At 45.2% G+C, this 250,554-nt stretch overlaps 2 protein-coding genes across 12 annotated transcripts; one reads left to right on the top strand and one right to left on the bottom strand.

Moving 5' to 3' along the window:
• The first annotated feature begins 83,731 nt into the window (after positions 1-83,731).
• TP53I11 (tumor protein p53 inducible protein 11) lies at positions 83,732-106,300 on the top strand. Its single transcript, XM_056345411.1, is given in 8 exon segments — positions 83,732-83,861; positions 101,308-101,644; positions 101,646-101,681; positions 102,785-102,843; positions 103,384-103,432; positions 103,863-103,962; positions 104,796-104,897; positions 106,085-106,300. Coding segments are annotated over 7 exon segments (573 nt in total). The 5' UTR covers positions 83,732-83,861; positions 101,308-101,551; the 3' UTR covers positions 106,219-106,300.
• A 3,623-nt stretch (positions 106,301-109,923) lies between these two features.
• Positions 109,924-243,703, bottom strand: TSPAN18 (tetraspanin 18). 11 transcript variants are annotated; one of them, XM_056345402.1, is made up of 11 exons: positions 233,777-233,933; positions 212,159-212,260; positions 170,690-170,813; positions 135,781-135,868; positions 129,632-129,726; positions 128,665-128,859; positions 124,658-124,732; positions 118,640-118,738; positions 117,179-117,358; positions 114,584-114,667; positions 109,924-113,558 (listed from the first exon to the last, which is right to left on the bottom strand). In XM_056345402.1, exons 5-11 carry the CDS (start codon positions 129,692-129,694, stop codon positions 113,511-113,513), a joined length of 744 nt encoding a protein of 247 aa, XP_056201377.1. In that variant the 5' UTR covers positions 129,695-129,726; positions 135,781-135,868; positions 170,690-170,813; positions 212,159-212,260; positions 233,777-233,933; the 3' UTR covers positions 109,924-113,510. The 11 variants fall into 11 exon arrangements, with proteins under 11 accessions (XP_056201377.1, XP_056201378.1, XP_056201374.1 ...); XM_056345403.1 differs by lacking the exons at positions 212,159-212,260; positions 233,777-233,933 and adding an exon at positions 243,513-243,703; XM_056345399.1 differs by lacking the exons at positions 212,159-212,260; positions 233,777-233,933 and adding an exon at positions 234,440-234,538.
• Positions 243,704-250,554: the final 6,851 nt, after the last annotated feature.

Genomic DNA, 250,554 nt, shown 5'->3' with positions numbered 1-250,554 from the left:
TCAGAAACAAGAATAGGTCTGAACTGGAACTGCCATTCACATGTTTTAATCATCTGCCTTTGGTTTAAAGCAGAGAAGCACAGGCCTGCATCAGACATTAGGGGCTTGTCTGCTCTGATGGATGATACCTCTTGTATTTCTCTGTTTGCAGTTTATTACAGCTGCATACTCAGTGGCTGGGTGAGTTGCCTGCTCCCTCATACTGCTAATTGCATTCTGGATCTGATGGGGATTTCTGGGTAGAGGGAGAAATTGCACTGATCAAGAGAGAAACTGAGTTTGCACACGTGAGAGAAGGTATGGGCACGCAGGGGTGGGGAAGAGGTGGGTGGGAGGGAAAGATGGCTGGTAGCTGCCCTTTCCACAGTCCCCTGCTGTATCTCAGCAAGCTCTCAGCAAGCAGAGACATTCAACCACGGCAGCCTTGCTTGCTCAGCCAGCAGCTGAGGAAGGGAACAAGCTCTGTGCCTAGACACTAAACAAGCCAGGATCTGCTTCTGAGACTTCTCTGGATCTCCCCAAACTGGCTCAAATGGATACATCTCTGCAAAACAATGGAAACCCCGCAAGAAAAGAAGATTTCTGATGTTTCATTTTTCCCATCACGGAGAAGGCCTGCCACCACTACACACAGTGCTTCTGGTCCTGCCCGGGTGGGTAGCATGCAGGCTGCCAGCCAGCCCTCTAAAACATGCTTCTCCTGGAGGCATTTTGCCGCAATTACTCCCAGACCTGCTCCCACCACATCACTTGCCTCACCTACCTCCAAAAAAGGCAAATGTTTGGAGCTGTGATGTAGCCCCAAAAGATTATTAGCCTGCTTTGCTTTCAGAGAATAGAGTTCCTGTCTATTGCCCTGTCCACACCTCTTTACACTGCCACTACCTGCAATTCTGGCTTTATCCACACTCTCGCTGGGTGGTGGATGTAATCCCTTAACCTAAGCAGGGAACCTCTGTGCACAGCTAAAACACTGAAACAAGCAGCCTGCTAAAGGGATGTGTCTCCACCTTTTTTTCCTAACAACATGGTGACACATTGAGCCACAGGCAGCAAACAGCTTGTTCATGGAGCAGTTGGTGGGATTTGGGGTCAAAGAACATTGCAGGACGTGGCAGGGAGAGGAAAGACAGAAGTTCAGGCTGCCAGGCAGCACAGTGAGGAGAGGACAACTTTCTTAACTCCTCTCTTATGAGCTGCCAGAACACCCCCCACCCCCCCAAAAGAAAAAAAAAAAAAAGCAAATGGCTGTGGCTAGAAACCTCATGTTTATTTCTTCAGTGTGGGAACACCTGTGAGGAAGAAAATAACTTTATCCCAGGAGCTGCTAGGGAGAGCCCTTGGGACAGATTTATGCAGCATCAATATCTAGACCTTCACAGGAAGGGAAATATAGTGCACTCAAATAAAAGTCTATGCCCTCAATTGTTCACTGCTGAACACAAAATAAAGGAGCATATGTGATGCTGGGCTGAAATGCTGGATGATGTTTCATGAGCCATTTGGAGAAGAAAGATGAGGATTCTGACTGATGCCTGCAACGTCACAAGTGTCAGAAGGCCAGCAGCCTGCAGCTAGGTTGCCTGCCTCAAAAACAAATCAAGTTACACTCAGTCAGACACAGAAATGTTTCTTTACTCTTCCTGGATTTGTAGGTGACACTAAGCAGTACGAGAATATAACACTTGTGTCCCAGGAATGTCTGTGGATGTCAAGGGTCTAAGTTAGCAAATGTCAATATGTTCCATCTGAATACTCACACCTGGGTGCCTGGCAGGTCTGACTACAGCTCTGTCAAGGTGTGTGGTTTTGCACCTTTTACCTGAAAGTGCCCAGACGTTTTTGTTTCTATGGCGGGGTCCTCAAACTATGGCCCGCGGGCTGGATACGGCCCCCCAGGGTCCTCAATCCGGACCCCGGTATTTACAGACACACACACACACGGGGGGGTGGGGGTGTGGGGGGGGAACCAAGCAGCCGCAGATGGCTGCCTGCCACTTCATCCGCGCCGGCCCCCTGCTTAAAAAGTTTGAGGACCCCTGTTCTATGTGGTCTTTTTATTTTATTTTGTGATGTATATTCATAGTAGTCCCTGAATCCTTGGCTCAGAAGCAGCTGTTTATTCTCTTCAGTGTGCAAGTTGCACAGCGGGGGCTCTTTCAGTGGGAGCACTGGGCTCACAGAGATGTCCAGCCAGTGTTTGCTCCCAGTCCCACCTGGGCTGAAGAGGCTCTTTCTCTATGGCTGTTTTCTGCAGCTCAGAAGAGGGTTGTTTTCCCCCACTACCTCCTTGGCTTGGCTGTAGGACATACCAACCTGCTGCAGATGTGAAGAAAAGCACAAAAGGGAAGGTTATGGACTCCTGCTCTTTTGGGTTATCAAGAAACTGAAAACACAATGGGTGCAGAATACGCTGGGAAGGCATGAGTGCCACTGGTTGGCACAGATACATCATCCAAACCTTGAACAACCCAACAGGCTTATAGGTGAACAGTCTTGATGGAAAAGGATCGATTTTCTATAGCATCTTCTAAATTAATAAATCACTACAGTGAAAGAGTTTTTGATTGGCAGAGTCTCTGTAGCTTTGGCGTTTGTTGTTCTAAACTCAGTTTCTTCCATCCTTGGCTTTTTAAAAAAATCAGATCTTCAGGAAATGAAGCTAATATTTCATTCTATCTGCCAGCTTGTTGTTCTACAAAGCAGTGTGTGAGAAGAGTAAGTGTGACTGTGCCCTGACCTGCCTGGCAAAAGATCTGACCCTCTCCTTCCACAAATATACTTTTTGTATGTATAAAACAAAAATAGTTTTAGATTTGTTTCTTTGGGGAAGAACATGTGCAAAGCCAGATGAAACCAGGCAAGAGAATGAATTCATGAGGAAGGAAAACAGCTAATATTCCCATTTCACCGGGGCTTTTGAATAAATAAATAGAGCAATTAATTATTAATAGACCTAAACTTGAAGTCCTCACTCTAGGCAAAATTCTTCTTCAATGAGCTCTTTACTCAAGCACAATGTAGGTCAGAAATTCAGATCTGGCATGAAGTGTTGTTAATAAATAATAATGGTGGGCTGATTTTCTCCCCTCCCAAAAGAAACATTAACTGGAAGGGCCATGTGGGAAGTAGAAGTCTGTACTGTTCTGCTGGATCTTGTTCAATGCTGGGGAGAGGAGGAGGCTAATGCATGGTCTGCATCTTTCTTACATGTCTTTGGTTCAATAGACAGCAATAAAGGCATGTGGGGAAGGACATCACAGGGCCTCCTGAGCCCTGTTGTGTATAGGACAGAGAGATGGTCTGTAGGAGAGCTTCCCAAATGGAAGAAACCATAATATAGCTGGATTTACCACTAATCCCATCTGCAAAAATATTCTACAAACTATCCAGAGGAATTTCTTTGCTTACTGCCTAAAATAATGTTTACAGTTATAGATTAAAGGCCACGCAACAATTTGGCAGATCTGGAGCATTCTCGTGACTGAAAACAAAGCTTCGGCACATGAGTGGTGTAGTTCAGTAGATTTTTGAGGGTGCTTTGCTCACTGCCACCTCCTCCTTATGTGCATGTCTTCCATTTTTACTTTGGAGAGGTGTCACTATGATTTAGGAGAAAAATTACACAAAACCGAGTCAGGAAGGGAACTTGAACCATCATTAGTTGGATTTCTGTTTTTTTCCATTGTTATTTTTTTCTGGTTCTGGATTTTCCTCTGCTTGCCAGCTAAATTGCCATCCAAGCAACCCATGTCTCTTCTGGCTGCATTTCCTTCTCAGGCTTTACTAATGCCTGCATGATGCTTCTCCCCAGACTCTCCAGACACACTTAGTTTCCTCTTCTGTCCTGTGCCTGCTGCCTGTTCCCTGCCACAGCCCCGTTTTCTGCCATTGCAAATTCCTAATCCTGACCCCTACCTCCAGGGCTTCTGATGCTTCTGTTTATCCCACTCATCAGCAACCATAACTTATCAGGCTGGCTGTCCTCTTTGCTGGTGATGCTGGCTTAAACACTTTGCTTGTCTGCTTCTTGCAAATGTACAATGTTTCCAGCTGTCTTGAGATACATATACAATTGCTTTCCTGAGCTAAGCCAGGAGCCTTCATCTCCTTCAGATGGCCCCCACAAATCACATTTCTTGCTGTTTGGAAAGATGGTAAGGGAACAGAAAGACAAAACAAAGTGCTGATGACAAACTGTCTCTCTAGTTGGGGAAGATGAAAGGAGACTCAAAACAACTTCATGTAGAAACTGATGGGTAAATGGCAACAAAAGAAATTCAGTGGTTTTGTTGTGGTTTTTTTTTTTTCTTTAAATGCTCATGCAGGAAGGCACTTCAACTATTTGTACACTGTAAAAGTTTCCACATTAGCTCTGTCAGATAGGGAAGATACCAAGGTGTCATTGCAGACAGTTCAAAAAAGCCTTTTTGACCTCGGTCAGCAAAGCTAACTGTGGCAGGCTGTAACAGTAATGGGATGGAAGAATGTGCTGAAAGGCATGTAAAGCTGATGTATGTAAGTTAAAAAAATTACTCAGAATTTGCCCCAGGGATGTCCCAGTTGGATTTCTTAAAGAAAGATGTAAAAATGCTTTCAATTCATAAAGTATGGAGCACAAAACAGATCTCTGAACTTCATAAATTCTATCAGAGAAGTCAAGTGGACTATGAATTTTATAGCAGACACCTTCCCCACTTATTGCTTGGCCAGGAGTGAGCCTGCAGCATTGTTTTCTCACCAGCCACAGCTGGGGCAGCGGTGATGGCCAGGAGGGGTGGGGAGAGGGGACTGAGCCCTCTGAACATGCAACCTCCTGATTTGGAGGTTTGGAGGACTGGTCAGCTCCATCACAGGAATGACAGACAAATACACTCAGTCCGAAATACCAGCCAGCAAATGGCAGCACGAGGGGAGAATATGCAATGATGATATCTTTTTCTCCAGCAGAATGACTCATTCAGCCATGGCTGCCAGCCGGGGCTCATTAATTGCTTTAGATATTGAGGAAGCAGAGTGATATGTGATTTGCTGAGAAAATATTAATTGCATAAAAATATAATCACTGAAAGGCAATTCACTTCATGAAATGACTGTTTTGAGAAGGTGGCAGCTCTAGTGCTGGGGCAAGTGGATAATGTAGCAAGCGATGGGTGTTACAGTACATTGAGCAATTAAACGCGCGCTCCTGGCTGAGCTGTATTCATAAGCTGAGCAGCCTTGCGAATTGCTTGCCCCAAGCACGCTTGAGATTTCATCTCCGTGACATATTCACTGCCACATAAACACAGCTTCCAACGCTGGAGTGCATCAGGCATGGTTTGGTTTCCAAGCAGAGCTGGGGCTCTCCAGAGCTGCTCTGGGAACCTGCCAGGGTGAGGTGGGCTTGGCCCCAGGCTGGGCAATTCCCCCCTGCCCTCAGCTGCAGGGGCAGAGCTGGCACCTGGCAGTGCAGTGGCTGCTGGGGCGTGGGTGATGTCCTCTAGACATGTGTCCCCTCTGCTGTACATGCAGTCTCTTGCCATGGCCAGTTGTGGGCAAGTCCTACCTGTGCAGCTGGGTGTGCTGCTGGGATGGGTGCTGCTGAGCACCCAGCTGGGACACGGTGGCTGGCCGGAGGGATGTGATGGACTCTTGGTGGAAGCTTGGCTTGACCTCTGCAGATGAGCTCCCACCCTGGCAGCTGGATCTGGGCCCCAGAGCTGGTGTGAGGCTCTGGGGCTGATGAGGAGAGCGTAACTAACATTTACTGCTGTGCATCCAGGGCTTCTGTCTGTTTTGGCATTTGAACCTTATCCATAATCTTCAGAGAAAAAGCCCAGAGCAGTTATATACACTGAGGCCTTACTGGTCTGGTCTGGTCTGGTCTGGTCTGGTCTGGTCTGGTCTGAGAGGGGAGGAGAGGAGAGGAAGAGAAGAGGAAAGGGTGAAAACAGTCCCTATTGTGAAAACAGGCATCTGTGTCCCCTCTAACCAGAGCTGGGAAGTGCTTTTCTCTTTGCAGCTCCACACAGTAGCAGAACACAACCAGGGTCTTTGCCTTCAGGCAGTGGTTGAGAAGAATCCATGGGAGCATGCAAGAAGCCCTCTGCTAATAACCTGTGTGTAGCTGGGTGGGTGTCCAGACCCCCTCTTCCCTGCATGGAGCCGTGAGGCTTTTCTTGAGAAAAGCTGAGGATGACAGCTGAGGATGCAGCTAGTTAAATCAGAAGAAGGTTGTAGGCAAGGAAGATACTAATACAAAATACAAACACGAATACCTCTGTGATCTTGTCTTGAATTATCTCCCAAATTAGTCCTGGTTAGATCCTCTTTCTCATATCCTATCCCTCCACTTCAAAGTGGCCACCTCTCTTGCACACTTTTGGGGATCCCAGCTAGCTCAGCAGCATCCCTCTCAGCAGGCAGAATTGGCGAGGGGTCATGCAAAATGTTCTTTCCTGGAGGGTGAGAAGCAAAGCACCCCCCAATTCAAATCTTTCAGGGCTGCCTGCTGCTTACCAGCCCTGATGTGAACTTCTGCTTTTGGATGACACAGCTGGGGAGCACAGTCAAGAGACCTCTGAAATTGTTATTTTTTTTGTATTAAAGTAATGCTTCCAGGTGCAGTGAGGCTGGTCATGGTAGCAGAAACCCTAATCCAGAGGGCTTTGTGCCAGGGACTCGAGTGTCAAAGGGGCAGAATTACAGTGAAGTGAAGCAACTTCAGGGTGACACAGCAGGTGAAACCATTGTTGGCCAACAACAGAATCTAGATTTCCCAAATCCTATCCTAGTGCCTTAGCCCTTGTGTCACATGTAATCCACTTGGGTTTCATTAGTAAAAAATATTCTTGCACACAGAAGACAGAAGCTGTGAAGCTGAATAGGAGCTGATTTCAGATGAGAACGTCCCAGCAGAACAATTGGTGCTATTTATAAAAAATGCACTCGTTGCAGTGTATAATTAGAAGCTTTGCCTTCCACACACAAATTGGAGATAATCACTTCGAAAGAAAGTGAAGGGAATCCAAACAGAACAATTTCTGTCCTGAAACTCACTTGCTAAAAACTCCTTCAGCTTTTCACCAAAGTCTTATCTGGAGGGCGTGCAGTCTCTCTGCCCCAGCTGAATGGCTAGTGGGCCAGGGATGTGGAAGCATCACAACATGCATAAAGGTTTTGTAGCCAAGAGGGTAGATCAGATAGGTAGAAGTAAAACCTGTGGGAATTTGGATGCCTGATTTGTGCTTGTCACACCCTCACAATCACAGATCACTTTTGAAAGCCCCACCTGTCGAAGACAAAGGGTTAAATGCAGAGCTACCTAACAGAGGAAGCTTTTATAGCTGGAGATCTGGACTGGAGCAAAACATATTTTCAAAATTTGTTGTAGAAAGGCAAAACCCAGCTGTCCCATTTTCTAACCACAGAAATATCTTTAATTAAAAAAAAATAATCAAAATACTTTGTTTCTATAATGTAAACACATATCATAGTATAGGTAAAAATGTAATGTCATTCTTAATATACTTTCATATGTGTTGTTTCATGTGTATGCAATCAAAATAAACTAATAGCCAAAACATTTTGAAGACAGCAAAGTAGTTCACAAAAATCAAACCAAAACGAAATCATAAAGTTGCTTATGAAACCCTTTTGGTCAACATTTTTCTTAAAACTGACACAAGTATTCCCCCAAGATACCTCAGTTTTTGTGAGGCAGTGTTTTCTGATGCTGTGCTGTCAACACTATTTGTCCATCCACAGCTCAGAGGGAAGCCTGACTAGTGCTGCCAGCCTTGCTGCAGGTGAGGAACCTCTTCAGCAGCTGTCAGGCATTTTGGGAGACATCTTGGCCCTGGACCAAGGGAGAAAGGGAAGCCAAAACCCTAGCCCCAGCACGGCCCTGTGCAGCCAGCTCTCCTACCAGCACTGTGGCCAGGACTGGTGCTGGCAGGGTGGGGACAGCCACCCTGATGGGTAGAAGCAGATTTTAATTAAATCCTGTCAGATGGCAAAACTCTTGAAATGCAAACGTCAACTACTTCTCCATCTAGGCAGAGAGCAGCCAGTCAAAGGGTGTGAGATCCTGAGTGCGGGTATAGGGCTTTCTGACTGCATTTACTTGCCATGTGAGATCTCTAGTTACAAAGTGTAAATTAATAATAGTAACATTATTTTCATATACACATCATTGTTCAAAACAGATCAAGAACTGCTTTAAAAGCAGTGATAGAATATTCTCAGTCCCCCTATAAGCAGCTCTTTTTTACTCCTATTTTGCAGAGATAAACCGAAGTGCTGTTGATCAGGGTAAGTATCTGGTTTGGAAATCAGACAAACGGCTAGACACAGAGCTAGAAATAGAAATTGGGAAACTTATTTTTCACTCTGTGTGCCACAGTGCCCTCCATTCTCCTCATATGTGAAATGGAAATAATAAAATTACCATAGGAGCATCGTGAGGTTTTGGTGGTGAAATGTTTTGGAAGGCTGGAAGGAAAACATTTCCTTCCTCACCCTCAGCTCTTGTGTTGGCTCCTCTTCTCTGCTGACCACAGTGAAGAGTAATGCTCCCTCAAGTCTCTTGTCCTAAGGAAATGTGTCATTAGCATTTCTGACTTTTACTGGCCACCATGAACTCCTGCCAGCCACAAGGCTATTAAGCCACAAATGCTTCATGAGCCTTTCCAGTATCCTTGTGTGGCAGATGGGAGAATCCGTTTTGCTTGCTAGATGCACAACAGCAGGCTGAGCTCTTCTGCCAACTTGGAGATCTTCTGCCAACTTGATCCCTTTCCTCCCTAGCTCTGGTTGCTCACCAACTGGAGACAGTGTATTTGGCAGGGCAGTAGCACTCCCTCTCCCAGTAGCTTTCTCTGAAATCAAAGTATACTCCACTGCTTGGGATGCGTTTGCTTCTGATCCCTCAGCTACAGCATCACAGCAAATACAGTTACCACAAGATTATTAAAAAATATCCTAATCCTTACAATTTTTTATTTTTTTATTTTTTTTAAAAAGCCTTCCCTAGTTGGTTGGCATACAGTTCAGATTGTAGCATCTTCTGTCCTCAAGGTTCATTCCTTCCACCTTTGCTTGCTGGGACCACAAGAACTTGGTTAGGACTGAGTGATAAACACTTTAAAAGTGCTTTCAACAGCATGGGCTGAAATTTAGCCAGCTAAAGCCTGTCCAGAAGAAATACAGGCTTAAATGGCAGGACTGGGAGCATGGATCAGTCCGACCCAAGCAGGAGGCACCAACACTGCAGGCTTCTCCTGCCTAGGACATAGTAAGCAACCTGCTAGTAAGTCAATGATGACAGTGTAGCCTCTGTGTCTGTAGATGGAATCTACGTCCAGCCTGGGACCTTTTTTCACCATGCTTATTTGACCAGAGGGAAGAAGCCATGGATAGGGATGGGGAGTCACTCATAACCTTCATCATGACTATAGTCGTTTGGCTTAGCATGGATAATTCCTTAGGCAGCTGGGGATCAATGGGACCTGCTTGCAGCTGGGCCCCCTAATGCAGTTCACTTTTCAAAGAAATGCAATAATGGAGCAGAACAGGCAGTAATGAAACTCTGAAGGACCCCAAAGTAGAGCTTCTTTTTCTCTCCCTTTAATTGCAATGCTAATGTTCCACATAAATATCTAGCAGCTGGTTGTTTGTGTATGTCATTTTCAAAGCCTGGCTAAAAAACAAGAGAGAGTACAGCTGAGAGTCAAAAAAGCTTTCAGAGGAGATAAGGCACTTTGCCACCAGCACTTCATGGGAGGGGCATTCTGACAACATGGTTTTAAAAGATGCACAGAGTATAAAGTCCTTCCAGAATTTAAATATTTATTAAACATATGTACCAGAGGCAGCCACGAAGCACAAGGTTTAAAAGAGAGCTCCTGAACGAGAAGCTAAATACTGGTAGTAGATGATGCTCTAGTTCCACACCAGGAGAAATTAGCCAGGCACTGCTAAATGAAAAAAAGTGTAAACCTCTGAAATGAGCTGGGCAGCAATTGCCTAAGGCCAAAAGGACAGAGAACAGACTTCTTTCCTCCATTGTCTTTATTCATAATTAACTTTTTTTGCTTGAATCTGCAGCCATAACTGCTCTGGGTACAGAGTCACCTTCTGGGAAGTGACTGGAGACCGACATTTTAAAGGGAGAAGGGATCCAAGCTAGCCCCTAAAATCCAGGGTCTCTGTAGACAGTTTCTCTGATTCCTCATGCAAATGTATGGATCAATATCCAATTATCTGTATTTGACAGAATGTCTGTATGAATAGAAACATGCAGCTGTGTGCTTATCTCAGTCTCTGGTGTTTTAAGACCCGTCTCCTGCCTCTAGGAGGTTGGCATTCCAGAGGAGAGATGTGTTAACCCCCAGATGTTAGCTGGAAAGCTACAAAAGTTCATGTAAGCCACCTCAAAGAGAACTGGCTTTCATGGAAACAGGTGAGTAGAAGATTAGCTAGTGGTCCGGCCACACAGCAAGCTGAGGAGCAAAGGACAACACACCATAGATGTGATACAGCGAATTCACGTGCCTGTCTGTTGGGAATAGATGCAAATGCAGACTATGTGGCTGTATAATGAAAATAAGAAAGAAATGTAGAAATAATCACAAGCAAGGTTTAATTCAAAGACATAAAAGGGATTCCTTGTTAAGGAAGAAAGGCTTACCTCAGTTACACTCAGAGATGAGGTTTTAGGAAGGGATCAGCTGCTGCAGATGAGAGCCTCTGCAGGGACATGGGTCAGAGGAACTCAGTCTCAATATAAGACCCCTTTTTTATGATCTTAATAACACAAAATATTGCACTCCAGATGAGCTAATTAAATATGTTCCTGCTATCTTATCTTAGTCTAAGTAAGATGAATAGTATGTCTGTTGGTCCTTGCCAGCAAGCTGGATCTTTTGACATTTTTCTCATGGAAAGTCCTGACTCATCTCTGTCTTCTCACCTCCAGTATTTGTACATCACTTAAATTCCACTTAGCTTAACTAGAGCAAAGATGATGTAAGATGCCTCTTATAGTTCCTCATTCATGGTAAACCACTACTCATATTCATATAATGTTCTATTTCTAGTAATTATAAACACTTTCCTCTGTAATACAGTGCTACGTTTGACTGTTTTTAGGCCCACTAAAAGAGTTAAAATTAAACACAGGGCCAGCATGTGAGACATGGGACATGATCAATTGCCAGCACCAGTGCCAGGGCAAAGAAAAATCTGTGAGAAATCTTGAAGAGTTGAGAGTGGGTGGGAGGGAGTTTCCCCACCAGCCATTTCCAAGCAAGGGTTTTGCAATCCAGGTGCAAACCCCTGCATGGCTGCTCCGTGGCACTGGGGGGCTTCCCTTCACGCTCACCAGTGAGGTGGGTTTGAGGCTTGCTCTGACAGTGATGCAGTGCAAATGCTGCTGCCCTTGTTTGTTGTGGGTGGCCAAAGCTGGGTGCGCAAAGAGGGGTCACGCTGCTGGAGGGACCCACAATGTGAGGACTCCTAGCAAACACAGCTTCATGGGGCTTCACTTTCAGGGTGACTGTATTCAGCCCTTTCTGTCAAATCTGTCTCTTCTAAGTTCTTTCCAAAATTGTGAAATTTTTGTGAAATAGGCACTTCCTAACCTCCTAGCATAATAAACTCAGAAAGCTGAACGGGCTTAGAGCAGCCTAAGGTAATTTCTAAGATCCATTTATTGGCAGGATTTAGTTTCCTTTTGGATTTGTGAAACACCAAAAAATGAAATGCTTTTTCCCCCTGTTTTGAAATGCTTGCTAAATGGGTCCTGCAAACACATCAGTGGGGACAACCTCAAATGGACGGTCTCTAACCGTGCCAATTAATGATTTTCAAATACTTGCACTGTGGGAATGTGGGAGTGCCATTGGTTTTCTTCCCAGGCAAGCATGATGCCCACATCACTCCCCTCCCCCCCATCCCAAGGTTTTTAGAACAGCTGTGAGAATGTGCCCTGCACAAATAGATGCATGACATTTTTCCGTGGACAAACTTTTCTTTATGTGCTTCAAATATCTGTGGGAAAAAGATGAAGGTATCAGGAACGCCATGGTAGGGAATTAACTCTTTTCAGAGGAAAACACCATCACAGCGATACTGCAGCTCTTTCACTGAGCCTCTCCGCGCCAGCCTGCTCTGCTCACCTGTGCCGTTGGGCACACACCAGGGCTGAAAGTAGCACTGCTGGGCACGAGCAATGAACTCTTTCATATCCAAGTTGCCATTTCCAGTCTAGATGAGGTGTGTCAAAGTGGCTCTGATCAGATAATTATTTGCTGTCTGTGCAGCAAGGGAGAAGGCATCACTGCAGTAGGAGATGAGTGTTTGAATCACTAAAATCGTGACAGCATGGACACTACAGGTGGGATAAGAAAGCTGGCTGCTTCAGCATCCCTCTATAACCAGTGAATAAAAGCTCCTTGGAAAAGGATATTAGCTGCTTTAGGCTTCATGACTAACACCCCCACTGGACATTTGCCAGCTAAAGCATAAATCTTTCACATCCATGGAGCCTATGTCCAGCTCTTCTAGACACGATATCATAGAGATGAACTTCAGTGCTCCCTACAACAACTCAACCCGGGATGGGGATAGAAAACTTCCAGTCAAGAGAGTTTCAAGGAGAAAATCTGGTCTAACGTGACAATAATCCAGTTCCTATTCTTGAATACACAATGACAGGAGCTGCACTAGTGTCCTTCTGTGAACCTGCTCCTAGTATCTTTGGTAGGATTTTCTCAGTCTCTAATGCAATCCTTCATGGCTTTTTATTTTCTCTCCTGCTAGGAAAATCTTTGAATGATGCCATTCATCAAGAGCCATTCATGCTTACAAAAGAAAGAAACTTTCCCTGTGGAAAGCAAGGCACTGTCTTTCTGTTGGGCAGGAAGGGGCTTGCCGTTTAGTTGCTAAAAGCAATCTCACAGGTAATCTCAGTATGTCAGGCAGTTTCGTTTGGGCTAGCAGGGTGTGTGGTGGAAGTTTCCAGCTGTGCTGAGCTGTCTGAGGTAGGTGGATTAAGATCAACAAGCCCTTTTCAAATGGGAGCAGGAAGGAACAAGCTGAGAAGCTAGTGAATTAAGATGGCAAGCTGCTGTGCCAGACTTGACTCAGGTCAAGATTGTGCAGATCTGAAGAGGTCACTCTGCATTCTCCAGTTCAGGTGTTTCAGAGCTCCCACAGTTTCAAAGTGTTCACTCCCAGAAGCTGGGATTGCTCACACCTATGAAAGTATAAGGGTGCTAGTCTTGTCCAGCTCTAGCTTTTACACGCGTGATCAAATTCTGAATTTATGCCTGGAGGACATTATGCATCTCTGCAGTTCTTTTTCCAGAGATGAAGTGGTTGAACCAGGGTGTCCCTAGCAGTCCCAAGTTAGCAGCTGATGCCTGGGTTTTAAATGGACTCAGGCAAGGCTGCATCATTCAGGTATTTTTTTCAATGGAAAATGAGATGGAGACCACTTGCACATCTAACAGAAAAGCTGCTTTCCTTCAGTCTTGGATTTTCCCATGTCCATGGGTGCTCTGCCAAGCGTTGTCATTTTGCTTTCTCACCAGACCAAATGTAGGCCAGTCTGACAGTCATCACCAGGGCTAACAACCCTGGGACCTCTCTCCTTTTCAAGTCCTTTCCTATGAAGGGAACATTAAAGGTGGAAGTCTCCACAAGTTCACCATGAAGGAATGGGCATGGCATTGTCCCACTCCCATTTCCGATGGGAGGGAAGGACATGCAGGTTACTTGAGCAGAGGTCTTCTATGCCTGGTGAGAAGCTCAAGGAAGTATGGATTTATTTGTCCAACATTTAAAGGTAAAAGCTGAAAATCCTGAGATCTAGAACTCATTTTGCCTGGTGAGCATGGATGTACCCAAGAAGTAGCAATACCTGTGCGTCTCCCATGCTGTTGCCCATTCTGGTGTGACTTTCACTTTCCCTGAAAAGGAGGTGAGGGATAGGCCTGCCTAAAGGCTTTTTAATCTCTGATCTTTCCTTTGAGTGACCTTCTGGGCTAGTTTTGACTTGAGGGATGTTAGGAACTAGGGACTTTTCCTCCTGATCCTCTTTGTGGAGGTCATTAAAGAACTGTGTGTGCTAAGCAGTCCCAAACTGACTGCACCGAACAACCCAGAAATCCTCTGCAAAACCAGCAAGCTGTGGATGAAAACTATCAAAATGTGATGTTTTATTTTCTGTCATAGTTGGCTTTCCAAATCTCAGTGCCATTCAGTTTGCCAGCAGTAGCACCTCTGCACTAGGAACTAAAATGAGATACTGACTTATACAGTAAACGTTCAGAGTGGAAAACAAGATCTCTTGAAACAGCGTCATGGTTTTATCCAACCTCAGGAACAGCCAGGAAGGTTTCACAATCAGAGTTCATCTGACACATTTACCTGGTGCATACGAAGTCTAACTTGAAGTCAGATTTTGCTTTCAAAGCTAGACAAAAAATTGGTTGTATTCAACAATGTGACTGTTTGAGTAACCTCTGTAGACAGGATGCGAGAAGCTCACAGGTAAATGTTATAGAAAGCCCAAAGCAATATTTGTACAGCTATTCTTAGCAGTGACTTTATTGACCCAACATAATCTGTGTTGCTTAAGATGCCAGTTCTGGTAAAAAGTACTAGACTGACAACTGTGGGGACTTGAGGTTTTTTTATTCACTGAACTGAGAGAAAAGGCAGCAGTAGGGAATGCTTCCTCTGCAGCACTCCCTGCCAACTTCATTCTTATTACCTACTTTTGTACAGAAGCCGTGTTCAGGTGCTCCAACCAGTTTACACTCCCTCTGCTGAGCACTGTAAAAATAGATAACGTCTTCCATTCTAGCAGGCAGGACCAGGAGAGTAAAGCAATTTTCACTCCCCTGAGGCTCCCAGTCTAACTGCAGCTACATACAGTGGATTTTTCCTGTCCAGACCAAGACCTAGAAACTCATTTCATGCAGGGAACAGTGTGAACATCTGGTATCAGCTAATCACTCACCGCCTACTCAGGCTGCTGTCAAAATCCTGTTTTAGTAGGACCCTGACCTAAAGCTGTGACACGTTTCTGGGTAGTACATATGCTTAAGCCAAGAGAAAAGGAACGGAAGAAGAAGGAAAACTAAGAGAAGGGGCTAGTTAGCAGTGACAGTGCGTTACTGAGACATTTGTTTGCCACAGTGGCAGCAGAACAAGACAAACTTGTGAAAATTACCTTTGATGGTCAGGGCTGAAGCTGAAGAACCTGACAAGATCTTGATTCTGGGGGAATTCCAGTGAAAGGAGTTGGCATCCCCATTTGGAGTCCATCCAGTTCAGCACTCAGTGACAAGTGCAGCCCTTCAGCATAGATCACTCTAATTGCATCCTATTTACTGCTTAATTGCCCTATAAACAGACACACACATACAGCATAAGAAGAGAATTAGGATCTGTAATTATATGCAATTAGCAACATTCATGGCTCCCTGTTCTACTTATCCCTAATGAATGGCCTGTGCAAACAGCAGGCTTGGTACTGGGACAAATTTATGTATGATATGGGCAAAGGTAGCACCAAAGATTAGCACCATTTGTCACAGAGTGAGGAAACGGAGGAGTATCATGGTCTAGCATGAGGGACGAGCAGGTCCCCAAGGCCTGGGGAAGGGTCAGAGGGACAGAGCGTGCCTGGAGGATTCAAAGAACTGGACTTGACAGTGTGGGTTCAGGAAAACTATTCTGGTATCTTTATGCATCAACTTCACCACCTTCAAGACAGAGCTGGCACCCTCATCTTTGAAATGGAGGCAGGACATACAGAAAAATGTTATGAAAGAGTTACGGTATACCGTTACTTCAACAATCCACAAGTGGCTTACATGTAATTGTAGTCCAGTAAACACTTTGAAATCTTAGGGGGTGCAAAAGAATTAGAGAGGTACAATATAAAGGTGTCAGCACTGCACCTGGTGAGAGCAGCACTGGCTGAAGGGGCACAAATGTGTGGCTGAGGAACTTCTCCAAAGTTGGAAATTTTAGGGCTAGGCAAAGCCAGATGCATCTGAGGTGTTGACAACAGACCACAGGGGAGTAGGGACATCCTCATCACTTACAAAACTTAGCAATTACAAAACAAAGCAATTAAATGTTGGAAGACTCTATTCTTGGGTGCAAAAGAAGTCCTTCTGTGCCCAACAGATGGAGAAAATGGAGTTTTCTGTCCCTAGCAGCTATGGTTCTGGGAAACAGAGCTGGGCCTTGAATGAATCAAAACTGTCTGCGAAGCACTCCAGCAGATCTGTCATTTGCTAAACAGTGATGGTAGTGGTGAAAAAATATCCATGTGCTAAAGAAATCTGCTTGAAAAGGGAAACCACCCAGCTGGGCTTCCGCTCTCCGTGTGAATTCAGGCTGTGCTATTATCTGGGAGGCTGCCTTCCTGCTGGCAAACGTTAGCCAGTACCTTCTGGAAGAGAAAAAACCAAAACATATTTTATGGCCCAGCTCTCCTGGGGAGGCGTATCCTCCCCAGGAGGAATTCAGCAGCTTAGCTTAGAATTGCTCTTTTGGTCTCTGCCATTTTTTTCTTGCATTCCCAGCAATGCAGGTGGTTCCCTTCGGCCTCCTTAGGCCCATCCTTGCAGCGTTTGCTCTCTTTTCCTTGTGAGGACCATGTATCCCTCTGGACTTCACCATGCCAGCCAGTGCAGCCGAGCTGCCTGGGGTGGCCGTGCTGCTGCCGCCTGGGAGAGACTCCAGCAGCCTTGCTGCAGGCAGCACCCAGAGGGGTGCTTTGCACCGCAGGCAGAAAAGACTTGTATGTGCAATTTGTTTTGAGAGGGAAAATCTCTAGGAATTACAAATTTCTGTTCTCTTTTGTTTGGTTAAGGTCAGAAAAACTCATCTTGGTGGGGCTGGCGTCCCTTTCCACACTCAGCCCGTGGCAGCTAAGGCTTCTTCTCATTGTACTCATCTGGTTAGTCCCCTTCCCGCTGGCTGCCCTGATCCAAGAGGGATTGTTTACTGAAACATCCTGAGCAGAACCCCCTGACACAGGCTCTCTCTTACATGGCCCCAGACGTAAGAATAAGTGAAGGAATTTTTTCACCCACCCAGAGCAGAGTGTAAGCCACGGGTGGGTGGGTAGCAGGTTGGCTCTGTCAGCTTTGGAAGATAGTAAAGCATCTCTCTGGAGAAAGGCAACTCCAGCTCACCCTGGGGACTCATCCTTCCACTTCCTTTGAGAAAACGCTTCTGGTTCATCCCTTCCTGGCACATGCTTGGCTTCTTGGACCTTTATTTCCATGAAATTGTCTGAGTTTTTCTGTGCTGTGTGGAGCAGGTTTCATTCAGTTATCAGCTCATCTTCTCATCACACAGGTCTTGCTCACAAATTTGGGTCCCCATAACTCAGAAGAGCCCCACACCTCCTCACTGCTGCCCCATACCACCCCTCAGGCTGCCTGGCCCTGCAGAGCACAGCATCACAGCAGGGCAGGCGCCTGGCTTGGTGCAATCCTGGCAACACAGCAGGGACTGCCGTCGGTTTTCCCTGTGCTAAGGATTCTGGCACAAAGTGACACTGGCCAGGCATAAGCCTATCGATCTGGAGGAGCTCAGTGCTGGCCCTGCTTCAGCTGGAGAGCTCAGCAGGACTTCAGCATTGAATAATCACAGCAACCGAGGCACAGACTCCGTGCTCAGCAAATGCTATATTTAATGTGATTAAAATAATTACAGGCATTGCAGAAAGAAAAAAGACTGCCTGCACCTTTGGTGTGTGTTGACACTAAGGGTCACTGTTTTCTTTAAATTCTTTTACCTGCCCTGGAGCATGACAGCCTTTGAGATCTAGCAATGGCAGGAGAGGGGAAGAGCTTGAAACAAATTCTGCACTGAGCCCCAGCAGCACCCTGGGGCCAGACTCTTCTCCTTACCTCACTGGCAGCCAGGCCTCTGCTCGAGGCTGGTGGGAACTTAAAGCAGGGGTGCATCTTATGGCTGCCTAAAGGGCCTCTCTGCCAGCAGGAACCTTCTGACAGCGTGAGGAAGTCCATTTTTATCTTTGGCATGGGAACAGCAGAAAGACCCTACCATTGGACTCAGAGAGAGAGACCTAAGATGACATTTCTAAGCCCTCCATCAGACCAGCAGCTGCAGCAAACAAGATTCTTCTTTAATTTGCCAGTAGACACTGAACTGTCTCACGATGAACAGGTTTTTGCGGCTTGTATATATGGGGGATGGATTCACCTGAACACATCTGTGGGTTGCAGATGGGGTGAGTGTTTTGCCAAACTTCAGGAGACCTTAGGAGCTTGGCTGCATGCACAGAAGTAGCAACAATTTCAGGGGCTTTTGCAAAGCAGCACCCACAATCACAAGCCATTTCCTTTGTTCTTTCCAGAGCTCACAGCTCTCCCAGCATACTAACAGTGCTGCTCTGTAAATCCTAACAACATCCAGCAGGATGGTTGATTCAATAGATCATGGAATAAGTGCATGTGGGGGGAAAGGAGAGGCATGAAGAGATACTCTAAATAATTTTTAAACCTGGGCAGATCAGATATGCTGAAGCAGCTCCTTATACCCTGGAGGATGCAGCAGCTGAGCAGGTGATTGATGAGGCCCCATCTTGGCTGTGCTGAATGCTCTACCACGGCATGGGCAGGGACACATCTGGGGGAGCTGGGGTGGAGCTGCGAGGAGGCAACCTTAAAATCTGGCACCATTTGGCAGCTGGCTGTTTGTTTAGCTTTGGGAATTCCTCCCTGTTTGTGTTGCTGCGAGGGGATTGAAACAACTATTTCTGGAAGTGTCTTACATCAAAGAATTTTTATGATTAAAATTATTTCTTGATTTTAAAATTAATAAATTTCACAGTAGCTCATAATGGCCCTGTCAGCAAACCAGTTATTTCTCATGCTCCTTGGAGAAGAGCAGTGACAAAAATCAGTGACCTGGGTAAGTGGAAAGAAAGATGAAAGAAGTTTGCATAATAAAATTCCATGAGGATAGTGGAAGGAGAAATGTGCCATGGCAAGCTATAGGGATAAGGAATGAGGAGGGAGAGCACGCTGGCTGAAGCAGTACAATGGGCAGTGGGAGAACCATAGCAACAGAAGCAGATTTAGGTGAAAAAGCAAAAAATACCTCCCAGGGTGAGGTGTCTCAGGGCAGGGAGATGACTGAACAGGACTGAACCAAGTGCAGGCAAAGAAAATCTGTCTGCAGTCAGCTGGCACTTGCTTCAGAAAATGGGCTGGTGGAAGTCAAAGCAGACTCTTACCTCGGTTCATACAAACCCTGACATGCCTGGTTTTCTCAGAGCCGGAGCTGTTCTTAGGCTCAGCAAAAGTTATGGCAGCATTAATAACCATGATGGTTGACTCTAGCCCTAATGTCCAGTTGAATGCTTTCTGGAATGAGTCCATACTGTTCTGCACGACGTTGGGTCCTGCTTCCCTGTGCCATTTTATTGCCTAGTTTCTTATGCAAGTAATCTGATTAGACTGCGGCAGATAAGACAGCAAAGTATTGCTCTGCTACAAGGATAATTAATTTTAACCTATGATTTTGAAATAATTCTTACACTGTTTGTTCTCTATATTTATAGACTCCAAGCTTTTAAACCCAGAAGGCAAAGGCCAATTCAGCCTGACAACCTGTTTGAGCAGCCTAGCCAGACGGTCTTACCAACAATTTTAGTTTCAGAACAGCAATATCTTTTTGAGATCCGCTACCTCTAATTTTTTTCTGGTCACTTTTTCCTGGTCCTCAGAGTCCATTGCAAGAACTGTTCCAACTTTCAGGTGCAGGTTAGGGCATATTCAAGCGGTCAGCAGACTGTGAGCCCTTGCAGGTTTAACAATATTGCAGTTTCCTTGATTGGTGACTCTGCTGGTTCCCACCAGTTCTGCTTCCCACCATCACCCCAACCAAGGACTTGTCATAAATATGTTCAGGATTGCAGTAACAAAGTGCTCAGCAAACAATATGGTTTATGCAAGGTGTTTTTCTGTTAAGAATGCTTCAACGTGTTCATAACAATGCTATCCTTGTGATCCAAGTTTTCCCCTTTGGCACAAGAAAGATACACAACCTTTAGTTTCAGCCAGTGGTAAATCTGGGTCTCCTGCAAGAAAAATGGCTTGATCAATGTACTCATTGTCGGTGTTGAGGACCAGATCATATGCTGTTGGTGGATCATAAAAGATAAGGTGAGGTAGGCTTTAATTGTATTTGTCCCTCTGTCACTAGCAGCCTTCACCACGTTGTGTGAAATGAGATATTACTAATGCTATTTGTCTGCAGTAGCAGCAATCTTTCCCCAGCTGTGCAGGCTGGCACTGTAATTACAAGGACTGCTTTTTTGCACTGTGTGCTGACTGCTCACAATCCCCAACCACTGGCACTTGCTTTTCTTCAGTTCCTTTCTTTAATGAGGAATTAGCCTATACAATGGGGGACCCATAGTGAATATAATTTTCAGGTGGATACCTATGCCATAGCTTTCAATTATTATAAAAGCCGCATTAACTGAGTTAAATTATTAAGAAATATTTCCTGGTGTATGAAGTGGCAGCTGTTCTGGGAAGAGGGTAATTCTCCAGGCTCACAAAATCATATGAAAACGGAGCGTAACTCCTTGCTGGAGAAATATCACTGGCTGTCTCTACTCAGTCTCAGCTCTTAGGTTTGAAAAGTAATCTTAAGCCTACGTGTGCCCGCATGCAAAAAAGCTGCAAAACTTGGATGCAGGGCTTGAACCCTGACCTTTGGAAAATGCTGTTACAGTAATGCCCCTAGTGCTGCCTACCCATGCGATGCTGTGTGAATATAAAAGGGGTCAGGTTTGAGTCCTGATCTTGCTTTTTCCATGTGAAAGACATTTGGACAAATAACCACAGCTACTTGGTCTTTCACAGAGTGAGACCAGATAACATGGCCCTCTACTTCCCCTTGCCACCCCACCATTTTGCACATACAACCAACAAAACTAGTGAATGAATATGTTTGTGAATGTGACAGTTTCACTCGGATCTAATCCAGATTCCACCAACAATGTTGTAGAGTAATTTTGTGGATTTTTTTTTTCCTGTGGGCTTTTAGCTTCATAGTTATATGCAGGTATTTGATCTCTTCTGCTCTTAAAATATTACCAGAAAGGCTAAGAGACATTAATGTGGGGATAGGTGGCAGATCTGAAATGTGTTATCAACACTGCCTCTATGTGGGTAAACTAACATAGTAGAAATGTAAGTTTAAGGCAAAATCTGTTTAAAAGATTCCAGATTTGCCTCCCCAGCCCTTACAGACAAGGCTGTATGGCAATAACTACACATACAGAGCAGTTTAAGTTCTCTCTTCATAAACAGAATGCACTGGGATGCTCCAGAGACAGTATGTCAAGTTTCCTGAGTTTGGAAACCTGTGGAAACTCAGAGCAGGGAAGATGACCCTCAAATATCCCTTTCTATTCCCAAATCAATTGCCTCCCTCAAAGCAGTGAGGCTGAGACAGGCTACTGGGTTGTAATATGAATATGTTGTGCCCAACTTCAGACTTTGAAGGTCTCTTAGAAGTTTCAGTTAGCACGGAGGGAAGAGGCTATCTAGTGCTACAGAGGCACAAAGCATCATTTCCTCCTCTCTGAACTTCAGTGGCTGCCCAAACGCTTGTAGATTCAGTTCAAGAGCTCTCACAATCCTGAGATCTTGGCTTACTCATCAGTCACCTTTCTTCATGACAACACTGTCATGAGGCACAAGGGATGCCAGCTGCCAAACTCATTGCAGTAGGTGCAGATCTCTGGAGAATTTCCTCCCTCAGACCTTATATTTAGCTATAAATAGAGAACAATGCAAAACAGAATTTACTGGGAATCTCTTGGTTGCTTAGCTGGATGCCTTCTCTCTGGACAGACGAAGACCATCCAGGGTAGCACAGTATTTTAAACACTTGTTTATTTCTTCATTGTGCTGGATGCCTGGATTGTGCTAGACATACTGTAGTGGTGGGCACTGACTCCATCCGGCAGCTAAATTATTTCGTATTTTCTTGGGACATGGGCTGGCTGTACGTGCAATCAAGACAGGCTTGCACTGAGCCTTCAGCTGCATCCCACTCTCCTGCTGCTTAATATGTGATAGTGCCCATTAGCTGCTTTCCAGTCTCTGGCAAGAGAAGAGAGTGTTCTAAATGCAGGAAGGGTCACAGGGAATTTTAAACAACCAGAAATCCTCTGGTTGAACCAGCTGTAGGCAAAGGTCACTCTCTGGCTGTCAAACACCAGCCCTGCTGCCAGCAGGACACACGCAGTCACTGCTCCTGAATCAGCTTCTGGGGTGGACAGGGACGGAGGAAACCAAACACAATCAATCCACCCCATGCACATCTTGAGATGTCACTTATGGACTGGGACATCATCCTCTGTACCTGCCTGAAATATTTCCTTAGTGGTGGCATTTGAACAGCAGTCTCCTGGGATTTAAGCTTCCCAGACCTAGGGGAGGGATTGGTAGCCTGGATCCTAAATGAATCTAAATGGATTACATTTAGAGCACCAGAGCTGAATTTTTGAGGTGAATGCACAACTTCTGTTGTGGCTGTTTCACAAGAGTGATAAGTAGTGCAGCACTGGAGCAGGCTGCCTGGTTGAAATAGTTGTGAAATCTCCATCCTTGGAAATACACACAGCTTGGCTGGACAAAGGGCAAATAACCTGACCTTAGCTGGCCCTGCTTTGAACAGGGACTGGGACCAGATGATTCTCAGGCATCCTTTCCAACCCAAATTATTCTCTGGCGCTCTGATGTCATATCAAGATGACATGGCTTTTAAGAGAACTGTGAATATTCTTAATGCATGCTAAAAAGATGATTGAACACAGGCATCTAAACTTACATTCCTAACCTTTAGGTAAATAAAAGTGACCAAAAGTCCCAAATCCACTGATGTAAATGGGCTCTCCCTTCTTTTAAAAATATTGCTACTTTTCACTGCTCACCTTAACCTTCCCTTTAATTCATTCTTCTGGGGTTTTTTTGTAACTTAATAATGAAGAATTCCAATTTATCTAATAGAGGTGACCAGGAAGAAAGACTTTTAAAAAAGGAACAAATGTAGAACTGTTGAAAGATTTATTTATTTTTTTAAAGAATAAAATAAAACCCATAACACCACCCCCTCCCCCAGACGACCCACAGCCAGGAAATATAAATCCTACAAAAGTATCAAAGCAGCCCAGTGTTTACAGCATTTATCTCAGGTATGGGCAAGCCAGAATTAAGACCTTTACTCTTTCTGCTTCATTATGTGGCCGATGTTTTTAATTATATTTGTTTTGGCATAGGATAGGCTGAGTGCAACCTGAGATCTGATGTCTACTAGGGGATCAGGGGCTGAAGGACAGCTGGAGGAAAAAGCCAGCTTTGTTCTTTTGCTTTCATCCAAAAGCACGCTCACTTGAATCCTGTAGCAGGCATAACTGGGATGAAATGACAGATCTGAGCCTGTAAATCCAAGAACTGAAGAAAACTCAGTTACACTGGTAATGCATTAGTCTCCCTGAGACAAGCACATACACTGAGCAACAGAATTTCATTAGCTATGTAAGATGGAGTCTTTTCAGAACAGCACAGGGGTGCAAGTCTTGAGTAGATGAAACATTTTAATGTATTTTTTTTATATTTTCAAGAAAGGATCCTATATTTTTCTTTTGGGTTAGATTCTTGCCAGCTCTTTTCCTTCTCTGCTGCAGAGTGCAAAGATGCGCAGTCCTGTTTTCCGCTCCCATCTCTGGTGGGGAGGTGAATCAGGGGTTAGGGTTGCTGTTCCGCCAGCAGGTTACACACACAGAGTAGGTCCAGTTGCAATTCATCTGTGGATTAAAGCATAGGTTGGGTGGCCTGCCTTGCCAGGAGTCACTCTTGGGGATATTCCTGTTACAGCAGCTGTAAACAGGGTAGGAAAACCCCTGTCTCTTCTTTGCAGGCTAAGGATCTCTTTTCAGTACAGCCTGGAACAAAACTTGCCAAGAGCATCACTTGAGAACTTGCACAAGTGCTGCTCCTGTTGCAGTGCTGAGTTCTTAAAAAATAATGCAGGCATGAACAGAACCATTACTAGCCCTTAAATTTTTAGTGAAGCCAAAAAAAAGAAAATTGGCAGGGAAAGAAATGTTCTTTTCTGACTCCTGAAAGAGCACTACAGGCAACGGGGAGCAAACAGCAGTATTACAGGCTAATAACAATGCTGCTTGAGGATTCCTTTAAAGTAATAAATATGTTTTTAATAAGCATATTTCCTCATTTTGGAGCTCTGGGTTCACATACAGATATAATTTCATGTGCAGAGTGTGGCTGTGAGAATGCATCTGAAATGCCTGGGGACTCTCTGGATGGGAAGGGCTGAGTATGTAGGGGAACAGCTTCCCCTTTAGAAGGGATTAGTCTGAATTCTCTCTCAAAGAGCGGAAAAGCTGGTCGTGTTCCAGCCCCCTCCCTGTTCTCTGCCTCCCCCAAAGGCGACTGCATGTGCTTCAACAAGCGCTACCCAAGAGAGTGCGAGACCCAGCGCCTGAGCAGGGCAGAGCATCAGCATCCTGGCTGTGCCTCCCAAGTCACACTATGGGGTACAGGCTGCTTCCCGCCCCAAGCTTCTGTGTGGGGGCCACCAGCCTCTGGGACAGCCACAGGGAATGTGCTGGCAATGCTGCAGTGTCATGGTCCAATGGTCTGTCTGCCAGGAGTCCCCGCCGCCTATTTCTCATGGATCTCTAATAAAATTAATAGCATGTTGGTGCACTGTCGGGTGAGGGAGACAGTAGGGAGGGGTACGCAGACTTCGGGTATGATTATCTTGTCTTCCCATGCTTTTTGCCTTTTAGTAAATAAACCTAATAAGATACTGGGCAGCAATTCAATCTGTCACACTTCACACATCAGAATAATTCAGCCAGAAACAGAAAGTGTTCAACCCCCATTAGAGTCAGTGCCCTAAAGAACAGGCTGATTTATCTGGTTTTTGGCTTGTAATGTATTTCACATCAATTATGCACTGCCAACCAAAGTAGCTTCATGCCAAGCTGTGATCTGCTTTTCTCTTAGAGACATCCTAACCATTTTACTTCTTCTCAGACTGCTTGTTGGCAGGTTCCTATTGACAGCAAAGTCTCAAATATGTGAAGAAGTCATTCACGGCATCTTGTTCCCAGTACTGCAAGTTAATTCCCTTTGTGACGTAAGGTCCTGGATCGGTTCACCCCAAAGACTTTTCCTCTCATTACAAGGAATGTTAGTTTTGCCTGGCCTTGTTCCAGTTGTGTCTGAGCAGAAGTAATGTGTTTGGAGCAAAAGGTGACCATCCCACTGACCCCATGACCACCGGAACGACCACAGCTGCCCTGACTCTCACTCCCTGGCAGAGCAGGGATTCAACACTCTCAGCTTAGGCTCTTCTAAAAGAGGTGGCAGAGAAAGGAGCAGGGGTGCTGACACCATGGTCCGAACCACTGCGATGGGAACCTGGTTTCGTGTTCACTATACAGCCATGTGCTTTGATGCTGGGTGGGAAGTTCTTCCAGAGAGAAGGATCCTCTCTGCATTGTCAGGCTGCTCCTACACCTCTGCCTCATTGCTGCATTGTCATGGTAATGTATCTGCTTCAAATGAAAAGCAATCCATTTTTTTATTACTCAATGAATCCTTCATACCAAATTCCATATTGCTTTGCTCTTTATATTGCCACTAGCACAAAAGGTGAAATTTTTTATACCTAAACTGCATTTTGCTGCAAAGACGCAGGTAATGTCCACAAGAGAAGAGCAGGGCCGTTGGCAATGTCAGTCACATTAAAAGAGTGTTTCTTAGCAGATGTTTCTGTAAAGCAGAGGTGAACCACCCCTGTTGCTCAGCTCACTGTCTGATGTAATGCTGTCTTGCCTTCCCTAGCTTTCATTGCACGGTGCACCTTCTGTATCCAAGTTTTCATGAATCAGACCTGGAATTCACAGCCCATGCCAAATTGTTCATCCCATGCCATTTGAAGTGTTGCTGAATTGGACATTATTCAGATTCTGGCTTTTCGATCATTAGCAAACACACAGGGAAAAAACAGATTTTATTTCTCTCATCCCACATTCCCATCATCTATCCCATTATGAAAGCCTGTTGCAAGCACACGTGGAGATCTTTGTTCAAGGCAACCTTGTAGCTGCAAACCTGGGGAGCAAGTGAAAGGCAGGCAATAGCCCTTTGCCAGGGAGAAGCTGGAGTTTTTTACATTCTTCTTGCATGAAGCTGGAGCCTGAAGGGGAAGGCACATCATTAAGAGGTGCAGGTAAAGCCCATACCTGCCCAATGTGTCCAGGACCCTGATCCTAATGGGGATCAAAATGGAAATGTTAATTGATTCAGCCATCAAGCTGGCTACCATTTCTACTGTTAGCAAGGCCAAGCAGGAGATGAATCATTCTCAGTGGCTGGCTCTGCCCCAGGGATAAGGGAGCTGTAAAGCCAGTCCCTGGTGACACTGCAGTGCCAGGAGTGTGCATGCATTTGCCAAAGCAGACCCAGAGGAGCTGGCCTGCTCCTTCTTGATGTCTCTGCCCTCTGCAGCAGGGCAATGGGGCTGGGCAGAGGGGGGCTTGCCTCCTCTGGTTGCCCTCTGAAAGGGAGAGGGAAGCTTTCATTGTAGAGAATTTCTTTCTAATAGCTAATCTAAATCTACCCTCTTTCAGTTTAAAGCCATTACCCATGGAGCTCTAGAGCCACAGGCACTGGAGCCTGGAGACTGTGCAACGCTACCCGTATTTAACTCGCCTCCAAACCAGAGGAAAGCACTGGTCCCTCACATATGTCTTACTTCTGTTTAAGGACAAGTCAAAGGTCCTGCTGAATCAGGACATCCCATCTCTGACTCAATGACCAGTGACAAAAGCATGACCTTACCATCACAGAGTGTTTCCAAGAGTGGGAGGGCAGCGATTTCTTCCTGATGCAGATGGAAATCAGCCTTGCCTTGAAGCACAATGGCCTTATCTCATAATTATTTCCTAATGAGTATCATTTCACATGCAAATCCCATCCATGCAAAAATTTAATCCTTTTTAAAAATCTGAACAAGTGACAGGGTCTGTAATTTCCTGCTGTGGCAACACCGCACAGTGTCATCAGGCAGTATGGGGGTTTCAGCACCCACTGGTCTAGGTTGCCCGTGTGCTGCTTGAAGCGTTGCCGGTGGGCTTGGGGGCATTGCTGCAGGTACAACCAAAGCTGTGAGGGTACCACACCAGACAAATGGGGAACTGCACACTGCAGGTGCTTGCAACCTATGGGGCCTTTATAAAACAAGCTTTTCTCCATAAAAGCCCATTCAGGAGGCAAAATGCAGCTACAAAACTATAACTGAGGTGCTTGGGGAGCTGAAAAGGGTCCTGGTATGTATCAGGGGACGGGGGTGACCACCAGAGGTGTGGGAATTGCAGGTCATGCTGATAGGTGCCAGCTGCCAGCCCAGGCTGACCTTGGCTTAGCACAGGGCTAGCACAGGACTTTTAGCAGACACTCTGTATGACATCCTTGTCCAGGCTGGGCCTTCCCAGAGGTAAAATATTTATATCCTTCACTAATTGTCAACCCCATCTCCACCTGGCACCTTCTTAAAGACTTATTTGGGATGTACTGGGGAGACTTATTTTTTAATTGTTTATATCATTACCTCTTTCTTGTGTCATTGAGAAGCAGGAAGGGAGAAAAAAGAAACCCAAAGATGTGAATTGGGTTAGTAATGATTGCTGGTCTTCAGCAACCTGCAGCTGAAAGTCCCCAGCTGACAGCACCCTGTGGGCTGATTCCCATGTCCCTGCTAGAGGGGAAGTCCTGGTGGTCTGCTGAGGATGCTGCGGAGGAGGGAGAAGCAGAGAAAGGCAGCCTTCAAGGAGTTGTTTGCAGCTTTCTGTCCACTCTCAGGGGGCTTAATTTAAAAAAGTTGGAATTGATCTTCAAATAGGTTTGGTATTTAGATAGGAAAACCTCCAAACTCATCTTCCTCAAATACAGCATTTTAATGTGATGAGCACCAACTGTCTCTAGATATTCATGTTCTTTTTCTTGATGATTCCTCTGCTGGTTCTCGGTATGAACCAAAACAGCTCACAGTTGCTATCTGAGCTCATGCTGAGAAAGGCAGGAGAGGGCTTATACCTGAGGGTCCTGCTTGCTTTACCTGGGCTGGGAGCCTGCCCAGTCAGCAGCCTTCAGCTGTGACCTGTCAGCATCAAACTCGTTGCTACTGGATTGTTTCCTCATGATCAAAGTACAAGTGGTACAAGTTTGGATATTGCAAGAAATAAATCTCATCTCTGTCTCCCGGGAGACTCCTCTAAATGGAGTAACCCATCCTGCAGAGGCTTCACCAGTGACAAACTGTGTGTGTCTAATGTTGAACTAAACCCAAAATATACAGATTGACAAGAAAGAGTATCTTGGCCTGGGGACAGGAATGCAAAAAGAGACAAAGTACAGAGACCAGGAAAGGAAAAGTAAAGCCATGAGGCCAGTTAATTTAAGAGACATGAGCTGCTCCAGGCTGCACGCCTTCTCGCACAGCACTGTGACTGCTGGAGTTAATGCCAGAGTATAAAGCAAGCTTTTGTGCTAGCTGGTGCTGAGGAAACCTTCACCCACAACTGGAGCTGGGGGAAGAGGACAGTTTCCTTGGAGCCAGAACCCAAATCTGTGGAATATTTGTAACCAGGGGAAAAGCAAAAAAAGTCTTCCAGATGGCAGGAGATGGCAAAGCAGACTTACATATTGGGAAACCTTGGGTTTGCTGCCAGCCCTGGCCCTTGTAGATTTGTGGCTTTACACAAAGTTAAAGCATGATTGAGCTCTGCTCACTTCAATGTATTGCCTGGCTTTCTATTACGGAGCAGCAGTTGAGAGGCCAAAGTACAAAGCTTTTTTGTGTAAAGATGGTTCATTCAAAGTCAGCCTAGAATAAATAACAGCAATAAATTGCTGCATCGGAGACCTGTGTGTTAGCCCACGTAAGAGCAATTTGGTGGCCAGCAGTTCAACCCTTAATGGAGCTGCTAGTGACGCAGGGACACATGCTGCCTTGTCAAACCACAACAGGCATTTCTGGGTGGTCTTGTGAGAAAAGGCAGGACCTACTGCATGCTTTGAAGTGTTTTCTTCAAGGCAGCAGGTGAGTAGTTTTAAGAACTGCAGAGAAAGTAATCTTCCCCACTGGTGTTACATTTAAGCTGCAAATAAATCTACTTTTTCTGAAGGTCATTGCTGTGCTGCCATTTCTTTCACTGCCCTTCTCTCTGCCTGTCCCCTGGCCTATCCTTGTCACCTGTCCCTGTCTCTGAATGGCATTCACATGCCACAGACCTCAGCATGTGGTCTAAAGGGCAGCATTCCCTGGTGTGGAGAGCAGAGAAAAAGCTGAGAACCAGAGATAACCTTGTTTATTCTCCTGTTTCCTGGCCACATTGGTATAATTTTTCTATTATTCTCTTCCCTTCCCAAAAGAACGAACATGTCTGAGAAGATGCACATTTAGGAGAAACACAACCATACAGCCGGTGCTGGTGGAAGCTATATGTATGTCACAGTTAAAAAAAATATGAAAGGAGCCTAAATTGGCCATTTTCTTCCTCGTTGCAATTCTTCAGGAAGAAAAATAATTCTACATTGACAAAAAAGAGGAAGAAAGCCTGGGAAAGGCAGCTGTTATCTTTGCACATATAAATGAAACATGCATTCAAACCACAGAGGTATTCTACAGGGGCAGCCAGCCCAGAGAGTATCCTGAGGTCCTATGAGACAGACCATAAAAACAAAAAACTTGATCACCCTCTGTATTGAAAACTGGTTACTTTACAGTCTAGGGATGATTTATGATGCCATGGGATTTATGCCTCCGAAAGTGGTCTTGTTGCTTAGTGGGAGAGCAGCCTGCATAGTCCTGGCAGTCTCTGGTCTTGCATGAGAGCTCTGAGCACCGGGAGTTGAGCATTAGCCCCGTTTTGGCCTATTGCTCCCAGCAGAAACAAAAGATGATAGTTTGCTAATCCCTTAAACCACTCTTAGCAATAGAGAAGTATTATGTACAAAAAATCACATTGACTTTACTGTAATGAAAGTACTGATAAAATAGTTACTATATTTAGAGACAGACTCCTATGACTGTGGTCTCACTGCAAGGCGCTTCTGCTCCTCAGTTATGTAGCTAGTTACTCCAACTCAAAAAGCTTCAGAGTAAAGTCTTTTCTTCTAATAGCTTCCCAAAGCTGTGTCCTGTTCCTGTGCCAAGCTTTTTCTACCTACTTGCTGTCTCCTAAAGTGCTGGTTGCACAGCATGCAGTAACCCCTAAACATTTTTCAGCAGGCTTTCTGCTGAGTATATTTCTGCCCTTGGGACTCCCTGCAACCCTTGGTCCTGATAAGTGAACCACTTAGCCCTTCTGCTCTCTAATGGTACTCTGCCTGACACAGTTCTGCCATCGGCAGGTAAAAATAATTCCTGTCCCAGGTGGGTAAATCTCAACAAATCTTACCTCCTTATGGGCTGTAAATAGCCCATGAAACCTGCTTCTTCCTAGTGAACAGATGGGTAGCACCATATTTAGTATCTCTAAATGGACGGGAGCTTCTGTTCCTTACTTCTTATAATTTATCAGTCTAGTTGGGGAACAAACATGTATGTGAAGACAATGGATATCCCAATGCCTGATAGAGACAGTGACACATGTCTGGGGCTCTTAGGAATAGAGCTCCTAAAAAGAGCATGCCAGAATTGGGGATAACTGTAGATACACAGTCAAGGTGTGGAGATGGTGCACATTGATACACTTAGTCTGGCTTGAAATTGTAGTTTAACTGAAATTATATAATTGGGTCCAAATAACAGCACTGCTGTGTATGCTCCAAGTTCCCAGCAGGCCGCAAAAGCCAACCAATACGATGTGTAAATCTCTGTGTGATTATCTTCTGTTGGTATTTATGGGGGACAGTCCCTGCAGAGGTTGATTTAGGGCTAGATCTAGGGTCGATGTAACACTTTCGGTGCAGGGTGTAGGAAAAGAATACCTCAGACAACTCTGGAAAATATATGCTCTGTAGGTGCTGAGGTATAAGCATATGTGCCTAACTCTCTGTCATTTAGCCCTGATTATTTTAGCTAATAATGTGATGTGATTTGATTATTTGCAGTGTATGTAATTATAGCACTTGTATCTCCATTGTTCAAAGTGCTCCTTGTGGGAGAGATTATTCCTGTGAACGACACAATTTGTTCTTCCATGACAAATCTTAATTTTTTAAAAAAGCTAAATATAGTGTGGCTGAAGGATCTTAAACTTTGTCACTGTTGCTTGCTGTAGTGGAAGGAATCATATATTGAGCACTCGGGTTCACCATTTCAGTACATTAAACACTGTTGTATATGATGCATTAGAGCAGGAGCAGGCTGCACTGATGTGAAGGGAAAGTTACTTATTTAATGAATTACTATACTTGCAAACTGTGTGAAACAGGTGGGAAAGGGCAAAAATATAGCTCTAGGTAGCATACTTTACCTGCAAATCCATGGCATGTACCATCTCTCCCTGGTTGCAAAGCATTGTCTTGAGACAGTGGTACATTGTATCTCTAAACCATCTTAGTAGGGATTATCTGCCCACAGGAACAGGGTAGTTACTTGTCCCAGCTGTTGCCATACTGGATAAGGACATCAGTTCATCAAAACCTTTCAAGCCTGCTTCTAATACACCAATTTTATTTTCCTACTGCATTAAATTGTCGGCTATGTTTGCCATATCAAATATCTTTGGAGAAAATTACTTTCACACACCATAAAATGTCACATTAATTACAAACAGAATTAACTGTAATATGCATTTACTTCCTCCCTTTTTGCCCAAAAGACAGCAGCTTGCACTGTGCACAGTTCAGAAGTCTGGTTTAGAAAAACATCTCTGATACCACAGAACTATGAAAATTTGAGAAGCTTGTTGGAACATAGTTAGATTTTGGTTCTTGACAGCGCAGACAGTAGATCTTACCATCTTTATTTCCCTTTATTCTGAGTCTAAAACTGACTCTGGGAAATGCCATGTGAGAGTGTTCTTGCTAGCTTTCCAGTAGTCTGTGCTTCAAACTAAGCTAGGAATACCAACAGGACAGACTTCTGAATGGCAGTCAGTACACTTCGTCCTTCTTGCCAGCAAGGCCACCTTCATCTTTTTCCATGAAGGACTTCAGGGATCAACTAATTCATATTCATAGTCTCACCTGGGAAATTTAGGCCACAGGAAGCCTGCAGCCACAATTCATGCCCTGTCAACCTGGTGCATCACACATCCTGCTCTGACATATGTTCATTCATTCATTCACTTCCAGATCACACGCCAAGGGTAGACTCTGGACATGTCCAACTTAACAGGTTAGGAACAAGCACATTTGTCAACATTTCCCTTTCTGAAGGAGCTTTTCATATGGGAGAAACTCTCAAATTTGAGTTCAGGACTTCATACACTTAACGGGAAACAATCTACTGTTGTTCCATGTATCTCCACCTTGCCAGCTGCCACACAGATAGTGCTGTCAGTCTGTGGTGAAACAAGATGAAACTGACGATTGACTTGCCTGACACACTGGGTCCATAAAAGAGGCTTGCAAGCAAAAACTTGCCTAGATCTGAGAATCTAGAAGCAAAAGAGGTAAGAAGGAGAAGGATGGATCAAGCTATCTGATTCAGAATCTCTTTGTGAGCCACAGAGTACCCTTTTTTTGCACATATCAAAATGATGTCAAGCTGTAATGTAGAACATCCTATTTTAGTAACAGATAGGTGATATCTTGAAATAACTTTATAACCAGGCTGGTGAAGACATGTTGTGTCACGGTGTAGTAAAATCATTGCATATGATCTTAGCATGGACAAAATGCATCCAAGGTTCTTGAATTTCCATGCTAAGTCATATCTGTTTGTGGTTCCTCCCCCATCTGCTCCTGAGCAATTCTTTGGCAAACAGCTTGTCAATACTGCAATTTGTCTGAGTCTTACCATAAATAGTTGCCTTTTTGCTCCTGTGACTATCAAGACTCTTCCAGGAACCTAGAGGACATCTGGATCAAATGGTCCACAGCCTGTCTTTAACAATGTAGAAGAAGAAAAGTAATCTCCGATACAGCTGTCCTAATACCTTATAGACAGACTGAGAGAGCAAGATGAGTGAGACATCATTAGGTACACAGTGCTTTTACCATCTTCATGTTCAAGGGTCGATGTGCCTACTGACTCACCTGTTTTCTTCCTCCGGCTCCTTTTGGACTCTCTCCTACTCTAAAACATCACTGCTGGAGACAGAGATGCCTGGGAAGTCTCTGTTACATCAACAGACTCTGCCACCCTTCCTCTCTTCCACCCTTTCTTGTGGGCTGCCTTAAAAGCTTGTAGTTATGTGCTGTTTGGCAGACTGTAGCACATGTGGCCCCTTCCTGGAAGGAAGCACAGAAGTATTTTGAACTTAAACTGAGTGGACAGCATCAGTGTTTAGACCAGAAAGATGCAGGTGGGGAGCAGACCAGGCCAAATCGTGCTTCCCAGAGACTTCCATGCTGACATGATGAGTCACAGTCCCCTCCCTTTCCATTGCTCTGGGCACAAACATCTATTCTCCGTGCTGACCACTGAACCGTGAGCATCAAAAGGCTTTAACATTTCAGGTCTGAAGCCACGTCCAGGATTGCTGCTGCTATTGCTATGACATCATTTGGGTCTGATTAGACAAGCAATTTGTTAAAACACTACTGCCTACCTAAACAGTGTTTTCTACTGGTAATAGGTCAAAATTTCTAATCATGAGAGAATCCATAAACAAAATCCTAAGGTCAAAGTGGTGATGAGTGAGCTGTATTTATTGGTAGATGTATCCAGGTCTTGTGCACAAATGTCCTGTGGTAAGCCATGGCTAAATCACAGCCCACTTGTCACAACGTTCTTGGAGGAAGAGTTAGTTCAAGGAAATACGTTTGTCCCTTCAGTCCTTCAGGGCTTCCCTTAAATCAGACTTGAGGGACACGGCCTGTGCAGTAGGCAGCAGCTGTTTCTGCGCTGGAGAAAGAAAAAGCCAGTCACCAGCCGCAAGCCTACTTTACATTTATCTAAATAACTAAGAGTGTAATTAACCCCCCTCAGAGCTCCCCGCACTGCCAGCTCCTCAGCATGGCTGTCAGACATCGCTGGGGCTGATACAGCCATCCACAGCATCCCAGAGGAGGGCTCTGCTCTGGAGAGGTGATGGCCAAACCTGGGGAAGCAGTGCACAGGAGAGTCACAGGCAGGTCCTCCTCGGATGTGGGAAAAGCAGCTCAGCTGGCAAGGAGGGAAGGCATCCAAGCCAGCCTGCACAGAGGCTGCTTCCCTCCTGCTCTCCTGTTGAGCCAGCCCCCAGTGATACCCCAGGGACCCCCGTGTCACCTGCAAGCGAAGCCGAGTGTATCTGCGATGGACAGAGCTTGTGCTCACTGGAGAAGCTGCTTTGGAGTGTCCTTTCTAAGCGTCAACAACAGAGAACACAGCTGTGCAAGCTCAGTATTCAGGGAAAGCCCCATCACACAGGCTTTTTTTGCCTTCACTGAGAGGCAGGTGCTGCACAGAGGTGAAGCCTCAGTTTTGGAGGGCCTGGGAGGCAAATGCCAAAGGCCAGGGCTCTGGGCTGCTTAGCTGCAAAGTGATGTGGGGCTTGGGGCTGTCCCGGTCGTGTGCAGCCACTGGGCAGCAGCGGAGCCAGCCCCACAGCACAGAGAAATACCAAAGAGGTAATGGTACAGCTGTCTACTGCCCTTGGGATCTGCTGCTGTGGCCATAAGCAGCCCCAAAAGCCAGCCTTCCTGGGGAAGGTAAATGGACCCAGCTGGGTCAGAGTGGTGTGAATGCTGCCAGCGATGGGCTGCTTTCTGCTCTCTTATAGGTGAGATGTAGCAGGGAATTCCCAGTGGACAGACAACTGTGCCTCTGGCCCCAGACCCTGCATCCACATTCTCCTCCAGATATTTATATTTATTCATATTCATTTCCGGAACCTATAGCCATGTGCCTGGTAAAGGTCATTAGGAAATTATGAGGCTTTTGCTTACGTGTTACAGAACCACCCTCTGCTTCTAAATGCAGTTAGGAGACAATCTTCTTTACTGTGTAACTTAGATTTTTTTGTAATGCTGAAATTTACACAAAATATTTTTTCCCTAAAACAGAAAAGGAATGGGGAGCTAACAAGTACATAAGAGGTAAAAACTCACTAAAAAAAAAAAATTATTTTTTTCTTCACATGACTGAGATGTGGCATCAGCAATTGGAAGTGGCATTGTCCAGCATAAACAAAAAGGCAGGAACATGACAAGTCACATACAAGGACTTGTCAGCTAATGTAGCCAGTTTAGACTGAAAAAATATGTATGTGTTAGAGCACAGACTTATTAAATTTGTGCATATTTTGATTTCTAAAAAAACCCCCAAACAACCCACCCTGTTGGCCATGTTGTTTCCTTTCAGTCTGGCTTGTGGTTTGGGGTTTTCTTTCTTTGTATTTTAAATATTTTCCATGTAGGTTGACAATGGAAAAACCCACTTTGGTCACCATCGTTTCTTACCACCCAGGTCCCAAATGAGCTGGCACAGCTCCCAGCTCTCCCAGCTTGTACCAGGCTGGTTTTGCAGCAGCAGCAGCCGGCATGGGAAGCAGGAAGCCTTTGGCTGCAGGACCAGCACCCTTGGAGGTGCAGACTGTGCCGTGCAGATGCAGGTTTTCAGGTCTCCAGTAGTGTCTTTGATGATCTGCATGAAGCAGCTGGTGACTGACTCAGGCTGGGAAAGCTCAGCACTTGTTTTGAGGTGACAAGGAAACAAACAGCGTTCAGAAAGGCAGAATATTGAGGCGGTGGCGGCTTCCAGTCTGTCCCTCACTTTGTCTATTGCCTTTCTCTGACACTGTGGGAAGAGCTGGCTTGTGGGATGGAAGTGTTGGTGAAAAAGACCTAGAGGATGTCTGTAGCAGTCTCAAAGGGGCCCACACTGCAAACGTAGGAGAGTGGCAGTGCATAAGCTTTCACTGCCATGTGTGAATTAAAAGGACAGAGCAGGCCCATCACCTGGAAGCTGAACTGAGACCACCATCTTGCTCCTATGGGGCCAGCCAAGCACAGCTAGCTGCCAGCCACCAGGTGACCCGTGTTTGGGAACAAGGAAGGAAGTACCTAAATACCACCCTTTAGCCCTTCAGGGAGGGGTAAAATAAAGCAGAGCAGTGACAGTGGTGGAGATGGCAGCCAAGGCTGGGCCATTCCCCTGCAGAGGCTGCTGGTGAGGGACACCATGGCCACCAGCAGCTCCATGCCCTGGCGCAGGGTGAGTCATGCTGCCTGCATGCCTGGGAAATGCCTTCCCGAGGCAGGCCCGAGAGAGCAGGGGCCTGCTGTTTAGCAGCTTATTAGAGCACAGCTCAAAAGCATCACAGGCTCCCTCCTCTCGGCAGGGACCCTAAATCAGCTGGAAGAGACACAGGCAGCCCTGGTGATGGGAGCAAGTGCCCTGGTTTGTACAGAGCATCTGCAGTGGTGGAAGACAAAACAGAAGCAGGACTGTTATGAGAAACAGCAGTGGGGAACAGGTACAGGCTGCTGCTGCCTGGGGTCAGGGCAGCCCCTGTGCTCAGGGGTCCCCGCACATGGTCTGTGGGATGCTGCAGGGGCAGAGCATGCAGCAGTACTTTCCAGGCAGGCTGCTGCCACTGCCCACTCTTTAGTGCCAAATAATACTGAAAAAACTACTGGTTTTATTCTCTGTCCTGGTTTTTGTTGGGATGATAGAGTTAATTTTCTTCTTAGTAGCTGGCACAATGCTGTGTTTTGGATTTAGTGTGAGATTATTGTTGATAACACACTGATGTTTTTAGTTGTTGCTAGGTGGTATTTATACTAAGTCAAGGACTTTTCAGCTTCTCAGGCCCTGCCAACAAGAAGGCTGGGGGTGCACAAGAAGCCGGGGGGGATGCAGGGACACACGGACACAGCCAGGACAGCTGACCCCAAATGACCTAAGGGATATCCCATACCATATGAAATCATGCTCAGCATCTAAAGCTGGGGTAAGAAGAAGGAAGCTGGGAGCATTTGGTGTGATGATGTTTGTCTTAACAAGTCACTGTTACACATGATGGAGCTCTGCTTCCCTGGGGATGGCTGAACACCTGCCTGTCCATGGGAAGCGGTGAATGAATTCCTTGTTTTGCTTTGCTTGTTTTGTGTTTGCTTTACTTATTACACTGCCTTTGTCTCAAGCCACGAGTTGTCTCACTTTTACTCTAGATTCTATCCTCTATCCTGCTGGGGGTGGCAGTGAGTGGCTGTGTGGGGCTTAGTTGCTGGCTGGGGTTAAACCATGGTCCCCAAAAACATCTGCTGTTAGATAAACTCCCCAGTGTCAACACAAATTGGAGCACAGAGAGAAGGGATGAGATAGGCAAGGGACAGGGAACAGGTTGCAGTGGCCTTGTTATCTGATAATCCCAGTGATGACCATGTCCCTCGTTTTCCCTCAGCTCATTTCTTCACTCACATGGCTATTCCTGTTTTGTCTTCAAGTGACATCAGAATGCAAGGCTATTTGGAAGGAAGTGAGCACTGAAACCTGCCCCTCTCCCTGCCTCTTCGAGTGCAAAAATGGGGAAAGTTGTGGTTTGTGCTCTTTAATCTCCTATTAGCAGGCTTAGTTAGATGTCTGTTGTAGACTTTGCAGTATATATGCATCTGGTATGTGTAGAGAGGCAAGGTTATCTTTGCAGGAAATACACTTTCCCTCTCTCTCCACCCCTTTTTAAAAATTATTTCATTCCCAGAGCAAGAAATGGCAGGTGGTTTCGCACCACATATGGTCAACTCATAATGTGCATATCCACAGAACTAATATCCTGCCATCAGCAATGTGCTTTCTTTGGGTCAGATTTGGAAGGTGATATAACCCTGGATGAATTGTTGGAGGGGGGCACACAATAGTTTATCTGCCACTCTCCTCCTCTGGCATCACAGGGGTTATGCACAGCATTCAGCTCCTGCTTCTGCGGGGTTTGTGCCTGCAGAATCGCTGTGTACTGAGATTTTTCACGCTTTCTGTCAGCTGCCCTAGACCTGGTTTCGGTGCAAGAGCCCGGGGCAGGTGGGGAGAGCTATGTGGTGCTTTTCAGGGAGGAGAAAAGTTTTAAAAAGCCTGCATTAAAACTGTCACTTCTCCATGACTTAGTGGTAAAAACAATGGTTAATGTTTCTTCGAGTTCCAATAAAACAGGAGTGCAGTGTTAAGTACGTGATTGCTAACACAATAATTGTTAAAATAAACATATTTGTGCTATAAATAAAGCTTATTTGTGGGAAAGAAGGAAAGGGGTAGATGGCTGTGTCACCCTTGCATTACAGCAGTCAGGGAAGGTGACTCTCAGAAAAGCACGTGTGTGTTGCAATAGATGCCATTAAGATAACACACACCAGTGCACCCAGTGCCTGTTCAGAAGCCAGTGGGATGTACTGGGAAGGGTTACTGTGCCACTGGGCCAGCTCTTAACTCAGAGACACAGCTGAGTGCATCCTCCACCACCAGAACTGACTCATGGCACTGATGGAGCTCTGCTGCTTTCCCCTCTGTAGTACTGGGATTTGGTGCTGCTCTCCCAAAGCACGGTGCTCTGGTTTTGATGGTTTGTTGTTCCATCACTCAGCGCAAATCTGAAGTTTGTCCGGTTTGTGTGGTAATTTTTATTTGACTTGAATAGTCTTCCTGGGAGATAAATTTCTTGCTAGCAGGGCTGTCTGGCTCACTGGAACACAAAGCTTTCTCAGCACCTCCCAGGGCAGTTCCCATGGAAGAACTGGAGAAACAGAGCTAACAATTAGCTATCAACTATGGCAAATAAGCACATCTCACAATGAGCAAGCAGCATCTCCAGGCCCTTGCTCCCCTCTGTCTCCTTTGCCTGCAAATTGTAGAGGAAAGAAAGAAGCTAAATTGGCCATCACTCAATGTTCTGATCTGGGAAATATCACATATATTCTTATTTGATCTTGTCATAACATTTCTATGCATGAGAAGCAATATTTGTGGATGGACTTTCTGAATTTACTGAAAAGGTTTGGAAATTGCAGGGATTTTTTTCAATGTAAAGTTTTAAAATATTTGTGGGAGTGACAATGGATCAGAACACTCTTTTATTTGGCCAGTTTAGGGAGAACAAAGAAGTGGGATGTGGGCATAGGCAAAGTGGAGAGCTAGTGTAATTCAGCGTAGGAAAGGGAATCTGATACATGTCCACAAAGCCAAACAGATGGAAATACAGTTTATACAAAACCTGTGTGCGCAGAAGGCAGAGACCAGCCTGGAAAAGGGAGGGGAAGATCCAGCAGTAGCATTAACTGGTAAGCTGTGTTTAGTGCTGTGTAGCTTTAGAGTACTTTATGAGCCCTAATGAAGACTCACAATGGCCTTCTCAAATGACAGCTACAAATGCCGTCCCACATAGTTGTCTTGTTCTGCCTGAAATAACCCTGCACCTCAAAAATGCACGTATATATAGAACAAACAAAACAGGGAAATGCAGCCCCAGCCAGCAGGAAATCCTCAGAGGCATCAAGGGAAGCGGGCTGTGCAAGCAAGACGGTTCGTACATTGTATCCCTGAATTCAAGGCAAAATGCAAGCCAAAGGTTACGTATGACAGGGAAGGGCAAGCAACAGCCGTTTGATGAGCACTGCTCGTGAGGGCACGGAGGCACGTGCTTGATTTTTCACTTCAACTGTTTCATAAACCATAGAGAAACTTTGCTTCTGTTCTCCTTTTCCCCGTTACAGCTCCAGGGAGGGCACACCTTACCTAGCATGGCTATCCGGTTCGGTGGGTCACTGGTGGGCTAGAAAAGCCCTCAGGGAGTTTGCCTCTCCTCAGACATGCCCTTGGCACCACCTGCCCGCAAAAGCATGGCTGTCAGAGGGGTCCTGCCCCTAGCTACCATTGCGCTGACCACAGAGGTTACAGCTGGAGCCCCTGAAGCCCCCAACACCCTCAGTCTGGACTTTTTCCAACCACCCGATGGTGACAGGGAAGACAGAAGCTCCTTGCTCATCCTGGCTGTGCAGGTGCATGCTTTTTCTCTTCCTAAGCCATCCCCCTCCAGTGCTTTAGCTCTCCGTTCAAAGACAGATGATCCTTTCCTCCTGGTTTGTCTTTAGCTAGTTTCCGTTTTAGTGAGCCTTGTCACGTTCTTCTGTTTGTTCCCTTTTTCATGTGGAAACCCATTTTTCCAGTGTATCCCACTGTCTGTCAGGTATTGCTGCCATTGCCTGGATGGCTACACTGACAACACATGATGGAGGCATTTGCTGGACAGTAATCCAAGCACTGAGGAATAGCTCTTCAGGAAAAGATGTCCAGGAGCACAAAGATCAGGGAAATGTATTGCTTTCTTCTCACACATTTTGTCTGCAGGTTTTACTCGCATCCAGATGTTCTCCAACTTCTAGCATGGTCAAAAAAACTGTATCCTAGTGTCATTCCTGGAACAGGGCAGACTTGTTATTGTCGTAGAATCGTTTAGGTTGGAAAATACCTTTGAGATCATCAAGCCTAACCATTAACCCAGGACTACCAAGTCCACCACTAAGCCATGTCCTTAAGCACCACATCCACGTGTTTTTTTTAATTTCTCCAGGGATGGTGATTCCACCATCTCCCTGGGCAGCCTGTTCCAGTGCTTGACCACCCTTTCCATGAAGATTTTTTTTCCTAATATCCAATCTAAACCTCCCCTGGCACAACTTGAGGCTATTTCCTCTTGTCCTGTCAAGATAAAATTTATTTGAAGGTGTGAAGCGCAGAGGAGAGGAGAATTGTGAAATTTGGTGATGACCCATGGCACTAGACATAGGTGCTGTATAAAATGATCCTTTCTCAAATTCCTGTTGCAAATCAGTCCCGGGGTAGAGAATAGTCGAGGGGTTCCCTTTCTGATTGATCGTTCGTAGTGCCTCACCCTCAGATCACCTCTAAAGGGCCAGACAGGAGAAGAGGAAAGGATCTTGTCCTGCTTTGTGCAGGAAGCCGAAAGCTCAGCATTGCTTATGGAACATATTTTTGCCTTTCTGAGGAAACATTTCCCAGCCAAATGTTTTTCATTTCTTCAACACAATTAAAGGAAAAGGAAGAGGCAGGCTTGATCAAAATAGGCAGCAGATGCTGGAGAAGAAGAATGGGAAAGGTTGTCATCTGGAGCAAAGGGGAGAGAATAGCTGTCGTGCGTGGGCACAGCTGGAAAGAGCCAGGGGTCCACAGCCTTTCTGTCCAAGCCTGGAGCCACATCAGCTTGTCATGTGGAGGGGGACAGGTTACAAGTAATTCTCACAGAGAGGGAAAAATAATCTCTAAGTTTCAGGGATGAATGGGATCAACAGTAACGTAAAGCCAGCTATACACTATATGAGAACTGAATATATAGCACCCCTTTTTACAGTTACACCACTCAACTTCTCTGTGACTGGGGAGGTATTCTCTCTCTACTTAAATATATATTATTCTTGATTTTAATTTTTCCTGCAGGCATTCCAGATATTCTATGCGAGGGTAGGAAATAGCAGGTCTTGACCTAAATGGCTTGCAGTTTAACTGCATAAAATAGGAGACAGGAGAATAAATAATTTGGTGAACATCATATAGCCAGGCAGTACTGCATCTGGGCACAGAAGCCAGGTCTCTGCAGTCACAGTGAAAATCCATATGCCCCAAAATAGGTCACCCTACTTGAGGCTTCCTGAAGTACAGCTCCTGTGACAGAGAATGTGTTCTTGTCCCCAGAAACACACCAGGTTTTACAGGGTTGTAAAAAACCCACACACCAGCCACAACAAACAACTGCAAAAATCCCCACTTCATTGGAAAAAACATCTATGATCAGAGAGCACCTGCCTTGGTGGGTGGGAGAAACCCAGCAGAAATGTATAAATTTTATTATATTTTTTCTTTGTTGTTCTTTCTTAAAAGTGACGGAAGTGGCACAACTCAGTTGAGGTCTACTTGTTTTATGCAACTAAGGTAACTACAAAAACTCCTTCAAACTTGTGATAACAAATAACAAGTTCACATTACTGAGTTCTTGCGCATTTGTGTTGCTGTGCGGTAGTCCTCAGTGGGGTTTTTGCTGGCATTCTCCAAGCTTGAAGAGACAAGCATGTAGCAACCTGGGTTGAGTGTGACAAGGGACAGACAGAAGAAAGCATCCTCACCTTGCTAATATTGTCTTGTTAATGAGTAACCCAACATGGCCATGTTTTATACACTGTTTTTCTCTTAGATCTCCACTGCATTACATGCATGTGTGTATGCATGCACATGCACATACATCTACTACAACTCTTTCTATTAAATTCCCCATCAGCTAAAAAGCACTAGAGCTGCTACTGCCTGTGATTGTCCTCCAGACACTCACTTATCCCACCAAATGATCTAAGCTAAACTTTTGCTCCGTAAAGAAAAAAAAATTTCCAAGAAAGTACACACTGAAGTATCCCAGCACAAAGAAACCATTCCCACAAAGGGCAGATGAAAGAAGTTCTCTTTATTCAGTGCCATTATAGGAAATGATTTCTAAATTGAACCTTTCACTTTAAGTGGGAAAACACCCAAATGTTAGCAGAGCTGCTTTTGATGAGTCTCCTAGTACCCTGGATTTTGTCATTACCATGGCTGAAAATGGAGAGGGAGAATTCACTGTTCTTCCTCCTGCTATTCAGGGGGGTGGGGGTAACCCCAAAGAAAAGTTCCCCTGCAAGCGGTATGCATCATAAGCAAGAAAGGCTAGTTATTAAGGAATGTCCTTTGTTAAAACCTAAGCAGAAATCTCACATTGCAGAAAATAAGTAAATAATCTCAAACTGGAGTGAGGAGAGATTTTCAGTTCTAACAAAGAAAAAAAGAGGGAAGGACTTCGACATCTTTTCCAACTTACCAGACTGACTTAATTTTAATGGAGACTAGTATAAACCACAGATATTCCCCACATCCCCTCACTCCTACTCTGACATCTCGTAAACTCCACATTTTTACGCCAGCATCTGCTGCAGGCAGCTCTAATTTCCAGTCCTGCACTTCCAACAAAGCTAGTGAAAAATGTTTTTTTTTGTAATGGTTTGGTTAGCAAAGGGGTGAAAATCCTCAAGAAGTCTACAAAGACAGATTGTCATCCTGTTGGCTGTGCCAGCACACCCACTCCTGCTCTCTGTGATGGCAATGGGAGGTGGATGCAGCTCCCCAAACCAGTCTGCAACCACTGGCTTTGCTAACACCTGATATCAAGTCTGTGCTGGCAAGAACAACTTCATGGCACAAATGAGCATCACCTTGCAGCCCCTGCAGAGCTGAGGGGGCCAACATGCATGCTGGCAAGCAGATCTCCTCCTCCCCAAGCGGAGCTGATCTGTGCATTTTTTTTAAATGAAGTTCCTGAAATGCAATGATCCCTAAATCCTTCTCACAAGCTGCTTCACTGAGTTGCATGACTGCCACTTGGCACAGCCCTGTCTAAAAACCCTAGTGCTGGGATAGTTGAAGCTGGGAGCAGATCTCCTCCTCTTCCAGCCCACATCCTGAGGTGCCTGGAGGAGAAGAGGGAGCGCTGCTGTGGGCAGCCTCACGGGACATTGGTGGCTGTGGGGCTGTGGTACATCGTTGTGGTCTGCGGCTTTCTGCTCTCATCCCAGCAGAAACCAGCTCGTGTCACCTCAACACCTGATCTTCTCTGTGAAACACGAGGACTGAGAAATCAGCACCAGGAAAATGCAGCCCTTCCTCCTGCACATGGCCCTGCATCTCAGCAGTGCCCTTTCCCTCCCATGCACAGGCATCCAGGTCCTTGTCAGCATCCTTCCAGGGCCACGCTCCCAGGGGAAGATTATCTAAACTATATGTTGAATTCCTCACTTTTTTGGAGGACAAGAGATAAGACTCTAACTAGGAAAGCAGAAACATATTTTTTTTCAGGGAGGGGCCAGCTCTTATGGATGCCCAGCACTGTGATTCATGACAGTATCTCTGTGATTCATGACAAATTTGCAGGCTGCATAAGTAAATGTGTGTATTTCTGAGCCCTTGAAAAATTCAGCTACAGACCAGAAAAGCACTTTCAACCTTTGTTAGGATAAAGCTGCTTTCTGCCATGATAGAGAGTAATATAAGAGTGGGATGAAAAAATTGGTTAGAAGCACGGGAAAACTTTCATGGGAAGACAGATTGAAAAGAGAAAATGTCTAGTTTACAAAGAAAATGAGTAGGAAGGACATGCTGCAACTGCGTGAAATATGAACAGGCTAGAAACAGTAAATCTTTAATGCTTTCTCCTAGTAGAAAAATAAGAAGACATTCAGTGAAGTTGATGCTCAGTAAATGCAAAACCTGTGGAAAAGAAGTGTCATTTTCACACAGGACACAGTCAGCTTGTGAGACTCACTGGTATTTAAGTCAGGAGCTCAACAGGACCCAGGGAGTGAGTGTGCAATGTATAGAGGAGGATACCACCAAGTACTACAGCAAAGGTTAAAATCACAGCTGCAAAATTACAAGAATTTGGGAGGCAAATAAGCTGTCATGTTCCAGGACATAAATGATGCGCTAATAGAGAGTAAGGGCAAAATATTCACCTGAGGCCCATTATTTGAGGATAGCTCACTGCAGGTTGTTTGCATTGCCCTCTGAAGTACTGGTGAGGGCCAGAGGCAGCCAGGGCTACAATGTCAGACCACTGGCAGCTGTGGTCTCCCCTATGGATGCTATCCACTCATTTCTGGGCATGGTCACATCTCTGCGAGCAATCATCCCACGCACACAGCCTCAAACTGGCAGTGCCACCAGCCCTGTTGCCAGCATGGGGGGGGGGCTGAACTTTTGGTAGAGGAAAAGGCAACCCTGACTCCTGCCCCATTGCTCCAGTGTGCCCTCCATGGGCACTGAGTGCTGCTCCACCCTGCCCTGAAAGCCAAGAAACCAGCTGGATTTCAGCAGCTCCCAACAGAGACCCATCCCGCTGGGCAGGTGAGAGGCAAGTGGAACATGCAAAACCAAGAGAGACCACAAAATCACAGACATGACCTCTGATCCAGCGGTATTAAAATGAAGCTGATTTTAGGATCTCAAAATTTATGCCATTGCCTCGTTTGATTTCTTAAACCGTAAGACGTCACAGACTTTTATCCATTTATGACAGTAGTGCGTGTAATAGCTCCTGCTTAAGTAAAAGAGTCTTTAGAAAAGCAGTCAGATTTCTTCTGAATAAATTAATAGAAACAGCTTTTCTCCCTTGACTGTCTGCTCATGATTAATCACCCATGTTGCTTCTGTTTCATGTATATACATCTGTGAGCCAGAATACTCTTTGCTGTAGGTGAACAAAACTCTTTATTAATGTATCCTGATGCCAGCAACAGATCTGGTCCAGCATCCACATTGCACCTCAGTGAAAACATGCAGATGTTGCAGTACAGGCTCAGTCACAAGATGATGCTTTTTCTTGGTACTAATATAGGATGTTATATATTAGCAGCACCGTGACTAATATTAACTAAGGATAAGATAATTAATCCAAATTTAGATGCCAATATAATTTCAATTTTGTGTCTGAAAGCTTTTAAGCTTCATACAGGCTATGCACAATGTGTGCCATTCAATTAGCTGAACTCTAGGCAAATATTGCAGTCTGCTACTCATCATCTCAGACAGAAAAAAACGTAACCGTTATTAACCGCTGATGGCATTTGATACAAGTATTAGCTTTAGTGTTTGTCCACCTTTGCCATTGATGACAACCAGCAATTCCTTCTCCACGTTAATTTTAATGGTGAATCCAAAATACAAAGTCCAGACGAACGTTTTCACTCTCCCAGAGCCAGGGGAAGCAGGTGAGCCTTGCGGACATTTTTTCTTGACTTTTGGGGGCTAAGCAGGAATAATTTTTAACGCAATCAGATCATTATACCTTGTCTTTCATCAGTTTTGCAACAGGTCCCAATGGGACAGTGGAAATTTGGTATTTTAGGGGTTGAACTTTCTCAGGCAGATCTCTACAAGAACTGTCACTGCTTAGTACTGGTGATCTAACATCAGTTACACAGGTCAGATGGCCCTGCTCTGCCTGGCACCATACTCATTTGCAGATCTCTGTGCTGGATACCTCATACTCTCATCCAATTTTTGGAATTTCTCTGAAACACATAGCAGGAAAAAACATGAATTCCTTAATGACACCTGCAAGTGGCCCTGCAATTACAAGCATAAGATGGAGCAGATACAGCCGTGGCCCCCTGAGTTACCCTGAGTTTCACTGCAAGTTCAGTGCCTCTTTTCTCTCCCAGCTTCACCCAAAGCATTCCAGGAGTGCTGGAAACCAGGTGCTTTGTAGAGCACCTGTGAGTGCACCACAGCCTTGGTGAGCCCAGCAGTGCTGGTGATCCCCTGAAGTTAACTCCTCAGCAAGGACGGCACTGGTTACGCACCTACTGAATGTGCTGCTGTCCCCAGGGGTGCTTATGCTACACTTTGCTGTAAAGCTTGACCTGGCCCATTTATGTGAGGTTCCTGTCAGCTCTGGGAAAGATGAAACAAACTTTTTAAGGGCAGCTTTTCCAAATTCTTTCTCATACTGAAGTTCTCAGTCACCAGGAAGGCTGTCAGATTTCTCTGCACTTCAGCTCCAGAGAAAACAGCTCTGGGCCCTGAGCCATCTTGGCACAGTTTTGCAGCTACAGCTTTCAGAGCATCCACACCTGCCTCTGCGTTACCAACCCATCACTTCTGGACTGAGATGCAAGGTGCCAGTGATGTGGAAGCAGGAGAAGGAAGGGTAGGCGCTGCGCAGATTGGAGGGAGCAGGCTAGAGATGGCCATCAGCTGTGACAGGTTGCCTTGCGTGTTCTTACCCACAGCGATGATCTCAGCTTTCCATCTAGCCCAGTCACGCTGCCTTTGGAGGCAGGGAAATTAATATTTCTGCTGATTTTCTCTACCCTGCCAAAGTACATTTCATGCATAAAAATGTGAGATAGGTATCTCTCCAGCACTTAGGGACAATCGTCCAAGACCTGTACTTAAATTAGAGAGTCCTTATGGAAAATAGAGCTGCAGAAGGATGGCTACCTATTGAAGGCAGCGCATCTAGTTAACAGGTGCACTTTGATGACACCATTCTAGTGCAGCATGTTTCATTTCTTCTGGTGTTCAGATCAGTTCCAGGATAACCCAAATGGGTCTTTCTGTACTCCCCCAGTGTCGTTGCACATAAGGAAATAATCCAAAAGCTGAAATGTAAAAACGTGCTATGTTGCCCAGCACTGATGAATAGCGTGGAGCAGCTCCAACAGCCTGGTGATGTAAAATCCATCAAGCTGACAGAAACCAGGTTTCATGCCCTAGACTAATTATTTTTGCACAGTTGGACATGTCATGCCTAGGACAATCTATTCCTGGTATCTGGTAAGTCTTTTATGTATACACAAGCTCAGTAAAGTCCTTACAAAAAATTTGGAATGCATTATTAATATCAAAAATGGTTATGATCTATGGGACGTGGTGCATACTTGTATGCCTGCCCAAAATCTAGGAAAAGTATTATTAGTCTTATCTAAATAGGTGTCCTTTTTCTCTGTACTCTTTCTGAAATGCAATCTGCCTCACAAAAAAGGCAGCAATTATCCCCATTTTCTGATTCTTTCCTAGTTCTATGGTGCTCATGTGCATCCCTGTAATACATCTAAGACTTATGGAAGACTTCTGATGGTACCACATTGAATTCACTGTCTCAGAAACCTTGCAGTGCCTCTGCTTAATTATTATGCTATCAAGGTACACATTGCTTTGCCCAATATAACCTAATGATGATGAGTTATTACTGCGTATGTATGCTTCAATACTGTGATAAACACCTTGATTACAGTGTGACAGAGGTCTAGATCTGCTTCTCCAAACACTTTATTTCATAAATTATCTATTTACTTGCTTGCTAAGATGTGAAAAAAGGCTGTTTATTTTCCTGTCAAATTACTGCTTTGCTTTGATCCTTCTGTGCTCTTGCAAAATCTATGAGATCTCAGAGAAGCCCCTTGCCTATGTTATCACATATTTCCTGTCTTTTTTTAACCTTTGTAGCTAGGTGGTCATGCACAAGGTTGGGTTAGCTCCTAAGCTGTCAAATACAACTTCCTTTCTTGAAATAAGTTTAAAATCAATTCATTCATGAGTGCGAACTGTTGTGTGTTTATTGTTTATCAGGTGGAGGGCAGTGATTTCTGTTCTTGACAGACTGCTCTGTTACTCTCTCCAGTTTGGTCACTGATGTATTTCCAGAAGATCCCTCATTGAAAGTCTGTGTAGTAACACCCACCACTAATTTATTAGCTTGTCTCTGAAGTTGTGAATATGATGGTGTCACTTCCAGTGCAGTCCACAGCAATTTTTTGACAGGTACAGCTGAGCCAGTGACCCCAAAACCCTTTCTGCAACATTTACAGCAAGAGGAGCTCTTCCCAACACAGCCAGCACCATGTCACTCGCTGGGCACAGCGTGCAGATGCCATTGTTTTACCTGAAACATCCCGTACCACTGCTGGGACATGGCACCGTATCTGCAGCTTGGTTGTTGTTTCTGCCAAAGGGACTTGGATTTGAGCTCCACTGCACAGGCAGCAGGTCTGGGACTGTGTAGGCAGATAATAAGTTTATTGTCATTGCATTTCTTTAATGCATGTGCTTATTCAGAGAGGTACGCAAAAAGCTCTTGTGTTTGCAGACCTATTGCTTCCAATTGTTTTTGCCAAAAGAAAGTTATACCTGTGTGGGACAAGCCACAGCCATTTCTCTGTGGCAGTTACCACCTAGAAACATTTTTTTGGAGGGGCACAGCCCCAAAAACCAGGCTGTCCCGCTGTGTATGAGTATGGCATCTGCAGATCAGACCTGGGATGCTTTACTGGTTGTGTTTGGTTTTTTTTTTTTTAAATAAACAATTAGAAAATCTAGATGCAAACAAAAGCACCTGGCTAACAGCAGTAATCATCAGGAGCCTACATCAGACCTGAGATCCCTTATGCTAGTTACTGATCAGATGCATGGTGAAAAGACAGTTCTGTCTCCAAAGCAGTCACGTACTTTTTCTGCTGGAGCTTGTCAGCCTAGGACAGAGCTGCTGGGTCCAACAGTTGACAAAGGTGTCAAAGGAGCGCTTCAAAGGAGAAACATCGGAAGAAAACAAAGGGAATGATTTGCATCAGTCTTTATTGTAGGGGAGCTCAGGGAGGTTTCTACAGCAGAGTTATTTTGTACAGGGTCTGAGTCAAACCCTCTCAGATTCAAATGCAGGGGAAATTTTGGAACAAATTAATGCAATGAACAGTAACAAATCACCAGGACCACCCTTCACCCACACCTTAAAAGGAGTGTAAATATGATACTCCTGAACTACCAATATTGGGCTATTACCTGCTTGTCCTGGTTTTGGCTGGGATAAAGTTATTCCTCTTAGTAGCTGCTACAGTGCTGTGTTTTGGATTTAGTGTGAGAATAATTGTCGTTTTTAACCCCAGCTGGCAACTAAGTACCACACAGCTGCTTGCTCCCTCCCTGCCCCCAGTGGGATGGGGCAGAGAATCAGAAAAGGGCAAAACCTGTGGGCTGAGATTGAGAACAGTTTAATAATTGAAAAAAAAATTATAATATTAATAGTTCTACTAACAATAACAATTGTAATGAAAAGGGAGATAACAAAGAGATAAAGAGAAATAAACCCAAGTAAAAAAAACCCAAGTGATGCACAATACAAGTGCTCACCATCCGCTGACCTATGCCCAGCCAGTCCCCCAGCAGCGATCGGCCCCTCCGGCCAACTGACCCCAGTTTATACACTGAGCATGATGTTCTGTGGTATGGAACACCCCTTTGGCTAGATTGGGTCAACTGTCCTGGCTGTGCTCCCTCCCGGCTTCTTGTGCCGCTCCAGCCTTCTTGCTGGCAGGGCCTGAGAAACTGCAAAAGTCCTTTACTTGGTATAAATACTACTTAGCAACAACTAAAAACATCAGTGTGTTATCAGCATTATTCTCGTACTAAATCCAAAACACAGCACTGTACCAGCTACTAGGAAAAAAATTAACTCTATCCTGGCTGAAACCAGGACAATAATGTTGATAGCACACTGATGGTTTAGTCATGGCTAAGTAGTGCTCACCCTAAGTCAAGCACTTTTCAGTTTCCCATGCTCTGCCAGGGAGAAGATGCACACCGGTCAGTGGGCAGTTGTATTGTCAGTGAGCAATTGTATTGTGCATTACTCGGGTTTTCCCCCTTGGGTTTTACTCCTCTCTTTCCCTCTTCTCTTCATTAAAATTATTATCGGTTTGTTGTTATTATTATTATTATTTTTACTTTATTTCAATTATTAAACTTTACTTACCTCAACCCACAGGCTTTGCTTTTTTTCGATTCCTGCCCCCATTCCACTGGGGTGGGGGGGCAGGGGCAGTGAGTGAGCAGCTGTGTGGTACTTAGTTGCTGGCTGGGGTTAAACCACAACACTGCTGCTTAAACTGGTCTTGATGCCAGAAGCGCTGAGCAAGGGAACCGTGACACCATTTTCAAAACCAGAACTGAGGAGGTGATCTGAGAAACCACAAACCAGCATTTCTGTTGCCCATGCCATTAGATATAAATGGTACAGAAGGGAGAAACTACCATGTTTGTTGCAGAGGAAAGCTATACCTCACCTACCTGTGGAAACTGCTGGAAGCAATCCCCACCCCAGCAGCTATTCAAACCTTGTCTGGACACACCCAGCCCCAAGCACCCCAGTCCATGCTGGCCCTGCTTTCAGTGGGGACAATCTCCATGTGTCCCTTCAGACCTAAATAGTACTTTGATTCTATATTCACAATGATGAGAAAAATGCATGACTGCTGTACCGTAATTAAACTTCAAAATTCATTGCCACAGGACAGCATCCTGATGAAAAGCACAAATGGTTTTCAAGATACAAGCCTATCAGCTGTGGGAATACCAATGGTGACTAAGTGCAGTGATTTGGGTTCAACCTCTAGCACTGGAAGTTCATGCAGTTTAAATTACACGAAGCTAAAACCTGATGCCTCAGAAAGCTCACTCTTGTGAACTTGTGCTTCTCCTGTTTGCTATACACTTTCTCTGAACTCCCGCTGTAGGCTGCTGGAAGTTACTGCACTAAGTGGACTTTTTTCCGACTACTGTAGCTGCTCTTGTGTACAAAACTGATGAGAGAAAGTGAATGGCACATGGAGGGGTGCAGGGGGAGAAGCAATGCAGCAGCAAGACCAGTGTGAAGCAATGCATTTTGAAGCTAATTGTCTTCAATTAGCCTTTCACCTTTAACTAAAGATGGACTGTCGTTGCCAAAAACGCCTCTTGAATATTCATTTAAATTAACATGCCTTGGCCTGGTTTTGTCTCGCTGGGGTTTGTTTCCTCTGAACACTGGCACAGGATAGATACCCTGGCATGGAGGCTGTGAATGGGACTGTCAGAGCGGTGCGCCCAACTATGAACAAGAAACTTTGGATTTATTCACACAGTGTTTATGTCAGAAGCACCACGCTGGTGCAGTGGGAGCTTTTTTGAACAGTGTCAGTAAAGAACCTGACTTGCAGGGAATTGTTAGCAGTCCAAAAGGAATTTTAAAAAGAAAGCTGTGAATATTGTTTGATGACTAAAACAAAACAAAACAAAACAAAACAAAACAAAACAAAACAAAACAAAACAAAACAAAACAAAACAAAAAGAAAGAATACATGAAAATATACCGTCAAGGGAGAAGAGACTAAACAAGTATTTCCTCATTCATTGCAAATAATTTGTGCATTTTCTCCCCACCAGGTTGAACTGTGCCTTTCTCATAATCCATCAAACATTTTGGAAAGCAAGAGGCTGTGTAGTAGCCAAAAGGTGGTGTCTCACACTTCTCAAGTTCATGCATCCACTTCTTCACCATCTTCTTGACAATCCCTGCTGAAAGCCCACACGTTGGCTTTTGTGGGTCAGAAATGCTGACTGACGTGGAGGGATATGCCCCCAGAGCTGAGACACGCAAATTAACTGAATGACATTGGAAATGCTGCGCTTTAAATGCTCAGACTTGACATTTCCTCTCCCTACACCATTCTGCCTGTGGTGTCACGCTGCTTCATTCCAAACAAGCTAGAGTCATAAGGCCCCATATATCTTTTCTTAAAAGGCAAAGCTCAAAGAGCCTTGCGTGATAGTTTGACCCTGGCTGGATGCCAGGCACCCACCGCAGCCGCTCTATTGCTCCTCTCCTCAGCTGGACAGGGGAGAGAAAATATGACGAAAGGCTGGTGGGACAAGATAAGGACAGGGAGATCACTCAGCAATTAACTGTCACAGGCAAAACAGTCTCAACTTGGGGAAATAAGTTTAATTTATTACCAATCAAATCAAAGTAGATAATGAGAAAAAAAAAAAAATGTAAAAAAATCCACCTTACCCCCACCCTCCCTTCTTCCCAGGCTCAACTTCACTCCCGAGTTCTCCCCCCTCTCCCCCACAGCGGCACAGGGGGATGGGGAATGGGGCTGCCCTCAGTTCATCACGCCTTGTCTCTGCTGCTCCCTCCTCCTCACGCTCTCCCTGCTCCAGCAGCAGGGTCCCTCCCATGGGAGACAGTTCTCCACAAACTTCTCCGGCGTGAGTCCTTCCCATGACCTGCTCGAGTGTGGGTCCCTCCCATGGGGCACAGCCCCTCAGGCACAGGCTGCCCCAGCCTGGGTCCCCCACGGGGTCACAAGCCCGGCCAGCAAACCTGCCCCAGCCTGGGCTCCTCTCCATGGGGCCACAGGTCCTGCCAGGAGCCTGCTCCAGCATGGGCTTCCCAAGGGGTCACAGCCTCCTTTGGGCACCCACCTGCTCTGGTGTGGGGTCCTCCAGGGGCTGCAGGGGGAGACCTGCTCCACCATTACCCTCCGTGGGCTGCTGAGGGCACAGCCTGTCTCACCGTGGGCTTCGCCGTGGGCTGCAGGGGAATCTGCTCTGGTGCCTGGAGCGCCTCCTGCCCTCCTCCTGCATTGACCCGGGTCTCTGTAGACCTGTTGCTCTCACATATTCTCACTCCTTTCTCCTGCTGCAATTGCCGTTGTGCAGGGTTTTTTCCCCCTCCTTAAATACATTTTCCCAGAGGTGCTGCCACTCTCACCGATGAGCTCGGCCTCGGCCAGTGGCGGGTCTGTCTTGGGGCCAGCTGGTATTTGATCTATTGGACATGGGGGAAGCTTCCAGCAGCTTCTCACAGAAGCCCCCCCTGCAGCCCCCCCGGTACCAAAATCTTGCCACACAAACCCGATACACGTTGGCAGTGTACAAAGTCCTGCTATACCCTACCCAGGTGGTAAAAGTTAAACCTGGCTGCCCTACACAACTTCACGTGCAGCATTTAATACTTGTCTTGACAGCTCCTAAGTCACTGGAAACCCACATATACATTCAAGGCACATTCTGTTCCTCCACAAATCATCCACACATTTCCTTTCTTCCATAAACGCTGTGATAACAGCTGAAAAGTGAGACAAAAATAAAGCTGTGTGATATATGTGAAATGCAAAATGTCTGGTCTGTTCTGGCACCATTTGTACACTTGTTTTCCCCTATCACCCACAATAAGTGGGGGTCATCAACAGAAGAAGGCAAGGACTATAAAAGAGGGTGATGCCTTGTATTAGAAAAACTGGTACAGTTAGTCAAACTGTGACAGCAGATTCTTTTAGCCATATTTGTATCAAAATACCAACTTTGGTCGATACAGCTCAGAAATTCAGAGATAATTTAAAAATGGAGGTATACAGTACTACTGAGCTGCCACTAGGGCCTCCTGCAGAGGAAATAACTACTCTGTTTCCTGACCATCATGCAGGCAGAAAGCAACATCAGCTCAAGGACAAGCAGGATTTGGGGCAAGAAGAAAGCCTTCTTGGGAGAGAGCTTGTAGTTCAGAGCCTGGCCCTGACAGGTGCGGTGCACAGTGAGGGAAAGGCCAGCAGCCTCACGAGTTGTTAAGAGAAAAGATAATGATCAATGAAATCACTGTTACTAACGAAGACCAGCACACTCTGTCTTTACAGAGGTCAGGAGAGTGGTCTCTGCTCAGAATAGCCATCAAAATGTGCTGCACAAGGCGGAAGGGGGTACAACTGCTCCCTTGGGGTGAAACAGCTCCTGAAGACAAGGGGCAGCCCAAAACGCACCTATCCCATCCTGGGACAGTCTGCAAGCTCACTGCATTCCCAGTACAGGTGGCCTTGCAAGATGGCGGGAGAGAGTCTCTTTTTTTGGCATGTTAGTGCACTCGACTCTAGTGTGTTGACACCTGGTGCACTGTAGAGCAGCAGAGGGGCGGTATTGTTAGCTGAATCATTGGGACGTGAATTGTTCGGCATGAGAAATGAACCCTGAGCACGTGTGACAATTTTTGCACAGATTCCATTTTGTACTGTACATTTATAGGAAGGATCAGGCCAATTCTACATTTAAAGCAACAGCATGGGATTAGGACCCGTAGGCTCACTTTCATTATTGGCCATAAATGTATATGAAAGTCTCCTTGTCCCATTCCCTATCAGTAGGACTGGATACTCTTCCCCTATCCCTCTGAAGACTCATCTACTTAATTGTAATGGCACCTGTCCCAGGAATGGTCCTATTTTTCAATGTGGGTAGAGCCAATTCCAAAATCCCTCAGGGATTAAAAATTAATTCATATCAGTATAGGAAAGAAATCTGTGCTTTGTGCAAATGTTTAAGACTAGGTAACATCAGATCCAGCTGTCAGATCTCTAACACATTACTAGTACCACTACCACTACTACTACTACTACTACTACTACTACTACTACTACTACTACTACTACCAATAACAATAATAATAATAATGAGCAAACAAGTTGCACATTGTCTTTGGTCTGACCAAAATAGTTTTCAGCCTCTTTCATGATGCCTCAGCCAGAGCTGAGATGGTTAGATGAAGGTGAGGATGATCATGTCGCGTGTGGTGGTGCACTGCAGGGCTGGGCTGATCAGCATGCTGAGAGAGCCCCTGTCCTAAGATGGAAAGCACCACAGAAGGCTCATTTTAACGCTCCATAGTTGAATAAGACTGCAAACAAAAAATATGTCATTATCTGGGCACATCTTGTAATTCTTGTTCAAACATTTTGCATAATTTGCTGCTACTTTCAACTTCTCTGTTCCCCATGTGGCAATGTTTGACAAAGGGGAAACAGTAAGCTATCTATTCTTGGAACATTTTCCATTGCTTATTGTCATATGGCTTCAGGCCAGACTCTAATTCAAAGGAGAAAAACCACATACAATCAGGAGTATGCACAGGATTGCCTAGTGGAAATTAATACACCTTTTAGTAGCAGGTCAGTAGATGGCTTGTTACCTCTCTCACACCTAGAGCTTTGCAGGCGGGGAGGGGGCGGATCTTTGAATGAAGCAAGGTGAATCAAAGATGAGTCGCATTAAATAGAGCTTGAACACATATTTGCCACTTACCACTTAGAAATGTTGAGGAAAGAGCAAGGAAATGCATGAAAAATTCTTTTCCTTACCTGCATGCTTGTGTGGTAACGGGATGTGTCTGATGCAGCAATGTATCCAAACCACCACTTCAGAACACTAGGGACTTTAATATGTAATAAAAGCCTTTGCTTTGATGTTTCAAAATGTTTTGTTACTACCAAGAGCATCTCTGCATTGCCATTAATGGACACACTGAAAAGGTAGAGTCACGGTCTCGCTTGCAGGCCTGTCTTTGCTCTCCTGCAAAGAGCTATGAGGCTGAGCTGCTCCCCAGTCCATCAAATGGAAACGTTTCCACATTTTCCGGTGGCAAAGGTACCCTGTTCAGTGCATACAGATCCAGGCAACATTTGACATATAGATTTTGGTATACATTTTTAAAATGTCAAAGTTGTAGGGAGTGGGGATCCTTTTTCAAAAACAATTAGTGATTTTGGTGCTCATTGGAAAACAGAGCGCGACTTTTCTCTCTTCCAAACAAAATCAAACCCAAAGAACTAATAATCACGTTTGAAACACTAAAACATTTGTGGCCTACAGGTAAGTAACTGACTAATTCCAGTCATAAACACCATACAGCAACATCATCCATTTTTCTCAGATCAATTCAATTGCACCTTTTGCATGTATGCAGTAAATGTTAATAAAACCATGCTGGGGGGGGATTGAGAGTCCTTTACCTCATGTATTGACACTTATTTGCAGAAGATGCTGAGACATTACTGAAGCACATTACCACTGTTTTGTGCTGGCAGGCACAGGGATATTAGCCATGCCATGACTAACAGTCATCCCCTTGCTTCACAACTCAGCGAGTTCTCCACCAGAGGAGCCAGTGTGGCTCAGGGGCTTCACCTCTCTCCTTCCCTTTGTTTATCATGGCAAGTGTCAACTGCTGCTCTGTGCTCTGGTTTTATTGCATCTGAGCTCCATCCACGCTAAGTATCACAAAGTGCTGGCGAGTACAGCTTGTTAGCAGGGTACAAACAAATGGGCAGTTACAGATGCTGCCATGCTTTTCTAGGAAACATCTCTGGCTGCAAAGAAAGAGTTTTAATAGCATTGCCAAACTGATTTACAAATGAGGCTGCTCTCTGGTGCAGAAGATGGTACTGGTACAATCTTGGGATTCTGGAGTTTATTTGCAATGTGAATGTTGTGGCATATTCATTTGACAAAGGGAAAAAGCCAAGAAGAATTTCTCAGGCTACTGCTGGATTTATTTATGGCTGATACACCTAGTCAGGCCAAGGCAAAATCCCCATGTAGTGCTGCAGGTAAATGATGGATGGATTGGTCTTCTCTGGGCAGAGTGCCAAGGCACATCCTGAGGAGCACCACTGCACTGTTTTAAATGGTGTAGTTATAAATAAAAAGTGGATAAACCTACCTGCTGAGTATATACAAGAAGTCCGTTAACTCTGTATTGCCTAAATTGGAGGCAGATAATCTCCTTTATCTCTGTTTACCCTCAGCTGCACACAGGTTTATTGGGAGGCAAGCAGCTTTCCCTGCGATTCAGAATGCAATTACAGCAAGATTATCCCTGTGCCTCCGATGGCTCCCAGTCAGTAACTGAGCCACACACGTTGCCAGGGCCACTAGAGCGAGGAGAGCTGCCGGGAGCATCACTGGGCTATGCCAGCAGTTTGCACTTTGCTTATCTGACAGGCTGGTGACAAGGACTCCATCATGCTGTCCTGCTCCTGGGGAGTCCATGTCGGTGGCAGAGAGCTGCAAAACCAATCCTTCCTTAGCATCAGCTCTTTCTTTTTGTTTTACTGTCTTCTGTGGGTGTGACTAATTCCCTCCTTCACTGCTGCTGTTCTGAAGTGTTTATAATCTCTCATCAAGTCTCTCTCCTCACCCCATGCAATCACTCCACCACGCACAATTCAGATTTTGCAAGTCTAGCTCCCTCTTTTTATATTCCCCTTCATTCCTGGCTGCCTAGGTGGTTTTCTGTTTGCTCCTCTTAGCCCTTCTTATCTCATTTTTTGCATGGTTTTGTGAGGAGACACAAACAGACAAGCAGGATCATGGAGCATCCTTGTCTGCAACAATCCCACTCTGTTGTTCATCATCTTCATCCTTGAGCAGCTCTGATACGGTCTCCATACTGCTGCCGTAACACAGCAGCATGGGGTCTACAACATATATGGAGGACCTGCTGGTCTTTCTAGCTAGAACTTCCTGCACTGAACTCAAGACCATCCATTTTTAATTCTTTGCATTGTAGGGCTAAGCTAGACAAAGGAAATATGATTTTTGTCAGGGTCATCTGTGTTAGTTATTCTAATTCCTTAGCTATTGAATTCAAACTACCATAGGAATTGTGTTAGCTCTGGGTTTTGGGGATTTTATTTTCCTTTGAATTTATTCTGTGAAATAAGATCAATCACAACAAAAGTGATTTCAAAGAACTATTTCAATTTGCATTACACATTTCAAGTCTGGTTTAAGACAGATTGTGAAAATTGTGGAGAGGGACTGATGACAAGCAGACTTGATCCAAAACAGAGGTGAATACTCTGTAAGGCATGACAGGTGAATAAATAGTGGAGTAATACAAACAATCAAAAGAAGTGAGGACAGTAATCATAACTGTCACTGCTGATAGCAGTTTCATACCAAAGAAGCACTGTTCACTGGAGACATAGGAACAGCTACAACCTAATAAAAGAACAGTATGAAAGGACTATACACTGAGCCAGGGGAAGCAGCTGATGGGCTCAATGTCTGCTTAGACTCTTCTGCAATAAAGGTTGTCAATGTCTCAATGGGCAAGAAATCCCAATGGGCTCCTTGAAACGGGCTTTGTGAGATTCAAGCCACAAAGCACAAAGGCAATGAAATGATAGGCAATATTCAGCTTTGCTTTCTCCACTCCTGGCACTGAATGAGATTTGCTGTCCTGAACCCAGGAAACCAGAGGCAGCTCTTCGTTTATGCATGGGCTGGCGTCTCATCGAAATGCCTTTTTACCTTTTATCACATTCCTCAAGGCAAAGAGGGGTCAAAATGCTCCTGTACCTCAGGGGTCACAATTAATAGCCACACTGCATTTTGGATATTCTAGTTACTCATCTACAACCCTATAAATATGCTGTTTCCCTGCACAATCATCAGGCTTATGCTTCTGACCCACTCAGCTAGGCGGTCTACATCTGCTAGCAGACTTCGGCTTTACATCATGAAGAACAAACAAATTAATAGAAACTTATCACATTTATTACAGAGATGTCTGAAATAATATTCATGAACAAATTACAGGACACCGATGTCTGAACAAGAGGAAAAGCCTGAAATCAACTTTGTCTAATTTGGATTCATGCACATTGTTAACGAAAAACCTACGCACCTCTAGCTGTATTCATTCAAAAGGGTGAAGGCACGGCAAACATTTTATATGCTGGCAAACATTTTATATGCAGGCAAACAGCACCAATTAACCTGCCCTGGTCAGTTCTCTACATAAAAAAATGTTACTCAGTAGTTCTTGCAATAATAAAAGTGGCCAAGAGAGGATTCTTCCCTGCAAAAAACACAAAGATTGCTAAAAAAAAAAAAAAAAAGGACAAGAAATTGTCAAGGAGAAGAGCCAGCCACGTAGCAACAATATTCAACATTTTTGACAGCAGTTTTCAGTAGGAAAGAAGTAAGACTAATTTGCCAAAGATGCTTTCACCACTGCAAATTCAGGGCCCCTTGGTCTGTTGGTTTCCAGACACTGGGATCCCTTCCTGTGGGCATGACTAAGGGGGGTGGTCGGTCATTAGCTGGCCTGAAGACAAGAGTAGGATCCAGCTTTGGGTCTTACGGGTTATTATATCCTCTTAATTAAAATGCCCTATAACATACATAAATTCTTCTTCAGAAGAAAGAGCCTCTAAAAGCTATTAAACCTCAAGGCTAAGTAGGAGAACTTACATCCCCAATAACTTGAGAAAAGAGAAGTGTTGCTTGTCCAAATTTGGCAAATCCAGGAGTGTATTTGCCGACCAATTTCAGAAAGGAAATCTTTATCCTCAAGATGAAGCCAATTAGTGAGGCTTGTGACTGCATGTTCCACAAAGGGCATTTTGTGGGAGGAGGGAAAAAAAAGCCAGTGTTAGACTTTGAAAAGGTGACAGATTTCTTGTCCTTCTTTCCATACAGTAAGCACAAACTGCTGCAAGGCAAAGCTGCCTTCTAGTGACCACATTGGCCTGAGACTTCTGCTCTTTTCACCAACAGGCAGGATCCCAGGTCTTCTTTACTAGCCACATCCCCAGCACAGGGCCCAGCAAAACTTGCTGATATCCACAATCACAATCCTGAGAGTACGTGGCTTGTTTCCAATGACTTGGATGCTGGATCTGACTCATATTCCCTACTTTGTTTATAAACTCATCATATTTGCTCCCCACTTATGCACCAGTGTAGCTCATGTCACAAAATTAGAAAATGAGACAGGCTTGTTCAAGACAAAATATAATCTTGGGTTTGACTCAGCGGTGCTCATGTGGAACTACTCAGACATAATGCGATTCAGCACATTGAATGACACCAGAGAGGGTGGGTTATAATAATTTCCCAGTCTTTACCTCCCCCTCCCCCCCGAAAACTTCCAACCCACTAAAATTAATTGGCATTCCCTGATATCTTCATTAATAATAGAAATAAATACATAGGATCATGCCTTTTGGATCTCAGTTCAAAGTATAAGACTCCCTGAAAAGGTTTCTTGATTTTTCCGTGCCGTAGGAGTGATGCTCATGACAGGTAATATCTCTCCCTCCACAAATGCTCTTGCTCACTGCTTCACGTATGATATAAGATCATCCCGATTTTACACTTTAGATGTCTGCAAGAGCCTGAATCATCTGTCTTGGGCTGTGGCTCTGGCTGGTTTGTTGTAAGCTTTCAGGTAGGTGTTGATGGATGAAGGGACTGGGAGCAGGGTTTCCCAATGTACACGGTGGGTGTAATGCCTGGGCAGGGGCTGGGTGGCTGCATTCACTGCCACATGTGGCTGTGTCTCCAGGGGGTTGCAGGTGAATCCACATGGATAGCAGCTGCACAGAGCTGTTTCCTCGAGTTTGTGTGGGGACTGAAGTGGGATCTGGCAGCCAACAGAGCAGGCTGGTGAAGCCAACAGAAACAGACACTGAAGGCAGTAGCTCAAGGAAAACAAACACAAACATAAAGGCATAGCAACAACATGATATCATGGTGAGGATGGGAGCTGAGCTATCAAATTGAGTCAAACAAGCCAGCTGCACAGCGCATCCCTCAGCTCAGGGGGGAAGATGGGCAAAGGACCCCTTTCTACAGCCCTGAAAGCACATCACGCTGTGATGGCAGTGAAATGCCAGCACAGAAAGAGATGGTCAGCTTGGGGGATGGTGCTGGTGAGGGCCTTTTGTCAAGGTGGAAAGCAGCAAAGGCACTCAAATTTGAACCTCCTGCCTACAAATTATACAAATGCCAACCTGTCGCATTGCAAATTTTTGGTTAAGGTGGTATGGGAACCCAAATGTTCTGGGTCTGTATCCTCTGCCTTTTCCAAGTACCTCCCTGTGTTTCCTCTATTCCTTCCCCTAACAGAAACATGGGTTTCAGATTGGCATTGCCTGGTTAACAGAGCGGTAGCAGCCATGAGAAGGGTCCCAGCGTTCACTCTCCTCAGATACAGAGGAGCTGCATCCCCAGGGTTGTAAACCCAGCAGGGTCTGCAGCAGCAGCATCGGGGCTGGATCGTGGAGCTGTGTGCTTGGCCTGAGATGGTCACTGCATGTTTAATACCGGCTGTGAAGGAGCCTCCGAGTGGCTGAGCCAGGCGGCCCAGATTGTATCTCTGTGGAAACAATAACACATCATCTCCTTCACTCTGAACACTTTCCTAACAGCCCAGGCAGAAACTGTGCAGGACAGCTCACTAACAGTCTTGGAAATGGAGCCAAATTCCAGAAAAACGTTGACCTCAGCTTTTGAATCCTAACCAGCCCATTCAAAGGCACTGTTACTTACATTTCATTTTCCTTCAAACACTATATTCTCTGGATGCCTGCAGACAAGCCTCTCACACGTTGCGTGAGAGCTGAGCTAGGATGATATAGAGTCTGGGAAGCCGAGAACATATGTGGGGTAACACAGAGTCTTGCCTAACCTTTTTTTTCTCCTTTGAGCCTTTTTGTTTGTTGTCTCCATCAGGGATTCCTGGATGACCCCAAAAACCATAAGTCAGAGCAGTACAGGGATTAGTGGAAAACATGCCACCCCAGCACAGCTCACAGTGTGTTGCTTTTGCTTACGGCAGCACTTATCTCAAAACAGGACCCACGTTTCTACAGCATTCAGCTCCTCCGATCGCTTACCCTCCACCTTGCTCTTACACTTCTCTGTTTTGTGAAAACACAGCCATCCCAAGGTCTCCAGCTGTGATGCCACAAACATGGGATTGGGACCACAGGTACTTTGCTGTGTACTTTGCTTATTAAAAAAGGGCAATGACATGACATGCAAAGAGAATGATGCCTTCATGCCATCAAAAGTTTCTTGGAGAGGGAACTGCACCGTGTGATTTGCAAGGTTTTCATCTTTTAAACAGATAGTTTAAAAACACAAATCGGCCTTGAAGGGTTGCACCTATCAAGGTGTTCTGGACCACTGGGGGCTTACTACCACAAGCAGGACTAGGCAGCTTAGGGAATTGCTCCGTAATCACCTTGGTGGATGCAGCAAGGACAGATGACACCTGGCCTGGAACCACGGCCTGGACTCAGGTGTAAATATTTGATAGCCTGTAACTAAATTAATTAAAAATTGGGATTATTCTGTCAGTCCAAGAACACTCCCATATTATTCCTGTCAGATAATCCATCTCATCTTTTTGTGCTGGAGAACTGCATCCCTCCACGATGATTCTCATGACATGGAGCCTAAAAAAGGTCTGACCTTCCCCAGTGCTCCTCCAAGATCCTGTCATGATCAGAATAATCCAGAGGTCTTAAAAGAAAATGTGTCCTGCTGTGCAGGGGGATGGCGAGTAACTAACAGGATCCATGCCTGAACACCTAATTCCCCACACTTCAGTTTTGTGGGGAAAGCATTGGCATAAAGGGTTGGACAAGTGAAAACAAGAGTCACTGGCGCTCTACATGTACTTGTGGTGTTTCTAGAGTACTCAGTGCACCTTCTTGTGACATTAGCATTATTTTGGAGTCATGAGTAAGGTTTGGCAGCATGCTGGGCGATTGGTGTAAGGTGCTGCACACTGTGGGCTTGTAATGGGAGCCAGTGCAGCTGTGATCTCTAACCATGAGAGTCAGGAGCAAACTCAGATTTTCATCTGAGCTATTTTTTCCATGTTCTTAGAAGGTGTATACCACAAGAAGACATTGGTTTTCTTTAATTAACTGTTTAACAAACTGCTTAAACTGGTGGTAATAAGAAGGAGCAAGCAATTTCCTCTGGTGTGTTATAATGGCCCACTGGTGATCAAAGACACCTTTTTGGGGGTCCTCTATATGTTTCCTAGCAATAACATACTCTGTTATGTCACACACAAACAAAGGAGGCTGGTCCCGTGCAATGAAGGTCTTACTCTGTCTCAGGGTGTTTTGGGGCTTGTGATGCACGGAGAGATTTCCCCTGGACCCAGATGGACGAGTGACCTGGAGTGACCATGGAGGTCCCTCCTTGGGTGATCACGACCCTGCCTCGCACTGTCCCTGCCTGAGCCAGTGGCTATGAAGCTAAAGAGGCTAATGGCAAAACCCCTCTGCCCATGGGATCAATAATGAAGAGAGAAGCAGATGTGCCACAGTCTCTTCTTCATGGCAAGTGTTATTCATACTCCTCCTCAGATATGATTGGAGCATATAAATCACAGTAGACACTATCTCAACATGTCCCACTCACTTCTTGTAAGATAAGGTGCAGTTGAATTTTATTTCTCTTGCAATTCTATTTAAAGAAGGAGAATAATCTTCAATATAATGGAAATGCTCTTCAATCCCTCACACACAGTACATAATAGTGTAGAAGGCTCAGGATCCCTGCAGTGAGTGACAGATGAGGAACGCTGCTCTCCCTTTCATAAATGAAAAATCAGAGCAATTTTCTTGAATTCAGTTCTGTTATTGTGGGTTTCCCTATTTCCAATATGAGCATCAATCCTCCTCATTGTACACAGCTATGTAATTGTATTCCCCAAATCCAAGAGGGCATGTTAACTCTCACAGAGGACAAGTTTGCTCTCTCAAACCAGTAATTCTTACAATTTTCTGTTCCATTTGCAGCTCCGAGGCTGCACAGACAAATAGGAAGAGCTCTGAGCAACTCGTAGTCCAGAAGAATCTCTTGGGCAGCAAGCAGATTAGACGCAAGCTGGGGGGAAGGCGGGAAGGATGCAGCATCTCGGCCGCTGGAGGACTGCGGATGCCTATTTCAGACTTGTAGACCATTACCCTTACACTGACTTGTGTAACTACTCTCCAAGGAGAATAAAATGGAAAACAAAAGCATTAGGGTCTGACCTAGAAATTGGATGGTTTTTATCAATTCAAGTAACAATTAAGTCCAATTCCAAATACGCCTGATCCTTCATCTCATTTGGTCACTTTCCTTTCCTCTTCCTTGCATGTTTCCTAGTCATTGACTGTCCCATTCTGCAGCTAAAGCTGCTTAATTGGGGAGGCAGAGGGAGGGTTGCTGTTCCCTAAAATGCTCTTTTTTCATTGCTGCTTGGGTCTGAATCCCTTCCTGCTCTCATAATTGGTAAATGCTAAACATCGCATGCTCTCAATATTTACCTATTTTTAACCCTGACTCATTCTGTTATTTCCATCCATAATGCATGCCTCTCTGCATTTTACTTCGCAATATCTGGATTCATTTTTTTAAACCACAGAAAATCTTAATTTATTTTCAATTGTAAGCACTTATGTAGTTCCTATGTTTGGTTCAGTTTTTATCTCCTTCTCTTTTCTTGTCCAGTTCTTGTTTTTTCTAGGGTGTGGGAGGTTGGGAGGTTCTCCAGCCCAGGATCCCACTTCTCTCTGTATCTCCAGCTAGGAGCTGCTATCTAACTGTCAGAAACATTCACCTCACTTCCCTACACTTCTCTCTGAAGAAGTACCATGGTCCACTGATTCATCCAATGAATCCTTAAGCATCGCATCTCATACCCCATTGTATTGCAAAGACGTTGCTGAAAGCATCAGGAGATGCATTATCTCCATAGTTCAGCTTATGCTTAGCAAAAGAAAATCAAAAGGAAGATGTTAAAGGCAGATCCTATGGGAAGCAGCACGGTTACCAAAGGAATGAAACCACTTCCCTCCCCACTGCTGGTAATAAATCTTCTTTCCCTTTCAGCTGGTCCCAGTCCTCCCCTTGAAAAGCTAATTACTGATGTAGGGCACGCGGGAGCTGGCCATGCAGCGTTAGCTCTCGGTCCTCTAACGAGGCAGCACAGCAGATGCCGGGGTTATTCGGAGGTTAGAGGTGCCCCTCCGACCCATGCAAGGAAGCGGGTGAGGTCACCGCCAGCTCATCCAGGGAGCCCATGGGGGGATATCTTCAAGCCAGCAAACAAAGCAGGAGCCAGAAGGGTTAATACTGCTCAATAAACGAACTCAGTCAAACAAGAGAGACTCGAATCTTTCTTCCCCTGTAATATAATTTGTTGGCTGCTGAGAGCCTCCCCTCGTGTCACTGGGGCCTTTCTCTCAGGCAAATCAGGGCGGGTGCTGCTTGCACAGCTGCAACATTCATTTCCAGTTCGGGGGTTGAAAAGGAGTTATTTTCTCCTCCTTTGTGTCATCGCAGAATCAAAAAGGAGAAAAATAAATAAAAATCCCCTCTATGCAGAATATGACACTAAGAGACCATTGTGCATGGCTCAGCCCCCTCCTCCACCCTCCCATCACCCTCTGGATATAACGGTTGCTCATTAACTGGACTTTTCATACAGAGGCTGTTGCCCAACTTAATTTGGAATCATTTATTGGATTGGATTCATATCAACTTAATAAGGCTTTAGTTGACTGCAGAAAATCCATTTCTCACCATCAGTAATTGCAAGCACGGTGAAAGGGTGAGCCCTTCCAGCACACACACCAACAGGGCTCAGCAATGCTGGCCCTAGCGGGTAAGGTTTTCAAAGGCATTGCTGGAAGCCGGATAGAATAACTCAAAGGTAACCCAAAGGTTTAATTCCAAATGATACGATGCCTGCCCCCTCCCCATTTCCACCTCCCCACATACTGCTGGCCTCTGCTGCCCATGGCGTCTCCTCCAGCTCCTGCTTCTCAGCATTGGATTGATCTCCCAGCCATGCCCAGTCTTGCATCTTGCCAGACCTTTTCCTGCACTCACCCTGCCTCTCCGAAGCCAGTCTTCCCTTCCAGCCTCACTGCCTGCATAGCCCTTTCCTATCCTGTATCCAGCCCTCCCAAACAGGACCAGTTTCATGCACCCATCAGTGAGGGGGAGGTACACTGGCTACCCAGTGAAGAGCAGGTACTAAGCCCTAGAATGCAAAATAGATGTCCCCCATGTACTACACCCCCATGCCCACTGCTGTCCTCACTGCCTCCCAGGACTGTGGAGGAAGTGGGGAGAACTGTGCTATAAAGTGCTTTTGAAAAAGCAGGATTCCTTCTTCTGTCCACTTGCAAATCATTTTATGCCAAGCCAAAGCAGCCCATCTGGAGAAGTGCTCATCCCCATGTTTTTGGTCACCTGGTCTTACCTGTTTGCTCCATAGCTTTGAGAACTGCTTCCTTTTCTTTGCCTGTTGGGTGGAAAAGCCCTGAGCCACACTCCCCAGGCAGCAGCATGGCCGTGCTGGTGGGCACAGTGGCAGGGATGCTCAGCAGTAAACCTGCGCTGGCACCTTCATCCTGCCATACCACCTGCTGTGTCACCAGCACCTGGGAACAAGGAAACTTTCCTCCTCATTCCTGGAGGATTATCCCTCCCCATGGCTGTCCACAGCCACCGCCTGCTCTGGCAATTCAGTCTGCAGCACTGACTCCCTTTCATGCCCCAATCTGTCAGGCTGGGGAGGGGTTAAAAGGAGAGGCTGGCCTCCCCATATGTCGGGTTTTTTTCAGTGTCTAACCCCAGAGCTGCTCAGCTGCTGTGTCTTAACAGTGCTGACTGATAAAGGCTTTCTTTCAGCCACCGCGTCTGGACCATTGTTCACATAAGCCATTGATTGTGCCTGCTGAAGCTCACGTGAACTGGTTTTCCTCAAGGCACATATAGCATGAAAGGGTATCGGATGGACACATGCACACGGCAGGCTGACCCCTCTGCTGTACATATCTGCCTTCCCTTCCTTCCCTGCTGCTCCTGTCTTCCCCTATTACATTTATTTTAGAGGCCTGATATATGTTATGCCTAATGGGTAGATTTCTTGTGATGCAGTTACTCTATCCCACTGCCATATCAGCTCGGTCATGTCAGGCTGTGTTTGAAGGCTATCAGTTATCAGTAGCCACCACCAAAAGTAAAACTCTTATTGTAGGGTTACTAGCATGGCACTGAAGTTTGCTCCAGAAGGTGGTGGTCGCTGTGGGCAGCCGCCTCGGGGAGGAGCGGGGCCAGACTCAGTGCTCTGCTCTTGTGAAGATGCTTCTGGGCACCCAGACAGAGCATGGGCATCACCATGGTACATCAGCTCTAATCATATTTGACACCATCAAAATGAATGCGTGAGAGTACCTTTTGGTGGCCACATTGTAAATCTCATGCCCAGAACAGGCAGGGAAGGCAGAGGGAGGCTGTGAAGGGAATGTGGTTTCTTCCCAGTGTTCCTGTCATTGACGTGTAGTCTGCTTCCACTGCTAATTAAAATGCAGTGGGGAGTGGGAGGGCAAGGGATAACAGAAAGACTCCCTTTCACAACTGCCTGAAGCCCTCTGACCCTTTATATGAAAAATTAGCATCATAATACTTGGCGGTATCATGGTGCTGTTAATTCCTCTCTCATTGTCCTCCTGAAAGATGCAAATGGGGTCACCCATTACTAATTCTCAGCATCCGAGCTCTCTTTAGAAGAAGCTAACCAATAAGCAAGTTATTCTAAAATCAGCCAAATGGGCTTCTGCTGAACCTGAGCGCAGCTGGTGAGCCTGCCGATGAGCGGCACACATTCGTAGCGCAGCGGTGGGTGAATGAGTGGGCTCTGCGTTTGCAGCAGAGCACCTCTGTTCCTGTTATAGCAGTAGGCATTACCTGGCACTCAGAGCGGAGGGGAACAGTCCCCCTGTTTTGCATATCACGAAAACGAGTAGCATTAAAAAAATTCAGCGCAGGAACAGCATCCTCCCTGGTTTTCATAGTCTTTTGTGCAGATGAAGAGATTTTTCAAAAAGCCCAAAGGAGCCATTGACTTAGGGCTACTCTCTTGAAGAAAACGGCCATGGTGGAGAGCTTTTGCAAACCCTGCCCCCAGACAGAGAAAAAGCTTTTCATTTGAATAAAGGGAGGGAATGGTGGGAGTCAGAAAGTTATGGGCCATGAGCTGAACTTTTATTTTTGGAAAAAGTCCTGAAACAAATAATAAACCAATATTTTTTGCAAGAACCTAAATGATAAGGCTGAGAAAAGTTGAAGTTAGTGGGAATATGTCAAGCATAAATCACATCAACACAATCCAGTTTCCTTCCTGACAAGGTAATAGGGTTTGTGGACAAGGCAGGAGCAGTCAGTGTCATGTGTCTTCACTTCAGTAAGGTTTATGACACCGGTATTACAGGACATACTCATAAACAAGTTAGAGAAGCGAAGCCCAAAGGCAGTTTCTATAGACTGAGTATAAGGGTAGCTTAAAACTGCTCACATTTAATTGTCAAGTTGGAATGATTCATCAGTTGAGATTTTGCAGTGATCATTCCTGTAGCAGATGTTATTCAATGTTTTCATTAATGGCTTAGATGATGGAATGAGAACATACTTATTAAATTTGCAGGTGGTATTAATCTGTGAGGAACTGCAGGCACATTTAGTAAGAAGAGAGTTCAAAGTGGTCTTGATAAGTTAAAGAAATCGTCTGAAAATAACAGGAGGAACTTCAATAAAGACAAGTACAAAGTAGTATACCTAGGAAGGAATAATCAAATTCTTAAACAAGATGGAGATGGCAGGATGGGTAGTGGGTCTGCTGGAAGAAAAAGGCTTATAAAACATCACATATGCAAACTTTAGGCCATAGCTACATTTTGATGGAAAAAATCAAAATCAAATTGGGATGTATGAATATAATTTGTAAGACAAATGAAGTGAGTCTACTTTGCTAGAGCAAGGCACTGTTGCTCAGAGATGTCTCACGAGGCATCCCTGTCACCAGAGAGGTGGTCTGCAGAAGAACAGAGCAGTAATTCTCCCAGTCAGAGCACTTTAACTAACCGCTAAGCACCTGAAAACATCCCAGGGGTATGCCTCCCCAACAGCCTAAACTGAGCAAAATTGGGGGTTGCCTTCCTGCGTCCTTCACACCTCCACCCAGTGGTGCAGTCCCCTCATGCTGCATGCTTAGGTGATGGCGCAGCCCAAGCAGCCAAAGTACCAGCGCTGCAAAAATAAGTGTTGCTTTTGCAGTCTCTCACCAGCAGCCGAACTGCTGGAAATAAACCCGTCCCTCTTTTACTTTACAGGGGTAGTATTCTGACCAACTCAGCTTCCTGAACCCTCCCTACCCAGCCACCCACCCAGCTGTGCTAGCTGTCCCACTGACCACCAGGTAACCAATTCCCAAAATGACCAATGCTCGCAAACCGCTTAGATGTTGCCATCATTAGGCACGTTTTTTCAATGAAGCCAAATTTCATAATTCTCCTACTCTCAAGCAGGGATCTTCGCCAGCTGCTTATTGCTGCGTAAGTCCAATTAGAAGCTTGCCTGCTTTTCCTTGGGGAGCCTGTGACCAGTGATACAGTGACAAAGTCTCCCTAAAACAAGCTTGTTTGTTTTCCTTCACTGCTCAGTTCCATTTGCTAATAAACAGCCTACACACATATTTAGTTCCATCTAATCTTATGCTTCACTACAAGTGGAATTAAATTGGTTTCTCTCTTGTATTACAGGAAAAAAAACAGATGCAACCTACATTATTTCTAAATGGCAAGGATCCATTGGAATTCAAGGTGGTTTTTATTGTTTTTTTCTGTCTCCCACTCTCTTATTTTTGGGGAAAAAATCGTTTTCTTCTTTTCTCCCAGAGCAAATCCCCTGGAGCATGTCCAAGCCCAGCTACACCACTATTTGCTGGGTTTTGCCACAAGCACTGGTTTCTTCAGGATACAGTTTCAGGTGCAATGGATCAAATCTAGCTGTTCACCACCCTGAGAAGTCCCTGCTCACTCCCTTGCCATGTTCCTGTTCCCCTCCTTTCTGTCCTAGCCCCAGGGATGCAGCCCTGCCCAACTCCTTGCTTGGTCTGACCCCAAGCTGTGAGCCCAACTACTGCCGGGGTGCTGGAGCAATCCAGCCCATACAAAGGTGCTTTATCCTTGGGTTAGTTTGAGCAAAAGGCTGGTTTTGATGGCCTAGTCTAGCGGACAACCCTACAAACAACATGGCAGCAGTGGGGGCCTGTCACACTGGGTTGAGAAAGCCTGGGGTACCACATTGCCAAAAGCAACACACGATGGAAAAACAACACGTGTGAGCTTGGATCTCACTAAACTCCTTTTATAGGATTAAAGCAGGTAGGCTTTGACTAATTCATTGTCATTCTCCTGGTTGTCCCCTTGGGGAACCTGGCAGTTACTTACACCAGGAGGTTTAGGTCAGCTTTAATAAGCTCATGTCTGTAAAATATGAATCCACTGTTTATGCTGCGCACATTGGATATAAGAATGTGAGTCTTAAATGCTCATGAAGCCAGTCCAAAACACTCATCTTTTACCTTAAGGTACACATTGCCTTAGACAGCTTAAAATGCTACGGTGACTGCTGTTTGGTATAATCCAGGCAAAGGCTCTCTTGAGTGTCTAGAGGCTTTTTTTAGCCAATTAAATTAAGATCTTTTACAATCAGAGGATTCATTTTGCTGGTACAAGTCCACCTAATGGCACATTTGCAGGTAACATTAAAACCCACTAAAAGAGGAGGGGAAAACAATTGCAAAATTGAATCTAGAGTCCTGGGAGTGACATGTGTCCCTCCTTAATGTTTGTATGCACTTGGACTCTTCTTCCCAAATCATCCTTTGGTGAGAGCAGGAACGTCTTGCAGGAGTTGCCCTGAGCAGCAGCCTCGATGTTAGTATAGTTGCTGGGCTCCTGCCTTCAAATCTCTGCTCTTTCATGTTAATTCATCAAGTGGATGAACAGTTTGTACAGTTATCCTTAACCCTGTCCTGCTCAGGATTGGCTGGAAATAGCTGATACCTCCAGACAGAGGCTTTTTTTTGAGATTTTTTTAACGCTACCTTGCTGGCATGAAGTACACCTGCGACAGCCTTGCCATGGGGAGGGTGATGCTCTGCAGCCCTCACCCCTACACGCAGTGAGGGAGGTGCGTGGCTGTACGTCCGACTGTACAGCGTCAATAATGCTGGAGGAAGGGCACATGCCCACAGCCCGGTGTGCAACTCGTTACAGACTCAGTGCCACTGTAGTGTGGGTCTAGGTTGGATGTATGTTGACATGCTGTTACCCAAAAAAAGGCAATGGAAATCTCTGTTGTTTAGTAAGAACGATGCAGATGTGGTGTTTTGCTAAGTGAAGATGTTTGGGTTGTTTGTTTGAGCTGTTTCTGCTGAATAAGGAAGTGCAAGGCTGAACTGCGATGATTGCTTCACTGTAATAAAGCACATTTGAGGAAATGGATTTGTATAAGCAAAAAAAGTTCTGCACTAATGCACAAATCAAAGTAGGTAAATAAACTCTCAGAAAATTGCCTTAGACAATACAAGGGTTAAAAAGATATGGGTGAACCTTGCCAGGGGCTTAGGTCCCTGGACACCAAGCTAACATGCTTCCACTAACCTGTGCTGAAGTTTCTGGGGCAAATAACTTTGGACTTTAGGAGTAACGAGTGTGAACACTGTGGGGGGGTTTATTTCCCCATAAAGACTTTTCTTAATAAAATGAGTGAGATTTGTCAGATGTGACCCTAGGAAAGCTGCTAAGTAATCATTGCCTTCTACTTACTTTCAATGCAATTTGGGAGTGCATAACCTCTGCAGATCCACTCCCAAACACAAGCTGGAACTAACACTTGTGGTAAGCAAGTTTGGGTTGAAATGATGAAGGTCTCACTCTTTCCCATATGTCTTTCCCACAAAGGTAGAGCTCTACACTGCTAATCGCACTCCCTCAAAACAGTTCCCAATATTTCCCATAAAGCAGGCTCTTATCTCCCTGACAGTGTTTTTTTTATTTTATGCCATTTGTCTCCCTGATTACCTGGCCCTACTCACCTCCCAGTGCCCCAGACAAATTATATTTCACCCTTCTTTGGAAAAATATCATTGTGATTTTACTAGAAAGTGTGGGCAGAGGTCAGTTTGTCTCCCAGCAAGGTGAGCATTGGAGGAGAGTTGAAGGATCTCTGACCACAAGGATACACCGGACAAGTGTGCAAAGCCGGGGCCTCACTCTGCCTGGATGCCTGCAGATGTGACCACCCCATGGTTTTGCCCAAGCTGTGCCTGGCCTAGGGCATGACCCACAGATCTGAAAAGAAAAGCTGCTTTCTGCAGTCCCGCTGCCAGCTGATACAGGGTTTAACTTCTCCTGTCTCTTTATGTGGGGAATAGAGGTACAGCGTTTAAAACTCAGGCTAGGTCTGCACTATGTCAAGGCTAGGAGTGAGGGCAGGAGCTCATCATGAATGACAGACATCTCCAGAGACGGCTTCTTGTGGTGAGCTTCCTCCAGTGGTTAAACTGGCCCTTTCTGGCTACAGATAGAGATTTCAGGAAGAGGGTGACGGGAAACATGGCCAGGTCTAAATCCTTATTTCAAGCTTGCCTTTTGTTGTTATTATGAATCTGTATTTAAAGCTTGATTTCAATGATTAGAAAGGAAGGCAACTTGTCCCCATTTGTGCTGCTTGTTTACTTCTTGTATCATTTAGGCTTAAAACGTATGAGGCAGGAGCACTACATGCAGCATCCTACTGCAGCCCAAGTTAAAATGGAAGTGGTTCATAGGTGTTGGACTGGCTCTTGCCAAAGAGGAAAACCCTAGGTTTTGTCCAGAGCTACAATGGAGGGTTTCACTTACTGTTTACAACTGCTGCTTCAGAGGTGTCTATATAGCCCTGCAGCTGGGGCTGCAGGGATGGGCAGGGACAAGACAAAGTCTGCATCACTTAAAAATGAAGAACCTGCCCAATGATTCCAGCATTACCTCTTGATTCTTCCTCCCAAGCTTCTTCTTCCCAAACCTAGCCCTGACTTTGAATCCCAGTTTTAAGAGGTCTACTTCCCTTCAGCCGTTGTTCTGAGCAGTGCTGCTGTTTCTCCTGTCTGCCTGAGAGGATGCTGGACCCTGGGAACAGCTGCACTGGGAACTGGCCCCACTTCCAGCACAAGGGCAGCTGTCTGAGTGCCCAGAGACACGAAGAGGCCAGATGCAGGAAGCTTTCTATTTACCCTAGTGGGACTGAAAACATGTTTAGTAGATTGGCAAAATAGATACTGAGAACAGAACTCAGCATGCTGGAAAATATGAGAGTTGGCAAAGGCATTCATGGCATTAAAAGTATATATGTAAAGGTGCCAAGCATTATATTTATATAGCTGGCAGGCAGTGGAACATTTCGTCTCGCTAGGTGGCCACCAGGGCCCTGCTCTCCAAGGGAAAGGTGTCCTCAGGATCCAGCCATGAGCTGCCAAGTGCTCTTGGCTAATTGCAGCAATGTCCAACAGGTCAGGCAGGATGCCCCATGGCCAGGGCAGATGGTGGCCCAGCAGCAACCTCTCGGTGACAGAAAAAAAGCATCCATCCATGCTGGCAGTGAAAGAGGCAGAAGTGACTGAACAATGAGCAAGTGACTGAGCACCAACCCAACCTCTCATCCAATGCTAACCCCATCAACAAAGGATTAAGGAATTTGGTTTTATCCCTGCTCTGTCACCAGGGCAAACCCGCATAAACATTTTGTCTCTCTTTTCCACTTTCCCTTGTTTACACTGACTAAGCTCATGCCATTTACCCACCATTTGCAAGGCAAATGCTACAGCTACAATATGAGCTGCAGTAGTGTCAGACACTCCCAGTTGGCAGGGAAAGGAGCTGGCAAGCCTCAGCCGGCACTGCTTGACCTCCACCTGATGGAAAGCAGAGGCATGAGACCCTGCAAACCCCAACATCTGGCTGCGGGCAACAGGTTACAGCTCTCCCTCACAAGGGGCTGGTTGAACACTGTCACGCTGTGGCCCCATCGCATACCCTGCACTGTCAGGTGCGGGTTGGTGCTGCACGAGACCAGCTTTGGATGGACTCTGCTGACCCTGAACAGCCACCCACTAACTCCCAGTTTCCTTATAAAGTGCTTTTCCCTTCTTTTGGTTCCTCCAGCATCAGAGACTCCTTCTGGACAGGGTCCCACAGGCACCTGCGGCTCCTCACTGCCCAGCTCACACTGACCCAGCAGGACATGTTGGGGTGCAGGGGCAGAAGCAGGAAAGTTGGGTCAGGGTATTTCCTGGTAACTTGTCCTGTTTTCCCTGAAAGCATCTCTCCTGCTGGTACCATGGGCAGCTGCTGGACAGCCTGTCACAGCATGTTCCTCACAAGCACCATTTTTCTTGCAGGGACATGCTCCAGTGCACCCCAGCCACCAAGGGACACTGAAGGGTAATTTATTTTTTGATATAAATCTTGTCTTCCAGTGAGCAAAGCTGGTCCCTTTCCCACTGTGCAGTTGCTAAAGAAGCCCTGGGTTTGGTTCACTGTTTATGATTTTTTTCTGTGTTTCTGTCAAATAAACCATTACCATGAGGAAGAAATCTGTCACTGGTGTATGTGTGCATCCTGGTTTCATCTGGGAGTGTGGCTGCTCATGGAGGTGGTGGCAGCAAGGGCCTGAGAGAGGGGAGCTAGGCAGCCCGGAGCAAATGGCTGTGGGCCAGGAGTGGCTCCGCTCATGGGCTGCATTTCTCCCAGGGGGTGCATGCTGACCACAGTGGCTGAGGAGGGGACACCCACTGCTGGCAGGGGCTGCTCCTCTGAGATGCTGCTGCAGTAGCAGTGATGGAGTAGCAACTGCACTGGAGGCTGCAAGAAGCACTGGAAGGGGACCCCACTAAAACCAAAGCACCACCAGTGGGAAGTCCTGAATTTGGGCTTTCAAGCTGAGGAGACAAGGTGGGCATGCTCTGGGTGAGGGTCTTCAAGCCCCGCTTTGGCTGCACTGACAGGCAAACTGGGAACAACTAGAAGCAGACAGCGATGCTCCACTTTGCCTCACCAACAAGAGCACAGGAGCTGCTTTGCTGGGCAGCAGCGCTGCTGTGTCAGAGATCACAGCCGGCGAAACAAGCACCTCTGAGAAGGGCCTGGCTGTTGACTAGGGAAGCTGCACCTGCAGCAAACCACCAGCCTCAGCTCTGGGGAGGGTCCTGCTTTGAATATTCACCTTCACTGTCATGCTTTAAACGTTGCTGGCAGCTGTCCTGAGTGGCCATGGCTCTAAAAGCATGACATAGGCAAAGAGCTCTGCAGTGGATGCTCTTCCTGCCCAGCTGGATCCTTCCAGCTGTTGGCAGCTGCCTGGCTTCATCCAGGGGCCAAAGCAGTTAACTACAGAGGTGGCTGAAATCTTAAACTAGGTGGCCTATATATGCCAAGAAACGTTCACTATTGCTCTTTGATGTTAAATTTAATCCGTAGTATGCTGTGTAAGTACGGTTGGCTGTGCATTTCATATAAATTAATTACAAAGACCCCGTCATGCATGCAGAGAACAGCGGGCAGCACTATAAATGCTGTGTGCAGTCATTTAAGGTCGCAGGGGGAAATCCTGCTGCGAGGCTCCAGCACGGTGGTTTGCCTCCCTCCTCTCTGGAAGGCCACCCTGGGGATCACAGCTTCTCTGACCGGTGAGCTGTGGTTTGAGCAGATCCCCCTCCTGTGCACATAGATTTCTCCCTCTGTCCTTGTCAGCCCTAATGAGAGGCACAAAGCCCCTTCCTCAGCCACCAGCACCCCAGGGCGATTCAGTGATGAGACACACACTAAGTTTGGATGCTGGGGATGCACCTACTCTTTAATAAAAGGATGAAAACTATTATATACAGCAGCTGATCCAGAAAGGGGCCATCCAGTATTACAGGGTGGCTGTAATGGGGTTACCCAATGCAGAGTGGGTTATCAGGACCTGGTCTGGCATATGCTGCATGTGTTTTAGGCAGAGAACCCTGGGGAAATGAGAGACACCTTGTTAAGACACCTGTGGTCTGCAGTGGCATTTGGTTCAGTTTTCTTGCAGTCTTTCATTCTCAGCCTTGTACTGACAAGCTCTGAAGTCTTTACCTTGCAGCTTAAAAAGTAAATTGCTGCTTAACAGTTGTCAGGCTGTGGGGAGCACATGTATGAGGTACGTGCCAGCCCCAAAACCTGGCTCTCGAGGGGCCCCAACAGCAGTTTGCCTCCCTGCTTTGCGACAAAAGACAGCCAGCATCCTTTTCAGAAGGCAGAAGTCATGTCTTTCCTTTCTCCCCTTTTTCAAAACTTCAGCAGAGGAAATCGATTAACACAAAGGAGAAGCATCTCACTTTCTGTTGGAGATTAAGCTCAGGAAATCGCAGCCCATAAGGTGAGAAAAGTAATGAACAACCTGAAGCAAGGTGTTAGAAGGGAAAAACTTACACAGCCTCGTATTTGGCAATGTAAAACCACTGTGGTGCCTACCCCAACATCTGGCATTGCTCACCTACCTGTCCTTCCCAAAGCACTTGGTAATCATTAACCAAATTGGCTTATGTTAGCATAGAAAAGGGAGGGGTAGTATTTGAGCATCAGGGGCACTAGCTGGGCTGCCCAGGGCAGAGGTGTGGGGAGCACTGGGGCTGGCATGGGGTGCAGCTCAGGCACATGGCTACCAGCAGCCTGGCAGCACCTTCCTACCACTGCGGCTTGGGAACGCCTCCACTGAGCTGGCACCTCAGCTTTCCTTCCGCTCCAGAATCCCCAGCAGCAAGGCTGGGAGGTGGCTGGGTGGTCAGGGCAGAGAGGGAAGGCCCTTGCTCCTGGTTTCGCCGTGGTGGCAGCACAGCTGCTCTGCAGCGGAGGGACTCGGTGGCTGTGCCCAGAGCACCCAGCACAGCTGCCCTTAGAAATGAGGGCTCCAAGCAAGGCTTATTAATTAATTTCCCAGCTCAAATCAAAGAGGACTGGGCTGGGAGGGAGCTCTGTTCCTGTTTCACTATGTTATTCATTTGCTTCTATAGCGCCTATTGTTGTAGCCCCTCAGCGTCATTCACAGCCTTCCAGATGGGCAAGAGCATTACCAGATCCCAGCGTGGTGCCTGGGTTTATGGGAAATTCTACCTTGCCCCATTAGCTCTGACATCTTTGTGGCACTGCTCTCCACAGCCCTTTTCCCCCTTCCCAGTGCTCTCTCCATGGTTTTGTCTGGGAGACTCCTCACTGGTGGGTAAAGATGTGCTCCTCTTGGGTACCAGAGGACGGGCAGCCTGCCTGTGCCACCTGTCTCTGCCTGTACCTGCAAATCAAAGCACAGGCAGCTCTTTTCCTGCAGACAGCTCTCCATCAGTTTTGCTTTCCCTATGGAAATGCCACAGCAGGTGCTGAACCTGTCGGAGGGGCTGTGGTGGCCCCCCTGGGCGTCACTTGCATATCTCCCTGCTGCCTCTCTCCTGCTGGGGCAAGAGGATGGCCACTGCCTTCTCTCCTGTTTTGCACCAGCTGCCATCCCAGGGTTAAAGCCATTGTAGTTTCCAGCCGTGGGAGAGGTGCGGGGCCCTGGAGCCACAGGAACCACAGGGCAGGAGCCATGGCCCCCTGCCAGCACAGCCCGCTGCCCACCCTGCCTGCCAGCGCAGGGAAGCAGGAGCACAGTGCAAGGTATAATCATGGACCATTTATGACAGTTGTGTGGAAATCTAATCCCAGGTATAATCACCATGCTGCTGTCAACAGCACAGCACCTGGGAACGCCGGCAGGCAACAGACCCTGCTGGGATAATACCGGCTGCCTCTTAACATTGCCGCACTTTGACAGTCGACTCTCAGAAAATACTTTTCCATTCAGATTTACACTTCTCTCGTGTCCTATATACAGCTCGTTCATTTTCCTTGTGGGGAATCAGGTTGCTCAGTGTTTGCTGAGCACCAAGGAGGGCTTGGGAAGTAACTTACTCGAGAGAAAGGCTAAGTGTTAATCCAGGAAGCAGTCCTGTGGTGTCTCATTTATCAGCAGGAGATATAATATTATACACTTGCTCCCAGAGTAGCCCCCTGTGAAGACTGAACATAGGACCTTTAGATACAGAAGCCACAAAGCTGCTACTTCTGGAACTAAGGAAGAAACTTGCCCAGTGCCAAAAACAGATGCCCAGGAAGAAGAAAACGCTGTGGTGCCACAGCTTCAAAATATACCTCATCTAACACAACTGTTCCACACATTTGCTCCATCACTGCAAGCCCAGCACCACTGAGAAGAGCATGTCCCCCCTTGCTTCCAGACATGCTGTGTCCTTTAAGCCAGCAGTACGGGGCACACTACTGGCCAGAGATGGGTACCAAGAAAATTCCAATGAGAAATCAGACACATTTTTTTCCATGAGGCTGATTAAATATCACAACATGTTTCTGGAATGGGAGAGGCACTTGATCACCCATGCCACCAGGTTGAGACACAGGGTCAAACTGCTTTGGTTTTTCACTGTGGGTTCATGGGAGGCCATCAGCATTCAGGAAGGTAACCTCTCAAAGCAGCTTTACAGTAAAAGCTAGTCCTGACCACCTTCTTGGGAAGTATGCTGCAGTGAAGGAGAAGTACAAGTTGTCACACTCAATACAGCTCTAACTAGATGAAATTCAAGAAGCTGTCGTAGATAGAGGAGTTTGGATGACAGAGTCTAATCATCCCCTCTGACCTTACACCTTGCAGATGTACCACTCAGTGCATTTTCTGTAGCTTTTTTCAAAGGAAACACTAGGAAATATTTCCTAGTGTGAGAAAATGACAATCTAAAGGGTGAAAATTGAAGGCAGCCACTATCTCAACATGCTACAGGGACAAGAAGACAATTGCATACTTCAGTCAGAAGGACTGAAAAGAGGACACTTATAGATACTCAGAGAGGCTCAGAACCAATGGGGTAAGTAAGAGGGAAAAGCAGCTATAGGGTAACAGCAAAAAAACATTGCAGAATTTTGAAGACAAGGGTGAAAATCCAGAAGGGTGTGGGAGGCTGCAGAGGGGCAAGAAAAAGAGGGAAAAAATTACTGCTCTGTCCTGATGTGACCTCCTTTTACAGGGATGGTGTTTGTGCCCATCCTGCTGAGACAACAAAGATCCTGTAGGAGCCTCATGCAGGTGCTGGAGCCCCTTTCATTGATACCTGGCTGCACACAGACTCCTTCCAACTCCTTCAGATGACATACTGGGAATAGTTTGTTGACTTTAATTTTTTGTGGTTTTTGTGGGTTCCCCCCCTAAAAACTGCCATTTCAGCAAAAACATTGAGTATGTCTTATGCTGCTTCAGGTAAAATTTGAAGATATTTTTTAAAAGGTTTTTATTCTAATGGCACTTCATTTTTCTGCTTAATTTGGTACACACAAAGTTATTTCAGAGACAGAGGTTCAAATGCAACACTTTGCATGCCCTGAATCAAAATGCCTTGACCTGAAACAGCAGTTTTTGAGATTTCCTTGAAAAAAGAACAGAAAGTTTGTGCCAATCTGGAACCTACTTTTTCTTCTTTCTAGGCCTCACCGTTTTTCACAGATCAGAAAACAGAATTTTCTCAACAGTTTTTTCTCCTGCACCGTCTGTCCGTCTGCTTATGCAGCACCCTCAGAAGAGAGCAGCCTGGGGAGACAGACCCCGTACTGGATCTCCATGCTTCCCTTCCCAGACAAAAAGGCTATCTTGCTGTTAAAGCAGCCTGGGTCTTGTTCCCAGTGAAGATGGCATCCCCATCATTGTCTTTACCTTCCAGCCCCACCCTGGGGGCTGAATTATGTCCCACCATGAGAAACCATCCTAGCCCAAATGGTACATGTTGTCTCGCAGGACCTGTAGGGCTGGGGTCCCACCCTGGGGACACAAGGGGACAGATGACCAGAGCTGTGAGAGGTGCTAATAAAAAAACAGACTCATTACAGAGTATTGATTATTTCTGCCACTTCGCTGTTGCAAGCAGTTGCCTGCTGCATGCAAGCTAGCTGCCTCACTTCCCTGGGCTGAGAAGGACGCGCTGCCCTCCCCGAGCCCCTTACACAAAACGAGTTTGTCCTTCCACCCAGTGTATCGCTAACATAACTGAATAAAGCAGCTCTGCACTCGCTGGGTGCTACACAGGGAGACAGCTTGCTTTAGGGTGGCAGCAGCCTCCAGCCCCTCGGGCAGAGACCACCTTCACCTCCCAGAGCGCGGGAGGGGGCATCTGAGGAAGCAGCACATCTCGCTGCCAGCACCGGCCCCTCACAGCACCCTGCTCTCTCTTTATCGCCTCTCCAGACATTGCCCTGGGTTTCTCACAGGCAGGGTGCACCCACTCATACCCCTCATGGGTATTACCAGACATGGCTCTCAATGAGAAGATGACACAAGTGGTCAGCCCACCAGGGCAGAGCAGGAGGCAGAGCCACCCATGGGCTTTACTTGCCCCCTCCATGTTTCCAACCAGCCTTGGAGAGAAATGAAGACAGCAAGACTGGGGCAAGAGCCAAATCCTCCCTGTCAGCATCCCAGGGGCTTGCTCTGCACACAGTCTAACAGAACTGGGTACCTGTGCTCTAGGTTTGCATGCTGCTTCCTCTCAGCATGTATTTTAATGTGTTCAACACTGCACATAACAAATCCTACCGATGTATTTGCCTTAGCACATTTCAGAGGCATCATGTTTATCGGGCTGTCCTATTTGAAGATGCAGGAGGCAGGCTGGTGTTTCGCCAGCCCAGGACTGCACAAACAGGGCTCTGCTGTGCCTTTGGTCTGAGGCTCTACACACTATACAAAAGGCTTTCTCCCTGATGAGGGAGGAGCTGGAGACCCTTCTCCTTTGCAGATGCTCCTCCATCAGATATTCATGAGCACAGCTTGGGAGGCAGCCTGGGCCACCCTCTCCTTTCCCTGCCACTGCCCAGGGACCTCAGAGTCCACATCCTGCTCTCTGCAAGCCACTGCCTCTCTCCATGGACTCTCCCGCAAGTGTGGGACATTCCTTAGAGAGAGTTCCCACATTTTTCCTTTCCCTTTTCCCTCTCATCCAAGCACCAGCCTCCAGCCAGCTCATATAGGTACCAGTGGTGAATGCAACCCTCTCCTTGCTTCCCAACTCCCTGCCCTTGTTTGCAACATCTCTGTCCTGGTCTTTCCCCCAGGCCCACAGCTCAGAGTTCAATTTTCATCCTTCCTTCTCCACCAACTGCTTAGCCTAAGCTCCTGGGGGACAGTGAGCTGGTGACTGTAATTTCCTCGGGCTTGCAGTACTACGCTGTCATTTGATTGCACACATACTAAAGCTGCTGTGAAGGAAAATGAAGATTGAACCTGTGTAAGGTTGCCACGCTGCACAGGTGAGAGCCTCTTGCAAACCAGCCGCTGCCTTTTGTATGTCTTCTCACAAGTTGCTCCTGCGAGCTGTGTCACACCCCATGCCTGCCTGCAAGGAGTCACAGGAGGGATGCTGCCTGCATCCAGCCATCCGCCTGCTGCTTGGGGAGCCAGGGAGGAATGCACATGAAAGCCCGAGGTTACTTATCAAACCGCAGTTGCACAGACCAGGACTAATGCAGTGACGATCCGCCCTGATGATACAGCATCAGAGAGAGGGGCAGGGCTGAGAGCACGATTTGTGGCAGCTGTCCTGTTGTTGAAATACCTGGGAGGGAGGACAAAGGCTCTTCCCAGGCCTCTGAATGAGGAAAAGGTGGGTAGGTGGGAGATCTGGGCAGTCTCAAATAAAGCAGTTGCTGCAGAAGGCCTCTGGCTCTCGTTTATGAATTAAAATCTTGTCCAAGGATAATATTTTCAAAAGCACGTTTATATGTGCCAGAGATAACCCTGGAGCTCCTTGTGACATGGGATGACACAAATGTTTGAATCACTTTTGAAAAATGACATTAAGTACTTCTGAAACACCTTACCCCGATGCAGCAGCCTGAGCTATCCTCGGCAAACTGTCTGCTCATTACTTCTTTGAAACCATTTCAAGACATCTCCTTGAATGCAAATTTATCTTCAAGAAAGTCAGCATGACATATTTTGACTTCCCTTGTTTGACAATATCATAGTTATTTCATCTCAATAATGTAAAACATGATTGTTTCAGTTTTGCCTTCTCATTTTGCTCTGTGTGCTTTCGTATTATATTATCATATTTCAATGCTACAAAGCCCAGATGGAGTACATGTAATATTTCACCTCTTTTACATATTCTGGCACAATCACACTGAAAATTTTGAACTTTATCACAGCAAAATGTTTCACTAGCTCCAAGTCAGGACTGGATTTGTTTTGGAATTTTGATTCTTTTGTTAAAATATAAAATCTTCAGCTTTTTTTCCCCCTTGTTATGCAGCAAAACCAGCTATTGAAATGTCAGATGTTCCCTCTGAAGAAATGTTTCCCAAAGATTCATTACTTGGCCTTTGTGAAATAAGAGATTTCAGCCCAATTCCCAGTAGATGAGGCTTCAGTTTCTGAAAGGACACCCTTGTGTTTCCAGTGACCTCATGCCACTGGAAGTTTCAGGATGCCGTTCCCCATTAGGGTTTGTCCATGGGGTTAAAGCGAGTTCAAAGGTTCCCACCCCATCCCACCTGTCTTTGCTTCTCTCTCCCTGTCCCTTGCCCCCAACCTCCGAACCGGGTCAGTGAAATGAGCTGGGTCAAACAAACATACCAGAAACCTCACTTGGAAAACCAAGGAGTGGCATCAGGATGGAGCAGCCCCCTGCTCCGCTGCCACCCCTCCACGTCCTGATCGCCCCTTGATGTTTGCCATCTACCACGTTGTCACACTCTTTCATTCCAGCCTCATCTGAGAGTCTGAGCTAATGGCAACATTAAGATGCCAGTACGCCCATTCTTCCCTCCGAGCATCCCTCCAGAGGGACCGAGGGATGCGAGCCCCGCTCCTGGCAGGCTCTGGCAGAGACTGGGGGGAGCTGGTCCTGCAGCTCTCTGTGCAGCAGCGGGGCCAGGCCCTTCCCCTGCACCAACTCACTTGCAAAAAATACGCGTGTTCCCCCGCGCCCACGTTTATTCTTTTCTGCCTTTTACAGGGAGTTTGACTACAGCCCTCGAAACGACGCGCCCACGCCAGAGCGCCCACGGCCGCGGCCCCAGCCGTGCTGCAGAGCGGGAGTGGGGCAGCCTGGCCGCCGCCCCCCGCTTCGCCCCGCCGCCCGGCCACCGCCGCCGGAGCCCCCCGCAGCTCCCCAAAGGGCCGTTGCTCCCCGTCACCGCTTCATCTCCGCGGCTGCCCCCGCCCCCCCGCCGCTGCCAGGAGCCGGGCCCCGGCCGCCCTCTTTGTTCTCACGCGCCGAGCCGCGGCCACGCGCGGCCCACGCGGCAGCTGCGTATAAACCGCGGGGCGCCCGCGCGTGGCGCACAGGGACCCCGCGCAGGGTCCCCGCAGCGCCCCGGCCGGCGGGTGGGCGGCCGCCGCTCCCCGAGGCGCCCGGCCGGCGCGCTGCCGCGGAGCCGGGGCTGGGGCCGCCCCGTCGGGCGGGCGGTGGCGGCGGCGGCGGCGGCGGCGGGCCCCGCCCGCGGTGGGCCGGCCCGGGCGGGCGCGGTAAAGGCGGCGCGGCGCGGGGGCCGGGCTCAGTCTGGCCGCTGAGGGCTGCGGGGCGCCGGCCGGGCGCCCCCGCCGCCCCCCCGGAGAGCCGTGCCGTGCCGTGCCGTGCCGTGCCGTGCCGTGCCGTGCCGTGCCGTGCCGTGCTGTGCCGATGGGGCAGCCGCGCCGAGCCCTCGGGACCCGCCCCCGGCGCCGGCGGGACGTGCGCTAGGGCGGTGAGTACCGTGCGCGTCCCTCCCGCCGCGCCGCCGCTTTCCCCGCCGGGACCCGGGCCGGGCTGCGCTTCGCGGGAGCCCGTTGCGGCCGCCGGCCCCCCGGGCGTCCCCTCGGGGGGGGCTCCCCGGCGTCAGCGCGGGTGGGGGGCGGGCGGACGGACGGACGGACGGGCAGGGGCGGCAGGGGAGGGGGCAGCCCCTGTGCTGGCTGCGCACGGCTGCCGTGGGAGCGTCTCCGTCCCGTCCGGGAGGGATGGGTGGAAGAGGAGGTGGTGGAGCATCCTGGTGGGAGAGTGGCAGGTTACCTGGAGGCGGGGGGCGGGGGGGGGGGACGACACGGGACGGCACAGTAGCCGTGTCGCCATGCGAGGTGATGTGCAGGCGGGTCCCTGGGTTGGGATGGCGAGAGCTTTCTTCAGGCTGTTCCTCCAGTCAAGGGCTGGGGTCCCGTGTCGCTTCTTTCCTGAAAGTGCCCATCCTTTTCTGCTTGGTCGGGAAGAGCCGCAGGAGGACCGCGGTCCCTCAATGTGTGCCTCAGGTGTCTGAAAGGGGAGGCTGTGTCCTGACCATTGCGTGCGCCGGGAGGTCAGGCTTCATGGCTAAGCAGTGCCTGGGGTTGGAACAAGGGAGGCTGGCATGGCTGCATTCCCATGGGATGCAGCCCTGAAGGTGTGCTGAGGAGCTCTGGCTGCAGGGAGGGCTTGGCCATGGGGGACAGGGAGGTGGTTAGGCTGGGCATGGGATGAGAGTGCTGCGTTGGAGGAGGGAGCCAGGGGATGGGACAGAGCCCCTGCCATCACAGAGAGAGAAGGAGAGGTGCGGCAGCTTGTAACAGGTTCTGCATACCCTGCCTAGGCAGTCACGCATCCCTGCATGCTTAGATGTCCGCTGATGTCAGTTGTCCCAGCTGAGCAGGTGCACTGCTTTGTCTAGGCTTTCCAGGTGAGTACAGCTCTGACTGAGCAAACTAGGCTGAGGAAGAAGCAGCACCTTACTCAGTGACTGTTCCTTACCCAGCCCCAGCACTGCCTGGAGTTGGAGTCCACCATGCCTTTCCCTTACCTGACCAATGTCCCTGTCTCTCTTGCAGCTGCCTGAGAGACAGGGCCAGCAAAGCCCGAGCTGCAAGTGATTAAACAAGTACCATTTAATCAATCTCCTCTGTCTGCAGAGGAGGAGTTACAAATGCCAGCAGCAGCGAAAGCCTTGTTGACATTAGGGCTACCACCAGTACAGCTGAGCCATGAGAAACTAGAGTATGCAAGAACACCGGCTGTTCTGGACTTGGCATAAATAACTTGCTCAGTAACTCTGTTTGCACTAAAGCAGAGCCTGCTGAATAATGATGCTCAGGGCCTATGGAAGAGGAAAGTGTTTTTTAAACAAATAAATAATAATTATGCTTCATGCAGGGAGTCCCCCTGGGAGGACTTCTTAGAAAGGTTTTGGTGAAAACCAAAAATAAACAAGATCCTAAGAGTCAGCATGAAGGTGCCTGGGCACCTCAAGTAGCCCTAACCATATCTTGGCTACGTTGCATAAATACACCTGATATGTGTACAGCCGTTTGCAAGGGACACCATGAGCCAGGAGCGCCCTTAGTAGAGATGGGCTGGGTGCTGATGGCAGCTGGAAAGAGTGAGACTTGGTTGCTTTAGAATGCGTCCGTGTTTTTTTGTTCTCTGTCTGCTGTGTAGAGCAAAGTCAAGAGAGTTCTCTGGGTAGGTGGTTTGTCCCAACCAGGAGGCTGAAAAGGTGATGTCTGCTGTACAGTCTCATGGGAAATTGATTTCTTCTGTTTGTGGGACTGTAGTGAGGATTTATTTTGGAGTGATGTGAGCACAAGAGCATCTCCAGAGACCCACATCAAGGCAGGGCTTGGGGTGGCCATTGATCTGTGGGAGAATAAACCACAGAGATGCTCTGCCCTGAGGTTTTCTGTCCATTTGGAGCAGCTTAGAGGCTGGGGCCTGATCCAGAGAGAAATGTTTTTCTATTGTTCTCAATGAGCAGTGAGTGCTGAAGTGTGCAAAATGCCCAGAGTATGTCTGCAGCTGGTGTTCGCTTGTTCTGCAGCTCTCTGAACGTCAAAGTGTTTAATAGTAGGGGCTCGTCGGGATGGTTCCACATACTGATTACAAGCATCACGTTGAGCTGTTTGGATCATGAAATGTTCCTTGCTACGTGTGTGCTTGGTCCTCATCCAATAAGTACCCAAATTTCAAACAAGAACTGTTAAGTACTGTTACAGCCCTGCTTCAGGCATGATGGGCTGCCTTGCCACAGGGCTGGCCAGGAGGCTGCACATTGACCTGGCTGGAGCTGGAGGCTCTTCTGGGCTGGCAAAAATGAGAAGAGGCCAATGGCACCGTGAAGTGGGGGTGCCTGTCTTCCTGGTGCTACGTTTTTGGTTTCAAGCCTTCCCCTGGCACAGGCAAAAGAAGCACACGTACACCAGAAGGATGTGGAGATTGTTTATGTTCTGCTTCTGGCCTGGCGCCAGGGGGTACAGCTTGATGACCTTGGCACTATTGGGACATTATTTATAGAAAGAGGTATTCTGGGTTTTGTATTTTTGATGTAGGAACGTGAAAACAAGTCCTGGGAGGAAAAGACCCATTGCTGGCCCCCAAATGCATCGAGACTTTCTCCAGACCAGGAAAACCAACACTTAAGAAGTGACAAGGTGTTCCCCATTCACATTGCTTCCTGCCTTCCCTTGGAAGATACAGGTTTGGTTCTGTCCTGGAGATCGCAGGCTAGCACAAGTTCACTGCATGTTTGAAGATTTCTTGCTCAGGATGCTAAAAAGATGTTTGCAAAGACAAATCCAGCTATAAGCAAAGACATTCTGATGCTTCAACATGAAGGAAAATGATAAATTACTCTGGCTGTCTTGGGTTTCCTTCTGTTTGTGAAGCTCTGTGTCATCTGCCAGGGTTAATGTATCTCAGTGTGTTTCAGTGCCCATCTGTGGTGCTGGTGTAGTGTGGCTGCCCCTGGATAACAGATGGAGAAAATGAGCCTGGGAGATGCGCAGGATCTTGCCGGATGACCCGCCACGCAGAAGTGCCTGCGAGCCCTATGGCCCTGCCTCCCAGGGCTCTGATAAAACCCCGGTGGCAAACTTTTGCTCTGGGTTTCGCAGTGTAGGTACATTTCTCGCCTTCATCCTGGTGTGTGTATGTGTTCTGTTAGCTAAATCTGTATGCTTCTTTCTGTCCCTCTGTATGCAAAACAGGAACTTACTGAGCACATTTGTGCATTAGTTTTGATGGGGAAATCCTTGCCTAGACTGTCCCGGACTCATTTATACCAGACCTTGGCTGGACCCTTACCTAGCTCATCTTGCAGGGGAAAGTCAAAGACCCAAAGGATGTCCAAAGCCACAGTCTGTAAGAAAGCTCTAGCCCAGATTTATCCTGACCGCCACTGTGGCTGTGGGGAGGAGGGAGGAGAGATCTGCCAAAACAGAGAAATGATCAAAACAGTAGTCACTAGGTTTAGTGCTAAAGGTGAGAGGCTTCTGCTGATGATGGTCGTCAGAAACTGTATGCTCACTTCTTGAACCTATGGGGCCAAAATCAGAAGCCTGAGCATAGGGACTGGTATCTGGCTCTGTTGTTGCAGAGCTTCCTAGAAGTGTGTGTCAGGGATTGGATTGGGATAATTTAAGTGAAAGGCTCCAAGGAGAGCATGTGGAGAAAAGCAGTTAGAAACAAATCAAACAGTGATTCAGTAGTCCAGTCTCCTGGGGAGTGATATTAGCAGTATGAGTTGATGTAGTGGGAGATGTGCACAAAGGAGTGTCAGATAATACTGGCCAGCGGCAACCTAATTATTTGTCTGGAGGGATTCTGTGTTTTCTAGGGAGATTAGTGTGTAGTCCCCTTTGCAGCTGCCTGCCACTGAGTTCAGGAGGGAAACCAGTCCTTTTCTTATTAAAATCAGGCAGCACTTCAACTGCCGGTTGGCAGAGGGGCAGGAGGAATGCAGGTGCAGGCAGAGCAGCACACAAAGGCTTGCAGCTCTCTTGTTTTTAGCCTTACCCTGCCTGGGTTGAGAAAGTAAACAGTTTGAGGCCATGTCAGCAGCCAAACCAGAGACCTACAGAGAAAACCCACAACCAGGAAACTCTGTGGGTGACTCAGCTGGTGTTTTTGTCTGAGCACGCGTTCATTCAGTAACCCATGATGGCAGCAGAAGTGCTCTTTTGTAGTAGTGCCATCTTATGAGTGAAACGCAAACCTCAGGTATCCAGTTGTTTGTGGTCACGGAAAGACTTTTCCAGCTGACAAAGGTTATTTCAGGGATCCCACTGCTCAGCCCTAAAATCACTCCAGCCCTTGCTGGGCACTGCAGTCTCTTTTTGGGCTCACAGCTCGGCCTGCTGTAGATGCAAATGACTGTGACAAAGAGCAGGCAGTTTCCCAAGGTCAGCCTGTGCATGCTGTTCTTCCTAATTCATCTTCCTTACAGCCAAGAAGGTGCCTTTAATTCAGTTTTCCTGGCTGTCTCACCCTGCCTGGCTGTGCAGGGCATACACCCCTCTAGGCAGTAGCCTTGCTGGTCCCCTGTACCGTGTTGCTGCAAAGCTGTGAGGGATACATGGGCAATGGCATGGGCACAGCCTGAGTGCAGGCACTCTGCCATGCTCTATGGAGCCCTAAGGAAGGAGGATGTTGTGGAAATGGGTGGTCATATTGGCAGCAGTAAAGGAGTTCCAGGAAGCAGGCTATTCTCTTAGGAAACAAGGTGTCTTGAAGATCCATAGGTTGAAGTCCTTCTGAATCCTTCTGTTGGACATTTGATTTTAGCTGCCTGGTATGTCATTCATTGTGAATGCTCAGTGTATTCCAAGGAGGTAGAAATGCAAGCTGCATCCTTGCCGAGGGGAGAGGGAAACTCAAGAAGTATAATACTGAGTCCAGAGGAGCTGGGTGGTACTGGCTTTTCACCAAAGTTTTCTCTGTGGCCTACATAGAAAAGTTACTGTAGAAGCTGATTAATAGCAATAGAGCGCCCAAAGATTGCTTCACAGAAAGTGGAAAGTCTGCCAGGAGTCAAAGGCTACACCAAACAGGGTTGAAGAATTTAGACCGTCTGAGGTTGTTTTCATTGGTAAGTGAGAATAAAATTTAGCAGTCTTCAGTGCCAGCATTGCTGATGGAGACTCTGTAAGTGCTGGCCACAGATCTGGTGTGCTTCTGCACCTGCTATAGGCAGGCACCTATAGTGCATCTTCCCACCCTTGTCCCCCATTGCCCTGCCCAGTGCAACCATTTGCTCATCGGGGTGTATGAATGTGTTCTTGCCTTGTCTGTTGGCAAAAACCCAGATACTGTACATCATGAGTTCAACAAGTCCCTTCCATGAACTGTGTCAAATGTCCACTGTTTAAATATCTGGACAAGTAGGATGCATTGAGGGTTGATGGATGGTGGAATGATAAAGCAGTTGAGCTTATCTCCTACAGCCAATTTATTCCCTGCACCACATCACCATCCAAACCAAGTGCCTGTCTTTGGCACTTGCAAAGAGCATGGGGGAGAAAAGATCAGGCTGCAACCTCCACCAGAGTCACTGCTGCATGGGAATGACATTACAGGTAAAGTAATGGGGAAAGTGTTGACTAAAACCTGACGCTTCTATGTCATGAGCTCTTCTAAGCAGGAGGCTGTGCTGTGTCCTTGCTGATAGAGATGTGTGTGTATGTACATACACAGCAGCGAAGCACTGTGTGTGTGTGTGTACACACATGCTGCTGTTAAGTGATGCTGATGTTACTGAAGCTTGTTGTATCCAAGTATCTGAGACTTAAAATTGTAGAAACAAAAGAAGATGCTTAAACAACCCTTGATAGTAGAGATGGGACATCTGGCAACTGCGTTTTCCGTGGTTACTTGAAATCCTGATTTGTCAGTGCTGGTGCCACTAGCATTTGGCTTCCTGGATGTCCCCATTGCCTCCTTGTTCCTGAGTAGAGGAGGCAAACGAAGGTAGAGAGAAGGACTAGTCAGTACTACCATTATCCTTTCTTTCCTAAGACTTCTCACATGTGCCAGGTGAGATGGGAAAAGAGCTCCTCGACTGTGGGACCTCTTGGTTTTACTCAGATATCCCCTGTCACCAAGGCTATTGATGTCACACGCTGGCATCCACCCCTTTGTCTCCCCTCTACTATAAAAAGAGAAATCTTGCTTTAGTTCCTTAGGCTGATGTGCATTCTCTTTAGCTGTGACTGATAAGAGCTACTTAGGACGTAGCTTCTCCGTGCCCAGCAGAAGAGAAGGGAACCCCTTTCCTTGCAGGTTGTTGTCTAGTTTTTTTAAAATCCCAAAGTGTGACTCCATCCTGTGACATGGACAAAAGTGATGTGGTGTTTGCCTAGGATTGGGTAGTGAAAAACTGACTGCAAGGATCAAGAATATCTTGTCTGTCCATATAAAAGCAATCAAAAACCTAGTCTCACTCATCTCGTAGGTTCCTCCTGTGGTCTGTGGAAAGAGGTAAGCCATTGCAGATGATGCATCCTGTCCCAAAATAGACACCTCTGGGGGATGGCTCAGCCTGCCTATTTCCCACAGAGCCAAAAAGAGGGAGTGAGGAGAGCGACAGGATCATGTTATATTTGATGCTTCCAAACCCCACTCTCTCCACCTGTGAAATGCTTTTATCTGGGCTGGGGACAGACTGTGTATGATCCTCACAGTACACATACACTGGTCTCTTGCGGAAGCTGGAGAACCTCTGGCACATCAGAGGCATTGTCTTTTTCAGTCGTCTTTTTATTATTTCCCTTTTCTGATGAAAGCTTTCTAAAGGGTACTTGTGTGCTGAATACCCATTGCTGATAATGCACATTATGAAATCCAAAAGGAAAGCTGAGATTAAATGTCACGCACTTCACAGTGGGGGAATTCAAAGAGCCTTGTTGATCTGTGCATAATTCAGGGGTTGACAGCTCATGCATAAACAAATGTGTGCACACACACGCGTGCATGCAGAGTGTTTTCCCCCGACTCAGCAGCAAATAAAAGCAAAGTCAGGTTGGTGTGAGCTCCCAGGGGAGCGAGGGTGGCATTTGTGGGGAAAGCCTGTGGGTTCTTCAGGACTGTTTGACTTGACAACCACACTGGCAAGAGTGATCACTTTGTGGTAGTGCAGTGGGCTCCCCTCTGCCTTCCTGCCCTGCACAGCACCGCACTGATCTGTGGCTGCTTTGGTTTTACACATGGGTTTAATCTGACCAGGAGGATCTTCTGAGAGCTTCTGGTGTATGTGAAAGCAGTATTGATGTGAGGTTTACCCCAAGGTTTCCACAGTGCTTTCTCCTGCCAGCAAGGAATGAAGACAGGAAAAAATTGATGTCATGCTAAGCTGGTTGTTACTCAGTCTCGGAAGGGCATTTCTGCCGCTGACACTTCATGTGTAATGAACAGAGTGCTGCACAGGAGTCCGTAGCCTTCCTCAGCAGCATGCTGTATCACAAGCAGGCAGCTGGCACTGGTGGGGTGTGGTGCCTGGGCAGTGACCTCTGAAATGTTATACCTGCTGAGCATGAGCCAAGGGAACTTGGGCAGTAGGTTTAATTTTCAAAGACAACTGGGAAAACTGAGGTCTGAGAGGTTAAATGACTCTTTCTTGGTTGCATGGAGGGGCAGCAGCACTACCAAACCTATACTCTAATTTCAGGCTTCCTACCCTGTATGCTGGACTGTAATTCTGTTCCTGAAAACAGCTGGGTTTCAGGAGAGAGAGATATTTGTGGCTCCTCCTTGTTCTGGGGGATGCTGGGGGCTGGTGCTCCCTAGACATGTCTCCATGGACCACAAGTTGCCCCACTAGCTGGTTGCTAGGAATTTCTTTTACATTGTTTCGCCGCCCCCTTGTGAATTAGCAGAGCCTGTGCTAGCCCTGTCAGCAGCTATTTAGAAGTTTCCCTCTTCTAAATCTGTCCTCCTAGCTTCTGTTTGCCCAGCACGGGGAATTTTGCATCTAACATTCATAGCATTAACCTGTTGCTATAGAAACCACTAAGGTGTCAGAGATTTTTGCCACTTGGGGATAAGCTACCAAGTAGTTGTAGTATGTGTGTTGTTGGGAGGCCTTCTCCATCGTGTTTTTGCTAAGCAACTTCCAGAGCCTGTCTGCATGTCTGTGCTTATTTCAAGTCTTAGGAGCCGTAAGGGAGTGATAAACCTGGAGCTGTAACTGCATGCAAATGAGCAGGGCTTAATATTGGCAAAATCTTTTGGGGGGATGTGAGGATGTGTTCCCAAGTGGCAGTGATGGGTCCGAGTGGTCTGTAGGCTGGTAGTGCAGGGATGAGAGATGGGAGAGCTGTAATTAATCTCTGGAGCCCCCAGTATGAGGAGGACACGGACCTGTTGGAGTGGGTCCAGAGGAGGGCTGTGAAGTTAGCCAGAGGGCTGGATCCCCTCTCCTGTGAAGACAGGCTGAGAGAGTTGGGATTCTTCAGCCTGGAGAAGAGAAGGGCCCTCAGGGAGACCTTACAGCAGCTTTCCAGTATCTAAAGGGGTCGACAAGAAAGCTGGAGAGGGATGTTTTACAAGGGCATGTAGCAATAGGACAAGGGGGAATGGCTTTAAGCTGAAAAAGGGTAGATTTAGATTAGATATAAGGAGGAAATTCCTGACTCTGAGGGTGCTGAGGTACTGGAACAGGCTGCCCAGAGAAGCTGTGGGTGCCCCATCCCTGGCGGTGTTCAAGGCCAGGCTGGATGGGGCTTTGAGCAACCTGGCCTAGTGGAAGGTGTCCCTGCCCGTGGTGGAGGGGCGGGGGGTGGGGTGGTGTTGGAACTAGATAATCTTTAAGGTCCCTTCTGACCCAAAGACCCAAACAATCCTATGATTCTGTGAAAGGTAGTACTGGTTTCTAGGGCAGTAAATGGTTAACCTAGAAGCAGGAACCAAGGCTCTTCCTGACATCTCCCAGCAGAGAGTATGGGACAGGCTGCTCCCTGTGGCTCCTCTCTCCCCTGAGACTGAAATATAGGTGAATGCCAAAACTCTCTGGTCTGGCAGCCTGGTTTGTCTTTACTAACCAGTGTAAAGAGATCATCACTGTGGAGCAGGACCCTAAGCAACTCCACACAAATCAAACTATCTTTTAAATATATATATATATAGTATATACTTGATTTATTAATATACTTTGTATTATTAATTATATATATTTCTATAAATAATATGCTTTTACAGGATGGGGATATAACCATTGGATATGGGAAATAGCCTATAACATAGGGTTGGTGACAAGTCAGCTGTTGACTGATGGTCACTTGGGCCATTTCATATCAGGCCTGATTTACAGGATTTCTGTGTCGTAGAAGCAAACTTTACTGCTTGCACAATGAGAGGTGTGAATCCTGTGAGTGCCTACGTGCCTGGGACTCAGGAAATATCCTGGCTAGACCAAAAGGCAATCTCCCTGCTTAATGCAAATTTATTCGTCTGCCCTTCCCCACCCCACCCACCCCCCACCCCCAGCGCTGTGTGTGCGTAGACTGCACATCTGGTGGTATCATGACAGGCTGTGGGAGAAGAGGAACTCTTTGTTTTCTACAAAAATGGAAGAAAACCTTCTGATGGTGTCAGGGTGTCCTGAGCAGCTGTTCTCAGGCTGGGGCTGCAAATCCCTGCATGAAACAGGTTGGGAACCTGGTTTTGGGGTGCACAGCCCACTTCATCTTCTGTTTCATGGTTGTAGACATCGTAGTTTATAAATAGCAGTAGTTGCGTTATGCTGGATAAGTTTCTGGACTGCAGATAGAGAAATAATGTTGCTGGACGTGTAGTTCATCTTCTTTTGCAAGGGAATCTGTCAAGAATGGCTTTGAAATCACCATCTCAGTGACAGTGTACAGAGGGGTGTGCTTGCGTGTGGCTGAGGGGGCTGAACCTTCCAGACTGTAATTTCTTACAATTTTCTTTTGAGTTCTGGAAAGGGACAGAGGTGGAGGATTGCTGGCCACAAAGGTCATCGGCTTCCTGGAGGGTTTGTGAAAGGAAAGTGTCAGGTGCTTGGGGGCAGAGTGGAAAGAAAATCTGGGGAGGTTTGAGATGGTCTAGGGAAGAAGTGCCAAGAAGCCCTGTTTTACTGTGATGCTCCAGTATTCAGCGGTGTCATGGGTAAGCACCCTGTGTTTGGTCCCACGGCTACTTTCCATAGAGTTGCTTTGAGCCTGTGCCGTGTCTCAGGTGTAAGGCAGAGATGAAATACAGAGTTGCATCAGATTTTCTGTAAAACTGACCTGTATTACGTTGTTTGGTTGAAGGGCTCTCCTGGCTTTTTAAGGCTGCTCTTTTCCAGTAGCAAGGGTTGATTTACTTGTTTTTTGGTGGTTTTGTGTGTGTGTGCATATGGGTTTTATTTTTCCTTTTAATGCATCTCTGTTGAAATAATCTGCAGGACAGATGGACCACTAAGCTTCTGGGACTCTCTCCCACAAACACCTGTCTAAGACAGCTGGGAAATCAAAGAGGAGTTCTTTTTTAATGCCCTTAAAGAAAAACAGCACCCAATCCCAATACATCTTATTTCCCTCTCTCTTCATCCTCCCAGCTCCGTGGGAAACTGAACTGCTCGGTGGCGGCCATCCATGGTGACTATGAGGGGCTGGGTGGTGGCTGCAGAGTGGAGCTGGGATGCAGTTGCTGGAGGTATCAGGGAGAGCAAGGGCAGCTCTGAGGTGATGGATTGCAGTGGCCAGCCAGGCTGAGAGCCTCGGCAGCAGGGAGGATGATGATGAAGGGGATGGACTCTTATGTAAATAATACAAATGGGAGCCACTGAAGCAGCAGATTTATCTGCAGCCAAAACACTCCTTGGCAGCAAAGGATGGGCTGCTGGAGAAAACAGGGTAGTGTGGCCAAGCTTGTACTTGGGGGGATGAGCGTGCATGTGTATGATGGACAGAACATGAAGTCTGTTTGTCCCCCATGTTGGGAACTGAGCATGTTCAGTGTGTCACAAGCTGCCCTACGAGCTGCTGCAAGGGGCAAACAAGCATTGCTCCCCTGAGGTGAAGCCTGGGTGCCCTGGCTCACCATGGAGGGGTTGGTGCGTTGTTGCAGGTGATGGTTAGCAGGCTGGCAGCAATGTGGTTGCTGTGTTTAATCACAGCTCCCCGTTGAGAAACTAGTAGAGCAACAGGGTTTTTTTATCTTATTCTGGGGAAAACAAGCATTTTGTGAGTTTTGATTGCAATGTAACTCATCCTGTGACATGGAAAGAAACTTGACTGTGGTCTCTGAAGAAGGAAATTTGAAACCTCTGGGCAATAAAATCCTTGAGCTGGGCCATACCTCCCAGATGCTATAGCTTGGCCCCCAATACCAGTGCTTCTTGGGGCAGGGTGATTTTTATGGCCTTGGGGAGCTTTCAAGCAGAAGCTGGAGAGCCAGGGCTGCAGGAGAGCAGTGGGCAGGAGGGTGCAGGGGCTGAGCATGCCCAGGGATGCAGCCCTAACACAGGCAGAGGGGAGAGTTCAGGATGCTTAGGAGAGGCTGTGCAAGCTTTGGATGTCCTTTTCTGCCTGCTGTGGTAACAGACTAAGCAGCACAAATTAACTCTTACCTCCCTGGCAGGCTGCAGAGGCTCATTGTCCCCTGCTGAGTGGCGATGCTGGCTCTATCGGTTGCTTTGGTGATTGCTGTAGGTACAGGTTCTGTGGCCGTGGGCAGCACTGCACCACCCACAAACACGGTTGGAGCGCGTGTGGCCGTGGGGCACATCTAACCCGCAGGGTGAACTTTGGACGTGCCCGAGGTGACTTTTTGTGCATCACGGGTCGTTTGGGTTTTGTCTGTAAGAGGATCTTGGAGGCACTCATCGAAGATACCTTTGACCTAAAGATTTTGCTTTGTGTTTTCATCATGTGTAGGAGCAGGAGACCTACTGTTTAGGTTTGTACATTTTCCCTAGGGGGGATGCAGTGTCCCTGTGCCTGTTAGAGCTGCTTAAGGAAGCATCAGGGCTGGGGCAGAGTTGGGGATGAACCTCTGGCAAGAGATGTGTCCTGCTGGTGTTGCAAAGAGCCTTTTGTGCTGAAAGGGCTGGTATTTATGTGGGAAGGGAGTCCTATGTACCTGGCTTGTTACAGGTGAGAAATTTGAAGTATCCCTGTTGCTTAGGTGTACAGACTGTGCTGGACTGAGTGGGAGCAGCAGTTGCATTATGCTGCTGTGGTGGCTGAGTGCTAATTCTTTTTACTGCCTGAGCATCAGGTTATTTTTGGCTTGATCAAGTTTCATTCCCTGCAGGTGTCTGAGGATTTCTGACCTGCAGAAACTGCTTTGGGAGAGTTTCTCTTCTTTAGGGTAGAGAACTTAACACTCCTTGTGCAAGGCATGGGTAGCCCTATATTCTTCCCAGAAAAAAATGCAAATTATTCCATTATTGGTTTTAAATGCGTTGCTAGCCCAGAGTGTGCAAAGCTGTGTGCTGCAGCTGACATGGAAGACATCCACTGTGAGATGGGGATAGTGATGGACTGTCACGGCTGGCTGGTGGCAGAGAGGGTCCTAATCATCTAAATATCTGCTCTTGATAGAAATCTAGGCAGGGAACTGGTTCAATCACTGTGGGTTTGGGATGTGCAGTTGTTGAAATACAGCATGAATGTAGCTGTGCCTTGGTAGTTACATGGGGAGTTCTGGCTTGGGATCTCCTCCACCGTGGGCTTCCTAGGGAAACTTTTATCAGACTGTTTGGATAAGACACACAAAGATGCTTGGTGGCTCTCAGGTGTGGTGTTCAGATAGACACAGGGGATTTGCCCCATCCCTTGGGATTTCAGAGTCTTGAAGTATCTGAGGTTGGTTACCAAGAAAATTTATGCATGTAAAAGTGAGCGGACTGAGCCTTCGGGGGCAGGGGGAGTCTTAAATCCTACTTGACTGGGCAACAGCCTAATGTTTGTAAGTGCCAAGGTACTTAGTACGTCTGTGGATCCTGTCCTGTCCTTAATCTACTTGTACTTTCAAAGTGGGGATATCATCTGTCCTGAAGGTGCAGGGCTACAGTAAGGTGAGGCTGTGAGACACTGAGATAGTTTGTTAATGAGCCTTGTGGACAAGAAGAGGGAAGACATGGCTGTCTGCTTGAAAATTATATGTGGAGGGTTACCTTTCCCTTTCTGGCTGATCTTGCTCTTGTATGACTGTGCTGACCTGTGCATCCACTGCCTCTTGTAGCCCTGCCTGTGTGTTTGAGCTCAGTCTTTCTCACTGTCTCATACTGTAGGTATGGGGTCATCTAAAGCAGTTGCTATGGACCTGGCACTGTCCTTACCAGAAAAGAGGCAGGACCACCAGAGTCTGGAGAAACAGCAGAAGAGCTGGATGGACAATTGCATTATGGCTTCTGGGCCCACACAAGAGAAATAAATGCTGTGGGCAGCAGTCTGGGTGTGAGAGCAGAGTATGGTGCAGCTGCTGCTCTGGGTGCTCTTTTCATGTATGGACACCTTTGTGTTGCTGCAGCACTGGAGAACTCCCCTGGGCTTTGCCAGGATGCTCCTGGGGAACTCTAATATTGTAAAGGGATAGTGCTGCTGCTTCATACTTACTAGTGGTTCTCAACCTGTTGTCCATGAAAGATGCTTAGGCATGGCAGGTGCCTTGTTAGGCTGTTACAAAGGGCATACATCTGCTGCACCTTCTTGGTTAATTCAGGCATAACAAATCAAGGTGGGCTCAAGATGTTGTCTCAGGCATATTGACTTAGGAAATCTATAACAGGATAGCAAGGGTCCTCTCCCTGGCCTGCACATGGTAAGAGCTGAACAAACGTGTGGCCAGCTTAGACATAGAAACCTTTCACTCCTTATCCTGCCTTGAAACCAGTTCATTTTCTTTTCCTCTGTTTGCAAATTGGAAGTGCCATCAAACTCTTGGAGTGAGAGGTACTGTAGTACCACTCCTTTAATTCGAGCAGCACTGTTTTGTCAGGTAAAAGGCTGCACCATGGATGGTAGTACCACTGAAACAACATCCCGCTTAGCAGTAGGCATCAGCCCTGTCCCTAGGGCCCCTGGGGAGCAGTGTCCTTGCAGGTGGGCAGGATACCACCCATCAGCTGCTTGGCAGTGGCTTGCCGAAGCTGTAGGCAGTCAACTTCAGGTGCTTGCAGGAATGAGGTCTGGTTCCCCCTCGCAGTACCGTGTGCCTCCCCTGATGGGTGCGCAGCTCTGGCTGCTGCAGCAGCAGCATCGCGTGTACGGTTGAGTCTCCTCTCTCCTGCGCTGCAGAGCTGCTCTGCTCTCCAGACGCTGGGAGGGAAACGGAGATGCTGGGGGAAGAGCTGTGGAGGTGGGGAGATTGAGCTATCATTAGCATGGCACCAGTGAGGTTTCTTTGCACCACTAAGCAGTAGCTATCAAAATTGAGTGCAGTATGCTGAACAGCTGAGCGAGGAACACATACTGAAAGGAGTCTGTGAAGAAAAGGGATTTTGGAGGAAAAAAACCCCTCTTTCAACTGCACATAGGCACTGCCCATCACTGAGAGCTGTGGCAGGGAGTGGGAATTGCCTGTTTATGGCGACTGATCTGCGCAGCCCCTGGGATGCTTAGAAAAAGGATTAAGGAGGAAAGAATTGCAGGAGGAGGAGGTGGAGGTTTCCCTTTGAAAATGCACAGGCTAATAAAAAACATCCTTTAAATTGTCATTGTGTCAGGATACATTAATGTAAGTATAACATTTCTAAATCCTCATCTTCTATCTGAATGCAGTTGAATTAGTGCTAATGCATTCATTAGCTCATTCATTAATATTCAGTATTCATTAGGTTGGCTCTTTCTCTGGAAGATGTGGGTTGTGAGACATAGGACTGGCTGCAGGGCCATGCCGTAGCTGTGTGTAGCATGGTAGCAGTATGGTTTTATGTACCAGAATGGCCTTTCTGATTGTTTCATTAGCATTTGTGTCTGGCCTGTGTTGTCCTGTCTCTTGGCCAGTGGTTTACCACAAATTAGTGGAAATATTTAATGGGATAGCAGTGCTAACGGTGATGTGAATAATTTTCCACTAACTCCTGCCCTGAAAGCAACTGGCAAGATGAGTGATGAAGGCAAATTTTGATCTTTTGGCCTGTGGTCAGAGTTGCAAAACTAACTCTAATCAGAGCTGTTCATTGCTGTCTTCATTGGTGAGTCACAGCGTCCTTCCCTCAACCCCCCATTACCTTCCTTTGCTTCTTGCCCTCAGGAGAGATACTCTAGATATGAAGATGTTGGGGGGGGGGAGGTGGGGGTGTCTTTTTTTCCCCCATCCCATCTTCCCTTCCTCTGCCTCTTCAGACTGTGAGGACAGAGCAGGAGGCATGGGCAGCAGGCTTTCCCTGGCAAGAAACCAAGAAGCATCCAGAGGTGCCAGGCTGGTGTGGCCAGCAGGATCAGTACTGCAAGTCCTGTCAAGGCGAGCAAGCCTCAGGCCTCTCAACCCTGGAGAGGGCTTTGGTGGCACAGGACCAGTAGAATGCTGTTGCTCAAACCCTCTGCCACACTTTTGCCTCAGCTGACAAGTCTTTGTGGACTTTGCTTTGCTCCCCACCAAAGCATGCAGGGGAGGGGGAGCTGCTGAATAGGTACCCAGTGCCTTTACAGGGGTGTGAGGGTCCTCCTGATGGCGCGGCATACCTGGGGCACCAAGCACCAGCCCTTTGCTTGGGACTGTCCTCCCTGTGTCCCAGGAGCTGTGTTGGGCCAGATGAGGGATGTGGTCCTGAGGCTCACCATGAGAGAGAGGAGCATTCAGCGGAGGGGTGTTGCTTCAGAATTGGGCTGGATAGCTTGGGCTAAGATAGGGCTAAAAATACCACAGCAACAGGTCTTCTCTGGTTTTAGCAGCAGTGCTGTTCTGATGGGAAACCACTCAGCATCCAACCTTGTGAGTCTGGATCTGCCAGGAGCAGAAAGTACTGAAGAAACTGTAATGAATTAAAAAGAGGTCAAGCTTTTATTTTGACACATCACTCTGGCTTTGAGGTGGATTTTGTGTGCAGATTATTTAGACTGGAGTACACACAAATTACTGTGACAATTTGGATCAGCAAACTCCAGACATGGTAAATCTTCCAAACTTCTCTACTAGCAGCCACCTTTTGAGCTGCTTGCCATGTGCTTGAGTGTAGGCATGAGTATACAGCTTCCACCTTCCTCCCTGAGTGGTTGTTTTCTGTTGTCCCAGTTTGCAAATATTTCTAGACCTGGCAGATTTATCTGGGTCTGTGCTGCCTCTGGGCTTAGTCAGTGGAATAAGAGCAAAAAACCACAACTGAAACAACCCCACTGCAGTCCAAAAGAAGCACCTGCAAAGCTGTGAGTAGCTGAACTGGCTCCCTGAAAAGAATTTTGCCTGTGGTCTGCCGAAAGGGTCTTATTAAACCCTTTAGCACAGGACTCAGCCTTTGCACTGCCCCAGCAAGACCTCTGAGCTTTGCCTTACAGAAAGGGTTATGTTGGGCACTCACAGGCATGACTGTCCACTCGTGCCTGGACAACCACAGGGAAGGGTTTTCCTGCAAGAGGGAAATCCCTCACAAAGCAGTGGGACAGCACTTGCATGCACCATGCCAAAATAACTGGCACCTCATTTCATTACTCCCTGAAGACTCGTGAAGTCTTTAGATGTGACTGTGAGTCGTCTCCTCCTGGGGCAGCCGTGGGAGGGCTCAGCTGGGGCAATGGACTGCTGGTGCCTGCGCTTGCTTGGGCCAGGTTAGCTGTGCCTAGTGCCAGCAGGGGTTTGTTGGTGGCTATCTGGGAGGGCGAAGTGGCAAATTGAAAAAACATGTTTGTGTTCAGCTGAACCAAGATGAAACGAAGACAAATTGGAGGAAAAGGCTTTCCTAACTGAGGGTTTGCAGGGTTTTATGGTTGCAGGGTGATGTAGGATGATTTCGTGGGACTCTTTACACTCCTACCTTTATACTACCATGCCAAGGCAGAAGTTATCTTTTCCACCATAGCTTCTATCAGTTATCTTTGTCTTGTTCTTTCTTATCCCAGATAGTATCTGTAGTTTCTATTTGCTATCAGCTTCCATTTCCCAGAAAACAACGTATCCTTAAGGAAAGTCTCTGGCTCCTTGTTTTCAAGGGCAGGTATGTTTGGCACAGCTTGGGGGCTGCAGCTTCTGGTAGGGGGACACAAATAAATACCTGAGACTTTTGCGGTATTTGGCCTGAAATGGCAGCTGAAGGGTGTGATGTATGGCGTGGAGAAAGGCAAAAGGCAAAGCATCACTCAATGACTGTAATTGCCCTAATCTGGGAAATGGCAAAGAGGTACTGTTGGGTATTTCAGGCTGAAATAGGCTAGATTATGGTTTGTAGGTCAAAAGCATTTATAGCTAAATGCCCATGCTAAAGCCACACTGCTCTGATTTATTATTTTTTTTCCCCTTCGCCCCCTTGGCAGATGCCAATGACGGCAGGATCACCCTGAGATGAGCCACCTGTAGCCAGGGCCAGCCCCGCTATCAGGGCTCCCTGCCCTGGGATGATGAGGAGCTGTCTGCTGGCCTAACAGGAAGATTTTGTGACAGTCATTGGTTTTCTTTTTTTCTTGAACCTTGTGACACTGCATGTGACAGTGGAGCCACTTCCTGTGCCTGCTTTGTGCCACCTCGCCAGTGAGGGCTTGGTTGTGGGGAGCCACCACCATGGCGGCAAAGCAGCCCCCACCGCTGATGAAGAAGCACAGCCAGACTGACCTGGTGAGCAGGCTGAAGACACGCAAGATCCTGGGTGTTGGCGGGGGAGGACGATGATGGTGAAGTCCATCGCTCAAAGGTAAGGTCAGGGGAGAGGGAAGCCTGCCTGCAGTAATGATGGGAAGGAGACCTTCTCCCTGGGAAACTGAGGTGGTGTGTCTTCTGTCTTCTCTTTTTAGCATCTAACCTCTGCAACTTCTTCGGCAAAAACAGGTCTCCCAGCTCCATGGGGCTCCTGTAAAGGGCAGGGTGGAAGCGTGGTGGGACAAGCAGTGCTGCCTTCGAGCAGCAATGGGCCATGCCACCTGCTAAGTGCACAGGAATGGCTTTCTGTGGTAATGGGGTGAGCTCTGCCCTCAAGCTGCTTTAATCCGTTCCTGAAATTGTATAGCCAAGACACCAGTGAGCTAGCTTAGAGCTGGTGTCATAGGACCATGATGCCACCAATGCCCACCAGCCAGTGGCCTGGACATTGGAGCAGCAATTTAAGCAGTACCTCTCGGAAGGGGTTTGAATTGCAAACAAACCTGTTTCAGTGAAATACCGGAGCTGGAGGACACGTGTGAGTCCCACAGGAGCCCTGTCCCAGACGTGCCCTGGAAAACTTGCTGGCAGGGCACTGCCCAGCTCTTACTTGCATGTGGGGAGCAGCACAGAGCTCTCCAAGAGCTCTCAGCACCTAAAAGCGCTCCCCCAGTACCTTTCCATGTTGCTGGTCTGTGTAGCCTTCTTGTCTGTGTGGCTTGAGGTGGTCGCGGCTGGGTATTGCTCTGGGCAGTGCGAATGCCAGAGCCAGAGGGATGCTGTGACACCCCAAGGGCTCTGTTGATGCCTGTGCTCCATTGGGATGTGATGTGCAGGTGGTGTGTGGGAGGAGGTAGTTCCCTACTTATATAGGTAAGAGAAGACAAGAGTTAATGTTGACCCTGCCCCACGCTGCAGGTGGCTGATCCCAGTAAGGGAGCAGTAGAGGCTGCAGCTCCTGATGGAAATCAGGACAGCCTTCAGCAAGTGATCGGACCTCAGGGTCACAGATGGATCCCTTGTCCTCGCCCTCATTCCAGCCCTCTTAGAGATAAGCTCCCATACGGGGTTAGGTGTGTGGTTTTGGGCTGGCAAATACTGCCTAAAGGTTGGGGAAGGGTCTGCTCAGTCATCTTGTGTCTTTTGTTTGAATTTCAGATTAGCCAGGTACTGGGAAATGAAATCAAGTTTGCTGTCCGGGAACCACTGGGGCTCAGGTAAGATATTGGGCCACCCTGGAGCTAGGTCATCTGAGGGGCCTCGGTCACATCATCCTTGCCAGCTCTGGCTGTTGACACCAGCTCTACTGCTGTGCCAGCATTGCTGCCTGCTGTGGGACCAGACCAGCTCTGCTTTCTTCCCCCATCAGCCTGAGACCCTCAAGCTCTTGTCCCACAGCAGGTGTTGGAAACCATGGGGCTGAAGGAGCTTCTGGTCTCATGTGTGACAGGGTGGTGAGTCCTGTGGGGGGGACCCTCTCTGTGCTGTCCACTTGGCAGTGTCACTTCCCTCCTCCCCTTGGGTGAGGGGGGTTTCGGCTCTGTCTCGCCAGCGAGGCCAGTCTGCGTGCTGAGGCTGGAGCTAGGGAGGTGTGGGGACTTGAGTCCTCCCGCGAGAGGCTTCTGGCTGCCTCGGTTGTGCGAATGGGAAGGATGAAGGCTGATGACTGAGCAAACAGCCAGTAATGCTTTGTGAAGTGTGAGTGATGGGATTGCCCCCATGCTCATGCCAGGTCCTCTGTCTTCCCTCTCATGCAGGGTCTGGCAGCTGGTTTCCGCCATCATGTTTTCTGGGGTCGCCATCATGGTAAGTGAGGGACGTGGTCCTGGGCACCGCCAGCTCCCGGCTGCTGAAGGGGTGCCCCAGCATGGCTCCCCGGCACTTATCCCCCTCCTAGCACCTGCCGCCGCTTTCTCTTATGAGGTCTTTGCCCTCACTGTGTCTCTGTAATGGGCTTTGCCAGCAGTGTCCTTGGCAGTTTGTTCCCATCGCCAGAGTCTGTTTTCGTTAGCAGGGTCATAAACCACACACGGCACTGCAGCCTTGGCCACAGAAGACGGCCGTGAAGCCAGTAGCTGACATGCTGATACTTCTTGCGCCTCCTTAATTTCCAATTTCCTGGCCAGCAGCTCCAATCCCATAAAAGCATGATGTCGGAGCGCTGCTGCCTGAGCAGGCTTGTTTTGATGGCTCTGGCCAGTGCAGGCTGCTGAGTCTCTTCCCTTGCCTCTGCCAGGCCCTCACTTTCCCTGACCAGCTCTACGATGCCATCTTTGATGAGGAATCGGTGAGCAGCAGCAAGACTCCCATCCGGCTCTATGGAGGAGCCCTCCTCAGTGAGTGCTGTGCCGCTGTACCTGGGGCATCTGCTGTTAGCAAAGAAATTGTTTTAGGGGTATTTTGAAAAGCTCAGCTTCTGCTGCTTTTTCCTAGCGATGGCTCAGGCTTGCTGCAGGTAAGGTAAGAAGGGCTATGCGTGCTCTAAATACCTGGGAGAGTATTCCAAGTGCCCCAGCAAAGGGAGGTTGTAGCTGGGCTGGAAGGTGGGCTGGGGCCAGAACCTCGTGGGAGTGAGTGGGAGGAGAGAAGGGGCAAGCAGTGGCATCTCAGGAGGGGCCCAAAAGCCAGGGGACAAAAGGACAAGAAGTTGAGGGGAGCTTAGAGAAATGGCCTGGAAAAGAAAATGAGCAGAGGAATTGCACGGGGTTTGTGTAGCTTTGCACCCTGTGGTGCAGCTGCCGTGCTCCCAGGCTGCAGGGACTGCGCCTTCTGGGTGCCCATCCAGGTTCCTCTTTGGGGCTAGCACCCTGCGAGGTGCCCAGCATCAAAGGGCCGGCAGGTGCTTGCGAGCTATGTTTTTTTTTTTTGCTGAGGGGAGGCTGAGGGCAGGCTGTTGAATGGGGGGGATGCTGAACTTGATGATCTTAAAGGTCTCTTCCAACCTAAATGATTCTATGATTGGATGCCCCGGCTCCTTCCCGCAGCCTGCAGCAGCACCTCGCGGGGATCGCTGGAAATGCGGCAGCCGACGGGAACGAAGCTGCCTGTAGAACTGCTTCCCTCCATCCTCCCACGGGAGGCCAGAATGGTTCACCTGGGAGCAGGCGGGTGGGCTGCCCCTTCCCGGGGATCCACACTGGCCCTCAGGCTTTCTGCTGGCCCTCCGCAGGTATCTCACTCATCATGTGGAATGCCCTTTACACGGCTGAAAAAGTCATCATCCGCTGGACCTTGCTGATGGAGGCGTGCTACTTCACCGTGCAGTTCCTGGGTGAGTAGGAACTCATCCAGGAAGCCATCCAGTAGGGAGGAGAAGGATGCAAAGGATGGGGGTGCATGCTGTGTACCCCCACGGGGCGGGGCAGTGGGAGAAGTGGAAGCAGGCAGGACAACGGGCATGAGCAAATGCAAAACAGGAGCAGTGCCTTTGGGTCCAATGGGGTAAGCTCTGGGCTGAGGGGTTTGCGGGGTGAGGCCCTGGGAATTGCAGTGGACTCAGCTGATGGGAAGGCACTGCCTCTGCTGCCTGTCTGGCACAGCCGTGGGGCACCCGATCCCCAGCTGTTCCTGTGCTGTGCCTCGCTTGTGCTGGAGATGTCTCCTTTGCTCTGCAGGACTGGCAGAGGTGACCTGGCCCCTGCCAGTTGCTCTGCCTTTTCCTTTCCCATAGAGTAGCTGCAGCCTTGGGCTGCTCACTGAAAGGTGCCCGGTTTCAGAGGAAACATCTTCCTCATTTATACTTCTCCCTAAAAACATGCTGGTCTTCATAGACAGCACAGGTCATCTCCTGGAGTGGGCTCCCTAGATGCTGGGACAAACAAGAAAAGACTGCAGCAACCTGTACGAAAGAGGGGGATGCTCAGTCTTACGCAAAACGGAAAGTAACAGTTTGGCTTTTTTCTAGGGAGCTTATCTATGTTTAATGATGAAGGCGTTCTCATATGTGTACACTGGTAGCTCACTAACTGTGTTATAAGATAGCTGGTTTAGGTATGGGCAGCCAAAAAAGAGATGCTCAGAAAAGAAGTAGTGTGTATGGACTATGCACATTTTGTAGATGCTCCTAAAACTGAAAAATGCTTATTAGCCCTGAAGTGGTCAAGCCACAAAGCAAACTCGGGGACCTGCAGCTTCCACAATTAACACCCGAGCGCACAGAAACTCACATCTGCTCAAGTGACCGTTTCAGGCTGTGGCTGCTTCAATGTGAGGCTGCCTTGAAAACAAGGTTTCTGTGAGAACTCTGGAGAACGTGCACCCCTGGCTGACTTGGGCACGGTGAAATGAAGCTACTGAAGCCTCTGCTATGGGTTCACTGGGCCTGTGAGGCTGCGCTGAAAGCTTCTGGTCTTGCTAAGAGGCTGCGTTAGAGGGCAGTAGGAAACAGCTTTCTGCTGTTTGTCTCCGTTTGTTTTTTTCATCACCAACCTCTGCCTTGTCTCCCTCCTTTTCCTCCAGTTACCACTGTCTCCCTGGTTGAGAATAGCCGGATAGCCACAGGTGCCATGCTCCTCCTGGTCAGCCGAGCCCTCTTCATCCTCATCAGCATTTATTATTATTACCAAGTTGGACGCCGTCCCAAGAAAGTCTAATTCCTGGACTTTTTGTCATGGGAAGGGTGGGAGGGGGGGTTTGTGTCGGTAAATTTGCATTATAATTATAACTTTTTTTTTTTTGTTAGTCCCTTTTGTTTCTAAAGTGGTTTCCTTCTTTTCCACTTACCGGCATGAATCAGTGTGTAACCCAGTGCTGATGGCATTGCCAGGTGAAATGGGGCAGGGAGCGGTGTCAGGTGGGACCCCCAGTCCCTCTGTGGGAGGTGAGGAGCAGCAAGAGGATGGTTCAGGGAGGTGTGTGAGCCTGGCAGGCTCAGGGAAAAGAGCTGGTTTCCCAGGGGAAACTGGCCTATAGGATCACGGACTCTGAACCCACTGGAACAAAGCACAAAATAAGACCAGCACATTGAAACCAAATCCCTGAGGAGACAGGGCGGTAAGACAACCAACGAAGGACTCTGCTATTCCCCGTGGTAAGCTTGCACCTGCCTGGTGGAGTATGCCCCTGCGTACAGCCCATTCCCCTTTTAGTAAGTACTGACTACCCAGGTAGCAGGGAGCTGGACAGGGCTAGGTCAAGTTCAGTGCTTTGCAGCCAGCTCTTCTTTCCTCACTGCCAGAGGTGCCACCCTGTTTGTCTTTTTTGCACTGGTGCTGTGCAAAGCTTGGCAGGAGATAGAGCAAAAGAAGAGGGGAGGGAGACCCTTTTCTTGTTCCCTTTGCAGGGACAGCACTGGGAACAGCAGAGCAGCTTGAACTACAGTCTGAGAGAAGTGAATGAAGCTATCGGAGATAGCCCATTGAGCACAAAGACATCCTCTTGCCTGAGATGTTTTGTGGAGTTTTTTACGTTGGGGTCCTGTCCCCTTCACCCCAGAACACTTCCTGCAGCTGCAGCTTCACTGATAGTAGTAGCAGTGGTGGGCATGAGGTAGCATCTGATGCTTTAGTTAAGCAGGGGCTGGAGTGCTGTTGTGGTTAGCACTATTAAGAGCAGAGTGAGCATCAGTACAGCTGCTTGGGTCGGTAAGCAGCCTCTAGAGATGAGCCCACAGCTGTGGGAGGTGGTGTTCCAGCTCTGCTAATGTGCAGGCATCACATCTCTTCTGACCTTATGAAGAGAGGACCAAAGTCTGTAGTATTAAAATACCTAACTGGGATGAAGAACAGCAAGGAGCAGGGTGCGCAAAGGCATCTATGCCTTCTCTAGTTCACTCAACAACAGACTAAATGTGCTTTAGTACTCACTGGCCAGTTTCTCCAACACCTCCTGGGCTTAACAGCATTGGCTGCCCTACTTCCTAGTGCTTTCCTTGCAGATTATCCATGTCCACAGCTGGAGGTGGCGTTTTTTGTTCTCTATGGGACTAAAGCCAGAAGGTCTGTGTACAGGATATGGAATTCTTACTCATGCACTCCTGTTGACTGGATCAAAGCATGACCTGGAATAGAGCTGACGTTCCAAAATCCCAGTAGAAAGATGCCTGTGCAAACAAAAGTGCTTGTGTGAACAACAGCCCTTGAGCTACTGGTGAGACTGGGATCTACGACTATTGCTGTTTAATATCTTAGTAGAGTTAGAAGAAGGTAGCAGGTAGTTACTGTATGTTGTGTTAGTGCTTTTGGCATTTAGAAGCAGCTGTATAAACTTGGGACACTGTGTGCATTGTACCTACTGGCCATGCAAAATGTCTGTCAGGTAAGAATATTGGAAATAGTTGAACCAGGAAACATCACAACTATATATATATATTAAATTTTTTTCCTAAAAAGTAAATCAAATGGAGAGGCAACATCCCAGAAGCAGGCTAAATTCTTGAGCCTCCCAACAACACATGCCTGCCAAGCTACTTTCAACACTTCCAAAATATGATAGTGAGCAACTAAAACTTGTATTTAAGAGGAGCCTTCCTGGTCAGGTAGAAGAATTGGGCTCTAAGAGGGAAACCTTTTCCCTGTGAAGCAGGGAATGATCAAGTTCAGCAGACCGACCGTGGTCTTATTACCACAAATAAGCTGTGTGTGGGAGCTGGAGCATGGCATGCTGTGGCTGTTGCTCTCACCCTGCACACCACCTGCACAGGCAGCTGCAATGGCTTCAGTCCAGTACTTTGGCTGTAGTTGTGGGTATAGGTACGTGAAGCTTGATTCTTTGTGTTTTGGGGGTCACATGAATGTATACACTGACTTGTTGGTTTTGGGGGGTGGGAAATGATGTTTCTAGGAAAGACAAGTAAAACTGACCACAGCAAAAGCAATCTTGCAGAAGAAGGAAGTGGAAGGTCATCTTAATACTGTCTTCCCATCTGTGTTGGCCACAGGTCCTAGGAACTTAGTTATGACTCTGGGTCTGTAGGTGGCCGCTGATTAGCGTACCTAGTGTACCTTGACATGTCATCCAGCAGGTGAGAGAAATGAGTTACTGCGCTATGTAAGAGCAGTTCTCCAAAGACTTCTTGATGGCTAAATCAGGTGGGGGGTGGGGGGAAGCAGTTGCAGCTTTCCAAAGGAGCTTTAAATGAGGTGAGGTCAGATTCAGCTGGTCCCCTGCTTGGTAGCTGCCTCTGCAAAACTTGAAGCAGTGAGCCACTTCTAGTTTTGCCAGTCAATGTCTCCTGCTCCAGTGTAGAGCAAAGCCTGGGAGAGTGACCAGTGGTAAGAGATTTCATGCTACTTGGTATCTAGTCCTGAAAGGGAAGAGATTAAGAAGTTTTATTTTCATGCTTCTTGCTATAAATGGATCGTGTAGAAAGTGTGGAAGTGGACTGGGGCTCTACACCTCTTCTACAACTAAGTGAGAAGGGGCAAATGGATGCCTTTGCTTGGCAATGGCTACAAAAAGGTGATGGTCCCTGGCATGGTCTCTTCTCATTAGCAAGGTGCTGCAGGAGAAACATGGCCAAGCCCATGTGAGGAAGTGAATTTGAATAGCAGGTGAGGTCGAGGAGGGAGTTTCTCAGGGTGGCTTGAAGATGGAGCCTGGGCAGAGCATCTGCACTGCTGCCAGAAACCAGCTGTGCCTGGTTGTCTTCACTCTGTTGTGAATGGGGGAAAGGAAGGAGGATGCTGGAATATTTGTACAGAACTGCATCCCTAAGGACAGAAGTGCTGGCATCACAGGTGCAAGTGGCAGTTGGGCATATAATGTGGGATCAAAAGCCTGAAGCATCACTTCAGGATCTGCTACTGAGCTGCTAAGAAAAAAAACTCCATCTTTATGGGCCTCAGTTTCCTTATCTGTTAAATTGTGAGAAAGCTCTTGGACCAACACCATCTCCCAAGGGAGACTGCAATGAATTACCTGCATTTGTATAATGTTGTGCAGGGTTAGGACTTGTGTTCCCCAGAGGTTGTGCTCTGAGCAGGCACAGGCCAGGACTAAGGCTGACCCCCTTGCTCTGCCAGAGGTAGACCCAAACCCTTGCATTCATAGAGCCCTCGCGTTTGAGGATGAAGAAAGCTTGTCATTCACATAACTCCCTACATCGCCTTATTTATGCCTAACCACTATTTGGCAAACTGGAGCTGGATACAAAGGAGAGGCTCTGTCTGTCCTAAGCTGGCTTCTCCTTTCTGGTCAAGGGTTTTTACTTGGGGGTGGGGGGTGAGGAGGAGAATGGGACACTTCAGTTTATACCTCATTTTAGCTGCTGTACCCAAGTTCATTCGTTCTCCTCTGGTAGGAAAGTGACTGTACTTAACACCAAGCAAATAGTGAAAATTAAAGCCGTTTCACTTCACTGTCACAATATCTTTCTTTTATTTTTTAATTTTTTAAGAAAAGCACACAAAAACCGTGCAGAGAGTGCTTCAGGCTTGTGTTCTGGTTTATATTACCAAAAAAAAAAAAAATCCTTTCAATATAAAAAAGCATTACAGTAGGGAATACAGGATAAATTAGCTCCACTATCTAATAAAAAGAACATTTACAGGTTTTTTTTTTAAAATAGATTTCAAACGTTATTTCACACGTAGCCCTTTTCCCAGGCGTTTGTGACAGTCACTTGAGCATTAAATAACAGCCAGGAGGCAGGGGCACCAAGAGGGGCTGTGGGCTCACAGGCACAAGCTGCTTTTTACTCCTTCCACCCAAGGGCCTTGGGCCACGGTCACTGTACTACAGCGAAGGAGGCAGCAGCACGGCAGCTTCCTCCAGTCCCCAGCCTGCTGGAGCTCTCCAGCAAGCAGCAAATCTAGCTTGAGCCCCTTACCCCAAAATACTCACCAGAGCTGTTAAAAACAAATATAAAAATACAGTTGCTTCTCCTGCCTACTGTTCTGAAAACTACTGTACAACAGAGGGGGCAGCCACAAAACCAAAGGACAAAACCAACAAATTTACATGCTTTGCCATACAGCAGGAGTCTGCTTTCTGGTCTTGCTTGTTCGTTAAATTCCCCAGGGGGAAATGCCTTCTGCCTCTTACCACCTTCCACAGGTCTTCTCAGACTTGCACGTATCTTTACAGCTATCTCCAATTCTTGTTTAAAATGTGCTGCCTGGCCTTTGCTGGGGTTTCAAGCTGTGTTCCCAGTGGCACACTAGCCAGCTGCAGAGAGGATTTGAAGTCTTCAGCCAGAAAAGAGCAATGGGGGATCGGAGCAGGTAAGAAAGGCCAGAATAACAGAAGAATGAGAGCGATTTTAAGGTACAGGGACTACCATTAGGGAGAGAGGGAAAGTGAGAAAGCTAAACCCAGACAAAGCAATGAGTACAGAATTAGGAAAGCCAAAGAGAAACAAGCAGAAGTCCTGCTTCAAGTGTGTATATTTATCACTTTGCACTTCGGTGCTTTTGGTCCAGTTCCCCCAGCTCTGATGTTTTTTTCCCCCATGCCACTGGTAGCAGAAAAAGGCTTTAAGGCTTTTTGGTTTTTTTCTTCCTTCAGCCACCCACCATGCAGGTACCCAAATATCCAAATCAGGTTATTCACCTTCCAGGCTCTGACCTGAGACAGCCAGGCCTTTACATAATAAACTGAGGGTAAAGGAAAAAATTGGAGACTGGGGGAGGCAGTTTGCTTCCCTTGCTCACATCCAGCCAAATTACTGTCTTTGCTGATGGTTTATTCATCCCTGGGGAATTGCTCTCCCAGAACAGTCACTGACACCAGCTCCTGAGGCAGAAGCAGAACAGATAAGCTCGCCTTCTGCTCAGCCCATTCCCTGCAAGACTAGCAGATGCAACAGATTTTTCCTATCTTAAGCACAGCACCTGCTGTTGGGTACAAATACTGCTGGGTTTTGGCTAGTGTAACTGTTTTCCTTCATTAAACAACAGACCAGGATTTAATGCTAAAATGCCTCATTAAAAGAAGATCCAGAGGGAAACAGTTCAGAAAAGCTTTCCACAAGGTTTAATGCAACATCTGAGGCCGCTCAGTAGCCCTGGCCGCCTATTACAATGCTGGAATATGCTGACTGCAGCACCGGGTGGGCTACAGCTCTACCTGCCCAGGCCCTCTCCTGCTGATGTGCAAATTGTTCTCAAATAAAACTTGGAAAAGCTCTAATGCCTCCTTCCTGTTCCTTAGCATCCTCATTCCCCAATCTGGATATTTAACCAGGATCTTTTTCTGTCATGGACAAGCCTTTCTGCTGCTTTCCTTCCTTCCCTGTAGCCTGTGCAGTGCCACTGGGAAAGCCCAAGGGACACAGCCCTGGTGGTGTCAGGGAACACCCAGGCAACATACCTGTTGCTGCAAAGTCAGGGCACGAGGTTACCGCTCTGCTCTTTGCTGCTGCCTTCTGCCCCCTCTCCCTGCTTGCCAGTGGTTACAGCTTCCAGAGGGGCTGGTTTCAGCCTATATAAAAGTGCTCCACAATCTGAGCCTATAAAATCTGTAAAAAGACCTAAGCTAAACAAGAAACCACAGCCCCTTCTGTCCTCCCCCAAGTAAAGTGAGTTTGGGGTCAGGGAGTAACCACATGAACAACTAAGGCAACAGGAATTGATGCTTCCAGAGGAGAGTGACCTGTCTGGGTCAATAACCACAGTCCCTGGGGCAGCAGCTGGGGTGGTTTGGCTGTCTGCTGGATGCTCTTAGAGCCTGCCTGGGGCCTCAGCAGTTCCACCTTAACCTCTGACCAAGGTCCAGCCCCAGGCATCTTTCTCAAGTTCACTTCCAAATGATTAAGTAGATGACACGTCAGTTAAATGTCAAACTATCTCAGGGGAGGAAACACTCTCAACTAACAGGCAGACTAAAACAATTCTGATTTGATGCTTTCATCATGAGCCCATGGGAGAATCCTGCAGGAAATCCTCTGAACAGAAGTAACGCCACAAGACTCTTTCAGGCAAACAGTGTGGGAGTGGCTGACAAACCTCAGCCTCCTCCATCCAGCACCATGCCTGGACCTCCCCTTAGAACTGGAAAGCATGTAAGAACCACTGCAAATATTTATGCTAACAGAGCACCACAATCCACTTTTTGCAAGTATGAAGGGAAAGGCAAAGGCTGACAAGATTTAATATTTCCTTGCCTTCTCAGGAAGGCAGCAGTATCAGTGATTCTTGGCCAGAGCCATAATTTTTCCCAGCAGATGGAAAGACAGTAGGGAACCGTTTGGTTTCTTTCTTTTTCACAACAACGAACAGTAAATCTTAGTAAAAACAGAAAGGTAGGCACCAAATTCTCGACCATCAGCCAGCCTTAGCTGAATCCCATTGCTATATGAGACTATGCTGCCCCTGCCTGGGGCTCCAGAGGGAAGCCAGCCTCACTGCAGTGCTTGACTTCTCTGGCAAGCTTCAGGTGACGAGGGCAGAGCTTCCACTGAAGCATGTGTGTTTTCATTTCGTGGCTGGGAATTCAAGCCAGAACCATGCAAACGATGACTACCTACTTCTTAGGTAAGCCACCACTGCTTGTTGCAAACCCACCTGGACAGTCCAGACTTTGGCTCATCCAGCCCCTGCATGTCTGTTCTTCAGTCCTTTGCTGTCTAAAGCATGACAAAGTCGTGAACGGTAGCCATGGCCTTGCAGGAGAGACAGCTGTGCCCGTCCTCCCGCTCCCGCCCGGCCGGCTCCATCAGTCTCTAGTGCAATCAGCTGCGCTGGGCTCCTGCTCCACGGCTGCTGCGGGTGGCTCTGGGCAAGGGTCCGGTGTACAGTGTAGTGCACATCACCTCAAAGTTCCAGCCCCTGAAGTACAATCCTTTTGGTCATTCATATATTACAACCTCTTTTTTTTTTTCTTTTTTTTTTTTCCCTACCCCATTTTGTTAAAAAAAATAAAGTTTTTTGGGTGTTTTCAGGTTTTGTTTCTTCTGATTTTCCTTCTTCCGAGCATGTGGGGAACATGGTGGTTCATGGGCCACCTCTTACTGGATCCCTCGAAAGAGACACATAGCAAAGATCATGGCGAACAGCTGGGAAGGGGTGGGGGTGGGGAAGAAGAGGGCAAAAACAAAACAGAGAACCACAAGAGTCAGCTGCATCTTCCAGAAGATCGGCAAAGCCCTCCCTGGCCCTGGGATCACTCCTGTCAGTCCCTCCTGCCCCGCAGGCAGTGAGGCAGTGAAGGGGAACCCTTTTCACCACCCGCGGAAGGCAGTGGAAAAACTTTTCTATTTTTCCTGAATGCGATCCCCCCTTCCCCTGCCCTGCCCCCGCTCCCTGCCTCCCCCTGCCCCGTTTGTAGCTACAGCAGCAGCCTGGCTTCATTCCCAAACTGCCTTTGGTGTAAGCAGGGGGGCAGACTCCACCATCCCTGCTCTGCACTTCATTGCCACAGCCTGGAACAGGCACAGCATGGCATGTGTGGGGGCTGCTGGAGTTCTCTGCCCAGATCCCTCTCCTTTGCACAAGACAGGACTGGGGAAAGCACACAGCCTTTCCCCGGCAATACTGCAGGGACATCGCTTCTGGGCAAATATTATATCTGGTAGAAGCCTGTTCCTCAGAAACATTGCCAAAGAGTCAGGTACTAATGAAGGATAGTGAAGATGCTCTGGAGCTAATACACTTTCAGGCTCTAAACAGAAGTTATTAAAGCAAAGGCTGGGTTTGAACACATTAACCAAGTGATAGATTAGCCAGCTTACTGGGGTGCTCTGCAAGGAAGGCAGTGACTGTGTGGGGCCCTGGGGCAGGCGGTGGGTCCCCAAAGACCCCGTGGCCAGTGTGGCAGGGCACCAGCCCTGCAGCGAGCCTAATGTGAGGCAGCACTGCAAGCGCGTGGCACTGCAGGTATGCAGCACCAGTTATTTCCCTGCCTTTCGTCAAGCACCTGCCTCTTTCCAGGCTATCAAAACCACATTTTAATTAATCTGCTTGGACTTCGCAGAAGCAGCTTCCCCTGGCAAGGGGGAGCACCTGCCTGTCTGCCTCCCTGCTGGACATCTACCTGGACATCTACTGACACTGCTCTTCTAAGTCACACAACACTAAGTACCTCAATAGCCAACACTCCAATGGCAAGGGCTCCTGCAAGGTACACATAGGTCTCAAAGGAGTTCAGGATCACAGTGTAGCAGCCCTAGAAAGGACAAAGCATGGTGAGACACACCTGAGCAGCACATTGTCTTGTTCTCCCAGCATAGCCCTCATTAGTACAAGAGGCGCTCTCAGATCCAGGCACGGTAAGCATGGCTCCCTCTCACCCCCTCACTCAGCCCCACAGCACAGCAGGCAGAGACCCACCGGACAGTGCTGGGGAGGGGAAGGCTTTGCTGCAGTCACATTCGCAAGCCCTCAGTGACCACAAGGAACTGTGACTTCTTGCAAAGCAGAGAGGACCAGCACAGGAGAAGCACTCCTTCTGTAAAGGGCATGCTAAGCCCAGAGGAAAGGACCCTCAGGGCAGGTGACAGGCAGTCCAGGATGGCTAGGTAAAAGGATATTTATTTAAAGCCAAGGCAGGAGATTCTTGAATCCTGTCATAGCCAGCAGCTCTTTCACACCCCAAGACCTTTTCTCTGTGCCTTCCCCCAAAGGAGCATGGATGAACACCTGTTGACCTTCTGGCTGTAGTAGAATCAATTTCATTAATAACCCAGGGCCATGCACTACAGCAATCCTTCCACTTATGCAGCATAGTTTAATCATCATCTTTAATGTCATTTATTATTGCTCATACAATTAACAGCAGGTAAATCTTCTGCAAAGATTTCAGGATATTTCTAGAAATCACCAGTTTATCCTGGCCTCAGCTTTCCCAGCCTAAAATTCCAATCCACCAGCAGATTTTGGCAAATAGGAAAAGTAGATCCGAGTTTGTCCAATGTAAAAAGTAGCTCTCCTCCCCACTCAGAATATTTTTCACACATACACACTTAATGTCATCCTGCTGGGATGATTCAATCACCTGATTTTTTCCTTCTGCCCATAAAGGAAATGTCTGAACTTCAAAGACAGCACAACAGTTACATACTGTTGTCCATGACATTCCCTGCTCGCTGCCAGTGAGACACAACCAGGGTAGAGCAAGGAACAGCACGGAGAGGATCCACTCATGCGGCAGACCCAGGGAGCGCAGACCGTCTGGGCAGTAACCGAGCTGTTCTAACCACGCTTTTGTCAACATGAGACCGCTCAGCAGCAGCTCTGTTTGGGCCATGATTCAGCCCAGTTTTCAGGGAGAAGCATCCTACCCAGCAATGAAATGTTTGGGTGCTTGCCAGAAGTCCAACCTTAACCCAGCTTCCAGCATGCCCCGCTCAGCTGGCTACAAACGGGGGCGAACACAAGTGTGGCCAGCACTATCCTACCAGCATGGTGTCCCAAGAGCCTGACTTTGCTCCAGGAATGCCTGAATTCAGCCATCGGTTGCTTGAAAGCATCTCTCCCATTTTACAGAATTGCCTCCCTGTGTGCTCGGTGACACTCGCTGTGCACACGGCTTCTCCCACAGACACTGCGGTGACAAGGACTCATAGGAAGCCTCCTCTTTCCATAGGAGTGGTAGGCCTCAGCATCACCACTTAGGGAAAGCTAAATCCGTTATCTGCTTTAATGCTCTTTCTGAAACTGCATTTCCCTTCCCCTCCCTGCTCTTTGTCATCTCCCGCTCTCTCTATTCCCTGTCTACTCACAGCAATCAGACCTGGCAGCTGCAGTACGGTGCTGTCTGCTGTGATCTCCCACCCAGAGTGCCTTTGCCAGCCATTTCCAGCTGCCAGGCAAGGAGCAGCTCACGCACTGCTTCCAGACTCCTTTACTCTCACAATCTGCTACTGAGTGCTGAAAAGAGGACCGCTGCCTAGCCTGGAGAAAAGAGGAGGCTTGTTATATGCAGTCTTTACAGAGCTCAGCTGGCTTGCTAATAGTGAGGTGAACAGTCAGCAACTTTGCAAGAAAGTTTCTTAAAACTTCAAGCCTTGGTGACATTGTAAGGAAACATCACTGTAGTATCAGTGTCAATAATGTCTTATGCTGAACAGTCTTGTTCCAGTCTAGTATTAGGAAAAAATTGCCAAATAGAGGGGCCTGGCAAAAGAAATGTCCTTTTTCTACTGTAAAGAGTAAAAGAGGAGAGAAATGCAGCTTTCCAACACTCCTCTTCCTTGGAAAACAGACATGGTTTTCTGTGGCTGTTTAACCCTTGATCTCTTGGTTGCTTATGTTGTTGGCGAGGAGTCTTTGTGGACTAGACTGGAGCCACTGCCACAGCCAGTGGGAGCCAACCTCTTCCCACCCTTGCTGACCTGTGCTGGCTTTCTAATTAACTTCTCAGAGATAGTACTAACCTTTAGAAACACAGTAAAATTTCCTTTGACGTAAATTTCCACCCCACCTCTCAATCCCTTGGGAACATCTTCATATTTCTGCTGATACAGCACAACATGGACTTAGCAGTGCACACAATGAAAGGGGATTTTCAAACTCAGACATATGCCATAACTTCAAAAGCTGTCAACAGAAGCGTAATTAGGATGTGAGCTACAGTCAGAATGGCACAACCTGCCGGCTTCACCAGCTACCCACGACCACCACAGCCATCTCTCCGCTCACTGTGGAACTCCTTTTCCTAGTGTTCAGCTTCTCTTACCTGTCGATTCTGAAACCTCTCAACGCCTGTGAGGCAGGCTTCCTTGTTGACAAACATCCCTTCCCGGCTCTGGAGTTCTCGCTGGCAACAAGCCTCTGGTGTCGCCTTTTCCAAAGAGGAGTATGGAAAATGAGGGACAGATTCAAAATCTTCTGGTCCATTCACTCCACAGCAGGCAAACTACGGAGGGGCACAGAGAAGAAAGGAAGAGAGAGTTGACACTTTGCCCTGAAAAGCATATATGAGAAATCTACCAAAGACCTATTCTTGTAGAGATCAAAGTTTTAGTCAAAGCAGAGACAAAACAACTGTTGTTTCCAAAGAAATGGGTTGTGCTTGTACCCTGGATCTTCTGTTTCATCAAAGCTGCTTTATAATGTCCCCCTGTTCCCACGTCATACTGTAGACTCTAAGGTACCATTGGGAATAATGCCATGAACCACATTGGACTTTGGAGCACATCCAGAATGACTTGCTTGAGATCACCCAGCAAGTCTGTAAAGGGGGTCAGCAGCACAATCCAGGCTCCTGCCCGCCTGTTCACCCCACAGCTAATGGCTGGGATTGTGGCTGCTCTAAGGCACTGCCACGCGATTCAAGTAAGGTCCCTTTTTAGGATTCAAGTCAGGTCCTTTTTAAGGATTCAAGTCATACTCTGTCTCCTTTCAGTCAGCAAAAGGAAATGTCTTTATTAAAGTCCTGAATCAGCACGAAGGGCAGCAATCATCTTTTTCTTTTAAGATTAAAATTGACTTTTCATCTGCAGAGCCTGACATCCTACTCTTCAATCCTAAAGCGATACACCGTGGGCTGTACCGAGCACTAAGTTCACATGTGTACACAGAAACACCCACAGAATTTGTAGCAGATAATAACAACTCCAATTCCAATGACAGTCAATCTGTAACCTGCCTGATTAGGACTGCAATAAGAAAGTCAATGTTGACGGCTAATATTTCTATACTGAAAATATACCATTAGGCACACTCCTGCCTAATCTGCCACCTACCAACTCATTTCACAAGAGCTAACAAAATGTCATTAGTTAGCACCAGTCTTTGGCTGCTGTTGGCTGGGAATAGTTCTGAAGCAGTCTGCAAGGTGAAAGGTCCAAGATAAATGCAGCGATGTCCAGCTGCAGACAGCTCCACGGCTCCGTGCTTGCTGTTCAAAAGCTGGGGGTACCCAGTTAGGTCAAATGCCTCAGGCTCTGGCAAACCACAAAGGCTGACTCAGTCACTGGGAGCATCTCATGGGACCGACAGCAGCTTGCTTTGAGAAAGACCAGCTGCCAGCCAAATTCTCATCTACCTCCCACCACCACCACAAACCCCAGTGCTGCGCTTGACGCGCCAGGATGGCTGAAGCTGGCTGGCCCTGGGCAAGCTGAGGGTCCTGGCTGAGTACCGTGTTGACGGCCACTGGCCATGGGCAGCGCGGGACTGGCACAGCCTGACTTACTGTGATCATAACAGAGTTCCAGGTAGAAGAGAAGACGTCCGTGTCATTGTTCCTCAGGTAATGCTTCTTCAGCTCCTTGGTGAAAAACTCTCTGGTCAGCTGAAATGCACAAAGTGGAAATGTAAAGGCTACTGCCAACACCTTTCTCAAGCACTTCCCAAATCTCCCTTCTGTGAATGCTAAGGGTTGTTATGCTAAGGGTTGCTTGGTTGTTTTGGTTTTGTTCTTTTTTTTTTTTTTTTTTTTCTTTTGCAAACCTTAGAGGACAAACTTGGGAAAAGCCACTGGCTGAATTGTAATTACATCCAGGGTGAATGGCACCTGTTGAATAAACCTGTTGCTCATTAAAAATCAGGACTGAATTATATCTGTACTTGTAAGGTAATGTTTACACTTAGAGGTTGGTTGTTTAATTTTTAAAAGGTTTTGTTGTTAAAAATTTTCAGCATTATTTGAAAGTGCTTCATAAGTTGAAACAGGACTAAAATAGATTTTAGAAAGAACTTCCAATCCACACTCAAAGAGATCTTTAACTTACATCATGAGGTCTGCCATCATGATCTTCCACTCACTTTTCATCTCAAACCAGTTAACTTCCTACTAACAACAGGGGAACTGCTCTGAATTTACTTCCATGTGTGAAAAAGCAGAATAAAGCCTTAATATGAAACTTTCTGGGAATGAAAAGGAAATAAAAATCATATAACAAATATGAAATGTTCAAGTCAACTTACAAATCGGAAAAGAAGGACTATTTCCCTGACAATGCTTTAGATTATCTAAACTCACCCACACACATGAAGAAAAAAAATCCTCATTATATATTTCCAGTGTTTAGATAATTTAAACATTTTTCCTCAGGTCAGCAATATAAACAAAAGGAATTTCATTTACTCCTGTTTACATTTACAGTAAAACAGAAAACCTGAACATTTTGGCTCAGTGTCTTCTTAAAAAGTTAAGACACCTTGAAATTACATTTACTTAGGATCACTCTCTGGAGGACTACTAAATATACAAACCTAACACGATTCAATCTCATTGCCTTTCTATCAATTCAGGATAAAAACTTCAAGGAATCCCCTTTTCAGGTTCCCAATAGGTCTTCACTTGTGTGGTCCCTTCTCCAAAATACATTGTGATTTGTGATCCACAGAGGCAAATCTCTCCGCCACTGCAAAGGCTCAGTGAGGGGGGTTGGACTTGGCTGCATACAGCACTGCTCTAGGTTGCATATCTGCAGGATCAGGAATTAAGCTGCTTAAGCTGCCTGAAAAAGTCTCCTTTTTCTTTTTTGCTGTTGTTCATACAGCAGTGCACATGCAGTAACATATACTGCTATAAGTTGGTTTCGGGTTTTTGACATGCGACGTGAAATATCGCACATACATATGAATGAGATGCATGGGTGGGAAGAAAAGCACAAGCACAAAATTGTTTATTTCCATTGTAACTGCATCACAAAATTTAAGGAAAAAAAGAGAGGGCTGTGGTGATTCTTTAAAAGACCCCAAATACCACTTAATACTGACTTCTCTTTTAGAAATACAAATTAAGGCCAAATTTAATGACTAAATCAATAGTGGGTAAAAGTTTGTTACAAAGACTTGAATTATGCAGGTAGCTCAATCTCACTACCTTTTAATTAGATATGCCACTAATACCTAAATTACTTTTATGGGACAGCTATTAACTCATTTTTTGCTTTTGAATATTAAAATACCAGAAAACATTTTCCACTGGGAAGTTGGTGCACTGAGGGAAGGTCAGATTAGATGATGCTGAAATATGACCTCAGTGTTCTCCTTTCCTCCCCTTTCTCTGCGTACTTTATCCACACAGCATACTACCCTGCAGAGACAGCAGCACGTTTTTTTGACGCTTGTCTGTTTTGAAGTACAGACTTTGAAACTGATATTACCATTGGTAATAATCCCAGCCGGCTGCCTTTGGCTGGGTCTAAAAAAAAGTCATTTAAATATAAAGTGAAACCTTTATTTTGACAGCAGCAACCCCAGAGGAAATTGTTCAGAGTTTGTGTGCGATTTTTACGAGACTTGGCTTAAAACAAAGCCTAGTGCTGGAAGGGTAAGTTTGCCAGGAAAATAACTGATTCCATTTTGTTGCTCTTAAACTGTTTGTCCTGAGCATCTGACGTTCAGAATAATGGGGGGGGGGAAAATCAGCAGAAGCATCTTTCTTCTTTCAAAAAATTGCTGACAAAGGAGGATAACAGTCAACAAGACAGTCCTACTCATGTGCCTCCAGCCCCCCTCTTGCTGAAGCTAGTAACGGCACTGATGAGGTCTGTGCACATTGGAGTACTATGGCAAGAACTATTCAGAAGGGAGCAAAGGACCTTCTAAGCAAACTAGATCTTCGCACACACTTCTGACGACACAGCTATATCAGCCAGAGTCATGAACAATAACAGGCTGTTCAGCCATGGTTTTTCTAGCTGTGCTGGGGGGAACATCTCAAATACAGAAGCAGCACGTGCATGTGAATGTTTACATGCCAGTGAATGAAGTGGGACTGTTTTGTCACACAGGTTCAAAAAATAGCTTGGCTGGGACTACTGCAGCCAGATGAAGGGGACTTACGAAAAAGGCAGCATTTCTGCATAAAACAGGTGTGCCAGCACTGGCCAGGAATGTCACTGCCTTCTCATGCAGCACTATGTTCAAGAATACGGAATGCTGTGCAAGAAGCTGGCTTCATGGTGCCTGCTTGCAAAACAGGGAGCATTCCTGTCTATGGCTGTATCTGCCAGAGCATCCTAACCTTTCTGATACAGTACAGTGCTTGTACTGTAGGTACCCTGTGCTGCACTTGTCACTTCCACAGTGCCTTCTACCCAAGAGACCCCCAGCTGCTCAACTGAGGGATGGATGGTTCATGTTCTTTAGTTTTTGCCTTATGTCTGTGAAAACAGAGGTATCAGGAACCCAAGTGACTTGCTTATTCAGTGTCAGAACTGGGGCTGAAAATACAAGCATCCTGACTCCATCCAGAGCCCTGCCACTGGACTCATCCGTTCCCACCATCCTGCTTTCTTGCTTGCTAAGACAATTCACTAAGAAAGAGAGTCAAATACCCCTCCAGCGTTTTTCCCATCCAGACCTCTGAAGGGCATATAAAGAGCAATTCCTGTACGTAAGTGAAGTTACTCTTTCATAATCTCTCTCTATGGTTCACAGAAGATGTTCTTTTATGGGGGATCTTCTAGATGAAAAAGGGTTCTCTACCCTCCAAAATCTCCTTTACAAAGGAAGAGAAACTCTGGTACTCCCATAGCTGATTAACAACAGCCTTCCTCTTCAGAAACTGGTTTTAAACAGTTCTTTGGAAGTGCAAGTGGACTTGCAGATCACAGTAGCTCACCACTGCAAACATCACTTTCACTCACCTTACCACTACACTCTGCTTCACTGACTTTTCCTCTCATGTCAAATCTCAGCAGAAAACATCTCTTTTCTCCCTTATTTTTGTCTCTTAATCTCTTTCTCTCCCTCAGCTATTACTAATTTAACTCTATTGAGTGTTTGGGAGCTAGTCTGGGTGTAAAATGCTATACAAGAGAAAGCTGCACTGAGCATTATCTGGAAAGCAAATAGATAGAACCTGCCTTTCTCTTTTGTCTCATTTCACGCACCCAGTGGGGCCACAGCCATATGGACTGGTGCAATGACCATCACAGGAACCCACCTGGTAAGCTTCCAAGAAATTTAGGTTGTCTAAATGTGCCTTTACCTCCACATGCCTTGAAAGTAACTCGTTTCACAGGGAAGAGAAAAGCAGAACTGAACCTGACCTTACATTGCTACTGTGAAGAATTCTTCCTAACATGGGGTCATTGAAAGACCACTTTTGTCCCCACAGACATCCTGGCCAGCCATCTAGCCTCACCCTAACCCAAAGAGGACAACAAAAGTAGCCACAAGTAGTTATCAAGCCAGAGGAGCTACCACCAAAATATATAGCAACAGCAAAACAAGAGTTGGTTGTTTGGGTTTTTTTCAGAAGAAACCTGAGGAGAGAACAAACCACAAGAATTTGCAGACTGAGTTTAACTCCCGCATAGAGCCATCCCTAGCTATGTTGGGGTTTGATGTTCTTCATTCCTTCCCATTTAAGCCCTTCCTGTCAGTCATTCTGGCAGAGTGGGAAGCTGGTGATGCAGACAAGGAGACAAGCTCAAGAAAGACAGAAGTTTGTTCCCCTTCAAGTTTTATCTCACAAAACATTGTCAGATGCCACAGAAGTCTGGAATAACCACTGTGACCTTATCTTGCAAGATAACATGTCCTCACATGACCCACAGCTTACATGGGAGTGGAAGGTACTGATGCTTTGCCCAGAAGCAAGATGTAAGCAGGCTTTTCGTGACTGGGGGAGGAGGACACAGCCCCAGCCCTGCAGTCACCCCCACCCCCCAGGACTCACAGCAAGCCTGGCTATTTTCTTGTATCTTTTACCAGTTTTGCACAGGGAAGGTGGGAGCAGTCAGCTGCCAGCTGCTTGCCCAGCCCCTGCTCACCAGGGACCATGTTCTCTGTGTCATGAAGCCTGTACCTGGGTCTACAGGGCAGTTCCTACGTTTGCAGTCTGCGGCTTCGCTGAACCAAAGAAATTCTCTAAAAACTCCTAACAGCAGTGCTGTAATGACCAGAACACACCAGACCCCACCATGCTGCAATCTATTTATGGAGCAGTAGCTGTTCCCATGTGGGCATGGCCTCAAAGCCTAAGCTGGAAAGGGGCACCCACTGTGTGTACAGAGTGCCATTCAGATCTGCCACTGCCTTCAGATCTGAGGCAAAGCCAACAGACCACCAGCTTATACAGGGGGGTGGTGCTGCAGAAATCCTCTTACTACCTTCCCCAAGACCATCCTACTGCAGAAACAATCACATTGTCTTGCTGTGAGCTTCCTAAGTCTTGATTCTTTGCTTAGCAAAATCTTTTTATCTGAATAAAATTAAAAGTATATCCTGTCTCAGGAAAACCATCTTTATACATGGCCCTTCTATGCTCATGCCACATTTCTGTCATGTTCAGTACAGGGAATGTGTTGTACATGCTGTTACTACTGTCAGAGGCCAAAAAAAAGGATACTAACAGTAATTAGTGACCATCTCTACTGGCCAATATTTTTTCACAGCCATCACTCAGTCATATTTCAAAAATGGGATGACTTCAGAAGGATGGACTAGTTCAGTCAGGCTCTTTGCCCATGTGCAAACATGAAAAGAATGAACAAACCTTTGCTGGTTAAAGACAGAAATGAGACTACGCTTACTGCTAGTGTAGTAAAAGCTTAATATTAGCATAGGGGAGGCATGGTAGCCATAGAATAATATGTATAGCAACAGAGTAAAGAAAGGCTACATCATAAAAAGCTGTGGAGAGAAGGACCAGAAACTTGTAAGCAGGGCAATATGCAAAGGCTCCATTGATAAGACTCAAAAGGGGGAGCCTTGCTTAGGGCAGATCAGGAGGATTATCTTACAAGTAGCATTGAGAGGAATCTGGTGAGCACCAGAACATAAAAATTCAGGAAGGAATGTGATTAGAAGATGCACAAGACAGTTTTTGCACTGCAGAGGAAGCATTGGCTCTGTTGGCAAAACAGGTTTCACTATTAATATTAAACACATTCTATATTGAAAAGAGTTGGTTTTAACCTTAGTGTGACTTTATTTAAAACTTTCCTCTGTTGGAATGTGCAACTGGTTTGGCTTCAAGAGAATCAGGAAGACTAAAAACTCCAGGATTTCAGTAGTCCCTCAGTGTGTACCTCCTGTGCGTATAAACCACCCACCCTGCACATGCCAGGCTAGTTAGCATTCACTGGCTTGCTGGCAGATCGGCAGACTGAGGGCAGTAGTGAAGCAGGTTTGTCGGTATTTGTAACAAACAGTTGCTCGACAAATGAAGTAGCCACCCTCTAATACCATGCTCTAGCTGGGCACAATTCTAACGGGATTCGGAGTTTGCCCACCATCAGATACTCACATTTTCTCTGAAGATAAAAGCCAGGATTGCAGCCGAAAGCTCCGCCAGGAAGATTAACAAAATAAACATGAAGAACTGGAAGAGAGAAGATGCAAAAACAAATAAACAAAACAAAAAAACCCCCCAACAAACCAAACCAAAATACAGTAAGACCACATTACATGGAGGGTAACAAACATGCGGTGCATATTACCAATGAAGGTGGTTGAAGCAACAATTAGAAATAAACACAAGAGAAATCTGAAATTTTTTGTGTGTGTGTCAGAAGGTTATTGAAGGTCCTTCTGAAACAGAAGGCAGGCAGATGGAGCCAGAAGTACCATTGTGATCCCCAAGCACTGATTTATAAACAGTGTTTGAAATGCTGTGTACCGCGCATTTTGGTAAATGGAGAGAGAATTCAAACTACCTGCTTGGAGTGGGCAAAATCTTGTTTTGTTGTCAATTATCAAAGCTATAATGATTTTTCCCCACTGGAAATGTGCACGCACCACCCTGTCCCATTTGTCTTCTTGCTTCTGCAGTGGAAACAAAAGGAGCCTGGGCTCAAATGACAAAACAAGAAGAGTCAGATGAGCAGGCACTTCAGTTGCTAACAGAATGCTGTTGCTTGATTTTGCTGAACTAGTTAACTCCATAATGTATTCTTACTGCTTGAGTTTTCTGTGTGGCTTCTTTTTTCCAGCTCTGAGACACTTTTAATTTCACCACAGGAGGGCAAAGAACAAGTGATGAGAATGAACGATGCTTTACAAATTCACATCATCATCCATCAAGGGATCTCAGCATAGTCACTAAGAGGTCTAAGGTGGTGATCAAGTGATTAATCCCATCACCCTGCTAATTGCATTTCATTTACTGATTACTGGGAGACACATGCTCACCCAAGCTCTGGCACAGATCTGTGCAGATGTAGAAGCAGCCATTCCCCGATTTTCTCTGATAGGCTTCATTATCATTCCCAAACTGATTTAGACTTACACTGTGCGGTCTGCATTACAGATTTGTAACTGTTACTGTAGAAAAAACATGAGCAGCCATTAGGGCTGATGAGAAGTTGCTGATGGATCATCGGTGTTTCAGAACTTGCTCTCATTCTACATTTTGAGGAAAGTAAAAATCTGCTTATTATGTTTTGCCTTCCAAAATTAAATCGATTACTGATCTATGAGAGCACTTAAACAGCCAGCTGGTTAATGCATGGGACATAGCAGCCTCACATTCAAGTTCATGCTTAAGACTGAACACTTGAACACAGGTACCCCCCCTGCCCCATTCCAGGTGAACATCCTGAGGAGCGGGGTCTCACATGTTCATCAGAATTCCTGCTTTAGCTCCTGGAGATGGTTAGAGGTTTATTAGAAGTTTCCAGAAATCAATGTTTCATGTTTCCTTTTTTCACAACTCATCTGTTCCAGTTTCAGCAATGCTGTTCCAAAAAGAGCAGCAACTGCCTTTAATCCAAAGGATCCACATTTTTGTCCTGAAAAGTTTCAGGGGCTACAGCACCCATTTTACAAGAGTGCAAAACAGGACGTCTGTACTCAAAACCAAGCCAAATTAAGCTAACGTGGACTGTTCTTGTTCCAAAGCTGAATTCAATCCTGTGATGCAGTGTTGTATGCTCAACAGCACTTTGGATTCTAATTTTTGTGGAGTTCTTTTGCAGTCAGAGGGTCTTCAGGACAATCCAGAAGTTATTCAATGTCTGATTTGCGGGCCAATTTTTGTTCCTTTTTGTGAGTCAAGTCTGAATGCTGGGAAATCCAGAAACACTTCACAGCCTTGTGCTCAATGCAACATGTTAGGTTCCACAGTGGTGTTTTTTTACCAAAAGATCAGCAGCTTAATGAAAAATAAAAGTCCTTGCAACCATAGAAGCCAGAACCAAGGGAACACACATTTGTGCATCTGTCTTGTCCCTTCAATCTTCTGTTTACATTTGGACTAAAAGCTTCAGATATACATTATGCACCACTGAGTTCTCACTCAAGCAGCTCTCTGGCTTGTCAATTCTTTAACAACTTTGTAAGCGGACTTGATTTCATCTAGCAACTTCTCCCCAGCTACCAACCCGGGAAGCCTAACACTCTCCATTTTGCAAGGTGTTCCCGGTCTCTCTGGCATATACTCATGAACGGTTTGCCTTTTCAACACCTAAAACTTACTCCCATCAGACTTCTGGTTTCAGAGATGTTTTATGCATTTTAACGTCAGCTGGTGCGGCCCCCAAAACACTCAGAAATTAGCAACATATCTCTTTTCACTTGGTATCAGCACAGATCCTCATCCATGTGCTTCACTGCTGTTGGACATGAGATGACAGGTTGTTTAACAGAGTTGACTTTGATACCAGAAGCCCTGGAAGACCTGATCAAAGTGGAACACTAATTCTTCATCCAGTAATTACTTTTAGAATTTCTCCTAGTCCAGAGCATTACTTCCAGCTCATATATTTCTCACATTCCAAGTATAAAATAAAATAATAACAAAAGTAAATAAATAAAGCAGCGGGGCTCAGAACTATCTCTAAGAGACAGAAAAGTATTAACCACAAAATTAGGTGCACTGGCGTATGACTAAAACACCAGGAGGAACATTCAAACTGTGATGTTACTCTGTGACATTAAATCAGGAAAGAGCATAGCCCAGGGCTCCCTTCCTCCAGCCAGGTCCCCAATCTTTATTCACTGGACATGGTCCAAACTGGAAAAAATTACTCTCCTATTCAATTACAATCAATAATTCTCATCAAACTTAACTTTTAGTATCTTAGTCTGACAGAGACAGGCTTTGAAGTAACCTCAGGCTCATGGGGCCTGATCCTTTGCAGTTTGTTAGGTTCCTCTGGGCAGATCTCCATGACTTCACAGGTGATACATTTGGGTTTATGATTTACTTCTGAAGTGAGTCACTAGAAATCAAACCCACAACGGCTTCCAGAAAAGGGCTCTCATTTGCAGGCTATGAATTCAAGGGGTAGATGAGCCCAGGGCTAGAGAGAATTTTTCTCAGTGAAGCCACACATGTCTCTAGGAAAAAATGGTTTTGTGTACAAGAAAGGGGACTTTCCTGTTCTACTTGAAGTTAGAGACAAGACCAGCTTGTGCAAGATACAATCATAACAAACCACCGTAAGATCAAGATTTAAAAAAAAAAACAAAACCAAAACCAAAACCAAACATCAAAAAAAATCCCCAAACAAGAAAAGCAAACCCCAAAGGACCCAGAGGGAGAAAAAAAAGTTCACATTTGACAAAAATGAAAAATAAAACTAATTCTTTTTGTCTTTCAATACATACCTGGTAATTCCTTCCAGTAAGATAATGGCTAGAAACCCTGCAGCATCAGAACTTACAGTGGAGGTCAGAAATGACCTATTTTAGAGGCTAACTCTTTTTAAGTAGTACTTGATGAACACCCAGTCCAAAATTTAACCCTATCGTTCAGGGGCAAGTTTGCCCAAAGATAACAAATCTGGTTCATTTTTGGAGTAGACTAGGCTGCATGAGGGAGTGACTAGCTATTGAGATGGTGGTGGCAATGACAGGCCACCACGCAGTTCTGAGCTGTGCACTTCTGCTGACGTGGGGGGCTCCACTACACAGGTGTGTTGCTCTACACGTTCCTTCTGCTTTCCTGTGAACCACTGAGGAATGAATCCACAAGTGGAGCAGTGGGTTTTGGATGGCCAAGAGAGGACTATATTTGGTCACTTCTAAAAAAATAAAAAAACACCCAAACAACCAAATAGGACCATTTTGAAACTAAGCTTAACAAGATCAGAATACACTCCCAGACTCCATACCCACTGGGCTCACAGGGAAAAAGCAAATTCTTTATATTTCTAGCTGTGTTTAGAAGTATCCTAAGCCTATTTATTACCTGAGGGAAGAACAGCTACAAAAACAGACACCCATTTGCACGCTTATCACTGCACTATCTATCCAGTCACCTCAATTCTTGGGAAGCACCACAAGGCCAACAGAAAATGCAAGGACACTTACAAAAAGCAGGAGGCATTTGTTCTCACGGATGGCACCACAGCAGCCGAGGAAACCCAGCAAAAAGAGCATCGCTCCCATAGCCAGCATGATGTATGCTCCTGTGAAGAGCAGAGGGTTGGCAGCCACTATCTCTCGAAAACCTGTGGGATCCACAATGACCCAGATCCCAAGTCCCAGCAGGCATGCTCCTCCCAGCTGTCACGGCACAGGGAGAGGAGAGAGAGGGAGACAGGTCAACACAAAACAACTGCTGCAGAAAAATTTGATTCACTGCTATCTTTTGATCAAAGGTGTTCACTTGGAGAATTCATGTTTCTCTGTGGCATATATACTCTGCTGAGCAGGTAACTGCTTACACGCTGCTGTTAGTAACTCTTGCTTACTAAATGAGCCATTAGCAGCAAAAGCACTGTTCTTCCTTTACATGTCACTCTAACAACTGTTTACTCCCTCCCTAATGCTGAAAGACAAAGTCTCCAGCTGCTGCCACATCTGTAGGGGACAGCCAAGTGAAGGGGCACACATGAACCATCCCTGCCAGAGGCCAGGGTGGCTGGGTGCTCCCACCCTTCCTGTCAAAGACAAGAGCAACATGATCACCGAGAATGACTCTATGTTTGGTAGGAAAATTACTGTTTCCTAGCAAAAACCTCAGCAGGGCACCCAGGACTAGAAAACACTTTCTCCTGTCATTCAAGGACAGACCATGTATACCACTAGTTACAGCTTTTCCTCTGGTCTCCCTTGCCAAGGACAGGAATAACTCAGACAGCATGACTGCTGCACTGGCTTGCTGAATGTCTGAGCATCTCTGGATGCTGCAAAACCCTCAGTGATTGTTAGTGCAAAGCTGAGGGACTATTCTGTACCATGGCAATTTTACCAAATTACAGCCTGTCCTGCTGGGGAGCAGCAGGCTGCTGGAAACAGGAGGAACCAGGAGAGAAAGTGGATTCTAAATACTTACAAATATAAAGAAATTGAAAAGAAACATCAGGTACTTCATACAGCTCAGACAGTCTCCCTCCATGGTCGTCTTCAGGCTCCTTGATCCGATTCTTCCTGCAAAAAACCAGAACTTCCTTAGCACACTCATTTTGCATTGGAATGACACAATCCTGTCTCCACTTGTATCTCCCCCCAGATCCTGTGAAGTTCATTAGACAGAAGAGCTCATCTCTTACCCGAACAAGGCAACATAGCACAGGCTAGTAAGAGATTACGATTGCTGCTAAGTCCCTTTGCATTCTTCCAGGTCTAAAGACAGACAGAGTTGTGAAGAGGAAGGTCACAGGAGAGGAAAGGTCTAGCTTTGCTTGCAGAGTTAGATGCTGGGGGAAAAAAACCCACCCCTCTGCACATGAAGATTTTTTTTTTCCCTTCAGTCGTTAAAGCCTGTCAAGTGTAAGAAGCACTGAATGTACCTGCCTACTTCACACAACAAAAGGTCATATTGACACGGGAGCCAGAATAAGCTGTGCCCATGAGAAAGACTCACAAGCAAGCATGGGGACAGTTAGCTCCCTACAACCTTCCTGTACAGAATGAACGCCACACAAACATGGACAAGACTTTCAGGGAAAATTGCAGACATTTGGAGAAGCTGCGCTGGGAATGCCTGCAGTGTGTGGATGTGGGGGGGCCTGAGGAGGCTGTCCTCACACATTCACTCAGCCTGGGGCAAACATCTGCTTGTCATGCAGTGTGAAATGTTGCTGTGCCTGCGGAGTGGTCGTCTCTGCACCATTCACTGCACAGGGCTCCTGCAGGCAGAGCCCACAGATCCATGTCAGTAAGCCTTTAAGACCAGGAAAAAGTGCTAAGGAATCTTAAGCAGTTTTGAAACTCCATGTCTGAATGAGACAACAAACTGCTTAGGACAGTACTCCTATTGGAAGAGCAGCTATAAATCCTGACCACTGAGACTACATTGGAAGAAAGTTTCTGCTTGGTATTTAATCAAGTGACCATGCCTCCCAATATGCAATTATATCACCAAGTACCCTAGAGGAACAGACAAATAAATACATAAAATAGTAAAATTTTCACTGAAACAGAAAATTACTTGGAGACTGGAGCATCTCCCTTGTGAGGAAAGGCTGGGAGAGCTGGGCCTGTTTGGCCTGGAGAAGAGAAGACTGAGGGGGGAACTTATCAATATCTACAGAACATCTTAAGGGCAAGTGTCAAGAGGATGGGGCCAGGCTCTGTTCAGTGGTGCCCAGTGACAGGACAAGGGGCAACAGACACAAACTGCTACACAAGAAGTTCCATCTGAATATGAGGAAGAACTTCCTTATCCTGAGGGTGCCAGAGCACTGGGACAGGCTGCCCAGAAAGGCTCTAGAGTCTCCTTCAATGGAGGTGTTTAAAACCCGATGGGACACGACTCTGTGCACGCTGCTCTAGGAAACCTGCTTTAGCAGGGGGTTGGACCAGATGATCTCCAGAGGTCCCTTCCAACCCCAAATATTCTGTAATTCTGTGATAATGCAGTCAGTCATGTGACCATACCCAGGTGGATGCATACATACACAAACACAGAGGCACAAGTTTGCTTAGCTCCCTAGAGATGCCTTCCCAAAGCCCATGTGTTTCTTAACCCATCTCTTTCCTTTTCTCCACTGCAAATGCCATTCCCTAAACAGACCTGCACCCAATGATATGCTATGTTATTAACACACATTCAATTCACTTAAAAGAAAAAATTATCCAAGGTTTTCACCAGGCCAGAAATAAAACTATTTCTTTCACTCCGTCATCGTTTCTGTCAACCTGCAAAACTTGTGGGTGCTGCAGAGCCTCACAGGGTGCTTCCCTCTGTGACCATGGGAACTGCTCTGCTTTAGCCAAAAAGCTGAGAAAACCCGTAGCAGGCAGAGCTCCCAGCAAGGGGCTGCCTAAGGTAAGAGCCAGATTTTTATTGTACAGTGTGTGTTTGCTGCACTTCTTTGACTTGGTTTAAAATCAGATCAGTTCCTTCCTAGTGGCAAAACAGGCAGAGAAACAAATGGTACAATGCAGAAGCTCATGTGGACATGCAGCTGCTTTCCCTCTGCATCTTCACATACCTGGGGCAGGAAAGCAGTGTGCCTCTGCAGGCTGGGCACTGCCCAGGCAATCCCCTTAGCTAGAGGGATCCCGAGAAGATCCAGAAAGCCAGTCTTACAGTTCACCTCACTTCTGGAGAAACAAAAGTCTGAATCTGAACCTGAGAACAAGGGCAATATTTTGCTTTACAAGGTTTATTTTCTTATACCTTGAATACACAACTGTTCAGCCCAAAAAGACTCAAAGCCGAGACCACAACTGCAGGAGATGGGCACAGAGCTCTGACATGGGCCTGGAGGAGATACCCACAGCTTCCTGATTTAAAGCCACGTCTGCAAATCTGAGAAAGATTTTGAAGTCCAGAAGGGTAGAGGAGCTGGGGAGGGAATTCTTCAGTTTCATGGGAAAGGTGAACCTTCAGCTCCACTAACCCACAAGCCTGGACATTATAGTAGAGGAGGATATGAAAATACAGACAAATCGATAGGATACTGGAACTTCAAGTGCCCCACATGTTCCCAGATGTTCCCATCACCACACGAAAAAAATTATTCTCCAATGAAACAAAGGATGGCTAGATCTCAGTATATTAGCCAAAGTCTGAAAGTTATCTGAGAAACTTCAAAGTCCTGCTGCTTTGAGCATCCACCCACAGTATCCCAGTATCCTGAGGTAAGAAAGGTATAAGAAGCAAACCAGTTTAGCCGTATTGTGCCACTTCACATTGTTCACACTCATCTCACTGCAGAGGCACCTACATGAAAAACATTGCCTGTTGTCCAAGAAGCGGCAGTTCCTGAGCCTAAGACTGTCTTGCTGCTTTGTAGAGTTGATAAATCACATTCCTGCCTTACTTTAATTTCCACGTCTGGGTCTGCTTCCTCTGCAAGACAAGCAGGCTCCCTTGAAGCTGCTCTGATTCACACGAGCCGAGTACATGCCTCTTTTTCTTTTCAAAGAGAAACCTAAGCTATGACTCCTTGCACTGTTCCTGCCCGTGCATCCACCTAGCATGTTAAAACGTTTTCATTTTAAAATGCACACTCAGCTTCGACAAATGAGAACACCCTTGTTTGCCTGGGTAAGAAATTGTCCCCAGTGGTGGTGCTAGGCTCAGATTTGTAATTTCTAAACCCACCATGTTCACACAGCAAAGCAACCCCACTAATTGTGCTATGCTTCAAGCCAGGAACACACCCAGTGGGCTTTACAAATCCCAAAGCCCTTCATCTCAGGATGTGCAAAGGGAAGTTGGTGGCAGTGTGAGGTCTGGGCTGGCAAAGCCAAGAACAGAGCACATCAGAGCTTCCACATCAGAAGAGCTCAATGCAAACTTCCAAAAAATGCCAACCCACTGATCTAATCTGAGAAACAGGAGCTATGAGCAACTGTTTCAGTGCTGGAACTTAGAGCTTGGAGAGTTTCCCACATGCCAGCATAACACACCTTTTCCAGTCTCTGCTGGGTACCCAGATTCCCAAACAGCAAATGCAAGATCAGCTTTCGGATTCTGTGATTGTGCTGATTAAAACAGGTCAAATCAACCAAAACCGTGATCTGAGCTCTTACGTAGCACTTAAACCTGTTTCATATCAGAGCTCGTGCACTTCAGCGTATATGAAATATATAACCATCTAGTTCGTACATGCACTAGTGCTCTAGACTTTGAAAAGTATGTAACTAATGATATTTACAAACAATGCAAGCAAAATTCAAGTAATGTTATTTACAAATAACAAAATTCTGAAAACCTTTTGTTCCAACTGCTGCCTGACTAACGAGCTGAAGGTACTTGAATTCCCTGATGACAGGCTGCATGGAGAAAGTAACTGACATGAAAGGACAATCCTGACCCACAGAGCTGCTTTCTCCTTCCGCTTTTCTTTTTAGGTCATGCACAAAAAAGGCAAATATTGCAAGTTACTCCTACTACACACTGGTGCAAGTGCAATAAAAACTGAATACATATGTCTTAATCTACCTTTTAAAAATATCTTCTCTCCCCTCCTCTAGGCCCCAAATCTGTGACAGATTAAGTTCTCCTCTGCAGGAGACATTTAATGCTAAGCAAATATTAACAGTCAGGACTGCAGAAGACAGCAGCTGACAGATGCTTTCCCTGGCTTGTCCCATCTCAGACCTGTGAGACATATGAGATGCATTTGTTTTGGTCTGAAATGTAGCTATAAATGTTCAGCTTTTGCTTAGGTAGATTATTCTACATTTCTCCCCCTACAATACAAATCTTATCTTGCAAAGTGATGGGGAGGCTAAAAATCCCCAGCAGTATAGCCAGGAAACATACCCCAGCTGCTGTAATCAGTTAGGAATAAAGTCTAGTTTTACAAGGCAATGCATTTTTTTGTTCTCCAGCCACCATTTATTTCTTTACTTCTGACATTTGCTTTTGTACGCCTTGCAGCTACCTTGAACTCCAGATATCTAAAGACAGCTGCTCAACCACACTCCCAAAACCTGCTTCCAAGTTTCTCTTTGCCACCACTGACATTTCCCTCTACCCCCATATCCCTTTCACACTGGTTTGAAACCTGCAGTCTCACTTCAATTGTTCTTTTACCTTTTCCTTGAAGATGGAATCACTGAAAAAGTTAGGTTGGACAGGACCTGTGGATGTCACTGAGTACAAACACCCACTGCCTCCAACCTGGGCTAGTTATGAGGTTTGATCCAACTTCAAAGTTAGAACAGGTTGCTCAGGGTCACATTGGTTAAGTTTTGAATATCTCCAAGGACTGAGATACCACGGTATCCCTGAGCACCTCTGCCAATGTTTGACAACCCTCCTTGTGAAAAGATTTTTCAAAACACCTGTCCGAGGTGTTCCTTTCACCAAAAGGTAACCTGGACACAGGAGCATCCTTTGGATATGTCAATCTATCAGAACCCTCAGGAGCATCATTTCATCTTCACCAGTCTCAATCTTTGCATCTTCCATATCATACCACTCCTACCCTCTGCTGAAAACAAGTGTGTGAACCATTTTCATTGCCTACCATTCCAACCATGTAATCCCCACCCCTGACATACCTCTGCAGACTATTTGTATTTCACTAAATAAATTCAGACATTGCGCACTTGCCTGATGGCTCATCACAATCTCTCCATCTCAAATACTTGAGAGAAATCACATTACCGAGATTGGGAGAGTTGTCTAGAGGTCACCTTGTCCAACTCTCATGCAAACCACTTTTTTCCTCACTTCCATCATGTTGTCCACGTATATCTTCTTTTAACATAAATACCTCTTTGCTGTCAACATGCATGAAGATCTTGTCCACTGAACTCATCCATTGCTTCCTTTAAAACCTAAGTACCTCCTACAAAATATTAGCCAATGGCTTGAGGAGCAAATGGTGCTAAATCACATCTATGTGTACATGCAATCAAGTAAAAGCAGAAGACATATTTGAAGCTCTCCAGAGCCACTGCTGGACAGCCTTTAAAGGAATTAGAAAATGTGGGCCAGGTTGTCTTCCAAACCAATAGACCAACTTCTAGAGGTTGTCCCAGCTGAGATGTCACTAGAAATGTCCCCAAAGCTCTAGGCTGCACCAGTGGTGAATGACCACCACAGCCTGGCATTGCTCCATTGTGTCCTCTCCCCTGCAACATGGCAGCCCATCCTTTGGCTTGCAGGTATGGAGACGTGGCTTAGCATGCTTGTCTTCCTTCATGGAGTACCCCCTCCCAAAAGGATTTCTGTGTTCACTACTTGCAAGCAGTACCCAATTCCTTTAATCCAAGGTGGTGGGGTCTGCTAAGAGAACATCTCTTAACAGGTGGTGCCTTCCAGAAAACCCTCTTGGAGTATTACTTCCACATAGGCTGCTACTCTAGATAAAACAGAGGTAGGGGCAGTTTAATTCGGAGACTGAAGGGGGACAACTTGCTGCAGTCAGAACACTTCACAGGTGATATGATGGGAGATGATACGTGGGTTTCTTACCCCTCTCCTGCACACCATAGCTACACCTAACCAGCCTTGACAGAGATACAGAGAAAGCATCTGGCATGCAGAAAGAAAGAGCCATAAACAGGACTCACCTTCACAGATCTTGGGACTTGAAGCAGTGTCTGTTCTAGTCTTTAACCATCTGCGTGTCCCATGTATCTCTTTCTAGCCAAGCTTGTCCTGTAAGAGAAAAATATGCAATTACTGCAGAAGCCAATAAAATGCAATCATGTTAAATACACAATTTATTAAAACACACCATCCTGACAAATATGCTCAGTCTAATTGCCACCTTAATTTAGTGTGCATTAGCACTAATGAAGAGCTTTTAATACTCAGTGAGGGATCCAATTCCTTAGAATCTCTTTAAGAACCTTTGAGGTGTTTTTAAATGCCCACAGACCACATGTAAATCTATAGTCCCATTACACATGCACCTCATACCACAACAGGACTAGATTAATACCAGCTGCACCTTCAATATTTTATAGGAGGTTTAGACAAACTTTAATCTGCTGTGACTTTACAGCCCATTTACCGGGAAAATGGAAAAGGCAGAGGAAGGGAGATGGAATGCATCTTTGGGAAGCCCAGCCCAGCTATTAGGAGCAGTGGGCTGAGACACTGGGCACTATCCCTCGTTATTCCAGCCAGCTCTCACGCCAAGTTGAGCAAACCATTTCCTCTCCCTCTGCCTCATTGTCACCACCCGGGAGGAGCAACAGAGAGGAACGGGACAGTCACCATGCTGCCCGTCCAAAGGCTTAGATAGAGCAGGGCAGGCAGGGGGACCCAGGTGCAGACCACCACTGCCCTCCCTTCAGCTAACAGTTAGAATTCTCTCCGTAAATTTTAATTCCTGCCTGCACAATGATAATGACACTTATCACTAAGCAAAGGTGAGGTGAACTACAGAGTAACATGCAAAGCACGCTTGTTCGACTGTTGCTTTCCCAGGGCACCTTCTCCCAGGTTGTTTTTTCCATCCATCCAACACAGTCCCAATTCCATGCTGCAGGGCCCATGGGGAAGGGGCAGCCTTTACCTATTTAAATAGCACCCCATGCCATAAGGGTCCAATATTCACAGAGGGTTGCTCAGCACTCACTCACTCATCCTTCGCAAATAGTTTTGGAGTACTGGCAGCTTTGCTGAAGCCACTGCTTCCCTGTGAGGGATCAGATGAGTCACCTGGGTCTATCCCTGCTCTCTCACTGCCAGCATTTCATCATGATTTCTGGAGGGGGTGCATTTAACATCTGTTTCCTACAAACATTTGTGGATGCGCCTTTGAAAATTGCCTCCCATTAAGACTTCTGTGAGTAAAAGTCTATCGTTTGTTGTTGGCAGGAAGCGAACAAGGAGTTTCAAGGTGGCTGAAACTATTACAATATAAAACATTCAATGAATATTCATAGACTTTTTGTTTTGCATTAATCCCTTATTTAATGCTCTTCCTCTGTCGCTGTAGACCTACATCTCTGAATGATGAGCAGGGATGGCCTCCCTTTTGAAATCTGGAGGGTGCAAACATCTATAGCCAATCGACCCATCTCTGCTGCGAAGTATTGAAGGCATCTGCCGAGCAGTGGTTGAATTGCCCCACTTTACAATACTGCATACGAAGGCTGCCCCAGATCAGTACAGCTCTGCCACCTGTGTGGAAGTTCAAAGGGTGCTGCATGACCAGCTGGGAGATGGCTGCAGCAGGCTCAGGGACATCCAGAGAGGGGTTTGGAGAGTCTGCAGCTAGGACAAGAGACAGCGTCACAGCCCGTTTTGACAGTCAGAGCCCAGTGCCCACCCTTTCCTTTTTATTTATTTCTTTTGTGTGTGTGTACACTTCATCCTGTGTTTTGCATGTGCAACTGAGAGACAATTTCTTCAGTTGTCCTCTCCTGTGATGCCACTATCCTGGGATAGCTGCTGCCAGGAGAAGATGTCTCTAAAGCGGAGATGACACTGTGCTATATAAACCTATCATTAGGAAAATAAACAGAATGATAGGATTCCTGCTCCTACTGCGTGTGCATATAATTACATCCCTACAAGCCCTCAAAGGTCTGCGTGGGAGAGGAATTTCATTTTTTTATTCCTCTTAAGTCACAATATTTTAAAGAAATTACAGCACCACAGAGAGGAAGAGCTTAAATGCTTCAGTAGGTAGCAGCAGGTGCTGTGTCAGAAGGGATAAAAGAATGTGTTTGGTGCCAAACAATAGCAACGCTCCATCTTACTCTATGGCCCTAAAGGGGAGGAAGTCCCTGCCAAACAGACTTTCTGGTTAATAGCTACAATTCTGTCATTAGGGAGAATTGCAGAAAGTGCAAAACCACCATGCCTAATTGTGACTTGAGCAACCTGATGTCTTTAATTACAGTCGCTGGGGAAACACAGTGGAAAGCTGGAGCAATGGCTGAGGCCAAGCCTCCTTCCTTGAAGCTGCACGTGTGCAAACCGTGCTGCTTCAGCTGGCTGAGCAGCTGCCTTTGGCACACTGTCCTGCCTCCTCTTTCATCTCACAACCATCGCATCAAGTCTCCTTGCCAAGCACTGGCTACTGTTCACATGTGTTGCTTTTAGAGCAGCTCTTTGTGAGGAGCAGGCTTTGATGAAGGAAAAGCCGCTAACTTGTAACTCCTGCTGGCCTCATGCAGCAAGACAGATTTTGGAGAGCCAGAGCAAAGAAGGAGGGGGCAGAAAGAGGCTGATGTAGACAACAGGTAGCAAGCAAAATAAGAAATTAATGGAAAGCGCAAGATGGAGAAGCAAAGCCTGTCTTTGGGAGAAATCCAATCTCCTGCATATTAACTAGTGCAGGAAGGCCACCAGATGAACGGCTTACAGGTGTCCTGCTTCACAAGTGCCTCTAGCCACTGCCACAGTCCCCTTTGCTCACCGCACCTCCAAGATCTAACAAAACCAAAACACACGCCAGCTCATATGTTCAGACAAAAGAGAAGCTGAAGACAGAAGTCACATCCTGTTGGATCTCTGCAACAGGTCAGTGCTTTTACGGTGAAGGGTGAGGAGAAAAATCTCTGTGGGAGCAGGATCAGATTAATATCATTCCCTTGCAATGGCTTCAGAAAAAAGTAAAACCTTTGCTGCTCCTGAACTGGAGCTTGGCACAAACTGTCATCTCCACGCATTATCCTGTAACTATTGCTCCTGCATAAATAACTAATCGCACTGGAATTTCCTAGTGCTTGCATAGTGGAGTCATTGCTGTGACACAACTACATTACTGCATGTAAATCCAATTAGATTCCAAAGTGCACTGTGTAACTATAATCGGCCCCTGTGGAGCAGCGATGAGGGGACCTGCACAAGGCCGTGCAACTAGATACTAAATTACAGTCAATCTACCTCCTCTTTAGTTGCATTAAAATGCTAATGTCACTGTAATATGGGCCCATTTACCAGCGATGACTGCCTGGCCTTGCCTTGCCGTGAGTGAGGTTGTTGCACTGCCTGAAAGCATTTAATTCCTCAGTACAGTCGAGTAAGCAAAGCCCTCAGGGGCATCCTATACCTTACAACAATAACTGGATTGGCTTTTATAACACTAAAATCATATGAGCCTTGGGATGGTGTTTAAATGAATCTGAGCTGCTGCTAAGACTACCCTAAGTTTCCTACCCATGCTGAGCGCTCAGGACAACTGGGCCACATCCCTTCTTGGCTCTTGTCTGCTTTTAACAAAGACTTATTTCTGCCACCGAAAGGCTGTGCGTAAGAGCGCATCGGTCACACACGGGAGGGAAAAGTGGGCTGGACTGAACCTCTTGAAGCTTCATATAAATAACACCAGCTTTGCAACAAAACCAATAATACAGCACTTACCTTGTTTCGTATTTGCAGCTTTGCACAACGTGTGCATAGAATATGTGAGATCACATGAAGCTAAAAGCCCCCACATGTACATAGCTATTCAAAATGGAAAATCAAAAGTCCCAGAGCAGAATGTATTCTCCCAAATGCTGTAACATTTGGAAAAGTGCTAGGGTACACGAAGTGCCAGTATAGCATCAGGCCACAAACCACTCCATTTCAACTAGCACAAATATGCATACAGCACTGTCAAAACATGAACTGCTCACTTTGGCCCCTTCCCAGGCAAAGTTCAGCAGGTAATCATGTCTGGCTCTTTCACAGTTTTTCACACACAGGCATCAGTCGTCTCAGAAAAGAAGATACAGTGCACAGAACAACACATCTGATAGCCTGCAACTCTGAAGTTCTGTTCCTTAAAAAAAAAAAAAGTCCTCAGATAGCTCACAGGTGTACTTTCACTTGTATTAACCGCAGCACAATGGAATCATATGGTACTGATCGTCTGTCTTTCTAAACAGATGACCCAAAGACTATATGCACTGATGATATAACAATATTAATTCTGTTCAGCAGATAAGAAAACCAAAGCTAAAAGGGGAATGGCTGTGCTAGATCTCCTGACCTCTGTTCACCAGTCCATACTGAGACCAGTCCCAAGCCCATGAAAAGCTGATCACTTCTGGCTGACAAGTTACACTCTTTGAGTGAAAGAAGTCTATTTAGAATACCAGAAGGGAGGTGGCTAACTTTGGCATCCTATGTCTGAAAATATTTCCTTTCAGGATGGAAGAAATGTCACCCTTCTGAGTGGATCATGGAGTTGCATCACAAGCCAAATGACATTATCCACTGTCATGTCAGATACTGTCAAGTGCTGAAACACGCCATACGCTCGCACGACATTCCAGACGCTTTGGGGGTTTAACATGAAGTGCAAATGCCTGACACTTTTTCCCTGAGCCTGACACTTCTCACCTTTACAACAACTGACTCCTTGGTGCTCTTTTCTATTCTCTTTCTCTACAGCCTTGCTTTGTTTGCAGCAAATGTCTTAGCAGTTTGTGGCATTTGTGATTGTTTTCAAAGAAGCAGAATACATCTCAGAAACACTGGGCAGTTGCTGTGGCAACCTTTCCTCCTCAGACTATCATTTCCAATAGTTTAAGAAGTTTCCTGATACTTCCTAGGCTTCAGAGAAACAGTGCAGAGGAGGAAAAATGGATTACCGTGAGCCACAAGGTCTTGTCCTGTGAAAAAAATGATGACGGTCTCTCCTTAGCAAGGAAAACCAGCCCCAGGCTGACTGGGCAGAGGCACAGGCAAGAGCCTGTGTGTCTCCCCCTTCCTCCTTCTTCCACCAGCTTTAGATGCTGAGCATGACACCATATGGTATGGGATATCCCTTGGGTCAGTTGGGGTCAACTGTCCCAGCATGTCCCCTCCCAATTCCTTGTGCACCCCTAGCCTGCTCACTGGTGGGGCCATGTGAAGAGCAGAAAATGCCTTGATTCTGCATAAGCATTGCTCAGCAATAATGAAAACATCCCTGAATAATTAAAATTAACACTTTTTAGCACAAATCCAAAACATAGCTCAATACTAGCTACTATGAAGAAAATCAACTCTATACCAGCCAAAACCAGCACACAAGGGAATTTGAAACCCCTGCTTTTATATCTTAATACAGAATGGAGCTCCAGATCAGTAGGTCAACTTATTTTTTTTGTTGTTGTTCTCAGTGCTTTTTTCATAAGGCAGAGGTGGGGTAAAAGAAACTCACCCTTTAACACCATTTAATTTGGAGATTAATCTTAATTGCTTTTACCAAATAAATCCCTAACAAAACTTTGAATGCATTAACCATTTTACAAAAAAAAAATGAAAAATAAACTGTCTTTGTTCACAGTAATTGCCTACACAGAAGCAAAACCAAAACAGTTTAGTCAGGTTTAGGCAGCCTAGAAAAGCAAAGGTTTGGAAAAACATCCTGTAAGAAAAGCAGATCTTAAATGAGGGATCTTAGTAATACTAAATAAACCAGAAAATAATATTGCTGGAAATTTGAGAAGTGGTATTCTTTATCTGATTCTGGTCATTTTAAAATGTTTTTAACAAGAATAATAACGGTGCATCCCACAGTGCCATGAAATCTAAACACAATAGGAAATTCTTTATTCCACGGAGTTCACAGTTTAAAGTGATTTATTTATTTATTTAGGAAATAAATACATTTCACAAGGTATAGGTGTGATACATCCAGGAAAACTTGAATGCAGCAAAGGTCATGAGAAATGACCTAGGCAAGAGAGGTAGACATGAAGTCTAAGGTACCCTGCTTATAGCCAAACTGATACACATCTCATATACATTCCATGTGCAAATCTAAACTGGGTTTCACTGTAATCAGCAACTTTAAGTTATTCTAAGACATAAACCCACAGCTAAAATGTAGTTTGAAAGGTAAATCTGACTGATCTCGACCACACCTGTCCCGATTAAGTCATGAACACCCAAACCATCCAGCATCTTTTACTACAGGTATTTCTGATCAAGAAAGAGTAAGAAGGAGCAGAGAGAGAACCACAGCCACAGCCCACAGTACAGTTTCAGATGTTCTGCAGGAAAATAAAGGAGAGTTAATAAATCCCATAATCTTGGCATATGTGTTTCTAAATGTTCTCTCTTACTTCAAAAGATGTATAATCTAAGCGCTCCAGCAACCATCAGGTTCCAGGAAGACAAAAGACCCTCAGCACAATTCATACATAGATGACAGGAGTAGAGGGACCGAGTGAGATATGAGCCAAGACTTGCAGGCTGTCTCCCAGCTGCTTTTGCTTTCCCAGTGGATAACAGATACTGCATCAAGACACACAATGTCATGCTAGTGAATTTGCTGCTCTCTTAACACCTCATTTTTCTTCCTATCTGAACTTATTTGAAAGCACACAGTTCACTGTCCCTCTTCTCTTTTCTCTTTTGTCCTTACTCATGGCAAGGGAAACATGAAAGACAGCATGGCTGGTTATTGTTAATGCATCTGAAAGTGCAGACATTAAAAAGGGGGTTATTCTGGAACATGCCACAGTTTTCCTTGCTATTCGCACAGGCAGCTAATGATCACCCTAATAGCTTCTCTCTCTGAAGTCGTAATAAGCTTACAAATGAACCCATTCAGCACATATTAAAAAGCAAGGGATGCTCCTTTGATTACAGCCTTCATGGAAATCTCTGAGTATTTGTTTTGTTGCTGCACAGCCACAATTAGGACATGCTGCTGGGAGCCGGCTCAGCTGCTGGAGCAGTGGGGCTTGGAGGCACCTCCCAGCACCATAGCAACACATCCACCTCTCCCAGCATCAGTCACGGGGAGTCTGGCTGCCATTGAGCCCAGGCAAGCACGCTTCAACACTTCCAGGAATTAAGAAATAGAATCATAGAATCATTTAGGTTGGTGAAGACCTTTAAGATCATCAAGTCCAACTGTTAAACCAGAAATGCCAAGTTCACCACTAAACCATGTTCCTAAGCACCACATCATGGTTTTTGAACACTTCCAGGGATGGTGACTCCACCACCTCCCTGGGCAGCCTGTTCCAACAACTGCCCACATTTCTGGTGAAGAAATTTTTCCTAATATCCAATCCAAACCTCCCCGGGTGCAACTTAAGGCCATTTCCTCTTGTCCTATCACTCAGCACTTGGGAGAAGAGACGGACCCCCACCTGCCTACAGCCTCCTTTCAGGCAGTTGTAGAGAGCCATAAGGTGCCCCCTGAGCTTCCTTTTCTCCAGACGAAATAACAGGTGCCTAATGAAACTTCCTCCACTTGTGTTTAGGCAATGACATGGGCAGGCCCACGCTGCAGCTCTCATGAACGAGAGGAGCACACAGTGCCCACGCCACGCGGCCACCCTGCTGCACCCGCTGTGGTCCTGCTCGGAGCATGGCAGGGGGTCACACACCCTGCTCTGGGGGCTCCTGGGGTTGGAAGCATCCACTTCACACTGCAGGAAAACCAGGCAATAAAGGGTATGTGCATTGTAGAGTCTTGAGGAGGTAAAGCTTTCCCTAGCTGAGGTAAGAATATGGGGGAACTTGCTCCCATTGCCACTTACAACACTTCCCTCACAATAACCTCATTCTTCTATGTACGGGGAGGGGAACTGAGTAACCTTACGGAAATCTCCTTACCAGTTAACTGCTCAGAGGATGATCCAAATCCCACTTACACTGCTGACAGATTTAAAATTTCTTCAGGGGAGAAAATATTTTTTTTTATATAAAGAATAATTTTTTAAGGATGTAAAAACCTAGCATTATCAGGGATCTAGTTTTCATTAAGGTGCAAATCTGGGTCAAATATTTCATGTTAGCTAAAAGTTAAAAGAACATACCTTTTCCCCCTTAATGAATGGAACATCATGAACAATACACTGCTTTCCCCAAATATCCTTATTCCCTAGTCACAGTGCATCTGCAGTGGTCTTAAGCTGAGAGACTTGGGGAGCAATTCATTTTCGCACACAAAGACAGCAGCTTATGTCCTGATGACATGGATGCACAGTCTTTCAGATAGCCTCAGTGGGGTGACTTTCACCCACAAAAAGCATAACGTCTCCTCTCAGAAAGCTAGAACTCTAAACAAACCACTCCTACTTTGCCTGAAAGGCAAGACCTTTGTATGGAGCAGATATTTTCGACATCTCCAGGAGACCGGCTGGGGTTAAGGCAGGTCAAACCATGTCATACAGATAGCTTTGTGTTGATACTACCCACGGTGCCTATTAGGAAGGCTGTAATTGTAAGAAACCATTTCTCAGCAAGGATATTCAATACAGTGCCAAAGAATCTCCCCAGGCAGGCTTTGTTTTAAGGTTTGCAAGCTTTAGGGGGAAAGGATTGTATCTCTCCTTGTGAAGTGGTTCAGGTTTTTAGCTCTGCTGTAATCTAAGAAACACATACTGGCAGCAGTGGAAACTTCACTACCAGCATCACTTGCAAGCAGACTGGGTATAGCCTGGAGCAAAACCTGAAGCACCATCAATCACACACAGCCCTAAGAACTGGCATGCACTGCTAGGGTATCATAAGGGCTCTTTCAAAGCTGAAACAGCAAATTTAACCATGGAAATACTCTGAATGCTGATGAATTGATGAAACTGAAGACATAAAAACTCTAATTTAAATCAGGGGAGCTGGAATAATTCCCAATGGATCAGTGAATGATTAAGGCATGAGCAGCTCACATGGCCTTAAAACAGTACAAAACCCAGTTTGTAGCTGGGCTGCTAAGCACCTTGCTTTTCACACCCAAAAGAAGCAAGAACACAGTCTGACCCAGTCTGGCAATTCCCATTTTTACAAAGCCTAGGCAATCTTTTTAGGGAGGACAACAGAACATAATGATAAAACCAGATCTCCTGCAAGGGGCGGGGCTCCACAGTCTAACCTCCGTGTCAGCCCAGCCAGGACCGGGCTGAATTCTAACTGCAAAATCACACCAGTTTTCAGTGGCTGAAGTTCAATATACCCCCACTTCTGCTGTGTCTCTTTTCTTGATTAGCATGCAATTTGAAAGCAATGCTGCCTTTCAGCTAAAAAGCATATATTTTACAAGTATGTAAACTAGGTTTGCAGGGCAAACAGGGAAAACAGCCCAGGTTCGGGGTGAGAAAACATAGAGAACAACAGGATGTTCAAGCTATTCCCAGCATGAAAAGACAGTCCTGCTGGGGCATTACCCCAGTCAGACTGAGTTGCACATCGAAGACAAGAAATGTTGTCTCAAGTGATACAGCATTTAACAGCGTCTTCTCTCATCACTGTTGTCAGCATGGGGAGAACAATCTTTCTGAAAACATTGTGGAGTCTTGCTGTGCAAACACATCTGACAGCAGGTTTTATGATGAATTTCGAAACACGATTTGTGGTCACCATTCTGCATGTCTGATGATGCACAAGCCACCTTGCATCAGAACATTAATACCACTTAAGCCTTAGATTGCTTTCCACATTACAGTCTGAAAGTCCTTTATGAAGCTCACTATCCTTTATAAAGCTGATGAGGCTTTGTTCCAGGAAATCCAGCAAGTGTCCTGGGCAGCTTCTGTGGTCCCCTGTCTAGTGCTCAGACCCCTTTATAGCCGCAGTTCCACTAACATCTCTCACAGAAACTCACAGACTCCAGCAAGCCGTTTCAAGCTGGTGTGTCCTCATTGTCCTCCACCCCCTGTATTTAACAACACTTACCTGCCACCTGTGGAATCCAAGAGATTTAGTTCAGATAGTGCCAGGCTGCCTGTACTGAACACAGTCGAAAAATTAAGTACCCAGAAAAAGAGTATTCAAAATATCATCACCTTTAGATGAAAACAAGCATTTTGAGTGAATGGTAGTATTATAAGAAGTTCAGGTACAAAACCCCAGGTAGAGTCCATCATATGAACCACATAGTTCTGAGCTCATGGCAACCGGACAGAAAAAGATCAGATGGCTTGCAGTCCACCTTTGCCATGTTCTCCACAATGATGTGCTCAAAACTGTGGAAGTATCCATCTAGAGCTAATGTCTCCAAAAACGCTCTCCTGCAGCCCTCACACAGACACCCTGTGCAGTTTTCCTCTGCAGGTTCACACTGTCACCTCCTCACCAGGAGGATCTCAAGTCAACGATCTATTGATAGGAAGGGAGACAAAGCAAAAAACTTCATCTTGAAAGCCCTCACAACACTGTTGAGGTTCCTCACTGACCAGCATTACCAGTGCCCCAGGGCTCCCAGACAACAGAGAGGCTGCACTGCAGGCACTTGTGTACTGGAGGGAAAGGGCATCCTCATTAGGAGCTGGTAGCTATTGTCAACCCAATGTATTTTGAAACTTCATCTTCAGCACAGCAGCCCACACGCCACCCTGCCCACTGTTCCCCAATGTCAACGGTGTGAACTTGCTCTTCCAGGAGGTCAGCAGAGGCAAGAGAGTCTACAGGGTACTTGGGATCAAGGATCGGTATTATCCTAGCTGTCCAGGCTGCTAATGAAGTCTGGAGGTAGATGTGGGAGCGCTTTTAGAACATGCAGCGTGTACGGCTGCTCCCTCAAAAGTAGCTCAGGAACAAAAGTTTTCCAGTCAACACAAACCTGATCAGGAGTTTGAGGCTGGCACTTCCAATTATCTGATACTCAAAGCAGAAAAGCTGCAGTGCAAAACTTCCCCCAATAACAGAGCACCTATTTGCAGCCCTGGGAAAACAGGTTTGTTCTTACATCTTTTAGATGAAGCATATTAATGTGGACATAAGGTGCGCTCATGTAAATTTAGCTTCCAATATTTCTGTTTGATTGGCACCAGCCGCCTCCCACTCAGGGCCCATATTTAACCTTCATTCTTTCAAGCTGTGCACCCAGGTGCCCTAAAGGCAACTGCAGCTTGACTCTGATGAAATGAAGATGAGGTACAGGAGATGCAGAGTGAAATGTGAGAGGCAGGATCTGCTTAGGGACTTCTTGTTTCGATAGGCTGAGCTCCTTTTCTAAGCCTGCACACTCCCTATGGGCCAAGCAGAAAGCAGGTGGTGACACTGGCACACCCTGTAAAACCCTGCAGAATAGCCTTGACTCAGTTTGTCCTTCATCAGTTTTGCTATTTAAATGTTGCTGCTCATCAGAGCTGAGCACACGTCATGAACGGAGCTAAGCTTCCCTCTTTCAGCCCCCTGAAGCCCAGAAGGATGAGTGCACTGAGACACATAGGCTTTCCCCAAAGTTTTGCAGCTGGGGAAATGAGCATGGGCTCACCTTGCCCTGACTGACTGAACCACCAGCACCACCAGCTTGCTGGTATTTCTCTTCCTCATCAATTCCACTGCTTTAAATTTTGTTCGAGAGGCTGTGTTTTATCTTTTATTTCCTAATTTCCCCTCTCTTCTGCAATGCGCTGTCTTGACACTCTTTTCTGCACTGTATATCATAGAATATTCATCTTTTTTGTCATCTGATTTTTGCATATGAGTTGTCATTTAACAAATCTGATTTTGCTCAGAAGCATCCAAACAAATCTGTGAGTCAAAAAGAATGAATGAAAGAATAACAGTGAACACCAAGCAAGTCCCCATTTAAGCACTTTACATATTCTGTATGAAATACCAGCTCCCGAAATACATTTTTTGATGAGAGACATCTCATACAATACATTATCTTCCCATTATCCCAGGGAGAAATCACACAGGTTTCTCAATTAATGCTTATCTGCTGCTTTCCCTTGCTGTCCCAGGACTCCAAAGCATTTTGGGGTAATAGTCAGGATACCCTTCTGGTAAAGAAGGCAAGTCAGAGGTGACCAGATAACTACAGAATCTGTCAGTATTGATCATGGGGATTAATTTCTGTAAATCAATGTAATACTGCTAAGCCTATACCAAACACCTAGAATAATGACTTGCTCGCTACTTAAATCTTTACTATTGGCTCAGTGATTCTGAAATTAGTTCCTTCAACTGGACTATTGTTTGGTCTAGAAATTAAATAATAATTAAAAAAATCCATCTTAGTATTTTTTTAATGTCAGGTCTAATTCAGCCATTTAACAGGAAAAAAATTACTACATTGGTGGATATGGTATCAGCAATTAACCTACAAAACAAATTTATTTTAATTAAGGCATCAATGTGCAAGGCTTTGGCTGAAGACTTTGAATATCTGCTTCAAGAATATTTATATGAGTCAGGCAAGATAAGAGGAGTTTACGTCACACATCCTCTGTTTATTTTAAGGACAGAAAATGCAGGATTTGGTTCATGATGGCAGCTTTAAGTTACCACCTCTGGTCATTACCTTAACTCTGCTTGGAGACCTCCACTTTACAGCGTAGCTGTAGTGGCTTATCAAAACATGGGAATTTGCCTGGGGCAAAGGGTGCTTAACCATGGTGGGTTTGACAGTATCTTCACTCAGAGCATGTTTCATTTTCCCAAACGCACAACCAGACCATGGCCTGAGAGAGGCAGCTTTTGCTCTAAGAGAAGCCACATTTTTTCTAGCCAAAATAAAATGATGTATCATGGCTGTTCCCTTTACAGCATCAGTTTCTTTCCTATTGTATCTGAAGGCTTTACGAGCAATTTCACAGAAACTTTATAATGCAGGTTTTTTTCCTTTTTAAAGATGATGTGTCTATCCTTTTTGTTAACAGATCTAAATGTAGATACACCAGAAAAAACTTGTTCTTTCCCATGAACTGGAGCAAGCCATATTGCAGTAGGGGATTTTGCCACTTCAGCTAGGCAGGTAAGAGCTAAATTGGCAACCCTGCATAGCATAGAACAAGGTTCTTTATCATCTATCCACTTTAAACAATGTCCAGCAACAGCTCTGAAACCAATACAGCTTACTTTAAATCCCAGAGCAAAATACCATCAAAAGGCTTTATGTCCCACCAGTTTCCATACAGGCACTTAAAGCTTTACACAGCTATTAAAAAATACACACCTACAAATGAAAAATAAAAAAAGGAAAAAAGTCCATGTAGATCTGAGCTGTGAAAACATTACTTTACATATTAAATCAAGAAAGTAGTAGTATTAGTTAAAAAGCTAAACAGATTCTGTAGCCACCACAAAATAAAACAGGCATCTACAATAACACAATTGATAAACAGATAGAAACATCAAGAGAATAAACTAACAAGTGGCTAAATCAAAATCTACCAATCTTCCCGTAGCTCATCCGCTGGGTCAACATCAACAGAGACTGAATGCCCACCCCGCCCTAGAGTCTGAGCGTTTGTCCCAGCCCCAGAGTCTCGTCACCATCCACCTGCTCCACAGGTGTGAACAGTGGGCACCTCCATCAGCAACGGGCCCTTGGGCAGTTCCTGCAAACAGGCACATACGGGACTGGGCCAAGCACAGATGTCCTTATGCTTGGAATTGCTTCATGGAAAAGCAGAAAGCCACTGCAGCTGGAAAGCTGGTGGGATGCTGCTTCTGTGGCTCCAGCCAGCAAGCACCCTGGAACTACAGGTTGCAAGTAATAAGGTTGCGACTAAGCAGTATTCAAAGGGGCCCTGCGCTGTACTTGCATGGTAATAAGAGACGGTCGTGAGACCCCACCTGGAGTACTGCGTTCAGCTCTGGAGCCCCCAACAGAAGAAGGACACGGACCTGCTGGAGAGAGTCCAGAGAAGGGCTGTGAAGTTAGCCAGAGGGCTGGAGCACCATTTCTATGAAGACAGGCTGAGAGAGTTGGGATTCTTCAGCCTGGAGAAGAGAAGGGGCCCCAGGGAGACGTTACAGAAGCTTTCCAGCACCTAAAGAGGCTAACAAGAAAGCTGGAGAAGGATGTTTTACAAGGGCATGTAGTGATAGGACAAGGGGGAATGGCTTTAAGCTGAAAGAGGGTGGATTTAGATTAGATATTAGGAAGAAATTCTTGACTGTGAGGGTGCTGAGGCACTGGCACAGGTTGCCCAGAGAAGCTGTGGATGCCCCATCCCCGGCAGTGTTCAAGGCCAGGCTGGATGGGGCTTTGAGCAACCTGGTCTAGCAGAAGGTGTCCCTGCCCATGGTGGGGGAGTTGGAGCTAAATGATCTTTAAGATCCATTCCGCTACAAACCATCCTATGACTCTATGACCAGGCAACCCCATAACTATGTAAGAGATCATGGGCAGGGGCAAAAAACCCACACTTTTTGCCCAATACACCATCAGAGATCATCATGTATGTCCATGGCAAATGAAATGGTCCACAAGGTAGCACTGACACCACCCAAGGCAGGCTCAGGGCTCTTAAGGAAGGTTACAAGTTTCCAAGTCAGTCCTGAAAAGACACTTCCCATGAGGACATCGACCTGCTGGGCAGAGGTTAGTGGCAAGGACATGCTACCACATACAACAGCAGGTTAATGAGACAACCTGTAAATTTTGCAACCTCAGCTCTCCAGCAATGCTGGTTTTCAAAATAACGAAGATAGCTAATGAGTGCAAGCAAAAGGAACATCTTTTTTGTCTTTACAGCTTCAAACGATAGCATGGTGATAGGAACTTTAAAGACCCCAGATATTACATGACCTACACAAGAGCTCAGGCTCTGAGGTCTTTATCGCAAAGTGCCTGTTCAGAACAAAGCCAAGTCCTTCCAGCTCCTCTTAAGTGGCTCTACTAGCATTCATTAAAAGGACAGTAAAAGGGACAGCAAATGGTTTGCTAATAAAGTCTGATTCTGAGGTACGCTATGAATAGAGGAGAGGTAGCATAATTACACGAGTAAATGTAACTGAGGTCACTGCTGCATTGTTGTTTGCTCTTTAAGCAAGGATAGTGTAAGGTGGCCATAACTGGCAGGGGGTGAGGGGGTGGGGAAGGAGAAACTGTTCTGATTTTGCATAAGTGTGACTGCATGATTATAGGATGTTGGAGTTGTCTAAGAGGGAGCTACTGAATATTTAACCTTAGAAATGGAAGCTTGGTTGTCTCTTGCCCTGTTAATATCCGCACATATCTTCCATTAACTCTAATTAGGGCTAACAGGGTGTTCACATAAGTATCTCCATAATTAATGTTAACTGGAGTTACGGGCAAATGATAGAAGATGAAATGCCAAGTTTCTTCTCCAGGGTTAAACACCCAGCAGCCTGTCTGCCTCTCGTATCCATTTCCCCCCATAACAGCTCTCTAATCAATCACACACATCCCAGTCTTACACACTAAGTCTTGCAACAAGAGACAGGCACAGCCATAAGTAACAGCACATGCTGTTATTTATACAAAATATAAACAAAGAGACACAATACCTGACACATATTAGACTGGTCCACTTCTGTACACTCACTGCTGTCCGGATACCACAACAAGGTATAAAACAGCGCAGACTGACACATCCCATTTTCCTTCAGGATGCACAGGCTTCACAGAGGAACAACATTGTTTCTATTATATATTAAGATGTCACTTTCAATTAACAAACCAAAGAGCAAACAAGATTATAGCAACAACCTCAATTACCCTTATTAATGCCATTATGCCACCCTTACTTTATAGACTATACTATATCCCCAAATCAGACATTATTAACAAACCATTACATTTGTAAAAGAGAACAGTAAAATTACCTGCCATAACCACAACAGTAATAATAATGCACCTTCTATTGTGCTTCTGGCTCAAGCCCTGAGCTCTGCAGCGGTAGTTCATTCAAAAGCATTAGCAGACTGTCTACAGCCAGGGGTCATTTGCTAGCACAAAGTGTCTCACTCTTCTCTCTTACCCATCATAACTGGAGAATTTCCATCAAACTTGTGCAGTTCTGGAGCTGAGCAGGTTTATAAACTGCCTTTAGTTAGGAAAGCATTTATAAAGCCTCAGGGAACCAGGAGTACTCTGCCATTTCCCTCCTGAGATGCAGATATTATTTGTAGAAACCTTATGATGCCAAAGCCCTTGCTAGGGCTTCACAAAGGGATGAAAAGCACCAGAAGAGAAGCGATGGGGAGAGTCTGTGCAAGCAGCCAGATGGGGAAGATAGGAGCAGGACAAAGTCCTACTGGTGCTGGCCGTTGGAGCCAGATAAGGAGTTGCACTTGTGGAAAATTTGACTTACACATCTAAAACCTCCCTGCACCCTAATGCTAGCAGTCACTGGTCTTCATACATTGTGGGGCAGCTCTAGTCACAAAGCGTATGTGGGCATGAGTCCCACTGAAATTAATAGATGCTTTCTGTAAAGGATGAGAGAAAAAAAATCAATTTGTATATCGTTCAACTCACCTGTGCTGGCTTCATGTTACATTAAAGAAGAAACATCTCCCGGACTCATCTTAAATGAGAACTGGATGTGTTTTTGCTTTGCCATGTGAAAACAAACCTTTTTCACATGCTTTGTTTTCTGCCGTGGGGAAGTAGTGACTCAGGCAGGATGCTGAAGACTCAGTGGGATTTATTTTTCATCATGTTGAGGGGAGGGTGGTTTATCAGGCATGCGAGCTTATTAACACAGCTCCACTCAGAATAAGATTTTCAATAAACCATTTTGCCCCTGCATTTTTCCTCGTAAACTTATGAGCAGAGCATGGGGAGGTTACTGTTCAGGAAAGCAAGGAACAGGAAACACAGAAGGCACAGATCCGAGGTGTGCTGGCTGTCTGCAAAGGGGACAGAGCCAGCTACCCTTCTAACCTATAAACCCCTTTGCTATTCCCTTCTCAGACCCTTTTATTGTGGGGGAGGTTCTCACGCAGCTCCCACAATGGGCCCTGCTCTGGGCACCCCTGTGTTGCTTTTTTTGCCGCACTTGACTAAGTCGCCACACCACATCCCTCCTCTTCTGGTTCCACATTCCACCCAGACTCTTCTGAAGATATACCTGTGTCTTGAGTTGAAGCACCCACCTCCCTGCTGGATCCTGGGACCCCACAACTTTGTGAAAGATGAAAGTGTCTATAGGAGAGAAACCCTCCCCTTTTCTTGGACAGGTTTGATTTACCAGAGGTACTTTTCTGTATCCATACAGGTTTTCTCAGGAAAGGAAAATAGAATGTTCTTTCCCAGAGCTATAAGACCAGCAAAGGTTTTAGTTATAGTCAATCTGACCAAGCAGAGAACATTTCTTCCCAAATAATGACTTGACTTGCTTTTTGAATATATTTTGAATATTCACAATATACTATTTTTTACAATTACCTGAAGCAGTGGAAATATATTTAACAGCAACAGAACCAAGAATGACCAAAAGTCTGCATTACCTGTTACAACACTGGTCCCCTCTCTGCTCTGCTCATACTGTTGGCATTTAAAAATGCACAATGAAAAAGAAAATATAGCCAGTAAAAGTAACACTTGTAAAATTACATTTTAAAATCAGAACATTGTAGAGTAGCAGCTACAAAATGAGGTGAAACACTAAGCAGCGAGATGCCTAGACATTTTTATAGGAATTGGAATGAATGTCCAGTGAGTGTTCAAGGAAATCTGAGTTGATTGAAACTTCTGGTTACTCTATATTTTAGCTGGATGGCTCGTGCTGCTTCAGCGTCTTGCCAGCAGGCTGACAAGGATATTAAAATAGAGAGCAGGAGGGAATCAGCCAAGAATACTGAACAGTTTATAGAAGAATAGTTCATCTTTTCTTCATTATTAGTCAACCTAGCAAGGATGTTCTCTGGTTATGCTGGATATCCAGTTCATTTTATCCAGGGCTGTGCAAAACACAAACCTATACTGGCAATATAGGTGGATTAAAGGGATGGATCTTATCTGAAGGAAATTGCTTTCACTAGCTTTTTTTCTTTTTCCTCAGCACAAACAGAAATGGTAGAAAAAGGGTTGAACTGCAATTTTTTTTGTAAGACAGCTTAGCCAGAAGCTGAAAACATGAGCTCTGAGATTTTGTAACTTCTTGAAATCTCTTCATCTTTGGTATTCCTGCTGCCCAACTCACCTTTACAGCTTTACTTTTCTATTTAGCTAAAAAGAGACTGCCTTCCAGTACAAACTGTGAGCAAGTGGGATGTTGCACAGTGAAATCTTATGCTTATCTAGGGCTGTTGATATATGAACTACTGATACATGAACAGCTGCTTAGTCTCAGATACTACACAGAATAGAACTCTAACCCTCTGCAAAAGCAACTATCTGAACAGGATTTCTAGCTGCTGAGTCTGGGGGAACTACTCATCTATTTCCTATGGTTCTGCATGATGGAATATCATGGACTTTCTGAGAGTTGGTTGCATCTTCCAGATGAAGCCTGAATCTGTCAGCTGAGAATGTCTTTCAGTCTGGGGACAAAGGATTGTTCCTCATCCTATTGTAAGACTCAAAAACAAGCATGTTTTGTAATATTTCTGTGAATCCAGGACGGAACTTTTAATCAAAACAAGAGAGAAAGTTTTAACTAGCCAGAAGTATGGTCGATGGGGCATTATCCTCAGACACAAGATTAGGGCCAACATTCCTGGTCTTCTCAGTTCTCACCAGGGAACACAAGCAACCTAATTGTTAGGCTATTGCCCTAAAAATTTCACCAGGGTAAACCAAGGTGGTTCGTGGAGAATGCATCTTGTAGTGATAGCAATCTAGAACTTTTTTTACCTGTTTCTTTAATTAAAACTATGGCAGGGTTTAGATTTTTGGACCACAACAGAAGAGAATCTCACTAAAATTTTAAAATCTGACATCTGCTTCATGAGATAGATGAAGCAGAACACATCTTTTGCATATGCTCCTAACTTAAAGATGATGCAACATTTTACACAGATTAAAGTTCTTAGTCTTTCCAGTCTGGAAAGCAATGTTTTTCAGTGAAAGGCATCAGTGTTTTCCTTATGTCACTACTCAATGGGCTACTTGCAATTCCACTGCATACAGGTTAGGAAACCATTTGTGAACTTAGCATGAAAGAGAGTACTGTGGCAAACAGTATATAAAACAGCTAGCTAGATCTTAGCATCTTCCACTAACTAGCTGAATTCTAGCATCTTCCACTAACTAGCTATATTGTAACATCTTCCACAGAGTACTCCAACATTGAGAGATAGTCTCTAATAGCAATGCACTGATACAGCCATATTTTTAAGTGGCAGAACCAAAACCAGCTGCAGACCTACTGATATACCAGAAACAGCAGAAAACAGATCTACAGGGAGCATGAATACTATTTGCTCAGAAATTCCCACCAGGGTAATGGTAGAATTTTTTGTCCTGCCAGATCTACCTGTCTGTCTCTGGCAAAGCCCTGTTGCAGTGCTGTCCCGCTGCTGCCCCACTGCAATGGGGCAAGCGGTGGGGCACTGCGCTCAGGCTCTCCTACTGACCAGCCTCAGATCCCTTTGTAGGGAAAGTGCAAGTGACACTAAGCAGCACAGGCTGGCAAAGTTTAAGAACCAAAAGTAAGCACAGAAGTCATCCACGTCTAGAAGCCACAAAGTATTTTCTTTCTCTCTCTAAAATAAAAAAAAAAACAAACCTGTTATAAACATCCTAAACACCCTCAAAGCTGCAGTGGCCAATAAATCAGATGTGTCACTTCCAGCAACTCATCTCTGGAGTTGGTTGCTACATAGCCATAATATATAAAGAGAATTTTCCTGATGATCCTCAAAGCCAAGATTCCTTTTGTTGGGTCATCTTTAAACAAGCAATCCTGTAAATTACAGTTGAATCTAAATTTAGCATTTATTCCTAATCATTTTCATCTGATTAGTGATAAGAGGGTGGGTTTGGTTCTGATAGGCTGATACACTGTCGTACTCACTTAAAAACGTAATTCTGTTAACTCTAAAAGTATGCATATGACATCACTACATTAACTCGTCATCATCATCATCATATAAATCACTCTGAAGGCAACCAAGACCTTATGTTTTCCAGGTAAATTGCTTCAAAACAACAACAATAAAAATCAATAATGGGCAAAAGAAGCTTCTACAATGTCATGAAAGACCAGCAGAAAGAACTAAGGTCATGCCCAAACACAGCTGCAACATCCCATCCCTTCCACATCACTCAGATAAGAGAGCATTTTCAATAAACCCACAGAAAAAAAAAAAAAGACTTATACATCTCTGATGTCCCACAGCTGGAGGGAAAGACAGCAGTCCACTGATCTTGTACCATTTCCCTTTCATTAGTTTTAAGTTTTGAATTTTGGATGGCGCTGAATCTAGAAAGTGGGGTTAATTGTTTAACCTCACAAAAATAATTATGCCTTTTTTGGCAATGCCTTTTAGCCTGTTTCACACTTCTAGTTTCCCAAAGGATTTGCAGCTCAGCACGCTGCTAAACTCTTCAGTGAATACTTTACCTATGGATTCACTAAATAAAAATCTGAGACCAGACTTCAAGCTTTTTATAGCTTTTGGATCGACCTGTTGTATATGCTGTGGAAAAAACCCTCCCAACAGTTCTTTGAAACAAAACTTAAAATCAGGTTCATATTTTAAATCCAGTGTTTCAATACTGCACATGTTCAATTCAACTCCTATCACACCACTTATTAACATAGGCTGGATAGGAGAGGAAGTGGTGTGGCATAGCTAACTCTGCTTTAGAACCCTTTCAAACAGTTGTTTCAACCAGAATTTGTTGCAGTTCCACAACTATTTGTCTTTCTGTATGTTGCGAGCTATGAGGTTTCTTTCCCAGCAAAGAGGCAGTTGAGTAGTGATGATTTTCCTGCTCTCAACAAAGCTGATCTTCAGCCCAGCCTTGACATTCATGCAGATCTCTCTACAGAGGTAAGAATCTCAATGTCCATTCTGGTCACTGTCTTTTAAAGCTCCTTCATGCTAATATAGTTCCCAAAAATGTTACTCTGCTCTTCATTTCAGCAGGAACCAGAATGCACACTCACTCCTCCCATCTACTTTTTCACTCCAGAAACTATACAGCCTCCTTTTGCCTGCTGTCTATACTGGGCGGGGGAGCAGAATCAGGGCAGAGAAAGTCGTATGTTTTGACTTTTAAACAGAAAAATTTATATGGTGTACAGTGCTTAACCCAACAGGTCAGAGGCATATTAATACTAAAAACTGATCAAAACAGCATTTTGTTGACACCCCTAGTTAGCGTGTACTTGGTTTACCTCAACAAATGAGCTGGTAAAACACCTAGCAAAGCTTTTTTATGGAGATAGGGACAAGAGAGGAATAAACAGGTTTTATGACAAAAACCCTGTACCAGTCTATAGCAATTTTAGATCTAACTTCGCCTTCATTAGGAAAGAGAAGGGCTTGTCCTTTCTGCTTACAGCAGATACTAAGCTTCTGTGAATAGTGCTATTTGGTGACAATCAGTGGCTTTGTGTGCATATTTTCATACATATATATGTATGTATATTTATAGACACACAGAGCCAAGACAAAGCGGATTCTAACCCTCAGCCTGGCCTTTCAACAGTCACCTCACAAGGAGTCTCACTGAGCTGCATCTTTCATCCTCTGCCGTTCTTCATACATGTGTAAATAGAAATACAAAGGTGTGAACTACAACATCAGAACAATACGCTTGTGCCATCGATCGCTTTGCACTCATTCTGCAGAGATGCAAATACCTTCATAAATAGTATTTTCTAAAGACCTAGGAAAAATTGCTCCAAGTTTCCTGACCCTCTACTGTCTGTCTTGAAACCCTCCAGGTTTTCAGTCTTCCAACAGTTTTGTTTCTAATATTAGCTAAAAGTTCGGTGCTGACCTCCTTCAGCAACGAAGATGAGCCAATCTTCATGTAGAACAAACTTGGTCCATCATTGAGCTCCATATCACGGAGGTTATGATAATGTGTTTTTAGAAACACAACATGGAACTTATTTAAAAGCAAACTCTGCACCTAGTACGGTCAGTGGAAAGGTGCCTCGGTGTTAATTTCTCCCTCACTGCATTATACTCATTTGTTTTCTTATCTTATATTAGTTGAGTGTACGCGTTCTTGGATCAGATAATATTTCTGTCATGCAAATGTACAGAGCTTTGAACAAGAGGATCCTGGCTCATTATTAGAGATCTTGCATCCTATCTCAATCTCAAGTTTAATTACCATTATTTTACTAATGCTACTGACACTGTTCCCAAGCACTGTTTGAAACGGCACAGTCATTGGCATATACAGCAAAACCCATAGCATTACAATAGGAACTATTCAAATTTAAAGTAACTGAACTTAACAATTCCTTTTAACTGATCCTAGTTTGTAAAGTTCATAGACATTTACACATGTCCAATCAACAGGGCGTCCAACTAATGATCTTCCATGTGCTCAGCAAAGGAGAGAGGAGAAAGTTCTTGTAGTACTGTTAGTGTTGTCCTATCTGAGCACAGGAATAATGCATGACTTGGGCAATCACTGTCACCAAGCAGTGATATATATGAAGCGCAAAGAGCATTTTCATGTTTAAGAGGAAATACTTTATTTTAAATATTCAACAGCCTTCTTCATATTGTTCTCCCAGGGTCTTAGCCAGGGGGAAGGCAGCTTACAGGCTCTGATGTCATGTTGCCAGGATGGCTACTTGTCAGCAGTTGTAGTGTGAGCAACAGCAGGAGGCTCAGAACAAGCATGTGAAATAAAATGCTTATTCAAGAGACAGCACAATGGCTGGTTTTCTAAGTGGCATGAAGCGCTTCACCCTGCAGGAGCCCTCAGATCTCTGCGCTGAGCAGCTGGGTTGCACTTTTCTCCTATCAATAATAATGATAAATAATAATAATAACAGCAAAGTAAAAGGAAACTCTGAGCTTACAAGCTGCATCAGTTGGACTAAAAGCTCCTGCCTCCGAGCCTACAGGGCTTAATTCCCCCAGCTCTCCCTCCGCAGCCCCCTGCTTTGGGTGGGGGACTGGGATGCAGGGCTGCCCTGTATCCAGGCAACGGGCATCGCTGAGGCTCTGCAAACCTCTGCAATGCACAGGGGGACCGGCTGGGGCAGGTACCCCCCCACACACACACACACACTGGCCTTCACAGAGTGCCTGAGAGAAGGAGCTTTTCTGATTGTAAAGCATAAGGGCAGAGAGTAAGGCAACGTCTCTACTGGCTGACAACAAAAGCACATTCCCAGATCTACTTGGGCTGTGTGTTTTCCTGTAACTGCTCACTGGGAAGGCACCGGGGACAGCTGGCCAAACTTACTGTGACTTCCTTATATTTCTCAGAGCTGTGTATGCTCCCACCTAGGTCTACCTCCTCCCACTGCAGGAAATTTCCAAACTTACTAGCCACCTATAGGTAGCAGTCGCAATTCCTGGAGCTGTGTTTTGGCCAGGCACAGCCTACCAGTGTCATGATTAATGGATATGCACACACATCGCCAGGCTTCAAAGACAGTCTGTAGCAGAAAAGGTCAGTTGAGAGCAAATGATCCATTAAATCTTACACTCACAAAGGGAAGAGGTTCTTCATCAGTAAGGGGATAAACTTCTAGTGCCAAAGAGGGGAGTGGGAGTATTACCAACTTCAGTGACATTCAGATTTCAGTCATGGTGCTTTGGGCAGGTTTACGTGCCCTGTTCCACTCCCCTCCCCTCCCTGTTCATGATGCCCTGTTCCACTCCCCTCCCCTGTACAGCTGATGTTGGCAGAGATTGGGATGGTCTTACTTTAGTGAGGTTCAGTATTTGAGGGAAGACCAAAGAACACCATGAACTAAGAAAGTTACAGACAAGAGCTAAAAACCACACAAACCTGGTCCCTGAGCATCTTCAATTCACCGATGATCTACAGGCCACTGGCATTCAAAACAACTGCAGAGGATAAAGTTATCTGACAGAGGACTGGAACTATAATCACAGAGCTTCTGTAGTGCTAGCTGCCTCCCAGACAATTGTTGGAGCTGCCATACGGACATTATACAATTGCAGATATATGGGGAAGAATGACCATGAACAGAAGAAATAAATGTATGACAAATTGCTGCATTAAGATGCTCTGATTCAAACCAGACCTAATTCAAAGAAGCCCTGTGTCTAGTTTGAAAAAGATGTCACAATGGCCCTTTCCCACCTTATTTGATGCTGTGTCAGCATTTGAGCATCTTAGCCATAAACATTATTCAAGATACAATGCTCTACAGAAAACACAACAGATAGTCTAACCTTCCTCATTGTCACAGTACTGATACACTATCCAGTTGGGATTTTTTTGCTTTCATTCACCATGACTAGAAACATTAAACAAACACTACCTAGGGGTGCATGAAATGCAAAAATCAGGAGCACTCTTTGGAGCTTGGGAATGCTCATGCCTCCTGCTGTAACCTCAGCTCCCTGCCCGTGCCTTCCCTCCTCTCTTAACAATTTGTACAGCCTTGCTGCCTTGCCAAAGAGCTTCTTTTCCTTCTAGTAGTGACAGCTGTTGTCGTAGGAGACTGCACAGTATAAAGTTACTCATTAAGAGAGGTTAAAGAACTACCTCCCTGGAATATAGTGTCACCTCCAGTTGAACTCTGGGGGAAAAGAAGTACAGTCCTTTGCTCCTTTGTGAGCAATGACATGGAACATCAGAAGGGACTGGCCAATGTGCGCATTATACAGGTGTCCTCAAGGCGATTAATTCATAGCATCCAATTCCCACTACTGCTGCAAAGGGCAGCTCTAGTAGCAGAAGGCCAGTTCCTACATACAGAGTGTGTACTCCCCAGCCAACTACACCAATTTTACAACAATCTGTGCAAATCGATCCTTCATTCAGAAATTAAAACCAAAATGAACCGCACTGCAAGACATGACAGAGCAGCTCTGATAGAGAAGAAACCCAGAGCAATGCTGATTGATTATTCCCAGAATGCCTTTCCCAGAAGCATTAATGAAGTACGTGCCTGGGACAGCAGCCCTGAGCAGTGCATGGAAACATCTGAAAAGCTTGCTGAGCCCTCCACTGAACCCACAGACCTCCCTGCCTGATGAGCATATCTAAAACAGTTCTGCAGAGTACTACAGCCTAGGTCTTTACTAAAAACATTCCCTTCCTGCATCTCCTCCCCTTTAAATCAAAGCTCAAATCCCAAATCTGGGGGCACCTCCGATATGTGTATAATGGTATCCATCCAAAATTCCTCAGTAATAGCATCACCTGGGATCGGGAGAAGCAAGCTACTCATTAGGGAAGGCATCATATGAGAGATACAGGCAGGAGAGGCAAAATATAACCAATATGCTTTGGAGGTTTCAAACAGAGCCCACTGCTGGTGCTGAGGGCAGTTATTTTAATCCTCAGCTGCAAGTCACTGGGATACAATAAGAGAATTAGCAAAGAAAATATTTAATGATAACTATGAGCACCCATGCTTTATTCCTTGACTTGCAGCTGAGAGTATTCAGTAGCTCAGAGGTGGATGGGAAAACAGGAGCAAGAAAAGCTATGGCAAGCAGGCTACCTGCAACTGCGAGTGACAAAAGCAACTCGGCAGAAGCAAGAGTAATGCTCTAATGGTCATTCTCCTGCCAGACAAACCACAAACTCCTCCAGTGATGGGGCACAAACAAATTTTATATTAGCAAAACCCAAGAAAAATTACTCTGCATCAGTATTATCAGAAAGAACATAGCTAGATGATCAACAGATTTTGTTGTTTGGGTGACAAACCAAACCAAACCAACAACAACAAAAAAAAAAAAGCAGAGGAATTGCTTCAGTTTGAACTGGAAGATTTTTCTTCTGAAACAAAACAATACAAAGGTATTTCTTCACATCAGCTCTCCAAAGTTTTGTTCAATCTAAGATGAAACTTTATTCTTTTCTATTTTCTAACTAAAAAAACCCAAACCAAAACAAACCACAACACCCTCCCCTAAACCACCACACCAAACAAACCAAGACCTCTTTTTATAAAATGTTTGGATCAATTTTTAATAGGAAAATGTGGTTTTCATTTTTAAATGTTGAAATCATCAACTTTGGCGTTTCTAAAAAACATGTTTAATTAAAAAATCTGTAAATATTTTGATGTTTACAAATACATATGTAACCCTTTTTTTGACTGAAACTATTTGCTTAATTTCAACTTGAATTTATGAAGATTTATGGTCTCTGTCAAGATTTTGGAAAAAGGTTTGTGTAATTTCTGCCTTTTGTATAAATGATCTAGCACAGAGATGTGATTCACAGACTTGATACACACAGCTGATTTTCTATCCCTAGGAGAAGAAACATCAGGTCACTACACTTTCCATCAATTACGATTACTCTTGGTCAATATAAAAAACATATAGCAAAAGACCAAGATCTCAAGCAGCTAAGGCAGCACTTTTAGCTTTGTACACCTAATACTCAGGACTACTGAGTACCCCTAGGGATTTATATTGCTAGTCCTAAACGTCTAGATTCCAGTTTACACTTATGTCTAGCTAGTCTGAAGTTTTCCAAATGAGTCATATCTAACTGTATCTTAAAAAACCCACAAAATAACAACAACAAAAATTTCGTTACTCCTTTTTAAAAGCCACCATCACTTACCCACTTTTCCTAAGAAAACTTGTTGAGTATACTCAACTTCAACCACTGTGTGGTCATACTGAGTCACTAGGAGGATCAGAGCTTTGCTGTACTGATCTTCAGGTATTTTAAATGACCATAAATTGTATTCACGTAAATAGCCTGAACGTACAGTCTTTATTTTGAACACTGGATTTTGGCAGAAGGAGATGGAATAGTGGAATGCCAACTCCTGGTTCCAATCAGTTCAGTGAGAGTTTGGCCTTCAGTGCTGCTACCAGATAACATGCAAAATTGGGAGATGGAAAGGGAAATGGAAACACAAAGGCAGTTCTGGCAAGTGATCCCACTTTCCAGTAACGTGATCTATACACTAAGCCAACTCAACTAACAAGCCAATAACTTGCGATAAACTTATAACTTCATTGTGAGATCTGAACACTTAAGCATGGGAAAAAAAGGACAAACTGATTGCTTTCCATCTTGTTGACTGAATACTTGTGGGAGAAATAAATTAAAAATTAGGATATTATTTTTAGCCTCCTTGGAATGTATTCTTGGATGTACTTTGCAGCCACAAAGGTCATGAATGGTCCAGCTCAGTCTGAAGAGTAACTGACAAATTCTACCTCAACATACATGTCATCTGTATTGCACTGGGTGTCTGTCTGCCTGTCTCTAGCATCAGCAAGGGCTACCCTGACAGCAGGCAGAAATGGCCAAGCCAAATAAACACCCCTACTGCAGAACAAGGGGAAACCAGTGGGTCAGGTAGCTGTAAACTAATATCCTGCCATCAACAGTCACCAGGGAAAGCTGCCAGAAACAGTTTGAGATGGCAATTACAGAGAGCCAGTTCCCAGGAAAAGCTCCCTCCTGCCCTCCTGAGCTGAGGGGCTGGCTCGTGCCATGCAGCAGGCAGTGACTGAGCCTGTTACAGCTCCAACATACTTTAAAACTTCCAGCCAGCGCTACAGTCCATCTGAAAATTAGCACCTGGTGAGTGTTGGGGATTTGAAAATAAACCTTCCACAAATTACTAAAAAAGGAAGTTTATGTTGCTTAAACATACTTCTTTGGAATTTATTTATTTTTGCACATGCTGCTAGGGAGGCTGGTCCACTCACACATGTGATGTGCTTCACTTTTCCAGAAAAGTAACAGCTGCAGACAGTGCTGGTCAGCTCAAGACTTCCACGAGCTGGACACTGAAGCTAAAATGCAGGCAGAGCCCTGCCATTATATCCCCCATGTCATCTCGTCACAAAACGTTATGTCTACCTTACAGTTCCTGCCACACAGCACCAAGTGTCCAGCACAAGCATGTCCAAGGCTGTTCAATCCCTAGTTTCTTATCTACCAGTACTGTCAACAAATGTACTGTCTGCCAAGGATGCACCTCACATCCACTAGAAGCTAACTGGAGAATGAGTCATTTCACAAAGGACAAATCAGCCATTAGATTATCATGATCTTCACTGTCCACAAGCCTGTCCAGGAGCTGACCTACATGTAAGCTACTCTCAAGGAAAAGAGCTCTCAAGATTTTGCATTAAATAAACACAGCAATACAAGCAAGAAATCTCAGCTTTTAAAAAAAGGTCAGGGCATTCAAGAGTAATAATAACCCTTCTTATATTCTGCAAGTTTAAAATTCAAGTGTTTTTCAACTTATTTTTTTAATTCAAGACATACTGACATTTTTTGATGGGCAGTTTTTTACATGAACCTAATTTCTGGATTACCTCTTTCCTTTTTTTCTTCCCTTCCCCATTTGTGCTTTATCACAGAAAGGAGGAGCAATAGGAGGAGGAAAAAAAAAAAAAAAAAAAAGCTAAACCCTCCAGAATGAAAACTTCTTCATCTTCAGGTTTCCCTGAAAAGGAATGCAAAGTTTCTACAAAAGACGGTTTCTACACAAAATAAAATACTTCTGTCACCTTTTTCTACAAGACAAAACTTACCAGCTGTATTACTGTCCTCATACAGATGGGGAAGGCAGGCAGACAGGAATCAAGCTACTTCACGCTGTCAAAATGCAGGCTAGGCACAGAGCTAGTAATTGAATGCAAAACTCTCCAAACCCACTTCACTACTTATAGGGTAATACTATTCCTTATTACTGATTTTAACAGTTATCGCCTTTCACTGATCCCAGCTTTTACTCATAAGCTTCAAGGAAAAAAAGCTTCACATACACACACATATACCCCTCATACATCTGCTTCCCCAGAAATCTCTACAGTGAGAGAATAGCTCTGGCAGCTCTTAAACTAAGTCCCCAGCTTCACTCAATATTTTTTAAAATTCACAAATCAAAAGCAAATGTACTTCTGTAGGTCTCACAATAAGCGATGCAAAGCCTTTGCTGCCATTCTGAGTGATACCGTATCTCAGCTGCTCCACCCAAGGCTAAGCGCAGCGATGAAAGGCAGATTTGCTTTCCTGCCCTGTCAAATCAGGTAAACCCCATTTTCCCTTGACAAAGCACTTTACCCATGATATAGTCAGTCAAAAAAAGATTTAAATTACCACTGGCATTAGAACTCCGTGACAGGAACTAACAGATATATTTTTCTAATGACAGTTTGTTTCCTCCTCCTTCATTATCATTTACAAGTCACACGAGCTCCCGACTCCATAGGAAAACGCACACAGCCAAAACCGGTCCTCACGGTTAACATCAGAAGCCCCAGCTCCAAGTCTCTGGGGCAATACCTCTCCGAAAGAAGGTCAGTCAGCCTCTGGCAGAGTCAGCTGTAGACGCTGGAGCCCTCTGGCTATTTGTGTCACCTCTAGACCCTTAAGAGACAGAAGTGGTAAACACGTGCCACATTGTCAGCAGCCACTTACAGCCTGACACGTTACCTTACAGCACCTTCAACAGCAGAAATTAAGAGCTGAAACCTCCTGCTGCTGCAGCCAAGGTCCCAAGCAGTGCTCCTCAGGGCCAGAGGCTCGCAGCAAGACTGAAAGGGGCAATGTGACCATGTTCCCAGTACCTCTGGATGCATCGCTGACCTGACACTCACCCTTTACGCTTGTCTTTCACTTATAAGCACGCATACAACACACATATTGTTGTTGGCCATGACAGTTATCAGGCCAGTTATAAATGCAAGCAGACTGTAACCAGGACGCGATGCGTAGGAGTTCGCAGAGAGCTTGAAACAATAGCTGAGGTGAGGAGCGTCCCATTTATCTGCACAATGTTAACTCAGATGTCCAACAACAGCCATGTACATGTCAACAGTCATTAGCCGCTTCACTAGTAATTTGAGAACCAAGCACATGGGGCATCGTGTCTCACACTGCCTGCTGTGAGTGATACCTCCTCTTAATACCACAGCAGACAGCATTTGGGAGGCACCAAATCACCTTTCATGAAGCAAAAGCTACATAAGGACATTCCCCTGCCATACTGATACAAACTCAAGCATCTCAGTAAAGCCCAGGAGGCTTCCACAATTGTCTAGTATAAGCACAGTTTATTGTACCGGAAGATTCTCTTGGAGACTCATTTTGAAGAGATGCAAGAGTAGCACAGCTTCTTCAAACAATTTAACTCATAGCCTAAAGAAAAATTAAAGAAAACTAGAACTTTCTCAATATGATATCTGCTTCCTTTGGTCAATGCAGACTCCATTTCCAGGCTTTTACAAAAAATACTGAGCCTTTAAAAAGCCCTTACTCCATTTTCACAAAATTGCAATTTCTTTACAAGTTGTCCAATTACTCAACATGTTGAAAAGCAAAAAGCGTGTATTGCCAATGCATACACAGGTATAATAATAATAACAATATCAAACCATTACTTTTCTGAAAAAAATAATGTTCATAGAAAGTATTCTCCTTGTTTATACTCCCATGATCACACCTCAGCATAACAGAGATTGAGTGTTATGACATGACTGTGGCAAATGAACCCAAAAATTTGTTGCTGCTGTTTCTGAGGAGTGGGGTTTTGTCTGCTTTTATTTTTAAGAACTCTGCAACACTACCAGTCACCGAACAGATTTTTATAGGAATCGACAGGGTATCACAGGGAGTCAGAAGCGACGGCAAGCATAGGGAGCGTCACTGAAGACTGTATCCCAATTACTGATACCAGAGTGCCCAACTCTTACGTGCACACACACAAGCAGACGCTCACTCCCCTCCAAGAGCTGGCTGTGTTCCCAGCTCCCAGACCTATGCTTTTCCCACTCTAGACTCTGCCTCTGCTTTCTGGAGCCAGGAGATTGAGCCTTATTTATGCTCATGTTGCTCCGGCTGTTCCTTTGCACAAGTCACTGAGTGGATTTCTTTGGAGTTCAGACTTATTTCCAAGAAGTGGGCAGTTTCTGTTCATCAAGTGATGGCTGCAACACAAAACAAAAATGAAACCTCAGGGACATTTTCAGTCCTTTTCCTGAGCTGGCGCATGTTCTGACCCAAGCCCGCTGCCTGCAGAAGCATCTCAGCCTCTAAAGTATCGCTGCATGCAGCCTTGCTTCCTACAGGCTCAAATGTTACAGCTGCCTTTGGGGATAATGGAGCTATGGTCATCCCCAGCAGTGGACTTGGACATCAAGCAGAGCAGAGGAAGCTGGTAGCCCAAACTGGTGCACATCACTCAGCACATCAGCAGGAATGAACAAAGCACAAAAGGGGAGCAGGAGGTTCAGGTTTGTGCAGCCCCATGTCCTCATCTAACACAGCAAAATGAGGATTAGTGCCATTTCACAAACCACGTCTTCAGGCAATGGGGAGGAACAGAAGCCCCAGTTCAGCAGTACTGTTTTTGTCCCAGTTCTCAACCACAAATCATAAAATTCTGGTGGAGATTTTCACCTAAAACTTTCAAGCACTGAAACGGGGACAATTTGGAGGGGAGCACCTTGGGAGCAAAAGGCAGGATCCCCCTGTAAGAGTCCAAGTGTCCTTGCATCAGGACTGGAGGCATACACTGATTAAATGGTAGGTTGTGAATGAAGAGCAACACAGAGGGGCACACTGTTCTTTAGGAAAGATTTGTTCACTGAACGTTGGAACAGGCTGCCCAGGGAGGTGGTGAAATCACCATCCCTGGAAGAGTTCAAAATGTGTAGATGCGGTGCTTAGGGACATGATTTAGTGATGGACTTGGCAGTCCTGGGTTAACAGTTGGATGTGATAATCTTGAAGGTCTTTTCCAACCTAAATGATTCTATGTTTCTGTAATTCCATGCCTCTGCACCACTGCCTGAGCATCTACTTAAGCAAGAAAAAACAAAAGGCGAGGAGGATTATTACTGAGTTCAAGATGTGGGAAAATGCAGATCAACATCCTCTGCTCCTATCACAGTAGCTGAACCTCATTTGCTATTGCTGCTTTGCCTAATCACCTAAACCGTAGCAAAAGAGCCAAAGCAAATTCTTTTGCACAGACCAAGACTGTATACATGCATACCATAGGCTACCACCCTCCTTTTGCCTAGAGCTTCCACAAAAGCCAAAACAATTTTCAGCAAGGAAAAAAAAGGCAACTGTAAAAAATCAATTTTTTGAAAGAATGTAGGATGATGCCATTTTCCTAATATGGCAACTAGTATCCCATGTGGAGTCTCAAACAATAGCCAGACTGGCAGGGGATGCAGTAAGAAGATGACTTGGGGGGGGGGGGGGGGTGGGTGGGTGGAAGAATATATATATATGTGTGTGTGTATATATACATATATATATATATTCATTCATTCCCTGCAGGCCCTCAGCCTCCATTTCATCTTGGATTTCTTTGTGACTGCACTGAAAGGGGTCAATAGCTCTCTGCTTGAAAAATGCAGCTTTTGAAAGGACAAAAAAAAAAAAAAAAGCAAGCCAAAAGCAAGACCAGCTTCCAGGGAAAAGGATAAAACAGAGGAGAAACATACCCATCTGCCTTGGGTTTACTGACACTTCCACTGGAATAAAGCTTGACTGGCAAAGCAGGGACAGGGAACATAAGCTGCAGATGATCTCAAGTGCTACGGATCATTACACCTTGCTTCAGTCACCACCTCCCCATCCTTTAAAGTACCCTACAAACCCACATGAAGCAGCCAGGCACCATGCTAGAAAAGAATTTCAACCAATTAAAAACAATGGGCAAATTAGCACCAGACTCATTGAACACATCAAAGCTTTGCAACTCAATCAGCGTTTAAGAAATTCTGATCTGAAAAACACAGGCAATCTAGTCAATTTTAATATGCTTAATTAACTTATCTTGATAATGGAACACTGGACCAGTGGCTAGGTTTACATTTAGGCTTTCTATTTGACGAAATGCTCCGGGAAAGCTATGGCATGTTAGAGTCAGGGATTTACTGGGAGGGAGGAGGAACAGGGTTATAACCTTCTCCTTTAGTGCCATCAGACGTGGCCCATGTGGAAGGCTGGCACATGCAGTTTTTCAGGACTCCTGGCCCCGCTTCACATTGCGGTCTCATTCAAAAATCCAACAGCAATTATACTGTAGTCACTTTCTGTATTAGGAAGCATTTTTTAATTCATTTTGGAAATGGATAAATCCAAGTGTCAATACAAAGAGTCTTTAAAAAACAGCTGTTGCTGTAGTCTCCAGGTACAAACAGGTTGAAACTCCATCCATGTGTTTTAGAAACCGATTAACAGTTCTCATTACCAAAACTGTTCCAAATTCGAGGAGCAAAACAGAAGGAAGCTGTACTGTGTTAAGTGGAGACACACTAAATAATCATAGACTGATAAAATCATTTAGGTTGGAAAAGACCTTTGAGATCATAAAGTCTAACTGTTAACCCAGGACTGCCAAGTCCACCTCCAAACCACATCCGTAAGCGTTGCATCTACCTGTTTTTTGAATGTTTTCAATGATGGTGACTCCACCACCTCCCTGGACAGCCTGTTCCAATGCTTGACCACCCTTTCAGTGAAGAATTTTTCCCTAATATCCAATCTAAACCTCCTCTGGCACAGTTTGAGACCAGATATGATTTTCCTGCTCCATTTTTTTTTTTGTCTTTATATTCAACTGGTTATTTGACTGGAGCCTTCCAGTAAACATCAGCAGACATCAGCAGAAGCCCATAACATTCATCTAAGACAAGCCTGAAATTCACAGATGGAAAGGTGCAGTGGTACCTCCAGCAGCACCATGCACAGCAAAAAGCTACTTCATACAGTTCCTACCAAACTGTCTGAAAAAAAAAAAGCAAAAATGAGGCCAGAGAATGCTGCAGAAAGTAAATTGCCTCTGAGAGACTCTAGCACAAACAGCATGTACCTTTGCATTTCACTTCAGTTTCTAATCATGCTATCTTTCTCACAGGCATTCAAATACATTAGTCTGTGCCTTATCAGATCCTGAATTAGGACTGTAGAAAGTTCAGAGATGCTTATGGGGCTGTAATGAGTACTGACAGATAAGCCACACTCATGCATACATGCTTGCAACTGATGTCTGGTTTAACACAATGCAGCCCTAAGCCTTCATAATACAGCATAGGAAACAGAATCCTCCCATCGCCTACTACTAATTGCATCTGCAGTGGTCAGGGGTTGAAAAAGAAGTAAGCAGATTAATTCTATTAGACCGTGCAATAGTATCCCAAGGGGACAAGGGAAAATCCCGTCATTTAAAACAGGACTGGTAGAAGCTGCTGGGAACGATGTTACATACTAGTAAGGGATTAAGGGTTTGGACTAAAGGGCCTCATCTTTTCTAGATCTGGTTTCCATGAGGCATAGCAATTAGAACTGCAAGGCTTTTCTGTTTGTTGGTTTTTGGTTTTTTTCCACTTTTGGATGACCTGAAACATCTTGTCCAGTTGAAAACTAAATGATTAAATTAATTTCTTACTTAATCCCTTCCCCCTAACAAATACTACTTTATTCCTTTTCTTCAAAAAATTTGTTTAAATTAAGGTAATTTTCAATATAAAATTATTTTAGAACACGAGGTTTAAGTATTGTTTTATTAATACATCACATGTAACGTTTTTCTTCTTTCAGCATACTCCTCCCACACTTTTAGCCTATATTTATCTCAATCACATGAACAGTCTTGACCCTCCAAAAGTACATTTTTGCTGGAAAACATTCCCTGTGCCGAAAATACAATACAAGGTTTCACCCTTTCATTGCAGGCAGAGGCAACAAAGCCCCCCTTGAGCCAAATGAATTGAAAAAATCCTCTGCTCAGCCCACTGCGGCATGCCCTGAGCCCAGCAGCAGCTGAGCCTGAGCATTAGGAGCACCGTCTGCCTTACCTGCGTGCTGCTTTGAGGGGACAGGCCTTCAGAGAAATACTTGTTCTCAAGAAGTCAGGTCGTACTAAACATCAGTCAGGATCCTTGCTTCAGGTCCCTAGCACCGTGATCCAGGCTGGTCAACCTGTCAGAAACAGCAATGAAAAATACCTGACTCGTACCTCTGTACTGGGTCTGAGGAGAGGACCATGACCTTGCTTTAATTACTTCTTCCTACTTAAGTAAAGAGCAGCTCCTTCTCAAGGAGGTGAGGGAAAACACCTGGCAGTGTCCCTGAAGACCCTGGCAGGCTGAACTGAAGGCCAAATCCTCCTCCTTACCTTCCAGTCCATTTAGACTGGCCAGAAAAGGGCTCTGACCAGAAGGTAGGAGGAGGACAGGACTATTTCCAGCAGAATAAGAAAGGAGCCACAGAGTCACTCTGCATCTTCCCCTCCTGCTCCCCTATGCAGCCAGGAAAAGTCACCAGGGAAACAGAAGAGGACAAGAACACCAGCAAGAGATGCCGTGACTCCCCCAAAGGCAAGTCCCAGAACAGAGGATGGAGCAGTACATGAAAAATCAAAGGTAGTTAAATGTTTAAGACATTCACCCCATGCCTTCCTGTACTGGATGCAACAAATACACGCATACACATGTTCACTTACTGGGTAGATGTTAGAGTACAACTGTATGCTGAAAGGAGGGAGCCAGAAAAGATTGAGGAGGAAAAACAGGGCAAGGTGATGGAGCTGAGAGGCAGGTAAGGGTGGGCTGAAGATCCCAACAGAGCCAGGAGAAGCATTCAGTGGGAGATGCTCAGGTGATAAAAACAATAAACAAGGGAAAGAAAGTAAATCAAAGTGTGCAGAAAGGCAGGAAAAGCCAGTCGGAAAGGAGAAAGGATCATGCCAGATCTTGTTGGTTTTCTCCTTGCAAAAGTCAGCCAAACCTGGGGCACAGAGGTGGAGCCAGCACTTAACAGAGCAATCGCTCTGTAACGGCTTCTCTCTGGAGAACAGCACAGAGTCTGGATCTCATTCTCCCTGACAGCTCCAATTCAGATATGAAGCTGGCGCCACACAAATCCATTTGATAGTATTACTTCTCTCCTCCCCAGTCTACCTTGCTTCTTCACTCTTTTTTAAGACCCCAACGCTCCACCTTGCCCAGTCCCTCCAGGAGCCCAAAGCCAAGGCCAACTGTCCATGTGCAGCACCAGGGAGCATCCATGTTCCCCCTGCACTAAAGCACTTAGCAGCTCCTCCAGGGTCATGAGAAGCTGGCAGAGAAGGTGCTTTTGCAGCAAGTCCCTCCAGCAGCCCTGTAAGAGACTGAAATGGGGCTGCAGCCAAACATCTCAAGCTCCCCTTCACTGTCATGCTCTCTGGAGCAGACAGCCATACTGGGCTGAAGTAGCATTTATTTGTCAATCCAGTAGATTACAAAACCACTGATAAGCCAGCTGGGAAGTGCTGATGTCACACCAGACCACACGAAAGGGAATTCCTGCCATGCATGTGGGTATCAGACCTCTGTCAGCAGTCCCCCGTCCCTCTCCACAGAGGTGCTATTTCACACTTCCCCAGGACAAGGGTGAGGGCTCTGTGGGACACAGCAGCACCACACCTTCAGCCTGAGACAGAGGAGCGTGCTGCACCCTGGGCATTAATCTTACACGCACTAGAGGAGCAGTGCGGTCTAGTGAGTAGGGCAAGAAACTCTTGCCCGCATCTCTAGTGGACTCCACCTTCAGTTGAGTGTCCCCCTGTGGATGTTTGTTTACAAGCCTCTTCCCTGCTCTGCACAACCTGACATTTCAAATACATGCACATCGATCACATTCTGGTTTCTTTAAAAGGGAAGGGCAAGTACCTGAGCGGTGTAAGTGCCCACGTGCAAAAATTGCACATATCCATCTACTTCTGCACAGGACAAAGTGTCTGCTGCCTGACAGGAATATACCCTAGTGAACATGGTCCTAGTCCTTTCAAACATGCAATATTGGATAGTAACCCCCAATCTTTGGAAGCAGTGAGGAAAAAAAATAAATGTATTCAGGTTTGTAAAGTGCTCTGAAACCACAAGATGGAAAGTATCACACGCAGGTGTACTGACAGTCAAAAATTTGAGTCAATGGCATTTTCAGTACCAATTTTCCCTTTCCATTATGGAAGAACAGTGCTGTCCGTCTAGGTAAAAACCATTCATTCCCTATTACTATTCCAGCCGATGTACCACTGTGATCAGAAGCAGAGAGCTCTAATACGTTTAGAGTCACTAATATAGCATTGTCTTCTGTGTGTACTTGTCCACATGAGAGATTTCAATCATCTTCTATTCAAGGAATATTAAGAAACAGAATATATCTCAGGTCATCTAAATCCTCCTCTCCAGTGGAGGATCAGGCCTCTCTCTCTCTTCCCCACCCCCCCCCCCCCCTTTGTTTATACCTAATCCAATTGAGTGTCTCAAGCAGCAGGAATATTCTCTCTCTCAGCAGATCGCAGAAAAGCCTGACAGAGAGCAGTCTTCTAGACTTTTTACCTGCATAAACAGTCTCTTGTTTTGTGGGGTTTTTTAGTGTGATTCCTTTGTATCTGACTAGAGCAAAAGCAGTAGCATGTGTGAAACGTGAATAAGGACAATAAAACCCAGGTACTTTCTCCAAGGCTGATGCAGAGGGACAGAGAGGGACAGCAGCACCATGGGATCCAACACTCCTTTAGCCCTATAGGTGAATTTTCAAAAGAGGAGTAGAGCCAGTAGACTACAGGTCATCTGGGCTTAACAGATTTTTAATATGAAAACAAAAATAAACAAAAGCTTAACATAGAATTTCTCCTGGTTAGTTGCCCTGGTCTTACACTCTCTTTAATCACCGCTGGTTGCTATCAGAGACAAGACCCTGGGTTAGACAAGGTCCAGCCCAATCTAGCTGCCCCTTCCACAACACTGCACTAAGATACATCCTTGGGGCTTTAGATTCTGGCTCCTGAGTTTGGTTTGATTTAAGGTGTCCAAGAGACTCTGCTAGAAATAAGCTCTTTTATTTTTATTTTAAATCCAATCCTCATCACAGCTTCCTCCCCACTTTAATGTTTGTTTGGCTTGGGGCCCCAATGGTGGTGTATTTTGCAAACGACTTTTTGTTTTTCCTCTGTGTATACTTCCACAATCTTACACATCCACTTCATCAAGCGTAAGTAACAAGAGTTTACCCTATATACTGACACAGAGATCAGGAGGAACACAAAGCATTCCCATTTATTTTATACAACATCACAAGTAACATCAAAACAGATGTAAAACAAGCAATTCCTCATTATATTTTACATTTACCACAACAAAATCTTTGTGCATTAAATACAACTGAAATGGAGCTGTGGAGCTGGCATTAGCTTGACAGATGCTGAGATGAGCTGCACCAGAAAGGATATCTCAGCCTGAAACAGTGCATGTTAAAAAGGCATCTGCTTATTGTTTGATATGTTTATTTATTTACATAGACAGCTTGCTGACACGATGAAACGCTGGGGAGGGTGGTGTAGGCTGGCATTTTTAACTCTTGGTAGGCATCCAGCGTGCAGTTTGCTATCCTTTGGTCATGTCACAAATTTCCATTTTGTTGCTGAGTGGTGGCAAAAGCAGAGAGCAGGGAAGGGAAGCAGGGTCCCCTCCACTGTGCAGACTTGGCTTCCCTCCAGAAGCCTGCCCTCAGCACACAAGGCAGTGCTTCCCAGTTCAGCCTCCACAAGCATGCTGCCCCCAGGGCTCACCCTCCAGCCGCTGGGGCCTCTGCGTGCCTTTGATATAGGCATGAGAAGAGTCCCTCAAAAGCAAGTCAAGCACAGATTCTTGTGCATAAAGAGATCTTCTTTAACAAGAAGGAAAATTAATTAAGTGGGTAAAATCCCACAGGTTGGAACAGCAGCTGAGGAATTATCTTTCTATCAGGTTGGTAATGAGGACTAAAAAACCTCACACAGACATTAACAGCTTTATATGGGCTCATTGGCATTCCAGATCAGATGCGAGGCTTGGCATTCCCAGGAGCAGCAGATGCAGCTCCAGTTACAGACCAGACTGGGCAAACCACAGTTTGCCCTGCTGAAAACCATTGCCACGATGCCTAAGAATGAAAGGCACATACCTGTCTAGCAGAATAACTTTCTCTCCACAGAAATTATGCCCAGGGAGATTGTAGGCCACAACACCCAGTGCCCCAGGTTGATCTGACACACCTCTGAAACCTGTGTTCAGACATATAAGGGTGGGGATGGAGACAGAGGTTTATTCAGCGTACTGTGGGGAACATGAACAGCCAGCACACGTCTGGGTGCACATCAAATGTCATGGTCAGGCACTGACCAAATCCACCTCCTTTACCCTACTGATTTCCCCACCAGCACTGCTGGCTGCTTGACTGTTAACACGCACAAGTGCTATTCAGTTCTAACAAAATAACGTAGATTCTTTCCTGTTCCCTGCAATGGAAAAACTACCCAATTTGTGGTCAATGACAAGAATGGCAAACAGCGATGCACTCATGGTAACCACTGCAAGAGGGGACTCGCTGCCACAAAGAAGCCACAGAGCCTACTAAGCATCACACCAAACTGTGCCAAGCTACTAAAAGCGACGTTTCAGAAATGCATTAACTTCACTTCCCTGGCTACCAAGACAAAAGAGTTTGCCCCTGCCAAAAAAAAAGAAGAAAAAAAGAAAAAAAAGAGAAAAAAAAAAAAAAAGAAAAACAAGTAAACTACTGTCCCCATTTCCAAAAACACACCCTTGGACATCTTCCTGCCTCTTGGTTGCTATTTGTATCACAAGAGTCCTATAAGCCCCTGCAAAACCAAGCTTTTTACTATGTGCAGCACAAAGGAGCCCCCTGCCCAAAGCACTTGCTGCCTGAACAGACAAAAAGCAGGGAAAGAAAGGAAATACTAATACTTCCCTTGTTATAGATGGAAAGTAGAAGTTAATGGTGTTAAAGGTCAAACAGAAAGCCAATGACAGAACTGAGAAGAGAACATCTTCAGTCTCAAGCCTGTTCCTTCAGTATGGAGATCACCGTTTCTTCCCTTCTTGTTCTTCTATCTTTCCTTGAGAGTTCTTTCTTTCACAGCTTGTAAAGTTCATCCCTAAAAGCAAAGTCCACAGCCTACTGGTGTGCTTTTCATTTTCAGGGGGAGGGAGCTTAGGGATTCTCAGCTGGCACTCAAAAACTGCCCCAAAGAGGCCAATTTCCCCCCTTAAATGAACAACAAATGCTGGCATATGCTGTTTCGTATCCTTTTTTATTATACTTAATCATGAGGCCTTCAGCTGAGCAACTCAGAACCACAGTAGTGCATGTGCTTCCGAAGTAGATGTGCCATGTATCACCTGTGTGTTACCAATCAACACAGATGATACCAGATGAGACAATTATTTTGCAATGACATTGAAATGAAAGATACTTCTTGCAAAGGCTTCACTAATTGCCCAGGTTTACCAAAGGCTAATAACAACAGAGTACTTTCCCACCATCTCTGCCTTTCATTAATCCAAATGTCCTCCATGCCCTAAATCTACTGGAAAAAGAAACCACTGGAACTTCCTGAGCAATAGGATTAAATTGCCTACTCCAAGGAAGCAGGATGCCTAACAGAAGCATTTGCATTATTAATAGGTATTTCAAATAATTTTACATCATCTTTTAACAAGCACCACTACTTCCTTAGTTTCTCTTGTGTTTGAAGAATCTGTGGTGCACAAACAACAGTTAGTCTAAGTGTTTTTTCAAGTTATTCTTTATTGTTTGACTCAAATAATGCTTTCTATCAGCTTGAACTGTTAATTTAGGTTTCCTGTTGCTGCTCTTTCCCCTTCCCTTGAATAAAGGGCTGGCTGATCCCTGGGGTACTGTGTCACAGCACCTGGGTTTTCACACTCAAGCTGTCATTCTATTAGCTCTGACAATCTGGCCATTGTGTATCCTATACCTTTCTAAGGCTCTCATCTGCCTCTCGTATCTCTTTCCCCAGATTCACCTGAGCAGACACATTGACACCTTTGGGCAGGATGTTCCCAGAATTACAGAGGCATCCAAGGGTGGAAAGAAAACAGACATCCAAGGCAGCCCACGCTGTATGGGCAACAAGGGTGTATGTCTGTTACTAGCAATTCAAACATCTGCCAGTAGTGAGCTTAGTCTGGAAAGGCTTTGATTCCCACCTAGGGAATTCAGTGTCATTTGCTTGCTCCACGAGAGTGCCATGGGCTTCCTCATACAGCATTAGATCCAAATATACTCTCATGCATTACAGATTTTAATGTATAATACATGTGTGTGTGATTCTGTCCTTCAAAAGGTTTCTCAGTGAAAAAGCTAGTATAGAGCAGAGCACTTCATGGAGTTGTATAGCTCTTCAATTCTCTTTTGGAATGCATCATTAGTTCTGCATAGCTGATATCTCTGCTTTATCTTCTCCAGATCCCTTTTCTTTAAACAAACTCCAGGTTCCCCCCATCCCCCCAAAAATGCTTCTTAAGACTTGATTGTTTTTCTTGAAAGACACAATAATTTTAAAGGGCTTAGCAGTAGTATTTCAAGAGGAAAAAGCACACAAAAACCAATAATCAAATGGTAAAGGCCAAGGAGAAAGCCGCAGCCAGTTATGGAAAAGGGCATGCAATGCTGTTCCATTATCCTCTTGAAATGAAGAGTAAAAGCTTGCAAAATTCCATCCCAGTGTCTGCAGACCTGCCTAAATCCTCCTGACCAAGCAACAAAGCTATTACATACCACATATCTTGGCATTTTCATCATGTTGCAAACATCCAGCACATGGCTCAAAGGTTTCAGCCCTTCAGACTAATGAATCTTGTGAGCAGCACATGAAATCAGATTGTTCAGTGCAAAGAGAAAAGGAAAGTTATTTTCCAAGATACAGAGGAAACCACCACCTCTCTCATGACCTCCTTTATTCTCCCTTGCCTATAGGCAAGTCAGGTATCCTTACCTATGTGCTACTGTGCCCTAAGTTCTGTCACTCAGTGCCCAACCTTCTGCTCCTCTTAACTGCTTTCTTCATAAAATTTGAGGTGGCCCTAGCTGTGCATAGGTGGAAATAGACCACAAATCAAGATATGATTTTTGCAAGTTACCAAACTTAACCTCTGAATAAAGGCTACCATAGAAGGGTACAGTGCAAATAAAATTCCTAAGTCAGTCAATTAAAGCAGCTTTAAAGATTATCAGTAAGAAAAATTTATTGGAACAAGCCAGCAATGACACATACCACACATGGAAGTACAGTTTAACTGACCTGGTTGGAAATTATGTTGTCATTGTGCCATAGGGTTGTTCACGGTAGGGAAGTGTAGTAAATGAAGAGCTGAGCCCTACAGAAATTATCTACTAGATTTTCACGTATGAAGAATCAGATGCCAGAATGTAAAAACTATTAACAACATAACCCTTGAAGGCCTCAAAAGGGTTTACTCTGTCTGCACTATAGAAACGCACCAATTCATCACAGAAAGCCAGTAACTGGAAGGGATGAAGAACATACAGAGTCAGCAAAACAGCAGCAGAAGATAAGGAAGAACTCCAAGTTAGCACAAGGCAAACAGATACATCCATTCTTTTATTCTCCCAGAAAATAAAAAAAAGAAAATTGTGATATTGTAAAAGCTATGCTTTTCTTTTTACATTCTACTCCTTGTATGTTTAAAAAAAACCAAACAAACAAACAAAACACCAAAAAAACCCCACACCACATAAACCAAAAAAATTCTGATCACAAATTCTTCAGGAGGAGCAAGTCTAATGTACTTTTTTCTGGAATGCAATGTCAAAAATGGTCAAAACTTTTCAATGGTCCAAAAGAAAAATGACTACCAGTAAATGTATCAGCAATTCCAACACATGACAGAAATGTAGAGGTGAGGTAATTTTTTCCTTAGCTAAGGGTCAGTTGTACAAGCACCTTAAAGCCATTTTGTACTGCGTGGCATTCAGCAAAATTATACTACATCAGAATGGACTGACTAGGGAGAAGTCAGCTATTTACTTCTAGCTGGTGTTTTCTCATGATGGTGCTTTTGAGGACTCATACCAGCTTTCATTACTAGGGCACATGCCCCATTTATTCGCAAACTTTTTTCATCAGCTGCTTTTCCCCCAGTCCATCACACTGGCTTTCTCTTTTACCCTCTCATTCAACAGCTTTCAACAACTAGCAATTGAAAGCAAAGTAGCGTAATGGAAGCTGCAAGTATGGAGCTGGTCAGGCAGTTTAGTTCAAGGACTATTGTTGTTATTACAGGGCACAGGCAGAACAAAATCCTCTGCAGGTTCTGCAACAATGCTGAATGAACCAAGCTCCCAAAGAATGTCCCAGAACTGGAGAAATGGGATGCCACCCCTCTGAAAGCCACAGAAAGCTAGCTCTTCAGCTCACTGTCATAGTGTGCCAGCAAAGGAACATTGCTTCCTTGTTTTTCCAGTTATTAATACAGTTATTAAAATGTGAGGAAAAAGTTTTCTGTTGTAAAAACACAGTATTGTCAGAGAATACCCTTTTGGAGGACTCCGCTAAGCAATTAGTGAAGGAGCACTTCTGAGCCTGCTGAACACAAGAGGAGGAGAGACAGCCGATGGAAACAGCAATTCCATTGAAACAGAGAACAAAACTGTCTGCAACAGAGGCACAACCAGACCCCAAACAGATGGATAGGGAGAAGCTTCGCTGGGAAGGACAAAGCTTTCAGAAGTGATCAGTGGTTTGGGAACGCATCTACACAAGTGTATCAAGTTCAGTATCCAAGAGTCCTCAGGTGAGAAATGCTTCACTGGTTTTGGAAATCTGGCCATTTGGAAGTGTTTCAAGTGAAGCAAAAAAATCTAACCCATTCCCAAAACTTTTTGATTACATTGAAACAAATGGCGAGACTTCTGCCTTGCTCATTATCCCACAATTTTAAAAGTGTTTCCAAAATACTGGACATGCTGACATTACTATGTTGCTTTCAGAGCTTGGTCATGTAATAGGCTGTGGAAGCCAAAATGCAACTTTTTATTCAGCCTGTGCAATAGAGAGGACTCCTGACTCCTAGGTGTCCTCCTGACGATGGGACTGCAAATACTCTTTGCCACTGCATGGGCTACTGCTTCCAGCCAAGACCGTGCACGTGCATTCAGCTTTTCTACTACACAGCTGCCTGCAAAGGCATGTCTTGAAAATGGACTTGGCCTTACCTTTCACCTGACCTTACCCATGCTTCCCAACCCCCTGGCTTCAGGGTTGGGTTTTTTTTCCAGCATTTCAATAAAGGGCACATCTGCACTTCAGCATTTTGCACCAGACTGGAAATAGTGAGATTGAGAGACAGGGAAAAAGACAAAACCAATGCTATTTGTAAAAGTGTTTTACTAAGACAGGGCGTGAACTAAAAATAGTCTATTGGCCTTACTATCAACCACAGGAGCCTTTACTAGCACTTTGATTTTTACTGCACCATTCCACATGAGCCTAAAGGAGACTCATTCCAGCTAATTAGGCAGGGATTGCAGTCAGGAAACCCTGACAAGGAAACTATCAACTGCACAAAAACTCTGCTGCATTATTTGTTTTGGACTCTTGGGCACAAAAAAAGGCTCCCAGCACAGTTACAACGTAGCTGCTAAGAGAGAATTACCTGCTCTGGACAGCTGTATTCCATTTTGGATGGAGTTAGGTGTTTAAAGGCCCTCAGAAAGCTGCTCCTAGATGCGATAAGCTGGAGAGAGCTCCTCCAAAGGGAAACCTTTGCTCCCTTTGACTCACCTTGTGAAAGTTGCTGCTTATAATCCATGATTAGTCAGCTCTAATGTCTGGCTACCAGTTAGCAAGATACAGCAGCCTGCAGACAGATCAAGCTAGGACCATGAATAAATAATTCCCACCAGCTGAAAAACATTTTCCAGCACATGGGAACGTGAGTCCAGCAACTGGGAGAAAGGACAAAGCCTTAGGAGGCTGTGAAACAGCTGCTTTGCATTGATGGTGCAATCAAGTAGTACTGATTGGTTTCAGCCTTTGAGAGGTTTTCCAACACTTACAACAGCTCCAGTCCATCCAGGGAAAGCATCAGACACCTCTTCTGAGATAGAAGCAACAGTCTCAAAACAGTAATGACAGAGACATGTAGCATGCATGTCCCTCACTGAAGTACACCTCAGAGTGAATTTGCCAGAGCTTCGAAAATACATGTCGCTAAAGCATTCAGCCCACCCTATCTCCTAGCTATGACATAAGCCAGCTGCATTTAAATGAAAGGCAGGTGAGGTAGACAAACTGAGGTTCAGGCACCAGCTGCCAACCCAGATGGAAGTGGTCAGAGCAACGTTACAGCACAACTGCCTAAGAGCAGAGGCATCCTTCCCCCTTGGGCTTAGCCTCAGGAGCAAGAGAGGTGGAGAAAGCATTTGGCTCACCATGAGCTTCTTCTCCATGCTGTCCTGCTCCTACCCAGGGCCAAGGGAGTCAGGACTCCTCCAGCTGTCCTGTCCCTGCAGCTCACACTCCTGTACCAGGAGTTAACTGGCAATGAAGAATGTCAAACAAAATAATCAGTATAATCTCATCACCAAGCTCTTAAACTGCCAACCAGCCAGACAAGAACAGGCACAAGATGCAAGAGTATCTCCCTGTGCCTAGATAATGCTCAACAGGGTCCTTCTCCATGTGCGGCTGTTTCCAGAGCACTGCAACCAGAAAATCCAAGCCAGACAAGTAGCTCTTCAAGGCAGACATTAAACATTCATTTGTAATAAACACCCTCCCAGGCCCCAGGGACCAGTGAGAGGTGTAGGGAAGCACAGCAAACAAAATCCAGAGAGGCCAGACTCACAACGCCTTGCACTGTGGTTACTTGAATATGTGAAGAAAAAATATATTAAAAAAAAAAAAAAGAAAAAAGAAGTAGTGTTTTCAAAATGGTCCTTGTGCTAAGAAAAATTTAAAAGAAATTTTATATTTTGGATACTTCAGTTCTTCAAGGGCAGTTAGTTTTCCCTTCTCTCTGAACAGCAAGAGAGCATGCTTCTCACTGTTATTTTAGAAATGTATAAAAGAATTTCAAACATGCTCTCTGCATTGCTTTGCAATGCAGTTCTTGGACAGAAATGTCTCCACACTTGCAATCTTTTAATCTTCAGTCTTTAGAGTGAGTGTGTGTGTGTGGGGGGGGGGGGGAAGAGGCAGTTGGGGAGGGCAAGGAAGAAAGGGATCTGTGAGACCACAGAACAAACATTGGGACTTGGGAGAGCAGCCAGCTATTGCTCATTTAATAGCTTTGGCTTGTCCAGTCAGAGCATTGGATTTTACTTATCTGTTGATTTTATAGACATGGCACTGTGGTTTTAAACAGAGCTGTTGGGTTCTAGGAACATTTAACTAATGTTAAATGTTAGAAACCTTTTCAGATCAGATGGAAAGACACACATAAGGCAGGGGGCAGCCAGTGCTGAGGATGCAGGTGACTACATGCAGTTTCCACAGGAAATGCTTATAACTGTTAACAATACATATGTGGATTCATATAATTGCTTAATTTCACTTAGGGGCAAAAAGTATTATAAAGATTAAAATATTAATATCATAGAAAGATGGGCAAACATCATCAAAATAATAAAAATGCAGCTGAGTGCACAGCTGAAGCTTTATAGCAAATTTGTTCATTTATGGTAATGTCCACTGTGTATTAGTATTTCCATAAATACTTTTGTAAATAAGATTACCAGCAGAAACTGAAACAATCCTTTTAAAACAAATGGTAAAGAATGGCTGCAGAATAAGAATTTTGTAACTCAATGCAAATATTTGTGCAAGAAGCTAGATCCTATGAAATACGAGGAGCAGAAATACTACTGTGTGACCTATATGTCAAAATACAAACTAAATTGTGCAGCTGGAAGCTGAGCACTTGAATAACAGCCACTGAATACTAAAAAGGAATTGCTTGTAAACAACCGGCAAACCAAGAAACAACCTACGAAAAATTCCAAATAACTCATGCAATTGAGAAGAGTCAATAAGCTATTTGTAGACAATTTGTCAACAGAAGAACTTACATAGAAAATTATATTTTCAAATTGCTACAAATTATCATGTAGCTATCACAAAAACATGTATGATTCATCATGAAGAGACATAAGTAAGTATTCCGGGGGTTGAAAAGGCATTTTCTTTCTTGTATTACACCGCGTAACTGATCAGGTGTATTAGGATAATATTTTTAGTTATAATTCTGCTTATCCCCAAGGCATAACCATTAATGAGTGATGGAGGCAAGATGATTGAACCTGATGGCTAAGTAGTCTGATTCGCTCTCACAAAGTCTGAGCAAAATCTGACGTCAATGACTCCGTACTTGAATGCACTAATGCCATTATTCAATCTCATTCCCACAGATGGTCATAGCAGATAATAATTTAATTCTCTTGATTTGCAGAAGAGCAGTGACACCTTCAATTCAATGCAGCATAATCCTCTTCAATTCTTTAAAAATGTAAAGCACCTGATTTGCTACTATTGTCCAACTGAAAAATAAATAAATAGATAGATAGTTAGATAAATAAAAGCCTTCCTAGAGCTGGATTTTCCAATAAACCCTAAGGGCTTTCCAAGAACTGCAGGGCAGGGATCCCAAGCTTGACATGACAGTTGGAAAAGTAAGATTGGTGACCTGTCTACACTTGTAAGTCAATTTTTTGTTGGATTTACCGCAGTACTACATGGAGAAGCAGCAAGCAGCTGCCAAGAAGTCTCAGTCCCCCAGGTTCACACCAGCCGTTCCTGATGGAAACTTTGTGAGCCTTCCAGTTCATGATGAAAACAACAGGTTATGGGACACAAGGAAAGCTGTCCCTGTTCAACTGTGATGAGATCTACTCCAGCAGCAACAGGAAACACATTTTTAGAAGGGTCTTATTCTGGAGGAGAGAATTCCCAGAGCCACAGGTCTTGTAAAAGCATTAGGTTTCCTTGACCTCAGTAATAGAATGGTAGGAGCCAACATTGCTGCAGAGATTTTGCAAGATTTAACAATTTCATGGTTCTACTTCTGTCATCAATTTTGAGTTTCATTTGCTTTATCAGTTCTTCTATTGGCATATCAATGTAGAATGGTGAGCGATATCCTTTGTGTCACACAGGAACCTTTATTCCTTTCCTACTGACCTGAGATTAGAGCACTGCAGTAGATGATCTGGGAGGTGCTAGCCACATTGACTAAACACCCAAGTTTGTCAAATCACAGAAACCAGAGCAGCAGAAGGGGGAGAACAGCCTCCCTCCCAAGCAATTTGAGGGTTCTCTTACTCTTCATTGGGTCACGTATCTTCATTCATTTGAGGTTCTGCCACCTGCCTCTCCTAAAAGGTTTACAGCTCCCTGCTTGTTGCACTTCAGCAGTACAACATCTCATCTCCACAGCCTTCCATAAATTACACATTTGGGGAAATGTTAACAAGCAAGAGACTTAACATACTTCCTGTATATTTTACAGATGGTCTCAAACACTTGTACTGTTTTCTTCAGATCAGGTACAAGAACAGATGAAGAACTTGCCCTCAGGTGTATCTTCTCCCAAAAAGCCATAGGGCAACCTAAGCAGATGGTTACTTTTTTTGCTAAATACTGCTTTTCCCTTAATTGTACCTCCCCTTGGCTTGCATGAGATTCACTGGCAGTACACGCTGTAACAAGGGTAGATTACAACTGGCATTAGCACATCACTGTGGTATAATGAAGCATTCACACAAGACTAATGCCTTTGAAATTGAGAGAGAGAGAGAAGGTAATTGAAAAGGACAGGAGACTGGTCACAAATATACTACGTGTTAAGCATGGAGTCCAACAATTTGGAAGTGGCTCTGGCACGGTTGTCTAGTCAAGATTAATCACATTTCTGCCAGCACTCAGCCATGCTTCTGTGATGTCCCTTCCCTGGACACTCTGTTCTCCTGTTTGGGTCACCAGTCAAAGGAAGTCTTAAGACAACAAGCACCTCCTCTGGGGCTTTATTTAAACAAACAGAGAGCTCCTCCTGAAGAAATGCCAGTGTCATAATGACATACAAACCATTTTTCAACATTTCAAAACATGTTTAAGGGGAAGAGATGCTGTCAGGCTGAAAAGCTCAGCCAGCTGGCTATTAGGAACCAGACAGACATCTGGGGGTGACTGACTTTAACTGTTTTTCTTCATATTTCTTGCCCTGCTTTCCTCTCAGGTTAAAGTTGCAGTGTGACTGTCTCACATGCCCCAGCTGCAGAGGCTGGGCAGAGTCTGCCCGGGACACCTTGGGGCTCTCCCAGCTCAGGCAGGGGGTCTGCCAAGGAAGCCCCCAGCCTCGTCCTCCTAATACATTGAGGAACTTTGCTGTCATGAGGATACTGAGCCAACACATCACAGTTTTTGGGCCTCACAGGAACTGTAATATCACTAGGAAAAACAAGCCGTTAAAACTTGTTTCTCCAAAGAGTTTTACAATGGTCACTTGACTCTGTCCTAAAGAGATAACTTTATTACCTCTTCTCTCACTAACATACCCTAACCTGTCCCAGCTTCACATTTTCTCCAACAGATGGTCTAAGTGATTAACATTCCTTGAGTTTAGTAAAGTGTTCTCAACATATATTTATGTAGTTTTGAAGGCTGATCCTTGTATTTCAGACATGCGAAACCACATTTGCATGTCTAAAAGATTACACACACACCCCAACAATATCAATAAGTCTAATAAAATACTTTCCCTGTCAGCCTTGCCCAAGAAATTGTACTTCAGTAGAGCTCTTCCTACTGATTCTGCTTATACGACTCTTTGCTGACCTGTGTTTGTACTTCAGCTGATAAAGGATGAAACACTAAAAGCAACAGCTTTCCCCTTGCATACAAAGGCATTTGCTTGCTGTAGCGTTTGTATTTGCTACCAGTACAGGCAGGATCGTGCCTTTTCTTAGACCAAGTGCTTAGGGAGGAAGAGATCAGTAGAGCTTACACTCACAAGCAAGAGACCTTGCTTTTAAGTCCTTTGTACAGTATTTATAAAGTATCAATGGAAGCAGTAGGTGGCAGCTGGTTAACATCCTGTAACACCATTGCAGAATGATTTTGACCAGAAGTCAATGAGAACCTCATAATTAATTGAGGTTGCAGGAGGAATGCAGGCAGACTGACTAATTACCTCAGATACTCTGGCTAAGGCACTTGCTGTGGCAACACATGTTGAGGGATCTCTAGTGCTCATAAGCAGTCATGATCTCTGTTTTGTGTCTCCACTAAAGAAGCATTTCTAAATACCTAACACAGCCCCCTCAGCCAGAGCCCTCACTCTGTGTTGTATTGCAACAGCCATAGTTTTCCTTTCCCTCGCACAACACAGCCCTGCTCCCGTCTGCCATCTGCTCCTGACAACCACAAGATTCCTGTTAGTACTGACCAGCAAGAGAAACGAAACGTGAATACTGAGGTCAGCATAAAATATTATCAGACCTGCCACCCCCCAACCCCTCCAAGCCAGACATTTACTTGAATACAATCAGAAAATCATTCTTACACTTAGAACCTTGTGAGGTTCAGCAAAGCAAGCACGGGGCAAGTTGAGTGGTCATATAAGAAAAGAAAGAAAAAAAAAAAAAAAATCACATCTCTTCACAGGCCTAGTGGAAGGAAAAAAAAAATAGAATAACTTTAAAATAACTTTCATACAGCATTGGCCAAAATGCCTACTAAGGGTACTTACACAATAAATCAGCTTCTGACTTCTGCTTAACCTTGTGACCTTTTAAGTCCATAAGTGGAAATTTTCTTGGTTAGAAAAAAAGTATAAGGCGGGATCAAGTTAAAAAGTTCACAAGGCAAATATGCAAGGGGCTTAACAACTACCAGCCTCATTTCCCTAGATTAATCTTCCGTGCAAATGTGAAGATGCTAATGATTTATTTCTCAGCCCTCTGTATCAACTCCCTCTTGGTCTCTTTAAGACAGAAAAATGAATAATAATAATAATAAATGTATGTGCTCCTTTCATTAACAACTCTGAGCTCTGATTTCCGACTTCGTATTAAAACATCAAAAACAAGCTCCCCAAACCCCATCGCCCCAGGTGATCAATGCTTCTTTACCACTTAAGATCTAAAGAGGCACCTAATACATTTATTAAGTTAGTCACCAGCACAAACTCTTTTCAAAATGCAATAATGCCCTCCACGTGACACTTGGCTCCCCAGTAGGTCCTTTTGCAGTCAAGTTAATAACCTTCATATTACATAGGTAAAAGAAGACTGACAGGGAAGATGTTGAATCTAAGTTTATAGGATGGTACCTCTTCCCTGTGTCTGTGTTTGTTTCCAGGCCCTGCTGGCCTCTGCCTAGGACTTGACAAATAAATGCCATTTGGTGCTGCTGGCAAGTGCTTCTGTATTGAGCATTTGAGATCAAAAAGCGTCTTCTCATTTCCTCACACTGTAATTCTAGTGGTCTAGTCTCACTTTGATTTGTCTTCCTAGTCCAGAAGAAACAGTAGCAAACAAGCAAAAACAATTTGTTTCCCTTAAGAAATTCAGCCCTCAAAAATGTATTTCGAAGTACTGCATTTTCTCCATATTGCCTTTAGAACAAAATACCATATTTTCAAGCTTCAACAGGCACCCAAACTCCTCTAAACTTATAAAATCCTCAACACAAGATAGAAGAGTAAGCTCTAAATAGGAGCTTGGATTCTTAACAAAAGGTAGGTGGTTTCTCTCTCCTGTGGTTCCTTCCTGAAAACAGCACCTAACAGCTCTGCAAGCACAGCTTGTTCTGCCCAAGCCAGGATACCCTCAGAGCAGCAGCTTCCCCCATGAACCAAAGCAGCAAAACCTCTCGTGAGGTATCAGCAAGGCAGGGAGTAGAAACCAGCACCTCACTCCCCCAAGCAAGGCTAAGTGACCCAGGTCAGTCTCCCGGCGAAGCATCGCCATCACCTCTTTGACACTTGCTTTCCTCAGCGCTGCTCTGCAGAGAGAGGCTCCTGCGCTGGTAACCTGCAACAGCCAGGTGCAGGCAAGAGCAACGGGGCTCATTCAGCACGGCACAGAGACAACAGGAGGTGGCTGGGGAGGAAAAGAAATACGGGAAAACAGAAAAAGGCAGCAGATCCTAAAATTCTGAAGTGCTTTAGCCTAATGAGAGGAGCATTTTACAAATAGCAGTGATGAACCTGGTCAGAATCATAAACATGTGAAAGGAAAACATGCTGCCAGAAACCACCTGCCACCACATGTACAGTTACAAATCTCTCCTCCCCAAAGGAAACAGGGGCCTTATATTTCAGGGATTCAACAGTGTTTCCAAAATGAAACACAGCTGATAATAAACAAAACTCCAGATACCCATGAAATGCAGAGCTGTTCAGTGATACAGTCAGACTTCCAGCTCTCTACTTCATAGTAGCCACCAAGGACAAATCTTTGCTTTCGGTAAGGAACAGACTGCAAAAGCAGGCAGGGTATAATTTCTGTTGGGTGCTGTCAAGAGTTCTGAGCTGGATTAGGCAGAATCCCTAATCCTTTTCCTCCATCCACTCCTGTCAGGTCCTGGACTGCCGCACATACAGTTTTAAGGAAGTCTAAAATGAGATGTAACTGAGAGGTGGTATTACTACTGCCTTTACCCTGATCACCTCCTCAGGTGACAGGCTGCAGATTCACTGCCATCTCCGAGATGGACCAGGCATGCACTGCTGTCTGACACAGGCACAACAGAAGGACTTTGATGGGCTGGGAAAAATCCAGGCACACTTCAATAGGGAACAAGGCATGGCAAGTTCCCTTCATTTTCTGATTTTCAGACACTGAAGAGAGTAAAAATCCTGTCACACTTCATCCTCTTCAAAACAAAGCAAGTTGGAAGGAGAAGGAGAGGTTATTTGCTTGTTTTAGTGATATTTTTTTCCCCAAAACAAAAGCCTAATGTGCTTTCTAGCCAAAAGTTCTTCTCAGATTAAAAAAAAATAACAAACCCAAAACATTAGAGCTCAGGTTTTAAATACCGACTTCATAGAATTTCCACAGAAAAGAGCATACCTTCCTAGACCTCAAAATAATTGTGAACAAAAAAAGACTATGGCATTTAGGCGAAACGTCACTGGCTCAAAGTGAGCTGATTAATCACGAGCGAGCGCTACTGAACCCAGGCTGGCTGGTGAGCCCTGGCTTCCCCCAGCTCAGATGCTAACTGCAGTCACTCATCATTATTCACCACTGGCTCAGCACAGACAATACACACACTTTGCCCTGTAAAAAAGCAAAGGAAGGCACTCTTCCAGCCTCAGTGGATTTATATTCTAAGGCCATCAATCTCAAACCGACAATTGGTACACGTAGCAATCAGCAGATGGATCACTGTGAAAGCACTACATCTTTTTTACCTTTCTTATACTGAAGAGAACACGGCTATATTTGGTGACTCTTTTCTGGAAACAAAGCTGGTCAAAACATTTTTAATTCAAACTTTCTCAACCACAATGAAAGAGGGGGGAAAAGAAAAAAAAAAAAGAGAGAACACTCCATGGTAATCTCTCCTGGTTTTTAAATCACTCTACTTGAAAAGCAGCTTTGAAGAAGATGGTGTTCAAAGAATATTTGGGGCTAAAAGAACACAGCTTATAAGGAACCAGCAGAGCTTGAAGTACCCAGATTCTCCCTTGGTAAGGAGGTGCTGGTTTTAATGTGATTGCCCCAAAAGCAGAGATAGGAACCCCTCTGCAGGGCTGCCACCAGGCACTCCAAACTTTGGAGATCTAGTTGCAAATGTATCTTAATTTACTAGGATAATCAGGTAATTGAAAAGGAACTTTGCACTGACAGACAGGGGAGCGGCTTTCTGTCAGGTAGCTCAGCCTGCATCATGCAATATAGCAGCCTCATATCCAATTGATAGCCACCTGCTAGATATCAGTCCTGTATGGCAGCTAGCTATTGCAGTGGCTTGCTCCACCGTGCCAACCACACTAGTGCCAATCCATCCTGCAAAAGCAAACTTCATGCTTCTCGGCCACAGATGATGATGAACGAAAGCCTTTGTCTGAGACCATAGATAGGAATGAACAGACCTGGTTTTTTTTCCAAGCTGTTAGTTCCATAATAATGTGTCACACCCACTGCACACCAGAATGAAAGCAGCGGGGGAATCTATCCCCCAGGATAGTGCTCTAAGCATTACTGGAAGGAAGCCTGCCTCAATTCCCACTGAAGGGAGCTGGAGGAAGCAGAGATTCATCCATACATGCAGCCACAGCAGCTAACTATGTTACTACTATTTTTTCCAAAGCTTCCCTGGGTCTGACTGTCAAATTTGCCCTCTGTGCATGTAACTTTTGGATGTCCAGGCCACAGCTACAAACATCCATCAATACTAGTGCTGGTAGAACACAACCAACCTCTGTTGCTCCTGAACACAAAGTCTTTCTACTCCAGGTCTTTCTCCCATACTCTGAAATCATCATTCAGGTAACATGGCTGTAAACCCCATGTATTTTAATTCCTCAGTTTCTAAGGCATGCTATCTAATGCCTTTATTTCATTGAGAAGAGAGCAGAAAGGGATAGAAGAAGGATAACTAAAAGAAAAGCATCCTGCAGTGCAAGGAGATTTCTATCACTCCTTGGTCTTTGTTCAGATACCTAGTATGAAGGAGAGTCCAGATCAAAGAAAAGGGAGAGACATAATTCTGAATTAAGTCCACTGGGAAGCCTGGAGTTTTTACTCTCTTGTAAAACACTGGGTTTACTCAGGAGACAGTTCCTCCTTTCATCTCTTTCATCCCATGTGTTGCCACGGGGTTTGAGAGACTGACTGCCTGACCCCTTCTGCAGTTTTATGCCACTTCACCCCAGCCAGCTTCAGTAGGACCAAGTTGAGTTTGGTGCCTCCCCTCCTAGTACAAGCATAGCGGATACTGTCCGGCATTCAAGGAGTGCCTCCAGGGAGGCTGGGGAGACTGGCTGTTATCCCCATCAGCATCTTCTGGAAGACAAGTCCGACCCTCCGAGCCTCTGGGTAGCCAGCTGTAGTGAGCAGCCATATCAACACAGCACAGCACTGGTCTGGCCTCCAGCCAGCAGGACTTGCCAATTTAAACAGGTAAAGTGAGACACAGCCCAGCCCTGGCATGTTCTGCAGGGACAACCAGCTTCCAAGGAGGAGTTCAGCAGCAGCTGAGCATGGCATGCTCCGCAGAGCATAGCAAGGGGGTAGCCGAGCAGGTACACACTGGTTCCCCTACTTCTGCCCTCCTCAAGGCAGCAAAAGAAGAGACTTTGGGGCCTGTGCCCCTTGCGTACGTCCCTCCACAGAGGAAACACCTCGGGCTCTGCCTGAGCCCAGCTGCAGCATGAGCCAGAGGCAGTCACCAGCAGAGCCATCAGCCCAGCACAGAGCTGAATTTAAAGGCTAGAGGCCTTAAACATAAGATCTAAAAGATGATATTTATATTCAAATTGTAATTTAAGGTGTACATGTGGGGACAGCATACACACACAGTCACCAGACCGCCAAGTGCTACATGGAAAGCTGGAGATGATAGGAGGGAAGGGCCAAGCATCCTGCCGGGGTCTTCATGCCCCAGCTCCAATGCAGAGTCCCATTGTGAACAACAGATCTCAGGGGAAACACATCTGAGGAAACATCCCCTTTGAAAAATCAAATAAATAAATAAATAAGCCCTTCCCTTTCTGAACAGACTGAAGTATACAAACAGTTAAAGTCCCAGCTGCCAGCATAGCAGGCTAGTCACTTATGGATCATCATGCCCAGCGCAAGAGAAGGTACTCTCTAAAGGTCCCTGCTCCACATGTGCACTGAGGATGAGTCTCCTTTCCATCTAAGGGTAACAAAAAAAAATCCTCTCACTCCTGAGCTGTGCCAAGCACACTGGAAGTCAGGGTGGCAAATAACAGCATTATGCATCAGAAAATGAATTATGTAAAATTATGCATGCGGACACACAGGGCGGGGGAATCAAACTTCTCTCAGTTGTGGCAGACATTAGCTCTTCAGTGTGTGCCTGCAGACTCCCTGATATCCCCAAAGGAAGGGAAGTGCAAGGCCAGAAAATATCTCCCCCTGCCCTCCTTTTAATGAAAATTTCTCACAGCAAAGATAGCCTTAAATGAGCATATGATACAGAATATAGGCTGGATTTTCTGCTTACTTCACTCTCACAGCCCTGTGACTCTATTTGCTTTGGTGGTGTCACTCGTGGTTTATGAAGGAGGGAAAAATCAGGTCCCTGGTGTGCAACTCCAGCACCACACTGTAAGTGTTTTCTTGTAAAGTGGCTCAGTCATACTCTCAGAAAATAACTAGAGCCAAGAGTGATTTTATGAGCTTAGAGGAAAGTGTCTTAAGCAAGACACCACAGCATAGGTTGTGAAAGGCACGAAACAGCATATATACCCTTTGCCCTAGGCTTGTAGCAATCTCTGACTGCCGACATCTGTTAATTTTAGCAGACTTCCTAACTCTGTTTTTAAAACAGCAAAATTAAAGTCCTTACAACAGATAAGACTGAGTAAATGCACACACCATCCTGACAAGAAATCCTACTTTCCATGCCCATTAAACCTGAAACCTTTTCCAATCTTCTCTAGCAGCTGCAAGCATCCTTCTGAAAGTTTCTGGGATGCCGTAACAGGAACCTCTAAGGATGCCTGTCTCTCTCCTTGCAGAAGGAAAGATAGAGATTAGATTTGTCGAATGGGGATAAGAAGTTAACAGGGCCGATAAGGTTAGACATGCCAAGCAATTCAGCAAACAATTGTGCAAAGAACGATTAGATCTAGGCTAACTAAGTATGATAAATGCTGACTTTAACCCAATTACTTACAGTGATTTTAGAGGTCTGGGAAGAGCTGACACTACAGCATGGTAATCAATGAATGTGCATGAAACTGGGCAGGCTTCCTTCCCCACCCCACCTCCCAAATAAATAGAAGTCCAAGTTTAACTGATCTTGGGAAAAGAAAGTTCTCTGAATTTTTCTAAATTTAAAAACTTTGTCCTGGCTCTAGCCAGGTCTTAGCAGCAGGGAAATCAAGATAAGATCCCAACATTTTTTGTTTCTATTTCAGAAAATTAGCTTTCCTTAAAACTTTCATGGTCCTATGCAAGTTTGAAGACAATGGAGACATATGCTCAGTATCTGCTCTTTCTGAAGAAGCCTTTTCCCCCCACAAATAACATCATCTGGAATAGTCGAAAGAAAATATTTGTCTTGCAGAAGTGCTCCATTCCTTTTCCTCTGGCCTACGAGCCAAATACCCTGAGGTCATTATCTACCCAAGCTGGTGTCTCCCCACTTTCTGTGGCTCTGCACCATCACTTTTTAAGAGTGAAAAATAACACCAGAGGACAACCAAGGTCTGTGATTCACCTAAGTCACACAGGCATAATGCAAAGATCAAGGGGTTTGTGAAGACGATTTTCATCAGATTTATAAAACTCTTGATCAGAAAAATAACCCTGTCTCTTAGCTGCACACCACCACATGACATTTAATAATAGCAAAGACAACAACTGTAGGTTAGGTCAGAGAGTTTCTTAGTCAACTTGGCTTTGATGTACATGGCTTCAATAATAAACTCATTTGCTGTTCATGTTTTCAGGCTGAGGCCTTATCCAGAAGGAATACTGGCTCCTCTTTCTGTTTTTTTTCCAAAGCATCTTTCATTTATGTCAAGAAACACATTGACCTACGGATTTTTTTCATTGAATTTGATTTGTGGTCCTGGGGTGTCATAGCACCAAAATATTTCTTTGGCATTTTTTTAAAGAGCATACATACATTCACACATGCTTCAACAAACAGGTTTTGAACAGGGAAGTTTTGTGGGAAATTGCCTGAAGAGGTTTAAATAAATTAATGCTATTTTATTACCCAGATTTGTAGAACACAAATACAGCTCCCAGTCATTTTTTCTTTTTCAAAAAATTCTGTACACTAGGAAAAGCCTTGAAGTTACTCAAACTGGAAAACTCCAGGCCCAAGGGTTATTTTGTAGAAAACACTATGAAAACATTTTTTATTGCAAGCATTCACAGTTACAGTGTTCTTTCATTAAGCTGGAGGTCCAAACAGAGCTGAACGTAAACAGGATGCACCAGCATGGTCTGTGCTGAACCAGCAAATTAAATACAAAGACAAATGAAAGAATTTTGCTTCAAGATTGTGCACTCCCTTACAACACCAGAACCATGGTGTCTTATGTGTATTTTCTCCCTGCAATGCTTTTACGAACCAGGAAAAGTCTAGATGCTACAGAGAGCTGGAGTGCTCAGAGGCACCTGCCTGCCCAGAAACCCATGCACTTCTACTCATGCTGGACTCTGCAGGGCACATCCAAGCTGCACACACTTGGTCCCTGTGTTACCAGGGTCATGCCTGCCAACAGTCCCACTAACAAGCCACTCAAAGGCAGCTCCTCATTAGTAGCAGCACATCTCCGGTTTTAAGTCTAAATGACTTCCAGGCTAAGCTAGTATGCAACTGTAGTAGCAAGCAAAATTCCTCCAAATCAGCTGTGATAGACCCTGGGTAAGCTCTGTGCTCCTTGGTGCTCGCAGACACGCCGACTCAACTCAGGATCACCAACACAGGTAAGGAGAGTTTAAGAACCTAATCACTCGTGGTTTTTCCTAAAGAGTTTAAGGAAGTTTGACTGGTAAGCAGGTGAGGGAAGCAGAATTTTACATGATGACATTAGTTGATTTAGAAGTCTTTGTATTTCAATGTCTTCATGGTCAGAAATGTGCTTACCACCTGGGTGCTGGGCACAACTGCTAGACCGGGAAAAGTGTGAAACAGCAATGGCTAGAAGAATTACCTAAAAATAAACTACTCAGATGCACAAGTGATTTGTTATCTCCAGGAGGAGGGGTGGGGTTAAAAATGGTGTGGGAAAGAAACCATGTGAAATGATGAGTCAGCAAGTAATCAGCTAAAACATCTAACTTTAGCTGTGGAACACTGGCCCTCTGGAAATCATAATTGGAGCAGAGCCTAATACTCTCCAGCTGCTCTTTTTCCTAAGCTCAGGGCACCAAATTCAACCAAAAAGGCCAGGGCAGACACAGGATAGTCTTTCCTGCTCGCTGAAAGATTAAACACCCCGTCCTATGAAAAACAAACTGAATGAGGCACGCAGCTACTCCTGGGCTCTTCTTCACTCACCAATTCACCCTGTGACATGAACACTGCTCATGCTTGCTGGGAATCTGTGTGGCACCGCAATTATTTCTGTTCTTTAAACAAAGCTCTGCTGGGCTGGGATGACTAGGTGCTTAGAGCCAAGAAGCAAGCAGTCTAATTTTGCTTGGCAAGGATTCCAAGCTGGCAGTACCTTGAGGGACAACAAACCCAAGCAATGTACAAGGGTTTAATGGTACTCGGGCCAAGCCAAATTATGAAGATGCCAGAATGCCATGAATTGAGAAATCCAGGGTAGGAAGCAACCATGAGCAAGCCCTGCTCACAGGGCAATGGGCAGTGAAAGCTGTGCTGATCTGCTCTGCCCCAGCCATCAGGATCACAAACCCTGCCCGCCACAGTTCCAGCCAGCACGGGTACAACAAAGCTAAGCTGTTAAAAGCAGTTTCTTTACCAATACAGGCAAAAAATCATCCTTGGGCATGGAGGCAGCTTAACTCAAAACATTAAATAAAGCTGATCTTCATCAGAGTGTTGAATTCATCAATACAGCCAAAAGAAAGAATAAAAAGAACAGTCTCCAAAGAAATTAAGCTGCCTCTAACCCTGCTTATTGTCAATTACAGCTTTTGATGGCTTACTCAACAAGGGGCTAAATACCACTCTGCCCTAGCCCTGAATTCCCACATAAGGTATAAATCTTCTTTAGCCCCTGACTTCAAACTGCTAACAGCTATTCCTGCTACATGGATTGCACCCACAGGAGAAAACAATCTTCAGGAGAAAGTACTCAAAACCAGAACAGTGGTTCTGAGGGTTTTCAATCTGCAGTGTGTTTTGCTGAACACTTCTTCAAGAGCTTGGGCTCATTTGGCAGAAATGATAACTACAGCAACCTCAAACAGAACAGGAGAGATCTCAGCTCTGCAAGAGTCAATTTGCAGTACCATGCAACACCTCAGCACCAGAGGGTTTCCCTCTCTGGCAATATTAGTTCTCACCGATCTGCATTAGTACGTGATGTTAGTGCAGCGGAAGAGTCCAGTGGTTTGTAGTTAGGAGTGGAACCTGTGAGACAACCTGTTTCAAACCCTGCTTTACCACAGATCCAAATTTTATTCAAATAAGTCACCTCCCTGGGCTTCTTCCCCCCACCTAGGAATAAAGTCCCTGCCCTACTGCACGAAGGCTTGCAAATCCCACCAAGTGCTGCATGGCTAAACTGAAAACCAGGGTGGGTGAAAGAGGATTGAAAAAGATGGAGGCTGTCCAAACTGAACCAGATGGGAGAGCTCCCACACAAAGGAACATATTACCAGCAGTGTCTTCTATCATTTACTCCTTGGTTGGTCAGATTTCTTCTGGAATAGCACCACTGGTAGTAAAGACATGTGAAAGCACAACTTCTACAGAGAAAGTGCAAGCCCCAAACTTCTTGGCTGAAAGGTATGTTAGTACAAGCACTGACTTGCTCCAGCTGTCACTGCTGACTTTCAAACCTTTACTACTGATTCTCTTCCATCTGTAAGATACTCAAATGATGTTTAAAAATACACTTCGCAAAGCATCGTATTTAGCTATGAAACTTATCTCCCACCTTATGCAATACATTGGCACCGGTTTTGTCCTGGGCACAAGAGGAGAGGAACAGGAAGGAACAAGAGGGGCAAAAACTGCAGGGAAAGGAAATCCCCAAACCTTTTTATGTACCTGATAAAGAATAGCAACACCATGCCATCTGCTGAGCTTATGAATTGTGAAATCCCCAGAGCAAACAAAGAGGTAAGACCTAAGACCAAACAAATGTAGTATTTGAGGGGTAAAAAGCTAGTGTGTGAAGTGGACACAGACATCTCCTTTCCCCCTTAAGGATAAACCTCATACCTAGTACAGGAACAGAAAGTTCGTCCTCCAGCCCATGTATTGTGGAAAAAATTCAAACTGGCAGAGGAGTACATACCCACTATTGCATTTCAACTTTGCACCCTAATTGGGAGGAAAAAACCCAAACCAAACAAATGGAAAAAAACCCAACAACAACACCACCACACAATCCAAAAGAGACAAATCATGGTGGAAAGGCATTGAAGAAGACATAGCAGGAAAGTAAGAGGAACTACATTTTTGAGAATTCCTTGTAAGCTCCAGCACCTGAAAATTAGGCTGAGATACTGCTGCTTATAGGAAAGTAGTGAAGAATGCCTTCGGTGTATTCCTTTTGCAAAGGATTAGAATAATTTTCTTTTCATTCCACATGAAGATTTACAGTGGGCTTTAATTCCGCCAAAGGAGCAGGCAGTACTGCATGAAGGATGGACATGGAAACCATGCAGACAAAGACTGCTATTGGGATAACATTTACTTTAACTCTAATTTTCTAGTGACACATAGAAGTGTTTGAAAATAATAAAGGTTGTCAAAATATTTTCCATAATAATCTCCTACAGGCAGCATATTTACAAGGCCAGCACAGTTTCCTACCCAGCTGGTGCACTAGCTGCTACCAGGAGATTCTACAATTACTAAGATGCCATCTCAGCTTGGGTGGGAGCTTGCCTTCTCACTACAGGCTGAATATTCCCTGTCCTTGTCATCATGTTGTTGACTCTCTTAGCATGTACAGTATCCTGCGTTCTCACAAGTGGTGGCATTTGAGTAGTTGAGGATTTCTCGCTTAAGGGTAACTACTGATCCCAAAGGTATCCACTACCCCAGAACAATGGCACGGGGAGGCAGTATAGCTCTGTAGGCAGTATAGCTCTGTAACAGGTAGTGCCTCTGGGCAGACTGTGGAGGACAAAAGCAAGTTACAACTCCCCTGCTTATTTCACATCGCCATGGGTACATAAGAAGGACTCAAGGGTATGGGAGATTTCCATATTTGCTAAACATCACTGGCAAGACAGACAAATTTAAGATGTACTCTCAATTTGAGAATGGCAGATTCATTCCCACCAGGCAAGCCCCACTTCCCATTCCAGGCCTGGTATACAAGCTTTGGAACAGAAATCCTGAGGCTCTTTCAGACCTTCATTTAATGCCCTAGTAAAGCTTCTCCCCCCACCCCAATTTATTTTTTTTTTAATTGGAAATATAAAAAGAGAAACAAACAAAAAACCCACAAAACCCCACAACAGGGTGAGGCGCCCATGCTCTCTGCCATAGTAACATTCACTAATTAAAACACAAAGCAGCCAGGGCTGCAGGATTAATGGACATGGTTTCCTCTTTTCAAGTCTCGCCTGCTGACAGATCGCCTCATTCCTTCCTTGCTCTTGAACCTCTCAGAAAAAAAAAATATTCCAGTTTGCTTATCTTACAGTGTGGGGTTGCCATGGAAACCGCATCCCCCTGTGAGATGCTCTGTCATAACATTTCAGCACTGTATGGAAGGCTTAAAGACACAGCATCCTCTGCTCTGAGGGCTTCTGAGCCAGCCAGAGTCTTCACAGATGAGCAGCTGTCAAACCTAGGGAAAGTCTGAAGTTGGGAGGGAGAGATCAAGAAGTAACAGTAGAAATATTCATTTGCCCAGTTCTTTGCAAAAATGCACTTCTTGCATTGGCAATTAATATTGACCAACAAATACTTCATTTGGTGTAAGACGCATTTTGCCGTTTGGAGAACCTGCCTCCTGAAGCCTGTAGAAAGAAAGAGTGCTGGCACCAAAACATAACCCCATCATTCTACCACAGGGTAGCACAAAGCACCTCTTTAGTCAGGGTTTTATGTCCGATTAGTCTCTGAGCCCTATTTTCTCAGCCTTTTCATAAGAAAGGAGGGGAAAAGTAGTAAGCACAATAATTGCCCATAATGGGAACAGGCCTCCTACAGCCTGCTCCTTAATTACAGGGATGGCTTCCAGGCTGTAATCACTAGGGGTCCAGATGGAAGTTCTCCAAGCTCTTTGAGGGACAGAATGTGTCAGTTATTAATTAAACATACGAGGCAATTAGCCTCAAAACTTCGTAGTAAATCACTACAGCTGTGTTACTTTTGCTTTTTCCTTTGGTGAGTGCAAGTCAAATGCACAGTGCATTTCCCAGGGGGGTCACCAGGACTGCAGCCAAAAAGCATTCCCAAACAAGACCTTTGTTGTTAGATGGGAAAAAGTATCTGCGGAAAGCTTGTTTTCAGAAGTCAGCTACTTCACAGTCACATCCCTCACAAGACACGATGGGTTCTGCTTATGATAGCTATTGACTGCTCAAGCTGTTGGTGTGCAAAGCAGCTGAATTCTCTCTGCCACCCCAAACAGCAGCCTGAAGTTGTTCTGGTACAGCAGGAAGAGGAAACCATTCCTGTGGTTAACACGGCCCATGTTCCAGCATCGGCTATCAACTGTCATTCATCGTTTGGAGCTTGTCAAGACTTCTATCTCGGTAGACTCAAGCACATGTAGGACCCTGTTGCTGTTGGTCACGCATTTGAAAACGAGATGCTGTTGCATTCTTTGCCTATCTCCAAGTTCAGAAACCAGGCCAAAACAACCATGGTGGTTAAATCCCAGTTAGTGATTTATTCCAGTATTTGTATTCACAGAGGAAAACAAACTCTCCTGGTCACATCAAGATAGCTTAACATCAGTGCATTGTTATCCTGTGTTCTACTCCGTGGTTCAGTGCCACAGTTGGAGATTCTATCATCTAGAAAAGCCTCGGGATTTTTTCCTACATTTTTCTCACACATAGCTGACAAGTGATGCAATAACTCATTACTGACAATACTAAGAACTGGGTGCTGACCTCAGCCCTGTTTAACATATAAAGCACTTTGACCCCCTCCTTAGACATTTTAGCATGCTGGGAGAATACACTTGGAGAAGAGAAGTAGGAAAACTGGAGAACACCACATGCAGCCGTGTAATACTGTGCTGTAAGGTCCCACTGCTACTTGGCAAAACACTGCAAGAGTCCAGGAGGCTCCTTTGGAGTCAGCAGCCACTGAATTCTCAAGAAGCAGGTATGTTGGGTCTACCAGCAATAAGTCATGATTGCTTGCACGGTTCAGAGAACACAGCAGCCTGAAGGAGACTCAAGCCCACTGAAGTTACATAAATTAGAGAACACACACATCCTCCTGTCACGGCACAGGATCAAAGAGAGCCAACAGCATGCCAAGTAGCCATTTACCTTTAGAGGACAGCTGAATTTAACAAGGTGACAAATGACTGATGTGCAGAATAGTAGTACTTAATGTGAACAGCTCTTTTTTATAAATATATTTTCCCCCTTTGCTCAACAGGCTAGATCTGAACAAAATCAAGTGGCTTCTATAGCAAGCCATATTGCTACATTGAGCTTTTTATGATAGAAACTGGATGCAGCTTCTCATGTTCACCTCATCCCTGTCCTTGTGATTGTAACTCATGTTTGACTGCCACGTAAGCCAAGAGACATTTATGTGAAATTCTTGCTGATTTTCTTAAATGGATCCTATCAAATTCAAACTGAAGTACTGAATACTAAATATTTCTGAAAGTAAAACCTTTCAGAATATCTGAAGACAGTGAACAGAAAGTAAAGCAAAATCTTTGATCAAAGAAGTCTGACCTGAGTAAAGTTTAGTTGAATGAGGACTTTAGAATGGATTTTCAATGTCTCTAAAGCTTTATGCTCTGAAACAGGTAGATAACACCTCAGTATATGCAGCCACATAATTCATATCTTTAATGGGACTTTCAATAGGAGATTCTGGCAACAAACTTTTCATTTCTGTGCACAGACCGTGCAATCCTTGGTGCAGACTTGACAGCATTTGCTTAGCATCCTGAAGAAAAAGGCAGGGATGAAAAGAGAGCTTGTGATCCATAAGAAAAGAAATGCACCTTAGTTTGGTATATTTAAGATTTATTCTAGAAAAGGGGGTGGGAAGACGGCGTGGACATGACACCACCAAACCCCACCCCCAGGAACTAAGTCACTTGCTATCATTCCCTTCTAGGAAGGGGCAAGAATGAACTTTCAGCAGGCACCAGTTTCAAGCTAGTTTTCTAAATGGGATGTAGAAAATCAGTCATTATACAGCCCTGCCCAGAACAGTCAGAATGTTACAGCCACAGAGGTAGTATTTCCATTTTCCCTAGCCAAAAAGAATTTAATACTAAACTTTAAAAAAATGAAACTAATTTAACCACGCTAGCACATTTAAACCTTGAGGGTCTTTGACAAAAGCAGGGACAGTGTTCAGTATACAGAAGGTTACCCAAGAGTAACCTGATAAAAAACAAGCATCAAAAAATCAACTCGAACATCAAAAGAATAATCTCTAATTAAATATGCTGGGGATTTTGTCAGCCTATTACCAGGGTCTTGATTATCTCTTCTGATTTCCCAGGGCTCAGGCAGGAATAACGACATTAAATATTCTGTATGTACTTGGAAGAAAAGAAATGAGGGAGAACTGACACAAATAGCTTAAGATTACTCTTAAGATCTTACACCTTATATTTACAAAAATGTGGAACTTCAACTTGGTCAACTCAGAACATGCTGTCACTGCCAAATAAGCCCTAAGTACACTGTGACCAAGGAGCTTCTGTCTTATGGAGGTGACTGGCAATATGATACACCACTTCGTGATGCACAGGCAGACTGCTTTTGTCCTTCCAAGCTTTTTTTTTTTTTTTTTTTTTTAATGGTTCTGGACCTCTCTGCCTAATTGCACCCACTTCATCTGTGAAGAGAGATTTATAATGGAACATAATTTTGAGGGATTAACTTTGACGCTGGTACATGGCCCATGCAGAAGTGACAGCAAAAAAAAATTTATATTAGCTGTTGCTCCTGCCAAAGAATAACAGAGAAGCTTATTACACAGGCAATCAAGCTCCCAAATTAGAGCTGATTTTCACCCCATGCCACTTTACTGCTGTTAATGATGGGAAGCAGCAGCAAACATGAAGCAAAAAGCTATCAGGAAACTAGCTTTCAATTTTTATTATTGAATGAAGCAACCAAATTCCTTATTCAGGTACAAGCATCAAAGGTAATGAGAGCTGAATACAGACCACAACAAAAGCAGAGGAATGATCAGGAATGACCAGGGTTCCTTACCAAAAGGTTCTCAGGTAACTTCTAGTCCAATGTGTCTAATTCACAGGGCTAGGAGAGCATCAGTCTTCTCCCTTCTCCCCACTCCCAAAGAATTCTACCACAAGCTGTATCCAAGGGAAGGCTGAATGCTTTTGGGAGCCACAACCACACTTATCTGGCACTATGGCCTCTGGGAAGGCACACAGCTACAGCTACAGCAGCACTCCCCAACCCAGAAACAGGGCTACTCCCCACCTCCTGTGACACCCCCAGTGATGTGAGAGCGCTTCCATCAATTTGGGACCATCTGTAGGCCAGAGCTTAACTTGTGACATTTAGATTTGTTTTAACCCATGGAGACCCCAGTACTAACTATGATCATAGCCACCATGCTCCCACTTGCAAAAGGGTATAGGTAGGAAGACAGGCCTCTATACACAGGACTCTCTCTACCAGAAGTGTCTTGGAACAGAGTGCAAGTGGACAGGACTTTCACTACAAGCAAGCCATGAACTACGGTGCTTAAAATATTGCCATTGCTGTGATTCACTGCCACTGTGATACTACTAACACACTTGGACGACTGGAAGCAATGGAAGAGAAATAAATCTGAAAAAACAAGAGAAACTGGGCCCCTTAGTATTCAACAGAAGAAAAGAGGGGGTCTGGAGATCTGTCATCTTAGAAATACCCAAAGGCACAAGCCAGCCTTAAATACACACAACATGATATGCTTTACTAGGAGGCAAGGTTAGAAACAAGCCCTCTACCCTAGAAAGGCCATGAGGCATTGTAACCAGAAACTTCACACTAATCACATTTGGCTTCACTTCAAAGTGATCTTGACTCCCCAGATCACCTGAACAGTTTTCTGTTCCCTGTGCTTTCCCATGTGCTGTTGATGCCTCCTTGCAGTTAGTTAAAAGATTATTTCCTTTCTCCTGACTTTCACACCTTCCAGGTAAAGGGCAGCTTCTGTGATGGAAGTGTCTCACAGGCACTTGCACAAGTGCCTATCTACACAAAATCATTTCTGTTTAATTTTTCTTTCAAAAGCAGGCTAATGCCTTGCTCAGCTCCCACTGAGATCAGTTGGATTTCTTCTACCAAGTTCCAAGCTGGAGTCAACTGAAATGGTGTGTATATATGTAAAGTTTGTTGATAGCTTGCACAGAACCTCTGTGGATTAATCCAACCAAATAAGGATCGTTGCCACAGACAGTTGGAGACCCATAAAAATGAGACAAATCTTGCAACATGCCTAAAATGTTACAAGTAAAATATTTCATCTTATTCTTCTATTTCTTGCTATTTTGACACCGTGCTTCCCACATGGATTGGTTGTTGGCCTCAAATGTAAACCTCTCCACATAGTCTCTCTTAAAACTATTGTTTAGCAAAACTGGTTACATCTGTTCACATTATGCATGGCCATTCTTTTGGCTGAGTAGAACTACTTTATGGAGAATATTCAATTATCCCAATATCTCCAACTGCTACTGACAGGAGGCATTGTAGTCAGAGGCAGCAAGGGACAGACCTGTCCTTAGACCAACTCTGCTACAGGAACACCTCGTTCATGTCACGTACTCCTGAGTGTGGCAAGACCAGGCTGACAGTCTGGGACTGACAGCTCTGTGATAGCTTCTGTTCACTTGCTAATAAAGTCTAGAAAAGCTTTTTATGGTAGCTGGCCAAAGCAATAATAGTAACTTGAGATATGTTCCTGCTACATTTACTTTGCTAGTGTTTGGTTTATTGGTGTACTTTCATAAATTTTCAAGGTGGACCCTACTCACCAGGGAACACTCAGATTAATCCCAGGACAGCTACCTTTAAGGATTCAAAGGCCTACCTGGTAATTCTGCTAAGGAGTATGTGACTCGCCACTCTGGTGGATATCAGTCCAAGGTACGGCATGAATGGATACTAAAAAGATACTTAAGTTATAGCTTCAAAATAGTTATTACACACTGAATAAGCAGTATTATGGGTGACAGACCAGAGGGTAGCATTAAACAGGGCAGATGCAACCATAAGCTGAAGAACATACTGAATAAGGGAGTAGACACATGGTTGTATCATGTTCTGCAGGCACTGCACAGGTCTAACGTTGGGGAAGGGGAGCAGGCAGTGACTACAGCTTATTAGGCTCTCTGGCAAAATCTGCTCCCAGCCTCCAAAAGCGAGCTTTTTGTAAATCAGCCAACAGCTCCTTAATGTACAACCTCACCATCAACACAACATGGGGAGCGATGCATCTCATCAGGGATGGCTCCAAAGTGCTACACCAGCAGAAGTAACAAAGTCAATTACAACACTTGTTCTCAGTGCCATTACAGAAGAAGAATAGCTGGAGACAAGATTCTAGAATATGAATTGCTTACAAAGAAAGCGAACACCATACTCTAATCCAGATAACAAAGCACATTTAATGTATGTATAGCTGTGGTCCTGATAGCATGAAAGCTTATTGAAGGGCCAAAGGCTGCCAAAAATACACTTCAAGTGAAAAAAAACCAAAACATAACCACAACAAAAACCACACAAAGCCACAGATGCAATGGAGGAGGAGTAAAATAATAATTTGTGGCCTCCTGTGTGCGAGGCCACAAACCATACAAAGGGACCTTCAGGATCACATGGTCTACTGCTGGACATTCACATCTGTGGCACATTCAGCAGACCCAAATCAAACACACTGCAGCTATGTCTGGGTAAGGTGACACAGTAGTGCTGTGTGGAGATGCAATTTCAAGTTCCATCAGCACTGTGGGCACTGCATCCTACCTATTTAAGGCTCTGTTTACTAGTTGCACTGATGTAGTTGTATTACTTCCAATTCCAGAAGCACTTTTCTAAACAGTACTACCTCTGGCATCTCTTCAGTGCAGTATAGTCAAGGGCAAAAATAGCTTTTACACCTCTTTCTATTTCTCTTCCTCTCTGCAGTTCTGTTTCTCTCCTTGTGAGGAATAGAGCAACATCAGTTAAGTCACCCAGCAAACGTAAAGTGCTTATAGCTCCTGCTAAAAAGGACACTACAGCCATGAAGCTACCACTGCAATTAGTGATTTGAAGTCTAATGAAGCAGGAAGCAGCAAACTATGCAATAAAAGTTTTAGAGAATATCCACACTAAGCACATCAAGCACACATTAGGCTAGAAGCAGCTGTGGCCATACCAATTTCAAGGTCCCCAAGATGACTTTTACATGTGCCTGAAAGAACCTGCTTTATTCAACACCTTTTAAGCCTGATTGAATCAGACAGTCTTAGCGGTTCTCACATATGAGGCAAGCTAGTTCAGCAGCTATGAGCACTCTCTTCAGTCGTATGCCCTTGCCCTTTAAGCTTGCTTTAGGTATCACACTGGAAAGCTAGAGCTTCATTAAGCTATCCAGGCATGCAGGTCTGATTGAGCTAGACAACATCTCTACAGCAGCAACACCACTAAGGGCAGGATCACACTTTGCTTTTCATACCGGGCTGGCTGTTGGAGCCGGGAGATGGTAACACAGACCAGGAATCAGGAGCAGCCACTAACGATGCTGGCTCTAGCACAGATCTCCTTATCCATGCAACCCTGCTTTGGCAACTCCCATGGCGGCCCATCATACTTCTGTGTCTCAGTCTTCTCATCCATGTAACAGGGGAAGCCACAGAGCATTTTTGTATCTCACTGGAGCATTGCACTACCTATAGTTTGCTCACCAACAGAGACAACACAGTGCACTCAGGTAAACACATCAAGAGACAAGCTCTAGTCCCAGCTTGAAGGATATATGAAAAATTAATATCTAAGCCTCCTTTATCCCCATCAGGAAACCACCCATCCTGTAATTTGCTTTGAAATAAGGGGAAAAGCACTAATTGTTCAGAATTATTTGCTGTCTGAAACGCCAACATCTAAAAGTATGCATTCTCTGCAGTCATGAACTTGCTCTATCCCAGGGCTTGGGAAAGTACCAGCTTCACTGGGGCACAGCACTACCCATTGAGAGCCCCACTGCGGTATGCTCTACAGAAACTTGCCTGCCTGGACCTAGATTTTAAACCAGAACAAACATATTACTGTGAAACACGTGAGACATGTCTGAGCAAGTTATTTCCAGGCGATTTTCCCGTGAACATCTAACAAAACTGAAGTTTACATTAAATATACGCTGAGGATTTTCTCTTTCTTTTGAGGGCAACCAACATCCAAGCTCCTCTGCCCCAGGAGGTACTGGCACAACCCACCCTGATTAGACTCGGGAGGGGGAGCAAACAGCCAATTACTCTGATAACAATCTTATCTGAAGACAGAAGTGAGATTAGCTGCCTAGCTGCAGTGATTCTTCCTCAGATATAGTGCTAAAAGGACTGACTAACCCAGCACGGGACAGAGAAGGAATTTCCCTACAGAGCACCAGGCAAGTAAAGCAAGGCGCAGTTCTTCCTCTCCTGGTCCCTTTCAAGCAGGGAGAATTATCGGTTAGGACCAAGTGGCCATGAACAGCGCAGGTTCTGGGCTAGATGTCCTCCTGACAATGCAACAGCTCGGCAATTTCTTCCTTCTAGTTTTCTACTGATACACAGAATCTTATATGCAAAAAGCGGTGCGTGAGATTGGCAGGGATCCTTCCCCACTGATAGGGAACAATTCCATCCCACTGTCCTTCCTACCCATTTCATTTTTGCAGTCTACTCTCAAAATTCTCAGATGGCAGAGCACACATTAGTTTTCCATGAACCTAACGAACAATGCTGTTGGGAAGTCCTCCTCAGACAGTTTTGATTTTATTTCTCAAACTTGATCCTATTCTTTTTAGTTATTCCCTTTACAACAGCCAAACTAACCCCTCTCCCCTGGGTGTTTACAGCCTTCACATCTCTGGAACAGTACAGTAACAGACAGGGCAACATCAGGGGATATTAGCAGAACTTCTCTGAGATAATGATCCCAGATAAGCCTGCACTTAAATCTCACAAAGACAGAATAATTACTATAGTAACAGGACAACTGCTCAGAAGGTTGCTTACACCATACCTATACCAACAGTGTTACACTGGGGGCTTGTAAGTATTCCCTGCAATGGACACGACAGACCAGACTTGAGATGTCAACTTAGTTTCTGGTAAATCCAGACGCTGTAGGATCTGCTGTGAAGCTGGAGGGGAATCTGTGTGTGTATGGGGGCTGGGGGATCTTCAGTGACTGAACTACAAACTATCTCCCATACAGCAGTTTCATGAACACTTTACATTGCCCAGTTGCTTAAGTAAGGGGACAAAGACCTGGAAAACACAGTTCACCAGAAATGCCATACCTGAAACCAGTAACAGTTTCAACAGCCTGGGTAAATCAAGCTGATAGCAATTTGAAAATTGATAAAAGAGAAGTTGTAGCAAAAAGGTAGAGGTAAATTTCCTTCCTGCAGTATATGACAGCATCGTGCTTCATTATTTTCAGTTTTCTTTACACATCCTTAAAAAAATACATAAGCAACCAGCACAACTGCTATATGTCTGCTTTGCTGATCTGAAATCACAGCATTTTAGTTATAATCCTTCATACAGGAAGTTTATTTATACAGACAGGGATTTCTGGAATTCTGTAGGATTAGTCAATCTGCAGCATTCTCAGTGCATGAATTTTAGCATCAGAATTACACTGCCTGGATATTCAATGCCTAGAGTAAATATTTGGGCTGATGAAGGTTAAACAGATTAGTCAAGATGAAGCCAGAGTTCTCTGCTAATTTACTCAGAAGCTTAAATATTGCTCTTCTTTAGTTAAGAAGCCTAGTTTGAAAGAAAAACCCGTGAAAGCAACAAATGTAACATACTTATCCAACCCGGAGTGAGACAGCACCAAGATTTCTATCATCTTCAGCCTGGGTAAGCACGTGACAAAGCCCCACACTGAAACACAAATCTCACACTCCTTGGCCTCCTTATGGGAAATGTGCAGAGGAACTCCAACACGAGCTTGCTGCTCTGAGTTTCAGCTGCACCAGGGAAATGGGATAAACAACCCCCCTCCTGGTTCTATTCAAAAGCAAGAGGGAAATAATTGGTGTGAAAACCATTTGGAGCTCAGTTACACTTTTGAGATGTGAAGAGGCAGTTACGCACAAGGCTGTCTGAGACCTGATCGTGTCCGTAAGTCCTACCATGCAGAGGATTTCCAAATGTTCTCAGCAATGCCACACATCAGCTTTCATCAAAATCAGCAATAAATTCCCACCCATTATAGGCAGAGCAGTGTTAAATTAGGTCCAGTTCTGAGCCCACCTGCTCTATCCCCCAAGCTTGCTGTGCCGTTTTTCTGTGGCACATCCAATGTCTGATCCAAAGCCCCTCCACTGCGAATAGGCTTTCAGTCAGTTGGTGAAGGAACAGTAGTCAAGAGTGAAACAGCCAAACTGATTGATCTCAGTTTGATACATGTAGATTAAGACTGAAAGCAAAAGGACAAGTTATTTAATAAAAAGAAAAGACAACGTGTCAGCTGGTACAAAGCTCGCACAGGCTAAGAGTTTGAGGAGGAGCAGGCAGGCATTAGGCATGTTTTGGTCCATTTGTTCTATTTCAATTTCCAAATCCATTTTATTTAAAGACACAGACATTAAAATGTTTTTTATTAGGGCATCAGGAAAATAAAACTTGTGTTTCGACTACATGTCTCTGCAGAGGACTACTCCCACTTGCTGGCTTTCCACCCTTCACTATATCGCACCATCCATCCCCACTGAGGTTGTGTCTTGTTTACCACACTCTCAAGAAAATTTGTGTACAAATTTCAGACAATTTGAAAGAGAAAAAAAGTGCCTTCCCTCTGATCCACATTTACTCTGAACAGATGTAACATTCCTAAGAAGCTCTCAGCTGACTGCCTTTGAAGTCTGAAGAAAAGGGGGGTGGGGGGAAAACTCGACCTTGAAAGCTAAATTTCTTCCCTTAAAAGAAGAAGTCTCCAGGGACTCTTGTGAGAAATAAAAAGCAAATTCTCCAGATCCTTATCTCATGCTATTTTTGAGACGCTTTTGTTTTGTTCCTTTGCTCTCGTCATGTATTAGATTAAAAGACTTCCACAGACATGGCACACGTGCAAGCAGACCATTTGCCATACTGGATTGGTGCCCCCTGTGCCAGGGCAGCCCCCCCAAGCTTCAGTCCCACTTCAGCTTTTCCTTTTCAGGGAAAGCGCAGCACAGCTGCAGCTGCAGAACCAAGTGTGACAAGAAAGATTTTACGGCAGGCAGCTTGCAAAGAGAAGTTTTGCGAATGTAAAGCATTGACCCAACATGAATTCCCACCCACAAGCACTCCCACAGCAAGTCCTCCCTCGTGATGGGTTGGGGTCTGGACAGCACTCTAACAGCACACAGCCTTGCACATCAACACCCCTTGGAGTTGTGCCATGGCCTCTCACGCCACCGTGGCTGGAAATACCATTATTTCAGCAGACACAGCTTGCACTTACCCCAAAATTGTCAGAGGTGACCAAGTTAACTTGAACATGGCAAAAAGGGGCAGCTTTTCCTGTTTTACCTCGCTCTGTCTGCTGCCATGTCCTCAGCGTTGTTCTCCTCTCCCAAGCTCAGCTCCTCCTCTATTAGTCTGCCCTATTAACCTTCTCCATACCCCACCCACCCAAATTTGCACATTATTAAGCATCCAGAACCTTTTGTTCAAGGTCCTTAAACAAAAGCACAGCTACCACATTTCCTGGCAAGAGATGTCTTATACCCAGCAGTCACTTAGGGCAGCTCTAGCAGACTCATTTCCCCCAAACACAAAAACAGGGCACACCAGACAAGCAAATTCAAGGACATGTCCTTTCCCGAATTCCACAGAGCAAGATAAGCCTGTGAGCCTTGTGCTTACTTTATCTTAACCAAGAGGCTTCCCCATTCTCCCACTCAGTAAAAAACTAATTATTTACCACTGAGGCACATAATAGGTTAAAGTTTCCTCTGTCTTGTCTCAGCTCCCTTTGCAGATTAGGGGAAAACAATGAAGTCTCCGCACTTTGTGATATTGCTAATGCTTCCTGTGGGGATAGCAGTGCCGGCTGCAAAGAGGATTATGATTATGGTTTAAAAGAAGTGTGCACTGTACTGCCGCAAGAGGCACAGGCTTATAAAAAAAAAAAAACACAACCAAGCTGCCCCCAAACTATGCACATGGGACTCCTGCCTGCCTTCAGTTCTGGCTGATGGCTCTGCCTCAAATCACACACCCACTTATCAGGAGTGATAAAGCAGCAGCTGAGCTTGCAGGAGGCATCGGCAGTGGGGGGTGGGGGGGTGGGGGTGGGGTGGGGGATAAAAGAGTAACACTGTGCAAGCAGCTTGAATACGTTCACCATCAGAACACACAGCAATGTTTACAGATCATCCCACCACATTCATCTGCAACAAAACATGGAGCTGGCCAGGGCACAGCGGAGCGCAGGAGCTGTGCATTCCTAGCCACAGTTGGGAAATCTTGAAAGAAAAAGTGTTGGTAGAGCTGTACTAGCTGTGGTGACATTGGCTGGCCTTCCACAGTCAAGACTACAAATGCTCTGAAAAGCACACCATTGTCAGTTAGACCTGCTCTGAACAGTTAGCTTTGAGTTACAGCTTCAAGTGCTGTTAAGGGCCTCTCTCAGACTCACTGGTGAGCACAGAGTTGACTCAATTTAAAGAACAAGAAATTGTCACTGAGCATTCATAAGACACATTCTCATAGAATCATAGGATGGTTTGCATTGGAAGGGACCTTAAAGATCATTTAGCTCCAACCCCCCCACCATGGGCAGGGACACCTTCTGCTAGACCAGGTTGCTCAAAGCCCCATCCAGCCTGGCCTGGAACACCGCCAGGGATGGGGCATCCACAGCTGCTCTGGGCAGCCTGTGCCAGTGCCTCACCACCCTCACAGTCAAGAATTTCTTCCTTATATCTAATCTAAATCTACCCTTTTTCAGCTTAAAGCCATTCCCCCTTGTCCTATCACTACATGCCCTTGTAAAAGGTCCCTCTCCAGCTTTCTTGTCAACCCCTTTAGATACTGGAAAGCTGCTGTAAGGTCTCCCTGAGGGCCCTTCTCTTCTCCAGGCTGAAGAATCCCAACTCTCTCAGCCTGTCTTCACAGGAGAGGGGATCCAGCCTTCTGATCATCTTTGTGGCTCTCCTCTACTTGTCCCAAGATATCCATGTCCTTCTACTGTTAGGGGCTTCAGAGCTGGACATAGTACTCCAGGTGGGGTCTCACCAGAGTGAAGTAGAGGGGTAGAATCACCCTCCTTCAACCTACTGGCCCTGCTTCTTTTGATGCAGCCCAGGATCTGATTGGCTTTCTGGGCTACAAGCACATATTGTTAGGCCATGTTGAGCTTTTCCATCACCCTGAGCTCTAAGATACTATGTGCAAGACAGCAGTTTACTCACGTCCATACATCTCTACCCGCTATTACAGAAGAGACACGGCACAATTTCCTTCTTGTAATAACAAGGCTTTGGCCAAACCAGCCAACATAAATTTCTCATCTTCAAGGAGTGCCTAAGTAGCAGGATACACCTACTAGCTACTGCCCAGGTAAGCTTGCACACACCACCACCCCCAATTTTTGCACAGCTCAAACCAGCCATCATGAGAACTTGAGTCCTCTTGAAATGTCACGTTTAGGGTAGACAAATCCTGCTGATGTGTGACAGAGTTTTGTTGTTGTTGCTGTTGGTTTGGGCTTTTTGATTGTTGGTTGTTGCTTGTTTGTTTTTTTAAACACTATCATTGTGCTTGTTCTTTGTCAAGTTATTTGTACAACTGATGCAAGCTCAGTAACACAGATATTCCCCCTCACTCCTAATTCTGTTCAGAGTGGTTTAATAGCTCCCTATCTGCTTGCTAGAGGCTAGAACAGTGAGCGATAGCATTAATGCATGCTCTCCTGGATTTTTACAGGCTTAGAAATCACTGAGCTTCACACCGCCCCTGGCCTCACCCAGCATGGCACTGTCTCATTACACAGCGGTGGTGTAAGCAGTCTTTGCCACCTCCTACCACACACCAGAAAAGCCACAGACCGAACACTCCAGCCAGCAGTAATACTGAACAAAGCAAGAGTTTTAAGATGCTCACGAGGCACTTCCATGAATTTTTGCATGCCTTGAACCAAGCTGTTTGGCTCCTGCAGAGGGTTAAGGTCTCTTAGACTCAGTGTAAGTTGGATGCTTTTCACTAACCAAAACAAACCTTGTGCTGGCACAGTTCATGCACGTCTCCGCTAACCTTCACTGCTGGGTGCTGGGCTCATCTGGGTTCCCTTTCTATCCACTTTTTCCTTACCATTAATCTCTGTGGAAGAGAAGAAGAAATGGAGCTGAAAGACCAAAGATTTGCCTGGTTTATGGTTTTTAAAAACAAAATATAAACTAAACTAGAAACTTTCCCATTAACCTGTCTCCAACTTGTGCTTTAAGGGACTTGTGACCCCCTGCAGAGAATTCAAACTGACCTAATGTTTCTGATGCTCTCTTATTCTCGGAACACAATCGGGGCAGAGACATCTGCAATAATAAATTAAATAAAGACGTTGTCTTTCATATCTTAAGTCATCATGTGGGCCCTAAGCCTTGGAAAGTCAAACTTCAGCGCGTTTCTCAATTTAACATCCTGAGAGCCGGTGACTTTAGATATGCAAGAAAATTTCATACCTCAGAAAAAATGTCTTGCTTGATGATAAGCGTTTTAAAGATTATCTAAGAAGATTAATAGGATTATTTGATAACATGTTCTACACAAGGCAACAGTGAGAGGAAAGGCAACCTTAGCAAGGAGGACCAACACAAAAGCAGCAGAAAACCAATCAAATCCCTCAAGTGAGGGCTGAATAAGTTGGCTTAAGAAAAAACAAAGTGACAGAGTGGATTCAGGACTAGATAAAGACGCTTCATCATCACCTCTGCAGATGAGTCATTTTCCTCTTGGCAACATGAATACTGAATTGTATCAACAGCATCAGGACCAGCTTTCCACTCAGATCTAGTTGGTATGTCTCTGCTCTTTCCAGCCGCAACAGCCCAGACAGAAACTTTGACTGACAGTGGCATACATCATCATACTATAGTGACCTTTGGTACCCACTGCAAAGGAGACTCATCCACAGGATGGGTTGTTGATTTAAAACAAAGGAAAAGCAGACAGAGTAAGCACGACACTGCCAGGCTATCACTCGCAGTGATGCAGATAGAAATGCATTTTGCAAAGGACAGCTCTGAGTTTAGGCAGAACCAGAACTGCTATGCAAGAGAAGGCTGGAAGCAAGGAATCAGAAATAGGTCTATAGGTAAACTTTACACCTCTGTCCTGCTTGAAAACTCTACCTTAATCAACACTTAACTGAGGATACAAGTTATGTAGACAACTAAATGTCTGACTTTCAGTAGAGACCAGTTACACTGAAAATGGCACAGCAGCCACAGTAAACAGGAGAAGCAAGAACATGTTAAAACATTTTGTCTTCCACACCGGCCTTAATGTCAAATGCAGCAGTTCATTTTGTGACCTGCACAGGCTCACCAACCCATTTCTCACCAGTCATCTCTACCACAGCAACAATTGAACCAGGCTGGACTGAACTGACCACATCGCACCGAGGAGCTCCACACTTCTGTGGCCTCTTGTGACTCCTCCTTACCTGAAGGACATCTAGCATTAAACACTCTAAACTGGCAAGTGCTTGCTGCCCTACACGGATGTATCTCACTCTGCCTATACAGAGACTTTGGTATATCAACTTCTAGAATGCAGTTCATATGTTTTTAAAATCAATCAGAATCCCTAAGCTCTTACAGAAGGAAACCAAAAATATTACTGCCAATCACCCATCAGACCTAGAAGCCTAGGTGACTGTCATACATTAAAGAAATTAAAAGGCTACATTTGACACAGTATATGCTATCTTCCCATCCCTATTTTGAAAGGCTCTGATTAAAGCACTCCTAGTATCAAAACTGGATTTATTTCAGGTTTTGCGAACAACAGCCTTGAGCTGAATGCTGCCAGCCTGCCTGCAGCCTTTGCGGAGATTAGGTTATTACCAGCCAACTATGAGAATCTTAAATCCAGTATTAATCCTAATTCCCATTTAACCACATCTTCATTGTACAGTGAAAGCCCGCTGTGCATGAACTTGCACATGCATTCTTCCATGTGCAATAATCTGTGTCAGAAATAACAGATGCTAAACCTCATGTATGTTTAAGAAACACATTCTGACCTTGGTTTCCAGAAAATCCCAGTAAAGGAGAAAGACTGGAGCTGGCGAAAAGAATGGGCCAAACTGGAATTATTTCCAGGAGATGATGGGAATGGGAATATTTCCAGCCTAAAAGCTTTTAGCAGCCAATAACAGGAGTTTTCAACCCTGGCTTGGAAGAAAACAGGATGTGTAGTCAAATCACAAGGACATAGAAGCATCTGTGACCCTGACCCCATAATGCTGCAGCAGTGTTGCCAGTGTCACATCCCCAGTACCAAACCGCTTGGATGATAACCACTAGGACTGCACAAAGCACTGCCCATCACCATGGTCACATTCACTTTGCCAGGATCAGTTTCTGAGGGCAAAAGATTCAACATTTCCTCTGAGCAAGCCCTCGTTCCTTTCTCCTCCTAGACGTTCCGAAGCCAGCATGCCCCATCTTGCCAGCCTCAGCTGCTGAGCCCCTGGGGATGGGGTCAGACCAAGGCAAGACCTTCCTACTGCCCACCAGAGCAAAGGCACGTCCTGCAATTCTTCATGTCCAAGTTGCACTGACACAGAATCACTACAAAAGCTTTTGCTAACAGCTAGCTCTTCCTATTGTAAATGCAGGGGAGCCAAAGTGCCATCCTGTGTCCTTTCCAACATTATTTTACACCAACTGCCTTTCAAACCCCATTTATGGCAGCCAGATTAGGCATGTCTTCAGCTTTCCAAGGCTTGCCAAATTGTCCATGGGCAAGATCAGGCCATTCAGTACCTCCTGGCATTCCTAGGCAAGGTACCAATCCTAGAAACAAAGCAGCTGAAGATGAGAACAGACTGCTGCTTGGTCTACTATTAAATGGGACAATTATAATTCAGTTTAAAAAAAAAAAAAGTTCTCACATATTTAGAAAGACCTCAGTAATGTTTCCTGTGTTTAAAGCACACAGATTCATTGTAGATGAAAGGAACCTTTCAGGAAACACACTCCTAAGAGAACAAAAACGTGTTTGGCACCACTGCCTCTTACAGACAAGAGGACCTCCCTACTGGCAAGGGAGTCAACATCTGCTGGAAAAGGTAATTTATGTTTTTTTAAAGTAGGTACAATAATTGCTGAAAAACTCTATTTCCACCAACTCCAAATCAGCAGCTTGAACTCCCCAAACTAAAAATGTTATGAGATTTAGGGGCAATATTCTTTAACTGGAGGCATAACTAGATCTTCTGTCTGCTTGCAACTCGGTATTACCTATTGCTTGGTCACCAGGACACCCACGTAAAGGCCCCAATAAAGTCATGGTACACTGGAGTAACAGGAGGCTGTACATCAACTGAGCCGTGGTAGCTCCCTGAGATGTGTGCATGCTCATCTCCTGCAGCTGATGCAAGGTAATTTGATTTAGCAACGATAGAGTTCAGCTAAATTGTATTACCTTTCATTTGCCATGGGCTAAGACCACACACATGGACAATAACCACAGCTCATCCAACAGCTGGTAATTTGACTGACTGCCTGGCTTCTGGAATACTGCAGACTGGTTCATACACCTTTTTTGCCTAACTTTAAGCCAATGTTTGAACAAAGCACTTTCACTTTCCCAGAAGGTGTCCTGCCTATCATGCTGGTGCATATCCTGGGGCAAGGTGTCTTCAGTCCTGGGAATCTGGAAATACAAAGATTCTTGGTGGAAATAATTGCTGCTACAATGAAGACTGAAATCTCAGAGCATAACACCTCCAACACACCAAATCTCTGGATAGGAAAGCACACATATATCTAGTCTGAGCAAACAGGGAACTTTCCCTATTTACTGTCATGGGCTGGATCTCTTAAGACCCTTCTCACCTCAGAAACATAGACTAGTACATGCAAACAAGGCAACAGCTGTGAGATAGCAACTTGCAAGTTTTAGACTGTGGTTTCTGACAATAAGCATTTCAGCACTCCTCCTTTCCTCACTCAACCAACAGAAAGGAGAATTAGGGCTTTTAAATTATGCAGGTAATTAAAAAAAATAAAAGGAAGAAGCCAGAGATTCCTGTTCTATTCTGCATGACAATTACTCTCCCAAGGCAACCCTAAATAAAACAAACACCTGCACTGCTGCCTATCAAGGAGGGTGACCGAACCGAACCCCTTCCAAAAATACCCTTCATGGACCATGCCTGCATATCCCGCTAACCCTTTGGCCAGCCCAGCAACCTGCTTCACAGGCTCATCCAAAAGCCCAACTCTAAATGGCATGTTCCTTCAGAAATAGTAGAGGATTTTGTTTTGCATTTGTGTTTAATATTTAATCTGCAGAGATTAACTGCATACTTAATCACAGAAGCGACATTGATACGTCTTGTACATGCATTCCTCTGTAAATTCTACTTTTCCCACTGCCAATACCTTCTTCTTCTAGCACGGAATAAGGGGTTGTGGTGGAAGTATGCAGCTCAGGCTCCCTTCTCTTCACACATACAAAAAACCAAACAGGAACTGCAAAACAGTTGCACAGTTTAAGATTTTTGTCTGCAAAACAACTATGGACACAATAAAAGCTATCTATCTATGCATACAGTCCTAATTTTTCATGATTAACCAAAATATACTTAAATATTAATAAAATTTTATCTATATAATACATATAATTAATATACTTAAATATTAATACTTAAAATATTAAGTAAATATACAAGAAAACAAGTAACTAAATTGAAGAACCTCCAAGTTACATTTTTTTCTCCCCCAGTAATCACAAACATTTCGGGGGGGGAGTAATTTCTTATTAGAAGGTATTGTTTGCAATACCTAAAGCCATCCATTAAGAAATGTAAGAATCTGAGAGGGATGAGTCCAGTGAAAACAGCCTTTAAGTATACATGAGATCAACAAGCAGATTGCAACTGTCCGTGCTGGGAAAAATACAGGGGGTGGGGTGAGAATATCTCTTCCTTCTCCCAAGTATATAAATATACACACAGTGTCTCAAAATAATACGTTTACTAAAAGCCACACAGGAAATCATGGTCAACACACATACTAGAAAACTCACACACCCCAGTGCTTACTGTATTATTCACCAGCTATATCTTCATATCATTTAGAACAATCCAAGTCAAAACAGTTTTCCCCAAAATCAATTTCCCCAGCATCCTATCCAATCTAGTTTAGGATGCCCCAAGCAAAGCAATACCTCTTCATACTCATGCCGAATGAGAAAGGAAAATCCTATTCCACAGTCTCACTGCTATCCAATCCCTTTACCTTGCTTCATCCAGTGTCCTCCCAGTACCAACCCCAAACAGATCCCTGCAGCAATCCCTTTTATACTGCCTGCCCTTGCTCTTGACCCCAGGTGGTAAGTCTTGGCTATAAAATGGAAAACACTGATGCTTTTAAGATATGAAATAAGGTGGCAGCTAATATTTAACAGTAAATATGCCTTAAAAAAAATAAAAAACCAAAACATTGAAAGTTCACTGAAACCTGAAAGCCACAACCCTAATGGCAAAAATAACCCCACAGCTCAGTGATTTGGGCTCTCCAGGGAGCTGAAATTGCCTGGCTAGTCCTGATTAAAAAGATAAGCACAGACAGACCCATTGCTCTAAGATATTTCAGACCAGCTAAAGGAATGACCGAGTCTCATGGGTTTAATAACACTCACAATTTCAGTTATTTGTGTCGCCAGTTATCCAAGTATTTACCTGGCTCCAAAGCAGAACATGAACAGAATCTCTGTAAGAGTTGAATGAGATATTCCTAGCACATCAAAAACCTCAGCCCCAAACCTAAATAAATGGAATAGAAGTTCCTCACAGATACACATAGCATCCCCAGAGGACAACGCCTGCTTGCCTCCTGTGCAGACCAAACCAGCCCAGCTGCTTTGGGCAGCAACAGCAGCTTAGCCAGAGCGACACAGAGCTACTTCAAATACAGTATCCGCTCAGCATCTGAGAATATCATCTCAGCATCTCATCTTGCTGTCCAGGTCACAGCTGCCACATAGCAAACATAGAAAACACTCCGAGATGTGCGCCCACCTAAAGCCCACCCCTTCCCTTGCTTAGGATGGTGAGGCAAGATAGCCAGGAGAATCAGAATCAACTTGATGAAAAACTAGGGTAAGCAAACAGAGAACATCTGCACTACTGTAGGAGACTTGCATTCAACCTATCACAGGCCCTGTCTCCCAGGGCCCCTCAGGTATGTTCTTGACTGGATAAGTTGCTTTGTCAGTGGCAGAACTCCTCGTGCCCTGGCAGCCACACAGATCTCTTGCACAACAGAGGCATCCACAACTCTGGGGGCAAGGTGCCCATCCCAAAAACCAGGTGGGGAAGGACCAAACCTCCACACAGCTTCCTGAGTCACCCCAGAAGGGGGCTGCAAGAGTCATCCAGCCAGAGCAACCTGGTTCCAACTTCACTTTGGGTTTTTTGGGTGAAGGGAGCTCATTAGCCCTGCGCTAGCCTTTCCTGTAGGATGTTGGTTACCTGGCTGACCTACACCACACCTGCAGATAAGCTCAACAGAATGAATATATTTAATATAAATAAATGAATTATATTTATATATGTGTATTTATATTAAATAAATACCTTATATAAATATATAAAAATTATTTATATAATTAATATAAATAACTGAATGAGTCTATTCTGATGGGTGATGATGGGTGCATCATTCTTCCTTATTACTGGGAGAAGTTGTAGTTAACAGATGAAAAGCTACCTAAAACTTAATTTCTGGCTGGACTGTCCTTTTGCCATTGAGCAACATTATTCTCACCGCCCCTCTGACAGCTTCATATGTTGAAAGGGTTAAAAAAGACAGCAGAACCATTAGCATTTTGATAGCTTTCCACACACATATAGCAAAAAGTCTTTAAAATTCATTGCATTGAAATAATCCTTCAAGTCTAGCATTTCCTCCTCAGCTCGAGGCAACCAACTGGTTTTCCTCCCTTTAATACCTTAATATAAAGCTCCAAGGAGTTCCAGGCTAGAAGTCTCAAATATGCTGAAGAAAAGCAGAGTCCTGAAGTTCAAGAGAAATCATGTAAAGTGTCTGGGGTTTAATTAAGAAACAACTATAGGGGCATCAACTTAGATACTGCAGCCACCCTAGAGATCCTGACTTCTGTAGATCACAGCTCACAACACATGCACACACTGTTTTCCTTCCAAAACGCTGAGCACACACAGCACACACACACCCCCGAATTTCAGCTGCCACAGAAGGTACGCACCATCTCTGAAGAATGAACAAATTAAAAACCTTGACCCTGATTCAACACAAGCTCAGGGACTTGAGCGCTCATCAAGATCAAGGCTGAATTTTTTAACACTATTACAGTCTCAAGAACAAAGCTGTGATTTTTAACTGCACAATTGGCATTAATACTCAGCAGCTCCACACCTGTGCCTGGGAAGTTTGGGGGTTTTTGGGTTTTGTTGGGTTTTGTTTTGTTGGTGTTTTGTTGTTTGGTTGGGTTTGGGGTGTTTTTTTGTTGGTTTTTTTGTTTTGGGTTTTTTCATATTTTTTTTTTACAGTGTGTGCCTTTTTAACATCTCCAGAGCAAATCACTTTCTCAAGGAAGCACCCAGGAGTGCCTCAGGGTAGAGAAAGCAGCCATCTCACTTTGTGGCTTTGATTAGGATTGCTGCAGTGGAAACAGGCAAATGTTTCAGGACCACATCACTGCTCAAATACTGCTACATGGCAGGACTGGAGGAGTCACTAACTTGTTAAGGACTATTAGGCTTGACAAGATCCTCTCAACAAACACCTTTTTTGGGGTAAACAGTCTGAAAAAGCCAGTCTATCCAAAGAAAAATACTTGCTACAAACCTGTGCACACTTCTAAGAGAATTAAACAGGTCAAAAGTTGACATTCAGAAGGCAAGAGTAGTAAGTGCACTGCAGTACAATGTGGAAAAAAAAGAGGTTCAGATCCCAGGACCACAACCTCTAGTCTCTCATACTCTCATGCATATCCCAAACCACAAAATATTGACTATTTTGGCAGAGGTAAGAATTCCCACTGACCCCCCTAGTCCTTCCAAAACTTCAGAAGATCTTTGTTTCTGTATGAGAAACAACTACACAACCCTCCCCTGCTTCCTGCGCCCCCCCCCCCCCAAAAAAAATATCTACAAACAGAACTTAATTTACAGAGAAAAAGGTGTTCTATCCAAGTTTAGTAAAAGCACAATTAACACAGTCAAAAGAAGAGAAAGCCTTTGCAACATATCACTGAGCAATACAGGACATTTGGGTACAAGAGAACAGCAAAGCCAGCCATTTATTTAGCTAAGAAAAATCTTCCAATAACACTGGAAATATTCCCTTCCCATTTTTTAAACCTGAGATATATTTTAAAGGAGCAAAATTTTGATAGGTGCTACGAAGGAAGAGCCAGTGACTCTTCCTTAAAAACAAGATGTCTTATTTTCTAGTCTGTTACAGATTTCCAGTGATACCCTCAACAAATAATTTGGATTTCCCTTACATCAGTACAATGGGAATTGGTAAACAGGATTCTCTGCCTCAAAAAAGTACTACAGAGATACAATCCATTTGCAACCCTGAGATGTTCAGATAACATGGACCACGTGAACTCGATCAACAAGTGCCAGATAGTTTCTATTTTGTGTCACAGTGATTATCTGCCAGAAAAATTCTGAGCACTGGGCTCATTCTTGTAGGCTAGTTCAGATGCCTGCCCAATCTGTTCACTCAAGCACACTGCACTGGATCATTATCCACCAGTCAATCTCTGATTCATGTCTGGGAGTACACATACTGTAACAAATGCTACTAGCAACACGAATCCTCTTTTGAATGCATTTACAGCTATTGGAAGGGTGAGAAAATTACCTTATCACCAGTTTCTACAACTGCATCTGTTTCACAACCTCCTTGCTAAACAACAGTGTATCAGAACAAATCCTTGCTTTACTAGACAGAATTCATGACAGGGAAAAAAGCTCAGAGAGAGTAGAACAGGAAAGGGGAAGGAAGTGACAAATCTTCTCCCTGCAGAGTTACCTACAAAGCTGCAAGATAGCCAGACTCAGACACTCTTACACTTAATCATATTCCATTTTAAAAAAATCAGTGTTTGGTCCCACTCCATACCCTTGCACTTTCATAAAGAATCAAAGATTACAGCTGGAGATTGCAGCTTCATGCTAAAGGATAGTCTACAGGCATGATCTTGTAGGATACTAAGGGAAACAGATCCACTACATGGCTTCTTCTGGGCTCCTTCAGCTTTAAGTGACCAGTCCTAGACTGCAGCATTGAAGACCACAAGAATACAGCTCCAGCCACAGAAAGGATTTTGCAAGTCAATCTCAGGGAATACCTGGGCATGCAGCCTTGGTCTGGGTTATGGCAAACCCTCCACAATGCCAGCCTAGTGCAGTCTGTCCCTTCAACAGGAGGACTTTGCAGCACAGCTCGATCAAACATCTAAGTTCTCAACTTTCTGGAACTATTTTCACACTACCCTGATGTTCTTCAGTTCTCCATCCCTGATTCAGAAGAGGAAAAGTGTGAAGTCTTAAATCAATAGCTTTCTTTTCTCAATAAATATAATTAAATGTACAGAATATAGACATGAAATGGATGCAAAGAAGTCTGGTCATTCACTGATACAGAAGATGCAAACTGACTTTTGTGGGCAGTCTAGTCCTTGAAAAGGTCTCGCATAATTCCCAAATGTCAGCTATCATTAACAGCACAGTCTAAGCCTCTAACGAAAAGCAGCAGCTTACCTTCATCCTCCTGGGGATCTAAGGAACCTTAGCAATCGGCCTTTTAGAGGTTCCTTTAGATGTTCCTTTAATGACTGTAGCCAGAAGAAGCAAGAGGCAGAAATCTACTGATATTTCAACCAAAGACAGAAGACAGACTTGATAGATTTAAGAGAAATATTTTTTTCTTAGATCAATTTTTTGTGAAAACATATTGAGAGATTAATGTCAGCTAATATTTGACAATAAGTATCACCTTGCTATCACCAAAAAGCCACCATAAAAGCAAGGCTTAGGGTGTCTTTATTTGTTCTTTCCAATGTTCCGTATCTGGGGTCTGCATCTCTGCCTGGGGACAGGCACACTGGAGCTCATCTCACATCCAGGAGTGCTTTGACATTATACTATTTCCAGAGCTGACTGTGCGTAGTGGATTCCTCTGTGCTGCACCCATTAAAGATCCTGGTTCTGGTTCCCACTAGCTCAGCCCTTCTGCTGCCCCATGCTTCTGTGTGCTATAAACACACCTTATGCCTCCTACTTTAACTTGAAGAAGAAGGAGGGGTGAAACCAAAAAGGCAAGCTCAGACTCCTCATGTACCACAAGATGAACAAAAGTCTTCTTAAAACAGGTTAGCAGACTATCTGAGGATGCACTTGGCTTCTTGGAAACAGGAAATTCCCGTTATTTAAACCTCAAATACACAGCAAGGGCCTGGAATGTTTTGTCTTTAAGAGGAGTGGTTTGTCTTTCTCTACGCAATGATGAAGTTTCAAACCCCAGCCTTCCTGCCACCCCCCCGGTTTTAAAAGCAGGGGGAACAAAATACAAAGGAAAGGCAGAGCGGCATTCTCATATGATCATAACTGGCGTGTGTACCTCAATTTTGCAATCCCACCTTTTACAACAGAGGGAGCCCCAGAAAGCTCCCTCAGCAGCCAAGCAGCACACAGCACAGCAGGATTCAGGAGGCTGAGCTGCTCTGGAACAAGCAGAGCCAGGGGCTTTGGTGGTGCAGAGAGAACCCACAGAGAACAAATGCCCTGGCTAAGCACGCACCTCGCTTATCCTGGCTTTTTTCCTGTTATCGCCTCACTCTCCAAGGACAGTTAAGAAAGGCTGAAGAGAGGACCACTTTCCTCTCCTCTCCATAAAACAGGGGGAGAGAAGAAATGGGAAGAAAGAGATCTATTACTGAAACCATGGGTTACCCCTGCCTTTGCTGATCTCGCTGCAATCAAACCAGCAGGAGAGTGTTTCATCCTGTTCCAAGAAGCTCCTCTCTTGCCTTAAGCATTATTTTTCCTACCCTGCCCAACAATAATGTCCCAGGCACAAACATACCAGCAGCGCTCAGCCTTATTTTGCTTGGCTGCTTAAGGTGCTTTTCTAATAATATTCCTCAGAGAAAGCAGGGACTCAAGGGCTATATAGCCTTGTACAACCTTGACCCTGCCAAAATACACCAGCAGTGCTTCAGGGTCAGTTGCTCTTCTGTGACTGACATGCTGATTATTTTGCCAAGACAGCAAGGCCACTAAAGACGTAAGGACACCTTAGCTTAAATTTCTCATCCCACCATGTTTTCTGAGACTTAAAATATTTTTTCGTTTCACATAGGGATGAAGGTTTGGAATCCACCTTGGAATCCTTCATGCAAAACCCCATGTGCCCTAGAACTGCAGTCCTGTGGCTAGGTCATGCATTTCTGGCAGGTAGGAAACCTGCTTTCAGGACCCTGTTCTGGATTTGTGACAGCATAGGTGAAAAACCCAAACCACTTAGCTCCTAACCAGCATCTCTGCTTTGACTAAGAGATTCTATCCCAAATGTGAGAAATTCACCCAAGGAGAACTGAGTGAAGACCAACCCTTTCCCACAAGGCAATACTGGTTTCAACAAATCAGCATTTTCTGCAGGCAAATTTTTTCCTTGAAAAACTCCCAGCCAGTCCTAGCCTCAAGTAGTAAGTAGTGTGGTTTCTGCTGAAGATACAAGCCTGGAAGCAACCCACATCCAGCAGACAGGTTCTGCTTAGGAACAGCTCGTCTCCCCTAAGTAGGGCCAAGCCAAAACCGTGGTAGAAGAAACAAATAAGGCTTCCTGAAGTTTGCCCTGACACTTCAGATTCTCTCTTCTTCTACTAAATTAGTAGCTTGTATTATTAAACAGAGGAAAGGAGATGTGGTGGGAAAGCCTCACACACTGAATTCCTGTTCGCTTTATTCATTCCTTAGGCTGTGATTTGAGACAGTAAAAATGTTGCTGATGTCCAAACGAACATGTGCAACATAAGGTTCAAAGGCTAACCTGTACTTTATGTGGACAACTTCACGCACTGGGGCAGACAGTATCTTTTTCTTCTGTAACTCTAGGGAGAGGTAAATCTGTCTGAAGAGGGAATTAAAAGAAAACATATAGTAATATCACAGATGTCTCTCACAGTTTGTCTTGCTGATTTAAGACACTTCCTATGAATTGGCTTGAAAGCATCTCCAAAAGTAGAGCCTTCTTAAACTATGTTCTCCAGAAAAAATGCTTTTCCCCCTCTAAACACAGGATTTTAGATTCGATACAGGATTATCCTATATAGGTCACTAACACTCTGTGGAAACCTGTGTAAGAAGGGCTATTTAGATAAATAGCTCTATTCCCACATTAAATTTTTTGGCTTCTGTTCCTTTATTGCTAAGAATATTTCAATTGAAACAACATCTTTGTGCCTTTGAGGATCTCTGCTCCTGCTGCCACTTCCCTACCTGGAGCTATAATCCTGTGCTTGTCACAAACCCAGTCACTGCTGCAGAAGTTATTACAGCTACAATCTGCAGATTATAGCAACTTTTAATAGGGGATAAGCAGCAGGAAAAGGTGAGTTTAAGCAGCAAAGAACTTGGTGGTTCAAAGAGCTCTATTATTAATATTTATTATTTTTAAGTGTTCACTGAGTGCTGTAGAAGATAAAAGAACAAACTGAAAGCAAGAACCAAGGAATAGAGTTCATATAAGATGAGACAACAGGAGAGCATAAAGCATGAGTGTCTGGGGAGAAGGGGAGCCAAAGAAGAAGTAGTAACAGCAAGGGAAAAAAGCCACACCTTTTATCAACAAGATGTTCCTAATAGTACGAAGTATGAAGAGAATTAAAGAATTCATCAGTGTCTAATCAGAACTGTTCCCCATAGGGGATCTTCTGAGCATTATTGGCATATCTTTAAAGACTGGAGCTTTGATCATAAAAAGCAAGTACGTGGTGAGGGGGAATGGAAAAACAACAAAAGGAAATGCAACTGCATCACCCTGTGGTATGAGGGCAAAATCCAGCCCTGGATAGACACTTTACAAAGTTCCAAGTAAATCCAGGTCCTCCATCATAGGCAAATTCCTCTTCTTTCCCACAAACCCTTTGCCTCTGCTGCCCTAGAAGGACTCACAGTTGGTACTTCTCTTCCCTAACAAAGATGTAAGCTTTTGGCTTACACCACTTGAAACCTTCACACTTTCAAACAACAGCCCATGATGCTTCACAGTTCCAATGCACTTTACCGAGATTAGCTAACAAGAATGTTCATCATACCCACATGCTGAGGGTACTGTCTTCATTTTCACAGCTGGTGAAACAGATGCTCAGAAAAGCGCTTTCCCAGAGCCAGAGAGGCTCTACAGCAGGCCGATGGCAGTGACGCTGGCAATTGCACACCTCTGTTCTGAACAGTAAAATCAGTGATAGGACTTGGGAGTGAGAGTCCAGTCCCCCCTCCCAACGCCCTCTGCTCCCCAAGGCCAGCACAGAGCTTCAAAGCTGTTCCCAAAGAGCATCATGTTACAGAAATACTACAAGAAATCCACTACCAACTGAAACTTGGAACTGTCTGCAGCAGCATTAACAAAGAAAATTAATGTTTTTAGACTAAACTCTGCCACTTCTCCTGCCAAGCTGTCCCTGCTGTAGTATCAAAATATGAACACACAAAATGCAAAGCATCAAACCTTCTCCATTTGGCCGGGGGGGGGGGGGGGGGGGGGGGGGGAGGAGGCGGGGGGAGGCACAGAACAAAACCCCCCCAACTCTTAATCCAGCCACTCTCCGGGAAACCCTATTCTTTCTTAATCACATCAGACTGTTATTCCTGACTGATGCTTCCCCTTAACATCCCCATAACAAAAGAAGAGAATCTGGTTTTAATTGGCAAAGCATCAATGCAAACTGAAATTCTTATCAGTTTGGAAGGGTTTTTTTTCAAGGCTGTGAACCCAGAGTCATTCATCACATCAGCAAGGTAGTACATTGTCAATTCTCAGGCTGCCAAAGCAAAACGTAGGTCAAAGATGTACTGGTGCTTCCAGCATTGTACCTCAGGCATTTCCAGAACTAGCTCTCAGCTTTTCCGGTATCTTATTCTGAAAAACATCTTGGTACAACTCTAAGATCCCTGTTACATGTCTGTGCTTCTGCCATATTCCCATCAGAAGCAAAGGCTTTGTTGATCAACAAAAACTAAGTGCCTCATTCTAAGCAGCTCCGAGAATCCCCTCTGACATTAACAAGAACAAAGGGCAGTCAGAAGCAGTTAAGAAATACATCAGACAAAGTCCACCCCTCTTTAGAACATTTTGAGACATTCAATCCTTTATTCTCAATTACTCCTTACACATGTCCATTGTGGACCCACCACATTATTACCCCTACTAAGCCCGACCAATTATTATCAGCAAGACTGATACCAAAAAACATTCTGTTTTCAAATAGTTACAGAAATAAGTACATCAACAACAGTGACAGTGACTCCCATTCCAAATCCATTGAATTTGCATACCACTATCTCATTTACCTTGGCAACGGGTTTTGAGAAGTTCATCTGAAAGGTACCCACAGGTCCTGGAGACTTCCATGAGAAACAGGTTCTCAGTGGGTCTGAGAAAGCAGCCCAGTACAGGCATAAGTGTCCTCTGTACAAGAAGATCTGGTTCTCTTCGCTCCACAAGAAAACGAGATGTGCCATCAAGTGAGCCAAGAACAAACCCTGTCATTGCTTTCCCAGCATAGCGTGTTCCAGTTCAGTGCCCTGTGAGGTCCACGTCTCAAGAACAGGCAAGATGCCAGGCAGTTCATTTAGACCATTTTTTCCTGAAGAAGTGTAGACACTTATTTAGTGCAATCCTTATTACTCTAAAACTCCCTCCTCATAGACTCTCATACACCAAGCTTTTCACAAGGAGTAAATATAGTAACTGTTTCCATAATAACATTAAAAATACCCCAACAGATTAAATTCAACAGATGAAACAGGGCCATAAATATGTATGTCTAGCAACATGACCAACATCACCCTTCCTCAAACTGGGCATTTAGCCATGAAAAAAAGCTGCTAGCATTACAGTTTTATTGCTGAGCCTTATGAGAAGCATAAAGCTGCAGAAACAGTCAGCACTGTAACCGTGCACAATATAGACAATCTGAGGTGCAGCCAGGGCCTCTGAGCCCCTGCCAGGCTGTGCCTCTGACCCACAGTCAACAAGTCACCATACAGTCCCATTCCCCATTCCGTTCATCTGTTGATGGCTTTCCAGACATCTGGGGTGGCACAAAATGTATTTAAGTCTCTTTATGACTCAAGTGAAAAGTCTGAAAGAATATGAGCTATTATTATCTCTGTTATACTACGTGAATTTTCACATTAGCAGCTTGATTCAGTTCCACTTTCCCAGGATCAACCACCACTGTAAGATTTTGTCCTGACACTAACTTCACAGATGTCAGAAGTAAAGAGGATACTGGCTATACTGCTTCCAGAAGACTAACTAGGGCAGACTCCAGATCACACTAGCCACCACAGACACTCCAAGAAAGTCCCTCTCTAACATGGCTATGCACCAACTAAATGAGGGAGACGGAAGGGCAGGAACAGAGATGAATTCAACACAGTCAATCAACAGCTGAGCAGAGCAAACTCAGACCTAAGCCCTAATCCACAAATTCATGCAGCCCCTTTAATATTCACAAAACCAGGCACATGGATGAGATTCTGTATCAACACTGTTCATTTAGTCAAAAGCATCCTCTGTTTCTTCCTGAAGTGATACACTGTTCTAAAAAAATGTGAACTTCATTTGGGTTTAAGAACTCACTCTTCTACAGTGACCTTACAATTTATTTCTCAAGTAGTTGGAAACTTCCATTTTAGACCAGGTTTATTTAGTAAGTATATAGCAAAGGGAACATCCTGATGCTAAAAGAAGCCCCAAAGGACAAGAACCCCCAGGGACTCACTAATCCTTGGAATCCTTGTTGGAGGGACTACACAGACAGGAGGAATGCTGCGCAGAACAAGACCCATACTAAAATCCTGTGATAGTCAAAACCCCACTTCCACCATCTCCAAGGACAATGACAAGATACTGGTTTTGGTTTTCTTTTGACTGAATTTGGTAAAGGTAAACTGACACCACATGAATACCCTCAGCTGTCACGTAATATGCACTGTGTATTAGTCCACCAAACATGAAGCATTCACATTAGGCATGTGGTCATCCAAAGCTTCTTGTATCAAAAAATGTGCAGAGGCAATTCAGATGGGGGGAAAAGTCACACATATACAACTCACCAGGATACCGAGCCTCTCTCCCTCTAGCCTGAGGAAGACCAAAGAAGTACAGCACCTCCAGCACAGCTCCGCTGCCCTGGAAGAGTACACGTTGCTTCTTACAAACTCTGGGAAAATGGAAATTCTTCAAGCCCATTAATAGAGAACAGGAGGTGGCAGAGGTGCAGAAGCAAATCCCATTTGGGGTTATTTTGTAAGAGTAAAATATTTTTATCATTTGTTTCTTTAAATCTTTTCTGTGCAAAAATGAATAAAAACACACTGACGAACTGGTTTACTGCTGGTGTGGTTAACAAAAGAAGATCAACACAACACTTTCCTATAGCCACTTTTTTCAGTCTCAGACAATTTATACTAAATCAGCGCATGACAGACCTTTACCAATGCAGAAACGATAAACAGCAAAGCAGCTACTAAACGCTCCAAGGCAAGATATCAGAGAGGTGGAAGAGGAAGAAGAAAAAAAAAAATGTCCCATCAACTAATCGGTGGGCACTGAATTCACCTGAATCCTCTGGAACTATGGGATAGGATAATTCACGCACCATTTTTGAAACTCAAGACTGTAAGAGCCATGAAAAGAAAATAAGAAATGGTGTAGGGGAAGGAACAGACACAAGGGGAATGCTGAACTGTGCAGTCATGAGCAATAGTAGGACCAAATGCAACGCAGCTGTCACATCAATTACAAATGAGATAGCAGCGACCATTGGAAAGCAAAGCTCTAGACATCTGGAACATATGCTCATATGAAATACAATTAAAGTCCAGTAGTCTTCCCAGTGCTGAGAAGTGATGGGACAGGAGGGGACAACACAAAACATTTAAGGAAGTTTTAGAAGGAATAAGCATCTTTGGGAAGAACAGAAATGTCTGGAATGATTTTTCTGTGCAACATTTTTCTTCCTTCATTTGCTACTTCCATTTAAGATTAACAATCATTCCTAAGGAGAAAAAAAAAAAAAAAAAAAAAAAAAAAAAAAGAGAGGGGGGGGAGAGAGAACTCCTAATAAAAAAAACTTAAAAGGGAATGAGCGATTTCATATCTCAAACAGCTCACTCCTATTCATCTTGGGGGAGAAATACACAGGCTTTGTCCTTTCGTGCAAATGCACTACTTGGTTTTGGTTTTGAGTCACTATTTTAAAGTGAAAACCAAAGACCGCCACTTCTGAAAGCAAGTTACATTCCAACCCTCACTGTACTACTTGTGCTTTTCTCTCAAAAAATACAAGCAAAATGGATCCAAAAATCTGTCCCTTGCATTTCATTGATAAGTCAGTTTAAGCTAAACAAACAAACAAACTAATCATGCTAACATTAGTCACAAAGTCTTGAAAAAGCAAAAGTAGGGATTGTCTTGCAACAACACCCCCAAACAAGGACTGCTTCTGCAGCCTTAGCCTTACAGGATTAGCAAGGAGTATAGATATTTATCTGTTTTTATTATAGCTCCCAAACAGACCTTGGACCTACTACCACCTCATGCAATGACTCATCTTCAAGATGTCAAGAACTATGCACTACCTCACAAAAGTCTCCGAATACAAGTTGGACCACCATCTGCTTATTTAGATACCTTAAGCCTCAATTTTGTAGCATCTGAACTTCTCTTTTCAAGTCCTTCCTCATCTAAGACCCACGGCCTCATAAATCCAGTAGCTTCTGTTCCCAGAGCAGTGGTGTCTGTTTTCCTGCAGCCTGGTGAGAACAGACAGGGCTCAAGATAATTAAATAAAAACACAGGAACTGCATTATTTATTTTAAAGGAAAACATGTTTTCTAGGAAGAAAGTCCTTTATTTGGGCAAATCTGTAAGCTGTTTATCAGCTTAAACTCATTATCTGCCCATATGGTTTTAGCACTGTCGGGTTGTTTTTTTTTAAAAAAAAAAGGGTATGCACTAGCTGATGAAATGTCATCTGCCCTTATGCCAGAAACTAGTGTTTTTGTACTGACGTCAAATTAGGATCCTTGCCACAAGTGGAGGGCTACCATAAGGATAGTCATAATATTTTAATTATGAAGGGACCTTACAGAAGGCAGCAAGAAAGGCAGAGGCAAAGTAAGAAAACCCATTCACAAAAATACAGTCACTTAATTAACCTTTTGCCTCCTGTGCTTTAATTCTTTTTGTCCAGGGAGGTGGAGTGGGAAGAGAGCATCCTAACTGAAAAAGAAAATTTAAAAAAAAAAAAAAAAAAGAGGACAGGAGAACAAGATGCTAGAGCCAATAAACACACATCAAAGCATGAGATGGCTTTACTTCAACTGCCTACAGTATTCAACCTGGGATAGATTAAGGCAAGATAAAAGGTGCTAAGAGGGAAAATACTACCCCTACAGCAGTGCAGACCCTCCCTCCCACTTGCTCAGCACTAATGCCCAGAGAACACCAAGATCCCAGCCAGCTCTGTTGTGCTGAAAACAACAAGCGCACACGGTAGACCTAGTTTTACAGAAACCCCAATCTGTCCACCATTGTCTGCTGGTGTGGACTAGCTCCACACAGTGAGGTGGCTTGAAGCCCTTCCTGCTCCCCCGTTGAGCTGCTGCAGCCGAGCAGGAGCTGGGTTTATTGATTCTGTGAGTCACAATTAGCCATGGGACACAGGACCAAAGGTTTAGCACAGGACATTAAACCTGACTGTCTGAGCTGTCAGCTTGGTTATTCCAAGGAGACAGGAACAAATTGAAGTCACAGTAACAGATGTTTCTCATGTTTTATGAACTGCAATATTATTCCTGGTTACAGATACAGTTTCTGCCTTTTAAAACAGACCTGCAAGGCTGCATGCATGAAATTATTTGAATTAAACAATACACAGGCAACTTGGCAAAGGACTTAAGGATAGCTCAGCATTTTCATACACACACAATGATTCCCGTTCCCCTTTCGCCCAGCCCCACCCTGAGAAGTAGAATACATGTTAAAGCAGCCAAAAATGAGATCACACCAAGATACAGTCATTCGTTGCCATCAGCTGAGGAGAGGATGCAAACACTCAGACCACTTCTCTTGTGAAAAAACACACTCAGCCTCCTCTTCTTCATTTCCACTGTGGGTAAATCAAGTTGCTGGGATCCGTTCTAAGTTTTAAGCAAGCCTGGAAACGGAAGACTGGTGTTCTTCCCAGGATGTCTCTACCCTTACACCTCAGGGGGAATAAAGGGATTTCCCCATAATTTACAAAGGAAATCTGAAATACTTACCCTGTGCGCGAAAGCCACCCCCAAGTTCATTTTGCTCCTCCGGTACCTGCGAGGCAAGCGGAGGGGCGGCCGGCGCTACAGAAGCCGGGCTGGAGCCGGGCTGACACCGCACGGCAAGAAAGCCCCCTCGTGGAAACTGCCAGCATCACCCACCGAGCCCGAGCCCCCCCGGCCCGGCCCGGGCAGCCCCCGCGCGCACCCCCGGCTCCCCGTCACCCAGGGGATCTGAACGGGTGGTCCATCTCCATCCAGCCCTGCCCCGAGGGTGTCCCTGCATCCCTCGCAGGTCGAAACCCACGACTCAGGTGGCTAAGCCCTTTGTGGCAAAGGTCTGCTTTGCAGAAAGGGTGGGACAATCAGTAGAAATTTTACCTTGGTTTTGCTGGCAGTCTGCAACATCTCAGAAAAGTTCAAGCTCTTCCTTTCTTCCTCTCACCCTGCTATGCTTAAATTCATGGCAACTGTATTGCATGGTATTTTAGCTTAAGCCAACAAAAGCTGTACCTCAGCCACAACAAATACAGAAACATTAACTGCCTTCTAGGGAGGGTCAAGCATTTGAATCATTTTAACATACTACACAAACACTTCAGCAAAAGCAGATGATAATGAAGCACATCTGCACATTACGCTACACAGTCAAATTTGAAAGATTCCCCCCAAACTATGAAAAAGTTCCAGAATGTGCCTATTTCTCCCATTGACTTTGCTATCGTGCTCTCAATTTGTACACTTCTGAGACAGAACAACTGCTGCTCGTTCACAAAAGCACTAAATACCAAAATAGGTGCTTGACTGGTAGAATCCATCAGACACTTGGATACACCCTGTTGAATTAAGACAACTCTTTAATAACTCTACACACTTTTAACCCACTAATAAAAATCCAGGGCGAGCCTGCACTCACAGTTTGCTACATATTCCCAGCCAGGCACAGAGCCATCTCCAGCACACTTCTGCCCAAGTAGCTTTGGTAGCCACTGGCTATTCAGTGAAATACGTGCCTAGAATCTATTAATTGTGTTCAGATCTTCTTTTACTATAGAAATACAGGCAGTAGTCAGGCTGAGCTAAGTAACTGCTGAGAGAAGTGCTAAAGAAAAAAAGGAAATTACAATTCTCAGACTTCACAGAAAACCACCCAAGTACAATGCATCTGGAAATGCTGTTTGCTCACTCACTAGAACATTTCAATACAAAAGTTATGATAAAACTTTAAGTGCCCAGCTGCAGAGTTTATAAAACCCACACATCTCTGTGGGCTGGTACCTCACTAACGTGTTGTTGCAGCTGTAAATCTCGATTAGAAAGCGGGGACTGGCCCAGGGTGGCAGGACTGCAGTTTCCCTACCAGCCAAGTGCGAAAGAGAAAATTCCTACCGGACCAAAGTCAGAAGCATGGGCTGCTCTCCCACCTTCCTCATCCAAACTTGGGGCGTGGGGGGAGAGGTGGGTGGCACACCCCGAAACGCTACAAACGTAAGGCGGAGCGCTCCCAGGCACAGCCCCGGGCACCCCGCGGCTCCTCCGCTTGCCTTTACAGTATGAGGGCTCCCGGGGTGCGGGGTGGGTTTATAAAAGGCAGAAAAACCGAGGGCAAGCTCGGAGCCACCCGAGTACCGACCACGAGAGGCTCCCCGGGGCCCGATCCCGGAGACGTGCTACCAGCGGAGCGAGTTCTGCTGGCTCGGACTGCGGGGGCGCGTCCCCGCCAGCCCTCTTGCCGGGGAGCGACCCGGCAGCCCCCGGCCGGCGGGCTGTCAGGCGGGCTGGCACCTCAGCCCCGGCAGATTCGCACTCCCAGCACCACGCGGAGCCGCGGCGCTCCCGCACCCCCCGTGAGACAACGCGGCGGCGGGGGCGGCGAGCCCCCTCCCGGGGGTGTCCCCAGCCGGCATACCCGCTCGCCCCAAGGCACCGGGAGGGCGGCGCGGTGCCAAGCCGGAGCCGGCACCCCTGGCGGGGGAACGGGACCTTCGGCAGGGCTGCCCAAGGAAAGGCTGCCGCGCTGCCGGGGCACCGAGAAGCGAACCTCGGCCTGTTACCTGCCGGCGACCGCAGCAGGCTCCCGCGGCGGCGGCTCCCCGGGGACAGACCGAGCGGGCGGGCGAGCGGCTCCCGGCGGCGCTGGGCTCCCACTGCCGTGCGCGCCCCGTGCCCGGCAGCCGCGGAGCGCCCGAGCCGCCAGCGCAGCCGGCTCCACCTCCCGGCCGTGCCCCCTTCCCCGCCCCCGCCCGGCCCGGCCCGGCCCGGCCCGGCTCAGCGCAGCCCCGCCCGCCTCGGCTCGGCCCGGCCCCGGCGCCTGGGCGCGCCCCTGCCCGGGGTCCGCCGCCCCCCGCGCCTCCCGCGTCGCCGCCTGCCCCGGCCCTCGCCGGGGAAGCTCCCGGGTGGCTGGGCCGGCGCCGCCGCAGGCAGCCTGGGCACGGGTCCCTCGCTCGGCGTGCCGCCGCGGCGGCTCGGCCGTTTCGGGGGTGCGGGAGCGGCAGGCCGAGGAGGGCGGTCCCGGGGCGGCCAGCCTGGGACACCCGCGCCGGCGGCGAGGCCTGAGCCCGCCCGGCGTGCAGGAGGCACCGAGGGAAGGGGCGCTGCCGGCTCCCCGCTGCGGGGTGCCCCCCTAACACGCCACGGGCTGCTGAGGCGCCGGGGCGATCCCCGGGGTGCAAAAGAAAAAGAAACGGGGAAGGTGGGAGGTCACTTGTGACCAGTACCTTAGTGGCAGCTGCCTAAACACGTGCAAAGATCTGTCGGAGAAAAAGGTTTTCAAAAACGTGTGCCAAAGCGAATGAAGATCCCATATTTGTGACACGGGAAAAGCCAACCCTCCTAAGTCCGGTTTCCTAGGGAAATACGTCTCTGTGCTTGCCAATAACTTCTGATCCAGTTAAACAATTTTAACTGTTTGACAACTACAAACTTCAGAAAAATAGGTAACTTTGTAGAAGAGGTTATCTCTTCTATGCCTCTTGCACATAGGACAGCTGTATCCCAAGTCCAACAGCCTTCAACAGACACCAGGTACTCTACAGAGGGGGTTCAACTCAGCTAACCCCTATGGAACCCCCACTTCACTAATCCTGATGCTCAGAAAAGTACTTGCTGGGTTGGAGGGAAAGAAATTGAGGGAGGAAAAAGTGTGCAGATGTAAGGCTGTTACTCTCAGTTACAATCATTAGCTCAGGAGCAAGGGCATGGGTTAGTACATTGGGCATTGTACTCACATATAACAACTGAGAGAGCAATCCTACAAGGGCCAGATCCTGCAAGTAGTCCTATGCAGATGTGTCCTTGTGCTGATAAGAAGTCCTGTTTATTTCACGATGCTCTACAAGATGAGGGATGCAGATCTGGACCCCCAAAGCTTATTAGAAGAACAAGAGACAACAGGAATGTCTAACGGTGCAGCACAAAGGAGAAAAGATGTGCTAGCATCTCTCTTTAAATCTCTGCTAATGCCTCATGTATCTGGTAATGAACACTTATAAGGCTCCCCAGGTACAGATATTTGTTGGGGTTGGCTTTCTTTTTTTTCCTAACCTGATATAAAAATAGGGAGATAGACATAGAATTTAACAGTTATGGTCCCAAATCTATTTCTGTGTAACAGCAAACTAGATTACACAACCAGGTTGTATTTGTAATATATGTTTTGTTATAGTCTATTGCTTAAGACAGGCAATCATTTCAAGGTCTGATATTTTCTTGTAATGTTTGTGCCCGTGTTTTTCCATTTCTCTTTCACTATTCATTTATTTGTGTCACAGCATGATCCTACCTCTCCTTGGTCTTTGTGGCAGAGCAGGGGATTTCCATTTCTTTATTAGACACAGTTTGACACGAGGTAATAGTCATGTTCCTCATTTGATTCCTTTGCAAAGGACTCAGAGTGCTATTTTCCAGCAGACTGGCTTGTCATACCCCTTGAGCAGCAGATCGTGGTTCTTGCAGGCGGAGATTACATTTGTGCTCTGCAGACCTGTCAAACTGGGCTCTGTTGGTTCTCTCTCCACAATCCCCTGTAACAATCTCACACATTTACCCCTGCACTGTCACAGGACCATTTCAGGACCCCACATGCCAAGCAATTTTGCTGTATACCTGGTGAACAGAACACAAAAATGTGTATCTGCCTAGCTGCCCAACTCCTACCCCTGTTTTGTGGCCTAATGCACAGATCTCATGCGGACGGTTTCTAGGAAACTCAGTGGTCTTAGTCCTGCCCAAAACACCACAGTTTTAAACAGCTCCACATTCTATAGATAAGACCCCCGTCCCTATCAGGGACACTTGGCATTTTTACAACAACTGCCCCACCCCCACCCCCTTCCAGTGACGACATTATTCTAATATTTTGGAAAAAAGTACAGGGCAACGTACCCTAAGACTTATATGTGTTTTCTGTTTTCCATCCTGATTCTATGAAACTGTTTTGTAAATGAACAAAAGTCAACTATATGTGACCCCAGCTTTCAAATCTTCCACATGCTCGCATAGACACAATAGTGCTCTTACATGCTCAACTGTGCAATTTAAGGGGCCGCTATTGAAAATTAGCTTCCCAAGTTTATAGTGCTTTCACTGTCATGAAGGAACCGCTTTGTGAATCCCAGCCAGCACTGAACTGAGTTTTGCATTTAAAGCTGGGATTTACATTCTTTGTTATGTGTAAAGGATATAGTATATCCTCTATGAACTTAAAGCATAACAACCTTGATTAAAACCAATTTTATGATAGATAAACTTGTGAGAGGGCTTTTTTACTTCATTTCTGAAAAATACATCACGAAACTGAAATCAGAACAAGGAAATAGTTCCATGGTTTAGCCCAAAACACTAAAGCTACTTTTTCCTTTTCAGAAGTGCCTAGAGCTGCAGCCCTCCAACTGTCCCTTAAATATTACGTCATATTTATCATAATCCAAATAGTCTCTCCATTACAATTCTGGTAGGCTTGAGTTTTCAGAAGCAGAAACTACAATGTTGGGAAGCCATGAACAAATTGGGGCAGGTTCCTCACCAGTGTAACTGTATGGATTTTGAGATAATTGAATTTCACTCCATACAGCTAACCCATTAGTTAGGAACCCTTTCCTGTCTGTGTTTCACATCTCGGTTCTCAACTTCACAGTTTCCCTATTGCTTCCTTCCCTGGCCTCCCCACCTCTCCTCCCACTTCCTTTGCCTTCAGACTGCTCCCTTTCCTTTCTTATTATTTTCTCTCAGTTCTACTAACATCTTTCCCAATTTAAGGTGAAGGTGGATAAAGCAGGAATCCAACTACAGTCCAGCTTGGCTGTGGTTCCTAGCACTGGACTGGCACACAGCACAACTCATTGTCTAGGCAGATGGGCAGAAGGAAACTCTCTGGCATCTGTGTGCTGGAACCTGAGTATCAGACTGTTTCCAGATAACCATGGCACATTCCTGGAGCAATCTGTGCTCAGCAGAAATCACACCATGTTACTAACTCTGCTATGAGACTGAGTGGCACTTCTGAGAGCACAAAACAAACAAGGTCTTAGCCACAAAGAGCTTAAGATGACAAACTGACTGTCTGAACCTTATCACCTGCTCCCGGACAAAGACAGCAAGGTAAGCAATCTTGTTTTTCCAAAATGTCAATCACTTGTAGTGCTAACCAAAGTTACACTGATCAGTATGCTCTCTCATCTGCATCAGACTTGCTTTCCCAGGGCCCCTCCATCAGGCCTGGGAAAACAGCATGAGAGGGGGCAGTTGATGCACTGATAGTGAGAAGCTTGTTCAAGCTTCATTATTAAAATCATAATTAAAAACTTGCCAGTGTATTTTTCAACCCACCTTTGCTTTCCCAGGCTCAGTTGGGAAAACTGAAGCTAAATCGTTTATGAGTTGGTTTCTTTGTCAATATCAGCATTTCCCAATCATTTTCATGCAAGCAACAACTGACATTTTGGAGAAAAAAATATCACAGCCCCTCATACAGCTTTGCCATGGTAATACTATTTTTTTTTTTAATCAAGAGCTAAGCTGCATTTTGAATATTCGTTTACACATTTATTTTTCCCAACTTTGTTTTCATATTTATTTGATCACATGGTAACATACATGTATGTTTTTCTGAATTGAAAAAGCATGTTTTTTTCATTCTTTCACATCTGACCTCAACTTCTCAACGTCTCTCAGACCCACAGACCACAATATGGGAATCAGGCTTCTAGGGCAAAAGACATGCACCTATTGAGATTATCCAATCCATGAACAACACTTCATGCTCATTGGGATACTCAAATAGACATAATTTTCCTAACTGCTTTCCTGCCCACCTCCCTCCTTCCTCGTCTTTGAACGTGCAAGATTACACAAAAGAACTGGCAGTGGTGTCTAAAACCAAAATTGCAGAAACAACAATTGAATGAACCCTTGGACTCCGCCCAGAAAAATCTCAATTAAGAGAATTCGTTGTAACAATTTTAATATTCAGCACTGAAGGAATAATTTTAAAGCAAAATGAGCATATTTAAAATGGTAGCCATCTCCACTGCTAACAACAGGTAAAACTGTATATTATTGAACTGAAAAAAAATTCAGAAACAGAAAATATCCTGTTGGCTGTTTGCTTTTTTAAGTTTCCTAAAACGGAGCTTATGCCAGACCCTCAAGATTTCTAACTGCACACCCTTTGAGAAAGTTCTCAATGTTCATATTTCTTCTGAAATTTGCAGGTGAGCTTTTTCTGTACTTCTTGAACCCTATATGGAAACAAACTTTGTTTCCCACAATCTTTTTAATAATTTGCACTAAGGACAAGCAAAATGGAGGCCCCCATTGTACCAGAAACCACCCAGTCCCTTTCCCCTACACATTTAAATACAAGAGAGACAAATACAGAGGAACAGTTATCCGCATTTACAAATAGGAAGTTGAGGCATGAAAAATGAATGCTGAAGGAGTACTGGAGGTCTGTGGCAGCTACAGGACATCACCTAGGAGATCCTGGATCCCAGAGAGGTGCTTTACTCATCCAAACATCTATGTTTTGATGCCTCTAGGCATTTGCATTTGCGTTCCTTTTGTAATACAAAGGGAGGAGGCTCAAACGAATTTTTAAAACTCCAGCTGGTACTAAAATCCTGAAGGTATTTTCGTTCTCATAAGATTTTATAAAGCACCTCTCTCCTTAAAAAAAAAAAGAAAGCTAACAAACATAGCTTCAGGGTTTACTCTTCCTTGAGGTGTTCTAATTAAATAACACTTTATTGGACAGTTATAAGTTATTCATTATTTTTCTGACAAAGATATGTTATGTAGTTCACAGATATCTACAGAGAAAAGCCATAACTGCCAGGGGGCAGATGGAAGCGTTGAAAACTTCACTTCTGACAACAGTTAGATGGTCACCCTGCAATTTGTTTCAACACAGCCAGTTGTGTTGCCATAACTTGTTAAACATCTGCTAAAAACATATGGAAGCCTCCTGGGGGATGTACATTGATACCATTCATCAAATTATTTCACTGCTTCCCTTCTCCCCAGATGACTCCCTCCAGAGAGGCAACTGAAGCAAAGGATTCTAATGTCTATATGTAGAAAGGGATCCCTAACCAGAAAAGTGGTGATAGCTCCCTTTGAACCTGGGAGAAGGTGCCATCCAAGCAAATTCTTCTGAAGCACATGTAACATGGTTAAGGAGAAAAACAAAACAGCACATCATCAGGACTCCGAATCAGTCATCCCACTGGGCCCTTAGGTGAAAGGTGGTAACATGGTGTCCTATGGCAAAACTATTCCCCATTCTGCAGAAGTTGGTTTACATGGGCACTACTAGGTCAGCTGGGAGATTTCTGGAATTATGACCTTTGGCATGGAAGGATCTAAAGTTTTTCCTGGTATCACATAAAATAGAATTTTATTAAATCCAGAAAGTTGGACTGTCTACTACCTAAACACCAGGAAAAATACTCATGGCTGTGTAAAATGACCACAAGAAAGCTGTAAAATGCAACAACAGTGTCAATGACTTGCAGCATTATCACTGACCCTCAGTTTGCGTGGTGTAAACGTCGCTGGACATCACACATGAACGCAGAATTTTTCATGATCAAATTCAGTGTGAATTTGCAGGGTGTAACTTTTAAGATGTGGACCGATCTCCAGTGACAGGTGGAGATGTCCTATCCTAACAAGTCCATGAAGTAATGATTGGATGGTGATGCTACTATAACCTCATTGGGATAAGTGTCAAAAAGTACTCAGCTTTCTTTTGTTCCCAGAAGCTTCTCTGTTTTTTCTCAGTTATGTTACTTTCTGTAACATAGTACTTTTCTGCAGACGTCTTTTCACTCGCCATTCATCCACCTTCCAAGCACACACAGAGCCAGGGCAGAAATAAAACTGCACAACTTTTGCTTCTTTTTCCTCAGTCTCAGGAATCCTTCTATGCATGTGTGCATGAGGCAGCCCTGCTCTTCTGTCAGCAAAAGGGAACTTGTAAGTGAATAGAGCATCCATGCTGGGTATAGGAGCTGTGAAATTGCTGAATGCTGCACAGTGGGATTGAGGCAGACTTGGTGCTATGTTAAGATCAGTTGGTTTTTAAAATGTAGGAATAAAATGAATGGTCCTTGTGAACCCTTCACCAGGCACTAATTAATCAGCCTCCCACTTTTACAAGTGAGAGCAAATGAATGCCAGGAATATGCAGGGATTTCATCAGGTGGGCATCAGGATTAGAATTTAGGGCTTCTAAACTGTGATCAAACCACATGATTGCACCCCTATCAGCTAATTCAGGCATGGTGCTTCTTTACCTGAAGATGAAAACCCCTTCACTGGCTGGACACTCATTAGTCAGAATGACTGTTGTACAAATATGGTTATTTTACAGATGAAAAATATGGATTCTTGTAGGTCACTGTGGAACACAGGTTGGAACTATGTGAGTCCCTTATCTGACTGATTCCTGCTGTGAATATATTAAACACCATTGTGTTACTAGCTGCTGTTTCCTATCAGGAAGAGATAAACTGTGAATTTATTAAAGGTTGGAGCCAACCCCACCCCTGGTTTTACTAGACTGATTTCAGTGAAATAATGCCAAGGACACATTCTCTCAGCTAAGTAGCCCTTAGCCACCTACTGAGATTAACATATTGTACACACATCACAAAAGCTTACAAAGCAAGAGAAAAGCAGCATCTCCTTGTTTCCTGTTTTTCTAAGCTGCCATCAGAGAAGGATCCAGAATCTAGATTCTGTCTGAAAGATCCCCAAGACACTCTTCCAGTCTACTAGAAGGTTGAATCCAGCAAACCCTTGAAATCTGAGAAATATGGGAAGCCTGGCAAAGGCTCTGAAGCTTTCTGCTCTTCCCTCTTGTAACCAAGCAACTTTGCACAGCCTTCCATGCCATGTTTTAGCTCTTGTGATCTTGGCTGTGATAACAAATTGCAGAAGTGGTTGTGAAAGTTAAAAGACATTAAAAAGAAAATGTTAACTGGACTCCTCTGAATTCATGAAAGGTACAGCTGAGTCAAGACTAAGGAGTTTAAAGGGGAACAGGGGTTTGCCCTAACTACTTCGGCAGCACCGCTTTTAAGACAGTTTTAATCACTCCAGTAGAGGTGCAGAAGCAGTGCAAGTCTTCAGGTTAGCTTCTTCTGTGCAGTCTGCAATCCAGTCTGTACATTTCCATCTTCCTCTTTCTCACTACATGTCCACAGCCTCTCTCCTGCTTTCACCTCCTTTTCTCTAGGCACGTTTTCTCTCACTGCCTCCAGCCCTGTTGTGTTCTCTGCAGGACTTTGACTCAAATTCTTTACTTTCCCCCAAGGATCCCTGAGGTAAACCCCTCCCTTAGTCATTATCAGCTTTCTATGTTGTCTTCCAGGTGATCTTATTTCAGTTTTACAGATAAAGACACAAAGCAGAGCAGGGAAAGAAGGGTCAGACAGAAGGGTTTTTCCTCTTTAACCTGACAAAATGGGGGCAAATACATCTGTTGCAAGCAGAAGCAATGACATGTTAGAAAGGATGAGAATGGAAGCTCTGGCTTCCTTGGAAACAGCCACTGAAATCAAGCAATAGTTTTGGGAAGCCCAGGGGATTGATAGAAGAGCTGGTCTCCTTCCAATTGGGACTTGCTGTGTTCCAGGGCTATAATCAGGCAAATAGAGAATTTGCTAACCAAGGCTTTATTCAATGCACCAGGGAGCACAGTCGTCCCTTCACCTGAGCTAGAAATGGCTTCAATAATGTGCAGCATGTGCACAAGTCACTAAAAAGCCTTCACCCTTCACCAGTCAGAGAAGTGCAGTTGCGTGTGCAGCAGGACTGGCAGAGGCAAGAGGATGGCAAGCTATTAAGAATGAAGCCTAATGGCCCCTTGAGAGCATTGGGAGTGGGGAAATAAAATAAAATTAAAAAAAACCTTCACCTGAATTTTAATCACACCCAAGGGAAGACATGAGATTTAATACAAAACATTACACAGCTGCTTTGCTACATGAGATTAACTTCATGTAACAGGATGAATAAAAATATTCCCACTCCAACTTTCTGAAACATTCTGCCCTGAGGCAGTGAGAGAAATGGCACAGAATACAGAATGAGGCAGGGCGATGAGCTAGAGATGCTTTTAAGCTCTGTGCAAGTCACCCATCCAAAACTGGGCTCTGACACAAATCTCCTTCAGCATCTCAAATTAATAATTCATCCTTAGCTGGGCAATCATTACAAGAGCTCTTTTTGTAGAAGTCATAGAGAACAAATATAAGAGTTAATTATGGCTGGCAATACTGTGAATCTTTGAAAGCAACAGGCTATGACACCACTTCTTAGGTTCTCCTAGTCCTGTGCTTAGAGCCTGGGCATCTGCAAAAGACTGTAAATGTAAGTGTATGAGGAGTGACCCACTTCTGCAACTGGAAGCTGGAATGCCTCCCAGGCGCACACATGACATTTTGGCAGCACAGAGAAAGAGAAGTTCAAGGAAACTAGGAAACGAGTGTTGAAGAGGAGTGTGAACAAAAATACCAAAGCAGCAAAATGTCTAGTTCTAAACCCTTTGGAATCAGGCACCCAAGATGAGCTGCTATCAAGATCACAAGAAATCTTTGTGGTAGAAATAAGGCAACTTTCCTCAGCCACCAAGAGAAGTTGTAAGCTCACATTGCAGCCTGTCAAAGGCAGCAGGGACTCAGTCATAAATTGATTTACAAGAATATCATCTGGAGATATAACCTTTCTGCTTTTCAAGATGTAGTGTAAATACATGTCCCTTGACAAGTAACTTCCCTTGGTAACCTCATCAACCATTTATGAAGCCAGAGTGGTATTTCCTTAGTGCTCAGCATGACAGGCAGTGTGCAATTCACAAAGTACACCTCCATCCATAATCAACAATTTCTAAAATTAACTATTTCCTCTTCCTGAAAAAAATATCAGAAGCATCCAACTGATCATTGTGCACATTTTACACTTATCTTTTTGGGACAGCGGTCCCGTTAGGTCCTGGAAATTAAGCAACTGCCAGCACTGACTAGGCCTTGGAAAATAAATCCAGATCTCAACAATTCCTATGAGTCAGATGTGATTTTCTTCTTCTATGCCAGATGAGAATTCACAACTTCAGTGTGATGCCAGTCACAGAAATAATCAAAAGGAGAGCTGCCTTGGCCAGCAGTGTGCTCAGGGACAGTGTGCTGCCTTAGTCTCTGCGGGAGCTGTGGAAGGGCAGGCTGGCTGTGGCTGCTGCTGCTCAGGAAGGAGTCAGGGTTATTCGGAACAGATGCAGCAGTCACTTACCTGATCTCTCTCAGGTGTCTGGCAGCAGTAGTCATAGCAAGTCCAGTCCCCCGGTGCTCTCCTCTTCAGCCCACAATTACAATTGCACCCCTTCCCACTACTCTTCTCTTGCCTGCTGGAAAAAGCAGTCTTGCAGCAGTCCCTCATTTTGGGGGCTGAAAAATTGGACTTTGTCTATGCTGTTCAGAAGCCTTGAGTTACCCCCAGGCACTGGTGATGCTCTGCAGCTGGAGGTGTTCTGAGTGAGATGTAAATCAAGATACATGGTCATAAAGCAGCTAGTGACAAGTCTTGAAGGAAAAAAAAAGGTGTTATCTTTAGTAACCAGGCCAAATGCCAGCTCCAGCTAAGATAACAGACATTCTACTGACTTCCTGCAATTCTCCTTCATTGAAATATTATCCTTTCTACTTCCTGCCAGAGTGTCATTTAACACTGCTTTGCCAGCCTACCATGATTCACTCAAAGGAAGCTGCATTTCAGTAAAGACTAAAGTAACTCCACTACATTACAAATGCATCCAAACTGTGAGATTCAGAATGAGGTTTATAGACATATATACATATTCAAGAGGCTGCATGAATTCAGTGGTTTAGTTTAATTTGGGTCAGTGAAATTAGCAATAATCCTTTATTGTAGGAAAAGCTGGTTAAATACACGGATGACCCAGGCATTCCTGTCTGTATTATTCCAAACAATAGCGAGACCCTCTTCCTGTAGCACCCTGATCTTGGATTCCCGACGCCACTAATCCTATGACCTGGAAACAACTACTGCTCTTCAAGACTGCACTGAAGTGCTCTCCAAACAGCAAGCACCACAATGTCCACTATCTTTCATCATGATAGCTACTGGGCCATGTCTACACCAACATTTGCTGCACATATTGCAGTTCTGCCTCAACACCTTTCAGACACCATCAGGTGATACAAATGTTTTGCCATAACATATGACTTTAACACAAGATGAAACTACACCAAAGCAATTTACCCCTATCTGTATATTTGCACTGGAATATATACCTACATACCTGAGGAAGATGGAACAGCTCTCAGAGTAGGCAGGAGGAAGTGTTGTTTTTCTGTTCACAATGGGTTTCCTCATCAATCAGGCATGTTCATTAAAGCTTGCTTCCTTTAGTGGGATCACTATAAAGGGCAATTATGGAGGAGGAAAAGGAGTACAGACTTATGACTTGCCATCTTCCAGGATTTGTCCTGAAGATTAATTGAATGCACCACTTTAATGAGGATGAGTCCCCACTGAATGGGGGACCAAATTCTTCACATTCTAATGTAACGTTACAATAACAAGACATCCTCTCTACACATGTAAGGCTGTGTCTTTCACAGGAGCATTAGGTACAGTGCACAAATCACAGACCAAGGAGCAAAGGCATAACTATTCACTGAAATTCAGGTAGTGTCAGAGCCTCGGGATCTGCAAGGCCAGCCCTGCTGTAGCTAATAGGCAATTTCTCCATCAAGTGTCACACTGTTCACATGTTCCTGCTTCTCCCTTTCCTCCCAGAGAGCTGATGGTGGTGTTGATGGAAGTGGGACTACAGTGAACTGTTCTCTGATATGAGGTGTGCCAGGCAGTGGGATGCTGCTCTCAGTTCCAGAAGCTGTCAAAGCCATCATGGATTTATATTCTGTGGAAGTAATTAGGGACTCCCCCGTTGCTCCTCCACTCGCCTACCATTTGTAGGGCAATTACATCAGATGAGAGTCGTGCTCAGTCAACGTTGCCAGCCTCTCCTGAAGCCAGTGGGGACTATTAAGAGAGGTTACTGGGGCAGATGGAATATTCCCACTAGAATGTACATACAGAGCTATAGATTTTGCCCTTGAACATAGCCTGTGGCAATTTCCAGCAGATAAATGAAAGCTGCTGTTCTCATTGATTTTTTTTTAATAATTATTTGCATCATCTCTTGCTTCTAGTCATAGTGATCCCATCTCCAGTCTGCGGTAGAGACATTCATTCCGTTTTCTATCTTCCATATTTGCCTAATTTTTTCCATTCACTGGCTCACTCTCTCTACAATTAGCACAGGGATACAGAGCCCTTGTGCCTAGGGAGTCTGGAAGGGGAGGTGCTGCTGCTCACCAAGCTCCTTTTGATAAGGTTTGCAAGGAGAAGGGACTGGCTCTGAAACAGTGAAGCAGTTTTCTTCAGCTAGCTTTTGTCCTTCCCTCACAGCCAACAAATTGGACTAGCAACTCAGAAACACATCCTGAGCTCAATTTATCTTCCTGCATCAAGCAAAAACCTTTACAATGCAGTGAGTTTCTTAGGCAGTGGACTTCCCACTGTCAAGTGAGGCCCACAAGGGACCAGGACCTGTGAGTTTTGCCAGGATGAAAAGCCACACTCTTGCAGTTTCCTGCCTAATAGCAGAGTCCTTGCCCCCGCCCCGCCCCCCCCCCCCCCCCCCCCCCCCCCCCCCCCCCGGTGAACTGCCATTGACCCAGAGAATTCAATTAGTATGGTTCTTCCTTTATCAAACAAACTCCACATGGCCCAAACCAAACATGGTGTATTTGAAAACAAATGGATTGAAATGGCCCTAATCTACTCAGACACTGTCCTCTGCATATGTTCCCTCCGATTCAGCCTATCCACAAACACAATCAGGGAATCAACGGGGTCCCTTCTGGTTTGTGAGAGGAGAGGGGAGTCTTGACACCCTGCAGAACAAAGAGCACCAGTGACTGGAGTCTGTATCAAACAGACCATTACAGTGCCTTGACAGTGCTTTTTGGGCCAGTTTTCTGACTGTCCCCCCTGTTGAGCCCTTAGGGAAAGCTGGGGCGTGCCTCAGCTGGGGTTCTAGGGAAGAAAGCTTGTGTGACCTTGACTCATACCATTTTCCCTATGCACAGTGATGCGCAGTACCATCACATGCAGTCTGGACAAACCACACTAGCTAAAGCACTTCTGTAAGCCACCACTGCAGAAACCACAGCACCTTGCCTGGAGGGCTCTAAATCACTTCAGCCATCTTCATCTTCATACATGAAGATTTTTCCTTTATACCACAGAAAAGTTGTCAGTGCCTCCATTTATGGGGCCCACTGATCAGTTACATCTGTCCTAGGTTGCATGCCGTGTCAAAGGGAGATTTCCTGCCTGACTTGCCCAAAAGAACGCAGCTACAAGGAGGAGATGAGAACCATCTTGCTGGCAGATAGGTAACAGCCACAGATGCTGCACCTATGATTGCCATCATAGCCAGCACAGACTTGTTTGGGAATCCTCCTCTAAGACAGTGCACCAAGCAGTGAGTTGAGGTTGTCAGAAATTGCTGGACACTCCTGACATCTATTCAGACACGTCTCGCATGCCTCATCTTCTCTTACCCAGCGGAGACTGGGAACAACCTCTGCCACCACGCAGGCCACCTTACCTTATCAATGTATACAAGTATCTTAGGAGAGGGAGACAAGAGGATGGGACCAGGCTCCGTCCAGTGGTGCCCAGTGACCAGACAAGGGGCAACGGGCACAAACTGCAACACAAGAAATTCCATCTGAATATGAGGAAAAACTTCTTTACCCTGAGGGTGCCAGAGCACTGGGACAGGCTGCCCAGAGAGGTTGTGGAGTCTCCTTCTCTGGAGACATTCAAAACCTGCCAGGACACAATTCTGCAACCTGTTCTAGGAGAACCTGCTTTAGCAGGGGGCTGGACTAGATGATCTCCAGAGGTCCCTTCCAACCCCGACAGTTCTGTGATTCTGTGAGATAGAGGAAAGCCAGAGAGGGTGCCCTGCCCAACAGGCCCAGGCAGAGATGTGCTGGAGGAGCAGTGGAAAAGGCCAGAGATCCTGACTCCCTTTTGCTTTGGGGCACAGATGGAGAATAGCATGTCAGGCAGCACATCTTCGGTAGACTTTCTGGTGGTTCACAAGAAAAACCTGGTAAAAGAAGATCAGAGACAGCACAACTGTGACAGGGCTTGAAAACACTGCCACAAGTTCTGGAAGGATCGTGACTTGCCTGAAGAGAGCTCTGTATGGTAGTGAGCGTTTAGAGATACACCGAAGGACCAGTGACACATACAGGAATTTCAATCCTGGGCTATGCAGCTGGGTAGCCATGAGGGCTGCAAAGACACCAATAAACAAAACTAGTCCTCCCTAGCACAACCCATCCCAGAAGGCTTCCTCCACGTGGTCATTCAGACAGCAGGGCATTTGAGCCAAGTCTCCTGTGGCAATGCCCACTGAGGCTAGTCTCTGCTGTCACAGTGGGCAGTGACTTCTCATTCAGCCTTATCCCTCCTGGTGACAATCTAACAGCAGGAAGAAGGCAAGAGCCAGGGGCAAATATTCATTCTAGGAAGATTCAAAGCCAGTGAATCTATTCCCTTTATACAGCCTTTATACATCTGTTTTCAGTGTATAACACATCTTAGGTGAGTTTAACAAAAGTGTGAAAAAAGAAATCCTGTGAAATTAGATCAGAAATCTTAGCAGAACATGTTTGAAGAAATTGCTGAAAAACATACATTAGAAGTTATGTTTTCTATTCCAGGCTGCCTGAAATATAAGGCAGGACATACATACCCTGAGTGGTGGATGTGAATTATCCCACTGGAACCAGTAGCCAGCACTCCAAACTTCTGAGGTGAGCCATTCTTTTCAGCCACTTCCTTTGCCCCAAAAGCCCTTGACAGGTTTTCCATATTCTCTAAAGTACCGGACATGACCTCATTTTCTTTTTTTCTGTCAGAAACCCCCACCATGAAGATAAAGGGCAAAAAACAAAGAGGAATTTCTGTTGCACTACCCAATTACATTCAAAGTAAGGAACCATTAGAAGCTGTTGCAAAGCTAGGCTCTGCCCCAGTGGCAGGGTGCTCCCTAGGAGCACTGATGGGCAGGTTTTTGCACCCACTGCTGCTTCTTTTTTCTGCAGACACAACACTCCCTGTAGAGCACTCACACAACAATGCAGCTGCCTCACTGAGAACAAGCTAAAAAATATCTGAGGAGACTTTTGGAAAGGCCGCCTAAGGGAGCTGGAGAAAGCAGTACAATCAGCAGCACAAGCACACTGAGCACAGCAGAATTCACTGGGAAAATATATTGATCTGGCTGTACTGATTTTGAGATTTGAGGAAGTCACAAGAATGCTTGAAGTTGCTCATTTACATTTTGTTACCCAGAATGCACTTCCAACTCATCTCTTTCCCACAGGCACCAACATCAAAGCTGTGGAAACAAGCTATCTTTGCATGAAGGTTTTTCTTTTTAATTAAACATTATAAACTAAGGCCAGAAATTCCTTCTTCTTTCACAGCTGGAGAAAGCATAAAGGGAAAAGTGAGGGTAGAGAAACAGAATCCATCAGTCACTGTGCAGAGAGAGATTGCTTGGCTGTGGATGCTTACAATTGCCTTCTAACTGCTTGGCTCATTCATGTAACATATGGTGAGGCATGGAAAACCCACCTATAGCCCAAAGGTCACTATGCCACCTGCAGACCCCCGACAACATGCAGCCTTGCACAAATACACATGGAAGTAATTAGGGAGGCAAGGGAGCTGGGATTTGAAGCGGAACCCCCTCAAGTCTGTCGCATTAATCCTTCCAGCTGAGCTGGAGAAGAAGTCTGAATTCCCATGGGTCTGATTGCCGCAGCTTGTAGCTCAGGGTGGAAAAAATGTGATTTACTGTTTCCTTGCCACTAACACGCCATTGCATTTGTGGGGTTTGGGCGGGGAGAAGCGCATAAGGGAATTCCAAAGGAGCCAGGTTCACTTCCCTCATTACCTGTACAGCCACAGCCTGGCAGGCTGTCTTTTTTTTTTGCCAGTGTTGCTTTTCCATGTACATTCAGTTTAGAAATTACATTTGCGTTTCTCTTCTTATGAATTGGCAGTTAAAGGTGACGAGGTCTTTGGGACCAATGTGGTAGATCCCAGTGTCTGTATAAAGGGATGCAGAGTGACAGGAGTTTGGATTCATCTCTTCCTTATAATGCTGCATCCTCTAGAAGTCTTAAGTTGTGAACTGCAAACCCCTTCTCTGCATTACACTGATCAGGACAACTTCCCCTTACCACAAAGATCTTACAGCTGAAGCACCAGCCAAGACATGAGCGTGATACATCATGGCAAGGAAATCATGGTGGTTGGATGGGGCTTTGAACAACCTGGTCTGGTGCAAGGTGTCCCTGCCCATGGCAGTGGGGTTGGAGCTAGATGATCTTTAAGGTCTCTTCCAATTCAAACCATTCTATGATTCTGTGATTCTGTGACTTTGGAAAGTTAATTTATTGCCAATTAAAATAAAAATGTAATTATAATTTGGGTAGTGGGAAACAAAAGATGCAAAAACATTAATACCTTTCACACCCTCTTGCTCAGGCTCAGCTTCACTCCTTCATTTCAGACTCCTCTATCCTGCCCAGGCAGCACAGGGAGGATGGGAGGGGATGGGAGGTTATGGTCAGCATGTAGTGATTTCTCTCTGCTGCTCATTTCTTCTTGTACTTTTCCTTTGGGGCATCCACAACTTCTCTGGGCAACCTGTTCCAGTGTCTCACCACCTCCACAGTAAAGAATTTCTGTCTTATATCTAAACTAAATCTACCCTCTTCCCGTTAAAAGCCATTCCCCCTTGTCCTATCACTTACATGCCCTTGTAAAATGCCCCTCTCCAGCTTTCTTGTTGGCCCCTTTAATTACCGGAAGGCTGCTGTAAGGTCTTTCCAGAGCTTTCTCTTCTGCAAGTTGAACAACCCCAACTGCCTCAGCCTGGAGAGGTGCTCCAGCCTTCTCATTATCTTTACGGCCCTCCTCTAGACTCATCCCAACAGGTCCATGTCCTTCTTATGGGCCTCAGACTCAAATGCAGTACTCCAGGTGGGGTCTCATGTCAAGTCTGTTCTGTCCGTGACAGCAATCGGTAAGTGATCTCCCTGTCTGTATCTCAGCCCATGAGCTTTCTTATTCTTGTTCTTCCTATTTTCTCCCCTTGTCCTGCTGGGGGAGGGAGTGAGCAAGCAGCTGGGTGGGAGTTTGGCTGTTA

The sequence above is a fragment of the Falco biarmicus genome, chromosome 7 (genome assembly GCF_023638135.1).
Source record: "Falco biarmicus isolate bFalBia1 chromosome 7, bFalBia1.pri, whole genome shotgun sequence".
Classification (NCBI taxonomy): domain Eukaryota; kingdom Metazoa; phylum Chordata; class Aves; order Falconiformes; family Falconidae; genus Falco; species Falco biarmicus.
Note: the sequence above shows the minus strand (reverse complement) of the source record. Positions and strands in the feature narration are given on the sequence as shown.

Excerpts from the sequence above, each read along its gene's own strand:
- TSPAN18 (XM_056345403.1), bottom strand. The coding sequence starts at position 129,694 with ATGGAGGGAGACTGTCTGAGCTGTATGAAGTACCTGATGTTTCTTTTC. Across the intron at positions 118,739-124,657 it reads CTTTTATCTTCAGAGAAAAT|CTGACCAGAGAGTTTTTCAC; the intron begins GTGAGTATCTGA and ends TGTGCATTTCAG. Across the intron at positions 114,668-117,178 it reads AGAGGTTTCAGAATCGACAG|GGCTGCTACACTGTGATCCT; the intron begins GTAAGAGAAGCT and ends TGTCCTTTCTAG.